This window comes from Ranitomeya variabilis, chromosome 2 (genome assembly GCF_051348905.1).
Source record: "Ranitomeya variabilis isolate aRanVar5 chromosome 2, aRanVar5.hap1, whole genome shotgun sequence".
NCBI lineage: Eukaryota > Metazoa > Chordata > Amphibia > Anura > Dendrobatidae > Ranitomeya > Ranitomeya variabilis.
Window position 1 is genome coordinate 426,487,582 of NC_135233.1, and position 277,710 is coordinate 426,765,291.

At 46.8% G+C, this 277,710-nt stretch overlaps 4 protein-coding genes across 30 annotated transcripts; 2 read left to right on the top strand and 2 right to left on the bottom strand.

Annotated features, from left to right (window-relative positions):
• Positions 1 to 3,833: 3,833 nt before the first annotated feature.
• ATG13 (autophagy related 13) lies at positions 3,834 to 64,426 on the bottom strand. Of its 19 annotated transcripts, none has more exons than XM_077286858.1 (19): positions 64,289 to 64,426; positions 59,371 to 59,452; positions 29,039 to 29,119; positions 28,832 to 28,951; positions 27,899 to 27,945; positions 15,341 to 15,481; positions 15,129 to 15,169; positions 14,111 to 14,207; positions 13,820 to 13,918; positions 12,419 to 12,509; positions 9,750 to 9,848; positions 8,442 to 8,552; positions 7,934 to 8,061; positions 7,739 to 7,859; positions 7,318 to 7,395; positions 6,918 to 7,025; positions 5,865 to 5,990; positions 5,531 to 5,569; positions 3,834 to 4,775 (listed from the first exon to the last, which is right to left on the bottom strand). In XM_077286858.1, the coding sequence occupies exons 2-19, from the start codon at positions 59,437 to 59,439 to the stop codon at positions 4,698 to 4,700; spliced, it is 1,674 nt and encodes a 557-aa protein (XP_077142973.1). In that variant the 5' UTR covers positions 59,440 to 59,452; positions 64,289 to 64,426; the 3' UTR covers positions 3,834 to 4,697. The 19 variants fall into 19 exon arrangements, with proteins under 19 accessions (XP_077142973.1, XP_077142972.1, XP_077142980.1 ...); XM_077286857.1 differs by having other exon boundaries at positions 6,918 to 7,040; XM_077286865.1 differs by lacking the exon at positions 13,820 to 13,918.
• On the top strand, positions 61,810 to 71,263 carry HARBI1 (harbinger transposase derived 1). 3 transcript variants are annotated; one of them, XM_077286879.1, is made up of 3 exons: positions 61,810 to 61,924; positions 69,388 to 70,119; positions 70,860 to 71,263. In XM_077286879.1, exons 2-3 carry the CDS (start codon positions 69,450 to 69,452, stop codon positions 71,231 to 71,233), a joined length of 1,044 nt encoding a protein of 347 aa, XP_077142994.1. In that variant the 5' UTR covers positions 61,810 to 61,924; positions 69,388 to 69,449; the 3' UTR covers positions 71,234 to 71,263. The 3 variants fall into 3 exon arrangements, with proteins under 3 accessions (XP_077142994.1, XP_077142993.1, XP_077142995.1); XM_077286878.1 differs by lacking the exon at positions 61,810 to 61,924 and adding an exon at positions 64,539 to 64,706; XM_077286880.1 differs by lacking the exon at positions 61,810 to 61,924 and adding an exon at positions 65,068 to 65,158.
• Positions 71,264 to 97,144: 25,881 nt separating this feature from the next.
• On the top strand, positions 97,145 to 158,447 carry AMBRA1 (autophagy and beclin 1 regulator 1). 4 transcript variants are annotated; one of them, XM_077286885.1, is made up of 20 exons: positions 97,146 to 97,932; positions 104,470 to 104,681; positions 106,576 to 106,634; positions 107,042 to 107,225; positions 109,520 to 109,692; positions 111,916 to 111,982; positions 112,331 to 113,811; positions 125,386 to 125,472; positions 126,332 to 126,511; positions 128,724 to 128,822; positions 128,990 to 129,090; positions 141,855 to 141,965; positions 142,045 to 142,233; positions 142,321 to 142,475; positions 149,411 to 149,550; positions 151,983 to 152,072; positions 152,784 to 152,974; positions 153,667 to 153,777; positions 154,927 to 154,991; positions 156,145 to 156,281. In XM_077286885.1, exons 2-19 carry the CDS (start codon positions 104,547 to 104,549, stop codon positions 154,962 to 154,964), a joined length of 3,591 nt encoding a protein of 1,196 aa, XP_077143000.1. In that variant the 5' UTR covers positions 97,146 to 97,932; positions 104,470 to 104,546; the 3' UTR covers positions 154,965 to 154,991; positions 156,145 to 156,281. The 4 variants fall into 4 exon arrangements, with proteins under 4 accessions (XP_077142999.1, XP_077143000.1, XP_077142996.1 ...); XM_077286884.1 differs by lacking the exon at positions 154,927 to 154,991 and having other exon boundaries at positions 97,145 to 97,932; positions 156,104 to 158,447; XM_077286881.1 differs by lacking the exon at positions 154,927 to 154,991 and having other exon boundaries at positions 97,149 to 97,932; positions 156,145 to 158,447.
• LOC143806402 (uncharacterized) lies at positions 104,754 to 229,172 on the bottom strand. 4 transcript variants are annotated; one of them, XM_077286889.1, is made up of 6 exons: positions 220,339 to 220,396; positions 214,314 to 214,462; positions 210,613 to 210,743; positions 208,613 to 208,809; positions 200,243 to 200,297; positions 104,754 to 104,949 (listed from the first exon to the last, which is right to left on the bottom strand). In XM_077286889.1, exons 3-6 carry the CDS (start codon positions 210,626 to 210,628, stop codon positions 104,933 to 104,935), a joined length of 285 nt encoding a protein of 94 aa, XP_077143004.1. In that variant the 5' UTR covers positions 210,629 to 210,743; positions 214,314 to 214,462; positions 220,339 to 220,396; the 3' UTR covers positions 104,754 to 104,932. The 4 variants fall into 4 exon arrangements, with proteins under 4 accessions (XP_077143004.1, XP_077143001.1, XP_077143002.1 ...); XM_077286886.1 differs by lacking the exon at positions 104,754 to 104,949 and adding an exon at positions 158,579 to 159,061; XM_077286888.1 differs by lacking the exon at positions 104,754 to 104,949 and adding an exon at positions 185,896 to 186,170.
• Between the last annotated feature and the right edge of the window lie 48,538 nt (positions 229,173 to 277,710).

Sequence of the window (277,710 nt, forward strand, 5' to 3'; positions counted from 1 at the left end):
GCTGCCATCTTGCCAAGAACTCTCATGGCAAACCGGAGAGATCGAGGGGGTTTGCGGAGGAGGGTGCGAACTGCTAGTCGGAGAGCCAGTGCCTTGTCCTTGGGAAGGAGCACTAGACCCCTGGAGGTGTTGAATAACATTCCCAGGAAGGTCAGGGACTGACTCGGGGTTGGTGATGACTTTTGTAGGTTGATTAACCAGCCCATGCGACTGAGAGTATCGGTTGTGATTGAGACGCTGAGCTCGCAGTCCTTGAAGGTGGGAGCCTTGATGAGTAGATCGTCCAGGTATGGAACGACTACTATGCCTCTGGAGTGCAGGACGTCCATGGTGGCTGCCATGACCTTGGTGAACACTCTGGGAGCCGTGGCGAGTCCAAAGGGGAGAGCCACGAATTGGTAGTGGTCCTGGCCTATTGCGAACCTGAGAAACCTCTGATGGGCAGGTGCAATGGGTATATGCAGGTATGCGTCTTGTATGTCTATGGAGGCGAGATATTCTCCCTTCTCCATGGACGCAATGATGGACCGAAGGGACTCCATGCGGAAATGACGGACCCGTACATATTTGTTGAGCTGTTTTAGGTCTAGTATGGGCCGTACACTGCCTCCTTTCTTGGGAACTACGAGCAGATTGGAGTAGAACCCTCTGAAGCGGTCGGTCGTGGGTACCGGTACTATGACTCCTGATTGACAAAGCGAGGAGACCGCTTGGTGGTAGGCTCGAGCCTTGGCTGGCGGTTTTGGGGGGACAGAGAGGAAGAACCGGTCCGGTGGGTTGGAGGTGAAGTCTATTTTGTATCCGGAAGACACTAGTTCCGTGACCCACCTGTCTTCTGTAATAGGCAGCCAGACTTGATGAAAGAGCAAAAGTCGGCCGCCTACTGGTGTGGTGTCTTCCGGAGTCTGTGAGTCATGAGGAGGAGAAGGTCTGAGATTTTCCTCCTCTGGGCTTAGACTGGCCTGCTTTTGACTGCCAGGTCTTGTCCGACCTTTGCGTCGATCGTGAGTTGTCCCTGTGTGGGGAACGGTTACGATTTTGTACTGGACGCGAGACGGACCAGCCGGAGGAATTCCGAAAGGATCGGAATCGAGTTTGGTTACGCTTCTTGTAAGTGCGTTTAGGTTTCAGTTGGGGAAGAGAAGTACTCTTACCCCCTGTGGCGTTGGATATCATAGTGTCCAACTGTTCACCGAAAAGTCTCCCACTGAGGTAGGGGAGGTGCGTGAGGGACTTCTTTGAGGCTGCGTCCGCTTTCCATTCCCGCAGCCAGAGGATACGCCGAATCGTGATGGCGTTTGATGCTATCCCCGCGACTCCCCTTGCTGAATCCAGAGCTGCATGGAGCATGTAATCTGCTACAACAGCAATTTGAACCGCTTGGTCCGACAGTTCAGGAGCGGATGCTTGGAAGGCTTGTAAATTGTTTGCCCAGGCCAGGATGGCCTCGGCAGCCCAAACTGAGGCGAACGCGGGAGCCAGGGATGCCCCTGCTGCCTCGAAAATTGAACGAGCCATGCGTTCTACCTGCCGGTCTGCTGCGTCCCTTAGGGTTGAGCTATCTGGCAGTGAAAGGAGGGTCTGTGCTGCTAGCCTGGAGACTGGGGGATCCACTTCAGGTGGATCTGTCCATTCCTTGGTGTCCTTCTGTGGGAAGGGGTACCTCGCCTCCAGATATTTGCGATTAGCGAATTTTTTCTCAGGCTGTGAGAGCTGTTTTTTAAGGATCGCCTTAAACTCTGGGTGGTTAGAAAAAACCTTAGGCGGCTTCAGAGGTCCTTCAAAGGAAATCTGATGTTCTGGGGCCTCTGGTGGCGGATCAGAAATGTCCAGCACCCGATGGATGGACGATATGTCCTCAACTAGCGCTGTATTGCTAGGAGGGATTGGGATCAGGGACCCCTCAGTTTCTCTGTCTGAGTCAGAGTCGCAGATGCCTTCCGAATCCTGTGTATCACTGAGGCGTCCCCTGCTAGGTGAGCTGGGGAGGAGGCCTTCTCTGGTTGGGGATTGCGGAGATCTGCATTGTCTGTCCCTGGAATGGGACGGTCTAGATGACCTGGAGCAACGGAGTCTCTCCCTAGAGGGGGATGACCGTGTGCTATGGAATGACGCAGATGGACTTGATCTATGGATCCGCTTGCGTCCTGACCTAGACGTGGACGTGCCAGGGTCATCTTGTTCCTGAGTCAAGCTCTCCCGTTGTTGGGTAACGGTCATAGCCGGGGCATGACCCTGCAGAGCCTGAAGCAATGTGGAAGTTAGGTTATCTATAGACTGCGTCATAGATTGCGATAACTGAGTAGCCCATTCCGGTGTGGCATTAGACACCGAGGCATTGGCAGGGGCTTCTTGAGGCTGTGACACAGTAGTTTGTATACAGTTCTGACAATGCGGGTACGTGCTGCTACTGGGGAGAGCGGTCCCGCAGGCTGTGCAGAATGCATAATAGCAGTTCTGCCTGGTTCTCTTAGACCTTGAGCCCGGCATAGTGCACAGAGTGCAGAAGTGCTACCAGCAGATGGACCTTACAGGGGTAGAGAACCTACAGGGGAGCCTTATAGGTAATATGGATTCACAGCTGAGTAAAAATAACCCAGCTGTGATCTTACCCCACCAGTGTACCCCTAGGTCCAGCGCCGAAAATCCACAGTCCTGTGCCCCCCGGAGACTGGCTGTCTGGTCCTGCAGACCGGGAGATGCAGGGTTAATCTGCAGCCGAAAATGGCTGCAGAGACAGAGGAGAGAGGAGGAGAAGGGGGCGGAGAGCTGGAAAAAGGCAGCAAGGCTATAAAAAAACCCGCCCTTTCTGTCTCGATCCGCCCCTTGTATGACACTGTAGAGTGTCATATTTGTCATCCGGGGGGCGGGCCGGGGGGCGGAGAGGAGGCTGCTGCTTCAGCAAGGCCGAAGCCGGGGCCTAAATTAGATGCCTGAGGCCCAGAAGGGCTCCAGGCCGGCGCGAAAGTCCGGGAGGGGGTCGGATCTGAACCGGACCCCTCCGGATTTGAAGGCAGGATGGCGGTGGGGCTATAAGCGGAAGGGGGAGCCCGGCTGGGGTCCCCGAGACAGTATAGAGCTGGTGCTGCCGCAGAGACAGGGACGCAGGGAGCCCTGTGTCTGTATGTGCCATGCCTGCCTGCACTCCCCCCGGCCCCGACAGGAGCCCGCAGCTGGGCTGGGGTCCCTGGATGCAGGCGCAGTGTGCTGGCCCATTGCTGGGAGCTGTAGGATGCTGCCTGTACAGGCCCTACCTGAGGTGTCTCAACCTAATACCCCCAGAGGGGGATAGGGAGGGTGCTTTGTCACACACCTTCAGGGGCCTTTATCCTCGCCTCGACCTCAACCCAGAAACCAAAAGGAATTGGGGAAGGAGGGGGGTCTCGACTTCGAACCAACACCCGAGAGGTTGGGGAAGGAGCAGCATGGGGAATAGCCATCTCAACTTCAACTGGGCACCCCATAATAGGGGGCCGAGGAAGGAGCCATGCCGGGGGTCTCACAGGAGACCCTCTTTTCTTCATCTGTAATCCCGTCGGAAAACGGGAAACGGAGTAAAACGTAGTAAAAATCTTTAGGTGTGCCTCCTTTGCGACACTAAGCAAAAACTGGAGAAGGCTGATGCCGTCCAGGGGTGTATACTGCACAGGAGGAGCCACAGTTAATCTTTTTCAGATTATGCATAGTGTCGCCTCCTAGTGGACAGCAGCATAACACCCATGGTCCTGTGTCCCCCAATGAGGCGACAGAGTAAATAAAAGAATCATACCTCGTGTCTCCTGGAAAGGCCAAAACAGAAAAAGATGGAGTCCTACAAAACACAAAGACAGGGCTATCCTTGGAAATACATATATTTTATAATACACATCTGGATCTCATCTTTCATTAGTGCTGGATTTCCTTCTGGGGGATGCAACGGGCGTGTTGGGAAGGGGTGGGGTAGCAGCAATAAACCCTCTGCAGATTATTACTAGACATCACCTAACACCTGCAGACATTACTTACGGAGGACCCAAGAGCCTCCTACTATGCCGATATGAAGCGTCCTACTTAGTGTTACAACATACAATGTTGTTGAGGAGCAGGTCGGAGCCGTCTGCAGAGCCCATTTACATAGATGCGGATCATGGTTCTGCGGTAATTACACCTTTTCACCACTCGGGCAGCAGTGAGTTAAAGCGTGGAGGCCAGCTGATCGGAGGCCGCATGGCGTCCATGAAGATTTGTGACCATTACACAGTGGGGGCTACAAAGTAACGTAAAGAAACCCAATGAGGTGATGACAGGAGAGACGTGCGGGGGTAACGGTATGACGGTGGTGCTGAACTTACGAGCGCACGTAGCCCACACGGGGCACAGAAGGTGCAGGATGACCGGGCAGTCTCTACCCTGGAATACAGCAGTATATTTACAGTCAGTCTCAACACCTCGCTTTACCATCGTTCTCAGAGACGTTCAAGTCCACAAGTATAAAACCAAGTCCCTGATCAAAGGACAACCACACCCATCATCCCCAAAGTACTGTACAGATAGCAAGCTGTTCTACAAGAGTGCCTGACAGAAGTCCGCAGACAAAGTGCTTCTGCAAATGAGAATTACAAGTAGGGTCACACAAAAAAAATGGCCTGAGTTTAGAAAGAGCAGGACTGGGCGAACTGGAGACACTCCGAATCCTACAGGCAGAGACCTCCGGCATCTTACTGCAGGGATTCAACGAAGGCATCAAATTCCTCCATGTTTTTTTCATGCATGGCCAACTTTTCTGGCAGTGAATCCTATGGAAAGGAGATAGAGGGTAGATTTAGGGCACCGAATATAGGTAACCGGCTAAGACATTGGTAGACAATTTTTTTTAGATATATATTTTTATTTGAAGACAATTTTGGGCCCGTTTTTAATGTAAAAAAAAAAAAAAAAAGTGGACAATGGCTCTAGTGGATCCCCCGATTACTTTTGAATCCTATTGAGGCTAAGCTCCCATGTTTTGGCCTGATAAAATGTCACAAATGTCTGATCACGGCACATGACTACATTCACACCAATGTATTTCCAGTCGGTCAATGAAAGTGCATGAGTGATTTCTCACACTAATTGTCAAACAAAAAAATTGCAGCCTGCGCTAGTTCTGTGTGTTTTGCACCACTTTTATTCGCAATTCTGTCCGTGATGCAATTTGACGCGTGCAGTGTATGATGCAATTATTTACGCCAAATGTGGATACCGCAGGATGGAAACGCAAAAGTCCATTTCCTATTTCTTTTGACTCTACAGCACCTTTGGCTTAAAAAAATACATAAACTACAACAAAAATTGTGTATGATTCCAAGGATAAAATCTACCGTATTTGCCAACACTACGTAGCTGACATGTTGGTGGATTATTTTGGTGTAAGTGCGCTCATATGCGGAGTCACCTATGCTTTTTAGCAACTTTGTAAGTTTACACTTTGGCATACGTCTGTCTCAGACAAACCCATGGGGACAATGTACGTCCTACACGGGTAAAAACGTGAGTAGGAACAGGGCCTTACTTGTGCATCGGTTGTGATCAGTTGCTGGTGAGGTCTGCCCTATAGTAAAAGTAACACCATATGTTAAATCATCATGGAGATAAGGACCTTTACCGTGTAAGACGAACACCACTCAATAATTGTACCAGCAGTTACATCTGATACGTGATGACACTAATAAAAGCCGATTCACAATGTGCCTCCGATAATCGGAGCTGGACCCCCTCATTACTGCAGGGCGGTCTCTCTGCCCAGACACTAGATCCTGACCACTCAGCCATGTGTCAGGAAAAAACAACCCTTAATAAAATGTCCTCTGTGTAACATGCATGACCTTAAGAAAACCATATCTCACCAAGTCTTCAGCCATGGACTGGACAGCAATGTCGATAGAAAGGCTGCTCAGCTGAGGGGGGTTCTGAAACTCCCGGTAGAAGGTTCCCACGTCCATTGGAAGATCATCTTTAGAAAAGGCCGGCCGCTACAAGAAAAACAAAACAATTTGCATTATCATAAATGGGATTCGTTATAGTTGATCCGCTAAACAGAGGATGAAGAACCCCAATGATCGCTGGTATGGCAGCGCTGAGCACACTGGTTCTCCTCCCGGCACAATTGCAGTGAGGAGACGATTGAGGGCACAGTGTCATCTAAATCTAGTAAAAGATAGAGACCGCCAGTAATTAATGGGATCTCGGCGGACTGGACCTCCAGTGATTTGCAAGTGATTTACTATTTGTGAGAACAAACGGCAATTAAGGACTAAGTCATCAATAAAAGATCGCTTGGAGTCCAACACCCGGCAGCCCCACTATTAGCGGTATGCTGATCAAGCGATGGCCGTAAGTACAGAATGTATGGAGATAGAACAGCACAGCTGCTCACACCGTGTCATGGCCGCTCTACAGTATCAGGAGCTGTACATTGTCTACATCTGGCTGCTGCAGATGGGGATAATGATTGTCTGACCCCCACCGATCTCACAATGATGACCTATCCTAATAGAGTAGTCAGACAACAATGCATAGATTGGCCGGCCGGTCTCCCAACCTGAGCGTGACAGGTGCATAGAAATATATGAAGCCATCAGGCTCTGGTCGGGAGAGCCGCCGGCCAGTCCGTGCATTGTGGTCAGTTTTATATGGTAGTCTGACTGCACCCTGAAGGTAAGTCATTAATATCACAGACCTGGAGTAAATATTAAATATTCATCTGACACATTACAATTTACTGTGCCGCAGTGACTAGATACTTGAAGCTGCACATGGCAGCGGGCACGCAGTGTAGGGGATGGTCGTGCCAAGATCAACCAGTAGTGATATAGTTAGTAACAGATGTGAGTGGAGAATATGGACTCACGGATGACTTGCATTTGTTTAATTTTACTTTTCAGGCAAGGGCCACTTACAAAGTCCACCATAACAAAATCATCCTGGGGCACGTCATTGCTGGAGCAGGAGCTCTGCAGGCTGCGGGCATCTGGCGACACCTCCACCGGCGTCTCAGGACAGATCACCTGCAACGGAAACACCTAGTGTATCAGGACAAAACATTTACATAGATTAATGTGCTATTCAAAATGTTGTTCATATGTATCCTTATTGTGCTCTCTAAATTTGAATTTCCCTCGCTTTACCCCCCCATCACCCCATGTTACCCCTCCCACTCTATTATGTCCTTTTTCTGTTATGTTAAAACCAATGAATATACTTGGAATAAAAAAAAAAAAAAAAAAAGCATTTACACCCGTCCTCATCAGGTGGCATAATGGCAGGACTAAGCGACACGGGTCAGGGGTGCGGACGTACCATGGGGTCGGTGTCCTCTGCATCAGTCTGTCTGGGTGCAAACACAGCAAATGGTATATCTGTGCTGGCGTACGTGACCTGGGAAGAGAGCAAAACAGTTCATGCTTCATTATAGTGACGGCGTGTGATCTAAAGGGATTGTCCGGTATAACTAATACTCGCCCCTTTAAGCCTCTGTCCCAGTCCCTGCTGGTCTCGTTTACTTACAGGCAGCTGATCACAAAATGTCCAGGCACCTGACCACTGCAGACAATCTCTGTCCAGAGAGGTCATGTGCTTAGGCATGGTAAGAAAAAATCCATGCACTAGACCGGAGGCGGCTTAAAGGAGATGAATCCTTTCGAGAGAAAAAAAATGTATATACCGGGCACACCCTTTAAGACCAGCACATATGCCATCTTTTAAAAGTACATTCACTCACCTGAGGGGAAGGTTTGTCCACAAAGGCCCCAACTTTGCGTGTGAATAGGATATGTGGAGACTTATTTGGGGAGGTGCTCCTCCCTGTGGTGCTGCTGCCGGATGGGATGTCGGCTTCCTCACTGTGTAGAAGAACAAGAAGAGATGTGAAATGTGGGATAGGAAGGTCTGTGGGCCTACAGGCCGAGGGACTTACCTGCTGGAGGTGGTGCCAGTTACGTGTGATGGCGAGGTCAGAGGCGCTCGGTCATGATCTGCTTGGGTGCCGTGTGCAGGGTGGGCTGTAATATTGGGCAATCCCCCGTCCTTTCCAGGCACCATCATCTATGAAGAGAATCAGCATAGGAGTTAAATGCCAGGACCTCAGCGTCGCATCCTCTGCATTAACCATAGCTCAGTCAGCTGTGAACAACCACACACCATTGAGTATATACAGAATGGGGACCCCTGGGAATTGGTCAATGAGGGTTACTAGCTGAGGCCAGAATCAATACAAGGTTCTTATAGAAATGTATTAACCCTTCAGACTTGGATTTACCAGAGTATTGGCCTTATAGAAAGAAAATCTCCATGTAATACAGATTGTCCCGTATACCGTTACGAGTAGCCACATCAGGTTCCCCTCCTCCCTAGAACCCTGCGCAGCCGAGCATCCTCGAGTCTTACTCCCGTGCACTACGCCCGCTCCTCTTGTGGAGGAGTACCTGATGAGGGAGGGTAGCACTCACTCCAGCCGCCAAGGCCACAGGGTAGCCCAGGTCCGAGGATCCAGCTCCAAGGACAGCTGGCTGGTAAGAAAGGCGAGAGCTGTACAGCTGGAAAGCGAGAGAAAGTAAGAAACGGAAAGAAAGGAAATGCAAGATTAATAAGCAATGACCACCCTCCATTAGCTTGGATTTAGGTAGTGATTATGGGTAGGACACTCAAGCTAAAGAAACAGCAGTAGAGGATGTTAGATCAGCGAAGGTCCTACACTCAGGCCCCCTACTAATCACCAGAACATAGGACTTGTCTCCCTGTTATGGCGATGGGTCGGGGATTCAGGAGGAGTTGAATGTTGGGCCAAGTCGTGCCCGCATTGTTCATGCCTATGACCTGAACAGGGTGATCGGCCATCTTTGCCAGTGTTGGAGACTTGATTGGCGCGGCGAGACGCATGCATGACCTGCCACAACATTCACCTCCTCCTGGCGGTACTGCAGACGAGGTAGAACCAGTGGCAGCACCGACACCGGTCGCCTATCCAGTCATACATTGGACAGAAATTCCCTTTTAACCTCAAAAATTTGGATTAAAAGAAGTTTTTAAGAATTTTACCAATATGCTTCATTCCTATTTCTACCCCTGCCCAAAGCTGCAAAGAAACAATATGGCTAAACTGTCATGGGCGAGGGGCTAGAGATAAACCGACCACCTCTCTGACCCAGCTTATGTAACCAGCTATAAGTCCGCACAGGTAGTGGATCTGTGAGGATGAGGGGGCACAGCTGAGCCTCTACGGAAATGTCTGGGTCACTGACCTATGGTGACAGTCCTCGGTATGGCTGCAGATTAACACAGGCGTGCGGTGTTACCACAATTCATTGCCGTATGCTAAGTGACTGTTAATAGCTGTGCAATTTTGCAAGTAAAACACACAGATTTATCTATAAAAGTCATGATCAACTTTAAAACAGAAACATGTTGCAGTAAAACTGCATGCCAGCCATATTTTTTACTGCAACGTGACCATGCATTGGTTGCGCGGTTGTGTCCTAAATCCATGAAACTTGTCGACCGTCTGCAGATAAATTTGAGATATGAGATGAAAGAGGAATGTGCAATGGGGCCAGATCCGCCAAAGTACATCATCTCCATCCCCCACATTAGGGAATCGCATCCTGTGGGCAGTCACCATTACTTTCACCATCTGTTATTCTGCTATACCTCAACGGTTATTATTTCCCCTATTCTCGCTGCCCATTACGCTGACACACAGGCTCACACAATACACATGCCTATATTGGACTCACTTGGTGAGGGAAGGTCAGTCCCACCGTCAGGACCCTGTGGGAGTCCGTAACCACAGGAGTGGCTGTCTGACACTGTGCCTTACTGAGAGTGAACACACACTACGCACAATGAGCCAGAGACAGACAGACAGAAAGAGAGAGCAGACAGGTGAGATTTGACTACAGATATCAGGCTTCATTTTACTGAACCCGTAGAGTAAATGCCCGTCTTTTAACATACCATTTATAGGTCCAAAACCTTGTGGCGATTGTTTTTTTTATATATAGATCTTCTGCATTCAACACTCCATTTTTCTGATGCAGAGCTCCAAATTCCCTGCATATATTTAGTTTTAAGAAACATTTTGGCTGCTGCAGTCACCACTAGGGGGAGCTCCCTGCACATGGAGCAATATATAAAACATTATGCAGGAAGCAGCCCCTAGTGGTGCCTGCTGGAAGTCAGCATGTCATCCTTAAAGGTGTTGTCCATGACTTACAGGTCCTTCTCAAAAAATTAGCATATAGTGTTACATTTCATTATTTACCATAATGTAATGATTACAATTAAACTTTCATATATTATAGATTCATTATCCACCAACTGAAATTTGTCAGGTCTTTTATTGTTTTAATACTGATGATTTTGGCATACAACTCCTGATAACCCAAAAAACCTGTCTCAATAAATTAGCATATTTCACCCGTCCAATCAAATAAAAGTGTTTTTTAATAACAAACAAAAAAACCATCAAATAATAATGTTCAGTTATGCACTCAATACTTGGTCGGGAATCCTTTGGCAGAAATGACTGCTTCAATGCGGCGTGGCATGGAGGCAATCAGCCTGTGACACTGCTGAGATGTTATGGAGGCCCAGGATGCTTCAATAGCGGCCTTAAGCTCATCCAGAGTGTTGGGTCTTGCGTCTCTCAACTTTCTCTTCACAATATCCCACAGATTCTCTATGGGGTTCAGGTCAGGAGAGTTGGCAGGCCAATTGAGCACAGTAATACCATGGTCAGTAAACCATTTACCAGTGGTTTTGGCACTGTGAGCAGGTGCCAGGTCGTGCTGAAAAATGAAATCTTCATCTCCATAAAGCATTTCAGCCGATGGACCCTGCCCTTGATGAAACACAGTGGACCAACACCAGCAGCTGACATGGCACCCCACACCATCACTGACTGTGGGTACTTGACACTGGACTTCAGGCATTTTGGCATTTCCTTCTCCCCAGTCTTCCTCCAGACTCTGGCACCTTGATTTCCGAATGACATGCAAAATTTGCTTTCATCAGAAAAAAGTACTTGGGACCACTTAGCAACAGTCCAGTGCTGCTTCTCTGTAGCCCAGGTCAGGCGCTTCTGCCGCTGTTTATGGTTCAAAAGTGGCTTTACCTGGGGAATGCGGCACCTGTAGCCCATTTCCTGCACACGCCTGTGCACGGTGGCTCTGGATGTTTCCACACCAGACTCAGTCCACTGCTTCCTCAGGTTCCCCAAGGTCTGGAATCGGTCCTTCTCCACAATCTTCCTCAGGGTCCGGTCACCTCTTCTCGTTGTACAGCGTTTTCTGCCACATTGTTTCCTTCCAACAGACTTACCATTGAGGTGCCTTGATACAGCACTCTGGGAACAGCCTATTTGTTGAGAAATTTCTTTCTGGGTCTTACCCTCTTGCTTGAGGGTGTCAATGATGGCCTTCTTGACATCTGTCAGGTCGCTAGTCTTACCCATGATGGGGGTTTTGAGTAATGAACCAGGCAGGGAGTTTGTAAAAGCCTCAGGTATCTTTTGCATGTGTTTAGAGTTAATTAGTTGATTCAGAAGATTAGGGTAATAGGTCGTTTAGAGAACCTTTTCTTGATATGCTAATTTATTGAGACAGGTTTTTGGGGTTATCAGGAGTTGTATGCCAAAATCATCAGTATTAAAACAATAAAAGACCTGACAAATTTCAGTTGGTGGATAATGAATCTATAATATATGAAAGTTTAATTGTAATCATTACATTATGGTAAATAATGAAATTTAACACTATATGCTAATTTTTTGAGAAGGACCTGTATATACTGATGACCTATCCTACCCAATCCTTAGGATAGATCATTAATATCAGATTGGTGGGGGGCCGACACCAGGCACCACTCAGCTGTACAGAGCACAGCTTCGCACACTGTGTAGTGGTCGTTCTCAGTACTGCTGCTCAGATCCTATTACAGTGAATGTGATCTCAGCTGTTGTAGTGAGAATAGCCACATCACAGTGTGTGGAGCTCTGCTGTTCCCGCTCATCCACTAGGGACCCTGCAAACAGCTTATCGGTGAAGATGCTGAGTGTTGGACTCCCGCTGGTCTAATATTGACAAACGATCATCTAAGTCCTGGACATCTACTTTAAATCGGAGTCCATACAGGGGATTTGGAGCGGTGTATCAGGAAAACTGAGCTCCGACAACAATCAAGATTTATTAAGAAATTAGTTTACAACAGAATTTTGAACCTATTTAGATAAATCATAACGAAGGTTGGACATTCACTTCTTCACGCTGGCTTAAAACACCTCCCTGAAGAAATATATTAAAAAGACACCATGTATTGCAGTGAAATTAAGTCTTCCCCTTTGTTTTGTGGGTAATGCAATTGCATAATGAGCACCTGCTTGTGGTGCAGTGCAACGTGTGCTTACTTGTGATGGAGGGGACGTAGAGAAGGACGTGGCACAGACATCCTGGGAATCCTCCACAGATGGGTATACAGCTCCTGGCTCCTCCGTTGCCCTGTAAGGAAATATTAAAACAAAACTCAAAAGAATGATCACAGGCTAGTATATAGTGCATCCCATATCAACAAGAAGCGTGCGAAGACAGAAATGCCCCAAACATGGGGGGGACCTATGCGAAAATCAATGAATCAATCTGTAGCTTCTGTAGTGGTCTAACAGCCTTAGACTTTTATGACGAGATATGCCAAACACCGGTCCTGTCTACCGAGCCGCGTACTTGCCAGGTGGAGCATGAAAAGAGGTGGCCGATAATGGGCAGAGCTTCCCTCATTCACTTTGATGGAGATCTTAGAAACAGGCATATTTGCTAGCTCTCATAAAAGAAAAGTGGAGAAAACCGTGAAGATGTGCAGCAATTAGTTCAATACTGCACCTGGAGCCACCTCACCATGCCAGATGGGAGTTGGAGGATCTGTGATGTGACCTAGGGTTTAGTTTACCAGCTTTCTCCTGATGGAATTGATCCCATTTTTGCCTATATATGCAATAATGGGATTAGATACCCTGAGGAGAAAGCTGGTAAGCTAAACTCAAGCCAAACTTTTGTGAAAAATTCCCAAACTACATAGAACCCCTAATGAAGCCTTGATACAAGTAGATTAATAGAGCACGGGCAAACCTATTTATTTATCCAAAGCAAAGGTAAAAGTAAACTTTGTGACAGAGGTCCCAATTTTAAATAGACACACGCATATTTCCACAAGAAAAAAATGTCTGGCACTTGCATGTTTCAGTATAGATAAAGTGAAGGGTCTATCAGGAGTTCTGGAAAGTTAGCGTAAATTACAACACATGTCCTAATGGTTATCGTGTGTTTACAAGATGTGTGTCGTCTGCAAACTGAGCTGAGGTCCTCCGCAGAGACTGAGCTGAGGTCCTCCGCAGAGACTGAGCTGAGGTCCTCCGCAGAGACTGAGCTGAGGTCCTCCGCAGAGACTGAGCTGAGGTCCTCCGCAGAGACTGAGCTGAGGTCCTCCGCAGAGACTGAGCTGAGGTCCTCCGCAGAGACTGAGCTGAGGTCCTCCGCAGAGACTGAGCTGAGGTCCTCCGCAGAGACTGAGCTGAGGTCCTCCGCAGAGACTGAGCTGAGGTCCTCCGCAGAGACTGAGCTGAGGTCCTCCGCAGAGACTGAGCTGAGGTCCTCCGCAGAGACTGAGCTGAGGTCCTCCGCAGAGACTGAGCTGAGGTCCTGCGCAGAGACTGAGCTGAGGTCCTGCGCAGAGACTGAGCTGAGGTCCTGCGCAGAGACTGAGCTGAGGTACTCTGTGGCTACAGGCGGTGTGTGCATGCTGTCTGTGTCCTCACCTGTAGTTGCAGGGATGCATGTGTGAGGTGCTGGGGAAAGGTCGGTCAACAAAATGATCAATAATAATCCCCATGATGGGCTGGGTCCTTTCATACTGCCTGAAATGCAACAAACACATTGATGTTATTGAGCTGCTAGGTCTAGATGTCCTATAGGATGTGTTATTCAGTGTAGGGATATTAGTGTAATAATGAGAATAATGAAGCTATAATAGAGGTGTATGACAGTGCACTGAGCTGGTTTATAAGAATGACTCCAGATAACTCCATATATTTAGTACTCAGGCTTACCGAGTGGACATGAAGGCCAGATTAGTTCTGTAAGCGCAAGTCAAAGTGAGCGTCCCTATGGGCGTCCCCACCGTGCCGACACGTACTGCCTGAAACCCTGCAAAAGGCAGACAGAAATGAGAAGTGATCGGCCCAAATGCTGACGATTACATACCGGGATAAGCACAGAACACCAATATCACATATAATACAATACAATATATATATATATATATATATATATATATATATATATATATATATATATATATATATATATATATATATATATATATATATACACACACACACACACACACACACACACACACACACACACACAGTCCCCTTTACATACAGCTCCAGTCAAATGCCAGCAGATGAAGATTGGAGCATTAAGGATGCATTTTCAAGAGCTCATAAACGATCAGGTAGAGAAGATGATCGACGCTTATGTATAGAGACATCAGTAATAGAATGGATGGTCATCGTGCTCGTCAGCGCATGTCCTGTCTATAAAGGACGATGTGGTGCAGAGAAGTTGGATTTTTAAGTATGCTTAAAAATAATTTACTCTGATAATCATTTTGCTCATTCGTCGGGTGATTGGCGGATTATTAATACCGCCAGATTATCGGAAATGAGCGTTCCCAGGAACGATAATCGTCCAGTGTAAATGCACACAAAAGATACGTTGCATACCTTGCTCATTTAACTTCATTTTTCAGTAAAATAGGGAGTGCCTCGAATTGCATCATCATACGCCAAAGTTTTGGCACAAGATCTGTGCACATAGTAAGCCAAGAGGTGGCATAAGGAGGTGATAAGTGCCAGTGTGATAAATTTGACATCTGGTCTAATTCAAGACAATAATAGTGAATTTGCCGCCATGCCATGTGACTATTTTGTATTTATTAATCCTTTAAAACAAGTGATCCAGCTTCACTGTGAATTTTACAATCATACAAATAGGGAATGTTTGACCAGATCTGCTCGAGGGTCGGTGCTTGCCGTAGCGACACAGCAGCTGACATATTACCTTCTTTAAGTCCTAAGAGCTGGACGTCTCCAAAATAAATCCTAAAAGAATTAAAGAAAAATATGTTAAACACTTGAAACATAAGAAAACCACACAGTGTCATTGGGAGCATAGACTGGGGAGGTCCAGATGGATGTCGCTGCTAGCTAAATTTGCAGTTGAAAAGTAGGTATAATAATAATAATCTAGTCTAATAAATCAGCAATACAGACCTGTAGAGAATGACATATTCATGTCCTTGCTTCCTGGACAACCTGTAAGCAGGGGTGACCCGAGTGACGGCAAGCAACGACTTCAGCAGTAATGACAGCCGATTATATACAGTATAGGAGACTTTGATATCCCGGTCACACCTACGACCCAGATAGAAAATAAAAAAATATTATATATATATATATATATATATATATATATATATATATATATATATATATATATATATATATATATATATATATATAACAAAAGGAAACAGATAACAGTATGACAAAGTTATTGCTAGTGCTTAGTCCATGTACCGGATGAGAACGTTCTACTTCAGTGACTATCTGTGCACATCTGCTTCACAGCGATGCTACAATCACCTCCCCCTATAGATGCAAATAAATCCTACATACAGTCAGGATATGACACACTGCTACTGTCTCACTGAGCCATCTGCTGAGCACTTGTCATATCTAATAATGCTGCAAACGCTTGATTTAATTTCCCAATACATTGTCACAGGATTAGGAGTATTTTTTTCCCCTCCACAAGCACCGAGCTAAATGATAAAGTTCTGGTTCGGGTATATAAAAAAAAGGAGATTTTTGTGTACTCACTGTAAAAACAGGATTTTTGGTTGCTTACCGTAAAATCTGTTTCTCGGAGCCTCCATTGGGGGACACAGGAACCATGGGGTGTATGTTGCTGCCACTAGGAGGCTGACACTATGCACAAAAAAAGTTAGCTCCTCCTCTGCAGTGTACACCCCACCGACTGGCATTATACACTTCAGTTAGTGAGAACGCAGTAGGAGATAAATAACAAGGTTGAAATCCATAACCACAAACATGAGAACTGTAAACGTGAGAACAGTCATAGAGCATAAAACAACAGAAATTGAACGTGTGGATGGAAGACCAGGTTGCCGCTTTGCAAAGCTGTAGGGCTGAAGCCCTGTGGTGCACCGCCCAGGAGGCGCCGACTGCCCGGGTAGAGTGGGCCTTCATCCCAGGAGGGGGCACTCTGTTCTTGACCCGGTAAGCCTCCAGAATTGCTGTTCTGATCCAGCGAGCAATAGTTGCCTTGGAAGCCGGCAGGCCTCTATGCGTGCCATCAGGAATGACGAAAAGAGAATCAGTCTTCCGGAAAGCGGCTGTTCTAGCCAGGTAGATCCTCACTGCCCTGACGAGGTCCATCTTGTTCAACGAGCGCTCCAGAGGATGAGTTGGAGCTGGACAAAAGGAAGGTAGCACGATGTCCTCGTTGAGGTGGAAGGTAGAAACCACCTTAGGAAGGAAGGAAGGCGGAAGCCTGAGGACCACCTTGTCTTGGTGAATGACCAAAGAACGGAGGTCGGCAAGAGAGGGCCGCCAACTCGGAAACGCGGCGAATAGAAGTGATGGCCACAAGAAAGGCCACCTTCCACGATAGAACTGATAGTGGAATCTCCCTGAGGGGCTCAAAGGGGGAAACCCTCAGAACGTCCAGTACCAGATTCAAATCCCATGAATCCACAGGAGCCGTATATACGGAGGGACAGCATGGGCTGCTCCTTGAAGGAAGGTCTTAACCTGTGGCCAAGAAGCCAAGGACTTCTGGAAAAGGATGGAAAGAGCAGAAACCTGGCACTTGAGGGAACTCAGAGCAAGGCCCGAATCCAGTCCTGCCTGAAGGAAGGCCAAGATGGAAGGCAGGGAAAAGGACATAGATGAAACGCGGTTGGACTCGCACAAACGGAAGTAAGCCTTCCAGGTATAATAGTAGATCCTGGAAGACGAAGGCTTCCGAGCCTGGATCATGGTGTGAATCACCCGGTCTGAAAGGCCGGACGCTCTTAGAACTGCGATCTCAACAGCCACGCCGTTAAACTGAGCGACCGAGAATCCGGGTGGCAAATCGGACCCTGAGAAAGCAGATCGGGCCTGTCTGGAAGACGCCAGGGAGCGTCCGCGAGAAGGTTGACGAGCTCCGCGAACCAAGCTCTCCTGGGCCAATCCGGGGCGATCAGAATGACCGGAATCCCTTCCGCTTTGATCTTTTTCAACAGCTTGGGAAGTAATGGAAGGGGTGGGAACAGGTAGGGTAACACGAACTGTGACCAAGGAATGGCCAGAGCGTCGACGCCCACTGCCAGAGGATCGCGAGACCTGGAGATGAACTGCGGAACCTTCCTGTTCATTCGAGACGCCGTGAGGTCCACGTCCGGAGTCCCCCATCGAAAACAAATCTGATGGAAGACCTCCTGATGCAAGGACCATTCCCCTGCCGCGAGGCCCTCGCGGCTGAGGAAGTCGGCGGCCCAATTGTCCACGCCGGGGATATGCACCGCGGATATCACCGGAACCATTGCCTCTGCCCAGAGGAGGATCTTGGATACCTCGGCTAGGGCCAAGGAGCTCCGAGTCCCCCCCTGATGGTTGACATATGCCACAGCCGTGGCGTTGTCCGTCTGGATTCGGATTGGTAGGCCCCTGAGAATCCTTTCCCAGTGGCGGAGGGACAGAAATATGGCCCGAATCTCGAGGACATTGATCGGCAGAGTTGACTCCTGCGCCGACCAACGGCCCTGAACCGTCAGGTGGCGAAAAACCGCACACCAGCCGAGCAGGCTGGCGTCCGTCGTCACCACCTGCCAGTGAACTGGAAGGAAGGACCTGCCCTGGGAGATGAGAGGTGACGTCAGCCACCAGCGGAGAGACCGTTTGACCCGAGAAGAGAGACGGACCGGACGATCCAGGGAGAAGACAGACCTGTCCCACTGAGACAGAATCACTTGCTGAAGGGGTCGCGAATGAAATTGGGCGAAGGGAATTGCTTCCAATGTTGCTACCATCCTCCCCAGAACCTTCATGGCCGATCGGAAGGAGGGAGGCCGAGGACCCTGGAGCAAGCGTATGTCCCGACGAAGGATGGATCTCTTGTCTTCGGGAAGAAAGACTTTGGTCTGACGAGTGTCGAGGAGCATACCCAGAAAGATGATGCGCTGAGAAGGAATATGGCAGGACTTCTTCCGGTTGACCAGCCACCCGAAACGGGCTAGGGTGTCGAGAACGATGGACAGGCTTTTGTGAGCCTGAGAAAAGGACGGAGCCTTGATGAGGATGTCGTCGAGGTATGGAAACAGAACCAGGCCTCTGACCCTCAAGAAGGCCATCAGCGTCGCCATGATCTTCGTGAAAACTCTTGGGGCGGTTGCAAGACCGAACGGCAGGGCGACGAACTGAAAATGTTCCTGGAGCACCGCAAAGCGCAGGAATCGGTGATGTCCGGGGAATATCGGGACATGGAGGTAGGCGTCCTGAATATCTATGGAACACAGAAATTCCTGAGCCTCCATGGAAGCAATTACTGAACGAAGGGATTCCATCCTGAAGTGCTTCAGACGAACTCTCCTGTTCAGTAATTGGAGGTCCAGAATGGGCCGAACCTTGCCGTCTTTCTTCGGAACCACAAAAAGGTTTGAATAGAAACCTGTGAACCGTTCTTTTTCTGGGACGGGAACGATTACCCCGGCTTTGAGGAGAGAAGCGATGCCTGCGAAGAAACCCGGAACTAGAGCGGGATCTCTTGGAGGTCGGGATTCGAAGAAAAGATCCCGGGTTCGTGAAACGAACTCTATCTTGTATCCTCAGGGTACAACTTCCCTGACCCATGCATCCTCTACTGAGGAGATCCAGACGTCCCTGAAGAAGAGAAGACGGCCGCCCAGCCTGGGAGGTGGGCTGGGGTCTTGACGAGAGTCATGCAGAGGTGGATCTACCAGTCCTGGACCTGGAGGATCTACCCTGGGAGTAGCGAGGACGCCAGGACGGGGTGGGCCTAAAGGATACTGTCTTCTTCTCTTGACGTGCCTGTGGCCTCTGTTGCTGCTGAGAAAAGGAGTTTGACGCTGCGAAGCGACGAAAAGGCCGAAAGGGCCGAAATTGCCATCTAGGAGGAGGGCGACGAGGTTTAGCCTAGGGAAGAGGAGATCTTGTACCCCCTGTGGCGTCCTTAATGATCTGGTCCAGCTTGGAACCAAAGAGACGTGAGCCTTGAAAGGGCAGACTGGTAAGGGACTTTTTGGAAGATAAGTCCGCCTGCCAGGCCTTGAGCCAAACGGTCCGGTGGTTTGCAACAGCATTGCTGGACGCCTGAGCCGCACAAGACGCGGCATCCAAAGAGGCGGAGACCAGGTATTCACCCGCATGAGAAATCTGATTGGCAAGCTCCGCCAGCTGTCCGGGTGGCGCCCCGTCCAGGATACCTCGACGGAGTTCCTTGGCCCATTTGGATACGGATTTCGAAACCCAAGTGGAAGCAAAGGCTGGGCATAGAGCAGCTGCAGCCGCTTCAAAGGCTGACTTCGCAAAGGATTCTATAACTCTATCATCAGAATCCTTGAGAGATGCTCCGCCGGACAGTGGAAGCACCGTGTTGGTGGACAGCCTGGAGACAGGGGGATCCACTGAGGGAGAGACCGTCCAATTGGCGGTAAGTTCTGGAGAAAAAGGATATAAAACACCAAGGCGTTTTCCCCTCTGAAAATGTCTGGTCGGGTTCTCTTTTTCTCTGTTCATGATTTCCTCAAATTCGGGATGCGGAGCGAAAAACTTGGAAGGTGGTTTAGCCCGTCAAAACAAAACCGCCTGATCTGCGGGTTCCGTAGAGGGATCCTTGATTCCACAGGTTTGGTTTATAGCCCCAATGAGATTCTGGACCATATCCCTCATGGTGGCGATTTGGTTAGAATCCAGCTCCGAAATATCCTCCGAGGGCACATCAGAGAACGCCTCGCCTGACTCAGGGGAGGAGGATCGGGAGGACGCAGACCGCAGAGGAGGACCGTGTGGCGAGATGGAGCGAGAAGAGGACTCAGACCGTCGTTCCTGTCTGGACCTTTTGCGGTTTATCAAGGAGGGCTCGGACAGAGGCTCCTGCGACCCACTGGCTACTGTGGGGGTCTGCAGAGGTAATCGATCCAGCACGGACACCAGGGTTTGAGACACCCGTGTTAGATCGGCCACCGATTGTGACAGAGAGGAAGCCCAGCCTGTGGATCCTGGGCCATGGGAACAATCGGGTTGCTGCAGGCCTGACAGAGTGGAGAGGACTGACCTGAGGGAAGTTTGCAGTTACAAGACGAACATGCAAAAAGTATTTGACTAAGGCAGAGGAATAAGTAGGAGGGCGAGAGCGGCCCCCTTTAGAGTTAGACATAGTGAAAAAGGTCCCTGAAGAAATTGCCAGAGGGTTAGTGGACAGAGAGTAGTGTCAGTCTGCAGTGCAGAGCTACTCACGGCAGATGAAAAACGGATTCCGGAGGAAGTTGTCCGGCTTGATGGTATGGACCTCCGGCGAGAAGTAGTCCCTTTGACTGATCTGCGGATGTGGCGACAAACGTCTGAGGAGGAGAGGACTGGAAAAGCCGCCGCGCTGAAGAAGGATGGAACGGCCACTTACAGCGGCCGGAGAGGGAAGCCGGCCGGAGCAGGGAAGCCGCAGGGGAGCGGTGTGTGGCAAGGCCGCGCTGGTAGTAAGGTGGCCGCTGAGGGCGGCCGGAACAGCGCGGTCTCGGATAAGAAGCGGCGCGGTAGTCCGTAAAGGCAGCCGCGTCGGAACAGGGGACAGGGCGGCCGCAGCCACGGAAGCGGCGCGGCGGCTGGGAAGAGATGCGACCCGCATCAGAAACCCCTTAAATCAGGCACCCCCTTTTGAGGATCCAGGGAAAGGAAAATACCTTAAACATCCCACGCCGGTACTAACCTGTAAGGAATAAGACGTCCAAGGAGCTGATGGACGTCCTCGTCTCCGCAACCGACAGGCTCTGGTGGGCGAGTGGGTGGGTGACAGAGGCAGGACCGGACATTAAGCACGCTGGTGTGCTAGGCTCTTGGTCCTGCTGAGGGATCTATGAGGATACGGGGTGGCAGTACACGCCGTACTCATAGTCCGCATTGTGGGAGTACAGGTGTGACTGTTCTCCCTGTATCCCTCCAGAAAACCTGAAAGAAAACGACGCACATTGAGGTGGATAAGGGTCTAATGAAAGACCCGTGTCCACCTCCTACTGACACTAAGCTAAACTGAAGTGTATAATGCCAGTCGGTGGGGTGTACACTGCAGAGGAGGAGCTAACATTTTTGTGCATAGTGTCAGCCTCCTAGTGGCAGCAGCATACACCCCATGGTTCCTGTGTCCCCCAATGAGAGGCGATAGAGAAATCCTTTTCTCCGAGCCAATCATTGGGTGACACAGGACCATGGGTGTTATGCTGCTGCCACTAGGAGGACACTAAGTAAACACAGAAAGAATAGCTCCTCCCCTGCAGTATACACCCTCCTGCTGGCTCTCAGTGAACCAGTTCGGTAACAAAGCAGTAGGAGCTTAATATTTAACAAGGATGAACTATGTCAAAAACCAAGTTAACTCAACAAAAACCAAAGCCAATAGGCTAACAGGGTGGGTGCTGTGTCCCCCAATGATTGGCTTAGCGAAAAGGATTTTACGGTGAGTACACAAAAATCTCCTTTTCTCCTATGCCTCATTGGGGGACACAGGACCATGGGACGTCCTAAAGCAGTCCCTGGGTGGGAAACAATTAACTGCAAATGCTACTTGCACCCACAAGTTACAGATGCGGTACAGCCGCCTGCAAAACTCGTCTGCCGACGGTCGCATCTGCCGAGGCCTGAGAGTGAATATGGTAATGTTTTGTAAAGGTATGCAGGCTGGACCAAGTCGCAGCCTTACAAACTTGTGCTGCCGAAGCTTGGTGCCAGATGGCCCAAGACGCACCCACTGACCGACTTGAGTGAGCCTTAATCCCTGCTGGGACAGGAAGACCTCTGACTCGGTAGGACTCCTGAATAGCCGAACGGATTCATTTGGCTATTGTCGCCTTGGAAGCGGGAAACCCTTTCCTCGGTCCTTCCGGGAGCACGAATAGGGCATCTGACCTTCGGAAAGACGCTGACCTCGAGATGTATCTCCTAAGAGCTCTCACTAAATCCAGTGTGTGAAGGGCCTTCTCGATGCGATGGACTGGTGCCGGACAGAGTGACGGTAAGACAATCTCCTCATTGAGATGAAAAGAGGATACAACTTTCGGTAGAAAAGACGGGGATGTCCTCAAAACCACCTTATCCTGATGAAAATTCAGGAACGGAACTTGAGAGGACAGAGCCGCCAGCTCGGAGACTCGTCTGATGGAGGTGACCGAAACTTGAAAAGCAACTTTCCATGAAAGGAGAGACAGGGAAACCTCCTGTAGAGGTTTGAAAGGAGCCTGTTGCAAAACTCCGAGGACCAGATTAAGATCCCATGGTTCCAACGGCATCCTATAGGGGGGCGCCCGATGGGAGACTCCCTGAATAAACGTCTTGACCTGTAATCTGTTGGCAATCCTGCGTTGGAAGAGAACAGACAGGGCTGAGATCTGCCCCTTGAGAGAACTAAGGGCAAGACCCAAGTCCAAACCCGTTTGTAAGAACTCGAGAATGGAAGGGATGGAAAAAATGTAGAGGAGAACGTCCTCGGTCACTACACCATGAAAAGAAAGTCTTCCAAGTGCGATGATAGATATGCATAGACGTAGGCTTTCTAGCGTTGATCATGGTAGCTATGACTTCTGGAGAGAAACCTGCCTGGGTTAGGACCCAGGACTCAACGGCCATGCCGTCAAACACAGGGCCTCTAAGTTCTGTTGGTAAAAGGGGCCTTGAGATAGCAGATCTGCGCGATTCGGTAATCGCCAGGGAACGTCGGCAACTACTTGAACTAGTTCCGCATACCACGCCCGGCGCGGCCAATCTGGCGCAATGAGGATTACCGGTACCCTCTCCGCTCTGATTTTCTTGATGACTCTCGGTAGTAGAGGAAGCGGGGGAAATATGTACGGAAGCCGAAAATGATGCCACGGGAGTACAAGAGCGTCTGCCCTGATGGCTGCCGGATCGCGGGACCGAGCCATGAAGTCGGGAACCTTGGAATTCAGCCGTGAGGCCATCAGATCCACGTCCGGGGTTCCCCAACAACAGCAGATCTGGTGGAAGATCTCCGGATGGAGAAACCACTCCCCGGAGTCGAGGCATTGCCAACTGAGGAAGTCTGCCTCCCAATTGTCCACTCCCGGGATGTGAACCGCAGATATCATTGAGCGGTTTTCTTCGGCCCATCGGAGGATGTGGCCTACCTCTGTCATGGCCGCCCTGCTGCGGGTTCCCCCTTGGCGGTTGATGTATGCCACTGCATTGGCGTTGTCGGACTGAATCCTGATTGGGCGACCTGCTAGGAAGGGATGGAACTGGAGAAGTGCCAGCCTGCTCGCCCGGATTTCCAAGATGTTGATTGGAAGGTGTGATTCCTGGGGGGACCAGCGGCCCTGAGCAGTGTGATGAAGGAACACCGCTCCCCAGCCTAGAAGACAGACATCTGTCATCACAACCAGCCAGTGTACTGGAAGAAAAGACTTCCCTTGATTCAGGGAGGATTTCAATGTCCACCACCTGAGAGAGACTGTCTGACTCGTTGGGGAAGGAGGAACCGACGGTCTAGGGAGAACGGGTTCCTGTCCCAAACAGCCAGGAGGGCATGCTGTAGAGGACGGAGGTGTAGTTGGGCAAATGGAACAGCCTCCATAGCTGCTACTGTGAAGGAAAAAATGTCTAATAAAATCAATTATTAAACCTTATATAAGTCAGTTCAGATACGGTGTAGCAAGATGGAGTCTATTTCCTGATCAGCAGCACACTGGAAGGAACTTCTGGAATGTGAAGAGGTCGCTGGGTATTGGACAATCAACTGAATACCATATATGGAAGTGAAGTTGGAAATGAAGTTGGAATGAACCAATTACAAAGTGACTAACTATTCTGAAGTTGTGTGACCTCCCCCATTTCCTGTTTTTAGTGTTATCCTTTGTTCAGAATAAAGCAGTTGTGAGTGAGCCATCACAGAGAGGCTGTGTGTATAGTCTCTGTGAATCTGATACATTCTGGGTCTATAAGCTAGCACTCAGCTTATATTTGGTCAGGTACAAGCAATCATATTGATCTCCCTTTAAGAGATCACCCTCACACTACCATCCTGCCGAGGACTCTTATACTGAAGCGCAGAGAGTGAGAGCGAGGCTGAGAGAGCTTCTTAGCATCTCGCTGTAAGACTGAGATCTTTTCCGGGGGAAGAAGAACCAACCCCCGGGATGAGTAGAGTATCATTCCTAGAAAGGAAATTCGCTGAGCCGGCACTGGGGAAGATTTTTTGAAGTTTATCTTCCAACCCAGGCGAGAAAGGGTATCTATTGTGATGGCCACGGCTTCCTTGCAGGAGCGGAAAGAGGGGCCTTTAATGAGGATATCGTCTAAATACGGGAGCGCCACCACTCCTCGGGTGTGGAGTATGGCCACGGCAGCCGCCATGACCTTGGTGAATACCCTGGGAGCGGTGGCGAGGCCGAATTGGAAGTGATCTTCCTGAACTGCAAAGGGAAGAAACCTTTAGTGAGAAGGTAAAATAGGAATGTGGAGGTATGCGTCCTGGATGCCTATAGACGCCAGGAACTTTTTCCATGGAGGCGATGACAGAAAGAAGCGATTTCATCCGGAACCGTCGTACCCTGACTAACCTGTTCAGCAGTTTTAGGTCCAGTATGGGCCGTACTGTACCGTCCTTCTTTGGAACAATGAAGAGGTTTGAATAAAAACCTTGAAACCTTTCGTTTTGAGGGACCGGAATAATAACTCCGTCTTTTCTCAGAGAGCTTATAGCTTTGAAGAACTCGGAAGGAGAAGACAAGAAAAAACGCTTTGGAGGATGAGATAAGAGATCTATCTTGTATCTGGAGGACACTAGATCGCGGACCCACTCGTCGTGAACGACCGAGAGCCACGCGGCACTGAAGGAAAGCAGGCGGCCGCCTACTTTGAGGGTGTCCCCCGGATACCGCAGGGAGTCATTTCGTGGAAGGTCTGCCCGTTCTGGCGCCTCTGGATCCCGGCTGCCTTGGCCTGCCTCTCCATGAAGGGGAAGGCTTAAAAGAGGCCTGTGAACCTGTGTCTCCACGTTGTGCCTGGCCAGAACCGGGAGATGTGGAAGTAGAGGACCAGTTTGAGTTGTAACGAAAAAAATCGGGACCGAGCCTGTAGTTGCAGGTTCCGAAAGGGCCGAGGGTCTCTGTTGTGGAAGAAATTTACTCATCCCTCCAGTGGCGTCAGAAATTAACTGGTCGAGCTTTTTGCCAAAAAGGCGACCGCTCTGATATGGAAGAGAAGTCAATGACTTTTTGAAAGTAGAATCCGCACACCAGTCCCTGAGCCATAAGGACCTCCGGATGGTGATGGCATTTGCTGCTGCTTGAGAAGCGCAGTCAGCGGCATCCAGGGACACGGTCACTACAAAATCTCCAGCTCTAGCTATCTGAGTAGTGAGGTCTGCTATCTCAAGGGGAAGATTGGTATCCAGTACTGCTGAAGACAAGACCTCATCCCAGTGGGTCATAGCCTTAGCCACCCACGTAGCGGCAAAAGATGGAAAGAGTGCGGCCGCTGAGGCTTCAAAGGCTGAACGCGCCATATTGTTGATCTGACAATCGGTTGTATTTTTGATAGAGGCGCCCTCCGAGGAGTATTAAACAGATTTGGTAGCCAGGCGCGATACCGGAGGATCTACTGGGGGAGATTGTGACCAATCTTTTCTTAGATCCTGGGCAAAGGGATATTTGGACTCCATGGGCTTCTGCCCTGTGAATCGTTTATCTGGACAGATCCTGTGGGACTCAACAATTTGCTTAAACTCGGGATGAGTGGTGAACACTCTGTGAGCTCGTTTGGTCCTCTTAAAGGACACGGCATGATCCGTTTTAGATAAGGGTTCCTCCTCGAGTCTCAAAGCCTTATTCACTGACTCAATTAGAGAGTCGAGAGTCTCCCGATCATGATGAAATTCCTGATCTAGGGACGTGTCAGAATCGTCCTCTGAAACAGGTTCTCTACTAGCCCCAATGGAAGGGGAGCAAGAAATGGAGCTCTCAGAACCCGAAAACCGTTGATGGTCTGGGGATATGGCATGAGTCCTTTTCCTGGAAGAGTGAGAACTCCTTGGCAACGTACGACCCCTGGAGTACGAGGGGTTCTGACCATCGGAAGCATCGTCTGTATTAGTGCCCTGGTTAGAGGAAGGGTCTCGGAACGAGTCTAACGCTTTTGCCAGGGATGCCATAGCCGGGTAAGGGAGGTAGCTCACTCAGGGGGACTAGGCTCACTGGGTTCAGTATCAGCAACAGGTGGTTCCTGAGCCTTCACCGGTTCACAAGCTGTGCATAATGCAGAATTGTGACCCCGGGGTAATGATACCTTACAAGAGGTACATGCAGCGAAAAATACAGTGTGGGTTTTCCCAGACTTTTTGTGAGGCTTTGGTTGAGACATAGTAAAGCCTGGAGGAAAGCGTTTACTAGCAGGGGAAGGGTTAAGCTATGTGTCTGCAGATTACCCAGGTCCTGTGTCATGAGTCCCCAGGGTAGGTCCACAGTGTAGGCAGAGAAAAACGCTAGTCCTGAGGGCTGTGATAGGAAACGCTGGAGCAGTGCTGCAGCATCAGGGCTGTGGGTGTCCCAAGATGGCCGCCGAGACCAGGAAGTGGGAGCTCATCACAGGGAACGAGAAGCGCAACAAAAAGTGGGTGGGGCTAACTGCCGGTGGGCGTGGCCAAAACTCCGGCCTGTATTGAGGGAAATGTTTTTTTCTTTTTTTCTTCTTCCGATATTAGCGCCATCATTGGCAGCACTCCTTCGTGGGGTTGCCGCACTACAGACCACCCACGGACGCAAGCTTAAGGTGCGGACCTCCCATACCCCGGGGACCAGGACCCCCCAGCGCCTCGGTCCCGCAGTGTACTCACGGTAGATGCGGTGGGCCGGTGCTCAATCCACCGTCGCCATAGCCAGGGAGGGGGTGGAGAGCTTCTGCTGCCATGTGTCATCCGCTATATCAGTGGTGATGCAGAGGGGGGCTGCACGGACGCCATATATATCATGTCTGGCTATGCACCTGGCTCCAGGAGAGGTAGATGGAGGGCTACTCCATGTGGTCGCCTGCTATGGAGGGGGGAGATCGGAACGCGAAGGAACCATCGCCCATAATATGAGCTCAGGGCTGGCATCCAACATTGCAGGAAAGGATACAGGAGGGACGCTCCACGTACTTGCCTGTTGATGGTTCGGGGGAGATCGGAGCCTAGAAAGGATCCGTCGCCCCCATTCGCTCCGTTAAAGAAAAAAATAGAACAAAAAATCAAAAATTTAAATAAAAACGGAGGGGTCTGAAACAGACCCAAGTGCCTCCAACAGACACTAAGCAAGAACTGGTTCACTGAGAGCCAGCAGGAGGGTGTATACTGCAGGGGAGGAGCTATTCTTTCTGTGTTTACCTAGTGTCCTCCTAGTGGCAGCAGCATAAGACCCATGGTCCTGTGTCCCCCAATGAGGCATAGGAGAAAACAGAAATAAATAACTGGTGCAAATTATATAGTAGAGAAATACATATTCACACTTCTCAAGATAAGGAAAAATTAAAAAGGTTTACACTAACTTTTCATTCATTTCCAGACACCAGACTTCCAGCTCCATGGAGTCTCCCTGCAAAATAAAAGCCAGAAGTGAGCCGAGAAAGCGGACAGGCCTGAGCCCTAGGACTGTTTGGAGGGTTTGCTACATCTGCACCCAATCTAGACCATCATGTCCACTCCACAGCGAGGACTTCAGGCACCGCGGTACCTTACAACCAACCCTCAGGAGGACGTTACATTAATATGGATGATGTGTAACTGACTTTACTGGATGCTCAGTAGCAAGTGCTGAGTTATGAGGTTTTTCCTAAACTAAACTTTAAGGGGTTTTCCTGTAGGAAGAGGATATCAACCATCTACAGGACAGGTGCTACCTTCTAGATCGCGCTCTGAGATCTCCCCAGATTCAGTCCTGTGTGAATGGAGTAGAAGTTGAGGGTACGCACTGACACTCCAGACATTTTCTATATGTTTGACCTCCGTTCCATTGAAGTGAAGGACATAAGCTCCAGGAGTCTCAGCGGTCAATCCCTCACCAATCTAAAAGGTATCACCTATACTGTGGATAGGGTCTAACTTTTAACCAGAATACCCCTCTATGTCACAGTGGAGAGAAAAGTAGTAGGGTGCATATTTTTTCCTCTGCTCCCCAAAGCTTCTTGTTAGTATAAACCTGTCAGATGAGAAATTCGGGGGTATAATTAAAGGGGGTTTTCCTATATCAGACACAAATATCTCTAAATGTCATAAACACCTGATCCTACCTCTGGGTCTGCCACCTATTTTGGGGGAAGATTTTCACATGTAGACATAGTGGTGGTCCAAGTGGTGGGATCTGAGCCTCTATGACATACTGAATATGTGCCATCACACAATAAAAATAATTAAAAGGAAATTTTATTAATTTTCGCTCGGATGAAGCCATCCCTTGTGCCTCATACACATTAGTCTCCTACCTCGGAGGTCTTCAGGGAGATCTCCACACACATGGAGCGCCCCACGGCTGGCAGCTGTCCAGAAAGCGCTTTCTTGGCTTCTTGCGTCACCTCGGGGATGTCTTTTATCGCCAAATTAAACTACAAAAAACAATACAGTTAATGCATATCCACATATAAAATATGTATGTGACGAGACTCCGCAGTAAAAAAAGAAAAATCTCTTACCCAGTCTGAACCTGTTGGAGAGGAAGACGAACGAGTGCAAATCTTATCTCCGAGCCGGGCTTGTACGATGACTTGCACTGCCTGTCGAATGAAGACATTACTAATGAAGGTTAAGAGCGCTGTCGCAAGAAAAGTGAAGATTATATTTCCCATTATATGTTACACAGCAATCAAAATGTTTCACTCTTATTAACATTTCTGTCTATGATCAGATCCAAAGAGATCTACAAAACAGTGAAGATTACATAGATATGAGGAGCTGCATGATCGTGTCCGCACACAGAAGACGTGGTCGAGATTCTCTAAGTGAATCTGTGAGATACCCAGAAAACCAAATTTTAACACCTCTAACCCCTTCCTTAAGCCCCTGTTGCTGCCATCTTTGTATGTGTACAAAAACCAGAGTGTGGTTAGGCTTCAAATGAGATGATTAACTTCCCTATATACGGTACTACAACATTGCAGTATGGCATAGCAGGTTCCAGTTCTCTGGGAAGACGACAAACCAGGTACAAAATAGCTAAATAAAATTAAAAAAAAAAAGTCCACATAAAAGTTTTAATTTCTCGAATGCAAAAAAAAAAGCATATTTAACATTGCCATGTGCTTAAATAGTTCGACCTCCAAAAATATCAAATTAACCCCTTCATGACCCAGCCTATTTTGACCTTAATGACCTGGCCGTTTTTTGCAATTCTGACCAGTGTCCCTTTATGAGGTAGTAACTCAGGAACGCTTCAACGTATCCTAGCGGTTCTGAGATTGTTTTTCGTGACATATTGGGCTTCATGTTAGTGGTAAATTTAGGACGATACATTTTGCGTTTATTTGTGAAAAAAATGGAAATTTGGCGAAAATGTTGAAAATTTCGCAATTTTCACATTTTGAATTTTTATTCTGTTAAAAGAGAGAGAGTTATGTGACACAAAATAGTTAATAAATAACATTTCCCACATGTCCACTTTACATCAGCACAATTTTGGAAAAGGAGATTTTTGTGTACTCACCGTAAAATCTCTTTCTCTTAGCCTCTAATTGGGGGACACAGGACCATGGGTGTTATGCTGCTGTCCACTAAGAGGCAACACTATGCATAATCTGAAAAAGATTAACTGTGGCTCCTCCTCTGCAGTATACACCCCTGGACGGCATCAGCCTTCTCCAGTTTTGAGCAAAAGCAGTAGGAGGAACGTAACATGAATAACATAAATATGCCTGTAAGAAGGCAACTATGTACGAGCTCAAGAAAACAATATGAGAACTCAACAGTTACAACGGCCCGGAAAGGGCAACAGGGTGGGAGTTGTGTCCCCCAATTAGAGGCTAAGAGAAAGATTTTACGGTGAGTACACAAAAATCTCCTTTACTCTGTCGCCTCATTGGGGGACACAGGACCATGGGACGTCCTAAAGCAGTCCCTGGGTGGGAAGCAATGGACGAATATTGTGCAGACAGGCCCCTATACTTAGGGCACCGCCGCCTGCAGAACACATCTACCCAGGCTTGCGTCCGCTGAGGACTGGGTATGAACCCTGTATTGTTTAGTAAACGTGTGTAGGCTAGTCCAAGAGGCCGCCTTACACACTTGTTGTGCCGAAGCCTGGTGCCGAATGGCCCAGGAGGCCCCTACCGCCCGTGTAGAGTGTGCCGTAATACCGGATGGAAGAGGAGAATTCTTAAGGCGGTAGGCCTCTTGTATGGTGGATTTGATCCACCTGGCAAGGGTAGCTTTGGAAGCTGGCAGACCCTTGCGGCCGCCTTCCGGAAGGAGGAAAAGAGAATCAGACCTCCGGAAGAAAGCAGTTCTAGACACGTATATACGCAATGCCCTGACGAGGTCAAGCGTATGCAGAGCCTTCTCCACTCTATGAACCGGGACCGGACAAAGGGATGGTAGTGAAATTTCCTCATTGAGGTGGAAATTGGACACAACCTTCGGAAGGAAGGATGGGATCGTACGAAGAACTACCTTGTCCTGGTGAAAGGCCATGAAGGGCCGTCTGCAGGAGAGTGCTGACAGTTCAGACACCCTGCGTAGCGAGGTGATTGCCACCAGGAAAACCACCTTCTGGGAGAGAAGGCGGAGCGGGACCTCCTTAAGGGGTTCGAAGGGTGGTTCCTGCAATGCTGTCAGGACCAGGTTGAGGTCCCACGTTTCTAGTGGTCGTCTGTAGGGGGGAACCAATCGGGAAACCCCGTGAAGAAAAGTCCTTACTTGCAGCTTGGTAGCAATGCGCCTTTGAAAAAAAGCACTGAGAGGGCTGACAAAGCACTGAGAGGGCTGACACCTGGCTCTTAAGCGAGCCCAATGACAGCCTGGCCTCCAGACCCAATTGGAGAAAACCAAGTACTTTGGGTAGGGAATAAGGGAGTGGGGTCTGGCCACGAGATTCACACCAGGTAAAGAAAGCTTTCCAGGTACGGTAATAAATCTTGCCAGAGGCTGGCTTCCGTGCCCTGATCATGGTTCCAATGACGTCCGTCGAGAGCCCTGCCTGGGTTAGAACCCAGGTTTCAAGGGCCATGCCGTCAAATTGAGAGCCCCTGAGTTCTGGTGGTAGAACGGGCCTTGTGATTGAAGATCCGGGCGGTCGGGGAGGCGCCAAGGGGCTTCTGCTGAAAGTTGTACGACGTTGGCATACCATGTACGTCTGGGCCAGACCGGTGCAATTAGGATGGTTGGAACTCCATCTTGCTTGATCTTCCTCACCACTCTGGATAACAGGGGGAGAGGTGGAAAAATGTATAGAGGCTGGAACTGGGTCCAGTCCTGAACCAGAGCGTTTGCTCCGAGCGACCGCGGATCGTGTATTCTGGCCATGAAGTTGGAGACAGTGGCATTGAAGTGGGATGCCATTAGGTCCACATCTGGGGTCCCCCAGCGATGGCAGATCTGACGAAAAATTTCGGGATGGAGAGACCACTCTCCCGAATCTATTCCTTGTCGTCTGCTTCCCAGTTGTCTACACCCGGAATGTGGACCGCCGAGAGAACCGAGCCTGTGTCCTCCACCCAGTGGAGGATATGTGACACTTCTCGCATCGCCTGGGTACTGCGGGTCTCCCCTTGGTGATTCACATATGCCACAGTGGTGGCATTGTCCGATTGTATTCTGATGTGAGAGGCTGCCAGTCAGTGATGGAAGGCCCTCAATGCCAGGAGGATAGCACGAATTTCCAGGATGTTGATGGGCATGGTCGCTTCCACTGGGGACCACTTGCCCTGTGGTGTAGGTGCACTGCACCCCAACCCGTCAGGCTCGCATCGGTGGTCAGAACCTTCCACTGACCTGTGAGAAAGGATTTCCCCTTTGCTAGCGAGGTTGGATTGAGCCACCAGTGCAGGGACCTCTTGGTTGACTACGTTAGCCGGAACTCCCTGTCGAGAGAGAAAGGGATTCCTGTCCCAGGACTTGAGAATGGCTAGTTGGAGAGGCCTGAGGTGAAACTGGGCCAAATTGGGACCGCTTCTATTGCTGCCCCATCCTGCCGAGGACTCATGGCAAACCGGAGAGATCGAGGGGGTTTGCGGAGGAGGATGCGAACTCCTAGGCGGAGAGCCAGTGCCTTGTCCCTGGGAAAGAGCACTAAACCCCTGGAGGTGTTGTATAGCATTCCCAGGAAGGTCAGAGACTGACTCAGGGTTAGTGATGACCTTTGTAGGTTGACTAACCAGCCCATGCGACTCAGAGTGTCGATTGTGATTGAGACGCTGAGCTCGCAGTCCTTGAAAGTAGGAGCCTTGATGAGTAGATCATCCAGGTATGGAACGACTACTATGCCTCTGGAGTGCAGGACGTCCATGGTGGCTGCCATGACTTTGGTAAACACTCTGGGAGCCATGGCGAGTCCGAACGGAAGAGCCACGAACTGGTAGTGGTCCTGGTCGATTGCGAACCTGAGAAAACTGACGAGCAGGTGCAATCGGTATATGCAGGTATGTGTCTTGTATTTCTATGAAGGCGAGATATTCTCCCTTCTCCATGGACGCAATGATGGACCGAAGGGGACTCCAGCGGAAGTGACGAACCCGTACATATTTGTTGAGTTGTTTTAGGTCCAGTATGGGCCGTACGCTGCCTCCTTTCTTGGGGACTACGAATAGATTGGAGTAGAACCCTCGGAAGCGCCCGGCCGTGGGAACCGGTACTATGACTCCTGCTTGAAGAAGCAAGGGAACCGCTTGGTGGAAGGCACGAGCCTTGGCTGGCGGTTTTGGGGGAACAGAAAGGAAGACTCGGTTCGGTGGGTTGGAGGTTGAACATTATCTTGTATCCGGAAGACACTAGTTCCCTGACCCACCTGCCTTCTGTAGTAGGCATCCAGACTTGCTGGAAGAGCAAAGTCGGCCGCCTACGGGTGGGATGTCTTCCGGGGTCCATGAGTCATGAGGAGGAAAAAATCTGAGGTTTACCTCCTTTGGCTTTGACTGGCCTGCTTTTAACTGCCAGGTCTTGTCCGACCTTTGCGTCGACCATGAGTTGTCCCTGTGTGGGGAACGGTTACGATTTTGTGCTGGACGCGAGACGGACCAGCCCGAGGAGTTCCGAAAGGATCGGAATCGGTTTTGTTACACTTCTTGTAAGTGCGTATAGGTTTCAGTTGAGGGAGAGAGGTACTCTTCCCCCCCCCCCCGGTGGCGTTGGATATCATGGTGTCCAACTTTTCACCGAAAAGTCACCCACTGAGATACGGGAGGTGCGTGAGGGACTTCTTTGAGGCTGCGTCCGCTTTTCATTCCGCAGCCAGAGGATACGCCGAATCGTGATGGTGTTTGATGCTATCCCCGCTACGCCCCTTGCTGAATCCAGAGCTGCTTGAAGCATGTAATCTGCTACAACTGCTATTTGAACCGCTTGGTCCGACAGCTCAGGAGCAGATGCTTGGAGGCCAGCTGTAAATTTTTGGCCCAAGCCAGTATGGCCTTGGCAGCCCAAACTGAAGCAAACGTGGGAGCCAGGGAGGCCCCTGCCGCCTCAAAAATTGAACGAGCCATGCGATCTAACTGCCGGTCTGCTGCGTCCCTGAAGGTTGAGCTATCTGGCAGTGAAAGGAGAGTCTGTGCTGCTAGTCTAGAGACTGGGGGGTCCACTTCGGGTGGATCTGTCCATTCCTTGGTGTCCTTCTGTGGGAAAGGGTACCCCCTTGCCTCCAGATATTTGCGATTAGCGAATTTTTTCTCGAGCTGTGAGAACTGCTTTTTAAGGATCGCTTTAAACTCTGGGTGGTTAGAGAAAACCTTAGGCGGCTTCAGAGGTCCTTCAAAGGAAATCCTCTGATGGCAGATTAGAAATGTCCAGCACCCGATGGATGGAAGAGATTATGTCCTCGACTAGCGCTGTATTGCTAGGGGGGATGGGGATCAGAGACCCCTCAGTTTCCCTGTCTGAGTCAGAGTCGCAGATGCCTTCCGAATCCTGTGTATCACTGAGGCGTCCCCTGCTGGGTGAGCTGGGGAGGAGGCCTTCTCTGGTCGGGGACTGCGGAGATCTGCATTGTCTGCCCCTGGAAGGGGACGGTCTAGATGACTTGGAACTACGGTGTCTCTCCCTAGAAGGTGATGACTGTGTGCTATGGGATGACGCAGATGGACTTGACCTATGGGTCCGCTTGCGTCCTGACCTAGACGTGGATGTGCCAGGTCGTTCTGTTCCTGAGTCAAGCTCTCCATTTGCAGGGTAGCGGTCATAGCCGAGGCATGACTCTGCAGAGCCTGAAGCAATGTGGAGGTTTGGTTATTTATAGACTGAGTCATAGATTGCGACCTCTGAGAGACCCTTTCCGGCGTGGCATTAGACACCGAGGCATTGGCAGGGGCTTCTTGGGGCTCTGATGCAGTAGTCTGGATGCAGTCAGTAGTCTGGATGCAGTCCTGGCAGCGCGTTACGTGCTGCCACTGGGGAGAGCGGTCCTGCAGGCTGTACAGAATGCATAATAGCAGTCCTGCCTGGTTCTCTTGGACCTTGAGCCCGGCATAGTGCACAGAGTGCAGAAGGGCTGGCTGCAGAGGACCTTACAGGGGTAGAGAAACCTATAGGGGAGCGTTATAGGTAATATGGATTCACAGCCGAGTAAAACAACCCAGCTGTGATCTTACCCCACCAGTATGCCCCTAGGTTCAGCGCCGAAGATCCACAGTCTTGTTCCCCCCGGAGACTGGCTGGCCTGGTCCTGCTGACCGGGAGATGCAGGGTTAATCCTTGCTGCAGTAGAAATGGCCGCCGAGGAGAAGAGACAGGGGAGAAGAGGGCGGAGAGCTGAAAAAAAGGCAGCAAAGCTGTGTAAAAACGCGCCCTTTCTGTCTCAATCCACCCCCTTTATGACACTGTAGAGTGTCATATTTGTCATCCGGGGGGGGCGGAGAGGAGGCGGCGGCTAGAGCTAGGCCGAAGCCTAAATTAGATGTCCATGGTGTTTCAGTCGGATCTGAACCGAACTCCCCCCCCCGGATTTAAAGGCAGGATAGCGGTGGGGCTGTAAACGGAAGGGGGGCCCTGTGAGGGGTCCCCCTGAGGCAGTATAGAGCTGGTGCTGCCGCAGAGACAGGGGCGCAGGGAGCCCTGTGTCTGTATGTGCCATGCCTGCCTGCACTCCCCCCGGCCCCAACAGGAGCCCGCAGCTGGGCTGGGGTCCCTGGATGCAGGCGAAGGGTGCTGGCCCATTGCTGGGAGCTGTAGAAAGCTGCCTGTACAGACCCAACCTGAGGTGTCTCAACCTAATGCCCCCAGAGGGGGATTAGGGAGGGTGCTGTTGTCACCTGCAGGGGGCTTTATCCTCGCCTCAACCTCAACCCAGAAACCAAAAGGAATTGGGGAAGGAGGGGGAGTCTCGACTTCGAACCAGCACCCGAGGGAATGGGGAAGGAGCGGTATGGGGAATAGCCATCTCTACTTCAACCGGGCATAGGGGGCCGAGGAAGGAGCCATGCCGGGAGTCTCACAGGAGACCCACTTTTCTTCATCTGTAATCAGTCGGAAAAAAACGGAGTAAAAAAATCTTAGGTGTGCCTCCTATGCGACACTAAGCAAAAACTGGAGAAGGCTGATGCCGTCCAGGGGTGTTTACTGCAGAGGAGGAGCCACAGTTAATCTTTTTCAGATTATGCATAGTGTCGCCTCCTAGTGGACAGCAGCATAACACCCATGGTCCTGTGTCCCCCAATAAGGCGATAGAGTAACAAATTTTCTTTTTTTACTAGGAAGTTATAAGGGTTAAAATTTGACCAGTGATTTCTCATTTTTACAACGAAATTTACAAAACCATTTTTTATAGGGACCACCTCACATTTGAAGTCAGTTTGAGGGGTCAATATGGCTGAAAATACCCAAAAGTTACACCATTCTAAAAACTGCACCCCTCAAGGTGCTCAAAACCACATTCAAGAAGTTTATTAACCCTTCAGGTGCTTCACAGCAGCAGAAGCAACATGGAAGGAAAAAATGAACATTTAACTTTTTAGTCACAAAAATGATCTTTTAGCAAAATTTTTTTTTTTTTCCCAAGGGTAAAAAGAGAAACTGGACCCCAAAAGTTATTGCACAATTTGTCCTGAGTACGCCAATACCCCATATGTGGGGGGGAACCACTGTTTGGGCGCACGACAGGGCTCGGAAGGGAAGGAGAGCCATTTGACTTTTTCAATGAAAAATTGGCTCCAATCTTTAGCGGACACCATGTCGCGTTTGCAGAGCCCCTGTGTGCCTAAACATTGGAGCTCCCCCACAAGTGACCCCATTTTGGAAACTAGACCCCCCCAGGAACTTATCTAGATGCATAGTGAGCACTTTGAACCCCCAGGTGCTTCACAAATTGATCCGTAAAAATGAAAAAGTACTTTTTTTTTTTCCACTAAAAATTTCTTTTAGCCTCAATTTTTTCATTTTCACATGGGCAACAGAATAAAATGGATACTAAAATGTGTTGGGCAATTTCTCCTGAGTACACCGATACCTCATATGTGGGGGTAAACTACTGTTTGGGCACACAGCAAAGGCTCGGAAGGGAAGGAGCGCCATTTGACTTTTGAATGAAAAATTAGCTCCAATCGTTAGCGGACACCATGTCGCGTTTGGAGAGCCCCTGTGTGCCTAAACATTGGAGCTCCCCCACATGTGACGCCATTTTGGAAACTAGACCCCCCCAGGAACTTATCTAGATGCATAGTGAGCACTTTGAACCCCCAGGTGCTTCACAAATTGATCCGTAAAAATGAAAAAGTACTTTTTTTTTTTTTTTTCCACAAAAAATTTCTTTTAGCATCAATTTTTTCATTTTCACATGGGCAACAGAATAAAATGGATCCTAAAATGTGTTGGGCAATTTCTCCTGAGTACACCGATACCTCATATGTGGGGGTAAACTACTGTTTGGGCACACGGCAAGGCTCGGAAGGGAAGGAGCGCCATTTGATTTTTGAATGAAAAATTAGCTCCAATCGTTAGCGGACACCATGTCTCGTTTGGAGAGCCCCTGTTTGCCTAAACATTGGAGCTCCCCCAGATGTGACCCCATTTTGGAAACTAGACCTCCCCTGGAACTAATCTAGATTTGTGGTGACCCTTTAAACCCCCAAGTGCTTCACAGAAGTTTATAACGAAGAGACGTGAAAATAAAAAATCATTTTTCTTTCCTCAAAAATTATTTTTTAGTCCGCAATTTTTTATTTTCACAAGAGTAACAGGAGAAATTGCACCCCAAAAGTTTTTGTCCAGTTTGTCTTGAGTACACTGATACCCCATATGTGGGGGTAAACCACTGTTTGGGCACACGTCGGGGCTCGGAAGGGAAGTAGTGACGTTTTGAAATGCAGACTTTGATGGAATGGTCTGCGGGCGTCACGTTGCGTTTGCAGAGCCCCTGATGTGCCTAAACAGTAGAAACCCCCCACAAGTGACCCCATTTTGGAAACTAGACCCCCGAAGGAACTTATCTAGATGTGTAGTGAGCACTTTGAACCCGAAGTGCTTCACAGAATTTTATAATGCAGAGCCGTGAAAATAAAAAAAATAATTTTTCATTCCTCAAAAATTATGTTTTAGCAAGCAATTTTTTATTTTCGCAAGGGTAACAGAAGAAATTAGACCCCAATAGTTGTTGCCCAGTTTGTCCTGAGTATGCTGGTACCCCATATGTGGGGGTAAACCACTGTTTGGGCGCACGTCGGGGCTCGGAAGGGAGGGAGCACCATTTGACTTTTTGAACGCAAGATTGGCTGGAATCAATGGTGGCGCCATGTTGCGTTTGGAGACCCTTGATGTGCCTAAACAGTGGAAACCCCTTAATTCTAACTCCAACACTAACCCCAACACACCCCTAACCCTAATCCCAACTCTAGCCATAACCCAATCACAACCCTAACCCCAACACACCCCTAACCACAACCCCAACACACCCCTAACCCTAATCCGAACCCTAACCCCAACACACCCCTAACCCTAACCATAACCACAAGCCTAATCTTTACCCTATTTCCAACTCTAGCCATAATTCCAACCCTAACTCTAATTCCAACCCTAAGGCTATGTGCCCACGTTGCGGATTCGTGTGAGATTTTTCCGCACCATTTTTGAAAAATCCGCAGCTAAAAGGCACTGCGTTTTACCTGCGGATTTACCGCGGATTTCCAGTGTTTTTTGTGCGGATTTCACCTGTGGATTCCTATTCAGGAACAGGTGTAAATCGTTGCAGAATCCGCACAAAGAATTGACATGCTGCGGAAAATTCAACGCAGTGTTTCCGCGCGGTATTTTCTGCACCATGGGCACAGCGGATTTGGTTTTCCATAGGTTTACATGGTACTGTAAACCTGATGAAAAACTGCTACGAATCCGCAGCGGCCAATCTGCTGCGGATCCGCAGCCAAATCTGCACCGTGTGCACATAGCCTAATTCTAACCCTAACCCTAGTTCTAACCCTAATTCTAACCCTAACCATAACCCTAACCCTAGTTCTAACCCTAACCCTAGTGGAAAAATAAAAGTAAATATAATTTCTTTATTTTATTATTGTCCCTACCTATGGGGGTGATAAAGGGGGGGTTCATTTACTATTTTTTTTATTTTGATCACTGTGATAGGTTTTATCACAGTGATCAAAACGTACCTGGAACGAATCTGCCGGCCGGCAGATTCGACGGGCGCACTGCGCATGCGCCCGCCATTTTGGAAGATGGCGGCACCCATGGATCAGACTGACGGACACCAGGAGGCCTCGGTAAGTATTGGGGGGGGGGAGGAATCGGAGCACGGGGGTGGGATAGGAGCACAGGGGGGTGGGATCGGAGCACGGGGGGAGCAGACAGGAGGACGGGGGAGCGGACGAAGGGGAGCGGAGCACCGGACGGAGGACTGGGGAGGAGATTTGGTGGCGGTGGGGGCAGATCAGGGTTTCCAGCCATGGCCAATGATACTGCAGCATCGGTCATGGCTGGATTGTAATATTTCACCAGTTTTCATAGGTGAAATATTACAAATCGCTCCGATTGGCTGTTGAAAGTGAAACAGACAATCAGAGCGATCAAAGCCACGGGGGGGGTTACTTTCAATTAACCCCCCAATGTATCCCCCCGGGGCCCCTAATGAATTGAGCAAATACCTTCCGTTGCCGTTTTCGCCTGTGAGCGGCGCTATGCTGGCGGCTGAGTCCAGGTCACGTGACCCCTAGGTTGTGCAGGCGGTGCTGGGGGTCTGTGTGCCGGCACCGGGATGTGCTGGGGGTCAGCGTGTCGGCGCCAGGATGTGCGGGCGGTGCTGGGGTCTGCTGCGGGGGGCACAGTGGTGTGTCCGTGTACAGACATCGTCCGATGGCACTACAAGTCCCATCGGGCTCTGCCTGCTACAGTGACAGTGAATGACACATTAGCCGGATGATGGGACTACTACTGTTGAATGTAAAAAAAAAAAAAAAAACACATACACATATACAGTGCATACATACCTACAACACACACGCCATGTGACATGTAATATGTGACATCATGCAACATGTGACAACGTGCGACATGTGACAACGTGCGACATGTGACAACGTGCGACATGTGACAACGTGCGACATGTGACAACGTGCGACATGTGACATGCATCATACGACATGCAATGACATGCAACATGCGACATGTGACAAAATGTGACGACATGCACCATGCGATATGCGATGACATGCAGCATGCGACGACATGCACCATGTGATGACATGTGACAGCATGCGACAACATGCACCATGCGACGACATGCAACATGTGGCGACATGCAACATGCGATGACATGCAACATGCGATGACATGCAATGACATGCAACATGTAACATGCGACGACCTGCACCATGCGACGACATGCAACATGTGACATGCACCATGCGACGACATGCAACATGCAGCGACATGCAACATGCAGCATGCACCATGTGACAACATGCAACGACATGCACCATGCGACAACATGCACCATGCGACGACATGCAACATGCACCATGCGGCGACATGCAACAGCATGCGATGACATGCAGCATGCGACATGCGATGACATGCGACATGTGACGACATGCACCATGCAACATACGACATGCGATGACATGCGGCATGCTGCACGCGACGACATGCAACATGCGACGACATGTGACATGCAACATACAGTACGTACAGTAAAACACACACATACATATATATATATATATATATATATACACACATATATACATACAGTACATATAATAGAGTACATACTCACCATCACTTGTCACCTTGATCCCTGAAGCCAGTGTCATCTGTAAAAAATATTAAAATAATAAACAAACACTATACTCCCTGATCTGCAGAAATCCAATTAAAACGAGTGTCCCTCGACGATCTCCCGTGGAGAGCAGGAGCATCAGCTGATGCGACCGCTCTCTAGGGGCTCCAGGAATACAATGATGGAAGGTATCCTTCCACAATGTATTCCTCACAATGTATTCCTACGCCCCTGTGAGAAAATAGTCCCTAGTCTCACTTATGGCATTGCTGTGTGAGAAGTTTTCCCAGGCAGCAATTGCAATAAAGTGAGACTTTGTCCTAAGCAGGACTGTGGAGTCGGAGTCGTGGAGTCGGAGTTAGTTTTGGTTGGAGTCGGAGTTGGTAGAAATGTACCGACTCCAGCTTTAAAAAAAATGTATTAATATTTCATAATTGAACTTTCATATGAGTTTTATAAATGTTACTCAAATATATATGTTCTATCAAACTATGAACAACAGTGATAAGCAGTTCTGCTGGAGATAGAGACATTTCTTACTTCTTGTGTCACTGTTCTCCACTGCCCTTATCTAATCTTATACTTGGTTAACCTCATGGTGCCCCAACAACCCTACTTACAATGTATGAAACTGAAAGTGAAAATGTGTTGCAAATTCTTAGTAGTAAAGCTCCTCCTCTAGACTAGATGTTTACTAGGTGTACGTCTTCCAAGCATCTCACAGCTGCTACTCAGAAGAGGAAGACTGTAAGGGTACCGTCACACAGTCACACTTTGATCGCTACGACCGTACGATCCGTGACGTTCCAGCGATATCCATACGATATCGCTGTGTCTGACACGCAGCAGCGATCAGGGATCCTGCTGAGAATCGTACGTCGTAGCAGATCGTATGGAACTTTCTTTCGTCGCTTGATCACCCGCTGACATCGCTGGATCGTTGTGTGTGACAGCGATCCAGCGATGTGTTCGCTTGTAACCAGGGTAAACATCGGGTTACTAAGCGCAGGGCCGCGCTTAGTAACCCGATGTTTACCGTGGTTACCAGCGTAAAAGTAAAAAAAAAAAAAACAGTACATACTTACATTCCGGTGTCTGTCCTCCGGCGTCTCAGCTTCTCTGCACTGTGAGCGCCGGCCAGCCAGAAAGCGAGCACAGCGGTGACGTCTGACGTCACCGCTGTGCTTTCCGGCTCTGCTGCTTACACAGTGGAGAGAAGCAGAATGCCGGGGGACAGACACCGGAATGTAAGTATGTACTGTTTGTTTTTTTTTACGTTTACGCTGGTAACCAGGGTAAACATCGGGTTACTAAGCGCGGCCCTGCGCTTAGTTACCCGATGTTTACCCTGGTTACCCGGGGACTTCGGCATCGCTCCAGCGCCGTGATTGCAACGTGTGACCGCAGTCTACGACGCTGGAGCGATACTCATACGATCGCTGCGACGTCACGATCGTGCCGTCGTAGCGATTAAAATGGTACTGTGTGACGGTACCCTAAGAAGTATTATCCTTTCAACAAACTTTGCATCAGTTAACTGAGTACATGAGGAATAACAGTATTACTGACCACTATATCAGTTGTACGACCTGGCAATAATTTTGTACAATTGTTTTTAGGAAAAACAATTGTCATTTGGATTGTGAATGCAGAATTAAAAACCTGAGTGTCAAAGAAGCATCACATTAAATCAGCTGTATTTGAACATTTCACCATCACACAAGATAGAAAACATTATGTCTGTCAGTGTATGACAAATGATCCAGACGAAAACAAATGCTGTGAAGCCAAGATCAGTGCATATTCAGGCAAAGATAAAAATGCTCCTACCAGAGCTTCTGGATGAAAGCGCTGTAAATGTCTCTTTAGATTAGAAGTACTGAAAGCAGGGGATGAAAAAGACTGCATCCAAACAAATGAACCAGTGCCCAGCTCTTCCAGCCAAACAAAGGAGCAGAGAACTTTGCAGCCATCAGTTGCAAGATAGTTTGTCAGTGACAAAGTTACTGTGACAATGACAGTAGATACATTGAAAAAACAGATCATAGAGCTTGTTGTAAAGGATAGTGTGCCTATTTCATTATTTTCACGACCAGCTTTTGTGTGTCTGAATGGGGAAATGGCCGCAAGCTTGGTGTTTCTCTGGAGAGAGAGAGTATTAGAAAATTAGTAATCGAAGAAGCTTTTAAACAAAAGGAAGAACTTAAAAAACTCTCAAGGGACGCTTTCTGTTTCTGAAAATGGATGCCTGCACACGTCACAGAGTGAACTATAGTAAAAGACACCAAAGCTCATCACACCAGTGAGTTTCTCCAGGTCTTGGTGGAAAAGGTTCTGCAAGACTATGAACTTAAAAAAGAGCAAGATCTTTCTGTCGTAACTGACAATGCTTCAAATATGATAAGTACTATTAAGTTAATGAATGAGAGTAATGATGGTGACCAGCAGCTAGAAGAACATTCTGGGTCCACAGACACAGAAGTGTTTGAAATAGAGGAACACAGTATTGTAACTGAGGAGCAAACTGAAGTTGCTTCAGATGAACAGCAACATGATAGTTTAGATGATCTTGTTGAAACTGTGTCAATACGTTCATTCATCACATGCGCTTTGTTGTGCATACGCTACAGCTGGCTATAAGAGACAGTCTGCAAGAAGGACATGCTGCTGCACTGATTGGCAAGGTGATAAAATGGGCTACTGTTGCCAGAACCCCTAAAGTTGACTCAATTTTGAAGAGACGTGCTGGAAAAGGGGCAATTATTGATCAAGCCACACGATGGGGCAGTACTTACTTAATGATTCAGCGCTTGGTTGAACTGAAAACCTTTCTTGTAGACATGCCTCAACTGACGCTAAATGAAAGTCAGTGGAATCAGGTGACTGAGCTGGAAAAATTGCTAGAGCACCCATTTACAGTGACTAAAAAATTACAAGCAGAGGACTTAACTCCAGGTATTTTCTTAAAGGAGTGGAAGAATATGATGTTTCGCCTGTCCCAAAGAGGAGGGTTAATTGCAAGTGGCATTGCTACATCAATGAAACGGAGAGAGGAGTTACTATTACAAAATAACATTCTTTTGGCAGCTGTTTATGTAGACCCAATGCATCGGATTCTTCTAGATGATCAACAGCTAACTAAAGGAAAAGAAGCTCGGTTTGAAATAGCAGTAAGGATGAAAGGGTTGCAGAACAGTCAGGAGGAACAAGAAGAATTTGGATGTCCTGCCACATCTTCACCCTCATCAACTGATGAAGAATTTAATTTCGAAAAATATTTGGATCACAAGGACCGTGCAAAGCGTTCCCGCATAGAAGAGGAGTCATCCCCATCAAAGAACACAGCCAGTACATTTCAGCAGAATTTTTCATGTGCACTAAAAGAAATTGAGAAATTTGACCGTTCATCAAAAATAACAGTGCAACAAGCGATTCCTCTGTATCCTGACATTGTCAGAGATGTTGCCCGAGTGGTTACTGCTTTGCCACCAACCCAAGTTAGTGTAGAGAGGTTGTTCTCTGCTCTCAAAATAATTAGATCAGATTTGAGGGCATCCATGAAGGAGGATCTGACAGAGGCAATACTTTTTCTAAGGACAAATTTATAGATTTCTTCTTATTAACTGCATAACAGTGTTTATTGCATATTTACTTACAAGAGTTTAGAAAAGTTTATAAAAGTTATTTGCTATATTCTAATTGTATTCTAATAAATATAGATTTTGCTCTAAATGGTCTGATTACTTATATGATGGTGAGAAACTGAATAAGCACGATGTTAATATTTTACAACAGTAAATTTATTGTTACGAATTGGCCATTTATGAAGGAGTCGGAGCCGGAGTCGGAACCTGATAAAATCCAGGGGTCGGAGTCGCAACTGTGGCTTACTGACTCCACAGCCCCGGTCCTAAGGTAACCTCTCAGTGATGCACTGCAGGAGCCATTGTCTCCTGTCAGTGTGTCACTGAGGGTCCTATAGGGCATTGACATCACCTGATGTCACTGTTCTATAGGGGAGATCGTCGTGGAACACTTGTTATTAATTGGACTACGGCGGACAGGTAGTATACGGTTTATTATTTTACGTTTTTTGCAGGCGCTGAAGTATGGTAAGTATGGTTAATTGAATAATATTAAGATACTTTTTTCCTAATGTGTGTGTTTTATTAACCCTTTACTAGTATTGGATTAATAATGGATAGGCGTCTTATTGACGCCTCTCCCTTATTAACCCGGCTTAATGTCACCTTACAAAAGCAAGGTGACATTAACCCCTTATTACCCCATATCCCACCGCTACACGGGAGTGGAAAGAGAGGGGCTAAGTGCCGGATTTGGCGCATCTTACAGATGCGCCATTTCTGGGGCGCCTGCGGACTGGTATTTGCAGCCGGGGGGGACCAATATCCATGGCCCCTCTCTAGGCTATGAATATCAGCCCGCAGGTGTCTGCGCAGCCTTTCTGGCTATAAAATATAGGGGGACCTCACGTCATTTTTTTGGGGGGGGTCCCCCTGTTTTAATAGCCAGTAAAGGCTACGCAGGCAGCTGCGGGCTGATATTCATAGCAGGCTACAAATATTGGCCCCCGGTCGTCGGCTTTCCCCCTCTAATGCAGAAAATTGCGCTGTAGCCCACGCTGTTTTTTTTCCGTTTTTTTTTATTAAACGCTCATTAAGGCCTCTTTCATACTTGCGTCGGTACGGGTCCGTCGCTATGCGTCGGGCCTACGTACCGACGCACGTTGTGAAATTTGTGCACGACATGGGCAGCGGATGCAGTTTTTCAACGCATCTGCTGCCCATTCTGAAGTCCGGGGCGGAGTTTTGACCGTGCATGCGCGGTAGAAAATGGCGGACGCGACGGACAAAAAAAACGTTCACTTAAACGTTTTTTCGTGCCAACGGTCCGCCAAAACACGACGGACGCGACGTGTGGCGATCCGTCGCTAATACAAGTCTATGGGTAAAAAACGCATCCTGCGAGCACAATGGCAGGATCCGTTTTTTTCCCAAAAAGACAGATTGCTAAAAACGCAAGTGTGAAAGTAGCCTTAGAAACATCGGCCTTTCTATTATATATCTATGGATATATCTATCTATAGATATATTTATAGATAGATATATCTATAGATACATAGATGTATCTATCCATATATCTGGCTGCTTTCACACATCAGGCTTTTGCCGTCAGGCACAATCCGGCGAGTTTTTAAAAAAAAGGATCCGTTTTTTTCTGCCTGATCCGTTTTTTTCTCATAGCGTTGTATTAGCGCCGGATTGCGCCTGATGGCCACACGTTTCATCCGTTTTTTGTCGGATCCGTCAAAAAAGCTGTTTCCGCCGGACGGAAAACACATACAGAGGAACGGTTTTTCTGTCCGGCGAAAAAACCCACAGCGATGGATCCGGCGGAAAACGTATAAAACTGAGATGTGAAATGATGAATCCAGCCTCCGAATCTGTTTTTTCATGCATGTTTCCATTCAAATCATGCACATTTTCTGTTTGTTTATTTCCAAAAACTGCATCAAAACCGCGCAAAATCCGCACCAAAAACAGCATCAAAACGGCACCAAAAACTGCATCAAAAACTCCATCAAAACCTGGTGCAGTTTTGATGCAGTTTTTGGTGCGGTTTTGATGCAGTTTTTGGTGCGGTTTTGATGCAGTTTTTGGTGCGGCTTTGATGCAGTTTTTGGTGCGGCTTTGATGCAGTTTTTGGTGCGGCTTTGATGCAGTTTTTGGTGCGGCTTTGATGCAGTTTTTGGTGCGGCTTTGATGCAGTTTTTGGTGCGGCTTTGATGCAGTTTTTGGTGCGGCTTTGATGCAGTTTTTGGTGCGGCTTTGATGCAGTTTTTGGTGCGGCTTTGATGCAGTCTTTGGTGCAGTTTTGATGCAGTCTTTAGTGCGGTTTTGATGGCAGTTCTTGGTGCGGTTTTTGTGTGTTTTTCATGCAGTTTTTGGTGCAGTTTTGATGCAGTGTTGATGCAATTTTGATGTGGTTTTGATGCAGTTTTTGGTGTGTTTTTTGCGCGGTTTTGATGCATTTTTTAATTCGCTTTTGGTGCGGTTTTTGCGCGGTTTTTATGCGTTTTGGTGCGTTTTTGAAAGCTAAATAAAGATGTATTATTGAACAAAAAAAAAAGATTTGTGATGTCATTATTGTCCAACCTCCTCTTTTACATTTGTCCAACCCACACTGCATTACACACACAGATAGATGATAGATGAAATGGATAGACAGATCTACATATAGATAGATCTATAGATGCATACATCTATCTATTCATATATCTATCTATAGATATATCTGGATAGATATATCTATTGATAGATGTATGGATAGCGTAGGGTGTGTGTCCACTGTCCGGATTACATCCGAATTAGCTGCAGATTGCATGCTGCGTACTTGTAGTCCCATCGGATGATGCCTGCACACACACCCCAAAAGACCCCCCCCACACACACACACCTGAACAGTCCCGCACACACCCGAACAGCCAGGCACCCACCCGGACAGCCCCGCACACACCCGGACAGCCCCGCACACACCCGGACAGCCCCGCACACACCCGGACAGCCCCGCACACACCCGGTCAGCCACGCACACACCCGGACAGCCCGCAGACCCAGCACACACATACACGCACACAGTCACCGCCCACAGTCTTGTCCTTTCACATCAATGAGGACATCGTCCTCCCTTCCTTGTGCCTTTCCCCAGTTCATCCATTGGAGAAATCTCTTCACAAGTTGGATGTGGTCAGGGCTTTCCGGGTTTATCTTTCCAGAACTGCTTCCTTTCGTCAGGCCGATCCTCTGTTCATCGTTTCGGAAGGGCGTCAAAAAGGGGCTCCCCGCCTCCAAGTCCACAATTGCTCGTTGGATCCGTTCGGTGGTTCTGGAGGCATACCGTGTCCAAGACAAGCGGCCCCCTTCGGGGGTGAAGGCTCACTGTACCCGGGCTGTGGGAGCTTCCTGGGCAGTTCGTCACCAAGCTTCGGCCTCGCAGGTTTGCAAGGCCTCAACGTGGTCATCCATTCACACCTTTGTAAAATTCTACAAGGTGCATACTCAGCCTTCTGCGGACGCGAGCCTGGGTAGGAAGATACTGCAGGCTGTGGTTTCTCACCGGCCGACCTGACTCCTCTTTTTCTGCAGAATATCCCGCCCTAGGGACTGCTTTTGGACATCCCATGTTTACCTGTGTCCTCCAATGAAGCGAGAAAGAAAGAGGGATTTTTGGTTCTTACCGTAAAATCTTTCTTGGAGCCTTCATTGGGGGACACAGCACCATCCCCTTGAAGTTATACCGTGTTGGCTAACGTGCCGTTGTTGTGGGTTGGTACATAGGTTGAGTTTTATATTACCTGTTCCTACTACTGCTTTTGCACCAACTGAGTTGCCTGGTGCCTGTCGGAGGGTGTATACTGCCGGGGAGGAGCTACTTCTTTATTTGCATAGTGTCAGCCTCCTAGCGAGAGCAGCATACACCCATGGTTACCTGTGTCCCCCAATGAAGGCTCCAAGAAAGAGATTTTACGGTAAGAACCAAAAATCCCTCTTTTTAGTATCTTTTTTTTGTTTTTTGTTTTTTTCTACTTCACGACATTCACAGTTTTGGTTCATTAAAGTTGTCCACTACTATAACTCTTTCTTTTTTTCATAAATCTTGCTATTATGTGCCACTGAAAACATCTACTGTGTTTATTTTAGCAATATTACCTTTTATCATGCTGTAGCAGCACATCTTTAGTGCTGGATCCAGCTCTCATGGGGTTAAATCGACAACTTCCTTTCTCCAGAGTTATTGTGCTCTAATACTACAAGTTCCATGATGCATTGCACTCGCCTGTAACTCTGCACCTGGTACACCCTCTCCAAAACACACCCCAACCCCTCCCTCCTCTCCCCCCTCTATCTTCAAAAAGATTTGTGATGTCATTATTGTCCAACCTCCTCTTTTACATTTGTCCAACCCGCACTCCATTACACACACAGATAGATGATAGATGAAATGGATAGACAGATCTACATATAGATAGATCTATAGATGCATACATCTATCTATTCATATATCTATCTATAGATATATCTGGATAGATATATCTATTGATAGATGTACGGATAGCGTAGGGTGTGTGTCCACTGTCCGGATTACATCCGAATTAGCTGCAGATTGGATGCTGCGTACTTGTAGTCCCATCGGATGGTGCCTGCACACATACCCCAAAAGACCCCCCCCCCCCCCCCCCGCACAGCCCCGCACACATCTGAACAGTCCCGCATACACCCGAACAGCCAGGCACCGACCCGAAAAGCCCCGCACAGACCCGAACAGCCCCGCACACACCCGGACAGCCCCGCACACACCCGGACAGCCCCGCACACACCCGGACAGCCCCGCACACACCCGGACAGCCCCGCACACACCCGGACAGCCCCGCACACACCCGGACAGCCCCGCACACACCCGGACAGCCCGCAGACCCAGCACACACATACACGCACACAGTCACCGCCCACACACTTTCCTCCTCCCGAACTGCAGCGTTTCTCGGACCCACATCCGCAGCAAAACTGCAGATCTTTTTTACATCTGCGGTTTTGTTGCGGATGTGCTCAACTCAATGAAAGTCTAAGGGTGCAGAAACGCTGCAGTTCCGCACAAAAGAAGTGATGTGCACAAGTCTGCGGCTCCCATAGACTTACATTGGTTGTGCACTACACTGCGGATCTGCAATCAAATCCGCAACGTGTGCACACAGCCTTAGCATTTAGTGAACCTAGCAAAAAAGTGTGGGATTGCACTTTTTTGCAATTTCATTGCACTTTGAATTTTTTTCACATTTTCTGTTACACAACATGGTAAAACCAAGGGTGTCGTTCAAAAGTAGAACTTGTCCCGCAAAAAATAAGCCCTCACATGGCCATATTGACAGAAAAATTATGGCCCTGGAAAGAAGGGGAGCGATAAACGAAAACAAAAAAGCTCCAGGGGTGAAGGGGTTTAGAAACATGGATATGGACATATATATGGAAATAGACAGATATATAGATATATCTGTATGTATTCATCTATTTGTTATCTATCTATCCATCTATCTGTGTGTAATGGAGTGCGGGTTGGACAAATGTAAAAGAGGAGGTTGGACAATAATGACATCACAAATCTTTTTGAAGATAGAGGGGGGAGAGGAGGGAGGGGTTGGGGTGTGTTTTGTAGTGGGTGTACCAGGTGCAGAGTTACAGGCGAGTGCAATGCATCATGGAACTTGTAGTATTAGAGCACAATAACTCTGGAGAAAGGAAGTTGTCGATTAACCCCATGAGTGCTGGATCCAGCACTAAAGATGTGCTGCTACAGCATGATAAAAGGTAATATTGCTAAAATAAACACAGTAGATGTTTTCAGTGGCACATAATAGCAAGATTTATGAAAAAAAGAAAGAGTTATAGTAGTGGACAACTTTAATGAGCCGAAACTGTGAATGTCGTGAAGTAGAAAACAAACAAACAAAAAAAAGATACTAAAAAGAGGGATTTTTGGTTCTTACCGTAAAATCTCTTTCTTGGAGCCTTCATTGGGGGACACAGGTAACCATGGGTGTATGCTGCTGTCGCTAGGAGGCTGACATTATGCAAATAAAGAAGAAGTAGCTCCTCCTCGGCAGTATACACCCTCCGACAGGCACCAGGCAACTCAGTTGGTGCAAAAGCAGTAGTAGGAACAGGTAATATAAAACTCAACCTATGTACCAACCCACAACAACGGCACGTTAGCCAACACGGTATAACTTCAAGGGGAGGGTGCTGTGTCCCCCAATGAAGGCTCCAAGAAAGAGATTTTACGGTAAGAACCAAAAATCCCTCTTTCTTTCTCGCTTCATTGGGGGACACAGGTAAACATGGGACGTCCAAAAGCAGTCCCTAGGGCGGGATATTCTGCAGAAAAAGAGGAGTCAGGTCGGCCGGTGAGAAACCGCAGCATCTTCCTACCCAGGCTCGCGTCCACAGAAGGCCGAGTATGCACCTTGTAGAATTTTACAAAGGTGTGAATGGATGATCAAGTTGAGGCCTTGCAAACCTGCGAGGCCGAAGCTTGGTGACGAACTGCCCAGGAAGCTCCCGCAGCCCGGGTAGAGTGAGCCTTCACCCCCGAAGGGGGCCGCTTGTCTTGGACACGGTATGCCTCCAGAACCGCCGAACGGATCCAACAAGCAATTGTGGACTTGGAGGCGGGGAGCCCCTTTTGACGCCCTTCCGAAACGATGAACAGAGGATCGGCCTGACGAAAGGAAGCAGTTCTGGACAGATAAACCCGGAAAGCCCTGACCACATCCAACTTGTGAAGAGATTTCTCTAAGGGATGAACCGGGGAAGGGCACATGTGAAAGGACGAGACTACCTTCGGTAAGAAGGAAGGAACCGGCCGAAGAACCACCTTGTCCTGGTGCAGGACTAGAAAGGAAGAACGACAGGATAATGCCACCAGCTCCGACACTCTTCTAATGGAGGTGATGGCGACCAAGAAGGCTACCTTCCAAGATAGAAGTGAGAAGAAAATGTCCTGAATCGGTTCAAAAGGCGCACGCTGGAGGGCGTCTAACACGAGGTTGAGATCCCAAGGCTCAACAGGAGGATAAGGGGGAGCTATATGGGCGACCCCCTGAATAAAGGTCCTCACCTGAGGAAGGGAGGCCAGGTCTCTTTGAAAAAGGATGGACAAAGCGGAAATCTGGCCCTTCAAGGTGCTAAGGGAAAGTCCCGAATCGAGACCCGCTTGAAGGAAACTGAGAAGGGATGGAAGGGAAAAGGTCATAGGAAACAGACTGTTGTCCTGACACCACGGAAAAAAAGGCCTTCCAACATCTGTGGTAGATACGCGAGGAGGCCAGTTTTCTCGCTTTTATCATAGTCTGGATGACGATGTGAGAAAAAAACCGCGTCCCTCAGTACCGCGGCCTCAACGGCCATACCGTTAAATTCAGAGACCGAGAATTCGGGTGGAAGAGGGGCCCCTGCGAAAGAAGATCCGGACGATTCGGGAGTCTCCAAGGGACATCCGATAACATGTTCACCAGTTCCGCATACCAGGCCCTGCGAGGCCAATCTGGAGCTACCAAGAGCACGGGGACCCCTTCCAACTTGATCTTTTTTACGACCCTTGGGATCAAGGGGAGGGGTGGGAACAGATAGGGCATCTGAAACTGGGCCCATGAGATCACGAGAGCGTCGCATCCGACGTCCATCGGATCCCGAGATCTGGAAACGTACTGGGGAACCTTGTGGTTTACCCGGGAGGCCATTAAATCGACGTCTGGGACGCCCCACCGCTGGCAAATCTGGCTGAAGATTGAGGGGAGGAGAGACCACTCGCCCGCCACGATGCCCTGGTGACTGAGAAAGTCGGCTTCCCAATTGTCCACCCCCGGGATGTAGACGGCTGATCGAGAGGGAACGTGGCTCTCCGCCCAACGCAGAATCTTTGCCACTTCCGTCATGACTTGTCTGCTGCGAGTCCCTCCCTGATGGTTTATGTAAGCCACGGCTGTGGCGTTGTCCGACTGAATGCGGACCGGTTTTCCTGAGAGGAGAGACTCCCAGCGGATGAGGGCTAGGAAGATGGCTCTGATTTCCAAGTGGTTGATGGGGAGGCGCGCCTCCTGAGCAGTCCAGCGGCCCTGGGCCGTGAGGTGGAAAAAAAACGCTCCCCAACCTTGGAGGCTGGCGTCGGTGGTGATAACCTGCCAGCGGGGAGGGAGAAATGACCTCCCGCGTAGAATGGAGGTGGACAGCGTCCACCAAGAGAGAGACTGTTTCACCCTGGGAGAGAGGCGAAACTGGCGATCCAGGGAAAGTGGGTTCCTGTCCCAGGCAGACAAAAGGGCCAGCTGGAGGGGACGAGAGTGGAACTGGGCATAGGGGACCGCTTCCATAGAAGCGACCATTCTCTCCAGAACCCTCATGGCGAGGCGAAGGGACAGAGGGTTCGGGCCCTTCAGTGCTCTGACACCCCGACGAAGAGAAAGGAACTTCTCCTTGGGGAGGAAGACCTGACCCTGAGAGGTGTCGAATTCCATGCCCAGGAACTCCAGACGCTGGGTTGGAATCAAGGAAGACTTCTGGTAGTTGATTATCCAGCCGAGGCGAACAAGCGTGTCCAGAGTAAGCTGGAGGCTCTGGCTGCAGTCCCGACGGGATGAGCCCTTGATCAAGAGGTCGTCGAGGTATGGGATTACCAGAATCCCTTTTGAACGCAGAATGACCATGACAGCTGCCATGACCTTCGTAAAGACCCTGGGAGCAGACGCCAGCCCGAAAGGGAGGGCCGTGAACTGGTAACGATGTTCTTGGATAGCGAACCGGAGGAACCTCTGATGCTGTACGCAAATCGGAACATGAAGGTACGCATCCCGAATGTCCACGGAACACAGAAACTCTCCCGGTTGCATGGACGCGTCCACCGAGCGTAGAGATTCCATTCTGAAGTGCCGAATCCGTAGATGGCGGTTCATCCGCTTGAGATCCAAAATTGGACGGAGAAAGCCGTCCTTTTTTGGAACCACGAACAGGTTTGAGTAAAAACCCGAAAACCGCTCGCGATAAGGAACTGGAACTACGACTCCTGAGGTGAGGAGCAAATCGACGGCCTGGAGAAGCCCTGAGAGATGGGAGGGCTGTTTGGGAGGACGAGAGAGCAGGAAACGTCTTCCTGGGGGTGAAGAAAATTCTATTTTGTAGCCTGAAGTGACGTTCTCCCTGACCCAGGCGTCGTCGACTACCGATAGCCAAACTTCTGAGAACAGAAGAAGCCGGCCTCCCACCCTGGAGGGATTTCCAGGTGGGGGCGACCCGTCATTTATTAGAAAACCTGTGGCCGCGAGGTCCAGATGGTTTTGGAGGGGTGGCTCTTAGCTCTCCAGCGCGGGGGAGGCCTGAAAGAAGGCTTCCTCCGGTCTCCTTGTGAGGAAGAGCGGTCCTGATTGGGGTTTCCAGCGGAGACAAAGGACCGAAAGGACTGGGGGCCCCTCCTGTTGAAGGCACGTTTAGGCTTGGACTGGGGTAAGGAGGTATTCTTACCACCCGTAGCGTCTGAGATCATTTGGTCCAACTGCTTGCCGAAGAGTCTAGAACCCTGGAAGGGCAGACCAGTGAGGGATTTTTTAGAAGCAGGATCTGTGTTCCACGCTTTTAGCCAAAGAACCCGGCAAATGGCCACAATGTTACTGTTAGCCCTAGCCGAGCAGGCCGCCGCATCAAGGGAGGAATTCATGAGATATTTACCCGTAAGAGAAATCTGATCCGCTAAATCAGACAGTTCCTCAGCAGGAGCAGAGGCCAAAATGCCTCTGCGCAGGGTTTTGGCCCAGGCTGACACAGCCTTGGCTACCCATGAAGAGGCGAAACTAGGACAGAAGGAGGCTCCAGAAGCCTCAAACACCGATTTGGCTAACGCCTCGATTTGTCTGTCCGTGGGGTCCTTAAGAGAAGCCGCGTCCGGGATAGACAGAACCGTCTGAGAGGCTAGTCTGGACACAGGCGGGTCGACCTTAGGAGACTCGGACCATTTGCTGACAAGGTCGGAGTGAAAAGGGTATAAAACGTCCAGCCGTTTCCTGCCAGGGAAACGCTTACCAGGGTTTTCCCAGTGAGTAGACGTAGTGTTGTCGAACTCCCTGTGATTAGGAAAAAACCTAGAGGGACGTTTAATCCGTTTAAACGCAACTGAGACGTCCTGAGAGCTTGCCTCATCCTCCTTAAGATCAAGCGTCTGAATAATAGCCGAAATAAGGCTATCGACCATATCCTGTGTTCCGGAAGTCTAATCTACATCCGAGTCAGATTCCGACTGAGAGGTTAAGTCAGACCCGATGTCCGCCTGCGAAGAGGGGGAACGGGCAGACGGGCATCCCGTGTCGTCCGGGGAACTGGAAGAGGATCTAGAAAGAGTCCTTTTTCTGTCTCTTTAGTCAAGTCTGCCTCTGTGAGGGTCTTGGACAGGTGCGAGCAAATCGCCGTGCAAGGCGTTCGTGGCACTGGTGGCATTAGAGAGAAGCGGGATACGTTTAAGTGCCTGGACCAGGGACTGAGACAGTCAGGTCTGACACTGATTGAGACATTGCAACAGCCCACTCCGGGGGAGGGGGGGTTCACTCATCCCGAGACCTAGGAGCCTCCTGAGGGACGGACATGATGGAAGGAACGCAGGACGGGCAGAAAGGAGAAGGCTGACCTGAGGCCCACTTTTTCTTACAGTGAGCGCAGGCATAGTGGACGACCGGTAGTGGAATAGCCTGGAGTGGGGTCAGACATAGGTAGAGTTATTACCTTGTGCAGGTGCGGAGAAGTACTGCAGGGAGGATTAGAGCCCGAGAGAGCAGTAGCGCCGAGCCTACCGAAAAAAACAGTGACAGCGGCAGCCGCAGGAGTCTGTGTCCCCCAGAGATCCTTGTGTCCCACGCGATGCGCAGGAGATGCTGGCAGGAAGAGGAAGTCGGCCTGTGGAACGCGGGAACCACGCGGTGGAGGTGGGCGTGTACAAGCGCCGAAGGGGGGAGAAGAACGCCCCCAAGAGCGCTGGACTCCGTGAAAAGCGTGGCCGCGGGGATGCAGGGCGGAACAAGGCCGCAAAGGGGCGTGGTCAGCCGAGCGCCGAAAAGCCGGCTGTAGAAGGAAAAAAGAAAATGGCGCGCAAGCGCCGGTTTGAAATAGAAGGAAGAATAAAGATGCCTGCTGTGCGGGCGACTGTGCGCAAGAATCAGAGGTGACTCCGAAAAGGCAGAGGCTCTCCTAAGAGATCGCTGGGGGGAGGTTTAAGAACCATAAAGGGGCTTGTCAAGGTGCACGCTCCGGTCACATCCCCTGTGCCCTTCAGAATGCAAATTGCTTTAACCATGTCTCACTCCGGGGGAGGGGGCAGGCTGCGCGCTCACACTGACAAACAGTCCCTAAATGTTGATTGAAGATTCTCTACCTGAGGTTGAGGAACACATCAGGAGCCCTTGTCCGAGGAGAGGGTCCTGGGATGAAGTCCTCATTCCCGCGCCACGAACACTGGCGCAGAAGACGGCGTCAACCCCTAAGCAGGGGCAGAGGGTCACTGGAAGTGACCGCCGTCTTCCTCTCAGCCCACTCCGAGGAGAGGGATGAGGAGGGGAAAACGGGCAAGGACTGGCCACTGAGAAAGGTCACCCTGAACACCCGAAGGGGTGACAGGGGACGAAGTCCTGCCCAGTGCGTCCGAGAGGGTGCGATGTGGGTGAACCCACACTGCTCTCTCGGTCGCTCAAAGTGGGGAAAACAGGGTGGTTAGAAAACTTCACCGTTACCCTGAAGAAAGTATCTGAAAAAGAAAGGGGGAAATGATTAATAACACACAACAAACCCCTGCAAAAGAAATACGGATCTGGGGTTAGATCCAGGTCCACCTCCTACAGACACTAAGCAAAAACTGAGTTGCCTGGTGCCTGTCGGAGGGTGTATACTGCCGGGGAGGAGTTATTTCTTCTTTATTTGCATAGTGTCAGCCTCCTAGCGACAGAAGCATACACCCATGGTTACCTGTGTCCCCCAATGAAGCGAGAAAGAAATTGTTGTTTTTCAGTCATTTTGCATCCCGAAAATTTTTTTTTATAAAAAGTGTTCAAAACTCGGCATGTATCCACAATTAGGAGCGATAGAAATGAATGCTAGAAACACAAGAACATATATGTGGCACCACTGCAGAAGAATAAAGATGGCAGCAAAAAGAAGACAATCTGAAAATGCACCAAAAATACCATAGTGCGTATTGCTGGATGACGAACTCGATGCATCTTTACACTAAGTGATAAGTGGGAAACAAGATACTCATTTCCTGAAAACTGGGCAGTCTCAAAAGGCTGCGAATCACCCGACGAACAAGAAGAATGCTTCTTTGTCAGGTGAAATGATTATTAACCCCTTAATGACAGCCAATACCTCTTTTAACTGACCTGAGATATAAGAGAATAGCATCCCCATACAGGTGACAATCCAGCAGCTGTCAGCTGTCCACTATAGCTGACAACTTGCTGTATCAGCCACGATCAGTGTTTGCACCATCCAAATCTGTTTAACCCCTTAGATGCTGCTGTCAATAGTGACTACATCATTATAAATGGTTAAAAGAGTGTGAGGGCTTCCTCTTTATCCCAGCTGGTGCCCTCAGATCACGATTTTGTGGTCCTGATGTTTGCCATGGCAATTCACGACCAAATAGCGGCCTTAGAGTCTGACTGCTATAGTAATCTGTTCAGAAGTTGGAGACATTTAGGTGGTAAAAATACACATTTTCATTTCTGTCATGTCACTTTGCATTAATTCCTGTAAAGCACCTGAAGGGTTAACAAACTAACTGACAGCAGTTTTCAATATATCAGGGGGTGCTGTTTTTAAAATGGTATCACTTTGGGGGGTTTTCCAATATATGGGACCCATAAAGGCACTTCAAACATGGATAAGTCCTCAAAAAGAAATTTTGTAAATTTCCTTGAAAATATGAAAATCGATGCTACATTTTTAAACCTCCTAAAATGCTAACAAAATAAAATAACATTTTACAAATGGTGCTGATATAAAGCCGACATGTGGGAAAAGTTATTTATTAACGGTTTCCTGTGGTATGACCATCTGGATTAACCCCTTTCTGACCTCGGACGGGATAGTACGTCCAAGGTCAGAAGCCCCTCTTTGATGCAGGGCTCCGGCGGTGAGCCCGCATCAAAGCCAGGACATGTCAGCTGTTTTGAACAGCTGACATGTGCCCGCAATAGGCGCGGGCAGAATCCCGATCTGCCCGCGCCTATTAACTAGTTAAATGCCGCTGTCAAACGCTGACAGCAGCATTTAACTACCGCATCCGGCCGGGCGGCCGGAAATGACGGCATCGCCGACCCCAGTCACATGATCGGAGGTCGGCGATGCTTCAGTATTGTAACTATAGAGGTCCTTGAGACCTCTATGGTTACAGATCCCCGGCAGCTGTGAGCGCCACCCTGTGGTCGGCGCTCACAGCACACCTGATTTTCTGCTACATAGCAGCGAACAGCAGATCGCTGCTATGTAGCAGAGCCGATCGTGCTGTGCCTGCTTCTAGCCTCCCATGGAGGCTATTGAAGCATGGCAAAAGTAAAAAAAAAAAAAAAAGTTAAAAAAAATGTAAAAAAAAATCTAAAAGTTTAAATCACCCCCCTTTCGCCCCAATCAAAATAAATCAATAAAAAAAAAAAAATCAAACCTACACATATTTGGTATCGCCGCGTTCAGAATCGCCCGATTTATCAATAAAAAAAAAAGCATTAACCTGATCGCTAAACAGCGCAGCGAGAAAAAAATTCGAAACGCCAGAATTACGTTTTTTTGGTCGCCGCGACATTGCATTAAAATGCAATAACGGGCGATCAAAAGAACGTATCTGCACCGAAATGATATCATTAAAAAGGCCAGCTCAGCACGCAAAAAATAAGCCCTCAACCGACCCCAGATCATGAAAAATGGAGATGCTACGAGTATCGGAAAATGGCGCAATTTTTTTTTTTTTTTTTAGCAAAGTTTGGAATTTTTTTTCACCACTTAAGTAAAAAATAACCTAGTCATGCTAGGTGTCTATGAACTCGTAGTGACCTGGAAAATAATAATGGCAGGTCAGTTTTAGCATTTAGTGAACCTAGCAAAAAAGCCAAACAAAAAACAAGTGTGGGACTGCAATTTTTTTGCAATTTCACTGCACTTGGAATTTTTTTCCCGTTTTCTAGTACACGACATGCTAAAACCAATGATATCGTTCAAAAGTCCAACTCGTCCCGCAAATAAAGCCCTCACATGGCCAAATTGACGGAAAAATAAAAAAGTTATGGCTCTGGGAAGGAGGGGAGTGAAAAACGAACACGGAAAAACGAAAAATCCCAAGGTCATGAAGGGGTTAAAGAGATAATCATTCAAATATAGAAAAGTGCAAATTTTTTAACATTTTTCTAAAATGTTTGATACTTTTTATAAATAAACAAAACATATTGACCTAAATTTACCATTATCATAAAGCATAATGCGTCATGAAAAAACAATCTCAAAATCACTGGGATTTGTTGAAGCGTTGCAGAGTTATCACCACATAAAGTGACACTGGTCAGATTTAAAAAACTTGGCTCCGTCATTAAAGGGTTAAGCTTGTTTAAAAACCAACGATCTAAGCAGCACATCACTCTGTGTAAACAGAATGTGCTGCCGAGGACTATGGCATTTCATGAGCCCAGAACAATCGTATTAGCGATCATTCTGTGTGTATGGATGTGCAGGGGCCAGTCTAAACAGCTTATTAAAAGATCAGCCGATTGGCCACGATTGTTTAGTGTAAATGCAAGTTTACATTACTTATCGGCTTTTTCTGCACCAAAAATTTGGAATAATATTAAGCCGCCCGATTTCAAGCCATATTTCAAGACCACACCAAGCAAAAAAAAAATGTGTGTCGAAAACGCAAAACTAATCTAGGGCAAAGAATGTAAGGGTTTTGTTTTTTTAACCTAAAATTCTGGGCCATTCATCAGCATAAATATCCCCCACTTAGTTTTGCTTCTACCTTTAATGCAAAGAATTTGACAAACTTGTCCAAGTCCTTCCGGTCCTGAGGGCTGAGGTCGGAATCCATTGTGTCTGGAGACCTGCAGAAATGAGAATAAATGATTAATAAAGTGGGAGGAAGAAAGGCGGCAGAGCCAATAAGATGCCGGGTCTGACCTGTGCCACACGGCATCAGCATAAGCAAACACTTATTTTTTTATGCCAGAGTAACGAAAACAAAAGTGGTATCAGAGTCTTGCAGCAATAAAACTGGGGGATTGAGACCCCCTTTCAGTGGTGTGGCCTCAGATCAGACATGGTCTGTAACGAGGATTCGGGAAAAAAAAAGGTCACTTTGGAAAAACCTAGTGGCCATGATCCAACGTGCAATAACTCGGCTTTTTTTCCTGTTGTGTTTTTCTGCGGGCAGGGTCAATGATGCTACCATTAGGAGGTAGACGCTAAGCAAAAGAAAGGTTATACAGTCCTAGTTGAGCCCACTAAGCAGGGAGGTCTACCTCCTCTAGACACTGGGCTAAACCCGACTAGCTTTCTGCCTGCGGGAAGGGTATGGCTGGATGGAGGAGCTAAATCTTTTCCCTTTAGTGATTGGAAATACAGGGATGACATGATCTCCCAATATCCAACTCAGGAGGCCGAACCGCACTGCCAACTGCCCTAAATTAGGAAGACGCAGAGGTCCAGCAGAGCACAAATCCCCAGCAATCCGTCATCTATAGAGGCAGAATTCAATGATCCCTGAGATGCCCCACCACCCCAACAGGTGACATCCAAGGGTGGAAGGCATTGCAAGGAGCAAAGGCCGGAAGTCACCGCATCTCTACCCAGTTCCAGGAAAAGCACTGGCAAACCTACCACTCTGGTAGAAAGTAACCACAGAGAACCCATATCTGCTGCATATGATGAAAAACTGGTTAAAAAAAGGATTCCTACTGTTCATGACAGAATGAAGGATTGAGAGACTAGGCAGAAAAGACTTGGGGGCGGGGGGTGTCTGCAGTCACTAATTAAAGCTAAGTGGCGCCTAAGGGTCACTTTTCATGATACGTACTAACTAGAGCATTACACGGAGGGACTGAGAACAAGACGGCAGCTCAAAGGCAGACGCTTTCCTTCTGAGGGGGATATAGGATGCCATGCTCAGCTTTTTGAAGCCAACTCTGCCCTCCTCAGCAGTTTCTCAAAGTGTACCCCTGGGGAGCAGCAAAATCTGAATATTCAGTTATATAAGCTCAGTGTCATCTCCCGGAAGGCACGTGGGATATTAATGAAAGCTTATGAATCCCCTGTACTTGCAGTACTGAAAACTTCACCTATATCTGGAGGCCGTACAGACTGCACCCACGGTCGATCAGGAGGAGCAGCTCTGCACCAATTTTATTAACTGAAATTAATTTTCTTCTGTATCTAGAGCAGATTCAGCTCCAGAGTCTGCATCAAGAACCACTTCAGATACTCTTTAATGTCTATTGATCTCAATGGGAAACCGTCCCCAAAGTGCACAAGGTGCTGTTCTCGTCTCCCCAAACTTTTTTTGGATAATTTAAAGATTATTCAAAGAGGTTTTTGGGCAGAATCAGCTCCAAAATCCTCATAAAACCCCCTCCATATGAACATCCCCTGATCAATACACAGTACAATGGCGAGCAGCAGTATGGACTCTGCATTGGTGGCCGTAGTATGTGTCATATTTGGAAACTTTCTTCTTTATGTGCACCGGAGACAAGGAGACTCTGATAATTTCTCAGCAATGCTTAGATTTATGAAGTGAAATGGGTATTTTCATCTTAGACTATTATAGATATTACTAGACTGTGGCCCGATTCTAATGCATCGGGTATTCTAGAATATGCATGTCCCCGTAGTATATGGACAATGATGATTCCAGAATTCGCGGCAGACTGTGCCCGTCGCTGATTGGTCGAGGCAACCTTTATGACATCATCGTCGCCATGGCAACCATTATGACATCTACGTCGATACTGTGCCTGTCGCTGATTGGTCGAGGCCTGGTAGCAGACTGTGCCCGTCGCTGATTGGTCGAGGCAACCTTTATGACATCGTCGCCATGCTGTGCCCGTCTCTGATTGGTCGAGGCCTGGCGGCAGACTGTGCCCGTCGCTGATTGGTCGAGGCAACCTTTATGACATCATCGTCGCCATGCTGTGCCCGTCTCTGATTGGTCGAGGCCTGGCGGCCTCGACCAATCAGAGACGCGGGATTTCCAGGACAGACAGACAGACAGAAACACAGACAGACAGAGACGGAAAAACCCTTAGACAATTATATATATAGATTATTATTATTATACATTTTTATAGCGCCATTTATTCCATGGCACTTTACATGTGAAAAAGTGGGCAAATATAGACAAATACAATTAAACATGAGCAAAAAACAAGGCACACAGGTACATAAGGAGGGAGGACCCTGCCCGCGAGGGCTCACAGTCTGCAGGGGATGGGTGAGGATACAGTAGGAGAGGGTAGAGCTGGTTGTGCGGCAGTTCAGTAGGTTCGGGATCACTGCAGGCTGTAGGTTTGTTGGAAAAGGTAAGTCTTCAGGTTCTTTTTGAAGGTTTCTATGGTAGGCGAGAGTCTGATGTGTTGTGGTAGAGAGTTCCAGAGTAGAGGGGGAAGCACAGGAAAAGTCTCTGGATGCGGTTGTGGGAAGAGGAGATGAGAGGGGAGTAGAGAAGGAGATCTTGAGAGGATCGGAGGTTGCGTGTAGGTAGGTACCGGGAGACCATGTCACAGATGTATGGAGAAGACAGGTTGTGGATGGCTTTGTATGTCATTGTGAGGGTTTTGATCTGGAGTCTCTGGGCGATAGGAAACCAGTGAAGGGCTTAGCATAGGGGAGAGGCTGGGGAATAGCGGGGAGATATGTCTTATCTTTGAAAAATAAGGATAAAACTTGCAGGAAAAAAAATCAGAAGTATGAATAAAGCCTAAACCCTCGATACAATGGTCCTCTGACCAAAGCAGTTGGCAGTTATCACAAAGCGATTTGTCTGGTCAGTTCTCTTATTCCCCATAAAGCAGTTTTCCGGGCCTTGTCCATCCCAACATCAAAACAGCAGGTGTGTAACTCCCAGCAACTCTACCAATGAGATGTTTAGAGGGTGGAGCTGCTCCAACATGGGCCATGTCTCCTTCATTGTCATCAGAAACCACTCCGTACATTTTGAAGCATCAGCCTTGGTACTTGGTTGTTGTCTGCACAGGCACAGCTATTACTAAAAGCCAAGAGAAGGACCCTGATGATGTAACAATAAAGGTCTATCCTAAAAATAAACTATCGGCATCAAGGACTGAGAAAAAACTTCTGGTAGTGGAGCATCTATATAGACAGCTGATGCTCCCAGGGAGGAAAGATCCCTGCGGCGTACATGACATAGGGCAGGGCCATGGCCATCCAGGAGGAGCATGACGAAAGGGCAGGGCCATGGCCATCCAGGAGGAGCATGACGATCGGGCAGGGCCATGGCCATCCAGGAGGAGCATGACGATCGGGCAGAGCCATGGCCATCCAGGAGGAGCATGACGATCGGGCAGAGCCATGGCCATCCAGGAGGAGCATGACGATCGGGCAGAGCCATGGCCATCCAGGAGGAGCATGACGATCGGGCAGAGCCATTGCCATCCAGGAAGAGCATGATGATCGGGCAAGGCTATGACCATCCATGAGGAGCATGACGATCAGGCAGGACCATAGCCATCCAAGAGGAGCAAGACGATCGGGCAGGCCAATGGCCAACTGGAAGGACCATGACGATCGGGCAAGGCCATCCAGGAGGAGCATGTCGATTGGGCAGGGCCATCTAGGAGAACCATATTGAACTTTTGAGGTCACCCAATATGTGATTGTTTTGCAAAAGATTACAGCAGATCTTAAAAGTGTTATCCAGCTTCTCACTTCCGCTTCAGGAGGTCAGCTGTTCTTGTGACCTGCCATGGCATCTGCTCACTCCTGAGAAAGTGAGCAGCACTGTATTACCCCTTCAAAGGAATATTCCCTAAAAAACATGTTATTCCCTATACACTGTACAGGATAACTTACTGATTGCTGTGGATCCCAGCACACAGACCCCCAGAGATCCCGAGCTCTGCAGCCTCGTTTTGAACGCAGTGTAGGTGCCTATGCTCGACCTCTGCTCCATTCATTGTCTATGGGAGTGTCGCTGTAATACAAATTGTATTCTAGGATTCATCCCTGTATTGGCTAACCAGAAGAATTATGTTTGCAGCTTTCAGAGCACAGAGGTTCCTTCTTCATGCAGGTTTAAAACCTATGAGAGTGTTGTCAGCTGACTGCAGTGTTCGCTCCGCTATTTCCTGCAGTCTCATAGACAATGATTATGTCTGCACCTCTGCTGCATTCAGAAAAGGACAGCAGAGCTCGGACCTCAGGGAGCGCTCCGGGTCCCAGTGCTCGGACCTCAGGGAGCGCTCCGGGTCCCAGTGCTCGGACCTCAGGGAGCGCTCCGGGTCCCAGTGCTCGGACCTCAGGGAGCGCTCCGGGTCCCAGTGCTCGGACCTCAGGGAGCGCTCCGGGTCCCAGTGCTCGGACCCCCAGCATATCGCAAGTTACTCAAGCAATAACCTTTCAAAATAATCAGCATCGACTTACACAGTTAAACAGCATAAGAAGCCCCCCCACCACCACATCACGGAGCCTCCCGTAGGGCTACACACAAGGACGCACCGTCTCCAGGCCGTAATGTCTCGGTCTGATCACAGCATATATTCTATGTATTGCACAGTATTGAGTGAGGCCATAGTACAGAGGATAAAACCTGAACACAAGGCGGAGGATCCCCCTCATATAACAGCTATGATATTGTATGTATATAGTGCGACTTTGTATTTTCCCCCTTGTAATGGGCACTTCTGGTCAGCACATTCCCTGCTCACCTCCGGCTGACGCTTCTTCTGAGGGCAGCTCCAGTCCCCTGTCTCCCCGGCGCCGGCTCTCCTTCTCCCCTTCCCTCACGTCCCCGGTGCCGGCTCTCCTTCTAAACTTCCCTCACGTCCCCGGTCCCCCGCTCGGAGCCGCCATTACTGTTTGTGTTTTGCTCTGTCTGTGTGGAAAGCTCATCCGCGATTTCTCAGCCGCACATTCTACACCCAGAAAAACCGTTCCCCTACGCCCCGGCTCCCTCTCACCCCCGCAGCACCATCTTATGACCGCCTTGTTTATACCAGGAGGGAGGATATTTTTTTTTCTCCAAGCTGCGTCATGTTCTGGAGATGTGGAATCTGCAGCCGCCAACAACAAGACTGACTGCAGAGACTGCACTGGGTGCTGAGGTCCGGAGAGCCCGGAAATTCGGTAAATTTACTGATTGCGTGGGACCCGGGGCCGCTGCTGCTGCTTCACCGGAGGGGGCTGCTCAGCTCTGCTACATAGTTTCTGTGGGATAATTCTAAAAAAAAACTAGAGACCATAGAAAGAATAATCCACAGCAACCAATCACAATGCAGCTTTCATTTTTCAGAAGCTTTATGGAGACTGAAAACTGCAACCTGATTGGTTGCTATTGGTAACAGCACCATTTATCTTTTACTCTCCCACTGAGGCTTGTTGTCATTTTGTCCTCCTCTTCTTCCACACGCAGGGCTTGTTTTTTACGAGACGAGTCGTAGTGGTCAATGATACCTTTCACTTTACTATATAATGTAGTGAAAAATGGGAAAGGCTGATTCCACGTGCGGTGAAATGTTGAAAAAAGTCATTCCGCCATGTTTTTTTTTGTTCTTGTTTTTTACGGCATTTATCGTGGGGTAAAAATTACCAGATGAGCTGATTGCCCAGACTGGGTGCGATGATGGCGATGCCAGACTGTGTGTGTGTGTGTGTATGTATGTGTGTATGTATGTGTGTGTATATATATATATATATATATATATATATATATATATATATATATATATATATATATATATATATATATATATATATATACACACACATATGTACAGTGTGTCTATAAAGTCATGGTGCACTTTTTGACAAGTCACTGGAAAGCAACAAAAAACAAATGAAATGTGAAATCTGCGCCAAATAAAAGAAAAACTCTCCCAGTTTCATACGTATTCAGTGCAGTTCGATGTGGGCTCCATTTGTTGCCCTACACACATCCAAACGATAGTGAAGTGTATTAATCAGTGTATTACAGTGTATTAATCAGAGTTCAGTTTATCAGGGTTAATCTGACTGGGGGCTCAGCAACAGCTTAAATGAGTTTGTGTTGTTTGATTGGTTCTTGTTATCTCTCCTCATGAACAGGTCTGATATGATTGGGCCAGAGAAAGGGAGCCAAAATGTACTGGTCAAAAGTGCACCATGACTTTACCAACACACTGTATATATTGTTTTACATGGTGGAAAAATTCTAAAATTTGTAAAAAAAAATAAGAGAAATCTATATATTAGGTTTGCGGCGCCATTTATATATATGTAATAAAAAATGTATTTAACAACTGTGATACAGTGACCCCTGTTACAGCTAGGGGACGCTGCATGTGCTTCTCAGGATATGCATGGAGGCATATCTGTGGTTATAATGGTTGAACTAGCCACCTCCCACCTATGGGAGTGGCTACAAGTATATGATGTGACCATGTGGGTCACATGGAAAAGAAAGGTGGATGGACCTGAGTGGTATGTGTGCCAGGTCCTGGAGGGTCTCTGTGTTGGGAGGTCCTGGGAGTAGGACTAAATCCCTGAAGAGCACGTGTGGGAGGCCTTGGACCTGGGGGCCTGTGTGTTGGACGGTCCCAGATGGTGATGGATGTCCTGAATAGCACACAGAGAGGACGCGTGTGCAGAGTCTGTGATGGCACTGCGTTTGGGGAAGCTACAGCCCGTCTGAGGATCTGGACTGTCAGGTGGCCTGGTGAGCAAGGCATGGCCAGGGACAATGATCCCAGTTCGGCAGCTTCCCTGAGAGAGAGTACTGACAGGAGTCAGCGTATGGAGCAGGAGCTCCTGGAAGGTAACCCAGCGTATGGGGTGCTGTGCAGTCACCCATGGTAACTGGACGTAGTAAGCTCCAGCACGATTAGAGACTGCAACCGTATTGTCGTATGTTGGTGCCTGTTGTGCTCCATGGACATTAATGAACTGTATGGCGTGCGGTCACCCACGATAACTGGACACAGAGGTTTGGCGTGTTTAGTGACCGCGTTTCAAAGCCGTATACTATGATATGAAGATTGATGTAAAGACTGCTTGTCCTTCATATTTCTGTGGCTTATGACTCCATAATAAACCACATGGACTGTTAAAGTGAAAACCCGTGCCTGACTACGTTAATCCGCTGCCAAATGAGTGTCCCCCAATGCACTCTGTAAGTGCAATCTTACACAACGTATAATTTTCTTTAAGTGTTATATCTAATGGTCCACGGGTGACAAGTAGGAAAAAAATTGGCTTTCCTCTGATGCTAGCAAGCCCTGCCTCACCACCAGCGCTGCCGAAAAACGCTTTGAAGGGGTATTCTGATAAGAAGAACAGGTAACAAGTACTAGATTGGTGGGGGTCCGTCCGCTGAGACCCCGACTGATGAATGGAGTGAAGAAGGTTAAGCATTGTTGCTTCATTCATTCTCTATGGGACGCTGGTGATAGGTATTTTTTTTTACTTAAATTTTAGTTGAGTAAAAACATTAGTGCTTCCCTGTCCTGACCGGTCCTCCATGACATCCGGAGTAGGCAGATGTAACTTCTGCGACCAGCATCCTTCATGCCTCTTGCGCTTACAAGGCAATGCGACATCATGGGGCCAAGTAAGCACAAGAGGCAGCCAGGATGGCGGATGCAGGGCAGTCCAGCTGCATATGGAGGACCACACTGGATGTCGGACCAGGGAAATGCAAATCTTTTTGCTCAACTCCAATTTAAAAGGAATCTTATCATGTACAAAAAACAAACAATACCTGCATATATAGTGGTAATCTGGGGGTTAATAGCATTTTTATCATGCCTGCCTTAGCATAAGAGCAGCTACAGAGAGAAAATTGACTTTTATTCTCCCTGCAGCCACTGACTTCCAGACATTGGGGCAGTGCAACAGTTACCGCTTACTGCAGAGCAGGCTGTCAGTCAATGTGCCGAGGAGAGCTCACATTGGATAGTGATCGGTGACTGCAACCGCCCCGATGACTGAAAGCGAGCGGCTGCAGGGAAGATACAACTTTTACATTCCTCCCTGCAGCTTAAACTTACACAGTCATCTGATGTGAATAACAGAAATGACATGTGCAAGGACCATAAATGGACCCATATTTCCTAATAGCGTCTCGTAGAGCACCCCCTAGCTCTCAGAATCCTCCGGTAACTAAATTCCTTAGGCCCCTGTCACACATCAGTTTTTTGCCGTCAGTCCCAATCCGTTAGCTCGACGGATCGACAAATCCGTCACAGATTGTGAAAAACTGATGCGACGGATCCGACTAGGGGGCTGAGTAAAGGATACTAAAAAAATCGGAGCATGCTCAGTTAAAAAAAAAAAAAAATTCGGCGACGAATTCTGTCATTTGACAGATGCGGCGCCCATAGGCTTCCATTCTAGCAAACGACAGACGGCATCAGATCCATCCCTGTCTATTTTTTTGACGGAGACAAAAAACGTTACTTTGTCATCTCCGGCCGCCGGACAAACAATTTTCGACGGATCCGGCAAACCACGGATGAAACGTGAGGCCATCCGTCGCTAATACAAGTCTATGAGAAAAAAACAGATCCGGCGGCATCAGTCACCGGATCAGTTTTTTTCAAAATTCGACGGATTGCGACTGATAGCAAAAAAACAGATGTGTGAAAGGGGCCTAACGTTCCACCTCTGGGACCCACATCTATCACTTTCCATTCACTTTTATGGCAGTTCCTAAATTAGCTATGTATGGCTGGCCATCCGGGGAATCGCTGGGTAAGATTAGGACTTTTTTCATGCCGAATCAAGTCACATGATCAAAACTGCGCATTTTGTCTTAGATTTCCTCCAATTTTTTGGCTGTGACAGCTCCAGAGACACTGCTACAAAGTGCAAGCGAATGGGGTCGCATGGTGATCACCAAGATACTGTGGCAAGCAAGTAAAAAATAATCCAAGTGGTTCCAACTCTTAGCAATTTGTTTGTCGTGATTCCTTTCTGGTCACAATATCACCCCATTCACTTGCACCATGCTGTGAACTCTCCAAGTGCCGTGAAATTGCTATATGCCGTCTTTACATCATTCATTCATATTTTAGAGGTGAGAAAATATTCTGAAATTTGTTAAAAAAAAAAAAAAATTGTCTCGCCACTTTTAGAGATTACTACCGTGTATTGATATTGATTTTGGGGTACGTATGACATTTTGATCGCTTTTTATTGCGCTTTTGTTTTGGGGGGGGAGAGGTTGGCGATGATTAAATAGCCTTCCAGGCATTCCAATTTTTTTTTTTCTTCGGCATTGAACTTATACTTTTAATAATTTTATAGTTCGATGTATTTTTTGGACACAATGATAATAAATATGTTTTTTTTTTTTTTACTTTAATTATTGTGGAAGCGACATGATCAAAATTTTTATATTTTTTTCAAACATTTTAATTTAATTTTTACTTTATTTTCAATTCCCCTAGAAGACTTAAACCTGCAATTTTTCCACCTTTACTATATACTGCAGTTCTCATACGAAGCTCAGCCTGTGGCTCCTCTTCATAGGAGGACCAAGATGGTAGTTATGTCATGGTAACTCATCGGTTCCCTACGATCGCGCCAAGTGTTATTTAATATTTAAATGGTTGGACTCCGGTGATCGGAGGGCGCTCCTGTGGCTGCTGGTACAGGTGGATGTCGGCTGTGTAACGCTGCCAGTATCTGCCTGGTATGAAGCAGGATCAGCGCCTGAGCTGGATTCTCACTTTCGATTACGTCTCGACCACATTGACCATCATTAGATGTAAATCGCAGATGGATGCTTCCTGAGTGATGACCGTCTCCTCCTTTCTCTTCTTTTTTCCAGATATCCTCCCTATGACGTAGCTCAGGATACTCGTGACATTAACTGGTCTTTGTAGCTTGACTATGGCTATTCCGATAACTGTCCTGGATTGCGACCTCCTGTTATACGGCCGCGGACACCGCACCCTGGACCGGTTTCGCTTGGATGACGTTTCCAATGAGTACTTGGTTACTACATATGGCTTCCCCCGGCCATTCATCAACTACCTGGTTGAGCTTCTGGGTGCCAGCCTATCCCGGCCGACTCAGCGATCCCGTGCCATCAGCCCTGAGACTCAGATCATGGCCGCTCTTGGATTTTACACCTCCGGTTCATTCCAGACCCGTATGGGAGACACGATTGGAATCAGCCAGGCTTCCATGAGTCGATGTGTGACCAATGTCACGGACGCCCTGGTGGAGAGAGTCTCGCAGTTCATCTGTTTTCCCCAGGAGGAAGAGTCGGTGCAGAAGCTGAAGGATGACTTTTATGGCCTGGCGGGGGTCCCAGGTGTGCTGGGAGTGGTGGACTGCATGCATGTGACCATTAAAGCCCCTAATGCAGAGGACTTGTCATATATAAACAGGAAGGGCTTGCACTCTTTAAATTGCCTTCTGGTGTGTGACACTCAGGGGGTCCTTCTCTGGGCTGAAACCCACCGACCCGGCAGCACCCAGGATGATATGGTTCTCCACCAGTCCAACCTTTCCTGTCTGTTTGAGACGAAAATGCACAAAGAAGGTTGGATGCTGGGTATGTTCCCATCATTTGTCTGCAGCTATGCATCATATACCCCCGGGGGGTTGTTAAGTGATGGGGGGGATTCCGTGACTGATGCCTCCTACTTATGGCACAGTATAGTCATACAGTCGCCTTTAGGATCCCATGTGAACCCCATTTCTCACCCTGGTATAACTGTATGTCACAGTACAGAGCTGTGTAACACAGCACACATCTGCCTGTAACAGCAGCGACCTGATCCAGCTCTGATCCCTCCTGTTTAACCATTTAAATGCAGCTGTCAATCCCTAAATGTCACAATAGCTGGTGCATACGGAGCAATTTATGGGCCAACGGGTCACAATGCCAGCTGAGACATAGCTGGGGACCCCCATCGCTGCCCTATTTACCCCTTTGTGACGCCCAGCCTGCCTGGATTTCCTAGGAAACCGTTAATTTAACTATACTAACTGCAATTAGATAACGGCAGGATCACGTTCCCTAAGGGGGAGCAAAAGTAATGTAAAAAAAAATAATAAATAAATTACACATATAGATAATTTTTGTAACTAATATAAAATATATATAGTAAAAAAATGATGTATGTTTTAGTCGACCACCTTATCTCAGGTTAACTTGTATGATAAAACCTATATTTGCATTTTTTTTTTTTTTACAAAGTTCTGAATTTTTTTTTTTTTATACCTCAGTATAAATAATTGAGTTTGTGATATATTTTGAGATATAACGGTCTCGTGTTTTGTCTTTATTAGCGGACAGCGCGATTCACCTACGGCCTTGGCTAATGACGCCAGTACAAATCCCCGAGAGCCCCCAGGAGTACAGATACAACATGGCGCACTCCGCCACTCACAGCGTCATGGAGAGCGCTCAGCAGGCGCTTCGTCACCGCTTTCGCTGCCTGGATGGATCGCGCGCCACCTTGCAATACTCCCCCGAGAAGTCGGCGCAGATCATCCTGGCCTGCTGCATCCTGCACAACATCGCGCTGCAGCATGGCCTGGATATTTGGTGTGATCCTGGACCTTCTGCCATGGAGACTGAAGAGGACTGTAATAACATGGAGGCGATGGAGACGGAAGCTTATCGAATGAGGCACGAACTAGTCCAGAATCATTTCACCTAGAGAATAAATATCAAATTAAAATACACCTTTACGTATGGCTCCTCTTCTTTATTGTCCCCGTGACAACACTTCCTGTCCTGTCAGGTATTTGCCCTGTCATATGGTCATTATGTGCATCCATGTCACCATTCACATCCTGAGAGCAGATATTAATATCAATGCTCTACAATGACTGATAACACCTCTATATACAGTAGATAACACAGGATCCACCATTCACAATAGGTGATGTCACAGCTCACCTCCTCCTCCCGTACAATGACTGATAACACCTCTATATACAGTAGATAACACAGGATCCACCATTCACAATAGGTGATGTCACAGCTCACCTCCTCCTGTACAATGACTGATAACTCCTCTATATACAGTAGAAAACACAGGGTCCACCATTCACAATAGATGATGTCACAGCTAACCTCCTCCTCCTGTACAATGACTGATAACTCCTCTATATACAGTAGATAACACAGGATCCTCCATTCACAATAGGTGATGTAACAGCTCACCTCCTCCTCCTGTACAATGACTGATAACACCTCTTTCTCCTACGCCTCATTGGGGGACACAGGACCATGTGTGTTATGCTGCTGCCACTAGGAGGACACTAAGTAACACATAAAGAATAACTCCTTCCCTGCAGTATACACCCTCCTGCTGGCTCTAAGTGAACCAGTTCTTGCTTAGTGTCTGTAGAAGGCACTCGGGTCTGTTTCAGACCCCGTTTTATTTTTTATTCCATTTTTTCCTTAACGGAGCGAATGGGGGTGACGGATCCTTTCTAGGTTCCGATCTCCCCCGAACCATCAACAGGCAAGTACGTGGAGCGTTCCTCCTAGACGTGGGATGCCAGCCCTGAGCTCACCTTACGGGCGACAGTTCCTTCGCGTTCCGATCTCCCCCCTCCATAGCAGGCGACCACATGGAGTAGCCCTCCATCTACCTCTCCTGGAGCCAGGTGCATAGCCGGACATAATATGTATGGTTTCCGTGCAGCCCCCCACTGCATCACCACTGATATAGCGGATGATGCAAGGCGGCAGAAGCTCTCCACCCCCTCCCTGACTATGGCGACGGTGGATTGAGCACCGGCCCACCGCATCTACCGTGATTACACTGCGGGGGCCGAGGCGCTGGGGGGGTCCTGGTCCCCGGGGTATGGAAGGTCCGCACCTCTACAGGGCTAAAGCCCGGGTCTGTGGGTGGTCCGCAGCGCGCATTTGTCATGAAGGAGCGCTCCTCAGGATGGCACTAATATCGGTCGCGACGCCGCAGGCCGCAACCGCAAGGTTCTCAAATTTAGTCCCCGGCTTTTCCCGTCATACAGGCCGGAGTCCTTGCCCACGCCCACCGGCAATTACCGCCGCCCATCCTTTCCAGCGCTTCTCGTTCCATGAGACGCGCTCTCACAGATCTCGGCGGCCATCTTGGGACACCCAGCGCTGATCCTGCAGCGCTGATCCAGCCCTCCTAATCTCCGGACCCGGGTCACAACCGATATAGAGCCTTCAGGATATATATTGCGGACCTCCCCTGGGGACTCAAGACACAGGACCTGGGTAAGCTGCAGATACATGGCTTAACCCTTCCCCTGCTAGTAAGCGCTCTCCTCAAGGCTACTATGTCTCAAGGCCTCACAAAAAGTTTGGGAAAACCCACACTGTATTTTTCGCTGCATGTACCTCTTGTAAGGTATCATTACCCCGGGGTCAAAATACTGCATTATGCACAGCTTGTGAACCGGTGACTGCTCAGGAACCACCTATTACTGACACTGAACCTAGTGATCCAACAATGAAGAAAAGAAAATCTGCACCGCTGCTTGTCATAAACCCATAGATTCCATATCACCATATACTGTAGCTGTATTTTCAATGCCTCAAACAACTATTTGGGCCATCTCGGGTGCTACATCCATAAACAAAAACATAGTCCAATGTTGAAGAAAAAAATGATGTGCACTCACCGGTCCTGTGAATTAGTTTCTTTTATTTGGACATTTGGCAGTTACAGACAGGGAGAAACGTGTAGGTAAAAGGACGACAGCTGTTTCACACAAATGTGCTTCTACAGGTCCCAATGACTAAAGTGGGGAGGTTGGATTTATAATTAACCCAAAACGTGTAACCTCCCCCTTGCTTGCGTCATCGGTGCAATAAAGCTCCTTTTTTCAAAACGTGAATAACAAACAAATATCTATGTTACATATATTTATAAAAACGTGATGCTTAGAAAAACATGAATAGCACAAAACAACTCAAAACAAACGATTTTAGGGAATTCAGACACACCGCTTGATGGGAACCTTATATATAGAAAGACCGACATGTCTATTCTCTCATTCAGGCCAATTGGCCCTGTTGCGCATGTGCGCAATATCCATCTCGCTTCTCGTCTCAGAAGTAGCTGATTCAGGTTCCCTCCTTGCTGCGGTGGATTCACCCTTTCAATGCCTGCAAAACGGAGCGTATGAATATTACCTGCATGACATTGTCTTACGTGGTTCACTAGGCGAGGAACCCCCTTTTCCTGTGCGTACGGAATTGAAATGTTCTCTTATTCGAACAAAGAGGGGGCGAATGGTTTTTCCTATATAATAGAAGCCACATGGGCAAAATATTACATATACCACGTATGTTGTTTTGCAAGACATAAATTCTCGAACTGTGTGATTGATGGGCCCAATTTTTATAGTGTTACCCATTAAATGGTAGGGACAAAAGTTACACTGCCCGCACTTGAAATTTCCCTTCGGATTACTTCTGTCTAACCAATTTGTATGGTCATTATGAATATGATTGCGGACCAGCAAATCCTTTATGTTTTTACCCCGCCGACTGGCAAATAATGGACCCTTTGCGACTCTATCTGTTAGATCAAGATCTTTACCTAGTATATGCCAATTTTTTCTAATTATAGATCTGATATACGTGTCCATGGGGCCGAACCTAAAACTGAACACATTGTTTTTCTTTTGTTGTTTTTTTCTCTAGTTTTTTTTTTAGAAAAATCTTCTGTTTCCGCCCTTTCTAGGGCTGCATTCAACAAGGGACGTGGGTAACCTTCAATATTGGACTGAACCTAGTGAGCCTGGTCCCCCTGAGTGGGCTTCCTCCCTTACCCAGTCTATGGCATCCCTAGCAAAAGCATTAGAATCGTTCCGAGACCCTTCCTCTAACCAGGGCACTCTTACGGACGACGCTTCCGTTCCTCAAAACCCCTCGCACTCTAGGGGTCGTACCTTGCCAAGGGGCTCTCGCCCTTCCAGAAAAAGGACTCATGCCATATCCCCAGACCATCACCGGGATTCAGGTTCTGAGAGCTCCATTTCTCGCTCCCCTTCCATTGGGGATAGCAGAGCACTTGTTTCAGAGGACGATTCTGACACATCCCTAGATCAGGAATTTCATCATGATCAGGAGACTCTCGACTCTGAGTCAGTAAATAAGGCTTTGAAACTTGAGGAGGAACCTTTATCTAAAACGGATCATGCTGTGTCCTTTAAGAGGACTAAGCGATCTCACAAGGTATTCGCTACTCATCCTGAATTTAAGGAAATTGTTGAATCTCAGGATCCGTCCCGATAAACGATTCACAGGGCAGAAGCCCATGGAATCAAAATATCCCTTTGCCTAGGATCTAAGAAAGGATTGGTCTCAATCTCCCCCGGTAGATCCTCCGGTATCATGCCTGGCTACTAAATCTATTTTATCCTCTTCGGAGGGCGACTCTATTAAAAATCCAACCGATCGTCAGATTGACAATATGGCGCGTTCAGCCTTTGAAGCCTCGGCAGCCGCACTATTCCCATTTTTTGCTGCTACGTGGGTGGCTAAGGCTATGACCCACTGGGCTGAGGTCATGTCTGCAGCAGTGCTGGATACCGATCTCCCCCCCAAGATAGCCGACCTCGCTCCTCAGATTGCCAGAGATTTTGTCGTTACCGCGTCCCTGGATATTGCTAACTGTGCTTCTCAAGCAGCAGAAAACACCATCACCATCCAGAGGTCTTTATGGCTCAGAGACTGGCGTGCGGATTCGACTTCCAAAAAGTCATTGACTTCTCTTCCATATCAGGGCGGTCGCTTTTTTGGCGAAAAGCTTGACCAATTAATTTCCGACGCCACTGGAGGGAAGAGTAAATTTCTTCCACAACAGTGATCCTTTCGGCCCTTTCAGAATCAGCAACAACAGACCCGGTCCAGATTCTTTCGCTTCAACTCAAATTGGTCCTCTACCTCCACATCCTCCGGACCCAGCCGGGCACAACGTAGGGCTAGAGGTCCTCAAACCTCTTACAAACCTTCCCCCTGTTGGAGAGGCAGGCCTAGGCAGTCAGGGTCCAGACCGGGCAGGTCTCCCACACAATGACTCCCTGCGGTATCCAGAGGATACCCTCAAAGTAGGCGACCGCCTGCTTTCCTTCAGCGACGCGTTGCTCTCGTTCGTTCACGACGAATGGGTCCGCGACCTAGTGTCCTCCGGATACAAGATAGAATTCTCCTCTCTTCCACCAAATCGCTTTTTCCCGTCTTCTCCTCCCAGGGCAAAAGCATCACAGTTCTTCCAGGCCATAAGCTCTCTAAAAGAAGACAGGGTTATTATTTCGGTTCCTCAAAGCGAAAGGTTTCATGGTTTTTATTCAAACCTGTTCATTGTTCCAAAGAAGGACGGTACAGTACGGCCCATACTGGACCTAAAACTGCTGAACAAGTTCGTCAGGGTACGACGGTTCCGAATGGAATCACTTCGTTCTGTCATCGCCTCCATGGAAAATGACGAGTTCCTCGCGTCCATTGACATCCAGGACGCGTACCTCCACATTCCCATTTTACCTTCTCACCAAAGGTTTCTTCGCTTCGCAGTTCAGGAAGATCATTTTCAGTTTGCTGCTCTGCCCTTCGGCCTCGCCACCGCTCCCAGGGTATTCACCAAGGTCATGTCGGCTGCCGTGGCCATCTTCCATACCCGAGGTGTGGTGGTGCTACCGTATCTCGTCGATATCCTCATCAAAGGCCCCTCTTTCCGCTTCTGCAAGGAGGCCGTGACCATCACAATAGATACTCTTTCTCGCCTGGGTTGGAAGATAAACTTCAAAAAATCTTCCCCAATACCGGCTAAGCGAATTTCCTTTCTAGGAATGATATTGGACTCATCACAGGGGTTGGTACTTCTTCCCCCGAAAAAGATCTCAGTCTTACAGCGGGAAGCTCAGAAGCTCTCCCATCCTCATTCTCACTCTCTACGTTTCAGTATGAGAGTTCTCGGCAGGATGGTAGCAGCTATGGAGGCGGTCCCATTGGCTCAACTACACCTCCGCCCCTTACAACATGCTCTCCTGGCTGTGTGGGACAGAAACCCGTTATCTCTCGATTGTCGTTTCCTTCTTCTCCAGCGAGTCAGACAGTCTCTCAGGTGGTGGACCCTGAAGTCCTCCCTGAATCAAGGGAAGTCCTTTCTCCCAGTACATTGGCTAGTTGTGACAACAGATGCCAGTCTTCTGGCCTGGGGAGCAGTGTTCCACAATCACACTGCTCAGGGCCGCTGGTCTCTTCAGGAATCTCGCCTGCCCATCAACATCCTGGAAATTCGGGCAATCAGGTTGGCTCTTCTTCAATTCCATCCCTTCCTGACGAGTCGTCCCATCAGGATTCAGTCCGACAATGCAGTGGCATACATCAACCGACAAGGGGGAACACGCAGCAAGGCAGCCATGTCCGAGGTAGGCCACATCCTTCGTTGGGCCAAGGAAAACCGCTCAATGATATCAGCGGTTCACATCCCGGGAGTGGAAAATTGGGAGGCAGATTTCCTCAGCCGCCAAGGTCTCGACTCCGGAGAGTGGTCTCTCCACCCGGAGATCTTCCACCAGGTCTGCTGTCGTTGGGGAACCCCGGACGTGGATCTGATGGCCTCACGGCTAAATTCCAAGGTTCCCAATTTCATAGCTCGGTCTCACAATCCGACAGCCATCGGGGCAGATGCACTCATTCACTCGTGACATCAGTTCCAGCTTCCGTACATATTTCCCCCGCTTCCCTTACTGCCGAGAGGCATCAAGATCAGAGTGGAAGGGATACCAGTAATCCTCATTGCGCCAGATTAACCGCGCAGGGCCTGGTACGCCGAACTAGTTCAACTAGTCGCCGATGTCACTTGGCGAATACCGAATCGCACAGACCTGTTGTCCCAGGGCTCCATTTACCACCAGAACTCCAAGGCCCTGTGTTTGACAGCATGGCCGTTGAGTCCTAGGTGCTGACACAGGCAGGCTTCTCTCAGAAAGTCATTTCTACCATGATCAGTGCTAGAAAGCCTACGTCTATGCGTATACAGTTATATGAAAAAGTTTGGGCACCCCTATTAATCTTAAGCTTAATGTTTTATAAAAATAGTTTGTTTGTTTTTGCAACAGCTATTTCAGTTTCATATATCTAATAACTGTTGGACACAGTAATGTTTCTGCCCTGAAATGAGGTTTATTGTACTAACAGAAAATGTGCAATCTGCATTCAAACAAAATTTGACAGGTGCATAAGGATGGGCACCTCACCAGAAAAGTGACATTAATATTTAGTAGATCCTCCTTTTGCAAAAATAACAGCCTCTAGTCGCTTCCTGTAGCTTTTAATGAGTTCCTGGATCCTGGATGAAGCTATTTTTGACCATTCCTCTTTCCAAATAATTCCAGTTCAGTTAAGTTTGATGGTCGCCGAGCATGGTTAGCCCTCTTCAAATGATCCCACAGATGTTCAATGATATTCAGGTCTGGGGACTGGGATGGCCATTCCAGAACAGTGTAATTGTTCCTCTGCATGAATGCTTGAGTAGATTTGGAGCGGTGTTTTGGATCATTGTCTTGCTGAAAGATCCATCCCCTGCGTAACTTCAACTTTGTCACTGATTCATGGACATTATTGTTAAGAATCTGCTGATACTGAGAGGAATCCATGCGTCCCTTAACTTTAACAAGATTCCCGGTGCCGGCATTGGCCACACAGCCCCAAAGCATGATGGAACCTCCACCAAATTTTACTGTGGGTAGAAAGTGTTTTTCTTGGAATGCTGTGTTTTTTGCCGCCATGCATAACACCTTTTTGTATGACCAAACAACTCAATCTTGATGTCATCAGTCCACAGGACCTTCTTCCAAAAAGAAATTGGCTTCTCCAAATGTGCTTTTGCATACCTCAGCCGACTCTGTTTGTGGCGTGCTTGCAGAAACGGCTTCTTTCGCATCACTCTCCCATACAGCTTCTCCTTGTGCAAAGTGCGTTGTATAGTTGACCGATGCACAGTGACACCATCTGCAGCAAGTTGATGCTGCAGCTCTCTGGAGGTGGTCTGAGGATTGTCCTTGACTGATCTCGCCATTCTTCTTCTCTGCCTTTCTGATGTTTTTCTTGGCCTGCCACTTCTGGCCTTAACAAGAACTGCACCTGTGTTCTTCCATTTCCTTACTATGTTCCTCACAGTGAAAATTGACAGGTTAAATCTCTTAGACAGCTTTTTGTATCCTTCCCCTGAACAACTATGTTGAATAATCTTTGTTTTCAGATCATTTGACAGTTGTTTTGAGGAGCCCATGATGCTACTCTTAAGAGGAGATTCAAACCGGAGAACAACTTGCAAGTGGCCACTTTAAGTAGCTTTTCTCATGAGTGCATGCACCTGGCTATGAAGTTCAAAGCTCAATGAGGTTACAAAACAAAAAAAAAATGCTTTAGTAAGTCAGTAAAAAGTAGGTAGGAGGATTTAAAACAAGAAAATGATAAGGGTGCCCATACTTACACTATGTTCCAAATTATTATGCAAATGACATTTTTCTCTGATTTTCCTAAATGGTTGGTGCAAATGACAGTCAGTCTAATATAAGTAATCACCCGTTAGAGGATACATCGAATTTTATTGAATAAACCTCAAAATGATAACAGTATAATCTCCTAAATGAATAAAAACTTAAAATGCACTTTTCAAAATTATTAGGCACAGTAGAATTTCTAAACATTTGATATGTTTTAAAGAACTGAAAATGCTCATTTGTGGAATTTGCAGCATTAGGAGGTCGCATTCACTGAACAGAAAGCTATTTAACTCCAAAACATCCTAACAGGCCAAGTTACATGTTACCATAGGAACCCTTCTTTGATATCACCTTCACAATTCCTGCATCCATTGAGTTTCTGCTTGTATTTCTTTGCATGAAGTCAGAATAGCCTCCCAGAGCTGCTGTTTAGATGTGAACTGCCTCCCACCCTCATAGATCTTTTGCTTGATGATACTCCAAAGGTTCTCTATAGCAGGGGTGTCAAACTGCATTCCTCAAGGGCTGCAAACAGGTCATGTTTTCAGGATTTCCTTGTATTGCACAGGTGATCATTTAATCACCTGCACAGAATGATTCCAGCACCTTGTGCAATGAGAAGGAAATCTTGAAAACATGCATGGTTTGAGGCCCTCGAGGAATGCAGTTTGACACCCCTGCTCTATAGGGTTGAGGTCAGGGGAAGATGGTGGCCACACCATGAGTTTATCTCCTTTTATGCCCATAGCAGCCAATGCCTCAGAGGTTTTCTTTGCAGCATGAGATGGGGCATTATCATGCATGAAGATGATTTTGCTCTTGAAGGCACATTTCTGCTTTTTATACCATGGAGGAAAGTTGTCAGTCAGAAACTCTATATACTTTGCAGAGGTCATTTTCACACCTTCAGGAACCTTAAAGGGCCCCACCAGCTGTTTTTCCATGATTCCGGCCCAAAACATGACTCCTCCACCTCCTTGCTGTTGTTGCAGCCTTGTTGGGACATGGTGGCCATACACCAACCATCCACTACTCCATTCATTTGGACCATCCAGGGTTGCTCAACACTTATCAGTAAACAAGAATGTTTGGAAATTAGTCTTCATGTATGTGTGGGCCCAATGCAACCATTTCTGCTTGTGAACACTGTTTAAGGGTGGCCCAATAGTAGGTTTATGCACCACAGCAAGCCTTTGAAGGAGCCTACACCTTGAGGTTCGAGGGACTCCAGAGGCACCAGCAGCTTCAAATATCTGTTTGCTGCTTTGTAATGGCTTTTTAGCAGCTGCTCTCTTAATCCGATGAACTTGCCTGGCAGAAATCTTCCTCATTATGCCTTTATCAGCACAAACGCATCTGTGCTCAGATACAGCCACAAATCTCTTAACAGTACGATGATCACGCTTAAGTTTTTGGGAAATTTCTAATGTTTTCATCCCTTCACCAAGGCATTGCACTATTTGATGCTTTTCAGCAGCAGAGAGATCCTTTTTCTTTCCCATGTTACTTGAAAACTGTGACCTGCTTAATAATGTGGAACATCATTTATAAGTAGTTTTCCTTTAATTAGAATCACCTGGAAAACTAATTATCCCATGTGTTTAAGATTGATTTCAGTGATCCATTGAGCCCTGAGACACAATACCATCCACGAGTTTATTTGAAAAACAAAACAATTAAATCTTTATCACACTTAACCCCTTCACCCCCAAGGGTGGTTTGCACATTAATGACCGGGCCAATTTTTACATTTCTGACCACTGTCTCTTTATGAAGTTATAACTCCGGAACGCTTCAATGGATCTTAGCGATTCTGAGACTGTTTTCTTGTAACATATTGTTCTTCATGATAGTGGTAAAGTTTCTTCGATATAACTTGTGTTTATTTGTGAAAAAAACTGAAATTTGGCGAAAATTTTGAAAATTTCGCAATTTTCCAACTTTGAATTTTTATTCTGTTAAACCAGAGAGTTATGTGACACAAAATAGTTAATAAATAACATTTCCCACATGACTACTTTACATCAGCACAATTTTGGAAACAAAATTTTTTTTTTCTAGGAAGTTATAAGGGTTAAAATTTGAATAGCAATTTCTCATTTTTACAACAAAATTTACAAAACCATTTTTTTTAGGGACCACCTCACATTTGAAGTCATTTTGAGGGGTCTATATGGCAGAAAATACCCAAAAGTGACACCATTCTGAAAACTGCACCCCTCAAGGTGCCCAAAATCACATTCAAGAAGTTTATTAACCCTTCAGGTGTTTCACAGCAGCATAAGCAACACGGAAGGAAAAAATGAACATTTTACTTTTTAGTCTCAAAAATGATCTTTCAGCAATAATTTTTTAAATTTCCCAAGGGTAAAAAGAGAAAATGGACCTTAAAAGTTGTTGTCCAATTTGTCCTGAGTACGCTGATACCCCACATGTGAGGGGGAACCACTTTTTGGGCGCACGGCAGGGCTCAGAAGGAAAGGAGCGTCGTTTGACATTTTCAAGCTAAAATTGGCTGGAATTGAGATCAGACGCCATGACGCGTTTGGCAAGCCCCTGATGTGCCTAAACAGTGGAAACCCCCCACAAGTGACCCCATTTTGGAAACTAGACCCCCTAAGGAACTTATCTAGAGGTGTCGTGAGCACTTTTATCCCCCAAGTGCTTCACGAAAGTTTATAACGCCCGGGTGTGAAAATAAAAAATCTTTTTTTTTCTATAAACATGATCGTTTAGTCCCCAATTTTTTATTTTCTCAAGGGTAACAGGAGAAATTGGACCCCAAAAGTTGTTGTCCAATTTGTCCTAAGTACGCTGATACCCCATATGTGGGGGGGAACCACTGTTTGGGCGCATGGCAGGGCTCTGAAGGAAAGGAGCGCCCTTTGACATTTTCAAGCTAAAATTGGCTGGAATTGAGATCGGACGCCATGTCGTGTTTGGCGAGCCCCTGATGTGCCTAAACAGTGGAAACCCCCCACAAGTGACCCCATTTTGGAAACTAGACCCCCTAAGGAACTTATCTAGATGTGTCATGAGCACTTTTATCACCCAAGTGCTACACGAAAGTTTATAACGCCCGGGTGTGAAAATAAAAAATCCTATTTTTTCTACAAACATGATCGTTTAGTCCCCAATTTTTTATTTTCTCAAGGGTAATAGGAGAAATTGGAACCCAAAAGTTGTTGTCCAATTTGTCCTGAGTGCGCTGGTACCCCATTTGTGGGAGAAAACTACTGTTTGGGCACACTTTGGGGCTCAGAAAGGAAGTAGTGACGTTTTGGAATGCAGACTTTGATGGAATTGTCTGCGGGCATCATGTTCCATTTGGTGAGCCCCTGATGTGCCTAAACAGTAGAAACTCCCCACAAGTGACCCCATTTTGGAAACTTGACCCCCTAAGGAACTTATCTAGGTGTGTGGTGAGAATTGTGAACCTTCAAGTGCTTCACTAAAGTTTATGACGCCCGGCGTGAAAATAAAAAATTCTATTTTTTCCCCACAAAAATGATCTTTCAGTCCCCAATTTTTTATTTTCCCAAGGGTAACAGGAGAAATTGGAACCCAAAAGTTGTTGTCCAATTTGTCCTGAATACGCTGGCACCCCATTTGTGGGAGAAAACTACTGTTTGGGCACACTTCGGGGCTCGGAAGGGAAGTAGTGACGTTTTGGAATGCAGACTTTGATGGAATTGTCTGCGGGCATCATGTTCCATTTGGTGAGCCCCTGATGTGCCTAGACAGTAGAAACGCCCCACAAGTGACCCCATTTTGGAAACTTGACCCCCTAAGGAACTTATCTAGGTGTGTGGTGAGAATTTTGAACCTTCAAGTGCTTCACTAAAGTTTATGACGCCCGGCGTGAAAATAAAAAATTCTATTTTTTCCCCACAAAAATGATCTTTCAGTCCCCAATTTTTTGTTTTCCCAAGGGTAACAAGAGAAATTGGACCCCAAAAGTTGCTGTCCAATTTGTTCTGAGTACGCTGGTACCCCATATGTGGGAAAAAACTGTTTGGGCACTTCGGGACTCAGAAGGGAAGCAGTGACGATTTGGAATGCAGACTTTGATGGACTGGTCTGAGGGCGTCATGTTCCGTTTGCAGAGCCCCTGATGTGCCTAAACAGTAAAAAAAAAACACAAGTGACATCATTTTGGACCTAGACCCCCAAGGAACTTACTTAGATGTGCCCCCTCTTTGGAACTAATCTACTGTTTCCTGTAAAGTAAATTAGTAGTGCATGGAGGTGTGGTACAATTTGAAGCAGTCCTTCATACACAGGCCAGGTTTGTCGGGGCAGGTGTTGCATTGATAGATGGTGTCCTTGCGTACTCCTCGTTTGTAGCACACTCGGCACCTTTTTTGCGGCTTACCTTTTCTATCAGTTGGCGGGACCACCCCCGGAAAATGCTGACCTGGTACAATACGAGCACCCTCAGTTCTGGAAGTACTGGGGCCCGCTCCTTCCCTCGTGCCAAACATCAGGGCCTTAACCACTACTTCCTGGAACTGAAGGTACGACGTATCGGTGTGGCGTGCACATTGTGACAGCAGGAAAGCGTTGAGCATTGCCATTTGTACGATGTACACGGACAGCTTTTTGTACCACACCTTGGCCTTCCTCAAAGCACTGTACGGTTGGAGGAGTTGATCGGAGAGATCAACGCCCCCCATGTTTTTGTTGTACCCCAGTACACAGTCCGGTTTGCAGACCTGTGTAGAGGTACCCCGTACACTGCTGAGGGCACTGCCATCACCGTGTATGGTGGTCAAGAGAAGGACATCCCTCTTGTCCTTGTACTTGACCACCAGCAGGTTGCCGCTACATTGGGCTTTGCTCTCACCTTTTCTGAGCATCTGCCCAAGTAGCGTCTTCGGGAGGCCTCTCTGATTTTTGCGGACAGTACCGCAGGCTGCGGTACCTCGCGCAGAGAGAGATTTGTAGAGTGGGATGCTGGAATAAAAGTTATCTGTGTAGAGGTGATAACCTTTATCCAGCAGTGGGTGCACCAAATCCCACACAATTTTCCCACTCACTCCCAGGACCGGCCGAACTTTGAACAGACGGTCAAAATTGGGGTCATCTCGTGCGGGACACCGTGCATTATCGTTGTAATGCAGAAACTTATGGATGGCCTCAAAACGCGTCCGAACCATGACCATTCGGAACACTGGAGTGTTATATAAAATATCTACACTCCAGTATTGCCGAATTTCTGGCTTCTTCACGATCCCCATGTGGAGGACCAGGCCCCAAAACTGCATCATTTCAACTGCGTCTACAGGAGACCAGTTGGAAAATGATGAACCGGGGTTTTGCTCCAAAAATTGCCGAGCATATAAATTAGTTTGCTCCACCATGAGGTTAATAAAATCCTCAGAGAAAAAGACTTTAAAAAAGTCTATTTCTGTGAGGTCGGTGGTGTCAAACTTGATTCCTGATTCTGCCACAAAATCGGGAATCAGTGGCTCGTAGTTTTCGGGGGGCGAGGTCCATATGGGGTCCGAAGAGGGGCGCGCTGGTTCATCTTCAGGAGTGGGCGCTGCCTCATCTTCTCTCCTGGGGCGTCTGCGTGGCGGTTCCGCAGGACCCGAGGAGGAAGATGAGGAGGAGGAGGAGGAAGAGGATGAAGAATCTGAAGAGTAAAGGAATGTGGGATCCTCTCCCTCGCTATCCGTGTCGGAGGCAAGGAAAGAATATGCCTCCTCCGCTGAATAGCGCTGCTGGGACGAACGGGACATTTTTTTTGTGAGTATGGTGCTTGGGTGTAATTTATTGGTAACTATGTGTACGTGTGGGGGGGAGGATAGTGTTTGGTGCAAACTATTCTGAAAAGAAAAAGCTAAAGAAAAAAAAACAAATAGGGAAAAAAATACCTGTGAAAGGAAAAGTCTAAAACAGCAGGCCCTCGCTCTGATAAGTGAACTGCGTCACTTATCAAAGTTCGGCAGCTGCTGGGTGTGTGAACGGGGATGTGAAAAAAAAAATGGCAGGCACGAGAGCTCTGATAAGTGAACCGCGTCACTTATCAAAGTTCGGCGGCGGCGGCTGGGTGCGCGGACGGGGATGTGGGAAAAAAGAAAAAAAGAAACGAAAGGCACGGGTTCAGACGCAGCAGCGGGGTGTGCGCAAGGGGATGTGAAAAAAAAAAACAAAACCAAAGGCACGGGTTCAGACGCAGCGGCGGGGTGTGCGCAAGGGGATGTGAAAAAAAAAAAAGAAACGAAAGGCACGGGTTCAGACGCAGCGGCGGGGTGCGCGGACGGGGATGTGGAGAAGAAAAGTGAGCACGAGTGTTGATCGGTGAACTGCGTCACCAATCAACGCTCGGCGGCTGCTAAATTTGGGCACGGACGGACGCGGCGCAAAGTGGGGGTGGGGGGGAAGGGGGGGATGGAGGGGGGGGGTTAGAAAGATCGGGCCGGGATCGGGGATGAACACTTACGTTTGTAGTCTCGCTTCTTTCTTCTGTCTTCTTTCTTCTCTCTTCTTTCTTTTTTTTTTTTTTTAGCAAGAATTATGGTGTCACAGGCTGTGGCACCACAAGTCTCAGCACAGGAGGGGGATCTCGCAGCGTGACCGCTCTGCAGGAACCCTCAACAAGTGTGAGGATTCCTGCAGAGCAGTCAGACAGGTCAGGGGCAGGTGAGACAGGTCACAGTGCGGTCACACCGCTGCTGTGACCTGTGATTGGTGGGATCGATGATCACATCGATCCCACCAATCAGAGGAGGCCCTGGTGACGCCGGTGTTGCTAGGCACCAGCCTATGATCAGAGCTCACAGCTCCGATCATAGGCAGGTCACCGGCAGGTCACCATCAGGGCACAGCGCGGGCACACCGCTGCTGTGCCCTCTGATTGGCAGAGGATCCGGAGGTGGCAGGGAGATGAGGCAGGGCTCTGGCTGCATTGCATTTATATTCAAGCAGGGCACAGCGCGGTAACACCGCCGCTGTGCCCTGTGATTGGCGCGATCAATGTGATCGTCGATCGCGCCAATCCGGTGGGTCTGTGCCCTGATTGACGCGATCGACGATCACATCGATCGCGCCAATCAGCTGCAGGATCTGCCAATCTGATTGGCTGAAACAATGAGAAAGGCTGTGATTGGCTGTTCAGAATTAAACAGCCAATCGCAGCGATCGGGGGGGGGCACCATACCCCAAGATGCCGAGGCCATCTTCCCTAAGGTAAGATGGCGTCGGAATTTTAATGCGATCACCGCGACTTAAGTCGCGGTGTCGCATTAAAGGGCATGATGTACTATCCCGTCGGTGGTCATACGGGCCCACCCCACCTCGACGGGATAGTACGTCAGATGTCAGAAAGGGGTTAAATCCAATTTGCATAAGAATTTGGAACACAGTGTATGCACCTGTCAAATTTTGTTTGAATGCAGATTGCACATTTTCTGTTACAATAAACCTCATTTCAAGGCAGAAACATTACTGTGTCCAACAGTTATTAGATATATGAAACTGAAACAGCTGTTGCAAAAAAAACAATTTTTATAAAACATTAAGCTTAAGATTAATAGGGGTGCCCAAACTTTTTCATATAACTGTATATCATCGCATTTGGAAGACCTTCTTTTTATGGTGCCAGGTGTTGTGAATTCTGTTTGTGGGCTCCCTCTGGTGGCTACTGGTGGTACTGGTTGACTTCTGTCTTTTATCTCCTGTGCACCTGTTCCCATCAGGAAATGGGAGTCTCCTATATAGTCTGGCTTCTCAGTCATTTACTTGCCGGCTATCAATGTTACCAGAGCTCCTCTGTTACTTGCTACCTGCTCCAAGTCTGCTGATTCAGATAAGTGGATCATCTGTACCTTTTGTGAAAGTTTTGTCCAGCGTCCATTTGGATCAGTTGTACCTTTTGTCCAGCGTGCATTTATATGAATCTTGCTGCTGGAAGCTCTAGTGAACTGAAATGACCACTCCGGTGTCATGAGTTGATACCGGAGTTTAAAGTCATTTCAGGATGGTATTTTGTAGGGTTTTGAGTTGACCGCGAAGTCCACTTTTGTATTTTCTGCTATCTAGTTAGTGGGCCTCTCTTTGCTGAATCTGTATTCATCCTGCGTATGTGTTTTCCTCTTAACTAACCGTCATTATATGTTGGGGGCTACTATCACTTTGGGGTTTTCTCTGGAGGCAAGCCAGGTCTGTGTTTCCTCTATTAGGGGTAGCTAGATCTCCGGCTGGTGCGAGACGTCTAGGGATAATACGCAGGTACGTTCCCCGGCCACTGGTAGTTGTGCGTGAGGTTCAGCATCGCGGTCAGCTTAGATTCCATCTTCCTAGAGCTAGTCCTGTTTTTGCCTATGTCCCTGCCATTGGGAACCATGACAGTATAGCCGGCCTAACTGTGTTAAAAGTATTGGCTGAAGAAGGAGAGAAAAGAAGTTTCTGACACCTTTTTTTTTTTTTTTTACTCTGAAGTCTGTCTAGCCATAATTGCTGTCTGCTGCTTTTCCCTCCTCTTAATCCCTGAATGGCTCAGATCTCAGCTGCTGAGAAATGGATATCCAGAGTTTAGCTTCAAATCTGAATAATCTCGCTTCTAAGGTTCAAAATATACAAGACTTTGTCATACATGCTCCTATGTCTGAACCTAAAATTCCTATACCAGAGTTTTTTTCTGGAGATAGATCTCGTTTTTTGAATTTTAAGCACAATTGTAAATTGTATCTTTCTCTGAGATCTTACTCCGCTGGAGACCCCGCTCAGCAGGTTAAGATTGTTATTTCCTTGCTGCGGGGTGACCCCCAGAATTGGGCATTTGCATTGGCGCCAGGGGACCCTGCGCTGCTCAATGTGGATGCGTTTTTTCTGGCGCTGGGGTTGCTCTATGAGGAACCTAATTTGGAGATTCAGGCTGAAAAAGCCTTGATAGCCCTCTCTCAAGGGCATGATGAAGCTGAGATATATTGTCAAAAATTTCGAAAATGGTCTGTGCTTACTCAGTGGAATGAGTGCGCCCTGGCGGCGAATTTCAGAGAGGGTCTCTCTGACGCCGTTAAAGATGTCATGGTGGGGTTTCCTACGCCCACAGGTCTGAATGAGTCCATGACAATGGCTATTCAGATTGACCGGCGTTTACGGGAGCGCAAATCTGTGCACCATTTGGCGGTGTCTTCTGAGCAGGCACCGGAGAATATGCAATGTGATCGAATTCTGTCCAGAAGTGAACGGCAGAATTATAGGCGTAAAAATGGGTTGTGCTTCTATTGTGGCGATTCTGCTCATGTTATATCAGCATGCTCTAAACGCACAAGAAGGGTTGATAAGTCTTTTGCAGTTAGCACTTTGCAGTCTAAGTTTATTTTATCTGTGACTTTGATTTGTTCATTATCATCTATTACCGTGAATGCTTATGTGGACTCTGGCGCCGCCCTGAGTCTTATGGATTGGTCCTTTGCCAGGCGATGTGGGTTTAGTCTAGAGTCTCTGGAAGTCCCTATCCCTTTGAAGGGTATTGATTCTACGCCATTGGCTAGGAATAAACCTCAATACTGGACACAAGTGACTATGTGTATGACTCCAGACCATCAGGAGGTGATTCGATTCCTTGTGTTGCATAATTTGCATGATGTCTTAGTGCTTGGATTGCCATGGCTACAAACTCATAATCCAGTTCTTGACTGGAAGACAATGTCCGTATTAAGCTGGGGATGTCAGGGGGCTCATGGGGAAGTACCTTTGGTTTCCATTGCTTCATCTACTCCCTCTGAGGTCCCGGCATTTTTGTCTGACTACGGTGATGTTTTTGCTGAGCCTAAACTTAGTTCGCTCCCTCCTCACAGGGATTGCGATTGTGCTATAGATTTGATTCCTGGCAGCAAATTTCCTAAAGGTCGTCTGTTCAATCTGTCTGTACCAGAGCATGCTGCTATGCGAGAGTATATTAAGGAGTCCTTGGAAAAGGGACATATCCGTCCATCCTCATCCCCTTTAGGAGCGGGTTTTTTTTTCGTGGGTAAAAAAGATGGTTCCCTGAGGCCTTGTATTGATTATCGGCTGTTGAATAAGATTACAGTCAAATATCAGTATCCTTTGCCACTGTTGACTGATTTGTTTGCTCGTATTAAGGGGGCAAGATGGTTTTCTAAGATTGACCTTCGGGGTGCGTATAATTTGGTGCGGATTAAGCAGGGAGATGAGTGGAAAACTGCATTTAATACGCCCGAGGGCCATTTTGAGTATCTGGTGATGCCTTTTGGTCTTTCTAATGCCCCTTCAGTTTTTCAGTCCTTTATGCACAATATTTTCCGTGAATATCTGGATAAATTTATGATTGTGTATTTGGATGATATTTTGATTTTTTCTGATGACTGGGAGTCGCATGTTCAACAGGTCAGGAAGGTTTTTCAGGTTTTGCGGGCCAATTTTTTGTTTGTGAAGGGTTCAAAGTGTATTTTTGGGGTTCAGAAGATCTCTTTTTTGGGGTACATTTTTTCCCCTTCTTCTATTGAGATGGATCCTGTCAAGGTTCGGGCTATTTGTGATTGGACGCAACCTACTTCCCTTAAGAGTCTTCAAAAATTCTTGGGTTTTGCTAATTTCTATCGTCGATTTATAACTGGTTTTTCAAGTGTTGTTAAGCCTCTAACGGATTTGACTAAGAAGGGTGCTGATGTTGCCAATTGGTCCTCGGCGGCTGTGGAGGCCTTTCGGGAGCTTAAGCGCTGCTTCTCTTCTGCCCCTGTGTTGCGCCAGCCTGATGTTTCACTTCCTTTTCAGGTCGAAGTTGATGCTTCCGAGATCGGAGCGGGGGCGGTTTTGTCGCAGAGAAGTTCCGATTGCTCGGTGATGAGACCATGTGCGTTCTTTTCTCGAAAATTTTCGCCCGCCGAGCGAAATTATGATGTTGGTAATCGGGAGCTCTTGGCTATGAAATGGGCCTTTGAGGAGTGGCGTCATTGGCTTGAGGGTGCTAGGCATCAGGTGGTGGTCTTGACTGATCACAAGAATCTGATTTACCTTGAGTCTGCCAGGCGTCTGAATCCTAGACAGGCGCGCTGGTCGTTGTTTTTCTCCCGGTTTAATTTCGTGGTCTCATATCTACCAGGTTCAAAAAATGTGAAGGCGGATGCCCTTTCTAGGAGTTTTGAGCCTGACTCCCCTGATGATTCTGAGCCTACGGGTATCCTTAAGGATGGGGTGATATTGTCTGCTGTCTCTCCAGACTTGCGACGTGCTTTGCAGGAGTTTCAAGCGGATAGGCCTGATCGTTGTCCGCCTGGGAGACTGTTTGTTCCAGATGAGTGGACCACTAGAGTCATCTTGGAAGTTCATTCTTCTGTGTTGGCAGGTCACCCTGGAATCTTTGGTACCAGAGATTTGGTGGCCAGGTCCTTCTGGTGGCCTTCCCTGTCTCGGGATGTGCGGACTTTTGTACAGTCTTGTGATGTTTGTGCTCGGGCCAAGCCTTGTTGTTCTCGGGCTAGTGGATTGTTGTTGCCCTTGCCTATTCCGAAGAGGCCTTGGACGCACATCTCTATGGACTTTATTTCGGATCTTCCGGTTTCTCAGAAAATGACCGTCATCTGGGTGGTGTGTGACCGTTTTTCTAAAATGGTTCATTTGGTACCCTTGCCCAAGTTGCCTTCTTCATCTGAGTTGGTTCCTCTATTTTTTCAGAATATGGTGCGTTTACATGGTATCCCGGAAAACATCGTTTCTGACAGGGGATCCCAATTTGTGTCTAGATTTTGGCGGGCGTTCTGTGCCAGGATGGGCATTGATTTGTCTTTTTCGTCTGCATTCCACCCTCAGACGAATGGCCAAACAGAGCGAACTAATCAGACCTTAGAGACTTATTTGAGGTGTTTTGTGTCTGCTGATCAGGATGATTGGGTCGCCTTTTTGCCGTTGGCAGAATTTGCCCTTAATAATCGGCCTAGTTCTGCCACTCTGGTTTCTCCTTTCTTTTGCAATTCGGGGTTTCACCCTCGTTTTTCATCTGGCCAGGTGGAATCTTCGGATTGCCCTGGAGTGGACACGATGGTGGATAGACTGCACCGGATTTGGAGTCATGTGGTGGACAACTTGAAGTTGTCCCAGGAGAAGACTCAGCGGTTTGCTAATCGTCATCGTCGTGCTGGTAATCGTCTTCGCGTTGGGGACTTGGTGTGGTTATCTTCTCGTTTTGTCCCTATGAAGGTTTCTTCTCCTAAGTTTAAACCTCGGTTCATAGGTCCTTATAAGATTTTGGAGATTCTTAATCCTGTATCGTTTCGTTTGGACCTACCAACAGCTTTCACTATTCATAATGTCTTCCATCGGTCTTTGTTGCGGAGGTACGAGGTACCGGTTGTTCCTTCTGTTGAGCCTCCTGCTCCTGTGCTGGTGCAGGGTGAATTGGAGTATGTTGTGGAGAAGATTTTGGACTCTCGCATTTCCAGACGGAGACTTCAATATTTGGTTAAATGGAAGGGATACGGTCAGGAGGATAATTCTTGGGTGACTGCCTCTGATGTTCATGCCTCTGATTTGGTTCGCGCCTTTCATCGGGCTCATCCAGATCGCCCTGGTGGTTCTCATGAGGGTTCGGTGCCCCCTCCTCAAGGGGGGGGTACTGTTGTGAATTCTGTTTGTGGGCTCCCTCTGGTGGCTACCGGTGGTACTGGTTGACTTCTGTCTTTTATCTCCTGTGCACCTGTTCCCATCAGGAAATGGGAGTCTCCTATATAGTCTGGCTTCTCAGTCATTTACTTGCCGGCTATCAATGTTACCAGAGCTCCTCTGTTACTTGCTACCTGCTCCAAGTCTGCTGATTCAGATAAGTGGATCATCTGTACCTTTTGTGAAAGTTTTGTCCAGCGTCCATTTGGATCAGTTGTACCTTTTGTCCAGCGTGCATTTATATGAATCTTGCTGCTGGAAGCTCTAGTGAACTGAAATGACCACTCCGGTGTCATGAGTTGATACCGGAGTTTAAAGTCATTTCAGGATGGTATTTTGTAGGGTTTTGAGTTGACCGCGAAGTCCACTTTTGTATTTTCTGCTATCTAGTTAGTGGGCCTCTCTTTGCTGAATCTGTATTCATCCTGCGTATGTGTTTTCCTCTTAACTAACCGTCATTATATGTTGGGGGCTACTATCACTTTGGGGTTTTCTCTGGAGGCAAGCCAGGTCTGTGTTTCCTCTATTAGGGGTAGCTAGATCTCCGGCTGGTGCGAGACGTCTAGGGATAAAACGCAGGTACGTTCCCCGGCCACTGGTAGTTGTGCGTGAGGTTCAGCATCGCGGTCAGCTTAGATTCCATCTTCCTAGAGCTAGTCCTGTTTTTGCCTATGTCCCTGCCATTGGGAACCATGACAGCCAGGACCGTGGACGCTCTCCTCTTGAATTTTCTGTTCCTTCCATCCTCGAATTCCTTCAGTCGTGTTTGGACTTAGAGTCTCCCATGTGGTGCCGCCCTATAAGATGCCATTGGAACCATGGAGCCTTAATTTGGTCCTCTGAGTCTTGCAGGAGGCTCATTTCGAACCTCTGCAGGACGTTTCCCTGTCTTTTCTGTCATGGAAAGTTGCCTTCCTGGTTGCGGTCACGTCCATCCGACGAGTCTCGGAACTGGCGGCTTTGTCTTGCCAAGTTCCTTTCCTCATTTTTCATCAGGATAAGGTGGTTTTGAGAACATCCCCGTCTTTTCTACCGAAAGTTGTCTCATCTTTCCACCTCAATGAGGAAATTGTCTTGCCTTCACTTTGCCCAGCGCCAGTACACTGCACACACTGGACTTGGTGAGAGCCCTTAGGAAATACGTCTCGAGGACGGCATCTTTCTGCAGGTCAGATGCCCTGTTTGTGCTCCCGGAAGGGTCAAGGAAAGGTCTAGCTGCTTCCAAAGCTACGATAGCCAGGTGGATTCGCTCAGCTATCCAGGACTCCTACCGAGTTAGAGGTCACTCCGTCCCAGCAGGGATTAAGGCTCATTCTACTCGGTCAGTGGGTGCGTCTTGGGCCATCCAGCACCAGGCGTCGGCAGCACAAGTCTGCAGAGCTGCGACTTGGTCCAGCCTGCATACGTTTACAAAACATTATCATGTCCATTCTCAGGCCTCGGCAGATGCATCCGTCCGCAGAAGAATTTTGCAGGCAGCAGTGCCGCATCTGTAACTTGTGGGTACAAGGAGCAATTGCAGTGCATTGTTTCCCACCCAGGGACTGCTTTAGGACGTCCCATGGTCCTGTGTCCCCCAATGAGGCGTAGGAGAAATAGGGATTTTTGTGTACTCACCGTAAAATCCTTTTCTCCGAGCCACTCATTGGGGGACACAGCACCCACCCTGTTAGCCTATTGGCTTTAGTTTTCTTCTGTGTTGACTTGGTTTTGACATAGTTCATTCTCGTTAATTGTTAAGCTTCTACTGCTTTGTTACCGAACTGGTTCACTTAGAGCCAGCAGGAGTGTGTATACTGCAGGGGAGGAGCTATTCTGTCTGTATTACTTAGTGTCCTCCTAGTGGCAGCAGCATAACACCCATTGTCCTGTGTCCCCCAATGAGTGGCTCGGAGAAAAGGATTTTACGGTGAGTACACAAAAATCCCTATATAGTAGATAACACAGGATCCACCATTCACAATAGGTAATGTCACAGCTCACCTCCTCCTCCTGTACTATGAATGATAACACCTCTATATACAGTAGATAACACTGGATCCACCATTCACAATAGGTGATGTCACAGCTCACCTCTTTCTCCTGTACTATGCCTGATAACACCTCTATATACAGTAAGATAACACTGGATCCACCATTCACAATAGATGATGTCAGCTCACCTCTTCCTCCTGTACTATGCCTGATAACACCTCTATATACAGCAGATAACACAGGAGGATCCACCATTCACTATAGGTGATGTCACAGCTCACCTCCTCCTCTACAATGACTGATAACGCCTCTATATACAGCGAATAACACGGGATCCACCATTCACAATAGGTGATATCACAGCTCACCTCCTCCTGTACAATGACTGATAACACCTCTATATACAGTAGATAACAGAGGATCCACCATTCACTATAGGTGATGTCACAGCTCTCCTCCTCCTCCTATACAATGACTAATGACACCTCTATATACAGTAGATAACACAGGATCCACCATTCACAATATGTGATGTCACAGCTCACCTCCTCCTCCTGTACAATGACTGATAACACCTCTATATACAGTAGATAACACAGGATCCACCATTCACAATATGTGATGTCACAGCTCACCTCCTCCTCCTCCTGTACAATGATAACACCTCTATATACAGCTGATAACACGTGAATTTTGTGAAACAGGAAGTTTGAGTCTATAAAGCCCCAGAGGTGAGAATAGGCATATTTCTATTTTTTATTTTTCACAAAGATTCTGATATGAAAAAAAAAACATTTTCAAATGTTTTAATAGACACATTTATTACAGAAAACTCATAAGTACGGGTAATTTTCTGATTAAACATTCACTATAAGGCCTCGTTCACACGCTCAGTATTTGATCAGTATTTTAGATCAGTATTTGTAGAAAAACCAGGAGAGGGACAATCAGAGGAAAATTCTAATAGAAACATATGCACCACTCCTGTATTTATCACCTCTCCTGGTTTTGGCTACAAATACGGATGTAAAATACTGACCAAATACTGATAGCGTGAGTGTGGCCTAAAGTGTAAGGCTATGTGCACACGGTGCGGATTCGCAGCAGTTTTCCATGCGGTTTACAGTATCATGTAAACCTATGGAAAACCAAATCCGCTGTGCCCATGGTGCGGAAAATACCGCGCAGAAATGCTGCATTATATTTTCAGCAGCATGTCAATTCTCTGTGAGGATTCTGCAGCGTTTTACACCTGCTCTTGTTTAGGAATCCGCAGGTGAAATTCGCACAAAAAATGCAGGAAATCTTCGGTAAATCCGCAGGTAAGATGCAGGGCGTTTTACCTGTGGATTTTTCAAAAACGGTAAAGAAAAATCCGCACACGAATCCGCAACGTGTGCACATAGCCTAATTCCTAATTTTCTAAGTTATCACCTGTCAGTTACTGATTGGCGGGGTCTGACTAACTGATCCTGACACTGGGGCTCTGCAGAATCCAGAGTGAAGCAGAGGTGGACATGTCCTGCCACGGCTCCATTCATTGTCTATGGGACTGCCGGGGCACATGTCCAGATATCAGGAGGTTGGCGTGCCCTAGGTGGTGATGCTAGGTGCTGGTGGAACGTGACCCTTTGAACAAGGCAACAGAAATTCACCACACACTCTTTCACACGTCCTGATATTTCCGATACTGGAAAAGCAAGTACCGGAGATATCAGTGTGCTCTCATTATTCTCTGTGATCAGCGAGAGCAGGAGAGAATGTTGAGAGCTGTATTCAACTGATCACAGTGAGAGCAGGTGACGGCTGATGGGAGTACTCATCAGCCGCCTGCACCATAATATACATATATTTTTAAATGATGTGGGTTCCCCTGTATTTTTGATAACAAGCCAGGCAAAACTGACAGCTGCAGGCTGTGACCCTCAGCTATCATCGTTAGCAAGGCTGATTATCAAGAATAGAGGGGTCCTCACACCGTATTCTTTAGTTAAATAATTTTAAAAAACGGTGTGGGGTACCCCCCATGTTTGACAGCCAGCCTTGCTAAAGCAGACAGTTGGGGCTGGTATTATCATGCTGGTAAGGGGCCATGGTTATTGGCCCCCACCAGCCTAAAAATAGCAGCCCGCAGCCGCCCAGAAAAGGAGCATCTATTAGATGCGCCGATTCTGGCGCTTTGCTGGCTCTTCTCACTTGCTCTATAGCGGCGACAAGAGTTCATATTTGTGAGGTTGATGTCACTTTTGTATTGTCAGGTGACATCAAGCCCACGGCTTAGTAATGGAGAGGTGTCTGTGTCTTATCTATAGCATCTAATGATAGTGTGCAAAGGTCATTGTGAAGAAATTTGTGAATGGTGGATCCTGTGTTTTCTATTTATAGCGCAGGCGGCTGAGGAACACTCCCATCAGCTGCTTCCTGCTCTCGCAGTTATCAGCTGAATACAACTCTCCACATTTTCACCTGCTAGCGCTGATCGCCGGCAGAGCAGGGGAGAATGATGAGAACCGTCTTCAGCAACCGGCGCCGGGGAACAGCGTTAACTATCACTGCTTCCCAGGCGCTAGTACATGTCACACTGATGACACACAGACGTTTTGCGGCCCGTGCAGCTGTTAAAACAGGCATGTCAGAGTGTGAAGAAGGCATTTGTATTATCCGTGAAAGCATACATGTGCGGTGAATTTCTTTCGCCTGGGACACATGTCCAGCCACCTCTGCATTCATTATCTATGGAACTGCTGGGACACATGTCCAGACACAGCTCCATCTATTGTCCATGGGACACATTTCCGGCCACTGCTCTATTCATTGTCTATGGGACTGCTGGAACCCTTGTCTGGCCACCGCTCCATTCATTGTCTATGGGCCTGCTGGAACACATGTCCTGCTACTGCTCCATTCATTGTGTGACTGAGGTACTTGTCTGGCCATCGCTCCATTCATCATCTGGGCTGCCAAGGGCACACGTCCGGCCACCGCTCCATTCATTTTCTATGGGACTGCTAGGACTCATGTCTGACAACCACTCCATTTATTGCCTATGGGACTGCCGGGGCACATGTCTGGCCATCACTCCATTCATTATCTATGGGACTGCCGGGACACATGCCCAGCCACTGCTCCATTCATTATCTATGGGACTACTGGAACACATGTCCAGACTGCTCCATTCAGATGGGGCATTTCAAAGCCTTGTGCTCGGGATCGCTGGAGGTCCCAGCAGTGAGGCTCCTACTGATCAGTAAGTCATCACTTCTTCTATGGACAGTTGATAAGTTTTAAAGATAGGAATAACCGTTTAAGTCCTGTCCTCGCAGGAACGACCTGTCCTGGACCACCCGTGTCGTGGGTAGAAGCCTGTGTCTGAGAATTGGGGACCATCCTGGTAACTAGAGGCGAGGGCCACGCAGCAACATCAGGCCTCCGACAAGTCAGAAGTTTGTATGTGGGGGTCCGGACTGCGACTGTCGCGGGTCTCATGGGATCAAAGATCTCCAGTCTGGAGCGTCCCACCTGGATGTCTAGATTCCTGATCACAAGTTGTGCGCTCCTTTGCTCCGCAGCCTTCGCACTACGACGTCTTGTAGCCGCCATTTGTCCGTTTTATTACAGCTAAATTGAGGCTGTAAAATAGTCGAACGGACGAGGTGTATGGATGGTTTGAAGCACGAGAGAAGTCAGCGAGCTAAAAGAAAAAACCACGGAAGGCGGCGGCCATAGGCGAGTTGTAACCGCACGTGATTTACACTGCGGTAGACCAAAAAACTAAACTCCAATCGCAGAGCCACTGATAATGAAGTCACCGCACGATGTCTGCTCTGTATCAGACTCTCAGAAACTTCCCTGAAAAACTTCCAGCCAACAATTATCCCTCAAAGCGGTCCAGATCGGTGCAGATTGGTCCACATCGCGGCCTCTTCCCGCTCGGCGCTCCATTAATCCGCCTGAGCTGCTGACAGCGCTCTCCGCGCTCGATTCCTCCCGCCTGCCGCAGACGCGCGCTCTGATTGGCTCTGTTCGATCCTAGTTGGCTTTCCCCATCGATTCGCTCTGGCATCCGGTGATCTCGGCTGGCGGCTACTCCGGTCTGGCGGCCGCCATTGTCCCGGATGGTCGCTGATCTCCGGACCTGTCTGTTGATAACGATCTCCTGTCACTCTCCGCTGTCAGTGTGAGACCCGGAACCGTTGGTGTACCGCGGCTCGGGACAGAGAGCGGCCGGCCGGGCCCAGGACTCAGCCCCATCAGCCAGGCCGGAGCCAGCGAGGCCTGCGCCGCCCGAGAGGTGACTAATCCCGGGGCTTGTGCCGGCGGGTGCCGTGTGTGGTCACGTATGTGCGGGTGTGTTCCGTGTAGTGTGTGCTGCACCACCTCCTCGTTTTACCTCCTATGTCTCCGTGGTAACCGTCCACCGCCGTCGTGGTGTCCGTGTCGCCTCCGTTCTCGCCATGTGCGGACCGGTGACACCGGCGGACGATGCTGCCGAATCGCTGAACGGTTTCCATCAGGGTTTACGGATTTACAACTGGAAGCGGCAAAGAATTTACCAGAATTATCTGCGATCCACCGAGAAAACTGCAGAAACCGTCCAACGGCGCAAATGTTACACCACAGATCCCAGCATGCCCGACAGACTACAACTCCCAGCATGGCCCGACGCTGCAGCACTCCCAACGTCAGACTACAACTCCCAGCATGCCCGACAGACTATGGCACTCCAGATATCAGACTACAACTCCCAACATGGCCCGTCACTGCAGCACTCCCAATGTCAGACTACAACTCCCAGCATGCCCTGCCAGATCGGCACTCCAGATGTCAGACTACAACACCCAGCACACTCGACGACAGATTACGACTCCCAGCATGGCCCGACAAACTGTGGCACTCCACATGTCAGACTACAACTCCTAGTGTGTCCTGACAAACTACAACTCTCAGCATGCCCTGACAGACTACAACTCCCAATGTCAGACTACAACTCTCAACATGCCCTGACAGACCGGTACTCCTAATGTCAGACTACAATGCCCAGAACACCCGAGACACTGCGGTTTGTGAAGCCATGCTAGGAGTTGTAGTCTCACCATAGCTGCAGCGTTGGATTTGACGAGGATTTTAACCCTGCCTGCACTGGGAGGACAATCTGTATCCCGGGCGTCCACTGAAAATTTGAGTGGAAAAAAAAATGTCCTCATCTCTTTATTTCCTGAGATTCAACGACGCGTCGGCCCCTGCCCCCCCCCCCCCCTCGTATGAAAGAACAGATAGTGCTGGTGGAGTGTACCTACAATAAGGATTACAGACCTCTCCATTCTTTGTAGGGGAAAAACTTGCAAAATCGTCAGTGTCAAATACTTCTTTTCCTCACTGTATATGATGATGGTACAGATAATGCTGCCTCCCTGTCTTTCCCTGGAGATGAGGGAGGTATAGTGCTTCCACTCTGTAAATTATGTTGGTTCAGATAGTATTGCTTTTTTTTGTCTATACCTGCTATGTAGGGACAGATAGTGCTGCCTCCCCGTCTTTCCTGGTACATTATTTAGGGACAGATACAGTGCCTTGCAAACTTATCCATTCACCTCTTATTCCCCCCCCCCCCCCCCCCCCCCCTTGGCATTTTTGTGTTTTGCTGCCTCACAACCTGGAATTTCACTTATTTCAGGTAGGACAAAATAACTGAAAACTTCAGTGTGCATAGCTATTCACCCCCCTAAAGTCAGTACTTTGTAGAGCCTCCTTTGCAGCAATGACAGCTGCAGTCACTTTGGATAAGTCTCTCTGAGCTTTCCACTGAGATTTTTGCTCATTCCTCAAGGTAAAACTGCTCCAGCTCCTTCCAGTTAGGTGCTTTCCTCTGGTGAACAGCGATCTTCACTTCTGACCACAGATTCTCCATTGGATTAAGTGGGTTGTCCAAACTGATAAGTCTGCAGTCACTCTGCGGGAATGCAGACTATTGAATCCACCCAGCGCGCATGCTGTGAGCTACGGGGATTCGCCGGTTTCTGACCTGGGATCGGAGGGTATGTATGAGTAAGGCTACTCTCACACATCAGGTTTTTGCCGTCAGGCATAATCCGGCGAGTTTTGAACAAAAAAAGGATATGCCAGCATCCTTGCCCGACAGCAAAAAACTGATGTGTGAAAGTATCCTTCTACATACTCCCAGCCGGTGGGCGTGGCCTTGCTCCTTACACTTGCATGGAGTGATGCCACACCCTCCATTTGGCCACGCCCACTAGACTGCTTTGTCCCTAGTTGGAGCGAGGCCATGCCCACTGGATGAGAGTACGTATAATGCATATGTACCCTCCGGTTCCGGGTCAGAAATCGGCTGATTCTCGCAGCGCACAGTGCATGCACTGGGGGAACTCACAAGACTGCAGTCACACAGAGTAACTGCAGACTTACCTATTTGGACCGGACAACCCTTTTGAGGTCTGGGCTGTGACTCGGCTGCTCCAGAACATTTACACATTTCCCCTTAAATCACTCGAGTGTTGCTTTAGCAGTATGTTTTTGGGTCATTGCCTTGTTGTAAGGTGAACCTCCGTCCCAGTCTCAAATCACTGACCGACTGAAACAGGTTTTGTTCCATAATATCCCTCTATCTTGCACCCTCCATTTTCCCCTCAAATCAGACTATTTTCTCTGTCCTATCTGCCGAGAAAAGTCCCCACAGCATGATGTTGCCCCCACTATGTTTCACTGTGGGGATGGTGTTCTTGGGGTGATGAGCTGTGTTGGATTGGCACCAGACATAGCGTTTACCTTAGTGAACAAAAAAATTCAATTTCGGTCTCATCTGACCACAGCACCTTCCCCTTTACATTTGGGGAGTCTTTCTCACATGTCTTTTGGCAAACTCAAAATGACCCTTACAATTTGTGTGAGTAAAGGCTTTTTTTCTGCCTTTTTTTTTTTTCCTTAAAGGCCACCTCTATGGAGTGTATGGCTTATTGTGGTCATATAGACAGTTACTCCTGTCTCTGCTTGGAAACTCTGCAGCTCCTCCAGGGTCTCCTTTGGTCTCTGCGCTGCCTCTCTGATTAATGCCCTCCTTGCCCAGGCTGAGAGTTTTGGTGGGCGCCTTCTCTTATAAGGTTTGTGGTGGTGACATGTTCTTTCTATTGGATGATAATGGATTCGATGGTACTCTTGTGGATCATCAGAGATTGGCGAGATTTTTTTTTTGTTTTGTTTTTTTTATAACCCAACCCTGATTTGTACTTCTCCACAACTGTGTCCCTGACTTGTTTGGAGATTTCCTTGGTCTTCATTATTAGGGATCATCATTATTGAATGAATGAAGCTGAAAGGGAGAAGATACAGGTTAGATATTAGAAAAAAAACTTTTTGACTGTGAGGGTGATCAATGAGTGGAAGAAGCTGCCACAAGAGGTGGTGAGTTCTCCTTCTATGGAAGTCTTCAAACAGAGGCTGAGGCTGGCTGAGATGGTTTAGTGAATCCAGCATTGATCAGGGGGTTGGACCTGATGACCATTTGGGTCCCTTCCAACTCTAACATTCTTGAATTCTATGTCTTCATGGCGTTGTTTGGAGATCTCTCTTGTCCTCGTGGCGGTGTTTGTAGATCTCCCGCGTCCTCGTGGCGGTGTTTGGAGATCTCCCGCGTCCTCGTGGCGGTGTTTGGAGATCTCCCGCGTCCTCGTGGCGGTGTTTGGAGATCTCCCGCGTCCTTTTGGTGGTGTTTGGAGATCTCCCGCGTCCTCGTGGTGGTGTCTGGAGATCTCCCTGGTGTTGCAGCCTCTGTGGCCTCTCAGAAAAGGTAGTGTATATACTGACATAATTTGACACTTAGATTGCACCGAGGGGGACATCCTGTCACTAAACATGGGACTTATGGAAGGAATTGCTTGCACCAGAAATTTTTATGGACTTAATTTCAAAAGGGGTGAATTCATATGCACATGCCAGTTTTTAGTTATTTGATCCCATAAGTGTAATTTATGTCTATATTTTTCACACTTCACCAACTTCGACTATTCAGTGCTGATGCATCATACATAAATCAGATTACAAAAATATTTACACGCAGGTTGTAAAGTAACAAAATAGGTAAAAAGCAAAGAGGGGTGAATACTTTTGCAAGCCACTGTAATGGTGCCTTTAAGTGATGTGGTCACAGTACCGTCTCTTTCTGTAAAATTTCAGAGCCTTTTCTTAAACTTTATTTTTTAATACACTTTTTTCGTCTCCTGACTTCGGTGTTCTCGTGGTTGCGGAGGGGCTGTTACTCCTTAGCACGTATTGATCTGAAGCTGCCATTGCCTCGTCTGTCTGCTGGTCTATTGATATCAGTGGGTTTGGATGATGGGGGGTCTTTAATAGAGAACATCTGTATCATATATACAAACAGAACGTCAGTTATAAGTAACCAGAAAATACTAGTGGCGACTCTGATCACAATCATATAATTAAGGAGAACTATGAGTCCGAAAAATAGCCAAATAGTGAATAATCTTTAGTTAAGTTTTATTGAAAAAAGTTCAACAATACATACTATAAAGACATTTACCATATATTTAAAATCTTGTGAAAAATCCGTGAGTACATGAAAAAACCAGAGATCACGGACCAGGACATTAATGGTTATACCAAACGTAAGTATATATTTAAATATGTGTGACTAGTATACTGCCATCAAGTGCATCAGATTGTTGATCAGGCTGTGGTGGTTCGACTACATAATATAAACTGCATCGTAAATGCCGGTAACATCACCACATGCCTCCATACAGATAATGTGCAAAAATGCGTAAACAGGATAAAATTTAATTACCCATTTGATGCAGCAGGTCCCGTCCCGATCTTGGTCAACTACCCCAACGCGCGTTTCGCGTATAATAAATCCCGCTTCCTCAGGGGGCGTGCAGTTGGTAGTTGACCAAGATCGGGACGGGACCTGCTGCATCAAATGGGTAATTAAATTTTATCCTGTTTACGCATTTTTGCACATTATCTGTATGGAGGCATGTGGTGATGTTACCGGCATTTACGATGCAGTTTATATTATGTAGTCGAACCACCACAGCCTGATCAACAATCTGATGCACTTGATGGCAGTATACTAGTCACACATATTTAAATATATACTTACGTTTGGTATAACCATTAATGTCCTGGTCCGTGATCTCTGGTTTTTTCATGTACTCACGGATTTTTCACATGATTTTAAATATATGGTAAATGTCTTTATAGTATTATGTATTGTTGAACTTTTTTCAATAAAACTTAACTAAAGATTATTCACTATTTGCCTATTTTTCGGACTCATAGTTCTCCTTAATTATAACATCTGTATCATGTCGGTGGGGGTCCAGTACAGTCCTGGCGGTGGTGCGCCAGGTTTGCTTAGAGAGGTGTTTTCTTCATGAGTTTGGCGCCTCTTTCTCCAGCGCTCCTTATATCAAGTCTCGACCTTTGTATCGAGGTCGTCATCGGTCTCCAACAGGGGGGCTCTGTGCCGAGCGACTCTGCTCCTTCTAGTGATTGATGTGAGACTTGGAACCCGCACCCCCAACCAATCAAATCTGCTGATGGCAAAAGTTTTCTAACCAGTGCAGTTACACTTAAAGGGGTTTCTCCAAATCACTAACTATTGTGTATCACTATCTGATCAGACCTGGTGGTTACCTGGGACCCTCCATGATTCCTACTGGGCAGAGCTGTAATAAATCTGCACAGTTCTGCTCCTGACTCAATCGGGGGGTCTCAGGACATTACTATGTGCTTTCAGTCAGGGTCCCATAGGTCAAATTCCCACTGATCGTGAATGACCCGTCCCCTTTATTGCTCCCTTCCTGCTTTCCCTTTGGACAGAATTTCAAAATATTCAATGTTATGACTTGCAAAATAAACGTTCTCAGACAAACGCAGCCTGATGTTTGATGGAGCAAAAGTCACCATTTATGTCAGACGCTCCCTTGTGTAACTGCGCTGTGGGACCTGCGGCCATGTGACACAAGCGGGAAAATGAATCCAGGCCTCTTGAATGGATGGGGAGACCCCTAGCTCTCTTTACGACTTGTGTCCCCAATGTATAGGGTTCAGCGAGTGGTAGCATTGTGATTTTCAGCCTGTCGGTTTATGATGCAGACTTTACCCCTTTGGTTCCGGTGTCATCCGTGTTCTGGGTCAGTGTTTGGTCTGTTTCTACCATCAGTGATTTTTACGGATGGCTAAATGATGGTGTAAAGCTATGAAGGGGCCGCGCCGGGGCCGCAGATTGGGCCGCGCCGGGGCCGCAGATTGGGCCTGGGGGGATGCATCGTGGCCAGCAGTACAATAATGTCTGCCTCGTGCATCCACTCACCGGAATATTCCCGTTTGGACACGGACACGTTTTCTTCCTATCAGGATCTCCTGCTCAGAGTCGTCACTCCCGCGATGAGATATTGAAGCTCTTCTCCTCCTCGCGTTGGTGCAGACGGGGTCATGAGCACCTGGCAGCCGCCCAGCACAGGAAATCTACTCGAGCGCTTAAAGGGACAGTGACGTGTTATTCTCTTGCTACACTAGTAATCAGTGATCGCAGCCGGTTATAACTCCGCTCCACTGCAGTGAATAAGGCTCAGCTGCGATACCGCGCCCAACCTGTGGACAGGGGTGGCACCGTTCTTGGAAATAATTTAATGTTTCTCTAATCCTGAGCCATCCGTTCTGAGTAAGAGCTTTATAGAGAAGTGCTGCAGGTTCCCGTGTACATTCATCTGCTCATTTACAAGATCTCTGTTTGATTTCCTTGCATGAATCTATTTTCCCATCTGACAATTCCTTCTGTTTTTCCTTCTAGGCTTCCATGACGTCTGCCCGTCTCCTGGATGTCCGCTCCTTCCTTCTGTTGTGAGAGGCTGTAGTGCCGGCGGTGCCATGAGGGTTGTGCCTGAGAAGAACGCGGTCCGGATTCTCTCGGGCCGAGAGAGGGGTACGCAGGCGCAGGGAGCCCAGCGACTCCTCCAGTGTTTGGTGGAGGACAAAACCCGGTTTATGAAATGGGAGGGCAAGGTGAGTGACCCTATGAACTGCGGACCACCCATCCTCTCCTTAAAGGGGTTGTCTAAGACTATAGGTGGGCTAACCTTTATTTTAGGTCACCAATATCAGATCTGTTGTGGACCATCAACCCCACCGACCTGCCGGTTCTACGTAGGCTGCATGTGGGTTTATCGGCATTGTTCACACCTGGCCGTAGCAGGAGTTGTCAGGATCTGGATCGGTGGGGGTGCTGAGCTGACATTGACGGGCTCAATGATATCCTAGTCCAGGAAAACCCCTTTAAAGAAAAAGACATTTCTGCTGTAATGTAGAAACCTGCTAGCCATGTAACTTTAACCCCAGAAATCTGACCCGTCACTTCATGTGTTAATAACTCTGGAGCTTAATCGTATCCCAGTGATTCTTAGATTGTTTTTCGTGACACATTGTTCTTTGTGTTAGTGGAAAATCTAGATCAATATGTTTTGTGTTTGTGAAAATATCAGAATTTTGGCAAAAATTGTGAAAAATTAGCAATTTTTAAACTTTCAGTCCTTTATATACTTAGACCGGTCAGTAATGCAGTAGATGATAATTAATAAATCACATTTCCCATATGTCTACTTTACATCTGCATCATTTTATTTTGTTAGGACATTTAGAAGAGTTAAAAGTTTAGCAACAATTTCTAATTTTTTGAAGAAACTTACTAAATCTGTTTCTTTAGGGTCCTATTCAAATGTAAATGGCCTTTGAGGGTCCGATATATCGGAAACTCTCCAAAAGTGACACCATTTTAAAAACCACACCCCCTCAAATACTTCAAAGCTACCCTGCAGGGGCTACACAGGAATTGCTGCGGAGTAGAATTAAAACAAAAAATTTAATTTTACCTCTAAATAGTTTTTTGCCCCAATTTTTTCACTTTCATAAAGGGTAGCTTGACAAAATGGACCCCACCATTTGTTACCTAGTTTCTTCTGAGTGCGGCGATACCCCACATGTGGTGAGAAATCTCTAGGCAAACAGCACTAAAGTGAAGGAGCGACATTCTTGTGCACAAAAGACATCTAAAAAAAGTGACACTGCTGGAAGGGAGACGAGACAGAATCCGAAGTGCCTCCATCTTCCTCATTATACGGAATCTTTTGTCTGGGGTTTTGCCTGAATCACAGTTTTGGAGATTTACATGGAAATCCCGGTGTAACCGCTCAGCGCCGAGCGCAGGATAAATGTTAGCCAAGCCTTGCTATAACACACTAAAATGTTTTTGTTTTTTTTAACAAAGTTTTTTTGTACATATATACATATATTTATTTTTTTTTTACTTTTTTTTTTTTTACACCGTTCACATTGCGGTAAAAGGGATGAGACCGATTTGTTTGTCTGCTCGGTACGATCAGCGATACCAGATTTATGTAGTTTATTTCATGCTTTGTGGATTTTACAGTCTAAAAAAAACATTTATTTTTTATTTATTTTTTTTAAATGAATTTGTTTTTGCATCGTCATATTCTGAGAACTTTTTTATTTTTTTGCCAAGTGAGCCGTATTAGGGCTTGTTTTTTTGCGGGACGGTTTTGTCTTCATGTCTACCATTTTTGTTCTAACATTTTGGACACTTTTTTTTTTTTTTTTTTTTAAATCACGCTGAAGACACTCTGTTAGCACCCGAGCATGGTAACCTCTTATCCAATCATGATTGCTCATCACTAATTATCAGTATCCATGCAGGGCCAGGCACAGTGTCCCCTCCATGTTTTCTCCCATGATCATATGATCACCATGCAGCTGTAGGTAACAGGAGCGGAGGTCCACAAATGTGATGTCTCCACACACTGGAGATTAAAGTGTTTTGTGGGGGTCTCTTCTCGGTAAGCCCTCTCCATCCCACCTTCTGACTGTTTTCTTCTTTGCTTTGCAGAAGGTGGAGCTTCCAGACAGTCCGCGATCTACATTCCTACTGGCGTTCAGCCCAGACAGGTGAATTTCTTCCTCTTCCATCGCTCTTTCTGGCAGACGTGTCCGTAGAAAGCTGCTCAGCCTGCTGGCAGCGGATCATCTACAAGAGTCCATGTACTGTGCCAAGAAAATGTAGAAAACAGCCGTCTGAGTCCGCAGCCGCCGCCTCAATGTTTTCTGACAGACTGAGATCCTACGCGAAGCGTTTGTTTTCTTCGCCCCGTCCATGCCGTAAAATGTCTTGCATCAGTCATCACTAAATATCTTCATATAGGGCCACCACTCCGCACACTGTCTATGGGACTGAGGAGGATAGGCCAGCATGCCTGGGATCAGCGGGGGTCTCGGCAGTCAGGTTACGGTGGGCCATTTCCCTATATTGTGGACTTGTATTATAATCTCACCCTTCGTGCTCTTTATTCCCGCAGGACCCTGCTGGCATCCACACACGTCAATCACAACATCTACATCACCGAGGTGAAGACCGGGCGATGCATCCATTCTCTGGTCGGACATCGTCGCACCCCCTGGTGTGTCACCTTCCACCCCACTATTCCAGGACTCATTGCATCCGGTTGCCTTGATGGTGAAGTGCGTATATGGGATTTACATGTGAGTATCTACCTGGCTGGAAGCTTTGGTCATTTTGTTTCCTTATCCACTGCCTTTTAATTGGTTATTCCCACCTTAGTATATTATCACCTGTCCGCAGGATGGCTGATAACGTGCCGATTCCTGGACCCCCATAGCAGAGACCCCACTGATCTCGAAATTGACAAATGCCTAAGATATCTACACACAACACTCCCATCATCTCCACAGTCCCATAGATATATGGATGAGCATAAATATTCTCAGGCTCCGGCGTCCACGTCTTTCTTCCATGGCAGCAGGTTGAACACCTGACGACTGGTCACAGTCATGTCATTGAAGAAGCACAGCAAACATTTATGCAGATTTTTTTTTACCCTCCTGTAAATGTAATGGAGTCTGATCTATCTAGTGGCAAAGATGATGTAAAACCTGTTTGTAAATAACATCTACCCTTCAGCAGTCACAGCGCACAGCTTTTGTTAAAAAAAAAATAAAAAATAAAAAATTCCTACTATTTTGCTGCAGTAGAGTCTCTGTAACTCCTTCATATAGCCAGCTGCACTGCTGCTTTTGACATGGATCCATTAGCGCACAGCCCCTGTCCGTTATCGGCTAAGAGCTGACATTGTCCGGTTTCTCTGATCATCTTCTTCTCGATGTTTGGCTTCTTTTACACTTGCCGTGATTTTGCAGCCCCAATAGATTTCTATGGGGCCACAAAAACAGGCTGCAATAATTCCACGGCGCCGTATGGCCGTGAGGGATGTGTTTACGACCATGAAAAAAGAGCTTGCTCGATCTTTTTCACGGCTTACGGACACAGCCCCCATTGCAAATCAATGGGGCCACAAAAACAACGGAAGGTTGTTTTTGCGGTGTGCCGTCACTTCCGGTTTTGCAGACCGCCGGTTTTTTTCCCCCAATACTTTTGCTATAGTATTGGGAACATGGAAAACTGTGATCCTCAAGTTTTTTGCAGTCCATTATTGCGGCAGACCTTGAAAGTTGCGACAATACGACCCGCAAAAAAGACCCGCAATAACGGGCCACAAAAAACAGGATAACTGTAAAAGAAGCCTTAGAGCTAAATGCAAGGATGGAAGTAATAGCCCTCCTTTATCCCCTAGATCGCTCTATAACTTAATTACAAGGTTTTTTTTCTCGCGCTTGTTTTTTTTTTCTCTGGCTCAGATCTATTTTATTTCACCATCATCATAGCTGAACGAGGACTTGTGGTGTTTGCAGGACATGTTGTAGTATTAGTTGACAAGTTTCTAATCTAGAGGGTGCGGTCGCGATTCGCAGCATTTACTCTTGGGTGCGGGCCGGATAACTCGGCTGACATCTGCGCTATATGGAGGGGATTCAGCTCTTGAGCCTGCACCATACAGTGCGCACATCCGCTGTAAATGTGCGGTGGGTGTCACCGAGGGGTTAACCACTTACAGGTATTCAGTGAGTCCTGTGTACCCCAATTTACAACTTATCCTGTAAAAAGTGAAGTTATAGCTTTTGAAACACAGGCAGCGTGCGCTGTACAAAAGGGACATGGACCCTCATCTCAGTTATTAGGAACAATTTTCCCAGTTGGCTGCACCATCGGCTTCTTCCATCAGTTGTGTATTAGGCGATTACCCCGTCAGTGGTTCCCGGTAACATCGCCGTTATATATTCATCAGCTGGAATAATTTGGATGAATGTACAAGGTGGGGAATAACCAGGCTTAGTTTTTGCTGCAGTGGGGGGAGGATCCTGCTGCAGCCACACACAGGACTTTGTGGAGGAGGAGATTTTTATGATCTCCTTGGACACAGAGAAATTTATTTTATATAGTTCTCTGGTTTAATTATGAGACAAATTCATATTTAAGTAGATTGAGGAAGGAAATGCTTGTTTATTTGAGCCTTTTCTATGTGACCCTTTTAAAGAGGTGGGGGGTCTGACTGCCGGGATCCGTTCTGATCGGGCACCTTTATTCCGTTAGAAGGAGCCTCGGTGCACATGTATGACTGCCATTCACTCCTTATGGGGCGGCCCAGCCGCATTGAGCCCATAGAGAATGAACGGAGCAGTAGTCGGTCGTCTGACCCGCCGCTATATTTTGTAACCGTGATACAAAGTCCCCGTGCTGCGGATTGGAGCGGGTCCCAGAAGTTGGACCCCCCAATCCTATTGATAGCTGCTAACTTGTTTTCACTGGACAACTCCTTAAAGGGGGGCATTCTGGGCCGGTGTATGTTGTAATCTTGTGGACTCGGGTCGCCTTAGTCTTTTTGCCTCTTGGTATATAACGGCGTCTTCTCCCCCTCCAGGGCGGCAGCGAGAGCTGGTTCACGGACAGTAATAATGCGATCGCCTCCTTGGCCTTCCATCCCACCGTTCAGCTGCTTCTTATCGCCACTGCCAATGAAATCCATTTCTGGGACTGGAGTCGGCGAGAGCCCTTCGCTGTGGTGAAGACAGGCAGCGAAATGGAGCGAGTTCGGTAAGTTCAGAGACCCCACAAAGCTGTACGCATGGTTATATCTATAGGGGGTACGGTCTAGTGGTGCTGAAAGTCACGGCCACCTGGAGGGGTGAATGAGCTTGTGGGGTCCACTGGAGTAAATTCGACTGCTTGCACGCCCCTGCAGGCCGGCCTCCCTTACCGCCGTGTGTCTATAGTGATTGTCCGCTGCAAGCAGTCCCTGCGTAATCACGTCAGTGCCCATATAAAATAATGCAGTCTATGCTCGCCTCCCCCAGCGGTGCTGTCCCTGCGATGTTTGTGCAGCTATTCTAAGTGACATTTTGTTACCTGACCGCTGCAGTCGATGATCGGCTGCGACCTCTTAGTATCCCATCAGATTTATGGTCGCTGATATGGCTGCAGCAGTCACGTAAAACAACAATGTCACGCGATCATCTGACATCCCATTAATAGCGCCACTATGGGAGGTGAATGTTATACATGTGTAATTGAAGGGGGGACTATAATCTACATCTGGACACGTCTTATTGCAGCTGATCTTCCCTGGGAACAAAAGGATTGGACATGTTGAAGTTCATCTGCCTGATCCCTTTCTTTCCCAACATAGTGTCTGTGAGCCCTTGCCAGGTTCAGCTGACAATAAGGGGGTTGCTTAGGACTGTGAGGTTGATGCCCTTTGCTTTTGATAAATCAGTGGATGTCTGGCAGCCCCCACAATCCGCGGTGTACAGGTGCGGAGCCAGAACAGCACAGTGCCACACACACTAGTGGCTGTTCTCTATCCTGCAGCTCAGATCACGTTCACTTCAAAAGGAGCGGAGAACAGGCGCTACAATGTATGGAGTGGACTCCGATCTGGGTGTCGGATATTAATGACATCCAAGGGAAAGGGCGGCCATATCTCGTGGAAATCCTTGTCCGCCATATGAGCCAAAGCACAACATCGGCCGCCCTGCAGATGTGAGATTTAGACCTTGGGATCTCTGACTCTTCTGCATCTCGCTCATTAGCAGTACCCCGCTTATACTCGCCCCTGTCTGGTTGTCGGAGCGGCATATTAGTGCATAGTGTGGGCCGCCGTCCTTGTACCTGCCAGTGCACAGCATCGCAGGGAGCCAGAGAGGATGTAATTGTGGCGTCCTCATTGTCTCCTCCGCCATCGCTCATGAAGGAGCGCCGCTGACTAATCTTGCACATTTATCGGAGCCAGGAGTTTGCAGCTGTCTCCACTTCAGCCATTGTTCTCCTGATTTCTGGCGTCTTTGATCTAAGAAATGATAACAAACCGCCGTCTGCTGCACATCGGAGGCGGTGAGGGATGGAGCGCTGCTCGGAAGATGCTTTTCACTCCGGTCGCGGCTTCTCGGTTTTCATTCGCTGCTTTTGTTTCTGCTGTCGCCTCGATCAAAAGGGGCCACGTCTGGAAGAAACTGATGGCGGTATTATCACGGGTGCAGTAATTGATAACGTTTTGTCCCCTCCTCCCCTGACAATTATACAGGCCCCTCGCTCCTCAGTTATCAGAAGCTATAAATTCTTTACCTTTCACTTACAGCAAATGAATCAAAATGAATATAATAATTTTGTTCCAGTTTGTGTGTACTGTGCCTATGCAAAGCTATGTGTCTCCATGGCAACAGACTAGTCGCACAATGTGTAGTCAGGTCCAACGTCGCTCGCTCTTTTTCACGTGTCTCCTATTTTTGTGACTATATATTTGTCAAATTTTCAAAAAGTAAAGTATTAAGCGTAGCTGCATCAGATGGCACGGGGTTTGTCTGTTACCATAGAGAAATAAGGATACGTGATGAGTTGTAGATTGGGGGTCTGACCGCAGTGTCCCGCCTCAATCATCCAGGCACGGAAATTTTTGCCTTGTGAGAATATAGTGGCAGCACGATTTCCCAACTGCAGCTCCATTCACTCCCTCTGGAGCTGCGCTCTGCTTTTTCTAGGTGACCTATATGGAATGAATGGAGCGACGGTCAGGCATGTGCCCTGCACCTTGATTATAACCATGATATCCTCGGCCGCCCTCTGTGATCGGGACCCCCACTGGTCTATAAGTTACCACATATTCTATGCAGGAGTGATAACTTTTTAGCCCCTTGTGCGCTCAGTGACTGAACATTTCTTATACGGAGATGAAAGTGTTTCGCCTGGCGACATGGATGAGACGTCCTTGTGATGCAAGTCCCAGGTTCTAATGTAACACCCCATTTTGTGTTTTTCCCCCAGACTGGTACGATTTGATCCCCTTGGGCATTATCTTCTTACGGCCATCGTGAACCCCTCTAACCAGCAGGTAAGAGCCACAATCCCCAGACCACCTGCCGGGCAGCAAAAGAGAAAAGCCTCCTGGTCGCCTTCCCTAGAAGCTGCAAAGATCCTTTTACGCTCGTCCATAGCCTTCTCTTTAAGATCAGCATGTGCTCTGCATTCTGCCCCCTTATTTCTGTGTTTGGGGAGTGGGGCCCTAGGATTTATGGTGTCTGTCCTGGCACTTATGTCCGTCATAAACGACAAACTGTACCTAATGTGCCAAAGCCGCCAGTGCGCTGCACCGTGACGATCGTCCATATATTATGGGGCACCATTCGCATTGTTCCTTATCCCGGACTCTGAATGCTTTTTGTGATCTGTTTTCTCGCAGAGTGATGAAGAATCGGAGATCCCTCTCGACAGTGCAGAGATTCCCATCTACCGTCAGCGCTCCCTACTGCCGACTCAACCGGTCCGTCGTACGCCGCTGCTCCACAACTTCCTGCACATGCTGTCATCACGCTCATCAGGCACTCAGGCTGGAGAGCAGCCCCCTGTACAAGACTCGGCCACCCCATCCCCACCGCCACCACCTCCACCCCCTCCTCCGACAACTGAAAGCAGTCAAAGGCTTATTTATACTCGTATGCGAGACCGAGCGCCGGGTGTCACCGCTCCGTGCTGCCAAGACCCCAGTATGCTGTGCCTGTGCGTCCGATGCTCTAGTGCCCGGTTGTCCTCTTCCCTTTTCCCACACCCGGAAGCACCAGGTACTCCCTCCACTTCTTCGGGGGCTACCTCCACTTCCTATACTCCAGTCCAAACTGATCCGCAGCTTTCTTTGGAGCGGCAGCATCACCAGTCCTCTGCCCAGCACGACCACGGACTCCTGAGCCGACCATCTGCCTTCAGTAGCGTGCACAGCAGCACCGCCGGTAACACCTTGCGTAGTCTGAGCCTGGGCCCCATGCGCCGCTCACTCGCTGGACAGCCGTCTCGTTACCAACAGCCGACCACTGACATTGGCGGCTCTGAGTGGACTCGCACAGTGCTTAGTATGGGGTCTCGTTCTGAAATGGAGCCCATGCCACCTCCTCGGACGAGCGCCTCATCTGTAAGCCTGTTGTCTGTCCTCAGGCAGCAGGAAGGTGAGGCCTCATCGTCCGTTTATACTTCCGCTACGGAGGGCAGAGGATTTTCTGCCACGGATCAGGATAGTGCTGGCAGTCAGCCTCCCATACACCCCACCACCTCCCGAACAGAGCTGCACTGTGATCTCAGGCGCTTCTTCATGGAGTATGACCGGCAATACGACCTGGAACCCGGAGCGCCGGGCACCACACAAGGGCAGGCTCACGAGATGCTAAACAACAACTTGGAGCCCGAGCAGCCGGGTCCTTCACATCAGGCAAACCAGGCCCACGGGGCGGAGGGCACTGCAAACCAGCCCAGAGGGCACATGAACCGCTGCCGTGCCTGCCACAACCTGCTGACATTCAACAACGACACTCTGCGCTGGGAGAGGACCCCGCCAACATATTCCGAAAGCGAGAGCATGCCCACCTGGACGCCACCCCCGGATTCTCCGCCAACCACTTTCCAGGCTGGTCTGGTCGCTGGCAGCCCAGAGCAGCCCGGTGCCGCAGGGGTGGAAACGCCAGACATTGGGAATATACCTGGTGGCGGTGGACGTTTGGAAGCCGGGACAGCGCAGGAAGAACGAACAGTGGGGGTAGCTTATAATCCTGAGACCGAACACTGGGAGCGGGTCTACAGTCAGTCCGCCACCGTTAACAGAGCTCCGAATGTATCCCAAGAGGCCTTACCGCAAGATCTCCACGAGGAGAGCACCGAGGAGGACTCTCTAAGAAGGTAAAAGCTGCGCCCAGGTCTGCTCCTTTGTCACTCCTCCTAGAACCATATGCATACATTGACAACTTGGTGTCGCTATTCCCCTTGTTATTGGGTCGGAACCGATGAGCCAGTGTCGTTGGTTGGGACTTATGGATGGTTGCACCCAGTTGTCAGTGAATTTATACATTTCTAACTGGAGTAACTGAGGATCCACCGTAAAGCAAAATGGCTTTCACCGGGAATATTGTGGTTTTATAGCCTTTAAAAGGGTATTCTAACCTCAAAGCGATGGCGCATTGCTCGGTTATAATATCGGTCTATGTCTGTAATCCTGAGAATGAGCATTGATTCTGCGGCCCCTACCCTGCAGACCCGCACTCGGCCATCCACTGTGCAGTGGAGCTGCAGTAAGGAAAATCCGTAAAGGGCCTGCGGCTCTGAATCTGCGCTGCACCCCCTCATTCTCGGAATCGGTGGGGGTCTCAAAGGTCTGAGCGTATGAACGAAGTGTTAAGCGGCACTCATGGGTATTCGTAATTCTTAAAGGGGTTGTTGACAAGCTAGTGCCTATCCATACTATCAACGGATTGTCCACAGATGGGGCCTTTTTTTTTTTTTTTTTTTTACATGGATGTGTTTATGGCTAAAAGTAATTTTTGCACTAGGGTTTACAATCTCTTGTTCCTCTTCACCTTCATTTTTGATGTGTGCCATGGTCACAAATCAGCTTAGCAGCTCAGAAAAATGAAGGTGAAAGCGTTAACTCCCTGCCAGACTGTCATAGCAAGCTCACTGCCGGACCCTCAGTTTCTTCATTAGGCAGGCGCTGCAGCACAAGGGCTTTAGGAGGCAAACGGAGCAACATTTTTAATGAAATATGATCCTAAGAATGATTTTTAACCCCAAATGACATGCATTTAGGTAAAAAAAAAAAAATAAATTGCCACCCAAAGTGGACAACCCTTTTTTACTAACTTGGATCGTTGGGGTCTCTCAGCTGGTAAAGCAGGCCTGAGAGACACAGGAAGGATTGTGCTGCCATTCCTTCCTTCCTTCCACCTGGTGGCGCTGCAGGTCAAGACATTATTACACTTCTCCTGTAGAGCAGCGGAGGTCGTCCTGACTCTGGAGCGGTCACTGTCGGGGGGGGGGGTGTTTGGTGTAAATTGCACCCCTGCTCCGTTCTAGTATAGCTCCCCTAATGCCCCCAGAATGTGGGGTGGTCTGGATGGTGTCTGCTCACTGCAGCCCCCAGGACCCGGATATATCGTATCTAGGCAGCTACCGTGTACGTCAGTGTGGAGATGCGTGACCATTAGCGGGGGGTGCCCGACACTGTACTTAACATCACACTTGCCAGAGTGTGGACCTCACCCCAAGAGTCACATGTGGAGGTGATGAGACCCCCACGTCTGTCACAGAGATGGAAAATGATAGGTGCCAGGTTAATTATCTCTCCCGGTTAACGAGCTCAGGACATCGGACTCATGTCTGTGGTCGACAGCGGGTAAAACGCCTAGGAGGACGAGGAGACGATGCTGATCTGCAGGGGAATCCAACAGGAAGGGGCCGGTGGTAATGGTCGCACTGTGTTTAACCAATATGGCCGGCACCCTGAGAACCTGTGTGTGCTGCCAGGAGGACATGGGGCAGCGATATCCAACCTGAGGGAAACTACAACCCCCAGCATGCTCGGACAACCATAGATTGTGACCACTAGCTGCGGGATATGTTCGCTCCACCGTCAGGGGGCAGATGGGTTACTCTTGTGTAGAGACGGCCTCGCGATGTAATCTGGTTACCGCCGTCAACTTTATCACATGAAAGCTAAGAACAGCACAAAGATGGAGGCTGGATCCATATTCATAGGGATCACTGGTGGTCCCAGCCATCGGCGAGTTACCACCTTTCTGTAGGGATGGGAGGGGGGTCTGTTGTGAATTCTGCTTTTGGGCTCCCTCCGGTGGTTGTAGGTGGTAATGCAGTTGCCCCTGAGTTGCAGTCCTGGTCAGGTGTATCTGCTGATTGCAGTTCTGACTGGGGTATTTAGGCGTGCAGGATTCATTAGTCCTTGCCAGTTGTCAATTGTTGTTGGGAGGTGTTGGACCCCTGCTTGGTTCCTCCTGCCTTTCTGCCAAATCAGCAAAGATAAGTGTCTGTTTTTTTTTTCCTGTGGCACACATGCTATATGTGCTTCACAATTCAGTGCTATTCTTTGTGTTTTCTTGTCCAGCTTAGATTGTGTCAGTATTTTCTCAGTCTTGTTGTATTCTCTGGAGTGGCAGATATACATTCCATGTCTTTAGTTAGATTGTGTAACTTTTTGTATTATCTGCTGTGGATATTTTTGGAAGGGTTTTAATACTGACCGCCTAGTAATCTGTCCTATCCTTTCCTATTTAGCTAGAGTGGCCTCTTTTGCTAAATCCTGTTTTCTACCTGCGTGTGTCTATTCTTCTCCTACTCAGAGTCATTATTCGTGGGGGCTGCCTATCCTTTGGGGGTCTGCTCTGAGGCAAGATAGCATTCCTATTTCCATCTATAGGGGTATTTAGTCCTCCGGCTGTGTCGAGATGTCTAGGGTCCGTTAGGCACACCCCACGGCTACTTCTAGTTGCGGTGTTAGTTCAGGATTTGCGGTCAATACAGGTTCCACCGACTCCAGAGAAAGTTTCATGCGGCTCCAAGGTCACCAGATCATAACAGGGGTCCCAGCCATCGGCCAGTTACCACCTTTATATAGTGATCGGAGGGGGGTCCCAGCCATCGGCCAGTTACCACCTTTCTATAGATATAGGAGGGGGGTCCCAGCCATCGGCCAGTTACCACCTTTCTATAGATATAGGAGGGGGGTCCCAGCCATTGGCCAGTTACCACCTTTTTATAGGGATCGGAGGGGGCTCCCAGCCATCGGCCAGTTACCACATTTCTATAGGATCAGAGGGGAGTCCTAGCCATCGGCCAGTTACCACCTTTCTATAGGGATCGGAGGAGAGTCCCAGCCATCGGCCAGTTACCACCTTTCTATAGGTATAGGAGGGGGGTCCCAGCCATCGGCCAGTTACCACCTTTCTATAGATATAGGAGGGGGGTCCCAGCCATTGGCCAGTTACCACCTTTTTATAGGGATCGGAGGGGGGTCCCAGCCATTGGCCAGTTACCACCTTTTTATAGGGATCGGAGGGGGCTCCCAGCCATCGGCCAGTTACCACATTTCTATAGGATCAGAGGGGAGTCCTAGCCATCGGCCAGTTACCACCTTTCTATAGGGATCGGAGGAGAGTCCCAGCCATCGGCCAGTTACCACCTTTCTATAGGTATAGGAGGGGGGTCCCAGCCATCGGCCAGTTACCACCTTTCTATAGATATAGGAGGGGGGTCCCAGCCATTGGCCAGTTACCACCTTTTTATAGGGATCGGAGGGGGCTCCCAACCATCGGCCAGTTACCACATTTCTTTAGGATCAGAGGGGAGTCCTAGCCATCGACCAGTTACCACCTTTCTATAGGGATCGGAGGAGAGTCCCAGCCATCGGCCAGTTTCCAACATTTTTATAGGGATCGGAGGGGAGTCCCAGCCATCGGCTAGTTACCACCTTTATATAGTGATCGTAGGGGGGTCCCAGCCATCGGCCAGTTACCACCTTTCTATATGATCGGTGGGGAGTCCCAGCCATCGGCCAGTGACCACCTTTCTATAGGCATCGGTGGGGAGTCCCAGCCATCGGCCAGTTACCCCCTTTCTATAGAGATAGGAGGGGGGTCCCAGCCATCGGCCAGTTACCACCTTTCTATAGGGATCGGAGGGGAGTCCCAGCCATCGGCCAGTTACCACCTTTCTATAGGATCGGAGGGGGGGTCCCAGCCATCGGTCAGTTACCACCTTTCTACAGGGATCGGAGGGGAGTCCCAGCCATCGGCCAGTTACCACCTTTCTATAGGGGTTTTCCGTCGCCGCTCACTGCCACAACAGGAGACCAGCGGCACCTATGAGGTGGTGTCCAGGACGCTCGTGTGATCGGCAGGTATCCTTCGCCTGTCGTTACAATCGCGATGCGTCCCAGCAGCTCATAGCGTCCTGTCGGTTAGATTAGGATGGGTGCACGGTACCTGCCAATGGTGCATGTGTCCGGTTTTTATAGACTAGAATGCCGCTTTAAGCCCTCAATGCCAGGTGTCTCTTACTGCTCCTGGGACTCGTAGCCTATTTGTATGTTCTAGCCTTATTTGCTCTCATCAACTCTATTCTCTCCATGACGGTCGCCCTTTGACCTCCAGACAAGTTTGCTGCACTCTTGTTGGCGGGGTCATCGCACCCGCCTGTAGCAGACATCCTGGACCCACGGGATTCCAGCGGCTATCTGCAGATATTCTCTTTGTAAATGATTTTATGTTGTCATCCATCTTGCACTTTCCTGAATGTCACTTTATCCCAGCGATCCATCACGCTGCCCCTCCAGACAAGAAGAGGCCCTGTTCTCTTCAGAGGTTTCACACAAGCTAAACCTGCTCCCACCAGCCTAATATGAGCAGGAGCTGGTCCGATTCTCTTATGCTGTAACTTGCCATCTGCTCTTTATCAATGGGCGGATTCTTCATCAGCATTCTGCCAGCACTATAGGAGCTACATCGTCCTTCCTCTTATATCCATCATACATTGCTCTGCTCTGAACGCTCTATCCCCTACCAAGGTTTCTGCACACATTAGAGCTCCGGCCACCTTGATAAGTATTCTCCTTTACACCTTTTTCCACTCCAGAAAATCCACAGGGTTTCTTTTGCTCATGGACATGCCCTTCGCTCCACTATGGGGACTTGTTTGCCCGAGGCGGTTGGTAGGATCACTTTGGGGTGCGTGGGGTCTCCATGATCCGGCCGGAGGATCCAAATGTTGCTACTTTTGTCATGAGCCTCCGCTGAGCCGGCAGGTGCTGTCCTCATTCTGCGCAATGCTCTCCGAGGGGGAAATCTTTATTAATAGATGTGGATGGTGGGGGGTCTGCGCTCCCTGGAGACAATCTGTATCCCTTTGCTTGCCTGGATGGAGACCCAGACGTGCCTGAAGCAGTGCAGAACTCTGCCTCATCGTATGGCGTCTTCATCGCGGGCGTGACAACATTTTCCTTAAAATTTAACGCCGCGTGTGCGATAGGACAAAGTGTGCTCACATGTGGCATATAGGGGACAAGGAGGCTTCTGCGCAGACTGGCCTGGCAGAGGAAAGGTCATGCCACTCACCTAAATGTCAGCCATTTCCGTCCAGGCCGTCAGACTATTAATATGAGCAGGGGACATGAAATAAACGATCGGGCAGGTGGATTTCTACATGCCCGATCATTTGATCGTCAGGTGTCTGGCAGCAGCTTGATCCCTCTTCCCCTTCCAGAACACATGTGCGCTCGGCGGATCTAATTATGCACGTGTAATGAAGGGGCACAAACTGCTGCACTGTTAAGTAAAATACAGACTGCGGGATGAACCGTGGAGGTGATCGAGGGGCCGTTAGACATTTTATCGGTAAAGTGATCACTGTCATTATTGAATCCGATGATGGCGGCATGTGGGGGGTTTGTATCACTCCTCCATAACTGTCTGATCCTTATAATCCCTACTGATCCTACAACTTCACGCGGTACCCCAGAACTCCGCCAGGACCCCAGTGGTATCAGAGATGGCGCTATTTATATCTGACTACTAGATTAAAGGGGCACCTGCTCTCATAAAGGCACTTTAATTGTCTGGCACCCCACTAATTCTGATTTAGTGCTGCAGCCCCCTTTTATCTTTGGCGCTGCAATTAAGAGAAAAGCGGTGCACTGCGCAGAGATCTGTAAAGTGATGGCGCGGGGTCCATAAATCACATGTTGTGCTCAGTCTCCTGCGTCCGTGGGCCGCGCTCCATCCTGCCACCTCTGGGCAGCGTCCCCTGCTGACTCCCTCCTCGCCGCCGTCTTCTGCTCCGCGTACATCCCCTCTCCGCGCTTTCTCTGCCTTATCTTCCTTTCCCCCGTTCTTTATCTGTCCTCTCTGAAAAGCAGCTTAGCTCCGGGCCCTGCGCCGTCCGGACTGGTTGGCGTTTTCCTGCCGCTCTAAACCTGCTGTCACAGATAAGTTTTTTTAGTAACGTGAAGCACAATTCAGCATCTTTCTGCCCTCAATTCCTTTCTTCCACCCTAGAGAATGGTAGCCGGCATCCACCCGGCCTCCACAGAGGGGGGGAGTCGAGCGGCATCGAGCGGAGACGAGCCTTTGCCAGTGCCGCGTCTTCCACTCCTTTGTTCGTCCTAATAGGATATGTAAATTCCAATCTGGGAGAAAATGGAACATTTTTAATGAAACAGCAAAGTACAAAGGTTCTCAGAATCAAAAGGAAAATGCCCGCGCTTGTGAATCAGACGCTTAAAGAGACATGACAGAAACGGTGAATGGCCTCTGTCTCCTCACGTCTCATCCTGCTCATCCAGGTCTTTATGTGCCCCTCAGAGCAGAGCGAAAAGTGCAAGATCTGTCACCAGTGACTGCAGGGTAACCCCGGCCCCCCGCTATAGGATGTGGCATTGTATGGCACCGGGGTCTACTGCGGATCTATCAGCGAATGTGACCTTCATTGTCCGATCGCTTCTGTGCAGGATTGTCACCAGTGATCACAGTAAGGACTGGACGTTGGGATCGTTAAGTAACATCCTGTATTATACCCCAGAGCTGCACTCACTATTCTGCTGGTGCAGTCACTGTGTACATACATTACATTACTGATCCTGAGTTACATCCTGTATTATACTCCAGAGCTGCACTCACTATTCTGCTGGTGTAGTCACTGTGTACATACATTACATTACTGATCCTGAGTTACCTCCTGTATTATACTCCAGAGCTGCACTCACTATTCTGCTGGTGCAGTCACTGAGTACATACAATACGTTACTGATCCTGAGTTACATCCTGTATTATACCCCAGAGCTGCACTCACTATTCTGCTGGTGCAGTCACTGTGTACATACATTACATTACTAATCCTGAGTTACATCGTGTATTATACTCCAGAGCTGCACTCGCTAGTCTGCTGGTGTAGTCACTGTGTACATACATTACTAATCCTGAGTTACATCCTGTATTATACTCCAGAGCTGTACTCACTATTCTGCTTGTGCAGTCACTGTGTACATACATTACATTACTGGTCCTGAGTTACATCCTGTATTATACCCCAGAGCTGCACTCACTATTCTGCTGGTGCAGTCACTGTGTTCATACATTACTGGTCCTGAGTTACATCCTGTATTATACCCCAGAGCTACACTCACTATTCTGCTGGTGCAGTCACTGTCTACATATATTATTATTATTATTTCTTTATATAGCACCATTAATTCCATGGTGCTGTACATGAGAAGGGGTTACATCAAAATACAAAAATCACAGTAAACAAAACTAACAATGACAGACTGGTACAGAGGGAAGAGGTTATGGGGAAGGAGACAGTAGGTCGACAGTTGCGGTAGCGCCAATGGTGTTGAGGTGGCCGTGTGGTCTTTACGGGCTGTAAGCTTCTTTGAAGAGGTGGGTTTTCAGGTTTCTTTTGAAGGATTCAAAAGTAGTGGATAACCGGATGTGTTGGGGCACTGAATTCCAGAGGATGGGTGATATTCGGGAGAAGTCTTGGAGGCGATTGGGTGAGGAGCGAATAAGCGAGGAGGAGGTCTTGGGAGGACCAGAGATTACGTGATGAAAGATATTGAGAGATTAGTGTGGAAATATACGGAGGAGAAAGGTTATGGATGGCTTTGTAGGTCAGCGTTAGTATTTTAAACTGAATACGCTGGGGAATTGGGAGCCAGTGAAGGGATTTGCAAAGAGGGGAAACAGGAGTGTAGCGAGGAGAGAGATTAATTAGTCGGGCAGCAGAGTTAAGGATGGACTGGAGGGGTGCGAGAGTGTTAGAAGGTAGGCCACAGAGGAGTTTGTTGCAGAAGTTGAGGTGGGAGATGATTAGGGCATGCACGAGCATTTTGGTAGAGTGTGGGTTGAGGAAAGGTCGGATTCTGGAAATATTTTTGAGCTGGAGGCGACAGGAGGTGGCGAGAGCTTGGATGTGCGGTTTGAAGGACAGGGCAGAGTCAAGGGTTACTCCGAGGCAGCGGATTTTGGGGACAGGGGAAAGTGTGATTTCATTTATTTTTATAGATAGATCAGGTAGGGAAGATATGCAAGATGGAGGAAAGATAATTAGTTCAGATTTGTCCACGTTGAGCTTGAGGAAGCGAGAGGAGAAGAAGGATATGGCTGATAGACACTCTGGGATTCTGGAGAGCAGAGAGGTGACATCTGGGCCAGAGAGGTAGATCTGAGTGTCATCAGCATATAGATGGTACTGGAAGCCATAGGACCTTATGTGTTGTCCCAGGCCGAGTGTATAGATTGAGCAGAGAAAGGGTCCTAGGACAGAGCCTTGGGGTACTCCTACAGAGGGGGTGAGATGAAGAGGTAGTATGGGAGTAGGAAACGCTAAACGTGCGGCTAGCAAGGTATGAGGCGATCCAAGATAGGGCAAGGTCTTTGACCCCAAAGGAAGAGAGGATCTGTAGTAGGAGGCAGTGGTAAACTGTTTCGAAGGCAGAGGACAGGTCTAGGAGGAGTATAGAGAATTATCTGTTAGCTTTGGCTTGTAAGTAAGTCGTTAGTAATTTTGGTCAGGGCAGTCTCAGTGGAATGGTGGGGACGGAAGCCAGATTGTAGGTTGTCGAAGAGAGAGTTAGATGCAAAGTGAGAGGAAAGTTCAGCATGGACGTGCTGCTCAAGGAGTTTGGAAGCAAATGGGAGCAAAGATATGGGGCTATAGCTGGGCATACCGCTTGGGTCAAGGGATGGCTTTTTGAGGATAGGTGTGATTGTGGCATGTTTGAAGGCAGGTATATATTACATTACTGATCCTGAGTTACATCCTGTATTATACCCCAGAGCTGCACTCACTATTCTGCTGGTGCAGTCACTGTGTACATACATTACATTACTGATCCTGAGTTACATCCTGTATTATACCCCAGAGCTGCACTCACTATTCAGCTGGTGCAGTCACTGTGTACATACATTACATTACTGATCCTAAGTTACATTTGTCTTCTCCATCCTCTATGTATCATCATGCACAGCAGTGACCATTTTTTACTGTGTCTCTGTAACATTCTTTCCCATCTGGTCATAATTCAGCTTAGCAGCATCTTCAGGAGAGGGAGATATCTGGTGCAGACCACAGAAGGAGCTCACTGACTGATCATCACTCGCTGCTGTGCGACTCTCCGTCTTCCTCTGGGAATCATTCACGTACAATCGGTATTTTAGGATAATTTTTTGCGATTGGGGGACACTCCATGTTCTCGTGCCTTTACGCTATGGACAGCTATCATAGTGCTGCGTCAGATTAGTTGTGACCGATGCTCCCAGGTCCACGGGATATTTTATTTGTGCAGCAGAATCTGCAGAGAATTCACCTATCGGTGGAAGCCGTCTTCTGAATAGTGTCCTCGGATCCTTACCTGCAATCTCCCCTTTAATATCCATATTCCCCTTACGATCTGCTTTGTCACCAGGCGGATAATCTGCTCCTTGCAGCAGAAGATTCTCCTTTTAATGGCATTCTGAGCGCGGCGTCCGGATGATTCTCCGCTCTGATTGAGGGCAGAGATGGTGGAACAATTGGCATTTAGGCTTTAGCAGAAGCGATGAACCCTGTGCTGACTCCGGGGCCGTCCTGTGTGGAGAGCGGAGTGTGGATCTGCACATGGCGGCTTGGAAATACCGTGGCGCTCTTTATGCTTAGCCGCATGCGTACACCCGGTAATGCTTCTACCTCATTCACTCTTATTTTATGTATTGGGTTTGTTTGATCTCCAGATGCCCACGGCCTTCAGCCAGACTGTGGCCTCTCGTTTGCCCCGTCAGTGGCTCCGCACAAGTCTCCTGCTCTTTTTCTGCACGGTACCGGAGTTTTTACCACGGTCATCATGAGTCTCCGTGCAGCCCAAGGCCTGAGTGGGGTCACGGTCTGTGGACAGGACGTGGTCCAGCAATGATCAGTGGCACAATTCACATGACGAGACCGAAACATGACACCACAATGTGCATGGCAGCACGGCACGGTACACGAGGTGCAGGGACAGCTGCTTCCTCCACACATGACGTGTCGAGTGTCCACGTGGTCACGGGACTTCCTTTCTTGCACGATCCAGTCACTTCTTACTGGAGGTTCCACGCTTATTTCTGCTGATTTCTGACTCCTGTATCCTTGGATAATTGGGAAGATTGGGCGTCTGGTAATCTTCAGGTATAAGCTGTGTTGCATTGGTGCTTGCAGTCTTCCATCCTACCTGCCATATTTTACTCCTTGGCCCTGAGACCTCGGGGCCATTTTTACACTCTGGGTCCATTTCCCGTATAGACGTTAACGGACACTGCACCGTAGACTCCGTATAGGACCCGCTGTGCCCCTCTGCCCGCACCTGAGGGTGTCGGAGGATTTCACATCACACGGTCCTAGGGGCTATTATTTCTTGCTGGCTCCCGGCCTTTATAACACGGCTTCCATCGTTCATGTAGTTGCATTGTTCGTGGTCCTGGTTGTGGCTTGTCAACCGATGTGTAAAACCCGCCATACTACTAATAGAACCCAGCCTTCGCAAAATAATTAGTATTTGTGCAATGTTACTAAAGTATTGGTGTCCCGGGAAGCATCAGTGTTACGGAAGGTAAGCTGGTGACAGGTGATTTGTTCTACTGCAGGCGGTCAACCGTAGAGGGTCGGAAGAGCCCACCGAGGGAAGAGGTGATGGAGCAAAGACAATTACTGACCACGGTGAATATCCAGGGGGGGCTGATTATTAAGGAGAATGTGGCGTCCTGATAGGTGGTCCGGCTGTCATCTCATAGACGTGTTCCCAGCTCATCCAAGGAGGGCAGGATTTCTGTGGGGGGGTCTTACAGCGATTTGAACACGTTTAAGTTTTGCAGCATATTTATCTGATGCAAAAACCAGAATGTTGGCAGGAAAAACGCTGTGTAAAATCCGCGCATTTTTCGAATTCGTTTCTGCTTTTCGTTTAAATCACTGAACGACCCAACGATGCAGGCATGAAATAATGCAAATAATCGGCGTGTGCCAGAGATGTCAGGAATCTTTCATTTTGCTATAGAAAAGTCACTGTGGAAGCGCAATGTGGGAACAAACCCAAAGGATGGATTTACTGCACATATATTTGGTGCCATTAGGCCTCCAAACCTGAGATATGGGGGTCCAAACCTGCGCACCCATAGGAGTCTCCATCTTGTATTGTCCGTGGCTTGTGGAAGGGGTTGGCCGGAGCATTCTTTGCATTTGCTTGTGGTCTTCGGACCGTAGGAGGCAGCACATGCATTCCACAATATAGTGACGTGGCGAGAGCTGCCATTGCTGCTTGTTAGGAGGTGGCTCCATACACAAATGTCCCTGTCTCTGATGTTTCTCCCTTTTACCCCGTGTTTTCAAGGGCTAAACCTCAGCAGTGGGTTGTGACAAGGTCGGGTCCATGTTACGTGGAGTAATCTATGACTTGTCTTCTAGGCGGCTCCTGGAGTCCTCCCTGATCTCTCTCTCCCGCTATGATGGCACTGGATCCCGAGAGCATCCCATTTACCCCGATCCAGCCAGGTAAGGATTCCTGTATCCTAACCATAAAGCTGCAATAAACACCAAAAATACACAAGAAGAAGTCCGATTTCATCACATATTACAATTTAAACCTGAGTGATCGGTACAGAAACCTCTGTGTGCCAGCAGATCGGCCATGTCCTCCCCATTGTCCTTTGTGTGGCTGCAGCAGGAGCCCACTCCCCTCCGCTCTGCCTGCTAGCACAGCATACGCTAAAGCTCCTCCCCCAGACTGAGAGCAGTCATCAGCCAATGATTGAGCAGATCAGCTGACTAACCCCGTGTTCTCTGCAGGGTTCCCACACATCTGACTTGGGGGCTTAGATGATTATAGTACAGACTGACTTGGGGGCAACTTTCATATTTCAGTTAATCGTTTGTTTCCAAGTTTCGTTTTTCTTCAGATTTTTCACCTTTTAAAAATCAGGCCAAAAATAAGTGAAAATTTTTGCAAAACGAGTGGTTGCTAGAGATAAGGGAAAAAGTTAGCAGGACCCTCGTCCAGCGGTCAGTGTTGGCGCCCTGTGGTCGGTGGTCCGGTCAGTATTTTGTGGCGCTGGACGGGAGCCTTGCAATCTTCTCCGGATTACTGGACCAGGATCCTGCGAATAACTCGCTCCTCTCTAGTAGTTGACCATACACTTTTTGGCTTTTGTGTGGCGCCGCCATATTATTAATAGTGGGGGGATCATAGTTGTGGAGTAAATTAGGGCAGAAATGTTCCCGGTCAGTGACTTCTCGGGCTCAGGAGGTGATGGAGGCGACTTTCTTTTTTCGTACTGTAGCCCTGTCCGGAGAGTGGAGGTCTGGCAGGTTGGTGGTATATGTTGGTACTGACGACAATTCTGTCCCCGCGCAGGTTATCGCCAGCTGCTTATTACGCACAACGGATGATTCAGTACCTGTCTCGGAGGGACAGCATCCGGCAACGCTCCATGCGGTACCAGCAGAACCGCCTCCGATCCTCGGCCTCCGCGCCGTCCTCCAGCGAGGGACAAGGCGCTGTTGAAACTGGAGACCTGGAGTTCGAGGAGTTTGAGTAAGGAGCCCCCTCATGTCCGTCCCCTGCTGTGCCCCGTGTGGTGCTACTTCCCCCATCGTTTCACGATCCCACAACTATTCCTGGCCTCTAAATAGGTTGCGGAATATTAGAAATTTAGCAAGGCCTGAAGGACGCTCTTAACAAATGAGTTATCAGGGTGTTCTGTATGTATATATTCCGGCCTCAGCGTGCGTCGCCTCTCGTGTAATCTGTAATCCTGATATAATAGGGACACGCGGAATAATCAAGCTCTCTCATCCCGGATCGTTCTTCGCATTTATTTATTTTACCTGCGCTGTAAACACGATGTGGATTTATCACTTCTCCTCGTGAGCCGCGTCCCCGGACCGTGCTCACTGATTGGCTGCAGTAATCTGAGACTAAAAAGCAGCTATCCAGTGTCGGAGCGCAGAACCGTGGATATATCACTTGTCTGTCCATATAGTCCTAGGTCGAGACCATCGATCACACGATCGACTTCGCTTCTGTTCTTCTGATCATCTTTTAGGGATGCATGGCGGGAATTGAAATAAAATGCCGCCGACATCTGCCAATCTGAGTCGTGAAAAGGAGCCCTTTGTGATATTCCTAGTGATACAACCCCTTTAATTAAATTAAGGTCCCATAATACCTTTGTTATGTGGCATTCGCACATGTCACGGTCCGTGGGGGTCCTGACCTGAACTATATATCTGAGGAGGAGGAGACCCCAGGCCGGTCCGTGCTCCTGTACGGAGACCAGAGCCGCCACCATCAGATGGTTGCACCGGATTCTGCTGGAGACGAGCTTTGATACGTAGACTGCAGGGCGCTGACGCGGTTTAGGAGAAGTCCTTTCTCCTCGCTCAGCAGCTCCCAGTGGTGGCATCTCTCTGCAGCGAGGCGGGAAGTTTGGTCTTTGTGTCGTGGCATCTGCCAATCCTTTGTGAGCAGAAATAGCTCCGTACACATTTCTAGCGCATCCTTAAAGGGAACCTGTCACCACGTTTTTGGAAGATGGGATAAAAATAGCGTTAAATAGGGGCAGAGGTGGGCGTTACATTAGTGTGTGTGTTATGCGTTTATTACCCACCTAAGTTGCCGAAATACCTTTGCAAAGTCTCCGTTTTCGCCTGTCAATCAGGCTGGTCAGGTCACATGGGCGTGGTGTCTTCACCCAGATTTGGCGTAGTTTTCCGTTGGTGGCGTAGTGGTGTGCGCATGCCCAAAGTCCGGAATCCTCTTCCAGGGGATTTAAAATAGCGCGGTGTTCGTTATTGCATTGGTGATCGGTGGGCGCGGCCATCTTCCTTTGGCCGCGCGTGCGCAGAAGCGGCGCTCTGCTGGCCGCGGCTTCAGGAAAATGGCCGCGGGATGCCGCGCGTGCGCAGATGGATATCGCGGCGGCCATTTTCCTGAAGCCGCGGCCAGCAGAGCGCCGCTTCTGCGCACGCGCGGCCAAAGGAAGATGGCCGCGCCCACCGATCACCAATGCAATAACGAACACCGCGCTATTTTAAATCCCCTGGAAGAGGATTCCGGACTTTGGGCATGCGCACACCACTACGCCACCAACGGAAAACTACGCCAAATCTGGGGGAAGACAACGCCCATGCGACCTGACCAGCCTGATTGACAGGCGAAAACGGAGACTTTGCAAAGTTATTTCGGCAACTTAGGTGGGTAATAAACGCATAACACACACACTAATGTAACGCCCACCTCTGCCCCTATTTAACGCTATTTTTATCCCATCTTCCAAAAACGTGGTGACAGGTTCCCTTTAACTGCTTAAGTGCCACTTCTGAGCCGATGTAGCTGCGGTTATGGGGCGGTGGTGACCTGGTGGTCCTGCAAACGCAAATAATTTGCAATTGGTGCAGGGAGGCGCAGCATTGGACAGGCGGGCAGGTTGCCTGCAGATCTCTGCTGCTTGCCCACCAGTGCTAATACCAGTGTAACCACTTGTGTACTGGTAGCAAGAATTGCATTCTCTTGCTTGGATTTTCCACCTGCTTCTGCAATGGACGTGAGTGGTGGCGATGAGGTTGGACCAGGGTTCCAGTAAGTCAGACCCCCAGCGATCATACATCCTGGTCATATCCCCATTAATGAAGCAGAGCCCCACAGTGAGCCCCATAAGTCATCGTCCTGTCCTTCCTGACACCGACATTGGATCTTTGCTTTTCCCTGATTTTCTGTTATATCCACTTTATTAATGTAAGTAAAGTTTTTATTCTTCCCGCAGAGATAACGGGGACCGATCTCGGCACCGAACCCCCAGGAATGCTCGCATGTCAGCTCCATCGCTGGGCCGCTTCGTTCCCAGGTAATGTCACTTTACTTTCCTCATTCTGCCACCGCAGCTTTTTTACTTTCTAACTTCTTGTGAGTTTCTCCCGTCTGACGTCCTGTTTCTTCTGCCGCCTCCTGATCACCAGGCTTCACGGCCTCGGCATTTTGTGCTTTTTGTGACTTTGTTTCCTCTCATTGCAGGAGATTTCTGCTGCCCGAATACCTTCCCTATGCTGGGATATTTCATGAGCGGGGTCAGCCGGGACTAGCCACGCACTCCTCTGTCAACCGCGTCCTGGCAGGTGAGGCCGGGGGCAAACTCCATTTAATCATCCTGTTCTCTTTGCTAAATAGAAGTTTTACTTTTTGTGTAAGGAAACCTCCATTGTGTCCCCCCTTCTCCCTCCAGTCCTCGTGTGTGAGGAGCCGTGGCTGGAGCAGTCTTTGCTGCGTCCATTTCAGGAAGAGCATCGGGGAGATTTGTGCTGAAATGGACGCAGCAACCTGAGCTTCACCCCATTAAATAATCCGTTTCGGGACAGGAGGAGAAGGTCCCATTATTTCACTGCATGGAATTTGCAAATGAAGATTTTACGGACTTTTGAGCATTGCTGCTCACTTTTGCATCGGGAGGTGCGAGGCTCTAGTGTGGTCCTGCCATGCATCGGTGGGTATCATGCACCACAGTCCTGTTATACTAGGACTGTGACGGCATCGGTGGGTATCATGCACCACAGTCCTATTATACTAGGGCTGTGATGGCATCAGAGGGTATCATGCACCACAGTCCTGTTATACTAGGTCTGTGACGGCATCGGTGGGTATCATGCACCAGTCTTGTTGTACTGGGACAGTGATGGCATCAATGGGTATCATGCACCAGTCCTGTTATACTAGTACTGTGATGGCATACGTGGGTAACATTACCAGTCCTGTTATACTAGGACTGTGACTGTATCGGTGGGTATCGTGCTCCACAGTCCTGTTATACTAGGACTGTGATGGCATCGGTGGGTATCATGCACCAGACCTGTTATACTGGGACTGTGACTGTATCGGTGGGTATCGTGCTCCACAGTCCTATTATACTAGGACTGTGATGGCTTCCGTGGGTATCATGCACCAGACCTGTTATACTAGGACTGTGACTGTAACAGTGGGTATCGTGCTCCACAGTCCTGTTATACTAGGACTGTGAAGGCATCGGAGGGTATCGTGCTCCACAGTCCTGTTATACTAGGACTGTGACGGCATCGGAGGGTATCATGCACCAGTCTTGTTAAACTGGGACAGTGACGGCATCGTTGGGTATCATGCACCAGACCTGTTATACTGGGACTGTGACTGTATCGGTGGCTATCATCCACCAGTCTTGTTATACTGGGACTGTGATGGCATCGGAGGGTATCATGCACCAGTCCTGTTAAACTAGGACTGTGATGGCATCCGTGGGTATTATGCACCAGTCCTGTTATACTGGGACAATGACGGTATCGGTGGGTATCGTGCACCAGTCCTGTTTATACTAGGAATGTGATGGCATCCGTGGGTATTATGCACCAATCCTGTTATACTGGGACAGTGACGTATCGGTGGGTCTCGTGCTCCAGTCCTGTTATAATGGGACACTTGCAGATACCTGTACACAAGACCTGGCCATGTCCTCCGCACCTCTCGCCAGTTGATGCAGACATAAGAAGTGTCAGACAAGTCCCCTCGGTGCGGCTGCCGCAGACTGAATGCAGAGAAGGTAGAGTTTCTTCTCTCGCTTCTTGTGGTCCGTTTTGCTTTCATTCTGGGGATACATATGGCCGCCTCCTGACAGATCAGGGATCCCCCATTGTCTTGGTAGTGGGTCCGCCACCGATGAGACATTTATGTTATAAACCCTTTAATTTACTGCTGTTGTCACATTTTCCTCTCTGATCGGCATGCTGGCCTGGGCCCGCAGACGCTAGTCTCATTAGCGGTCGGGGTAAGGCGCACTCTTACGATGCCCATTGTGACCTCCGCCATATTTTTAACTGCAAATTAGTACATAGCTGACCACAGAAGGAGCAAGGCCGCTGCCTAGGGCACCATGGAGGAGGGGGGCTGTTTGTTTCATTCAACCTCTGTCATCCACTGCCAACAAATCCCTGCTGCTCACTGACATTACACTTGACCTCTGCAGCTAATCACTGTCCGCAGTGGGGTGTACACTGGCCTGCAGCAGTCACCTGGGCTTTCTACACGTCATTTGGCCAATCCTGTAGTCATTACTTAATTGTATGCAGCTCTAAAGTCGGACTCCGCTAAGTCTAAGTTCGCTGGGTGCAGAATCAGGCGAACACGCCGTCCCCGCTCCATCCTGCACACGATGTTCGGAGAAGCTCCAGACCACGGCGTCACGTTTCCTTGCACCAGTCCTGGTGAACCTCCCAGTGCATCCTTGCATTTATCCCCGTTTTCCGTTCCGTTAGCGCGGTTTTGTTTCCTCCGACCCTTGCAGGACCCCCATTCTTCTCGGCGTTGCGGAAATGCAGAATCTCTGAAGGATATTTACAGCAGATGCCGCCTGAGTTATTCCGATGACCCCCTAGAATAGGAGCATCAGGAAACCTTTCCGTGAGGGGATAATTAACCCAATTACCTCTCGTTGTAACGAGGGAAGAGCAAGCCAGCGATTTGGTTGCCATGACAACACGGGGGGGCCCATGCAGCTGCGGATGCCCCCCTCGAACGCTTCATGCGAGTAGGATGCTTCCTTTGCTGTCCTAAGTCCTGAGCGTGCAATCTTCTAATGCCCAGGTTACGAAGCCCCCTCTGTGTGCTTGTTGCTGTGGTTACGGAGTTCTATTCCCGGGTGGGGGGTTTATAGTGTAATTAAAGCGGCATCATCTGGAAAACTGCAGTGAACGCCGGTCCCCTCATGTGCGATCTGTCCTCGCGTCACCTACTGCGACGTTTCCGTACGTTGTGCACCCTGGACGTTGTGTCTGCGCCGTTCCTCGCATTCGTTCTTGCTTTTTCCTCTCGTTCTTCTTTCCTGTCGATGCTGCGGGGGGCCGTGTGCATGATCTTTCCTGCCATTTAATAGTCGATTGAGCATTAAATCAGCCGCAGAATTGTTTTCGGAAGATAATTTGGAGATGAATGTCCCTGCAGATGAGCCGTCAGCTGCGTCGTCTCTAAAATGTCAGATCTGTAGCGGTTGTCAGCACTGGGTCGGGCAGCAGATGCACACATTAACCTGTGCAGATCTGGAAAGAAGGTTCCGAGCTCCTCCAACGCTTACAGGGGGCCGTGACGAGATATGGGGGGCTTGTAGATGCCACGGTCTTTCTACGTGGAAGAAAAGATGTGTACGGTAGAAATAACTGAGCAATGAATGATTGCCACATGCTCCGGCCGCATACAAGTATGTGGGGACCACATTATAACCTTGGGGGCAATACACTATGTACTGGGTACAGCTGTCACAGCTCGCTGTCTCAGCTCCCTGCCGATCCATTGATCTCCGCCTGGGGGCTTCACAGGTTCCCAAATAAACTAAAGGCTTGTCCTTATCCCCTGTCCACACAGTAATTGTATGAGCGGGCTTTTATCTCTACAGGAAGTGGGAGATGGGCAATTATCTCTCTACAGGAAGTGGGGGATGGGCCTTTATCTCTCTGGGAAGTGTGGGATGGGCATAGAATCATAGAATGTTGGAGTTGGAAGGGACCTCCTGGGTCATCTGGTCCAACCCCCTGCTCAAAGCAGGATTCACTAAATCACCCCAGACAGATGTCTGTCCAGCCTCTGTTTGAAGACTTCCATTGAAGGAGAACTCACCACCTCTCGTGGCCGCCTGTTCCACTCATTGATCATCCTAATTGTCAAAAAGTTTTTTCTAATATCTAATCTGTGTCTCCTCCCATTCGGTTTCAACCCATTGCTTCTAGTGTTTCCTTGTGCAAATGAGAATAAAGATGATCGCTCTACAATGTGACAGCCCTTGAGATATTTGTAGACAGCTATTAAGTCTCCTCTCAGTCGTCTTTTTTGCAGCTAAACATTCCCAAATCCTGTAACCGTCCCTCATAGGACATGGTTTGCAGACCGGTCACCATTCTGGTCGCTCTTCTCTGAACTTGCTCCAGTTTGTTGATGTCTTTTTTTTAAAATGTGGTGCCCAGAACTGGACACAGTATTCCAGATGAGGTCTGACCAAAGAGGAGTAGAGGGCAATAATGGCTTCACGTGATCTAGACTGTATGCTTCTGTTAATACATCCCAGAATTGTATTTGCCCTTTTTTGCTGCTGCATCACACTGTTGACTCATGTTCAGTCTGTGATCTATTAGTATACCCAAGTCGTTTTCACACATGCTGTTGCTTAGCCCTATTCCTCCCATTCTGTAAGTGCTTTTACTCTGTCGCCTCATTGGGGGACACAGGACCATGGGTGTTATGCTGCTGTACACTAGGAGGCGACACTATGCATAATCTGAAAAAGATTAACTGTGGCTCCTCCTCTGCAGTATACACCCCTGGACAGCGTCAGCCTTCTCCAGTTTTTGCTTAGTGTCGCATAGGAGGCACACCTAATATTTTTTTTTTTACTCCGTTTTTTTCCGACAGATTACAGATGAAGAAAAGTGGGTCTCCTGTGAGACTCCCGGCATGGCTCCTTCCTCGGCCCCCTATGACGGGGTGCCCGGTTGAAGTAGAGATGGCTATTCCCCATGTTGCTTCTTCCCCAGGGTCCGGTTCAGATCCGACCCCCTCCCGGACTTTCGCGCCGGCCTGGAGCCCTTCTGAGCATCAGGCATCTAATTTAGGCCCCGGCTTCGGCCTAGCTGAAGCCGCCGCCTCCTCTCCGCCCCCCCGGCCCGCCCCCCGGATGACAAATATGACACTCTACAGTGTCATAGAGGGGGCGGATCGAGACAGAAAGGGCGCATTTTTACACAGCTTTGCCACCTTTTTCTCAGCTCTCCGCCCCCTTCTCCCCCTGCCTCTTCCCTTCGGCAGCCATGTCTTCTGCAGCAAGGATTAAGCCTGCTTCTCCCGGTCAGCAGGACCAGGCCAGCCAGTCTCCGGGGGGCACAGGACTGTGGATCTTCGGCACTGGACCTAGGGGCAAACTGGTGGGTTAAGATCACAGCTGGGTTGTTTTACTCGGCTGTGAATCCATATTCCCTATAAGGCTCCCCTATAGGGTCCTCTGCATAGCTACCCCTGTAAGGTCCTCTGCATAGCAGCCCTTCTGCACTCTGTGCACTATGCCGGGCTCAAGGTCCAAGAGAACCAGGCAGGACTGCTATTATGCATTCTGCACAGCCTGCAGGACCGCTCTCCCCAGTGGCAGTATGTACCCACACTGCCAGGACTGCACTCAGACTACTGTGTCAGAGCCCCAAGAGGCCCCTGCCAATGCTTCGGTGTCTAATGCCACGCCGGAATGGGTCACTCAGATGTCGCAGTCTATGACGCAGTCTATAGATAACCTAACCTCCACATTGCTTCAGGCTCTGGAGAGTCATGCCTCGGCTATGACCATTACCCAGCAAAGGGAGAGCTTGACTCAGGGACAGGACGACCCTGGCACATCCACGTCTAAGTCAGGACGCAAGCGGACCCACAGTCCATCTACGTCATCCCATAGCACTCGGTCATCCCCTTCTAGGGAGAGACACCGTAGTTCCAGGTCATCTAGACCGTCCCCTTCCAGGGACAGACAATGCAGATCTCCGCAATCCCCGACAAGAGAAGGCTTCCTCCCCAGCTCACCCAGCAGGGGACGCCTCAGTGATACACAGGATTCGGAAGGCATCTATGACTCCGACTCAGACAAGGAAACAGAGGGGTCCCTGATCCCAATCCCCCTTAGCAATACAGCGCTAGTTGAGGACTTAATCTCTTCCATCCATCGGGTGCTGGACATTTCTGATCCGCCACCAGAGGCCCCAGAACACAAGATTTCCTTTGAAGGACCTCTGAAGCCGCCTAAGGTTTTCTCTAACCACCCAGAGTTTAAGGCGATCCTTAAAAAGCAGTTCTCACAGCCCAAGAAAAAATTCGCTAATCGCAAATATCTGGAGGCGAGGTACCCCTTCCCGCAGAAGGATATCAAGGAGTGGAAAGACCCACCCGAAGTGGACCCCCCAGTCTCTAGACTAGCAGCACAGACCCCCCTTTCACTGCCAGATAGCTCAACCCTCGGACGCAGCAGACCGGCAGGTAGAACGCATGGCTCGTTCAATTTTCGAGGCCGCAGGGGCATCCCTGGCTCCCGCGTTCGCTTCAGTTTGGGCTGCCAAGGCCATTCTGGCCTGGGCCAAAAATTTACAAGCTGGCCTCCAAGCATTCGCTCCTGAGCTGTCGGACCAAGCGGTTCAAATAGCAGTCCTAGCAGATTACATGCTTCATGCAGCTCTGGATTCAGCAAGGGGTGTAGCGGGGATAGCATCAAACGCCATCACAATTCGGCGTATCCTCGCTGCAGGAATGGAAAGCCGACGCAGCCTCAAAGCCCCTCACGCACCTCCCCTACCTCAGTGGGCGACTTTTTGTTGAACAGTTGGACACGATGATATCCAACGCCACCGGGGGTAAGAGTACCTCTCTTCCCCAACTGAAACTTAAACGCACTTAAAAGAAGCGTAACCAAACTCGATTCCGATCCTTTCGGAATTCTTCGGGCTGGTCCGTCTCGCGTCCAACACAAAATCGTAACCGTTCCCCACGCAGGGACAACTCACGATCAACGCAGAGGTCGGACAAGACCTGGCAGTCAAAAGCAGCCCAGTCTAAACCCAGAGGAGGAAAATCTCCAGACTTTCTCCTCATCATGACTCACGGACCCCGCAAGACACCACACCCGTAGGCGGCTGACTTTTGCTCTTTCATCAAGTCTGGCTGCCTATTACAGAAGACAGGTGGCTCAGGGAACTAGTGTCTTCCGGATACAAGATAGTGTTCAACCTCCAGCCCACCGGAACCGATTCTTCCTCTCTGTCCCCCCAAAACCACCAGCCAAGGCTCGTGCCTTCCGGCAAGCGGTCTCCTCGCTTTTTCAAGCAGGAGTCATAGTACCGGTCCCCACGGCCGAGCGCTTCCGAGGGTTCTACTCCAATCTATTCGTAGTCCCCAAGAAAGGAGGCAGTGTGCGGCCCATACTGGACCTAAAACAACTCAACAAATACGCACGGATCCGTCACTTCCACTGGAGTCCCCTTCGGTCCATCATTGCGTCCATGGAGAGGGGAGAATATCTCGCCTCCATAGACATACAAGACGCATACCTGCATATACCGATTGCACCTGCTCATCAGAGATTTCTCAGGTTCGCAATCGACCAGGACCACTACCAGTTCGTGGCTCTCCTGTTTTGACTCGCCACGGCTCCCAGAGTGTTTACCAAAGTCATGGCAGCCACCATGGACGTCCTGCACTCCAGAGGCATAGTAGTCGTTCCATGCTTGGACGATCTACTCATCAAGGCTCTCACGTTCAAGGACTGCGAGCTCAGCGTCTCAATCGCAATCGACACTGAGTCGCATGGGCTGGTTAGTCAACCTACAAAAGTCATCACCAACCCCGAGTCAGTCTCTGACCTTCCTGGGAATGCTATTCAACACCTCCAGGGGTCTAGTGCTTCTTCCCAAGGACAAGGCACTGGCTCTCCATCTAGGAGTTTGCACCCTCCTCTGCAAACCCCCTCGATCTCTCCGGTTTGCCATGAGAGTCCTCGGCAGGATGGGGGCAGCAATAGAAGCCGTCCCATTTGCCCAGTTTCGCCTCAGGCCTCTCCAACTAGCCATCCTCAAGTCCTGGGACAAGAACCCTTTCTCTCTCGACAGGGAGTTCCGGCTAATGTCATCCACCAAGAGGTCCCTGCACTAGTGGCTCAAGCCAACCTCGCTAGCAAAGGGGAAATCCTTTCTCACAAGTCATTGGAAAGTTCTGACCACCGATGCGAGCCTGACGGGTTGGGGTGCAGTGCACCTACACCACAGGGCACAGAGCAAGTGGTCCCCAGTGGAAGCGACCATGCCCATCAACATCCTGGAAATTCGTGCCATCCTCCTGGCATTGAGGGCCTTTCATCACTTACTGGCAGCCTCTCACATCAGAATACAGTCGGACAATGCCATGGCTGTGGCATATGTGAATCACCAAGGGGGGACCCGCAGTACCAAGGCGATGCGAGAAGTGTCACATATCCTCCACTGGGCGGAGGACACAGGGTCGGTTCTCTCTGCGGTCCACATTCCGGGTGTGGACAACTGGGAAGCAGACTTCCTCAGCCGACAAGAAATAGACTCGGGAGAGTGGTCTCTCCATCCCAAAATTTTTCACCAGATCTGCCATTGCTGGGGGACCCCGGATGTGGACCTAATGGCATCCCACTTCAATGCCAAGGTCTCCAACTTCATGGCCAGAACACACGATCCGCGGTTGCTCGGAGCAGACGCTCTGGTTCAGGACTGGACCCAGTGCCAGCTTCTGTATATTTTTCCACCTCTCCCCCTGATATCCAGAGTGGTGAGGAAGATCAAACAAGAGGGCGTTCCAACCATCCTAATTGCACCGGACTGGCCCAGACGTACATGGTATGCCGACATAGTACAACTTACAGCGGATGCCCCCTGGCGTCTCCCCGACCGCCACGATCTTCTATCACAAGGCCCGTTCTACCACCAGAACTCAGGGGCTCTCCATTTGACGGCGTGGCCCTTGAGACCTGGGTTCTAACCCAGGCAGGGCTCTCGCCGGACGTCATTGGAACCATGATCAGGGCACGGAAGCCAGCCTCTGCCAAGATTTATTACCGTACCTGGAAAGCTTTCTTTACCTGGTGTGAATCTCGTGGCCAGACCCCACTCCCTAATTCCCTACCCAAAGTACTTGGTTTTCTCCAATTGGGTCTGGAGGCCAGGCTGTCATTGGGCTCGCTTAAGAGCCAGGTGTCAGCCCTCTCAGTGCTATTTCAAAGGCGCATTGCTACCAAGCCGCAAGTAAGGACTTTTTTTCAGGGGGTTTCCCGATTGGTTCCCCCCTACAGACAACCACTAGAAACGTGGGACCTCAACCTGGTCCTGACAGCATTGCAGGAACCACCCTTTGAACCCCTTAAGGAGGTCCCACTCCGCCTTCTGTTCCAGAAGGTGGTTTTGCTGGTGGCAATCACCTCGCTACGCAGGGTGTCTGAACTGACAGCACTCTCCTGCAGACGGCCCTTCCTGGCCTTTCACCAGGACAAGGTTGTTCTTCGTACGGTCCCATCCTTCCTTCCGAAGGTTGTGTCCAACTTCCACCTCAATGAGGAAATTTCACTACCATCCCTTTGTCCGGTTCATAGAGTGGAGAAGGCTCTGCATACGCTTGACCTCGTCAGGGCATTGCGTATATACGTGTCTAGGACTGCATCCTTCCGGAGGTCTGATTCTCTTTTCCTCCTTCCGGAAGGCGGCCACAAGGGTCTGCCAGCTTCCAAAGCTACCCTTGCCAGGTGGATCAAATCCACCATACAAGAGGCCTACCGCCTTAAGAATTCTTCTCTTCCAGCCGGTATTACGGCACACTCTACACGGGCGGTAGGGGCCTCCTGGGCCATTCGGCACAATAAGTGTGTAAGGCGGCCACTTGGACTAGCCTACACACGTTTACTAAACACTACAGGGTTCATACCCTGTCCTCAGCGGACGTGAGCCTGGGTAGATGTGTTCTGCAGGCGGCGGTGCTCTAAGTATAGGGGCCTGTCTGCACAATATTCGTCCATTGCTTCCCACCCAGGGACTGCTGTTAGGACGTCCCATGGTCCTGTGTCCCCCAATGAGGCGACAGAGTAAAGGAGATTTTTGTGTACTCACCGTAAAATCTCTTTCTCTTAGCCTCTAATTGGGGGACACAGCTCCCACCATGTTGCCCTTTCCGGGCCGTTTTAACTGTTGAGTACTCATTGTTTTCTTGAGCTCGTACATAATTGCCTTCTTACAGGCATAATTATGTTATTCATGTTACGTTCCTCCTACTGCTTTTGCACAAAACTGGAGAAGGCTGACGCTGTCCAGGGGTGTATACTGCAGAGGAGGAGCCACAGTTAATCTTTTTCAGATTATGCATAGTGTCGCCTCCTAGTGGACAGCAGCATAACACCCATGGTCCTGTGTCCCCCAATTAGAGGCTAAGAGAAAGAGATTTTACGGTGAGTACACAAAAATCTCCTTTTTCATTTTTATTGCCCAGATGTAGTACTTTGCATTTTCCTTGTTAAAAACCATTCTGTTAGTTGCTACCCACTGCTCCAGTTTATTTATATCTATTTGAATCCTCTTTCTTTCTTTTTTTCTTTCTCTCTCTCTCTCATTAGCTATCCCTCCTAGCTTTGTGTCATTAGCAAATTTAATTAGTATACCCTCAATTTCTTCATCTAAATCATTGTTAACGATGTTGAAGTGGGGGATGGGCCTTTATGTCTCTGGGAAGTTGGGGATGGGCCTTTATCTCTACAGGAAGTGGGGGAAGGCCTTTATCTCTACGGCTAGTTGGGGATGGGCCTTCATCTCTCTACGGGAAGTGGAGGATGGGCCTTTATCTCTCTACTTGAAGTGGGGGATGGGCCTTTTATCTTTACAGGAAGTTGGGGATGGGCCTTTATCTCTCTACGGGAAGTGGGGGATGGGCCTTTATCTCTCTACGGGAAGTGGGGTTGGGCTTTTATCTCTACGGGAAGTGGGGGATGGGCCTTTATGTCTCTGGGAAGTGGGGGATGGGCCTTTATGTCTCTGGGAAGTGGGGGATGGGCCTTTATCTCTCTGGGAAGTGGGGGATGGGCCTTTAGTTCTCTACGGGAAGTGGGGGATGGGCCTTTAGTTCTCTACGGGAAGTGGGGATGGGCCTATATCTCTCTACGGGAAGTGGGGGATGGGCTTTTATCTCTCTACGAGAAGTGGGAGGTGGGCTTTTATGTCTCTACGGGAAGTGGGGGATGGGCCTTTATCTCTCTACGGGAAGTGGGGGGTTGGCCTTTATCACTATTGGAAGTGGGGGGTGGGCCTTCGTCTCTCTATGGAAAATGTTGGTGGGGGGAGGGCGAGCCTTTGTCTCTGTTCCAGCACACTGTCTGTCAGCTTGCATACCAGTATAACAGAGAGGCAGTCTTTCAGGTCAGGTTAGCCATTGGAAAAATTGAAGTAGCAATGCATGTGGGAATGTAAGGCAAAGGAAGTTCCAGGACCTAGAGTGCTGGCAGAACGGTGAAAAAGTGGAAGACCCGTTACAGAGCATGAGAATTAGGACAGTCCTGGACATATTAGGCTAGTATGTTATCAAAAAGCAGCTTTAACGTGCTGTGGGGCATGAGGGCAGCAGGGCATTGCTATTCTAAAGGTATTAGGCCAAGAGACAGGTGCAAAATAAGCCTTCTAAAGGAGTCCTCATCGGTCTCCTGAGGCACGGTGTTTGGCCGGTTCTAGTCAATGGCTGGCCATATGGCTTCCAAAAAAAGTCATTGAGCCTGAGTTTCCCCACCGTGTTCCTGTGCCGGGTGGCATGACTGGACACTGAGGACATATTTTATTGTGAGCTTTTACCAGAGCGCAGATACTTTTTCCAATATAAGGCGCCTTTTTCTCCTCGTCCCTTTTAAATACCATTTCTCGGGCATTTAACCCTTTGAACCCTGTGAAAGCATTGACAGTCGGCAGCGGGCGATGGTGTGACCCGGCAGTGACTTTCCTGCTTAAGTAACGTCCTGTGGATGAAAATCGGAGCATTAATTAGTTTACTCTTATAAATGAAAGGGCAGCGGTGTCCAAGCAGCTCCATTAACCATCTCTGCATCAAGCGGCCGGCCTTTGTCTAACTCCAAACGCTGCAAATGAGGTTCTCTAACGAGCCGTCAGCCTGGTGGGGACATTGAGTGTGAAGCCGACTAATGGGACCTGCATTAGGAAGTCTCCATTAAGTGACTCCCGGAGTGTACAGGCCCCGGGGCCCTGGCTTGAAAGGCTGCACGGGACACTTTCCACTGACCCCGCCGGTCCCATTCAGAATTTTCAGGGCATGAAACTCCCGAGTAAGCAGAGTCGTCCTTTAGCTCATGGCTTGTGTGTGGCCGGTGCAGATGATGGGTAACCCTTTCATGTGTCCGGCTCCATCCTGCACTTACTTTATTCATACACCGATCTGGTAGAACAATAATTAGAATCCTCGGACCTGAAGACCACCAGAAGGGTCTAGGAACATATTGTCATCTTGTCCAAAATATGTAAGAATTCATTCGTTCATGCTAAGTAATTTATATAGTCACTTTTTTTTTTCCTCTTTACACTTATTCTTTTTCATATTTTTTATTTTTTTATTTTTTCCCCTTAATTTTTTTTCCTTTATTTAATTTTGTTCTCCTTTTTTGTTTAATTTTTTTTTTCTCCTTTTTTTATTTAATTCTTTTCCTCTCCTTTTTTTTTCCTTCATTTCTTTTTTTTCTTTCATTTTCTATTTTTTCCCCCTTATTTTTTTTTTCTTTTATCCACTTACCTAGGGGACTCCGTTGCCCATTAGAGGGGAGCGGGGGCCATTCTCCGCAGCTCCATTCATCGTCTATAGGACTGGAGGAGGTGGTAGTGTATCTGCCAGTCTCATAGACCATGCATAGAACAACATGGATGCATTTGTGGAGGTCCCAACAATATCACTTTAAGCGTTGATGACCTAGGACTCTTAACGCTTGTAGCCTCTTTGGACAATCTCCTCTTGACCATAAACTGATCTGAAGTGTTACTATGAGTGGATCCTGCAGCGATCAGTTGTAATCTGCAGAGACCTGGCAGCAGCGTGTAACCCCTGCAGCGCCACCACTGGGGAGATGGAGCATTTCATGATGCTCAGACAGAAGCCCTTGGTCCTCATAGAGGCAGAAGCTCGTTTCAGCTCTTCTCTGATCTATAGGTGATCGTCTCTAATGAAGGATTTTCTAAACCTTCTACTAAAACTTTTGCACTTTTCTGTCTTTCCCTTTAAAGTTGCCGTATTTGACATCCGGTGTTTTCCGGTGGTGATTTGATCGTCGCTCTGTTTTTTCCCCTTTCCGCAGGTGCTGTGATCGGAGATGGACAGTCCGCTGTGGCCAGTAACATTGCAAACACGACCTACAGATTGCAGTGGTGGGACTTTACCAAATACGATTTACCGGAGATCAGTAACGGTGCGTGGATCTCGCTTCCCTCCGCTGACGGTGATGGTGCAAGGTTTTCATGGATTCTCATGTTGTTGTGTTTCTGCAGCCACTGCCAACGTGCTCGTTCAGAACTGCAAGATCTACAATGACGCCAGTTGTGACATCTCCGCCGACGGGCAGCTCCTGGCCGCCTTTATACCCAGCAGCCAGCGAGGTTTCCCTGACGAGGGCATTTTGGCCGTCTATTCCCTGGCCCCGCACAACCTCGGCGAGATCCTGTTCACCAAGCGTTTTGGTGCGTCAGTCGTCATTGATCATGTCTGGTGCTCGTTCCTGGACTCCTGGATTCTCATGGCAGCAACTTTATTTTTTCTTTATCCAGGTCCCAATGCCATCTCGGTGAGTTTGTCCCCTATGGGCCGGTATGTCATGGTGGGTCTGGCCTCGCGCAGGATCCTGCTGCATCCTTCTACGGAGCACATGGTGGCTCAAGTCTTCCGACTCCAAAAACCCCATGGAGGAGAGACTTCTATGAGAGTGAGTTCATGTCAGTTTACATCATTGGGGTTAGAGGCTGTTGCATTCGAGAAATTCATGAATTTTCTGAAAATCCATGCAGAAAATCCACAATGACATTATAGCAGCAAAATATTCCAATTTTGGTGCAAAGTTGCACATTTTACCTGAAGCTGAGCAACAAAACAAAAATGTCCCTATATTCACCTTTTCTGGCTTGTGCCAAAGATCTAAATCCAATTTTTTTTATTTTTTTTTAGAATTTTGCTTTGTGCTGTTCCCGTTATTCCTCCTGCATTGACCATTCCCAGGGTGCATGGATCGGACCCCTGCACACTCGGACATGTCCTATCAGTGCTGGCAGTCTCTGCCTTTCAGGAAACCCCTCATCAATACGGGGATGGTAGCACCCAGTCATTTAGGCTACGTTCACATTTGCGGTGTGCGCCGCAGCGTCGCCGCCGCAACGCACAGCGCAAATGTGAACACATGCACAACGCTGCTTTTTGCGCCGCATGCGTCCTTTTTTCCATTGATTTTGGACGCAGCAAAAATGCAACTTGCTGCGTCCTCTGCGCCCCGACGCGGGCGCCGCAGGGACGCATGCGGCGCAAAAAGCAAGTGCACCGCATGTCCATGCGCCCCCATGTTAAATATAGGGGCGCATGATGCATGCGGCGCCGCTGCGGTGCCCGACGCTGCGGCGCTAGCCGCGAATGTGAACGTAGCCTTATACATTTCCTGGAGGAATAGTGCAACACAGAAATATATACCGGGGGAATGCAATAACCTTTCAGGAGAGCTGCACGGCCATGTGCCGCCATCACACATTTTGCCTGATACAGACAGCCATTATTCTAGATCCTCTCGCTTTCTCTTTCTCATCGCCTCGGTCTGACGCCTTCTCTTCCCGGCCCGGCTGTTTGCTTTCTTTTATTAAATCTCCAGAAACCTATTAGTGTGTGTATTTAAACCTCTGCCGTGATGGCAGCGCCAGAGATCAATTGGCATGCTGGGTGGGCAACGTTGATGATGCATGCGGGGGCTGATTGTGCTCTTGTAGGAATCTGCGCCAAGTGCATGACGGCCCTCGCTTTGCTATATTCAGACTGAAGCCAATTCCTTGTTTTGTCTCCTCTCCCTCCTGGTAAGTGCCGGGTGGAGAAATGGCAGCCGAAGGACGGTGCTAAAGTCCTGCCACCCCTCCATACTCTAAGAGGGGGTCTCCCAAGTGTCAAATGTCTCCTTGTAAACCCTCTATCTGGAACCATCGACAGCCCCACAGACTATCTGCCAATCTGCGGCACAAGACTGCGCCCTGACTAATGCCGCCACATGTCAAGACGGCGCCCTGACTAATGCCGCCACATGTCAAGACGGCGCCCTGACTAATGCCGCCACATGTCAAGACGGCGCCCTGACTAATGCCGCCACATGTCAAGACGGCGCCCTGACTAATGCCGCCACATGTCAAGACGGCGCCCTGACTAATGCCGCCACATGTCAAGACGGCGCCCTGACTAATGCCGCCACATGTCAAGACGGCGCCCTGACTAATGCCGCCACATGTCAAGACGGCGCCCTGACTAATGCCGCCACATGTCAAGACGGCGCCCTGACTAATGCCGCCACATGTCAAGACGGCGCCCTGACTAATGCCGCCACATGTCAAGACGGCGCCCTGACTAATGCCGCCACATGTCAAGACGGCGCCCTGACTAATGCCGCCACATGTCAAGACGGCGCCCTGACTAATGCCGCCACATGTCAAGACGGCGCCCTGACTAATCCCGCCATATATCGTTTATTTATTGGATCTTCTTTGCATTCCCCAATGAAACGGCAATCCTGTAACGAGCCGATGAGTTTTTATTAAAAGGGTTGTTCAGGATTATAAAGACTTGGCTGCTTTCATTCAGAAACAGTGCCACCGTGAAGCGTAGGTTGTGCATGGTATTGCAACTCTGGTCCTCCCACTTTAATGGGACAGAGTTTTAATAACTGGCACAAGACGTGGTCAGTGATGACGCCATTTTTGAAAGAAAGCAGCAATATTATAGGAAAACTACTCCAGCGAAAATAATTTTTGCATTTAATGTTCCTTTACGTGGACTTTCCCTTTAATTGGAATACAGTTATTAATTGGAAGCGTTCTTTAGATTCGATTAATCGCCGTCCTGAGCTCCGTGGAGCGGCACATGATAATAAACTTTGGCATCGGTCAATGGATGACCAGACTTAATTCTGAGCCCTGCCGGGCAGGTCGCAGTAAATGGGCTCCTAATTATCTGACTTGTGTCTAGACGAGCTGGAAAAGTGGATGAAATCCCAGTGTTTAATTGCGTTTTGCTTCTCTCATTGTCTGTATTGATATTTCCTAGCAGCTGGCGGCGGTCGGCTTATTAGCGATGCCCCCGCGCCAATGGACCAAGTAAATATAGACCTGATATATTTAATATATTCACTCACTGACCGGAACAGCTATAAAGGAGCTCCCTGCTCTCCTGGGGTCAGAAGGACCCGCTTTTACAGAGGTGGCCTATATATGGGTCCTAAAAAAGTTTCTACAGCCACTTACACCTTTTATTACATTTCTCAAAAAAGTTATAAAAAGTTTGATTCTAGTAACTTTACCTTGTGCAGTGAGGAGGGATCAGACTGTGGTGTAAATGGTTAAAAAAAACAAAAAAAAACCTTACTAGTGAAATTTACATTGTAAGTCAATTCCCGCCCCTTTAATAAGGCATCACAGAAACTCATTAAGGGCCTCTTATTCAGCCACCAAACCCTGCCCTGTGCTGATGAGGGGCAAGTCCCCCGAATCAGCCGTCTGTAGATGTTCATCCCTCCTGCAAGAATGGGCAATCCGCCATTGTGAAACTACAACGCCCAGCTTTCCCTGCCTGCAACAGGCTGTCATTCTTCTGCCAGGGCATGCTGGGAGTTGCAGTTTCGCAACATCTTGGAGAGCTACACATTTTCATCTTTATGCTTGTTAAGGGGTTTCAAATTGACACTAGTAAGATTTTTCTTTCCTTGTAGGATGGGGTTTAACTGCATATTTTATTTCCCATGAATCATTGCCAGACATAGCGGGACTCCTTAAGAACAACCAGGACCCCACCACGTAAAATGTTGTCATATAGCAGTGTGCCATTATTCTGTGTTCAGTCTGACCGCTGTGACCAAGGCCCCTGTTCTTTACGCACAGGTGCAGTTGTTTGGGAGGGTTCCACCTTTTGTACCCTCCAAACTTCACAATGGCATATCCAAGCAATGGGAAAGCTCATTTAAAGGGGACCTGTCACTCGCCATAAATGTTGGTTTTTTGTATCCCGTGTAAATGCTGCTGTTCTCCTAAATCCAGTGATGATTTTCTTTTCGGTCTGCTCCTCCATTCTTGAGATAGGGCCTCATCTACCCGGTATGTAAATCTAGTCTTGTGGGCGTGGTCATTACGATGTTTACAGTGGGGACTGTCCACTTGGCTGAGAAGACTATATTTATACATAGGAAAGAGGCGTCATATCTCAGGAACGGAGAGGTGCAGGAACAAAATAAAAATATCATCGGATTCAGGAGAACAGTGGCGTTTACACTAAGCAAAAATAATGACACATTTACGGCAAATGATGGATCCACTTGAATGTGGAGATTTCCTTTGCTGTTCTGTTTTTTTTTTCCCTAATGTGTGACAGGTGTAATCCGGGATTAATTTCCATGTGGACATTCAGTCCTGAGTTATCACAATTACAGGATCCTCATTCACTTGTTCAGAGCCGGGTTGTGCCGCTTCTCTGCCGGTCTCGCTCCCGTGATCCTCGGCCACATGCCTGCCCACTACCTCCGCAGCGTGGGGAGAGGCCGTAATAGGATTGTTCCTGGTCATTGTTAGCTCAGGATCTGATCTCCCCTTATAATTCCATGTATATAATCTGTGATGGACATCCCTTGTATATAATCTGTGATTACCAGCTCGGATTTAGTGCGCTGCGTTACCTGCGGCAGACGCTTGTGAGCTGCGCACGGTTGGAACCTGCATCCAGTAATCCTGATTATTGCAGGGGTTGGGCATGTTAATCAACATAAAGGGACAATAAAAAGATCATCAGTGTGGATGACCTCCATTTTTCTGAAGAAATCCTGCAGCGAACACGGGGTTCTTTTCCTGGTGATCTGCTCCTTGAGATCCCCTGGAATTCTAATGCTAAACTATCTCAATCAATGACAGCAAGCAGAGGTATTGAGAAATGAATAGGGAAAGTATTCTGGATAATTGTGACTTGTGGAGGTTTGCACTGACATGGAGCCGTGTAATGAGGCCGATCTGCAGGCGGCTAGCCTCGGCATCCTGGGGATTTCACTGCAGAAACCGCCTCAAGAACTATTGTGAATATTTCTATTTTTCTGATGACTTCTTCTTTGGGAAGTTTTTGGAGGAGTCTTTCATTTCCTGAAGCAGTTTTTGAAGAGTTTTTCGCAGCCTTCTGATTGGCCCATGCCTCGCATGGAGTGGATTCCTTAAGGATCCACTTCACAGAACTGACCCATATTTCCTTTTTTTCTGTAATGTCGTATATACGGTACTTTATCACTCTGCATCCCTAAATAGTTAATTTCTACACACTTGGCGCATTGGTCAGCATTGTTTCTGCGATCTGTGTGGGGTCTTTGCATCGGGACCATCATCACCAATCCTGACTACTGACGGGACGATGATACGTCGGTGATACTTGTGCTCGATAATTGGCTGTTGGGATGATGTCGGCTGTCATGCATGAACACGCAACATGCTCATTCTTTGGGTGATTTGTTTTTTGCTTTTTTTATGCCGCCATAAAATCGTTTTCGGCAGCACATTGCCCGTAGTAAACAGAAGATGTGCTGCCGAAAGAAACGAACCCTGAAAGACTTCATCGTAGTGGATTGGCGCTTGTTACTGGCCTGAAATCGGCCTTTAGTCACAGATTTTATTTTCCAGATTTACACACAGCGGGCGTTTAGCGCTATTGCGCCTTTAACATTGACGGCGGTGATAGTCGACCAGCGTTTTTTTAATTGATCAGAACTGTGCCACTAATCGGGTGTTCGGTTCGTCATGGCCAGTGGGTCGGATTCATAAGTACAGTGTTTCGCTCCTGATTCCAGGAGTGGGCGAGCTGTGCACTGCGGGGAGTTGTGGGTGCTCCTCCAGGATAGCTGTGGGCGCTGCAGGGCACGCGCCAAGGTGCAGAGATGGACATATGATGGGGCTGATGAGGGGGCGCTGCCGGCCAGGAGCTTGCTGGGGTTTCCAGAGCCTCTGAAGAAGCGTTGCTGCGGGAGGTTGTGTGTGCTGCGGGGTGGAGAGGGATGCAGAGGATTAATTGCACGTACCGTCACCGCTGATTATCGCCTCTCATGATCCCATCTTGTTAATTTTCCGTTGAGCAGTGTCATGCGATTAAAAGCTGCTTCCTCGGTAATGATGACACTGCGACCTCGGCAGTGCGCTCGTGTGAATGAGCATATATTGGCAGTAGGAGTGTGACTGCTCTCCGGGGAGATCGTCTGTGTAGCGCGCAGCCGTCTGAGGCTTGTAATGACAGCGCGTCTGAGGCTTGTAATGACAGCGCGATGAAAATACCCACAAGGGAAACAACCTATGGGAATGGCATTCTCAGGCTCGATTGCATGTAAAGGAAGCCACTTTGTTGCTTGGTATGCGATAACCCTTCGGGTGCTCACATTGGAGTGTGCGGCGGTCTGCGTGCCAGCGCCCGTCCATGATTGATCTGTGCACGTCTTTATAGCTGACAAATATCCAAAGAGAAAGTTGTAAAAAAAAAAAAAAGCAATGAAGTCCTAAAATAAAGACCTCTCTACGGGCGGAGGTGTTCCTAGAGGAGGTGACACATGGTCTTTTTCAGGAGTGCAGTGCTCTTCAGCCTCCCGGCTTCCTCCTTGTCGGGGGAAGTAGGCCTGGTCTGAACAGTGTTCTCTTAACGCCGCAGCATTGGACTAGTGGACAGGCTCTGAAGATGACCGGATCATAAGCTGAGTGTGCTCCAGGGATCCGGAAAAATTCAGAACAGCGCTTACAAGCTCTATTGGAAAGCACTAGTGAGCACTGTGTATGTTCAGCCACCTCTGACTGCAGCAGTGGCCTCTAATCTACTGCCATAAGCAATAAAATGTTAAAATCCCAAAGGAATTTTACTCTTAAGAAATTAGGAGGATGAACCGTTTAAGGGGCCGGTCACCCACTGTTCTAGAGGCAGGTGTATAAATAAAATCTATCCCTTCGGTGGGGGACATGTTCCTCCGTACGCCCTGGAGGTGTTGGTGGGATTGTCCTTATATCCGAGTGGCAGGGTGGAAGTCTGTCGCTGGCTTTGCAGACATGTATTAATATCCAGTGATGGTCGCCCTGGTACTGTGGCTCTCACGATCCTAGTGATTCCCCTGTATGATGCCTTCATGGCTTATCTGTCAGGGCCACAATACCTGCAACCCACGTGTCTTAAGACGGATAATGCTGGGCCACCGATAAGAGGCGGGTGGGCTTCACCCCGGCCGCTAGGTGGAAACCTCATTGTGCTCGGCAGTAAATCTATAGTTTGTTGTCATACTTTCTATAGCGCGGCTGTCTGGCAGCCATATTTGATGTTACACAGGTTTTCTTTTTTTCAGTCTTGTTTGTCAGGAGACCCTCTGATCACTTAGTTTCCTGCTGCTGCGACCCCTGATGATCATCTCTGATCTGAAGGGAACGTAACAGCAAATGTTTACTTGCCCACAGCACCCCCACAGGGGTAAGGAAGAATTACACCTTGTATGCTGAAATTAAAATGTCCATTTATGTAATGTGTAGACGGGTGAGTCCTCCAGGATAGCGGGGAATTAGTCTAGAAATGTATAAAGGACCCCCAACTATTTTCTTATTTGCTGACCCTGATTTTGTGTTTTCTCTCCAGCGCGTCTTCAATGTGCTGTATCCCATGCCTGCGGACCAGAGGAGACACGTCAGCATCAATTCAGCTCGGTGGCTACCAGAGCCCGGCCTGGGATTGGCTTACGGTACCAATAAGGGGGATCTGGTGATCTGCCGACCAGAGTAAGTGCCGCACAGGTCCGGTTGGGTTTGGGAGCTCTGGAGGCGCTTTTGTCATAGGTATATATTAATAGTAGACTTAAAAGTCTTACTTTATTCATCCAGAACAAATCGATTCCATCCCTTTAACTCTGGTGAGAGATTACAGTTACTACTTTGTAAGGTGCATTCATGTCAGGGGCCATGTGCGGAGAAACGTGTGTCAGATTTTGATGACATTCTCATCTAATATGTTCAGGAATTGTCTCGATTCTCATGTCCGGTGACGTATCTTCTGCTCTTTGAGCAGGCTGTACTTCCTCATCATTATTATTTTACCAGCACAATAGGTACTAGGACATTCTTTCCTTCACTTCCCAGCATGTGTTGCTCCTTGCCGGTGTGCAGTTTGACAGGAGAGAAGGAGCAGAGAGACCAAGACTTGTCCTCGCTTCCTGGAGGGAGAGGTTAAGGCCATCCGATCTCGGCCCGTTTAATCCATCTCTACCTCTCGGGCTCCCAGTCTAATGGTTCTGACAGGAGAAATGTAACCACTTAGATTCCACGGACAAGTCAGAAGTTCTAGTACGACGTATTATCGTGCCCTTGTGTCCTTACATCACGGAGATGAGGATAGTGGAGACCCTCCGCCCCCTCACATAGATCTGATTTCTGTAAATGGTGTTTATGATGGCTGCCCCCTCAATATTGTCTTCCTCCCTCCTTCTGTCCAAACATTGAGCCGTCAGCACGGCCTCTGCTCGCCGCGGATATTGGCAGCTTCTCCGGGGGCTTCGTGCTGACTCCTCAGGAGACCGGCCGCGGCCTCGCCACTAATGAGCCGCATATGTCAGTGTAGTGCTACGTAGTTTGTGTGATTTCCTCTCATCCAGGCTCCATCATGTTGGCACCATTAGCTTATCGCTTCCTGCGGTTATTGATCCGACGATCAATATCTCTGATTAACAAGAACCTTTCACATTCATTGTTGTGTTCCCCCATGTGGCTTCCAGGACCGTCATCTCAAGCACAGAACAAACAGCAAGGGGTGGAGGGGCCGTATATTGGGGAGGAAGGCACTGGGGTGGGTGGAGGGGCTGTATATTGGGGAGGAAGGCACTGGGGTGAAGGTACCGTATATTGGGGGGTAAGGCGCTGGGGTGGAGGGGCCGTATATTGGGGAGGAAGGCACTGGGGTGGAGGGGCTGTATATTTGGGAGGAAGGCTCTGGAGATGGAGGGGCAGTATATTGGAGGGGAGGCACTGGAGTGGAGGGGTGGTATATTGGAGGGGGGGCAGGGACCACTGGGAATATTCCAATCCCTGGGATTGTAATGGCGCTGCATAGTCTGTTGTATACGGGGGTGACATTCAGCGCTGTATGCAGGGGCTGACATGGCGACACCTACAGTGCCCGGCTTTCCTCTCTTCACCATATTTTGACCCTATTCCCTCCTCAATGCTCGCTAAATAGGAAGAGGCGACGTCTCTCAGATTACGCCCTATAACTCTCACCTTCTGCCCTTCATATCCTCAGTGATAACATCCCAGCTTCAGATCTCAATTAGTATTCCCTATTTCTGGAAGACAAGGATAAAAAGCTTGGAACGTTTCCCAGTGCTGCACAGCGAGGCACATCGGTTCCTTGAGCTTCCCTTCGTTATTCTCTGGGGTGAAATAAAAGGATTTGGAGGCATTTATATGGCCCCAGGAAGCTACACGTTTTCTGGGCTGGGAGGCAGCTTGCAGCAGCAGAAACCTTTCCCCATTAACCAACTCCATACCGTAAATCCTCAGCTGGTCCCATAGACAAAGATGGAGTAAATGAAGGGCAAGAAAGACAACTTTTCTGATGCTTCCAAATACTGTTCTTCCCCTTATTAATTTCTAAGTTTACCGTCCCTTTTAACTGGCGAGGCAGAGACCTTTACCATTAAGGGTATCGCAGTTCATTTCTTAATTGTGTTTCCATGAGTCTGCCGGGATTTCAGACATAATTGTAGCTTGATCATATGTGGAAGGTGAAGGTTTGCCAAAAAGTCATGCTCTGCAGTTGCGGCGCGCTCTCCGGCATTGCTCAGCAACGATTTGTGCAAAATACAAAAAAGCCGCTTTCAGACTCCACAAATCCTTATAGTAGAGAAAATCCGGGTATCCAGTACAAAAGTGAGAACCGCTCCTTCATATCGCCTTTCTATTCCAAGATACAATTCCCTGAAGTTACGGCTCCAAAGCCTGAGGCTGCACCACTGAGACTTCTGTGCATATGGATGTAGATTATACAATGTCATCGCCTTCCTCCTGCCGGCGAAGCGTCTCTGTGCAGACCTCAGTCTGTGTGCTGATGTGGATCTACACCAGGTCTCAGTGGTGCAGTCTCAATTTTCTTTGTTCTTTGTTATTTTGTTATTGTTTTTCCTGTTACACTAAACTGCTGTGATTTCGTCTGTTTTCAGGGCGTTCGACAATGTGTTTGACCAGTTTTGGGAGCAAATGAATGAAGCTATTCTCCAGCATAACACTACCCGAACCACTGAGAGACCTGGGTAAGAACGTGCGACGCGATGGCCGCGTTCACACTAGATCCTAAACATCCTCAGCAAGCGAAAGGGGCAATGTACCGCTCAGACCTCGCATGTCTGCTGCAAAACCTCTCGGTAATACACATTGGTCAGACAAATCCTGAGAACATACCCTTAGATGCCAGTCCTAAAGGGTCTGTCTCGTTGTCCTTCTGGTTTGCACCGTTCCCCTGCTTGCGGCGGTGGAGCTGCGATCCTGAAGATTGACAGGGATAACGTTACAGCTCTCGTGCTGTAGTCAGGGCAGCTTTGTCTCCGCAGAATTGCTTGAAGGCGGCCGGATCCAGTGATCCCATAGAGCATACAGGCAGCACACGCTCCGTATCCTGGTAACCGGCCACTCTGAGACCGCAGAAGTGGCCGGTAACCTTGGCAATGAGCCGTGAATTATAGAATAAATATCCCTCTGTTCTTGAGTGGAGAGTTTTTTTCGAAGAAGAGGTAAAGTTTCCTGTTTTTTTTACCTGCACTTTACTATGTTTTACCCATTTACTAACATAAGAAAACCCCTTTTAAGTCTAAACTGAAAGTTGAAGCAACTTTACAAATGTCCTAATTAGAAAAATAAATAAAATCCCTTTTAATACCAGCAGCTTACTGATTAGTCATGGTAAGATAACCAGGGCCTAGTGAAGAGTTTTCCTTTCATGTCCCTCCTCCATGTTTCTGAATTAGGACCAGTCGTGCCTCTTGGAGATCAGATCGAGAAATGGGTCTAATGAACGCCATTGGCCTCCAACCCCGAAATCCGAGCACCTCCGTGACGTCGCAGGGCACCCAGACCCCCGCCCCTCAGCTACAGAATGCAGAGACCCAAACCGAGCGAGAGGTACCAGAGACCAGGCCTGTGGCGCCAAGCGCTGAAGGTGAGATAGCGCTTCCTGGACATTTCTCCTTAAATTCTGCATTGCACCAATATTGGCTTTTTTGCAAGAAAGACACAAGGCCTTCATTCTGCGCAGTGCACAGATCTGTGAGGTCAGGTTCTGGGGGGATGGTCTCTTATTGTGGAGGGGATTATCATGCACTGGGAAAGGGGGGTACACACACTGGCTCTCCCCCAGAAGGATGGAAATCCAGCTCTCCAGTGCCGCCCTATACGTCAGGATGGACTTATTAGTGAGCCTTACTCAATGGGGGTCAATATTGCTGATCATCTTCAAAAGGGAAAGAATCCCCGCCAACTACATATGTTTGGGGGCTCCTGTCCCTCGGTGCTGTATGAGAGGCCCTGATGGGGGTCTGCGGGGTACAGTTTCACATGTTACATGGTGGTCTGACTTCTGGTACCTGCACCACCTGTCTTCAGATCTGGTGATGCTGTGAATGCAGAAGGCACCTCATGCATCATTCACTTCTATGGGAAGTTGAACCATTAAAGTCCACTCTTATGGGAGCTAATGGGGAGATGCGCGAATGTCTGCCATCGTCATTCACATCTGGCATGGAGAGGGCCAGCTAATGCCCGTCAGCCCCTCTTCATCCCTGCCCTCCATTCAGCATGCATAGATCTATTACAGGTTTTAACCCCTTCCTGTTTGTTTTGGTTTTTTTCCAGCCGGCTCCAGTAATGAGCATGCGGCACAGTCCAGCGGCACTTCTGAGGAGGCAAGAACTGCAGCCGAGTCCCAAGAAGGAAGCCTGGAGTCTGCCGAAGGGTCTGGCTCAGGTGGGATGATTGCAAAATCTTAGAGACCCCCTTAAAGGGAACCTGTCACCTGAATTTGGCGGGACCAGTTTTGGGCCATATGGGCGGGGTTTTCGGGTGTTTGATTCACCCTTTCCTTAACCCCTGGCTGCATGCTGGCCGCAATATTGGATTGAAGTTGATTCTCTATCCTCCGGAGTACACGCCAGCGCAAGGCAATCTTGCCTTGGGCAGGCATGTACTCTGGAGGACAGAGAATGAACTTCAATCCAATATTGCAGCCAGCATGCAGCCAGCGGGTAAGAAAAGGGTGAATCAAACACCCGAAAACCCCGCCCATATGACCCAAAACTGGTCCCGCCAAATTCAGGTGACAGGTTCCCTTTAATAAATGAGAAAAATAATACATGTAGTAAATCTAGTGTGGTGTAATTGGCCTATGTGGCCAAAGTGGATCCGCTTGCTCTCCTGACGTGAGTCACTAATAATTGTATTCCCCCATTAAAATATATATATATATTCTGAAGCATCTTATCTTACTATTGTACATTGTTTCCTGTTATTCCTCCTGGAAATGTATGTATAGAATTACATGTGGGCTTTACCACTCCTCTTGCCAATGGCGTGTGTCCCCCTACACAGTATGTACAGCATATCCAGTGATGATGGGGGTGATCGCACTTCTTGAAATATGGACCCCAACCAATCCTATCTGTAAAAACTAAAATCAGATGTTACTTATCCTTTCTCGCTCCAGCGCCGGCTCTCTGCATCTGCGGGGTCCGGCGCTGGACATGGGAGGGTGAGTGCCATCTTTGCTGTGGGTAATTTTTCTGAAAGTAGAGAAGCCCTTTACATGTTGTTCTTTGCAGATACTGTCGGTAGCCTTGGCAGCCAGCAGTACACGAGAGATCATATTCTTTTAAAGGGGTTTTCCACTTTTAGAAAAGTCTCCTAGGCAAGGAGGCACTTGCATGCTATACAGCCAGTGGGCGCTGCGGTGAAGCTGGCAGGATCCGGGCAGCTTCATTGCCCCTGCACTCCTGCGCACAGTTCAGACCAGCGGTGCGTACGTTGCGCCAGCCCGGCCTGCCGTTCATCAGCAGCGCACCGTTCCCCTCTTAATATAGAAGATGCAACAACTTCTTTAACTTATTCATATATTTCCAGGAGGAATAACAGAGGATCGGCACACTGCAGAGTTTTAAGAAAAGATGCTCCAGGATTGTTTTTGGGTAATGCAGATATTTTCTAGGAGAGGTGACGGATCCTTTTTTGATAAGTTTTCCGCTTTTTCTTTTATAAAATCTGGGGGAACCTGGGTGACGTCTGATTTGTGCTTATTCTGCTCTGCTTTGTCAGACTGACGAGCGATTAATCTGCCGTAGCGATGGCTGCACGTATTAGAAGGCCAGTGGACAACTCCTAGAGCCGCCATATTGGTTGTCACCCAGCTTTTCCTGGAGACTGTGATGATGAACTGACATTTAGGCCCCGTGTAGATGCATCCGCAGGTCCCAGCGTCACCGCGGGTCTAATGACTACAACTAACAGCATCACAGTTCCCTCTGACACTTCAGATCATTAGACCCGCGGTCTGGCTGGGACTTGTCATTGAAGCAGATTTGTTGGCTGAATATCGTCCCCCTATGTTACAACCTCTTGTTACCACCATAAGGCCGTATTCCTCTTCGACAGTGCAATTTTGGATAATAGGAGTACGGACCTGTAGCTGAGCATAGGGTTGCATATTCAGGGTTAAGGGGACGGCTAACGATGCTCACCTCAGCACTGGAAGTTCATGGTGCCGATGACGTTGGATCCCCACACATCCGCCGAGACGAGAGCACAACACTAATCCTCCCGTGCAAGCGTCTGAGCAGGGTCGTAACGTCAGTACCATTCACCTCCGACACAGAAGTGAGCAGCGCCAGATAACCCCTTTAATCGACAGATCGTCTTCATGTGGTCGCAGCCCCATGGCGGCCATCTGAATTCTGTGTGGTGAAATCCTGTCCCTATTTTGGGCTCTGTTCACATCAGCATCAGGGTTTCTGTTTCCAATGGCAGCTAAAATGCGTTGCTGGATCCTTCGCACAACAGACCCTGGCGGCGCTGGACGGACCCTATTGTTTTATAATGGGGTCAATCGGATGCTGCCAAGGTGCCAGGAGATAGCGCTGCACATTTCTATGTTTCCTATCATGAATTCTGCGAACGGTGATGGAGGCTCCGGGCGGATGTGAGCAGAGCCTTCCGACTTTTCCCCAAACCTGTGACACTTTGCCTTCAGAATATAACCTCTTATACCGGCACTTTTTATGCTTCTCTCTCTATTACGCTGCAGCCCTTCTAATCCCTCACACTATGCCCCTTCATGTCCGACAGGAGAGGGTCAGGAGGACGCTCTGAGCAGAATCCAACGACTTATGGCAGAAGGAGGGATGACTGCCGTGGTCCAAAGGGAGCAGAGCACCACTATGGCGTCTATGGGAGGCTTCGGCAATAATATCATCGTGAGCCACAGAATCCACCGTAGCTCACAGACCTCCACCGACCCTGCTTCCCGCACCGCGGCCCCTCGCTCTCCACAACCCTCCACTTCTAGAGAAACTGTAGAAGAGCTGGAACGGCGTCTTTCTCTCCATCAGCTAAGTCGGCCCCCCGGGGCACTAACAAACAACAATGCTGAAGACCTTGGCATGCAGCCTTCCAGCAGCAGCGGCATCCTCCCTGGCGTGGAGAGGTAGAGACGTGGCCATGCCAACCTGGTACTGCTGTAAGGACAGCCTGATCCCCACCCCCTGGTCACGGTGGGGACCCTCAAGCTGTGGACTATGGTGCTATAGACTTGGAGAGGAATTTGAGAGCTGACCCTTCGGAGGGGGTTGCAGAGTTTAGGGTGGGATGTGTAACATTGCAGCCGGCCTTTCTCACACTGCCCCGTTCTCTATTTTTTTTTTTGTTTTGACTTCTCAGAGAGCAGACCCCTCCCTGATGCCCCTTTTTATGAAAGGTTCCCAGTCTTGTACTCTTCCCTTTGCTCCCTTGAAGTTGAAGCTTCATGTCGAGCAGAAGTTCCTATTTTAGTTGTTTGATTTTTGTTTTTTTTTTTTAATTTGTTTCCAAAGGTTGATTGATCAAGGCAGGGGACTTAGCACTAATCTCTCCCCCCCTGTCGCCTGCGAGGAGCTGCTATGAGACTGTTACTGCCCTCCTTGCCTTGACTGAAGTCCAAGGAGGGGTGCATGCACTACAGGGAAGGCGGGGGCCCGAAATGTCTCCCCTCCATCCCAGGCATGTGTGTCCAGGTGCTCTGCACCTCATCCGATGCCACCAGGCCTCCAGGTCCTGCTGACCATCCCATCACTTCACCGCATTCAGTAAGGACATTCGTCATTTCCTCGCCGTGGTCACAAGCCCCATAATCGGCCATTTCCCTGAGCTGACTTCTATGGGTTGCCAAATAGGTCCACACCGATGCCGTGGCCAGACTTCTTGCTTTTTCTTTTCTTGCGTTTTTCTTTTTTGTTTGTTTGTTTTCTTTTTGCATACGAATGTGACCTGTGTATCTGCGAGGGTCCACACCAGCCCCCTCTCCCTCTTGTACCTTATCAGTCAGCAGTGTGTGTCGGATGATATTGTATGACGTGTAGCCCACCTCCCCATCCCACGCTCACCCCACTGCGCCTTGAGTTTTGTCAGCCTACGTCCCCCCTTGCCAAAGGCCAGTAGAGCAGCGCTTCAGTTTACCCTTTCCCTGCCGTTGACGCGCCCCGTTTCAGATTAACGGTGGCGGTTGCAAACGCAGTAGCTTCCCCCCTCTCCCCCATATTTCGGACACATCATCCAGACGCTTACACCCACTAGCGCACTCTTGTCTGGCACGAGTCGTCTGAGCTGCAAATAGATGTTGACAGTATTAAACATGAATGTTACAGAAGGGGCCGGGTGTCTTATTAAAGCTCTTGCATGAGAAATACTTATGCAGACATTTGAGATTTTTGCATTAAAATGATGAATCACCCCCAATTTTGTTTTTAATTTATGCACCCCCCTAGTCCCAATTTTTACTTTGTGTAGTGGGCCCACAGGGTGCTATTAGGATGCGCATATCGAGAGCGGTGTCAGTCGGGACGCTGTCGCCTGAGGCTGTCCCTTTCCATCCCAAGGAGGCAGCTACAGCACAGTGAACCCTACTGATCAGTGCTCACAGGTGACACAATACCGCCAACCAGTGCTCCCATGATGACACGTTACGCCTCTCCCATGGCTTTACTTAACCCTTCTGCCAGAGCATTGCCCCCCAGTAATTGCTTCATTGCGCTTTAGATCCTGGTGTATCATTAATCTGGGCGGCAGAGCATTTCCCCCATGTATGTTGTGGCAGCGAGTACTGGCGGACATTGCTCCGGTACCTGGTGTCCCCTCATCGGTCAGAAGTGCAGAGCATCACTCCAGCGCCCCGCTGTAACATTATAAGGATTCTCGGGCTCCGGTGATCTGTAATGCTTGGTTGGTTTTGCTCTTATGTGTAACACTTTTTTTTTTCATTCTTATTATTTTTCAAGGTGCTGTGCAAAAGCATCATTCCAATAACCCATTGTGACCCTTAGGGCATGACTCAATTCATGTAACAGTTGTTGAATCTGCAGAGCATTGCGCCAGTAAACCCTGTGACACCAACAGAACTTTGTGTTATGAGTGTTTTTTTTATTATTTTTTTTTAGAAGTGGGATCAGTATTTGCATTGCAAATGTCCAAAACCAGCGCTTGACAGGTTAAACAGAATGCCGGCGTTGCGGCTCGTCACCCTTCCGCCACTACATGGCCAGACGCCTCGTTTTAATTGGCCTCCCGTTCCAGCCTCCTGATGGAGTTACTCTCATCATCTTTGGCCCACGAGATACCGGCTCGTTTGCTGGCCTGTTGAGCCTCGGTAATTGGTCTCTGCTGAGACAACTGGCAGAATGAGGGCGACGGATCCAGGCGGCTGTAACCCGCGACACAACAACTCGTTGCTTTTCATTTTGGGAAGGTTTACAAGATAACACTTCATCTCTTCTGCCGGTGACCATAAAGCCAAACCGTCCTCCGTCAAGTCCTGCTATCCCCCCGAGGCTCCTCCGATCACCCGACGCGTGCTTTCTAATTTAATTCCTGGACACTGGTATATAATGAGCTCTGATCAAGTGTCCTGATCACATGGAGAGGACACGGTCGGATATTAGCTGGGATGGATGGTATTTAGAACGTCAATTTAAAGGGAAGTGCTCACTTATATCTTCAGTATAGAAGCTGGCTGCTGCGGTAAAAAAATGCAAAAGAATAAAAGATCCACAGGGTGAGAGAGAACAGATCGATATGGACTTGAGGGTATGTGCACATGTTCAGGTTTTTTCGCAATAAAAACACTATAAAAACTCATTAAAAACACATACATTATGCATCCTATCATTTAGAATGCATTCTGCATGTTTTGTGCACATGGTGTGTTTTTTTCCGCGAAAAAAACGCATCGTGGTAAAAAAAGCAGCATGTTCATTAATTTTGCAGATTTTTTGCGTTTTTCCCGCAATTCTATGCATTTGGGAAAAAACGCGTCAAAAACGCATGAAAAAAAACGCATGCAGATTTCTGGCAGAAATGTCCGGGTTTTTGTCAGGAAAATTTCTGCAAGAAATCCTGACATGTGCAGATAGCCTGAGGAAGACGAAAGATTTTACAGCACGTTGCGCAATTAAACTTTGTGAACCCCATTCCTGCTCTCGGCAGCACTTTTGTTCATTGTGATCCTAATCTCTCCGACATTTGTTCTTTAGAAGCGAGTGTTCGTTTTAACCCCTTCAAAAATATGACCAGTAAAAGTTCTTTTTACCCTTGTGAATTATATAAAGGCATACTTCAGACCTAAGGTTGGGATAAGTAAGGTGAGGAGGGTAGGGGGCGATGCAGCTGCAGGATTGCTGACCCTTTCCTTACATCGTCATACATGCACAAAGACCAGCCTTTACAGCCCCTCCATATAGAGTGAAGACCCCAGGATCTCTGGAAAGGGCATCGTACAGCAATGTGACCCCCATGATGCTGGGTTATATGAGAATAATCCCTACAGTCTGTGTCCTGGCGTTACACTGCACGATAACTGTTATATTGCATCTATAGCCGGGGACAGAGTGGCGGTAAGTCTGGATGATGAATCTCCGCCAGCGGAGGAGTCCCGCTATGCCGGTGTCGTCTGGATCCGCTCTGCCCCATTAATCACCTGCTCAGTGTCATCGCTCTACAAGTTCTCTGTTCACGTGCTGAGATTGACCATACATACCTACATATATCTTACTGTCCTTTGTCGGTGTGGTTTACAATTTGACTAAAAAAAAATGCTTTTTGTGTTTCTTAAACATATATTCTAGCTAAAAGTTAATTCTAAAAGTGATTGACCAATGATTGATTTAAAGGGTTAAAAAGAAAAAAAAAAACATAAATATGCTGAAAAAGTTATAACACCAGTGTTACGTGCCCCGATCCTAAGGGGTCTTCTCTTGTTCTGTGGTTGAGCAGCTTCTCAACTGGACCTCATGGATGCTGTTGTATGATGGTGGCTGGCTGATCCATTTCAATAGCTAAGCCAGCCCCCTCTGTGTATGATCTGTAACTGAGAAGGGGGCTGGCTAATACTCAACTGAGCGGTCAGCCGCTACCTATTCTTCTCGCTTCTTGTCACGTGCCGACACAGGAAATTGGAATTAGAGCTGCCGATCCGACAGCAGATACAATAAAATTGAGTGGCAGTAACTACTACAAATCACCAGCAACCAAATAGTGTCTAGTACCATGAATTCCCCTCCAGCCATTCACGTGAATCTGCCTCAATTCCTCGGAAAGTGTTATGAATCCTTTGGAAATCCCACCTCACTGCAGAACAAGGGACCGAATGAAGGGAGTAATTCATGATCGTTTGTTGTCTGTTTGTTGTCTGTTACCATGGAGACGCATAGATCTGCATTCTTTGTACACAAAACGGAGGAGAAGGTTAAAAAAAAGTGTTTCTAGGTTGTCTGGCATTGCGGCCGGGCCATGGAATCGTATGTCCCTTATTTAGGAACAAAGTAGCCATGTTTTCTCTAGTCACCTTCCACGACGGCATATGGAGGTTGCCTCTTTGCACTAATGGGGAACAGGAAATGGAGAGGTTAAAAGGCCCTCCCACCTCCCTCTCACCAGTGTCTTTCCTGTTCCAAATGGGACAGGAGAGGTTTACTTTCGTATGCAGTGGTGGCCGGTGACTGCTGCATCTGACAAGCGTCGGCTTGTGTGTAACCGGGCAGCATGGGGTCGTATCTTACCTCCCCGCCTATGCTGCTCCCGTCGCGCCGCGCTGCGGTGTCCTCGGGACCTGTGCCTAGCCTTCCCGCGCCCCCGTGAGGGCAAAGCAGGCTAGTGTTCTCAACCGGAGTCCTCCTGGAGCTCTCCGGTCTCCTTCCCCTCCAACATGCCGCTGGCAACCCGGAAGTGGTCGCGCGCGTCACTTCCGGTCCTTTTCTGCGCTCCCTGGAGGCACTTCCGCCGGCGGTGTCTCGTGCAGGACGGCGTCCTCCACGCTGGACCATGGAGGGGAGGAGGAGGTGTATCCACATCGCTGGGGGCAGGTGCATACCGCTGCGTATAAAACCTGCCAGAAAACGTCGCAGGTAAGACGTTCCTGTCATGGAGAGCAGTACCTGCCCTGCGCTTGCAGAGCCCAGCGCTGCCCCTGCCACAGTAAGTGCCGCAGGGACAGGGGTCCTTAGATAGTAACTTTGGGGTATCCTTGGTCACTGTCTCCCCTCTCATTGCAGGGAGAAAGGTCTACCCCCAAAACTACTGTTAAAAAGAAGTGTGCCATCTGTAATATTAAGCTGCCACCTTCATGGGAGAAAAAACTCTGCAGGACCTGTACTGACAAAGTTGTCAGGGCAGAGCAACCTTCTTTACTAGAGGAGATCCGATCCCTGGTCAAGCAAGAGGTGCAATCCTCCCTAGCAGCCTTTACCCCGCCACCCCCTCCGCCACCCCCTCCACCACCCTCTCCACCACCCTCTCCAGCCAAAAAAAGGAAGATCCAGGAAGAGGATTCTGAATCTGAGTCAGACCTCTTATGCCTCATCCTCAGGTCATCAGGAGGAATCTACATCCTCTATTACATCTGAGGCCAGAAAATATCTCTTTTCTTCAGACTGGATTGAGGACTTAGTAGCTGCGGTACGCAGTACTATGGGGCTGGAGGAGGAGCCAGAACCCCAGTCCATACAAGACCAGATGTTTGGTGGCATAACCAAGGGTAAACGGGTGGGGTTTCCAATCCACCAGAATATTTCTGATATGATTGACCAAGAGTGGGAATTACCTGAAAAACGCCTCAGTACTCCATCCGAGATGAAGCGTAGATTCCCCTTAGAAGGCGAATTGACCAAATGGGATGTCCCTAAAGTTGACTCTCAGGTGGCAAGAGTGGCTAAAAGAACGGCTCTTCCATTCGAAGACTCGTCACAATTAAAGGATCCGATGGACAGGAAGATAGAGAGTCTATTAAAGAAATCATGGGAGACCTCCTCGGTAGCACTCAAAGCCAATATCGCATCAACATGCGTGGCTAGAGCTCTATTCCGCTGGATAGGTGAACTGGAATCTCACATATCCCAAGGCACTTCAAGAGCTGAATTATTAGACTCCCTTCCTAGTCTCCTTAGAGCCACGGGTTTCCTAGCGGATTCTTCTATGGAAACTATCAGAATTGCTGCAAGGTCGTTAGTACAGACTAACTCGGCCAGAAGGGCGCTGTGGTTAAAAATGTGGTCTGGTGATATCACCTCTAAGGCCAAATTATGCGCCATATCATTTAAAGGTAACTACGTTTTCGGGCCTTCTCTTGACGACATCTTAGAGAAAGCTACCGATAAAAAGAAAGCCCTCCCAGAACAAAAAACTCCCAAAAAGAAGTTTTTTCATCCCTTTCAGGCCCAAACCTCTCAGAGAGGAAAAGGCAAGTCCGGGAGGTGGAGTTACCCGAAGGGAGGAGGGAGAAACATCCTTATCCCTCAACAACAGCAATCTCAACAGGAAAAACGGTGACTCCGATCCAGTGGGGGGGGAGACTTTCAAATTTTTACTCCCAGTGGCAAAACATCACCTCTTGCCCCTGGATCCTCAATGTCATCAAAGAGGGTCTATTAATAGAATTCATTTCCTCCCCCCCACGGGGTCTAAAAGTCACCTCCCTACCTTCCCTGAAAGATCAATCCAATTTGGAGTCCGGTCTCAGGACCCTAAAGATGTCGGGTGCGATATCCCAAATACCAGAATGGGAGAGGGATCGGGGGCATTACTCCCGCCTATTCCTGGTTCCCAAACCATCGGGCGAGTCCCGTGTTATTATAAATCTAAAGAATCTCAATCGGCATATCAAGTACCGAAGATTCAAGATGGAGTCAGTGAAGAATGCCATTCCCTTGATAGGTCCACACTCCTTCATGGCCACTCTCGATCTGAAAGATGCCTACTTTCACATCCCCATTCACCCAAGACATCGCCAATACCTCAAATTTGCTGTACAGAGAGGACGTCTGATAGAGCATTATCAAATCAACGTCCTCCCATTTGGAATCTCCTCTGCTCCAAGGGTATTTTCCAAAATAATGGGGGAAGTAATCTCCTTTATCCGGAAGCAAGGCGTCTGTATAGTGTCGTATCTAGACGACCTTCTGTTAATAGCGCCTACCAAACAGGTCCTGGAATCTCATGTATCCAAGACTCTCGAAATCCTGACAGCTCTTGGGTGGGTGCCGAATCTGGAAAAATCTCACCTACGACCCTCCAAATGCAGGAAATTCCTGGGAGTCCTCCTGGACTCTGCAAGACAAATGTCCTTCCTCCCATCGGAACACCGTCTAACCCTTTTATCAAAGGTCAAAACGTTCAGGGACACCAGATCCCCTACAATCAGAGAAGGCATGTCTCTTGTAGGCTCGATGACAGCCTGCATTCAATCGGTACCATGGGCCCAGGCCCATTCCAGAATTCTTCAGGCACATATCCTGCAGAATTGGGATGGCCATCCCAGTTCTTTGAACAAAAGACTGTACACGCCAGGCCGTGTCAAAGCCTCCCTGGCATGGTGGATGTCCCCAAAAAATTTACAAAAAGGGGTCAGCTGGACGCAAGTCCCACTGACCACAGTTACAACAGACGCCAGCCAGAGAGGCTGGGGGGCCATGATAAATCACACCCCTTTCCAAGGTCTCTGGGACGAGTCAACAAGCAAGAAATCTTCCAACTACAGAGAGCTAAAAGCTGTAGAAGAAGCCCTACTAGTAGGAGGTCATCTGATCAAGGGACATCACGTTCGGATATATTCGGACAATGTGACCACGGTGGCCCACATCAGACATCAGGGCAGTTCAAAAAACAATTGCCTGAAGAATATATCTGCCCGACTATGCTCCTGGGCAGAAAGACATCTCTTATCTCTGACAGCGGTTCACCTGAAAGGCTCGTCCAACATTCAGGCCGACTATCTAAGTCGCCAGGACATACATCCGGGGGAATGGTGCCTGAGCAACCGAAGTTTCGAGATGCTGGTGAACAAATGGGGTCTCCCAGAAATCGACCTCTTTGCATCCAGCCGAAATGCGAAAGTCGAAGCATTCTTCTCTCTGAACCCCAGGGACGGCTCCAAAGGCGTGGATGCACTGGTCCAGAAGTGGAATTTCCGGCTGGCTTATGCGTTTCCACCAATCCCAATACTGGCGAAAGTCTTACAGAAAGTGCGAGAAGAACAAACGCCTACCATATTGGTAGCTCCGCTATGGCCCAAGACGAGTTGGTACAACCTGATAGTGGACCTTCAGGTGGATGGGCCGTTCCACTTTCCGATGGAAGAAGACCTTCTTTCTCAAGGACCAATCCATCTCCTAGATGCCCACAAGTGGAATCTGGTGGCATGGCTACTGAAGCCCAAATATTAAGAGCCAGAGGACTATCAGATGCAGTGGTTTCCACACTTCAAAAATCTAGGAAACCGGTAACCATTGCTATATATAATAAAATCTGGAAGAAATTCTCATCCTTTTGTCTTCCTGAGGTGCCAGATCCCTTCAACCCGAACATTTCAAAAATTCTAGATTTTTTACAAAGGGGCTTAGAAATAGGCCTCAGACCTAGCACCTTAAAAGTCCAGGTGTCCGCCCTCAGCTCAATATTCGATCAAGATCTGGCAAATCATCGCTGGGTAAAAAGATTCATGATATCGGCTTCCAGAATGAATCCAAAGAAGCAAATAACAGTACCACTGTGGGATCTCAACCTGGTGTTACAGGGGCTCACGGGTCCCCCCTTTGAACCGTTATCCTCCTGCTCCCAGAAAAATCTAATCTATAAAACAATTTTTCTAGTGGCTATTACATCAGCAAGGAGGGTGGGAGAATTGCAAGCCCTCTCAATAAGAGAGCCATACCTGTCCATCCGAGATGACTCTATAATACTACGCCTAGACCCTTCCTTCCTTCCAAAGGTCGTATCAGACTTCCATCGCTCCCAGGAAATTATTCTACCTTCTTTTTGCCAAAATCCTGCAAATCCAAAGGAAGAGAAATTCCATATGCTGGACGTCAGGCGCGTTGTATTATTTTACTTAGAACAAACCAGTTCTTACAGAATCGACCACAATCTATTTGTCCATCCGTCAGGACAAAACAAAGGAAAAAAGGTAGCCAAAAGTACTATTGCCAACTGGATTAAGAGAGCAATAGCAGAAGCATACCTGGCTCAAGACAAAACTCCTCCAGTGGGAATCAAGGCTCATTCCACTAGATCAACCTCAGTCTCCTGGGCAGAAAGAGCAGGTGCATCAGCAGAGCAAATCTGCAGGGCAGCCACATGGTCTTCATTGCATACTTTCTCCAGACATTACAGACTGGATATAATGCCCAACAAAGATTTAGCCTTCGGCCGGAAAGTACTCCAGGCCGTTGTCCCTCCCTAGCGCCAAATTAGTTGGTATTCCTCCATATGCCGTCGTGGAAGGTGACTAGAGAAAATAGAATTATTCTTACCGTTAATTCGGTTTCTAGGAACCTTCCACGACGGCGCTAGTTCCCTCCCTATACTCCTGGATTTAATTCTGGGATTCAAGGTAAACCGGTGCTATGGTTTTCAGTTATAAGTCACTGGTGAGAGGGAGGTGGGAGGGCCTTTTAACCTCTCCATTTCCTGTTCCCCATTAGGGCAAAGAGGCAACCTCCATATGCCGTCGTGGAAGGTTCCTAGAAACCGAATTAACGGTAAGAATAATTCTATTTTCTAGATCTGTCCTTTTAATAATGGTAGAAAGTTTAAAAGGCGTCCAGGTTTCAAAAAAGAAAAAATGATACCACCCCTGTCTGCAGATTGGCACATATTGCAGCTCGGCTCCATTGACGTGTATAGAACTATAATACCAGATACAACCTGTAAATGGGAGTGGCACTGTGTTTTTGAAGAAGGCAGCCATGTTATCTAATCTTGCACAAACCCTTTAAATAGTAAATCCGGTAATATATTTAAAGGGTTTGGAAATGGCGTCACTCATATTCACAGGCTGTGTCTGGTATTGCAAGTCTTAAATTCACTTAAATTGGATCGAGGTGACAATACCAAACACGACCTGTATCCATGAGTGGCGCTGTTTTAAAAAAAAAAAAAAAAAAGCGTTCAGTGATCATTGGCCGCCCATTTCCATCTCGGTGGGCAGCCGTGGCCACGGTGTGCCTTGCTGAACAAGCCTGTGTGCTGCTGTCTGTGCTCACAGAGAAACGCTCTCATTAGCAGCTTTTTCTTTTGAAGAACACGATCGCTTTACACCAAGACTTCAGATCTCGCTGGCAGATCCGGCTGACAGGCGCGTGCTGTCCCTGTGCCTCTGCACCTTCCTCCTTGGGCTTCAATTCATTAGGCTGAAAAATCATCTTTTTTTTTTCTGCAGGGGGAAAAGGTTAGAGAAATGTGAAGGATTACAGTGCAAGCAGACTTGTGCGGGGACCGGGGGGAGAGTGCACGGAAACTCAACCGCAATTTATTTTTTATTTTGTTTTGCAAAGTACGCCTAAATTAGGCCCAAATTGTCCAAACCCTCCACCTGCCAGGAATTGCTCCATGTGCCGAGTTCACAGCGTTCAATCCTAAATACTGGAGGTTATTGTGGTGTCATATGCCAAACTCATCCTGATGATCACAGGCTGGAGCAGCGTGTTGGCTGACGGCTCACGTGGCCTCCAATTATGTGTCTGTGACACTGCTCACCTCGGCCCCGCGAACGAGAAAGTCAGCGGCAGCCCTTTAATCTCCCTGCCACGATCTGCGCTGCCTTGCGCTATTACTGCTCATTCGGCCCCACTATCCGCTCACCCCAAGCACAGCTTATCTACAGACAGCTGCCGCTCTCCTTGTTCTACCTACGTGCGGAGCTGTTTTCCTCTATCATCTGGCTGCTGTAATGGGCCGTACTTTTTTCTTTCCCCGCTGACAGTGATTCAGGCTGGAAAATAACCATTCACATCATCACATGGTCTACATTTAGTGAGAACATAAAAAAAAACAGGAGGCCGGGAATCATGGGGACGTCTGCAAATAAAAGATGACAAAAGGTATTCTACATATAATATCATATGGTCGCATTACACCACCTCCCCGTGCCCACAGGCCGCACTCCGGACATCATTATCTATCCCAGGCTTCTGTGTACCCGTAGATCTTCCTCTGCCCTCGAGTTGTTCCCAGTAGATCGCCCTCTACTCCCTACTTGTTCCCAGTAGATCGCCCTGTTCCCTACTTGTTCCCAGTAGACCACCCTCTACTCCCTACTTGTTCCTAGTAGATCTCCCTCTACTCCTTACTTGTTCCCAGTAGATCTCCCTCTACTTCCTACTTGTTCCCAGTAGATCTCCCTCTACTTCCTACTTGTTCCCAGTAGATCTCCCTCTACTTCCTACTTGTTCCCAGTAGATCTCCCTCTACTTCCTACTTGTTCCCAGTAGATCTCCCTCTACTTCCTACTTGTTCCCAGTAGATCTCCCTCTACTTCCTACTTGTTCCCAGTAGATCTCCCTCTACTTCCTACTTGTTCCCAGTAGATCCCCCTCTACTCCCTACTTGTTCCCTTTAGATCTCCCTCTACTTTCTACTTGTTCCCAGTAGATCTCCCTTTACCCCCTAGTTGTTCCCAGGAGATCCCCTCTACTCGCAGGTTGTTACCAGTAGACCTTACCAGTAGACTTTCCTCTACTCGCTGGTTGTTACCAGTAGACCTTCCTCTGCGCTCATTGCCTGAATTAGTTGCACCTGTTTGATCTTGTTACCTGTGTAAGAGACACCTTTCCACACAATCACACTCCAACCTCTCCACCATGGCCAAGAACAAAGAACTGTCGAAGGACACCAGGGACAGAATTGTAGATCTCCACAAGGCTGGGATGAGCTACAGCACAATAGGCAAGCAGCTTGGTGAGAAGGCAAAAACTATTGTCTCTATTAGAAAATTTAAGAAGCACAAGATGACTGTCAGTCTTCCTCGGTCTGTGGCTCCATGCAGGATCTCATTCTGATCCTGAGAATGGTCAGGAATCAGCCCAGAACTACACGGGAGGACCTGGTTAATGACTTGAAGAGAGCTGGGACCACAGTCTAACATTACCGTTCGTAACACATTATGCTGTCATGGATTAAAATCCAGCAGGGCACACAAGGTCCCCCTGCTCACGCCAGCACATGACCAGGCCTGTCTGAAATTCACCAGTGACCATCTGGATGATCCAGAGAAGGCATGGGAGAAGGTCATGTGGGCAGATGGGACCAAAATAGAACTTTTTGGTTTCAACTCCACTCACCGTGTTTGGAGGAAGAAGGATGAGTACAACTGCAAGAACGCCGTCCCAACTGTGAAGCATGGTGGGGAAAACCTCATACTTTTGGGGGTGCTTTTCGGCAAAGGGAACAGGAAGACTGCACTGTATTGAAGGGTGGATGGATGGGGTCAACTATCGTGAGATTTTCGTTAACAGCCTCCTGCCTTCAGTAAGAGCATTGAAGATGGGTTGTGGCTGGGTCTTCCAGCATGACAATGACCCAATTCACAGCCAGGGCAACTAAGGAATGTCCCCTGTAAGAAGCATTTCAAGGTCCTGGAGTGGCCTAGCCAGTCTCCAAACCTGAACCCAAAAGAAAATCTTTGGAGGAGTTGAAACTCAATGTTGCCCAGTGACCGCCCCGAAACCTGAAAGATCTGGAGAAGATCTGTATGGAGGAGTGGGCCAAAATCCCTGCTGCAGTGTCTGCAAACTTGTTCAGGAACTACAGGAAATGTCTGATTTCTGTAATTGCAAACAAAGGTTTCTGCACCAAATATTAAGTTCTGTTTTTCTATTGTATCAAATATTTGTTTCATGCAATAAAATGCAATTTAATTACATAACAATCATACAATGGGATTTTCTGGATTTTATTGTTTGATTCTGTCTCACAGGCGACGTGTACCTACGATAAGAATTACAGACCTCTCCATTCTGTCTAGGTGGGAAAACTTGCAAAATCGGCAGCTTATCAAATACTTCTTTCCCCCACTGTAGGTCATTATTGCTTTAATGTGACTACCAAATCAAAGCTTCTTGTTTTATACTCAACAGTTGTACTCTCAGACCTTCCACAGCAAACCTTCCTGAACTTTCAAGCATTGATCTTAGACCCACAAGCCATCTCATGCTCAGATTCTCGGCCTAATATATCCTGGACCCACCAAGTGACTTTGCAGGAGGCTGACGTATGACATGAGCTAATTGTGCATGCACCTTTTTTTTGCAAAATCAAGCGCACAAACTGTTCTACCATCATCTATGGGCTCCGTGACCAGAACTTTGGGTGCAGCTGTAGACTGTCTTTAAGGACACAATAATGGCCGATTTGATGCAACCATTTTTGCTTCTCCCAATCATCCATGCACCTGCTGCATTAAACAACCCCTTTCATGTGTGTGGACTGACTCTTTCAGACGGAGGGATTTCTGTGTTCCTCACTCGCTTGCTTTCGTACTCGCTCGTTCCCTGCTTTCGATCTTGGCTTTGCAATTCTCCATGATTTGTGCTGCAGCTTTTGTAATAGGTGGAGACGGGAAGGTTTAGGTGGGTGAAGGATGTTACAACTTGTAAAATGCTGACAATAATTTGCGCACTTTCCTCAGATCTGCCTGTGTTCTGGGGTGATGGGAGAGACAGCGCCTAGAGTGCAGTGACAGCTCATTTCACTGATGGGAGGGAGGTGACAGCTCTGATGTGTTTTGTCATTTGGCTGTCAAGGAAGAACTGTTTTCTCTTCTTCCCCCACACTGGTACATACAGACAACTGCTGCGTGTTCTGTTCAATGTGACCCCCGACCTCCTCTTCCTCATCTCATGCCTATAATAAGTTGATGCCAGAGGTCTCTGAGGGTGCAGATCCATAAGGTCATCATTTGCTCTCACTATACCTCTATCTTGGCAAAACTGGTGCTTTTTTTTTTTTCAGATTATTAAGGCTGAAACATTATAGCTAAAAACCGTGCCAGTGTCTGGTATTGCAGTTCAGCATCATTAAGTGCAGCCATTTCCAAAAACTTTGCATAAATCAATAGCACAAGCTAACAGAAAGAAACATAAGAAACTTTGCAATATATCTTAGCAGAGAAAACTTTTCTCCACTTATGAGCAACTTCCTATCCCCCCTGCCTCCTAAAGTCTTCATTCAATCTGAAAAAAACATAAATCTGTCTTGTTCAATAAAGACTGCCAGCTGAGGATCACATTACAGCTGCATATTAAATTCTATGAAGGGAGGTGGGGAAGTAGCAGTGTAAATTCTTCATCTCATCCCAGAGCTGAATTCACATCTACAAAACGAAGTACAGCTATATAATACCTGCTGCCTTCTATTACGTATTTTATCTCAGCCCAGTGCTGGATTCACTGCTACACTGCTCAGTACTACTGCCTAATATCCTCCATGCCACTTTTGCTGCTTTTAGTTAGTTTTCTCACCCTAGTGCTTAGTCCACAGCTACACTTCTCAGCACTTCTGCATAATACCTTTCATGCCTCACTTCATAGTGCTGCTGTATATTGTCATCCATGCTATCACTTTTCAGTAACTCTTATCTCTCCCAAGTGCTAGCTTCATTGCTTTACTGCTCAGCACTGATGTACGATGTTCACCATATTGCTTTCTTGCAACTTTTATCTCTCCTAACAGCTGGACTCACAGCTACATTGTGCAATACTGCTGTATCTGGTCATCCATCCGTTTGCGTTTTACTAAGTATATTAACTCTCACAAATGCTAGATTCACAGCTGTACAATTCAGCACTGATGTACAATGTCCACCATCTTGCTTCCTAGTTTTATCTCTAAGTGCTGGACTCACAGCTACATTGTGCAGTACTGCTGTATATTGTTATCCATGCAGTTGCTTTATAGTAATTTTTTTTTATCTCTGCCAAGTGCTAGATTCATAGGTATACTGTTCAGCGATGATGTACAATATCTTCCATACAGCTGCTTTCTAGCAAGTGGTTTATCTCTCCTAAGAGCTGGATTCATGGCTTTACTGCACAGTGCTGATGTGTATTTTCCTCCATGATGTTTCTGCTTAGTGTGTTATCTCTCCGTAGGGCTGTATTCACAGATACACTGCTCAGTAACACTGAGCTTATTCTGATTAAGCAAGTGACATGATAGCTATCGTATTTTTTTTTATTCTTTAAAGGACTGGTAGTTATCTTCTTTTTTTTTTTTTCCCTGAGGCCTTTTAAAAGTAATTTTATCTCCTGAACAACCCCTATACCTGCACTCAACATGGATAGAAAATTCTGTGTCTCCCTAAAAATCTTTTTGTTTGGGACAACTTTTTCACTTCATCTTCCTGAGCAGGCCTGTATAACGTAAGCATCTGGATTGTTTCTTGCGTCTCGTGACCTTGTTACTATGCACTTGTTATCTTTACTGTTCCTTCAGTAGTCACATAGCGTATCTCACCATGCGAGGTGTGAACACTGCGGCTCCATTACACGGTACTTATTGCCTGGCACATGAGATATTTACACCCACTCATGAGAAACTACCCATCTGAGTCCTGGTGTGAACAGGAAAATGCATATTCTTTGGAAGAGTGACTCAACGTGCCAGCAATATGCTCAGTGCTGGACGGGGCCCAACAGACAAGAACAAGGACACATCCACTTTTAATAGACCCTGGTGACAAGTGATTGCTCCAAAGTCTCTTCCCAATGGGGCCGTCTTCAATGGGGGCTCATTGTGCCTGCGTCAGGGCCCAATAGATGATCCTTTGAATTGCGAGTCCGTCTCTGCATATGATGATCTACCTGTGTTATAAGGCTACGAAGGTCTATATACCTCTCCTGGCACAAGACATGGCATGTGTTGGTCTTCCTGCAGCTCTGTATGTGTAGCTTTTCTACATCAGAATCGCTTCCGTGCAGATTTTGCAGCATTTTTCTTGGTGCAGATTTCACCCTTTCCGTTGCAAAAGGGAAAATCAGTTCTGATTATTACTGCACAAAGAATTGACATTTTGGTAATGTAAAAACAGCAATGAAAAAAACTATGCAGAATCCACACACACAAAAAATACAGAGTGTGGATGATATTGGTATAAAACCCATGCACTTTGGTGGTAAGGCTAGATTAACATGTCGCCTATTTGGTGCTGATTGTGTCAAGGTGGAATCCTAAGCATTATTGTATTGCACTAGTGGAGTGGATCAGCTTTAATTTTCTCTCATCCAAATGCTGCATTTTTGTGGTGCAGAAAAAGACAACTGTATTGATGGCCCCAGAATGAAAATGGACATCTCATTGGCCATCTTGTGCAGTCAATTCATTTTGGGGCTGATGTTGGAAGTTGGGGTTCTTAAAGGGGCTCTCTGCTCCGAACAATCCTTCCTAGTTCCTAATTACATGCTAATCTCATAGTGAACTGTTGCTGGGACCTCCAGTAATCAGCTGATCGTGAGATACGAGGTGTTCAGTTCTCCTGCAGCACCCCCAGAGGTGAAACGCAGCATTACACAGATTCCATTAACATCAATCAGCGTACAGTCATGGTGGGTCCTCCAGAAGGATAGTCACATCATTTGCAGCTGTTGTTCACTCTGGGTAAAAACAAAGCTCCTAAATTAGTGATCACCTCCACACACACACTTTTTTTTTTTGCAAGGTATTTGTAGATTAGTTCTTAAAATCAGACAATTCCTTTGGCCGGTTTCAAATGCGCAAAATTCACAGTAAGAGTACTGTTCGTCATCGGTGTATGAACTGACCACAGGTCTCCCGAACTCATGTCAGCCTCATACACCTGTGAAGTTATTGTGTTTAGGGCTGGAGACCCATGGCCGGTCTGGACACTGTGGCGCAAACTTGTACCGTGAATTTCGGGAATGATTTTTTTAAGCAATCATTTGGTAAATTCTTCAGGGTAGGTTTACAATGTAGTACAGTGTACTATCCAAGGTTTATTGTGCTGTTTTGTGCCCTCGATCGTGCAGGATTATGGAACGTGGAATTTCTCTTTCCTTCTTAGGAGAATCTGTAATTAATTAATCAAAATTTGCCAAAGAAAACAGTCAGATCAAAAATCACCTGTGTAGTGGTTACAGCCCTCAAACGGGCCGGTGCACAGCCTTGACCCAGTTTAACATATATTACTTATACTGTGGAATGAATCATTCTTCTTGATCTTAGATGTCGGTCTTAGAAGTGCGACTCAGGAATCGTAAAGAGACAGAGACAATAAGAATAAAATATGGCGCTGTATGGATTAAAAATGGATTAAAAAGTCAGACTTTCACAAATGCAAACTAACCAATGCCCTGGGGGGCTGAAAACTTATCAGGGGAGGTCAGTGGGGGTCTTAAGTTCTGAGTAGAATATTGTTACTCTCTATTTCCTCCCCCCAAAAAAGTGATGGGGTTCGTTATGGTGATTTTGATTGAAATGAATGAGGTGACAGTGGGCTTATACAATTTGATTGCCTTGACAAGGGTAGTTATTCCAGCAGTTGCATAACAATAGTCGAGATACCTGTTCAAATAGGCAAACTGCCCGAAATGGTCAGTGTCGTGGAGGTGGTGGTCGCCCTCCAATACTACATTTAGTAGGTAGCCACTACAGAGGTCGCACTGACGTGACAGTGGGCTTATACAATTTGATCGAAATGTTGGCTAACAACCTTGTGACCAGTTCTGTACATTTTTGCTTTGTCGCATTTAATTAATGTATAATATTTGGATTTGCGGTCCAGGTCCTTATTTTACAAATTATGGTGTAAAGGAAAAAATACCAAAATCTGTGTTTCGTATAATGATAATGGTCGTGGTGCTCATGCCACTGGTGTCCGTTACATCTGGTTGTCATTTCTCTACATCACCGATCCGGGATATTATCAGCTCTACACTTCTCATATTTGCCCAGCGCCACTTGTTATAGGTTTAGGCCTGAGCTATTTTTTCTTTTCCGCTCCTATATTAATAGTGACCTATTTTAGCGGACCTGATTCATTGTCAGCGATATGATCATCGTGAGCGAGGGTGACACCTTGACTCTGGATGGCAGCCGTTACCCAGTGTCTGTCGCCTGCTCATGTAGTCTGCGGCTATTGATGGTGAACCCTGGGGGTACGAGGTCCTGGCCAGGTGAGTACTATAATAACACGGACGAGCAATGTCACCTGGAGGCCACACGTGACTCTCTACCATGTCTGCAATGCTTTCTAATAACTGTGTCATGCCAGCGCTGGTTAATCGAAGAACGATGAACCCCTTTGTTTATTAGGGGCCATTTATTCTCTTATGGGGTGGTCAATGGGTACTTCAGGGATGTGGTGGTGGCAATATGCCCCCAAACAACCAGGTGAGGTCCTCCACCACTTGAAGGGGATACATACTTTTGTACAGAAGTGGGTGTAATCATGTCTGATGTGGCGGGCGGGGGGCTCCTTTATATCTGGCGTCATATGCATCACATTATGTATATTTTTTATACAGACCAATGAGTCTCATAGGGTAAGAAAACATTGGGAACGTGATGATACTGAGGTAAAATTGACAAGATGATTATCTTAAGCTGTTTTTTACTGAATCTCATTTAAGTAAATCACTTTGTAGACGCAGATATTTACATCTTACCTGAAATGCTCTTCCTGCTCCTACGAGAGGCAATGCTGGAGGAGTGGAGCCTAACACAAGGCATCGTACTACCCCATCCCCTACTCTGGGTCGGATATCCATTGTTCCCCCTTTATATTTCACTATTCAGTACCCCCGTGTGTTTTTGTGTTTTTTTTTTTCATATAGGGGTTGTTGGGGATTAGAAAACAGCACCACTGTAGGCTGTGCCTGTTATTGCAATTCAACCCTATTCATGTATTGGACTAATCCATAAACAGTATATTAGTAATTTAACCCCTTAATGACAGCCAATACGTCTTTTAACTGACCTGAGATATAATAGAATAGTGTCCCCATACAGGTGACAATCCAGCAGCTGTCAGCTGTCCACTATAGCTGACAACTTGCTGTATCAGCCACGATCAGTGTTTGCACCATCCAAATCTGTTTAACCCCTTAGATGCTGCTGTCAATAGTGACTACATCATTATAAATGGTTAAAAGAGTGTGAAGGCTTCCTCTTTATCCCAGCTGGTGCCCTCAGATCATGATTTTGTGGTCCTGATGTTTGCCATGGCAATTCACGTCCAAATAATGGCCTTAGAGTCTGGCTGCCGTAGTAATCTGTTCAGAAGTTGGAGACATTTAGGTGGTAAAAATACACATTTTCATTTCTGTCATGTCACTTTGCATTAATTCCTGTAAAGCACCTGAAGGGTTAACAAACTAACTGACAGCAGTTTTCAATATATCAGGGGGTGCTGTTTTTAAAATGGTATCACTTTGGGGGGTTTCCCAATATATGGGACCCATAAAGGCACTTCAAACATGGATAAGTCCTCAAAAAAAGAAATTTTGTAAATTTCCTTGAAAATATGAAAATCGATGCTACATTTTTAAACCTCATAAAATGCTAACAAAATAAAATAACATTTTACAAATGGTGCTGATATAAAGCCGACATGTGGGAAAAGTTATTTATTAATGGTTTGCTGTGGTATGACCATCTGGATTAAAGAGATAATCATTCAAATATAGAAAAGTGCAAATTTTTTAACATTTTTCTAACATTTTTGATACTTTTTATAAATAAACACAAAACATATTGACATATCATAAAGTATAATGCGTCATGAAAATATAGTCTCAAAATCACTGTGATTTGTTGAAGCGTTGCAGAGTTATCACCACATAAAGTGACACTGGTCAGATTTAAAAAATTTGGCTCCGTCATTAAGGGGTTAAAGGGTGGTCCTCATCCATTACACAGGTTGGCTTCAAAGAGGATGTCGTGCACTAGATGACTGGATCTACCTATGCATTGCATACCCAGATTACTGAATTCAGTGACTACATGCAATACCTCATTTCCCCTGTTGAGACGCTGCAGGGAAATTGATCACTCACTGTCAGATCCACCACTTCATAGCTGATTGCAGGATGACACCGCAAAGGGAAACCCTATGATCAGCTTGATTCTTTAAATGGGTTTTCTGAACATGTGATATTGATGACCTAACCCATATCTAATTGGTGGGGGTCTCACATATGGCACCCTCCTGGCGGTGGCCAGTTGAGCAGATTGAATGAAGTGGAAAAGCGCCTGATGTGTACTGCACATCAGATCCTATTCTGCCCGGTGTCAGACCTCTACCAATCTGATATTGATGATTTATCCAGAGGTCAGACGTCTTCAATATCATATGGCCGGACAACCCTTTTACTCGTAAGTACTATAGAGTTTATGTTAAGCCAAACTCACATGTCCATGTAGGTGTTATATCCCTTATTTTGTGGATAGAACGCGTATTCATTTCTATCTCTAGTCCTTGGCTGCCAAAAGGGAACCCTGCGAAATACCTCCTACCTGCACTTCTATTTTGTGGGCCGGACGCAACTTCATCATTGTGGCATGAAAACGCTTGGCCTATTAATCAAAGCAGGTGCCATTGATGCTGACAGGTGTTCCAGGCCCACATCAGACGGCCAAGGACTGCTGATGTAGCCGCTGGACCACGGCATCTTTAACGAGCATTGGTGGGGAGTTTTAATGCTTCTGCCATTCCAGCACCAGGTTCGATACCTCTCCAAGGCTTTCATCTTGCATCCATTCTTTGAATAGGTCTCGACACTGAAGATATCTCCCAGCCATAGCAGATGACTCCCCACATTATGCATCTATCAAGGGAGCTTAGTGGAGCCATTGGAGGTCATTGGCTTGGTTCTTCACCTTCCAAGAGACAATGACTTCTATGGAGGCATACCGGGCACCAGGAGGCCAGGTTCTTAGCGACTGGAGGTAGGTATCTCCCTGGAAGGTATATCCACAAAGAACCAAGCGGCCAGGCTCTCCACCCACCCAGTTAAACCCATCGGTCTGTTTCTCTGGGTGGGGGACTCTGTTGGTACCATAGTAGATCAAGGACCTGGCCTTCCCAGTCTACACCAGGAAGACTCTTGGAGTCGACTGTCTTTCGGGTGGCATCCCTTGTCCCCAAACAATTGAAAACTATCAAAAACTCTGTTACATTGTGAGTAATGCAAACTTTTGTTTTCCAGAGTGGGTCATACTGTAACTGCTAGAGATATATCCAACCCCAAAGCAAGGGAAAGGAGGACACATCAGGTCTCCTTTTGAGAGATGGAATCTGTCTAACCTGCACTGTATCCACCAGCCCTAATGGTGGAGGGAGCCTGCAAAATCTCTTACATTCTATCATGGGCTGCATCACAAAAAGGGAAGCACCAGGCCCACTTTGGTCATGTCTCCTCCACTATAAGGTCAGGGGAGGGTTGGGGCATGGTCTAAAATCAGAAGGGTGGGCAATTCGACTTTTGCTATGAGGCTCATCTCTGCTATAATGAGTCCCCAATAATTAAGAATTATACATTCTACATGAAAGAAAACTTGGCTCCCCTGCTGTGCCCACAACGCCTGCGTTCCCTTCCTCCAGTCTCGCCCCTCTGTGCATGCTCCCTCCGGATCTGACAAGATTAATCCACTTGCCCTGCAATGTTCTGCAAGCTTCTCCAGCAATAAAAGGAAGATAATTCAGTTCCAATGATATCATAATCATCAGCAACCAGGCCGGGTCAGAAATTATCCTGATAGATCCGAAGAGACAGACGATAAAATATGTCATCCACAAAAAGCCAATAATTTAATCCCCGGCTATTATTTCCAGCAGCTGATATCAGCGGCTTGTGCTTCTGCAAGAGAAAGAGGATGCGGCCGGATCCGGGGAATGTGGCTGATAGCCACGCTGGTAGAGATAGCGCAAGAAGTGGCAGCACACACAATGTACGATGTCTTTTCTTGTAAATATTTGGGATTTTACATAAATTTTCACTTGCCCAATGATACAAGTAAATTAAAGGGGCACTCCAGATACTGCAAGCTATCCTAATAGATTCACTGACGCCCCTCTAAATCCCAGAACAGGGGACGTGTGTCCACCCTTTGAATGGTGTCACGGTTATGACTATATGATGCAAAATCCCTGTGGACTATGGGCAAATCTGAACGGTTGGACCCCCACCAATCTGGTAGTTAGCACCTCTCAGAGGGATATGCCATAACCTGTCACTGGAGTGCCCCTTTAAATTAAATTCCTTGTCTAATGCGTTCTACATTTATTTCTCAACATTTTTTGGGATCTCTGCAAGCTCAACCTCGACTCCATTCATTGTCTATAGGACTAGAGAGTACAGTGCTCCACTATTTCCAGCAGTGGAATAATCAATGAAGGGACTGGAAGCAAAGCATGCGCGATCGCGGCTCCATTGCTAATGAATGTGCAGTTCCCCAATCTTGGGAATACGGGGGGTCTCAGCATTTGGATTCTTAGCGATCAGCAAGTTATCTCCTATTCTGCGGAGAGAAGAAAATTGATTTTTACTGATCTCAAGTTTTAAATCTGAGCAGAAGCCCTCGAGGTCTGATTGCATGAGAGAAAAAGGTTTTATTTTTTTTCCTAGAAACAGCGCCACTTTTCTCCATGGCCAATCTATGGTACTGCAGCTGGTATCCATTCATGGGGCTCATCTGCACTATTAGACACTGGCCATGGTCAAAACTAGCAAAGAAAACGTACACATTTTTCCTCAGTTTTATTTTTTTATTTTTTACTAACCCTTTGAAATAATCTGGTCTGATTCCATTTCTCAATATTTGAGTCTTTTACTTTGTAAAAATGTTGCAAAAACTCATCTACTAGACCTGCACAATGTGGCATCTGAAAATAAAGCTTCAGAGTCCTCAGAGTGTTTTTTTTATTATTATTAATGGAGACAGTGAAATATCAAAGAAATATCGGACCCTCTGGCACTTTTCTGTCTGAAGTGGGTCAGAAATTCAGTGATCTGTAAGGTTTGTTACATGTGAAGGTGGGAGGGGAGTTTAATATTGACGATATCATATACTCTTATTATTTATGTGACATGTCGTGCTTAGATCTAGATTATGTACTAATCCATCTGTCTCGTCCAGTTTAATGTAAAAACATAGGCTATGTTGCTGATTGGCCTCAGCAACTCAGGTCATGTTAAGTAGTGTTCTTCACATTTCTCAGAAGGAATTTTCTCATCCGCTTCCTCCTGCTACCTCCAGTGATTAGTTCTTGTAAACCTTAAGTTTATGCAGCAACGTGTGTAGCCGGGAGGCAGCTTGCTGCAACCTTACACTCTTGCTCCATTTCAGTAATTAAAGACTAAGAAATTCAGGATGTGAAAGACGCTGTGACATCTAGAGGGTCGAATAGGTGGCCGCAGAGGCCAAAGACTGGCCAACTGAGCATGATTCTGATAACTCAGGCGTATTAAACACGACCCGTCACTTGCGCCAAAAAAGAGAGTTAAATATCTTATGAAAATCCCTGAGCTCCCCTGATTCTGCTTCTCTTTTCTGTTTTCAGCTGCGTCGCTCCATTGTAGAGATATTTACATTTGTTTCTTCTGGAGCGGAGTATGTGAAATCTCTCCTTTGCAGTCCAACTTGATGTTTCTTCAGTCTTCTCTGGGAGTGTGCGCTTTCAAACCGCCCTCACAGATGCTGATCTAGAAGTCTATCAGTCTCAGACGCTGCCGAATTGTGATTGACAGTGCACGGACAGAGTTCACTCACTGAAGAATCGTTAAGTTGGACTGCAAAGCAGAGATTTCACATGTTGCGCTCTAAATGAAATAAATGTGAATATCTCTGCAATGGAACGACACAGCGGAAAACTGAAAAGAGCAGCAGAGTCAGAGAAACTTGATGATTTTAACAAGGTATTTAAACTAAGTAATAATTGCTGCTGCTTCTCTATAGTACTTTTATCAGTGCCAGTGAAATTTAAAATCATCTGTATTTAATCAAACACTTTCAGCAAAATTAGGAAAAAAATGTGAAGTGCTGTACATCATGACTACTTTTACAAAACCACTTTAGGAACAAAGTGCCAAATATGTAAACAATACACCCCTCCCTCCAAATACTTTAAGCCCTTCAGTCACTACTATGTACTATATTGGTTAAAACATAAAGGAGTCAGCAGCGCGGGCTCAACTTGTAGTGGACCCAATGACATTATTTTCTTTATTTACATGTATTTATTCGGTCCTAATCTCTGGACAATTTCTCAATGCATATTTACAGATTTTCATTATCCTGATACAATGTTCAATTCCTCTACAAAGTCATAAAAGCTAAATGATTAACTGGTTTCTGTCTACAGCCACCACTGGAGGGAGCTGACTAATAAATATATATATATGAGGCATCGATCGTGATTACTCGCTAATCCCGCCCCCTGCACAGTAGCTCTGCCCCCACACATCACCACACACAATCCGCACCACATCACCATACATAATCCCGCCCCAACACATCACCACACATAATCCCGCCCCCACCACATTACCACACATAATCCCGCCCCCCCACCACATTACCACACACAAACCCGCCCCCCACCCCATCACCACACATAATCCCGCCCCCTCACCACATCACCACACACAATCCCACCCCCACCACATTACCACAGATAATCCCGCCCCCCACCACATTACCACACATAACGCCCCCCACCACATTACAACACATAATCCCGCCCCCACCACATTACAACACATAATCCCGCCCCCACCACATTACCACACATAATCCCGCCCCCCACCACATTACCACACATAATCCCGCCCCCCACATTACCACACACAATCTCGCCCCCCACCACATTACCACACAATCCCGCCCCCCACCACATTACCACACATAATCCTGCCCTCCCACTACATTACCACGCATAATCCCGCCCCCACCACATTACCACACACAATCCCGCCCCCCACCACATTACCACACACAATCCCGCCCCCCACCACATTACCACACATAATCCCGCCCCCCACCACACATAATACAGGCCCCCCCACCACATTACCACGCATAATCCCTCCCCCCACCACATTACCATACATAATCCCGCCCCCAACACATCACCACACATAATCCCGCCCCCACCACATTACCACACAGAATCCCGCCCCCCCACCACATTACCACACACAAACCCGCCCATCACCACACACAATCCCGCCCCCTCACCACATCACCACACACAATCCCACCCCCACCACATTACCACAGATAATCCCGCCCCCCACCACATTACCACACATAACGCCCCCCACCACATTACAACACACAATCCCGCCCCCACCACATTACAACACATAATCCCGCCCCCACCACATTACCACACATAATCCCGCCCCCCACATTACCACACATAATCTCGCCCCCCATCACATTACCACACAATCCCGCCCCCCACCACATTACCACACATAATCCTGCCCTCCCACTACATTACCACGCATAATCCCGCCCCCCACCACATTACCACACACAATCCCGCCCCCCACCACATTACCACACACAATCCCGCCCCCCACCACATTACCACACACAATCCTGCCCCCCACCACACATAATACAGGCCCCCCCACCACATTACCACGCATAATCCCTCCCCCCACCACATTACCACACATAATCCCGCGCCCCCACCACATCACCACACATAATCCCGCCCCCCACCCCATTACCACACATAATCCCGCCACCCACCCCATTACCACACATAATCCCGCCCCCCCCACCACATCACCACACATAATCCCGCCCCCAACACATCAAGGTTTACAAGAACTAATCACTGGAGGTAGCAGGAGGAAGCGGATGAGAAAATTCCTTCTGAGAAATGTGAAGAACACTACTTAACATGACCTGAGTTGCCGAGGCCAATCAGCAACATAGCCTATGTTTTTACATTAAACTGGACGAGACAGATGGATTAGTACATAATCTAGATCTAAGCACGACATGTCACATAAATAATAAGAGTATATGATATCGTCAATATTAAACTCCCCTCCCACCTTCACATGTAACAAACCTTACAGATCACTGAATTTCTGACCCACTTCAGACAGAAAAGTGCCAGAGGGTCCGATATTTCTTTGATATTTCACTGTCTCCATTAATAATAAAAAAAAAACACTCTGAGGACTCTGAAGCTTTATTTTCAGATGCCACATTGTGCAGGTCTAGTAGATGAGTTTTTGCAACATTTTTACAAAGTAAAAGACTCAAATATTGAGAAATGGAATCAGACCAGATTATTTCAAAGGGTTAGTAAAAAATAAAAAAATAAAACTGAGGAAAAATGTGTACGTTTTCTTTGCTAGTTTTGACCATGGCCAGTGTCTAATAGTGCAGATGAGCCCCATGAATGGATACCAGCTGCAGTACCATAGATTGGCCATGGAGAAAAGTGGCGCTGTTTCTAGGAAAAAAAATAAAACCTTTTTCTCTCATGCAATCAGACCTCGAGGGCTTCTGCTCAGATTTAAAACTTGAGATCAGTAAAAATCAATTTTCTTCTCTCCGCAGAATAGGAGATAACTTGCTGATCGCTAAGAATCCAAATGCTGAGACCCCCCGTGATCCCAAGATTGGGGAACTGCACATTCATTACCACACAATCCGTACCACATCACCATACATAATCCCGCCCCCCAACACATCACCACACATAATCCCGCCCCCACCACATCACCACACATAATCCCGCCCCCCCACCACATTACCACACACAAACCCGCCCCCCACCCCATCACCACACACAATCCCGCCCCCTCACCACATCACCACACACAATCCCACCCCCACCACATTACCACAGATAATCCCGCCCCCCACCACATTACAACACATAACGCCCCCACCACATTACAACACATAATCCCGCCCCCACCACATTACAACACATAATCCCGCCCCCACCACATTACAACACATAATCCCGCCCCCACCACATTACCACACATAATCCCGCCCCCCACCACATTACCACACACAATCACACCCCCCACCACAAAACCACACAATCCCGCCCCCTCACCACATCACCACACACAATCCCACCCCCACCACATTACCACAGATAATCCCGCCCCCCACCACATTACCACACATAACGCCCCCCACCACATTACAACACATAATCCCGCCCCCACCACATTACCACACATAATCCCGCCCCCCACCACATTACCACACATAATCCCGCCCCCCACATTACCACACATAATCCCGCCCCCCACCACATTACCACACATAATCCCGCCCTCCCACTACATTACCACACACAATCCCGCCCCCCACCACATTACCACACACAATCCCGCCCCCCACCACATTACCACACATAATCCCGCCCCCCACCACACATAATACAGGCCCCCCCACCACATTACCACGCATAATCCCTCCCCCCACCACATTACCACACATAATCCCACGCCCCCACCACATCACCACACATAATCCCGCCCCCCACCCCATTACCACACATAATCCCGCCCCCCACCCCATTACCACACATAATCCCGCCCCCCCACCACATCACCACACATAATCCCGCCCCCAACACATCACCACACTATTGTTATTCATCAGTTTTTGTGTTTTTATTGTCTGGTGTGTTTTGTATCCCTGTGGTATGGATTGGGAGAGTAGGGAGGCCGCTTGGCGGACCCAGTCATCCAATCTATTTTCCAATACTGATCCTGTTACTAATGATTCTGGTTTCACCAAACTTTCGTTAGATATTATTTCCGCCCACAAATCGGCTGCTAGATTGTGGTGGAATATCAGATCTTTGGAAGAATATCTTAGTGTAGGCATTGTACCTAGAGGCCTGCGAGTGCAGATTTTTCCCGCATGGGAACCATCATTGCCATTCCAACAGACATGGGAAAAGGGACTTTTACAATGCTCCAAGATTATCATAAATATGTTGTTAGAGCATGATAGACAACTCTTCAATTCTGTTAAAACCAACATAAAGGAATTGGAAAGTAGATTGGCGTCTTTTGATGAGGTTTCATTGGTAATACCCTTCAAATCCAAGCTTAAAGAGACACTTGATAAATTTGAAAAAGAAGTTACAGATCGCAAACAAAAAAAGTTCATAAGGGATCGCTCTGACTTTGATAATCAGAGGGCATTTCGCTGGAGACATTTGGGCAATTCACGCCCGAATCTGCAATCTTCTAACCGCCAGGCCCCTGCCTCCTCTGGGATTACACTTGATGCGACTAGTTCAAGTGATTTTTTATCATCGGGAGGCAGCGATCTCGACGTCAGACTAGACGTGGACGCAAACGTAAGGAGACTCAGAAAACGTCCAACCAATCGGCAGGGCCCTGTGTCGCCATATCGACGCAATTACAGGAACAGACGTCGTTGACTTTGTCCCCTCGACCTCATTCGGATATGGGATCCACACAGGTACCTTCATCTAATTTACAAATAATTAACTTATCTGACTATGTTCTTTCACCAGCGGAATATTCAGTGCTGCAGAGAGGGTTGTCCTTTTCTCCCTCTCGGACTACAGACAAATTCGATCTTATCAAGGATCTCTACTTGTTTTGTAGAAAATTAGTGCTGCAGGTGATTCATCAACGACCAGAGGTTATCCAAAATTCATCGATTGTGGATCAGCAAGTGCTTCAAGATCTCCTTGATCTGCTGGAAGATAACACTACGCCAGCAGGTAGGAAACCTTTTCCATTTAGGAATAAGTCCTCTACCGCGCCATCCTTTTCACAGGTCCCTGCGGTTAAATTCTTTTTTGAGGCTACCAAAAGGGATATTCTGCAATTACCTGTGTCCATTGGGAATACCCATAATCTTTCCTTACAGGAAAGAAATGCTCTGGATTCCTTGAAAAACAATCATTCCTTTATCATCAGGGAGGCTGATAAAGGTGGGAATGTGGTGCTTTGGCCCACCCACCTTTATCTGGAAGAGGCAAAAAGGCAGCTCAGTAATCTTAATTTTTATGTTAGATTGCCTTCGGATCCGACGGAAATTTTTGTGCAGAGATTACAAAAACTAATCAATCAGGCTACAGCCATGGGTACCATTTCTCCGAGTGAAAAAAAGTTCATGTGGGTTGAGCATCCCATCATCCCTACATTCTACCTTTTGCCAAAGGTACACAAGAATGCCTGTAAACCACCTGGCAGGCCGATTGTGTCAAGTATTGGCAGTATTTGTGAAAGGGTTTGTACCTATATTGATTTTTTCATACAACCTATAGCGTCTTCTTTGCCATCGTTTATTAAAGACACGGCTGATTTTATTCGTGTCTGTCGTGACATTACCCTTACGGGACAGGATTTATTAATAACATGCGATGTTGAATCGCTATATTCTAATATTAACCATGCCCATGGCATTAAAGCCTTTTCCTTTTTTCTAGATCGGCTCAGTGGTACAAATCGACTTCATGACTTTCATTGTGGATTTATTGAATTTTGTTCTGCGCCATAACTATTTTTTATTTGACAGAACATATTACAAACAGGTATCAGGCGTGGCCATGGGCGCACAGTGTGCGCCGGCCTTTGCCAATATTTTTCTTGGATGGTGGGAGGAAACGATTGTCTTTTGCTCCCAGATGTTTCATGATCATGTCAAACATTGGCATCGTTTCATAGACGATGTCTTTTTCATATGGACGGGCACTGAAAATTCTTGCCAACAATTTCTCAGGGAGCTGAATGATAATGCATTGAACATCTTTCTTACTCACTCTTGTTCCCCTGATTCAGCAGTGTTCCTTGATCTTCGGATTTCTGTGGAGGGAAACAGATTGGTGACAGACTTGTTTCGCAAGCCCACGGCTACCAACAGCCTACTTCAATATCAGAGCTTCCACCCTCAGCATACCCGGATGGGTATCCCAACGGGACAGTTTCTTCGTGTCCGCCGGAATTGTACTTCTGATGAAAGCTTTAGGCAACAATCCAGGGATCTAACTCTGAGCTTTCAACAATGAGGATATCCCCGGAGGGTGATCTCCAAAGCTTTCCAGCGGGCCCGATCATCGGACCAGGCCTCTCTGTTGGTACCACGTCCCCGATTGCAAGACTCCTCAGTCAGATTCGTCACGGAGTATAGCACAAACTGGAATCAGGTGAGACACATTTTGACAAAAAATTGGGATATTTTGACCTCAGATCCCCAAACTGTTGCCTGCGTTAGTTCCAGACCCTTGATGACTGCTAGGAGAGCCTCCAACCTACGGGACATACTCACCAGAAGTCACTTTTCACGACCCGTTGTGGGTTTAAATCGGGGTATTCGACTGAGAGGCTCTTTCCCCTGTGGAGACTGCACTTTCTGCCCTTATATGCCACCTACGAGGGACCTCTTTCGTAATCCCTCAGACAATTCTGATCATAGACTTTGTCAATACATAAATTGTAAGACCAGTTTTGTTATTTATGCCATTATTTGCCCATGTCACAAGGTATACATTGGTCAGACGTCGCAGGAATTGAGAAAACGAGCTCAAAAACATCTTTCTACAATTCATTTAGCTCATGCTGACCTTATGAAGGGTAAGGTTTTAACCCCGATTGCAGCTCACTACCTTAGAGTACATGGAGGCAAATCTATTAACACGCAATTTTTTGGTCTACAGAGGATTCTGTTCAATGAGAGAGGTGGCAATCGGCACAGATGGTTGCTGCAACATGAGGCTCGCTGGATTTTTCGCCTGAAGTCTATTTCACCATTTGGTCTAAATGAAGAACTCCTCTACACGGGCTTTGTGGGATAACCGGATTTGGTGGAGCTATCATTCTGGCACTCGACATGTAGCCTCTGTCTCCCTTCAAGTCAGCGTCCAATATTCCTTGGATGGATTTTATTGTTGTTTTCCTTCTTTTGACATTAATAATAATATTTTTTGGCACTGATACCCCTTCATTTCTGAGGATAGAACTTTTTTTGCCAAGAATAATTGATTATGGCTTTTTGTAATGGGTATTTCGGAACTTTTTTGGGGTACCTGTGTGTTTCTCTATCAAAGACTCTATGGAACACAGCGGATGACGCTTGGTTACATGCTGAAACTATTCTTGATGAACTTTGGACTTTAAATATACATATACACTTTTTTTGTTGGATGGACCTTATATACATGTGTGTATATTTCTCCATATGTATTCATGTATATTTCATTACTTTTCTATTCAAATGTTTGTATATTTCATTATATTTCGTTATAAATTGTGATTATTATTTTTTTCACATTTTTTTCATATTTATATTGTATAGTATTTGTGTACATTAGTGGACTATAGAACTGTACTGTATGCTAATATTGCTGTCTTTTTACAAGTGTGCTGTCCTTATTATTTTTCATTACAATTGTTCCTGGTCCTTCAGCCCTTTATATTGTATATTCCAGTATTTTGATACCTCTACTCTATCCGGCTTTTGCTGATACCTCACATATACATTCTGTTTCTCTTCCTTTGTGCGGCCGCACAATGTACTTATAATCTTCTTCATCTTACGTTTGCGCAGTCACCTTCTCATGCAGGCATATTCGCTGGCTCCTCTGGTCCAGGCGGCTATGTTCTGTTCTATTCTGCCGTCAGGTTACATCTGACCATGCGCACTGCACTTTGTCTCTATCAGGTTACTGCGCTTGCGTTCCTTTCTCCCTTCACTTCCGGTCATCCGCCTGGATCGCCACACACCGGTACTGTATTGGATCATCATTACCGCTATATTTAGCGGTTACATTCATCAGGAGAGTCACTTTCCCTGACGAAGCCGCCTAGTGCGGCGATACGCGTGGGATTCTCCCACACCTTCTTCCTGACTGCCCACAGAGCTATCAGCATTGGGGGTTTTCTCTATGGCAGCCGCCACACATGGTATTTTTTCGGCTCCTCCTTCGTTGTGAGCCGGTTGTGGCTCTTGCATTGTGTCTTTTGCTGTAGGATTTCTCAGCCACACCTGCTATATACCTGTCCTCACTATTGGGGTTGTTGTACACATCCATAGTGGCTTGCCTTTACATGGCCCACTGCTGACATAGCCTACGCACCTTCTGTTCCCCATTTGCTCTCCTAGTGACACGTGGTTCACTTCAGTCACAGGAGCCTATTATTATAGTGACTAGCCTATATCTTTTTTGGGGGGCTCTTTGGTTTATGGTGTGTTAAGCTTTTGGGGACGCCCATTGGCTTTCGATATCTGTGGTGCTATATTCATTCAAGTTATATATACGTAGCCTCCATATATTTATATTACTATATCTACATTTATTTAGGCTATGGCTTACTTGTTATATATTCAGTAGAATGGTGTGTGTTTTTTGTTTGATCCTTATGGGATGTTTTTAAATATTTTTACCATTTATGTGTCTTCTGTTTCATAATAAAGTTGTGATTTATTTGATATACAGGTGTGCACACATTTATGCAGTGTCTTTCCTTTTTTTGTCCACTATTGTTATTAACTTCATTTTACCACCTGCGTAAGCACTACTGAATGTTGTCATTATTTACTTTAGTTTAATCACCAGCAGCTTTAATTAGATAGCAAGGAGCATGCCGAGCGTTAGCTGGCTGGAAACATCTAGTATATATATGTGCGTATATATAATAAATACAAATATATATATATATATATACTAGCTGTACTACCCGGCTTCGCCCGGGTTAATGACTGCTGTTAGCAAAATAGAATGTGTTAACAAAAATTTATTCTGCACACAAAAACCACAAAACAAATAGATAGAAATGTAATTATTAAAAGGCAAAAACTAAGCAAATAGAAGCATTTCACAACATATATTAGCTTTGTTATACTGAGAATGTCTTTGTTGCCTATATTAACCAATCAGAGCTCAGGTTAATTAACTGTAGCAAAATAGAAGCTGAGCTGTGATTGGTTGCTATTGGCAGCCTGATAAATCCCCAGCCAACAGGAAGCCCTCCCCCCTGGCAGTATATATTAGCTCACACATACACATAATAGACAGGTCATGTGACTGACAGCTGCCGTATTTCCTATATGGTACATTTGTTGCTCTTGTAGTTTGCTTATTAATCAGATTTTTATTTTTGAAGGACAATACCAGACTTGTGTGTGTTTTAGGGCGAGTTTTATGTGTCAAGTTGTGTGTGTTGAGTTGCGTGTGGCGACATGCATGTAGCGACTTTTGTGAGATGAGTTTTGTGTGGCGACATGCGTGTAGCAACATTTTGTGTGTTGAGTTGCATGTGACAGGTTAGTGTAGCAAGTTGTGTGCAGCAAGATTTGTGCATGGCGAGTTTTGCGCGTGGCGAGTTTTATGTGTGGTGCATTTTGAGTATGTGCAAGTTTTGTGTGAGGCAACTTTTGCATGTGGTGCAACTTTTGTACATGTGGCAATTTTTCTGTGTGTGCAAGTTTTGCATGAGGTGAGTTTTCCATGAGGTGAGTTTTGCACGTGTGGCGAGTTTTGCGTGAGCCTAGTTTTGCATATGGCGAGTTTTGCATGTAGCGAGTTTTGAGTGGTGACTTTTGTGTTTCGACTTTTATGTGGCGAGGTTGGTGTGTGTGTGTGGTGAAATGTGTGCTGAGGGTGGTATATGTGTTCAAGCACGTGGTAGTGTGTGGCGCATTTTGTGTTTGTGTTCATATCCCCGTGTGTGGTGAGTATCCCATGTCGGGGCCCCACCTTAGCAACTGTACGGTATATACTCTTTGTCGCCATCGCTCTCATTCTTTAAGTCCTCATTGTTCACATCTGGCAGCTGTCAATTTTCCTCCAACACTTTTCCCTTCACTTTTTCCCCATTATGTAGATAGGAGCAAAATTGTTTGGTGAATTGGAACGCGCGGGGTTAAAATTTCACCTCACAACATAGCCTATGACGCTCTCGGGGTCCAGACGTGTGACTGTGCAAAATTTTGTGGCTGTAGCTGCGACGGTACAGATGCCAATCCCGGACATACACACATACATACATACACACATTCAGCTTTATATATTAGATATACCTGTATGTAATCTCCTGTATATAGTATATACCTGTGTGTCATCTCACCTATATATAGTATATATCTGTGTGTCATCTCCTGTATATAGTATATACCTGTATGTCATCTCCTCCTATACATAGCATATACCTGTGTCATCTCCTCCTGTATATACTATATACCTGTAGGTAATCTGCTCCTGTATATAGTATATACCTGTGTGTCATCTCCTCCTGTATATAGTATATACCTGTATGTCATCTCCTCCTGTATGTAGTATGTACCTGTATGTCATCTCCTCCTCTATATAGTATATACCTGTGTGTCATCTCTCCTGTATATAGTATATATCTGTGTGTCATCTCCTCCTGTATATAGTATATACCTGTGTGTCATCTCCCCTGTAAATAGTATATACCTGTGTGTCATCTCCTGTATATAGTATATAGCTGTATGCCATCTCCTCCTGTATTAGCCCTCGTTCACACGTTATTTGGTCAGTATTTTTACCTCAGTATTTGTAAGCTAAAATGGCAGCCTGATAAATCCCCAGCCAACAGTAAGCCCACCCCCTGGCAGTATATATTAGCTCACACATACACATAATAGACTGGTCATGTGACTGACAGCTGCCGGATTCCTATATGGTACATTTGTTGCTCTTGTAGTTTGTCTGCTTATTAATCAGATTTTTATTTTTGAAGGATACCAGACTTGTGTGTGTTTTAGGGCGAGTTTCGTGTGTCAAGTTGTGTGTGTTGAGTTGCGTGTGGCGACATGCATGTAGGGACTTTTGTGAGATGAGTTTTGTGTGGCGACATGCGTGTAGCAACTTTTTGTGTGTCGAGTTGCATGTGACAGGTTAGTGTAGCAAGTTGTGTGCAGCAAGTTTTGCGCATGGCGAGTTTTGCGCGTGGCGAGTTTTATGTGTGGTGCCTTTTGAGTATGTGCAAGTTTTGTGTGAGGCAACTTTTGCATGTGTTGCAACTTTTGTGCATGTGGCAATTTTTCTGCGTGTGGCAATTTTTCTGCGTGTGCAAGTTTTGCGTGTGGCGAGTTTTGCACGTGTGGCGAGTTTTGCATGTGGAGAGTTTTGCGCGTGGCGAGTTTTGAGCGGCGACTTTTGTGTTTCTACTTTTATGTGGCGAGGTTGGTGTATGTGTGGTGAAATGTGCACTGAGGGTGGTATATGTGTTCGAGCACGTGGTAGTGTGTGGCGCATTTTGTGTGTGTGTTCATATCCCCGTGGTGGTGTGATTATCCCATGTTGGGGCCCCACCTTAGCAACTGTACAGTATATACTCTTTGGTGCCATCGCTGTCAATCTTTAAGTCCCCCTTGTTCACATCTGGCAGCTGTTAATTTGCCTCCAACACTTTTCCTTTCATTTTTTCCCCATTATGTAGATAGGGGCAAAATTGTTTGGTGACTTGGAAAGCGCGGGGTTAAAATTTCACCTCACAATATAGCTTTGACGCTCTCAGGGTCCAGACGTGTGACTGTGCAAAATTTTGTGCCTGTAGCTGCGACGCCTCCAACACTTTTCCTTTCACTTTTTCCCCATTATGTAGATAGGGGCAAAATTGTTTGGTGAATTGGAAAGCGCGGGGTTAAAATTTCACCTCACAACATAGCCTATGACGCTCTCGGGGTCCAGACGTGTGACTGTGCAAAATTTTGTGGCTGTAGCTGCTACGGTTCAGATGCCAATCCCGGACATACATACATACATACATACATACATACACACACACACACATTCAGCTTTATATATTAGATATATATATATATATATATATATATATATCTAATATATAAAGCTGAATGTGTGTGTGTGTGTATGTATGTATGTATGTATGTATGTCCGGGATTGGCATCTGAACCGTAGCAGCTACAGCCACAAAATTTTGCACAGTCACACGTCTGGACCCCGAGAGCGTCATAGGCTATGTTGTGAGGTGAAATTTTAACCCCGCGCTTTCCAATTCACCAAACAATTTTGCCCCTATCTACATAATGGGGAAAAAGTGAAAGGAAAAGTGTTGGAGGCGTCGCAGCTACAGGCACAAAATTTTGCACAGTCACACGTCTGGACCCTGAGAGCGTCAAAGCTATATTGTGAGGTGAAATTTTAACCCCGCGCTTTCCAAGTCACCAAACAATTTTGCCCCTATCTACATAATGGGGAAAAAATGAAAGGAAAAGTGTTGGAGGCAAATTAACAGCTGCCAGATGTGAACAAGGGGGACTTAAAGAATGACAGCGATGGCACCAAAGAGTATATACTGTACAGTTGCTAAGGTGGGGCCCCAACATGGGATAATCACACCACCACGGGGATATGAACACACACACAAAATGCGCCACACACTACCACGTGCTCGAACACATATACCACCCTCAGTGCACATTTCACCACACATACACCAACCTCGCCACATAAAAGTAGAAACACAAAAGTCGCCGCTCAAAACTCGCCACGCGCAAAACTCTCCACATGCAAAACTCGCCACACGTGCAAAACTCGCCACACGCAAAACTTGCACACGCAGAAAAATTGCCACACGCAGAAAAATTGCCACATGCACAAAAGTTGCAACACATGCAAAAGTTGCCTCACACAAAACTTGCACATACTCAAAAGGCACCACACATAAAACTCGCCACGCGCAAAACTCGCCATGCGCAAAACTTGCTGCACACAACTTGCTACACTAACCTGTCACATGCAACTCGACACACAAAAAGTTGCTACACGCATGTCGCCACACAAAACTCATCTCACAAAAGTCCCTACATGCATGTCGCCACACGCAACTCAACACACACAACTTGACACACGAAACTCGCCCTAAAACACACACAAGTCTGGTATCCTTCAAAAATAAAAATCTGATTAATAAGCAGACAAACTACAAGAGCAACAAATGTACCATATAGGAATCCGGCAGCTGTCAGTCACATGACCAGTCTATTATGTGTATGTGTGAGCTAATATATACTGCCAGGGGGTGGGCTTACTGTTGGCTGGGGATTTATCAGGCTGCCATTTTAGCTTACAAATACTGAGGTAAAAATACTGACCAAATAACGTGTGAACGAGGGCTAATACAGGAGGAGATGACATACAGCTATATACTATATACAGGAGATGACACACAGGTATATACTATTTACAGGGGAGATGACACACAGGTATATACTATATACAGGAGGAGATGACACACAGATATATACTATATACAGGAGAGATGACACACAGGTATATACTATATAGAGGAGGAGATGACATACAGGTACATACTACATACAGGAGGAGATGACATACAGGTATATACTATATACAGGAGGAGATGACACACAGGTATATACTATATACAGGAGCAGATTACCTACAGGTATATAGTATATACAGGAGGAGATGACACAGGTATATGCTATGTATAGGAGGAGATGACATACAGGTATATACTATATACAGGAGATGACACACAGATATATACTATATATAGGTGAGATGACACACAGGTATATACTATATACAGGAGATTACATACAGGTATATCTAATATATAAAGCTGAATGTGTGTATGTATGTATGTGTGTATGTCCGGGATTGGCATCTGTACCGTCGCAGCTACAGCCACAAAATTTTGCACAGTCACACGTCTGGACCCCGAGAGCGTCATAGGCTATGTTGTGAGGTGAAATTTTAACCCCGCGCGTTCCAATTCACCAAACAATTTTGCTCCTATCTACATAATGGGGAAAAAGTGAAGGGAAAAGTGTTGGAGGAAAATTGACAGCTGCCAGATGTGAACAATGAGGACTTAAAGAATGAGAGCGATGGCGACAAAGAGTATATACCGTACAGTTGCTAAGGTGGGGCCCCGACATGGGATACTCACCACACACGGGGATATGAACACAAACACAAAATGCGCCACACACTACCACGTGCTTGAACACATATACCACCCTCAGCACACATTTCACCACACACACACACCAACCTCGCCACATAAAAGTCGAAACACAAAAGTCACCACTCAAAACTCGCTACATGCAAAACTCGCCATATGCAAAACTAGGCTCACGCAAAACTCGCCACACGTGCAAAACTCACCTCATGGAAAACTCACCTCATGCAAAACTTGCACACACAGAAAAATTGCCACATGTACAAAAGTTGCACCACATGCAAAAGTTGCCTCACACAAAACTTGCACATACTCAAAATGCACCACACATAAAACTCGCCACGCGCAAAACTCGCCATGCACAAATCTTGCTGCACACAACTTGCTACACTAACCTGTCACATGCAACTCAACACACAAAATGTTGCTACACGCATGTCGCCACACAAAACTCATCTCACAAAAGTCGCTACATGCATGTCGCCACACGCAACTCAACACACACAACTTGACACATAAAACTCGCCCTAAAACACACACAAGTCTGGTATTGTCCTTCAAAAATAAAAATCTGATTAATAAGCAAACTACAAGAGCAACAAATGTACCATATAGGAAATACGGCAGCTGTCAGTCACATGACCTGTCTATTATGTGTATGTGTGAGCTAATATATACTGCCAGGGGGGAGGGCTTCCTGTTGGCTGGGGATTTATCAGGCTGCCAATAGCAACCAATCACAGCTCAGCTTCTATTTTGCTACAGTTAATTAACCTGAGCTCTGATTGGTTAATATAGGCAACAAAGACATTCTCAGTATAACAAAGCTAATATATGTTGTGAAATGCTTCTATTTGCTTAGTTTTTGCCTTTTAATAATTACATTTCTATCTATTTGTTTTGTGGTTTTTGTGTGCAGAATAAATTTTTGTTAACACATTCTATTTTGCTAACAGCAGTCATTAACCCGGGCGAAGCCGGGTAGTACAGCTAGTATATATATATATATAATATATATTCCCAAGCTCCCCCTAGTGGCAACTGAGGAATTACACCATTACATTTTTATATCAATGCAAGGAACTTGGATGTCTGTGCTAAGAAAAAAAATGAATCTAATCACCTGCAAGTTTTTTGTTGTTTTTTTTACTATGTTTTTTAAATGTCTTGGGATACTTGACATATAAAGATTAGAAAATAAGGTGCACAGGTATCTAAGAACCATCCTGCTATGCAAATCCTAACACCACCAAATTCATGATTTGTCTACTGGAGCCCTGAGCATAAGAGGAAGAGGGATAAAGGGAAGTCTCCCTCCTTATCCGATTCAATTGAGTCCATTACTATTTGTGCTTCCAGGTACAAAAAAACTGAATTGCAGTCGAAGGGAAAAGAGCCGTAACATGATGTCCTTACAAACTCTCAGCACAAATGTATAAATGGGCCAATTGTAGCCCGTTCATTGAGTCCTTCCAGGGCTCTGACTGTGTTATAGTGGCGATATATTTGCTGGGAAAAAAAAATTATTCCCTAACATATGATTACTTTCTTTGTATCACAGCAGCTGATTGATAGGTCATATCACTAGGTACTCGCTGGTAATTTTCAGAGACCTTGTAGCTGCACGTATCTGTAACTGGTGGAGAGGTTTTCAATTTAGTTGGTTGATCTAGAGCTCCCAGGTGGTTGTGCTGACATCAGAGAGACAATAGGGAAACAACGGACAGATAAACATCCTTAGGCCGGGGACACACACAACGTATAAAAAAACGGTCCGTTTTTCACGCACGAGAATCGCACAAATGTTTCCAAAACAGTGATCCGTGTGCAGTGCGAGGATGCGATTTCCTCGCATCAAATGATCCCTTTGACATCCGTGTGACATCCGTATGGCATCCGTATGCCGAGATTTTCTCGCAGGCTTGCAAAACCGACATCTAATGGATTTATGTGCTCAAATGTTCGTTAAAACATATATACAGTATACATATATATATATATATATATATATATGTCATTGAGACATATATATATATATATATATTCTGTATTTATATTTAATTCAGCACGAGATATGTTAAAAGCCGCTAATTCAATTGCCGGCTTTTCATTTCTCCTTCCCAAACCCGACAGGATATGAGACATGGTTTACATACAGTAAACCATCTCATATCCCCCTTTTTTTTTGCATATTCCACACTACTAACGTTAGTAGTGTGTATGTGCAAAATGTGGGCGCTGTAGCGTGTTAAATAAAGGGTTAAATCGCGGAAAAAATTGGCGTGGGCTCCCGCGCAATTTTCTCCGCCAGAGTGGTAAAGCCAGTGACTGACGGCAGATATTAATAGCCAGGAGAGGGTCCATGGTTATTGGCCCCCCCGTGGCTAAAAACATCTGCCCCCAGCCACCCCAGAAAAGGCACATCTGGAAGATGCACCTATTCTGGCACTTGGCCACTCTCTTCCCACTCCCGTGTAGCGGTGGGATATGGGGTAATGAAGGGTTAATGCCACCTTGCTATTGTAAGGTGACATTAAGCCAGATTAATAATGGAGAGGCGTCAATTATGTCACCTATCCATTATTAATCCAATTGTCTGAATGGGTTAAAAAACACACACACACATGATTTAAAAGTATTTTAATGAAATAAACAAACAGGTTGTTTTAATATTTTATTGCTCTCTCAATCCATCCGGAACACCCTCGCTTGGCAAAATAATAAACCCACAATATACATACCCTCTCTGATGAACTGTCAGGTCCCACGAGGTAATCCATCTGAAGGGGTTAATTATTTTACAGGCAGGAGCTGTGCTAAAGCACTCGCTCGTGCCTGTAATCCCCCGGGTGATGAAAGGAAAGCTGAGTGATCTTACTTACATTGAGTTGTGGTGAGGCGCCCTCTGGTGGATGAACTCATATGAACTCGAGCGTGGGAACTTTTCCAAGGCTCCAGTTCATGAGAACATCCACCAGAGGGCGCCTCACCGCAACTCAATGTAAGTAAGATCACTCAGCTTTCCTTTCATCACCCGGGGGATTACAGGCACGAGCGAGTGCTTTAGCACAGCTCCTGCCTGTAAAATAATTAACCCCTTCAGATTACCTCGTGGGACCTGACAGTTCATCAGAGGGTATGTATATTGTTGGTTTATTATTTTGCCAAGCGAGGGTGTTCCGGATGGATTGAGAGAGCAATAAAATACTAAAACAACCTGTTTGTTTCTTTCATTAAAATACTTTTTAATAATGTGTGTGTGTTTTATTAACCATTTCGTACTATTGGATTAATAATGGATAGGTGACATAATTGATGCCTCTCCATTATTAATCTGGCTTAATGTCACCTTACAATAGCAAGGTGGCATTAACCCTTCATTACCCCATATCCCACCGCTACACGGGAATGGGAAGAGAGAGGCCAAGTGCCAGAATAGGCGCATCTTCCAGATGTGCCTTTTCTGGGGTGGCTGGGGGCAGATGTTTGTAGCCAAGGGGGGCCAATAACCATGGACCCTCTCTAGGCTATTAATATCTGCCCTCAGTCACTGGCTTTACCACTCTGGCGGAGAAAATTGCGCGGGAGCCCACGCCAATTTTTTCCGCGATTTAACCCTTAAATTTAATAGCTACAGCGCCGAAATTTTGCACATACACACTACTAACATTAGTAGTGTGGAATATGCAAAAAAAAGGGGGATATGACATGGTTTACTGTATGTAAACCATGTCTCATATCATGTCGGGTTTAGGCAGGAGAAATGAAAAGCCGGCAATTGAATTACCGGCTTTTCTAGAGAACACCGCTGCGTATTTCTCGCAATGCACACGCATGGTCCGTGTGTAATCCGATTTTTTCTCGCACCCATAGACTTGCATTGGCGAGTCTCGGCCGAGATACGCTGACAATCGCAGCATGCTGCGATTTCACTCGGATCCTGAATACGGCGGAGAAAATATCGGATGATGGGAGCTGCACCATAAATTAACATTGGGCCGAGTGCTATGCGATTTTTTATCGCATAGCACTCGTCCGTATTACGGTCTAGTGTGACCCCGGCCTTAGAAGGAAAATCTAGTCCTTCTGTGAGTCATATTCCTTTTAAATGTCAATAAATATAAGCCCAAGGACCCTGTGTAAGAACATTCCCCCTCTGCAGAGTTCAGTATTCTAGAAAAGGAAACTTCCAACATTATACGACTTTTTTCTTTATAGCTTGGTGATTTGTGTTATGTGACTATCCCAATATACATACCCAATTTCCACACTGGAGTACACATCAAAATTTGTTATTTATCCCTTTTTTTTTGTTTTTTGTTTTTTTTTTGTTTTAAGCTTTTAGATTTTTTTAAGTTTTTAGACTGTGCCACAGGCAGCAGAGTCATTTCATTTTCAGTAGAGGATAGAGAATTTAATGACCGCTCTACTGAACTGCTGGAGGCATAAATAGTGCAGGGTGGCACCGATATGACATAACACCATGAACTCCCAGATCCTTGGAGATGGCTGTACGTTATCTCATGGACATTGTGTGTTTATTGAGAGATTTCTACATTTTCAGCAAAATTTAACAAAACCTAATCCAAGATCTGATACACAACTATTGATAAAAGTATGCATATGCATTAAGAAACCCATTAAGTTCTTTAATTTATCCCTGTATCTATGTTTACCAGCATTTCAGGGAGGAAGTTTGGTGTCACTTTGTTGCTCCAACTTCTTGCTGTTTGGTCTTTCCCCACCATGGTGAGCACAACTCTGAGTGCATGTCCTCCTGTCTCCCAATGGGAGGCTATCCCAGTGCACTGTAGAGTGCTTCCCATCTGCTCTGAATCCAACTGGACAGTGCTGAATTTGGGGAGCTTTATAGGGAGGTATGTCCAGGCTTTAACTGTATTCATGTGCCCATTACACAGATGAGATTGAATGCAACAAAACCTTTTATGTAAAGACTAAAGCACCACCAAAGACCTTCAGGTCATGCAACAGGCAAATATGATGCTTACCTGAGGGCACCATATAGCCTGGGGTGCTGTGAAGGCATTACTATATGTGGGGGCATCCTACTGTGTGGTGGTACTGTGGGGGCATTTTACTGTGTGGAAGGCTGTGGAGGCATTACTGTGGGGGGTGTACTGATGGGGCCTTATTCTGTGTAGAAGGTATCCCATTGTGTGGTGTTACTGTTGGGGAGTTAAGAGGGCATTATACTGTGTGGCGGGCTGTGAAGGCATTACTGTGTAGCGTACAGAGAGGGCATTATACTGTGGGAGGCATCCTATTGTTTGGTGGTACTGTGGGAGCATTTTACTGTGTGGGGGGATGTGAAGGCATTACTATGTGGGGGTACTGAGTTGGCATTATACTGTTTGTAATGGGATGTAAGGGCATTATATTGTTGAGGTGATGTGAGGGTATTACTGTACGGGGGAATCCTATTTGGTGGTATTATGAGGCATTACTGTGTGTGGGTACTGAAAGAGTATTATACTGTGTGGGGGGGCATCTTATTGTGGGACTGTATTGTGGGGGCATTTTACTGTGTAGGGGACTATGGTAGCTTTTTATTTATGCGGGCGGCTGTGTTGGCTATGGAAGCAGTACTGTAATGTGCAGGAACACTAATGGGCTTAATTAAGAGTATATTTTTGTGTGGGCACATATAAAATAAGTTTAGGGAAGTTATTTAACGTAAAGTAAAAGTTGTTGCTGTATTATGTGTCCCTTTTAAGGTACTGTATATTTATAGTGTTGTATCTATGTCCTAACACAACTCTCTACAAATAGCATTCATTAGTAATTGAGCATAGCAATTTGCTAGGACGGACTTAGGTCCATCTTTTCTACTACCACTATTGTGAGATCATGTAGCATTTGAGGAAATGGTGGTGCTGGCCCATCAGACTACTATGGAGGTCTGCTGGAAAAGTTCTCTTGGAGGCATCTTGCCTACTTACCTGACGGAAGGATACAGCCAAACATCAGAGGCCTGAGCAGAAGTACCGTGCCAATCTGAGGGTAAAGAACACAGACACATTGATGTTAGCTACAAAGTTATAAAAAATTATATATATTTCTATGCATTTTGTATAATGACAAGTTCCATTTTCTAAGACACAGATTTACATGGCTTAATGTTCCTGGACTGATGTAAAATCAATACTTATGTCCAACACACAACCTCAGACATCATAACTGAAAACAATAGGGTCACACTGGGCCACCAGAATCCTCCAGTGGGCCCAAGATCCCACAAAACAATTGTGTCTACCCTTCAGCTTGAAACTGACAGGTCGACATTATGCTCAGTAAGGTCAAGTAGCTCTCTGGTGTCTGGATTTCACTGCAGGGGCCCCTGGGTTGGGTCTGCGGAGTATCTGCTCATCAGTGGAGCATGCTGAAGGGCTAAACCTAACAATCCAAAATCAGAGATCCAGGGACAAGAGAAAGCGTTGATCCAAGTATATAGTCTGGAGGAGCTGGAGCAGAGGTCAGGAAGTCAATCAGAATCCAATAATAGAGAGGAGTCGGGTGGTCGAATGGTCAACAGAGTAGGGTAGGTGCACACAGTTTTTGGTTTGTGTGGGGAAAAAAATCGCCTAAAAGACCCTCCCTGTTCAGTTCATTTCTACAGTAAAACCTCTCCGCCGTTCACATGCTCAGTCTTTTGAGTGTTGTTTTCCACTTCAGGCTTTGTAAAAAATGTTTCGGAGAGAATAAAAACTTTGCAAGAAACAAAAAAAAAAAAACTCCTCCAAAAACTCCCCAAAGGAGGAGCGTTTCCTGAAGCCGTTTCCACTAGAAAACTCATCATTTTTGACCACGTAACAAAAAAAAAGTGTAAGTGAGTCAGGAGAAAGATCAGGAAATGAGCCGGGACAAGAAGTTCGAAAGTGATTGGGGTTAGGACGCGGATTTGGGAGGTAAGAGAAGAGATTGTCATACGGTGATTATACGCAGGTCAGATTGCTGCATCCTGCTTATTACTTCGGTAATAAAAACCCTAAACAATAAGAAGATATAGGTGAATCGTTCGAGTGCTGCTCCCTTAGGCTATGTTCACACGATCCTTTTTTCACTGCGGATTTTTCAGGTCCTTTTTTTGACAAATCCGCAGTGAAAACCGCAGTGCTTTTCACTGCGGGTTTTGATCCTTTTTCTACTGCGGATTCCACTGCGGGTTTCCAACTGCAGTTTCCTATTGGTGCTGTTGGAAACCCACAGCGGAATCCGCAGAAAGAATTGACATGGTACTTCTTTTTTCCGCAGGCAAATCCGCGCTGATTTTCCTGGGGAAAAAAGGATCGTCGGCACAGCGGGTTTTGTTTTCCATTGGGTTACATTGTACTGTAACCTGCATGGAAAAAGGATGCGGATCCGCAGCTGCAATTCCGCTGCGGATCCGCACCAAAAACCGCACCGTGTGAATGTAGCCTTATAATCTGACGCATCTGCTCCCCGATGAGTGCAGAGGAGCGAGACTACCTTGGCGTCCATCCTCTCTGCTGTCTGTGGTGCTGGCCCGAGCGCTGCCCTGAGCTGCCGGCTCCTCTGGGGACTGGGTTTTCTTCTCCCTTTCTCTGATTAAGGCTCGTGTACAGTCAGACTTGTCTTCTCAGCCATGTTGTTTGGGTAATTACTGAAAGGCAGAGACCATCTGACAGGCGAACGCTGAAGTAGGAACATCTGGCTCTGACGTGGCGGCAACAGACGGCCGAACAGAACTGCATCAACCCCCAACATGTCTCCGGGTTCTGGATACACACGTATGCAAGAAAGGCTCGAAACAAGCCGCGCAAACAAAAATATTAACATTTGCATCTCCGACAGTGATCGGTGTAAAGAAAATATGTCGGCGCCTGTGGGGGCATGCTGGGAGCTGTAGTAGTTAGGCAATGGCTGGAGCGCCATAAATGAGGCGCTGTGTTGTTTCAGTAAATTCCTGCATTATTTGTACACTAAAGGGTTATTCTAAGAAAAAAAAAGTTATCCCCTATTGCTGGGTGTACAGTACAACCCTTCGGATCCCAAAATTCGTGCTCTGAAATCCGCTGAGATCGAGCGCTGTGCAGCGGCGCCATGGATGGAGCAGAGTGGCGCTTACCTCGTTCATTGTCTATGGCACTGCTGGAAATGGCGTTCTGTGGTCCCATAGACAATGGCACATGCGCAGCTCCCCTCCATCCAGGGGACGCGGCTGCAGAGCGGATTTTGGGATCATCAGGGATCTCAGTCGTCGGATCTGACAGAAAATGAACAGCGTCATCCTGGTGCAGAACTGCGGACCCATAGCTGCCAACAACAGTCCTCAATTTGCCGGGACTGTCTTAATTTTTCGGATACAATCTCAGAAAACTCGGGTAAACGTCTGTTCACACTGCGGACACCCGGTGATTTCCGTACACACGGTGATTTCCGTACACACGGTGATTTCCGTACATGGCGCCATGTTGTTCTGCTGGGATTATTTTTATGTTCTGTATATTTCCTGGTGTTTATTATGTACGACATTGGCCACATATCTCACGTCGCGTCACTTCCGCACCACACCGTGTATAACGCCTATTACTGGAGCGTGAATGTACGGGCATGGCTCAGTAATGATTCTGTGACTGACCTTGTGTGTACATCACCGCCTCTGTCACAATCTGCCATGTTGTGCTCACATGTCACTACTGTCCTCCATAGAGAACACCGACCGACCTCTGGAAGGAGATGATGGCCGCAGGCATTCTTCACACTGAGGTAAAGTGAAAGCTGAGCCCTGATTGGTTGCTATGTGTAACACAGTTCTTCTGAATGAGGCCTGTGAGGTAAAGTAAAAGCTGAGCCCTGATTGGTTGCTATGGGTAACACAGTTCTTCTGAATGAGGCCTGTGAGGTAAAGTGAAAGCTGAGCCCTGATTGGTTGCTATGGGTAACACAGTTCTTCTGAATGAGGCCCAGTAAGCGGCAGGCCCTGCCGGGGCCCGGTTATGGGGCCACCCTGTATAACTACTATACACGTATGCAGTTATATGCTTGTATACAGCCACTAGTTCATCATATTTGTCAGTATCTTCATGTTTTATTGCTCTCATGCCTCCATTGCTGTTTACAGTTGGGACACTCATGACGGCCGCAATGTTCCCCATGACAGCCACAACCCGCTAATGACCGATGTCTTACCCTGACAAACCTACAACGTCCCTTATGCCATAAAGAATGCCCCCATGCCATCCATTCAGTGTCCCGTACTTCACTTCTCTCATCAATGGTCCTTTCTTTTTTTCTTTTTTACCCCATGGGGTTAAAAGGTTTTGTCTAAAACTAGAAAAACCTGGTTACTTTTTTCCCCAAAAAAATAGCTCCATGTCTGCCCACAGGTTGTGTCTGGTATTGCGGCTCCATCCTTTTCACTTTTACCGGTGCTGAGCTGTAATACCAGACACAACCTATAGACAGGGGTGGCGCTGTTTCTGGAAGAAGGCCGCCATGCTTTTCTCCTTTCTCGTATGGGAATGATGCAGATACATAATTTTCTTACGTAACGATCGGCGGCTGCGCCCTGCGCGGTGTCGTTCTTGTATTTTACCGTGTTGCATGTTCTCCTTTCTTCATTTTCCTTCTTTGTTCCATCCACTATATAAACGTAACTTCTGACCATCTTGACATTTCAGCAGACGCTCATTCCAGATAATTACACCAGATAATAAGTTGAAACCACAAAAGTCGTTGCAGAGGAAACATCTTGATAACTTGAGACGAGACCCAGAAATCTCCATTATAAAGCGAACATGGAACGAACAGAACTACACGTATCACTGCAGTCTCCACCGCTGGGAGTTGTAGTTCTGCCAGAGCGGACAGTACGCCGTAGTGTAAGGCCGTGTTCCCACATAGCATAAAGGCAAAGGTTTTTTTCTGCTGTGATTTTAGTGCAGAAAATCCGCTGTATGAGGCCGCCGTCACACATGCGAGTTTTACGGACGTAAGAGCGCAGAAACTACGTGCGTAAAACTCGCATTACATACGGCACAATGCTTCTCAATGGGTCTCGTCCTATCAGCCGTATATTACGGATCCGTAATATACGGCTTTCTACGGCTGTACAAAATCGCAGCATGCTGCGTTTGTCAGCGTATTGCGCAAAAAAATCGCCAATGAAAGTCTATGGGGGCGAGAAAAATACGGATTCCACACGGACCAGCAGTGTGACTTGCGAGAAATACGCAGCGGTGTTAGTGAAAAGTCGGTAATTCAATTGCCGGCTTTTCATTTCTCCTGCCTAAACCCGACAGGATATGAGACATGGTTTTCATACAGTAAACCATCTCATATCCCCTTTTTTTTTGCATATTCCACACTACTATTGTTAGTAGTGTGTATGTGCAAAATTTGGGCGCTGTAGCTGCTAAAATAAAGGGTTAAATGGCGGAAAAAATTGGCGTGGGCTCCCGCGCAATTTTCTCCGCCAGAGTGGTAAAGCCAGTGACTGAGGGCAGATATTAATAGCCAGGAGAGGGTCCATGGTTATTGCCCCCCCCCCCCCGTGGCTAAAAACATCTGCCCCCAGCCACCCCAGAAAAGGCACATCTGGAAGATGCGCCTATTCTGGCACTTGGCCACTCTCTTCCCATTCCCGTGTGGCGGTGGGATATGGAGTAATGAAGGGTTAATGCCACATTGCTATTGTACGGTGACATTAAGCCAGATTAATAATGGAGAGGCGTCAATTATGACACCTATCCATTATTAATCCAATTGTTTGAAAGGGTTAAAAAACACGCACACACATGATTTAAAAGTATTTTAATGAAATAAACACACAGGTTGTTTTAATATTTTATTGCTCTCTCAATCCATTTGCAGACCCTCGCTTGGCAAAACAATAAACACACAATATACATACCTTCTGCTGACCCGTCACGTCCCACGAGGTAATCCATCTGAAGCGGTTAAAATAATTTACAAGCAGGAGCCCTGCAAATGCAGCTGTGCTCGTGCTTGTAAGTGCTTGTAATTCCCCGGCGAATGAAGGAAATGTAGGTCATTGACCTACATTTCCTTCAGTCGCGGTGATACGCCCCTGCTGGATGTTCTCATGAACTGCAGCCTGGGAACTTTTTCCCACGCTCCAGGTCATATGAGGACATCCACCAGGGGGCGCATCACCGCGACTGAAGGAAATGTAGGTCAATGACCTACATTTCCTTCAGTCGCCGGGGAATTACAAGCACGAGCACAGCTGCATTTGCAGGGCTCCTGCTTGTAAATTATTTTAACCCCTTCAGATGGATTACCTCGTGGGACGTGACGGGTCAGCAGAAGGTATGTATATTGTGTGTTTATTGCTTTGCCAAGCGAGGGTCTGCAAATGGATTGAGAGAGCAATAAAATATTAAAACAACCTGTGTGTTTATTTCATTAAAATACTTTTAAATCATGTGTGTGTGTGTTTTTTAACCCTTTCAAACAATTGGATTAATAATGGATAGGTGTCATAATTGACGCCTCTCCATTATTAATCTGGCTTAATATCACCTTACAATAGCAAGGTGGCATTAACCCTTCATTACCCCATATCCCACCGCTACACGGGAATGGGAAGAGAGTGGCCAAGTGCCAGAATAGGCGCATCTTCCAGATGTGCCTTTTCTGGGGTGGCTGGGGGCAGATGTTTTTAGCCACGGGGGGGCCAATAACCATGGACCCTGTCCTGGCTATTAATATCTGCCCTCAGTCACTGGCTTTACCACTCTGGCGGAGAAAATTGCGCGGGAGCCCACGCCAATTTTTTCCGCCATTTAACCCTTTATTTTAGCAGCTACAGCGCCCAAATTTTGCACATACACACTACTAACATTAGTAGTGTGGAATATGCAAAAAAAAATGGGATATGATATGGTTTACTGTATGTAAACCATGTCTCATTTCATGTCGGGTTTGGGAAGGAGAAATGAAAAGCCGGCAATTGAATTACCGGCTTTTCACAGATATCGCGCTGAAGTAAATATAAATACAGACTATATATATATATGTGTCTCAATGACATATATATATATACACTGTATATATGTTTTACCGAACATTTGAGCACATAAATCCATTAGATGTCGGTTTTGCAAGCCTGCGAGAAAATATCGCAGTACGGATGCCATACGGATTACATACGGAGGATGCCATGCGCAAAATACGCTGACACACCCTGCCTACGGATCACTATTTTGGGAACATTTCTCCGTATTACGGCCGTATTACGGCCGTAAAATACGGACCGTATTGTCTTACGCCGAGTGTGACGCCGGCCTTAAACAGTTCAAGCAGAGAGGATGTGACTTTATGAAAATGCCAGGCCACCGTGATTTTAAAGACACTGTTGAACTGTGCACTTTTTTTATGCATATTTTTCCCATATAGTAGAAAAATGCATGTAAAAAATGCAGCGGATCTGCACTAAAAAAATCCATAAAACCACTGCTTCAAATCTGCAGCAAAAATGAAAAAAAAAAAAAAAACACTCCACGATCAGAGCAGATTACTGTTATTTAAAACCTAATTTTTGCTAATGGAAAGGGAACAATCTGATCTCCATTTGGGATTTCTGCATTTAAATCTGCAGTGTCAAAATCTGCACCAAATTGTGAAGGCAAGGCTGAGGATTTTATATCTACGCTGCTGATTTTTTTTTCAGCTCCATGATTTAATAAATGTTACCCAGCGCAGGCTTCTCCAGGGGTCTGCGGCGACGCTGCAAGCACTGTTTGGAAATCCGAGCACCACTGCAGCCTGTAATTGGCTGCAACGGTTAGGTAATGACAAGTTGGCGTCATCAGATGATGGGTCAGACCCTTCATCCATACGTGACATGCACATGTCTGATCCTATAATTGCACAGGGGATCAATAAGCTTATTTGTGATTCACCCCATAACACGCTAGCGCCAAGTGTTTGGGTCCAAATGGAAATATCTTTTACTGGACCTTTAGTTTATGGTTCACAAAGACTTTTTTTTTTAAGCAGATCCCTTCCGAAATCCTCATCAACAACCATTTAAAAAACTTGGAAAACTTTTACTTAACTCTTGGAACTCTTCTACTTAATTTCTATGGGAAATCCACTTTGCTGTTCATATAAGATTTTTTTTTTTCCTGAAGAGGTTTTGTAAATAAACCTGGTGGAAGAAAGGAAGCGGATCCTGAAAGAAACCTCTCCAACCTAAACACTCTCCAATCAGAAGCTTGACAAAAATCTATTAAAAAAAACTCTTACAAAAACTTCTCAAAAAAAGGAGCTTTTCCTGAAGTGGTTTCTGCTTAGAAACTTGTGGTTTTGGAGCACCTCAAAGAACTTTGTGTGAACGCAGCCTTAGATTCCATTTTTTATGTACTTACCTGCCTCTTGTCAGGTGCCGCTGCTTTGTTCCCATACTTGGCAGTATAAATGGCGCTGCCCAGGACCAATTACGTGGTCTGACTACAAAGCCAAATACTAACTGCTCAGTGATCTGGTTTAGGTAACCATTTAGCTCTCCCGATGGGCTATTAGCTCCATTTATAACCCCTATATCCTTCCCCCTGGTACAGCTTTGGCCCACTTGTGTTACCACTCTGGAGCACTTTTGGATTACCCCATTCCGATGAATTTTCTGACTATTCTCCTAATTAACCTGTTAATCTTCTCTTGGTTTAGCCATTTAGACAACCAGACTCCTCTTTGCCTTAAACTTTAGGTGAACTCTTGGACTCGGCTCTTGCTCTTCTCTCTTGGCCCACTGCCTTTCCGGTTCTGACCTGGCTTTTTTGGTTTTGTCCTCCGCCCACTCATGTAGTCAGGATCTACTCCACAGATACAACCTGGGGGCCCCTTTATTGAAGTCTAGACCTCCTGTGTAGGAGCCAGAGAGCCACTAGACCCTGCTAAGCAGACCAATCCTGATGATGGAAGCTGCTTTGGGCTGACGGGTTGCCACCATTGATGTGTGAGATCGTGGACCTACTGGAGGATTCTGGTCGCCAAGTGTGAGCCTATGGAGATGGCTTAGTTTATTCGGTGTAAGCTAAGAATTTGTATCAGACCCCCGGAATATGAAGCCCCAACCTGCTCATCTGCGCTCGTCACTGTATTAAATGTAGAGACATATATAGTTACATTGTAGCGAATATCAATGCGTTCCTGCTCTTTATCATCCGATCGGCGCGTACATCTGCTCAGGCGTATGATGTCCGGGTCATATTCTTCCTCTCATGTAGTCAGAATAAACGACCTTTCACATTTTATTCTTGGAATACAAAAAGAACGAGTCTTTCTGCCGAGATACAATCTGGGCCGAGTTAATAAAAACTTACCGGGCGCACTCTCCAAATTCTGCTAACAAGAAGGATGGCGACCCCTCGTCTTACAATATACGGCGGCTTTATCCTGCAATCACTTTCCGGCAATGAATACAGAAGAGTCGTGTGTTCTCCACCGGTCATGACAGACCACAGTGCATCTATGACACCATCAAAGAGAGGAGACGGCGCTCGTTTCAGGACCGCGCTGCCTGAAATATATAGAAACTGGATTTCAAGAATCCTGTAACATCAGACCACGCATATCACTAATCGTGTGGAAACATTCACAGGGACATTTGCTTTTACCCTGATTGATTGATCCTACTTTCCTCCATATTTTACACCCAAGCTCTTCCTATAAAATCAATTACTGACGATTTGACGACGATGAATAGGAAAATATTGCTCTTTAATGAAGATGAAGGCAGCATAGCTCAACATAGTCTAATACTCTTATGACCTTTCCTGTCTATAGTATCCATGACAGGAGAGCAGAAGACAGGGGTTTACTAGAGCTTAAGATGGGCCAGCAATATCAGATTGGTGGTGATCCGATTCCAGATGCATTTAATTATTGGACAGGGGCAGTCCATCATGGATCAGTGCAGCAATAGGGAGGTAGCCCAAGGGCCAGTGTAGTAATAGGCGATACCCCAAACAGGAATGCTCTAATAAATGGTATCCCAAGCTTCAGTGCAGTAATAGTATCACATCGACAATTGCAATAATAGGTGGAAGCCAAAACTCCACTGAAGTTCTAGGTGGTAGCCTAGGGCCAGTGTAGTGCAGTAATATAGGTAGAAGCCCAAGGACCAATATATTAAAAGTTGGTAACGAGAAAGTCCACTGTATTAATAAGTGGTAGCCCAAGAACCAATGCAGTAAGAAGGTTTAGCCCAAGGATCAGTGCAGCAATAAGTGATAGCTCATGTTCCAGTGTAGTAATAGGTGGCACCCCAAGGACCAGTGTAGTAATAGATGGTAGCCCATGATCGAGTACAGTAATAGGTGGAAGCCCATGATCGAGTACAGTAATAGGTGGTAGCCCTAGCCCAATGCCAGATTCAGTAATGGGTGATAGCTAATGATCCAGGGCAGCTATAGGTGGTAGCCTAAGGACCAGTGCAGTAATAGGTAGTAGCCTAAGGACCAGTGTAGTATTAGGTGGTAGCCTATAGCAGTCCTTTGGAGTAATAGGTGATAGCCTAAGGACCAGTGTTAGCACATGGTCCAGTGCAGTAATAGGTGGTGCCCAATGACTAGTGCAGTAGTAGGTGGTAGCCCATTATGGTCCTGTGGAGTAATAGGTGGTAGCCCATGGACCAGTGCAGTAATAAGTGGTACGTCAATGACCAATGCAGTAATAGGTGATACCTTAAGGACCAGTGTAGTAATAGGTGATACCCTAAGGACTACTACTATAATAGTTGGTAGCCCAGGGACCAGTGTAGTAATAGGTGATACCCTAAGGACTACTACTATAATAGCTGGTGGTAGTTCAAGGAACAGCGCAGTAAAAGGTGATACCCTAAGGACCATTGTAGTAATAGATGGTAGCCCAAGGACTACTACTATAATAGCTGGTAGTCCAAGGAACAGTCCAGTAATAGTAGGTGATCCAAAGACCAGTGCAGACATTGAGTCCACACCTGCCCTATGACATAATAGTGGTGCATTATAACATGTCTGTTACTATATTTTACAACCGGAAAATGTTTTTGTTATTTTGCTGCAATTAAACAGGAGCTGACTGTGTTTAATAACCAGATATCAAAGGCGAATATCAAAGAATAGCTTCCCAGCGGGCAACCTGCCACACAAAGGTACGAAGAGTGGGGGGAAAGACGGTGACAGGAGATTCACTACACAGCAGAAGGCGTCTTATCACTCTGATTTTTCTCTTCTTTTCTATGATTTTTCTCCTGCTACACAGTTGTACATGGATACAGTCAGAATTTCTGTATAGCAATCAAATGCAGGAAGAAAGGAAAGTGGAAATAAAGTTGTCATACTCATAAATTCTTTCATATGGATGGGCTCCAGGAAATCATCCAAGGACCTTCTTTCATATGGACACCCCAAAAGCAGACTAAGAGTGGAACTTGTAATCCGTTATTTCCTTGGACTTGGTGTGAATCCAACTCTGTGGTGAGATAAAACACTTTCTAGAAAGCAGCAGAATGGCGGATATTATACAATTATACAACAGTACAGAGAAGTGTAGATATGAATTCAGCCATGGGGCGAAATAAAATACTAGAAAGAAGCTTAAGGGATACTATACAACAGCACTCATCAGCCTAGTAATGAATATAGCACCGGGGTGAGATAAAACACATACTAGAAAGCAGCAGCATGGACAATGTTACACTAGTTTTAAGCAGTGTAGCTTTGGATCCAGCTGTGGGATGAAAAACACCAGAAGGATGCAAAAATTAGAAGACACCTGCTGGACATCATAAAGTAGTACTGAGTAATGCAAAACTAGGGAGTAGCAGCAGCATGCATAGTACTATTCAAATGTACAGATCAGGGTAGCTGTAAATCCCACACTGGTGTGTGATAAAATACTTATCCTACATGCTGCTGCAGATTTCTAATATTATACAGCAGTACTGGACAGAGTAGATGTGAATCCAGCACTTTGATGCAATTACTAGAAAGCTCCAGAAGCATGAATAGCATTATATATTAGTACTGAGCAGTGTAGCTGTGAATTCAGCACTGTGGTGAGATAAACTGTTACAAGAATGCATCAGCACTGCCAGCTTGTCTCTTTGCCTCTCTCCTATGATGAAACAGAATAAACAAAATGAAGGAGACAGAAATGAACAGGGTGAATAATAGCATTTGAAGCATTTATAACCTGAATGCTTATGTGTTCTGACCTTCTGCCCTTGGCGAAGGCATAAAGATCTGACAGATCCCACAGTCATAATTTTCTATCTGTCTCCCTCAAGGTTTCCACCCCCAAGAATACTGTATATTATATCCATTTTTATGACTCTCCTATAACCGAACAGTCAATGTGTCGCCATCATATGCGCATTATATAGATACTATGTAACCCTCGGCTCTGTGTTTGCAAACAGCATTGTATCACCAGTACAGAAGTGTAATATCCATTTCTGAAGAAATAATTCACAATTCAATCTGTTTTATTATAAAAATCAAAATGAGCTTCTGCCGTGGAAGTTAATTGGCTATTGAGAACTTTGATGTGGCTGTTCTACAGGGAAATGGAAGACAGACGACTTCTATGCGACCTTCACATTTTACATCCTTTTTGTCCAAGCTCCAGTTAGGTTTAAATTCCTCCCAGGGGACCAGACCCATTTCACATGCTATAATGTATTTTCTGTACCGGCTGTGTAATTATCCAACAAAACCAGAATTCTGAAGCTCTGTATTTTTGGATAAAAAATTGTAATACAAAGGAAATGAAAAGAAACCCATCTTAGTATAGAGAATCTGCTCATACCAGCCAAACCAGAGACCCCCTGATGTCTAAAGAGCTTACCCACAATGAACAACCAGCACTTGTCCTTTAGCTATGTCTTATCACTGGGAGCCATATTGCTTTGAATATGTCTGATCATTGGGGGGCCTGATCACTCTGGACATCTCTAATCCCTGGGATGCTGATCGTTTTGGACATGTGTGATCATTTGGGGGCCTGATCGCCTTGGATATGTCTGATTATTGGGGGGGCCTGATCGCTTTGGATATCTCTGATTGCTGGGATGCTGATTGCTTTGGACATGTCTGATCACTGAGGGCCTGATCGCTTTGGATATGTCTGATCATTGAGGGACATGATCACTTTGGATATCTCTGATCATTTGGGGGCCTGATTGCTTTGGATATGTCTGATCACTGGGGCCTGACTGCCTTGGATATCTCTGATCGCTGGGATGTGGATCACCTTGGATATATGTGATTGCTGGAAACCTTATCACTTTAGACATGTCTGATTGCTGAGATACTGATCGCTTTGGACATGTCTGATCATTGGGGGGACTGATCGCTTTGGACATGCCTGATCATTGTGAGCCAGCCCTGACCACTTTGGATATCTCTGATTGCTGGGATGCTGATCGCTTTGGACATGTCTGATCTCTGGGATACTGATCACTTTGGATATGACTGATCATTGGGTGGCTGATTGCTTTGGACATGTCTGATTATTGACCGGCTGATCACTTTGGACATACTGTATCTGATCGCTGGACATGTCTGATAACTGTGGGCCTTATCACCTTATATATATCTTTAACAGCTGGGGTGTTGATAATTTTGGACATGTCTAATCGATGGGAGGCTGGATTCCTTTTGATTTGTCTGATCTCTGGAAGGTTGATTGGTTTTGTCAAGTGCCTGATCGCTGCCTGATCACTTTGAAAATGTCTTGGGCCACATTTCCACAATGATCTTTTGGTGAAAATTTCACGCTGCGCATTTTAGAAAAAAAATGCAAGTAACTTATTTTACTTAATGGGTGAAGAAATAGTGCAAAAAATATCCAAGATGAAAAATTCAGCAGCTCTCGGCCCTGGCTGTTACATTTGTCATTATTGATCATTTTGGACGGTATCACTATACTAATAACAAATCCTCTAGCGATGATTTTCTTGGGAAATGATCGTCTCTCATCGATGATTATAGAAAAAATCTCTGTGAGCAAATGGGCACAATGATCATTCTGCATTATTGCTGTGGTTGTAGATTTTGTTAATCACGGAGAAGACCCCTTTCTAGGGTTTCATATCTCCATCATGGAACTGGAAGTGATTGTGGGAATCCTAGATTATCTCTACGTGTAAACCAATAAACACACAATTTCCCCTTCTCAATTATTGGGAAACCTGATTGAGGCCACGGTTATTATAGGAATCATAGGAAGCATTGTGATAATACATCAATTGAATGTAATGTAACAAACCGCACATCGTGTCAATAATTAAATACCGCATGTTGTGCTATGGATCAGGGCATAAGGTTCCATGTACTTGTGGAAACTACAGAAACTTATAAAGGGTGACATACATACAAGAAATGCCATCAAGTCACCTCCTGGGACCTGCACTGGTCCTGAGAATGGGGAACGCTGGCGTAGCACAGAGTTAGGGTTAGGGTCGTCTCCTGGTCTCTTAAAGGGCCTGTGGGATCCTAGTGCTTCTTCCCCAACCAATATCCTACAGACCTACAGAATACTTTAAGGGGCTCTGCCAAATTAATAAATGTTCCTCTATTGGTAGGATAAGGGGGTAACTAATTGATCGCTGGGGGTCAAACCAATGTGATCACCACAGAATGGTGATCTAAAGAATTAAGCGAAGGTCGAGCATGTACACCTCTGCTTCACTCATTCACTATGGAACTGCCGGAGATGGTCGAATGTTGTACTTCACTATCTCTGGCCTCATAGAGAATTAATGGAGCGGAAGGGCACATTCAGAAGCAGATTTTCAGAGCCTCGTTTTCCGGATTTAGGAGAATCACAGCAGTTTGAGTTCCGGTGATCAATAATTTATCCAATATCCCATCGTTAGAGGATAATTTAGTAACTTGCTACAACCCCTTTAAGGGACCCTCTCCCATGCTCCTTTACATTAGTTCCTGTCTGTACTATGGATTTCTTTAGTATTGTTTTCCAGTGTGAGACCCTACTTGTTGTACCCTATCTTGATTCTTGTCTGCCGCCTGCCCTGACCTTCAGCTGGAGCAGCGTATTGATTGAGGTCAGCCTGGCCTGACTTTGGCTTTTCTGACTATGCTTCACAGATCTTGTCTTGACCGTATGTCTCAGATTTCACCATCTTGTCTATCAGAGACTACGCTGAGCTTGTGTCTCTGGAAACCCTGCAACAAAGTCCAAAGGGTTAATACCAAGATACCAAGGGGGTCCAAGGGTTCCTCACCCTTCAGTTTGGTCCAGATAAGTCTGCTGCAACCCAAGACGCCCAATATTTACAGATGTGCCTTGCATCATTGGTAATAACATGGTGGTATATCACTAGGTTATGCCATCTCCTTATGATCAGCTTGATCTCTGAAAATCCCACAGATCCTGGAAATGAGCGATCCCACAGTGCTGGAAGCTGGTCAACCCACTTCTCTTGGTGGAAACCATTTGCCAGATCCCCTGGTTGACAAGTGCAGCCTTAAATTTTTAGCATTATTAGGACAAAAACATTTGGAGATGATCGCATTTAAGGATGAGGGTCCTAGGCACAAAACGTGGTGGCTTAGCCAGAACGTCCGGTGGGCCATGTCCACTGGGAGCTTGGGACTAACCTAATAAGCTAAGCAAGATAGACATAATGGATGGCTAGGGCAGTGAACTCAATATTTGCCGCTAACTACCATTGTGGCATTTTGCCCATCCTTGTAGGGACACAGAGAAACATGCACAGACACAGAGACACATGTTTTATGGTGTGTATCCCTTTAAGAAATAAGTACTAGAATATGTGTTTCCTTCATAGAAAATGAATTGAACTCAAGGGTAAGCAGCTCTACGAGATGGACTGATATTGCTTATTTATTTGTATGGTTACATGTGTTGCTGCTTTTATTGATTTAATAAATGTTCTTTTGATTACATGCTCGCTCGTTGTGTAATTGTATTGTCTCGGGGGGAATTATTCTATGAGATGATAACTGAGTTTTCCAAATGTGACATTAATTTCACATCCAGCGCTCCCAGTATAAAGTACTTAAGCTGACGTAGTTAACAACCCATATTACGGATTATCTAGCATCTATATATATAGTTGGAGCGCCCCCACTGCCGCAGGGCCGGGGGGTACCCGGTACCGGGCCTCTCTGTCTCGGTTCTGGGGTTGTCACGGTGGCTAGGCCCGGTCCGTGACCCTGCTGAGGGGCGTCCAATGAAGGTGGAGAGTGACGCTGTTGTGGTGTGGTGCCGGTCGCAGTAAATAACAAGGACACCAGGTTGCAGTCTCTTTACCTCTTTACTGAAGGCTTCAGGATCCTCAGTCCGAAGTACGGTTAACCGGGCTGCGTGAGTCCAGCCGGTCCGATGGCACCTCTAGAGTTCCTTTTGCAGGTGGAAATCTGTGCCTACCTTCTAGCGCTTGTGTGTTGTAGTCCTTCCCTGCTGTGCTTACGGGATAGTCCTCACAACTGTTGTGTCTGTTTCTGAAGTTCCCTCACAACTCGATGATGATGTTCTGTTTCGTCCCCCAGATGATATGGCTAGGATGCACCCGTATGACGGGTAGGCTCGGAGGTCTTCCAGGACCCTAGAGTCGCCCCTCTCCAGATGTTGCCCCCTGTGTCTGCTTAGGTGATTTTGGGTGAGACAGCCCGCCTAGAACTGACTGTCCTGCCGTAGGTTTGAAGTAAGGCCTGGAGCTCAATACTTCCTCGGCGTTCCGGCCACCGGCTACGTGCCTCAGTAGGATGTTGCCTCGTCTTACAGCACGACTCCTACTGGTGTTTCTCCTTGTTGCATTGATCTCGTTTCTCACTCAGCACAATAAACCTCGCTTCTTGTCCTTTCTTGGGGTACCGCCGCGATGAAGTGCAGGCGCGGTCCCGTAACGTTCTTTCTGTTCGCTAGGCCTCTGTCAGGATCCCACCCCTGACAGGGACCCCCCTGAATCTTCCCCTGCAACACCCTCTGCCACAGCATGTTGCCTGGTTCCAACCCAGTCAGCTTCTGTCTAACTTCCTATCTAACCCCCAGTTTTACCAGATTATGAGGAGTGGCCTAATACGTAGCACCCTTAGCTCCCCCTGGAGGCCAGACTGTGAAGTGTATTGGTGTCTGTGATACCTGGTCAGGTGAACTCCTTCAGTGCCATCGGACGTACCATAGCCCCCCTTAGCGGCGGAGCATCAGTACTGCAACGATCAGGACTCTGGGGCGCTGCATATATATATATATATATATATATATATATATATATATATATATATATATATCTTTTATCTCTAACCTCCTCTTTCGGCCTCTCGCAGCATACTAACTCTCCAACACATGAAGATGGAAACTCCCTTGACTTGGTCTTCCTCTGGCTTTGCTCAGTGGATGATTTCACAAACTCCCCTCTCCCGCTCTCTGACCACAACCTTCTTTCATTCTCTATCAAGAACTGCCACCCCGCTCAGGTCGCCCCCACTTTCCACACTTATAGAAACATACAGGCCATTAATACCCAGAAACTTATGAAGAACTTGCAGTCCTCATTGGCCCCAATCTTCTCCATCTCATGTCCTGATTCTGCTCTGAAGCAGTACAATGAAACCCTGCAAAGTGCCCTGGATGAAGCGGCACCTCCTATACATAGAACAACTCGGCACAGACGGCGACAACCATGGCACACGCTGCAAACACGTTTCCTGCAGCGGTGCTCCAGGTGCGCCGAACGTCTGTGGAGAAAATCTAATCTACCCGAAGATTTCATCCATTATAAGTTCATGCTAAAAACATACAACTCTGCCCTTCACCTCTCCAAACAAACCTATTTCAACACCCTCATCACCTCGCTGTCAAATAACCCTAAACGTCTCTTTGACACTTTCCAGTCCCTACTCAACCCAAGAGAGCAGGCCCCAACCACAGATCTCCGCGCTGACGATCTGGCCAATTACTTCAAAGAAAAAATTGACCACATTCGACAGGAAATCATCTCCCAATCTCTTCATACCATGCACTGTCCTCCCTCCCCCACTGCATCTAGTTCACTCTCTGACTTTGAACCAGTTACAGAAGAAGAAGTAAGCAGGCTCCTTGCATCTTCTCGCCCGACCACTTGCACCAGTGACCCCATTCCGTCACATCTCCTCCAGTCCCTTTCCCCGGCTGTCACCTCTCGCCTAACAAAAATATTCAACCTTTCCCTCACTTCCGGTATTTTTCCCTCCTCATTTAAGCATGGCATCATACATCCATTACTTAAAAAACCCTCCCTCGACCAAAATTGTGCCGCTAATTATAGACCTGTCTCTAATCTTCCCTTCATCTCTAAACTCCTCGAACGCCTGGTCCACTCCCGTCTTACCCGCTATCTCTCGGATAACTCTCTTCTCGACCCTCTTCAATCTGGCTTCCGCTCTTTACACTCTACAGAAACTGCCCTCACTAAAGTCTCTAATGACCTACTAACAGCTAAATCTAATGGTCACTACTCCATGCTAATTCTCTTGGATCTCTCCGCAGCATTCGACACTGTGGATCATCAGCTCCTCCTCACTATGCTCCGCTCCATTGGCCTCAAGGATACCGTTCTCTCTTGGTTCTCCTCCTATCTCTCTGACCGATCCTTCACTGTATGTTTTGCTGGTTCCTCCTCCTCTCACCTTCCCCTTACTGTTGGGGTTCCTCAAGGATCAGTCCTAGGCCCCCTCCTCTTCTCTTTGTATACTGCCCCTATTGGACAAACAATCAGTAGATTTGGTTTCCAGTACCATCTCTATGCTGACGACACCCAATTATACACCTCTTCTCCTGTTATCACGCCGACCTTTTTAGAAAACACCAGTGATTGTCTTACCGCTGTCTCTAACATCATGTCCTCCCTCTATCTGAAACTGAACCTGTCAAAAACTGAACTCCTCGTGTTCTCTCCCTCTACTAACCTACCTTTGCCTGACATTGCCATCTCCGTGTGTGGTTCCACCATTACTCCAAAGCAACATGCCCGCTCCCTTGGGGTCATCCTTGATTCTGAGCTTTCTTTCACCCCCCACATCCAATCAATGGCTCGCTCTTCTTATCTGCATCTCAAAAACATTTCTAGAATTCGCCCTTTTCTTACTTTCGACTCTGCAAAAACTCTTACTGTCTCACTTATTCATTCTCGTCTGGACTGTTGTAACTCTCTACTAATCGGCCTCCCTCTTACCAAACTCTCCCCGCTCCAATCTGTCCTGAATGCTGCAGCCAGGATCATATTCCTCACCAACCGTTACACCAATGCCTCTACACTGGCTACCCATCCACTCCAGAATCCAGTACAAAACTACTACCCTCATCCACAAAGCACTCCTCCATGGCTCAGCACCACCCTACATCTCCTCTCTGCTCTCAGTCTACCACCCTACCCGTGCCCTCCGCTCCGCTAATGACCTCAGGTTAGCATCCTCAATAATCAGAACCTCCCACTTCCGTCTCCAAGACTTTACACGTGCTGCGCCGATTCTTTGGAATGCATTACCTAGGTTAATACGATTAATCCCCAATCCCCACAGTTTTAAGCGTGCCCTAAAAACTCATTTGTTCAGACTGGCCTACCGCCTCAATGCATTAACCTAACCATCCCTGTGTGGCCCATTAAAAAAAAAAACAATCAGGTTCCTCGCATCATGTTCTCATACACTTTATGCAGTTAATAGCACTCTGTGTCTGTACTGCTACATACTTAGGCAGTTAACTGGTTCATGCAGCTTTACATGAACACCCGAGCCTTACACTATGGCTGGTCCAAATAACTAAAGCAATTGTTACCATGCACCTCTCGTGTCTCCCCTTTTCCTCATAGTTTGTAAGCTTGCGAGCAGGGCCCTCATTCCTACTGGTATCTGTTTTGAACTGTGATTTCTGTTATGCTGTAATGTCTATTGTCTGTACAAGTCCCCTCTATAATTTGTAAAGCGCTGCGGAATATGTTGGCGCTATATAAATAAAAATTATTATTATTATTATTATTATATTTATAGTATTATTTAAAGGGGGCCTGCCACTTGCTACAAGCTTGTCATTTTATTACTTGGGGTAAATGCCGCTGTTCTCCTGAATCCAGTGATGTTTTACTTTTGTTCCTGCTCCTCTCCCTTCCTGAGATATGACCCTTTTTTTCCCAGTCTATAAATCTAGTGAAAGTAGGCGTGGCCTTCATGAACACACCCACAGAGAAAAGTTGATGGTCACGCCCAATTAGTAACGAGATTAGATTTATATATTGGGAAGAGGAGGCCATATCTCAGAAACAGAAAGGCGCAGGAAGAAAATAAAAACATCGTCGGATTCAGGAGAACAGCGGCATTTACACCAGGTAGAAAAAAATGACATGTTTATGCCAAGTGACAGGTCCCTTTAAGTTCTCTAGTTGCATGCATAGTTGCTGTTGCTAGGTGCTTGTAACAGGGGCTTTAATAACATAAAAAACACCAATGGGTGCAGTATAAGGGTAAGTTCACACAGAACTTTTTTGCTGCGTATTTTTGCTGCATTTTTTTATGCTAATTTAGGTGCGTTTTTTTGGTGCGTATTCGGTGCGTTTTTTGGGTAAGTTCACACAGGACTTTTTTGCTGCGTATTTTTGCTGCGTATTTTTGCTGCGTTTTTTATGCCAATTTTCAGCTGCTTATAATAGATGCGTTTTTTGTGCGGTTTTGGTGCATTTTTTTGTCTATTTGTGCATGATAATAAAGTTGAGTGACCCCAGTGGAGCTTAGCATCGCCTTCATCCCAGCGGGGGAACAATTTACGGCGAATTACATGCCATGCATCGGCCTTTTTTTGACGATCACTGTAGTTTGGGCAAGCTACATCCCAAATTACAGGCATTGCTTCCACCTTGGAAAAATAAATGAAAAAGTAATTACCAAATGCAAGATGAAATGAAGCCAACATTCATGGCAAGGAAGATACAGACATACACATGCAGAACACATGAACATGTACATAACAGCACATGAGCATCGCAAAGTGTACCATTGCAAACAATCGGATAGATAGATATATCACAAATTAAAAAAAATATTACCTCCATGATTAGTTGGGAAACATTAATGCTCATCCTCCTATACCAAGACATGGCTAACACCTCACTACCAGAAACTCCCTCACAATAGATCACAATCAGGACACCTCACAATTAGTGTTGAGCATTCCGATACCGCAAGTATCGGGTATCGGCCGATACTTGCGGGTATCGGAATTCCGATACCGAGATCCGATACTTTTGTGGTATCGGGTATCGGTATCGAAACAACATTAATGTGTAAAATAAAGAATTAAAATAAAAAATATTGCTATACTCACCTCTCCGACGCAGCCTGGACCTCACCGAGGGAACCGGCAGCGTTCTTTGCTTAAAATGCGCGCGTTTACTTCCTTCCGTGACGTCACGGCTTCTGATTGGTCGCGTGCCGCCCATGTGGCCGCGACGCGACCAATCACAGCAAGCCGTGACGTAATTTCAGGTCCTGAATGCCTAATTCTGCATTCAGGACCTGAAAATTACGTCACGGCTTGCTGTGATTGGTCGCGTCGCGGTCACATGGGCGGCACGCAACCAATCACAAGCCGTGACGTAATTTTAAAATGCGCGCGTTTCCTGCCTCCCGTGACGTCACGGCTTGTGATTGGTCGCGTCGCCCATGTGACCGCGACGCGACCAATCACAAGCCGGAACGTAATTTTAAAATCATGAATGCCTAGAATTAGGCATTGAGGACCTGAAAATTACGTCACGGCTTGCTGTGATTGGTCGCGTCGCGGCCACATGGGCGGCACGCGACCAATCAGAAGCCGTGACGTCACGGAAGGAAGTAAACGCGCGCATTTTAAGCAAAGAACGCTGCCGGTTCCCTCGGTGAGGTCCAGGCTGCGTCGGAGAGGTGAGTATAGCAATATTTTTTATTTTAATTCTTTATTTTACACATTGATATGGATCCCAGGGCCTGAAGGAGAGTTTCCTCTTCTTCAGACCCTGGGAACCATCAGGGATACCGTCCGATACTTGAGTCCCATTGACTTGTATTGGTATCGGGTATCGGTATCGGATTAGATCCGATACTTTGCCGGTATCGTACGATACTTTCCGATACCGATACCGATACTTTCAAGTATCGGACGGTATCGCTAAACACTACTCACAATGGCTCTTCACACCTCACAATGGCTCACAATGGCTCTTCACACCTCACTACCAGGAACTCCCTCACAATACATCCCTATCAGGACACCTCACAATAGCTCACTGTCACTATGGACACCTCACTAACCACACCCCTAAGCTCTTGGCTGTGAGATCACTTCCTGCTGGCCATGATTTTTCTGCACAAAAAAACGCAGCAAATAATGCTACATGCGTTTTTGCAGCGTTTTTTCCATCACCCATTCAAGTCAATGGGTGAAAAAACGCTGCAAAAACGCAGCAAAAACACTGAAAGAAGTGACATGCCCTATGTCCAAAAAACGCAGCAAAGCAGAAAATACTGATCAAACAAAAACCCAATGTGTGTGCATGAGATTTCTGAAATCTCATAGGCTTTGCTGGTACTGTAAAAAGCAGCTGAAAATTAGCATAAAAAAACGCAGCAAAAATACGCAGCAAAAAAGTCCTGTGTGAACGTACCCTAAGGAGTGCGGTGGTTGCCGTTGCACCTGAGTTGTGGAACATATGAGGGTTCCAAAGATATCTCTGCCCAAAAAGAAACTCCATATTGTACTTAAAAAGTTTAACCGCCCCCATAACAGAGTTTGGATTAATCCCAGGAACAAATGATGTATCTAATCCTAATAGATGCCTGCTCTTATTAAACGGGTGTTCTAAAGGGGTAATTAATTATCAGAATGTGTAATAACTGGAAACAGTCCTGTTTTTCAGGAGCTCGATCAAAAAAAGCTTATGCCAACTGGCATAGACATTTCTAGGATCCTTCACGTTTTCACAGAGCCATACGCCCTGCAGTTGTGGCAATTTCCGCTGGTATGTGATATCTACCGTTTCTACATGAAATCATAGTCATTAGATAAGAATATTCACAATGCGTAGATAAGGATGCTGCCAAAATTCTTCTCTCTTATCAGCCATCTCACGCAGGGCCGGAGCCGTCTCTTGAGTTCTCCAATGAGATGACAGAGCAGGAGTCCACCGCCATATCTCGCACATCCTGAGTGCTGATAAACTCCTGAAACTTTCACTTACATGTAAACACCCATAAAACGTCTATAATATTTCATATAGCAGAGCATGCCAAGAATGCTGAAACGCAGACCCACAATGCTCTCTTCGGTCTAGGCGGCCAGGGGCAGGTTTAAAGTCTTCCTTATGCACTTATTTACTAATACCGCCATATAGCATCAAAATAATACTACCAAATAGCGCGGACACATCAGTGCCATTCATTGCTCAAGCAATGCTGCCTTGTAACGCCCAATGAATTTGCCATTCAGCGCCCAAATAATACCGCCAACCCAGTGCCTAATAATAATAATAATCTTTATTTTTATATAGCACTAACATATTCCGCAGCACTTTACAGTTTGCACACATTATCATCGCTGTCCCTGATGGGGCTCACAATCTACATTCCCTATCAGTATGTCTTTGGAATGTGGGAGGAAACCGGAGCACCCGGAGGAAACCCACGCAAACACGGGGAGAACATACAAACTCCTTGCAGATGTTGTCCTTGGTGGGATTTGAACCCAGGATTCCAGCACTGCAGTGCTAACCACTGAGCCACCGTGCTGCTTAATACACATATAGGGCCCAATTTACAAGGGTTGACCTTTTTCTGCTTATACCTTTTTAATGAATGTGCCCCATCATTCAGCTGTCAGGTGCCACCACAGGGGCTGACCTACATTTCTGTTGTATTTTACATAAACTTTTGTGGCGATCATTATGATGAATTTTGCAGGAGTGTTTGTACGTGGCCCGTAGTGTTCGTGACTGGGAAAACTTTGCTTCATCCTGGAATTCTGGTGAAAACTGCTTTATAGATCAGCCCCATGGTCCCTAAAATATCCAAATATTATTCCCTTTAAGAGCCCACATAGCGCTGCCATATAGCTCTCACATTGTGCTGCAATTTTGTTTCCAAAAGCCATGCTGTTAGGGTTGGCGAATTGCACCGAGTATATATATATATATATATATATATATATATATATATATATATATATTATTAGATGCGGTCGCAACTCGGGGTCCACCGTGCAGGAGAGGAACCTGCTGCTGGCAAATGGTGGCGGTATAAGCGAACTCTGTTAACGCCACAGAGTCGCTAGGAACAAGATGCTGTGCCCTGTTAACCTCACAGAGGTACACAGCTACCAACCAGAGCAAACAGTGGTCATGCAGTCAGAGAAAACAGACAAACAACTCCTCACCAGAGGTGCTGGTGTTCTAGCGGCTTATTTCAGCCAAGGCCCTGAATACACTCATACAAACTCCTCACCGGAGGTGCCGGTATTTTAGGGGCTTATTTCAGCCAAACCCTAACCGCAGCCAGACATGACCACACTGGTGCTGACATTGGTTTGATACTAGCGCCGTGCGGCCATGCGAACCTTTTATAGCTGCAGCAACTTCAGGACCTTCCTAGAGGACCAATGGGAGCTGCTACAGTACCTGAGTAACTTCAGGACCTTCCTAAAGGACCAATGGGAGCTGCTGCAGTATCTGAGCATGTGACCCCCCGACCTCCAATGAGAGGTCTTACCCTGAGCATGCTCAGAAGGGGAAAAGCAGGACTTAGTCTCAGAGACGTCTGCTCGCCGCTGACCAGTACTGGCTACAAAGGCAGAGCCTGGAAGAACAGTAGTAACCAGTTGCCTAGTATAAGCCTGAGCCAGACGCTGGGACCAACGTCTCTGCTGAGCAGGCTCCACTGCAGCTGGAGAAGAATGGGAGACCACAGCGGAGGTGGTTTGAGATTCCCCCTGTGCAGAGGCGGGAACTCGACACCTAACGCATGCATTCCCTAATAGTTCAGGTATTTTTAAGTTTCTCCTAGAAATGTTGTACTCATAGGCCACTTATGAAATGGTGGGTAATTGTCAAGAGGGAGTCACGTCCCACTGGAAGATCTGGAGTAAGACGGTCACGTCGGGTAATGAATCGCAGGTCTTCTTTAGAGATGGCGTGATTTGTGTTCCATATTAAATGGATTTAGTTTCCTCTGGTGCTGAAATGTGCAGCTCCATTTCAGCTGCTTCTGATCTGGTCATTACCTTTTCCTATAAAAACTGGTCAGACCTTCTTGTCCCTGCCTGTGAAAAAGACTCGTCTTCCTGTGCAGTGTGCTAAAGCTAAATGGTTGGAATGGAGTTGTTAGTGATTTGTGGTTTGTTGTAGTACGTATGTGTTTATCTCTTGGTCCCATTCCCATGTAGTTTATTCCTCCCTGTCCCTATCCTCCTCCCTATTGTTGGTTACTGGTTTTGTAGGATAGAGGTTTTCTGTTATGCCTGTTTTGTCTTTGTGTCTTGTTACATTACATTTCTGTCTCAGGCCTTATTGGATGAAGGAGGGGACAGATCAGGGTTTAACAGGAGCATAGTAAGGTCGGAGACTCAGGCCTTTCTACCTTCAAGAGTATCCTGGGACAGGGATCGTTCGGGTCCCAGTTTCAGGGACAGTTTGAGGCTCCTCTTCGATATCGAAGACCATCACAGAGTGACAGAAGTGGTCCAAGTTGGCCCCCAAAGTGATCAATCACAGCTCCTGTTAGACAGAATTCTTACGCCTATACCAAATTGGGCAATGGGGACACTCTTACTAGAGCCCAAGTCCCTGAACTCCCAGATATCGATACTACATATACTAGCAGCTATCATGCCCAATGAGCCTAAGGAGAGAACGGCCGTCAACTTTTATGACAGGTCGAGCAGGAATTTGTCCTTCTCACTCGTGAATTTTCCACATCCCGTTCTTTTCCGATTCCTGCTCCTAAATACAAGGACTTCTTTAGAACGACTTTGTCTTTAACCACCTACATCTCTGATGGCATCACTTCCGCAGACACATCACAGTGTGATATTTTACGATTAGTGTCACCTCGTATAAAACCTAATCTTAATTTTTTTTCACTTTCAATTAAATGAGAAAATCTCTGTGTTTTTCTGTCCGCTTTTATTTAATGAAGTGTAGAAATGGATTATCATTGAAAACTCAGATCTCAAAAATAGAATTTCCCTTTCTGAGAATTTTCAGCACATACATTTTCATAATGGACAATTACAGACATTTAATGGTGGCCTTTACGCTGCTCTGTCACTGGAGTGGCAGGTAATTGCGCTGATATAATAGTGTGCCCGTGGTACCCGATATTAAATCCACTGATATCTGTAATTTGGTCAATGTGCGTGTCCGTAGACTACGTCATCGGATGAGCGCCGTTCACTTTGATCTGTGGAATTATTCAGATCCTATTGTTCTCACACCTATAATTTGGCCGACATGACTGGAGACCCCTTGATGATATCTGTGGTCGTGGTAACACAATTATCATTCCCATTCTAAGACTTTTCCATCAATTGTAAAATGTATCTGACATGTTGTAATGAAAAAAACTAAACTGACTAAAAGATTCAATTTTTTAGACACGGCACTTTTCATAAATATGTCATTATTTTGCTTAGTGTAAATTCCGCTGATCTCCTGAATCCGATGATGTTTTTCTTTTGTTCCTGTGCCTCTCTGTTCCTGAAATATGGCCCCTTTTTCCTGATATATTAATCTAGACTTGTTAGCCAATTAGGTGGTGTTCATGATGGCCACACCCACTTGGAAAAAGTGTAGAGTTATATACATAGAAGAGAGGTCCATATCTTGGGAACAGAGAGGCGCAGGAACAAAAGAAAAACATCGCCGGATTCAGGAAAAAAGCGGCGTTTACACCAGGTGAAAAAAAATTGCATATTTGTGACAAATCCTTTTTCGGTATAGTTCAATGTCATCTAGTTAGATACAACATATACTGCTGGTTGCACTGCCCCAGCCCTGTATCGAAGAGCCCCACCACTTCTACATGCAGATATATGGATCATGGATGTTCTGAGCCATTGGGCAATTGTAAATTAACAATCAGTTTGAGCCAAAAGGGAAATCAACGTGAACATAAGGCATTTATCTCTACATGAAATCGGGAGATTAGATTGTGAGCCCCATTGGGGACAGGGACTGATGTCAATGATCACTAATGCAGCTTTATTATTTCCGTGATGCGACAGATATGTGACTGACGAAGCTTGGACCATATAACAGATGTAGGTGATTGATAAGATCAGGACTTGGCGTTTGCAAGGGAGATACAACCCCCGGGTTAGGAAATGCCACATGTAGGGTGTTGCTGGGTAGCAGATTGAGAATATGAGTAAATGCACTAATGGTTAAATGTTCATTAGGTTGCAGGTGAGATAACTGGGTCATGGATCAGAGCACCAGGCAACGTCATGCCCCTCCTGGCATCTCAGAGAGCAGATAAGTAAGAGACATTCCAGTCTGTAGAGGACAGATAGTGCAGATGGGCAGAGGGGGACGTTCAAGCAGATGCCCTGTAGATACCTTGCACCCACCGAGGGCCTAGTAAAGAACAAAAGAGGCATCTAGTTGGAACAACAGGGGCAGATGTATCAGAGCCAGAACACCGACATCTGGAGTAGTTGAACTGGATCAATGGCAGCAGAACCAGATTAGCGCTGCAGTAGAGTGACCTCAGTGATGAAGAACTGTTGAGCTGAGTTTGCAATAAAGGTTGAATGTAGCAGAGCTGGCACAGTGAAATAAAATATATATAATAATGTACCAAAGTTGCCCAGCGAAGCTTGATGAAAATGTGCAGGAGCCATGGAAAGGCAGACGTGTACAGTGGAGCTTAATGTAGCAGTGCTGGGACCTTGGAATAGCAGAGTTGTACAGCAAACCTTTATTATTGAAGTGCTGGAATCACAAAACAGCAGAATTGTATTTGCAATAGTGGTGCAACGTAGTGGAATGAAACTCAACTACCTGAATACTCAGGCGATATCTAATAATCCATTTGGATAACGTTATCTGAGATGATCTCATTATCTGGCCAGTCTGAAGCGTCACAGAAGAGATAGCAACGTCTGAACATGCTGAGTGCTGCAAGAGAGGCAGCTGAGTAACAATAGCAGTGAGAGTGTGCACTGCCGAGGGAGTGACACAGAGGCTGCTGCAGAGTGATGGAGGTGCAGCTGAGGACAGTGCCAGCAGACCGTTGCAAGTTCTAGCATATTATAACAAAGGAAAGCCAATGTTGCAAGTGCCAACTATCTTCTTCAGTTCAAGTCTACCTGTTGCTTCATGTAAGATGGTGTGACCACCAAGCTCGTTGCCTCCTTGTGAATAGAGTTCTTTGACTGACATCTGGGCACGCCTGCATCTCTTCACCATCCCTTATTTGGGGAACTTTCAGCTTTTCCTTTTTCTGTGCCGGTTACTCTTATCTCATTTGCCACTAGATGGGCAAAATATGCCCTGGACTCCCCCTCTAGTGGAACTACGAGATGGGAAATTGACGCCAAGTGTCACAGAAATGAATGAAAAAAACACCAGATTCTTCTGAGCTCAGAAGCAGAGATCGGGGCCCATATTGATACTTGCTCTTTTGTAGTTCACTCTGTCATTTTCCATCTAAAACAATCTTCATCCCCAATTTTACAACCGGGTTGCTTGACAACTCTTCACACCCCTGACTAGCCATGATTTTAGAGGGTTCTCAGTCATGCCCGCCTGCATCTCTTCACCATCCCTATGTGGGGAACTTTCATCTTTTTCCTTTTTCTGGGCCCAGTTGCTCTTATCTCATTTGCCACTAGATGGGCAAAATCTGCCCTGGACTCCCCCTCTAGTGGAACTACGAGATGGGAAATTGACGCCAAGGGTCACAGAAAGGAGTGAAAAAAAACACCAGGTTTTTCTGAGCTCAGAAGCAGAAATCAGGGCCATTTTTATACTTGCCCTTTTGTAGTTCACTCTGTCGTTTTCCATCCAAAATGATCCTCATCCCCAATTTTACAACCGGGTTTCTTGACAACTCTTCACACCCCTGACTAGCCATGATTTTAGAGGGTTCTCAGTTGTGCCGTTATTTTAATATGTATGCTACAAATTACTGAAATATAAGAAACTACCAACACAGTAATAGATTATTCCTGTGATATTACAAGCAAGTGCCTCTCTCTCTCGCTCCAATTACCAGGTCGGACGTCTCATTCCCGCTCTTCCTAATTATCGACACATCATCTTGTTCTTACCGTACATCCCAAATACCATTGTTCCCTTGAGCTCAAACAGACCTGGCATTTCCACCCAGACAAGCGAACGGCGGACCCGTGTGATAACAGACTGGAAGAGACAGACATAACTGACTCCATCAGATTGTTAACTAGAGACAGTAATCCACTTATTACATTACGGCCCATGCTCCTGCCGCGCTAATGTTACATAATGACCAAATTAAATTCAAAGAAATGGATTTTTCGTGCTTGTAGCGCACGTGTAGACATCTGTTCTCTCGGTGCATTGCTCTGCAGCTCACGACGGCTCGGCAGATCACAGGGTCTCCAATCAGAGGGATGGAGTTGTATTCCTGACTTTCATATGCTATTAGAGTCCCCCGCGTACGACCCGTACAAGTGGCACCGATAACATAGAAAACAAATATTGCTTTATGCTTCCAGCGAGCAGACAAAAAGCCAAAAGGCATCCGGTTGTTTCCAGCTTACCTGCCTTCATTATGGAGTAAGCGGTATTGAAAGAAGAGCCGCTGAGGCTTTGTTGTGCAAGCGGGAATCCAAACACAGCTGCAGCATCTCTCTTCTAAACGCATCTGTTCTTCGGAGACCCGCTCTGTTCTCATTTACAGACCTGTAAACCCCTTTTATATGTTTTTATCAGTGCTTTATAGGCTTGTGGCTTAAGGGGGATATTCTTGCATCTTGTGTGAGGTGCAGGAAAGACGCCCCTGGAGATCAAGGGTGGCACAATGCATTAGCACTGCCGTGGTCATCATGCCCAAGCTTTGGTTAATCTTCCTTTAATGATATGCACATTACAGAATTCGACTGGCACAGCAATCGTGAAATAAATGCCCAGGGGAGTGTTTGTAATCTGCGGAGATGGTGCTTTACCAGCAGTTTAAAGTCTTGATGTTGGCATCAGCAAGTCTAATACCTAAGACTGGACTACCGCTCCTGTGTAATTGTGGCTTGGCATGCTCTACTTTGATTGGCAATAGAAGACCTGAAGCTTGAGCTTTAATTTCCGTGACTGGCACCGACGATGATTTCTCTTGTCACGGACTGGCTGCATGTGCTCCGTGCTGCCAGCTTTTGGCAGTGGACTTGCTGTTGTGACTGGCAGTGCCAAGGCTTTCACCCAGCACTTATTGACTGGCACAGCCAGGACACTTCTGCTCAGTGGAGCTGAAGTCATTTTGGCAGAAGAAACCAGTGTACTGACAGTACTGTCTACATTATAGCAGCTTCCAGCCCAGGTGAAGCATATTGAAAGTAGGGCATGATGCCCAGACTGCCACTTCTTACTGGCCTTCTATTGAACCTGACAATTGTTTCCTGACCCAACACTCGGCAAAAATGACCACTGTCATACGAACAGCCCAGAAAAACGGTATTATTTATTATGTGACCGATTGCCCAGACATTGACAGAGCTCATTAAATGGATCCCTCAATTTACAGAAGAGAAAAGTGGCACCAATCATAAAATATCGCCATTGCTCAGATCTTTGTATCTACACATCGGTATGGTGTGGCTGGAGCTCACCTTCAATGTAATGATAATGGCCGTGCCGTCAGCAGCCACCAAAGCAGGAGTTGTAGTGCAAAGCTGGCACAGGGTTGGTGTCAGGGAGGTAAGAGGTAAGATGGCCCCCCTGGTAGTGTTGAAGCAGTGACAAGCTAGACCTAGAGCATGGATGGCATGATGGCATATAAGCAATGGATGGCTCCATCTTGGGTAGTCGGGAAGGTGCCTATAAAGTGGCCACATCTGGGGTGGCAGGGCAGCGGGACCTCTTAGGGCCTTCGAAGAGGTGCCAAGATATCTCTTTTGCTCTGCAGGTGGGTGAAGGTAAGAGGCCTTCCCACCACCAGGGTTAGCTGCCACCTGCCACACAATCCCACACTTTTGGCTTAAGCATCAGAAAATATCCCAAAGGTCTGAAAGGCCTGTGACCTGCCCCTGTTACCACTGCAGTTTGCAGAGACTTCATGCAATTCTTGGACTCAGCCTTCAACCATCATGCTTAGGGCCTTCATATCTGCATCCAGAGGTGTATAAATGTCTTTATGCATTTGCTTTGAGCAATAATTTGAGTTGCTTTTGTGTTGCCAACTATGAGTCCATCTGACAGTATTTCTGCACCATCCCATCACGGCCCATTACAGCCAGAAGTTGACTTTGAAGTATATAGTGGGCCTGTTTAAGGATCGTATTCCACCTGCAGAATGCCTTTGTCTTATCATTATCTAAGATTAGTGGGATCAAAATCAGACATTTCTAAAGCACTTCTTCTTCATATACCGTAAATGGCTTAATTTTTTCTCTTCCTTAATTTTCCTCAGTCTTGAGGTGTTAACTTGCTGATTGTAGGGGTCCAACTACTGATACCACGACTGATCCTGAGATCAGAGTTCCAAAATTCCTCAATAAAATGGAATAGTTTCCACCGCTCCACTCCTTGTCTATGGGACTACTGCTGTAGTAGAGTTCTGGATCGGGATGTAAAAGGGTGGGCTACAGATATCCTCTCACCAGTTAGGTTCAGTATGTAGCGCCCATGATTTTGCATTGCTCCTTTGCACTGTGTCGTTCTATTTGCCATTGTATTTTACTGCCAGACATCAGCATTGCAAGAGGATGTGAGTTTCCAGCCCTGCCATGGATTTATGTTCAGTGCACTTGTCTATGTTTTACTCCTCTGTGAATTATTCCCCTGAATGCATTCTGTGTGTTTGCTACACGCCCGAGTAGTGCCGAGCCGAGCTAATGCTGCAGCAGTTTAGGAGTTGACGTCTATATGCAGCGCCCCAGAGTCCTGGTCGTTGCAGTGCTGTGGCTCCGCCACTATGGGGAGCTATGGTGCGTCTGATGGCACTGAAGGAGTTCATCTGATCAGGTATCACAGACACCAATACATTTCACAGTCGGGCCTCCGGGGGGAGCTAAGGGTGCTATTCATTAGGCCACTCCCCACCATAGTGGGTAAACTGGGGGTCAGGCAGGAAGTTAGATCAGAAAGCTGACTGGGTTGGAACCAGGCAACACCTTGTGGCAGAGGGTGTTGTGGGGGAAGATACAGTAGGGTCTCTGTCAGGGGTGGGATCCTGACAGAGGCTTGGCAACTTGAACGAACGTAACGGGACCGTGCCTGCTCAGGATAGCGGCGGTGCCCAAGGAAGGATTAGAAGCGAGATAGATTGTGCTGAGTGAGAAACGAGATCACGCAAAAGGAGAAATACCAGTAGGAGTCGTGCTGTAAGACCGAAGCAACATCCTACTGAGGCGCACTACCGGTGGCCGGAACGCCGAGGGAGTATCATAACATTCAGCTTCAAGCAATACTCCAAACAGCGGCAGGACAGTCAGTTTAAGGCGGGCTGTCTACCTTAAATCACCTATGCAGTCTTGGGGGGCAACCTGTGGAGAGGGGCGACTCTAGGGTCCCGGAAGAGCTCCGAGCCTACCCGTCAAACGGGTGCCGTTCCAACCAGAACATCAGGGAGGGACGGAGGATTAGCAGAACATCATCTAATCGAGTTGTGAGGGAACTTAAGAAACAGACACAACAGTTGTGGGGGACTTTCTGTAAGCACAGCAGGGAAGGACCACAACACATAGCGCTAGAAGGAAGGCACCGATTTCCACCTGTGAAGAGAACTCTGGAGGTGCCATTGGACCGGCCGGACTTGCGCAGCCTGGTGAACCGTGTTCTGGACTGAGGACCCAGAGACCTTCAGTAAAGAGGTAAAGAGACTGCAACCTGGTGTCCTTGTTATTTACCGCACCGCACCACTACAGCCTCATCACCACCATCTACATCCGTCACATCATCATTGACTGTGCGCCCCTCGGCAGGGTCACGGACTGGGCCTAGCCACCGTGACAACCCCAGAACACTAGAGTCTCGTACAGGCCCGGTACCGGGTACCCCTCGGCCCTGCGGCAGTGGGGGCGCTGCAAATTTGGCGTCACGAACAGGATCTACTTAAGCCTGAAGAATCAGGTCATGTGTGCCTTGGAACTGTGATTTACTGTACTTTATTGCAAAGACTGTGGATTGTCACTTGCCGCCAAAAGTTCGCGCCAAAACCGCCACCATTGCAGCGTCACAGGGAGCGCAGAGGGAGAAGAAGGGCGTGCCATGGGAGGAGACTACCAAAGCGGTGCCAGAAGTAGCGACCGCCCCCTCCAACTCCTGCTGCGAGAGGATGACCTGCCCAGCAGCGGAGGAGAACCGCCCCGTGATCTGCAACGGCGGGAACGAGGTGAAGGAGGAGCCCGACCTCGGAGAAATGGCGGAGCCAGGTGTGTCATGAATCCCAATGGCTAGGGATAGCAAGGGACAAGCAAAGTAATACAAAAAATATCGGACGAGCTCTAGGGTGATGGAACCTGGGCTGACCGCTGCCCTACGCCTGACAAACGCAACTAGAGATAGCCAGGGAGCGTGCCTACGTTGGTTCTAGACGCCACGCACCAGCCTAAGAGCTAACTAGTACTGCAGAGAAAATAAAGACCTCACTTGCCTCCAGAGGAATGAACCCCAAAAGGTATAGTTGCCCCCCACATGTATTGACGGTGAAATGAGAGGAAGGCACACACATAGAGATGATATATATAGGTTCAGCAAATTGAGGCCCGCTGTAAACTAGAAAGCAGAACGATACAAAAGGGGTCTGAGCGGTCAGCAAAAAACCCTAATCAAAAAAACCATCCTGAGATTACAAGAACCCATGTGCCAACTCATGGCACATGGGGAGAACCTCAGTCCACTAGAGCTACCAGCTAGCATAGAGACATAATAAGCAAGCTGGACAAAAAAAAACCAACAACTGAAAATCAGCACTTAGCTTATCCTGAAAGATCTGGGAGCAGGTAGGCAGGAACCAAACAGAGCACATCTGAATACATTGATAGCCGGCAAGGGAATGACAGAAAGGCCAGGTAAAATAGGAACCACCCAGCCTCTGATGGACAGGTGGAAACCAAAGGCCGCAACCCACCAAAGTCACCCAGTACCAGCAGTAACCACCAGAGGGAGCCCACAAACAGAATCCACAACAGTACCCCCCCCTTGAGGAGGGGTCACCGAACCCTCACGAGAACCCCCAGGGCGATCAGGGTGAGCTCTATGGAAGGCGCGGACCAAATCAGTCGCATGAACATCGGAGGCGACCACCCAGGAATTATCCTCCTGACCATAACCCTTCCACTTAACCAAATACTGGAGTTTGCGTCTGGAAACACGAGAATCCAAGATCTTCTCAACAACATACTCCAATTCTCCCTCCACCAGCACCGGAGCAGGAGGCTCAACCGAAGGAACAACGGGCACCTCATACCTCCGCAACAACGACCGATGGAACACATTATGAATAGCAAACGATGCTGGGAGATCCAAACGAAAAGATACAGGGTTAAGAATCTCCGAGATCCTATAAGGACCGATGAACCGAGGCTTGAACTTAGGAGAAGAGACCTTCATAGGGACAAAACGAGAAGACAACCACACCAAATCCCCAACAAGAAGTCGGGGACCCACGCGGCGACGGCGATTAGCAAACTGCTGAGTCTTCTCCTGAGATAACTTCAAATTGTCCACCACCTGATTCCAAATCTGATGTAGCCTGTCCACCACCACGTCCACTCCAGGACAATCCGAAGACTCCACCTGACCAGAGGAAAAACGAGGATGAAACCCCGAATTACAAAAAAAAGGAGAGACCAACGTGGCAGAACTAGCCCGATTATTAAGAGCAAATTCGGCCAGTGGCAAAAAAGCAACCCAGTCATCTTGATCAGCAGAAACAAAACACCTCAAATAAGTTTCCAAGGTCTGATTAGTTCGCTCCGTCTGGCCATTCGTCTGAGGATGGAATGCAGACGAGAAAGACAAATCAATGCCCATCTTGGCACAAAACGTCCGCCAAAATCTAGACACAAACTGGGATCCCCTGTCAGAAACGATATTCTCCGGAATCCCATGCAAACGAACCACGTTCTGAAAAAATAAAGGGACCAACTCAGAGGAGGAAGGCAACTTAGGCAAGGGCACCAAATGAACCATCTTAGAAAAGCGGTCACACACAACCCAGATAACGGACATTTTCTGTGAAACCGGGAGATCAGAAATAAAATCCATGGAAATGTGCGTCCAAGGCCTCTTCGGGATGGGCAAGGATAACAACAACCCACTGGCCCGAGAACAGCAAGGCTTAGCTCGAGCACACACTTCACAAGACTGCACAAAGGTACGCACATCCCTAGACAAGGAAGGCCACCAAAAAGACCTGGCCACCAAGTCTCTAGTACCAAATATTCCAGGATGACCAGCCAACACAGAAGAATGGACCTCGGAGATGACTCTACTGGTCCAATCATCCGGAACAAACAGTCTTTCTGGCGGACAACGATCCGGTTTATCCACCTGAAACTCCTGCAATGCACGTCGCAAGTCTGGGGATACGGCGGACAATATTACCCCATCCCTAAGGATACCAGTAGGCCCAGAGTCTCCAGGAGAGTCAGGCACAAAACTCCTGGAAAGAGCATCTGCCTTCACATTCTTAGAACCTGGCAGGTATGAAACCACGAAATTGAAACGAGAAAAAAACAACGACCAACGAGCCTGTCTAGGATTCAAACGCCTGGCAGACTCAAGGTAAATGAGATTCTTGTGATCAGTCAAGACCACCACACGATGTTTAGCACCCTCAAGCCAATGACGCCACTCCTCAAATGCCCACTTCATGGCCAAAAGCTCCCGATTACCCACATCATAATTGCGCTCGGCGGGCGAGAATTTTCTAGAGAAGAATGCACATGGCTTCATCACCGAGCCATTAGAACTTCTCTGTGACAAAACCGCCCCCGCTCCAATCTCGGAAGCATCAACCTCAACCTGAAAAGGAAGTGAAACATCTGGTTGACACAACACAGGAGCAGAAGAAAACCGGCGCTTAAGTTCCCGAAAGGCCTCCACGGCCGCAGGAGACCAATCAGCAACATCAGCACCCTTTTTAGTCAAATCAGTCAAAGGTTTAACAATACTGGAAAAATTAGCAATGAACCGACGATAAAAATTAGCAAACCCCAAGAACTTCTGAAGGCTCTTAACAGATGTAGGTTGTGTCCAGTCACAAATCGCCTGAACCTTGACGGGATCCATCTCAATAGTAGAAGGAGAAAAAATGTACCCCAAAAAATAAATCTTCTGGACTCCGAAGAGACACTTTGAGCCCTTCACAAACAGAGAATTGGCCCGCAGAACCTGAAACACCTTCCTGACCTGTAAAACATGAGACTCCCAGTCATCAGAAAACACCAAAATATCATCCAAATACACAATCATAAACTTATCCAGATATTCACGGAAAATATTGTGCATAAAGGACTGAAAGACTGACGGAGCATTGGAGAGTCCAAAAGGCATTACCAAATACTCAAAATGGCCCTCAGGCGTATTAAATGCGGTTTTCCACTCGTCACCCTGTTTTAACCGCACCAGATTATACGCACCGCGAAGATCTATCTTAGTGAACCACCTAGCCCCCTTAATGCGAGCAAACAAATCAGTCAATAATGGCAGTGGATACTGATATTTGACTGTAATCTTATTCAGAAGGCGATAATCTATACAAGGCCTCAGGGAACCATCTTTTTTGGCCACGAAAAAAAAACCTGCTCCCAGAGGGGACGAAGATGGACGAATATGTCCCTTTTCCAAGGACTCCTTAATATAATTCCGCATAGCAGTATGCTCTGGCAGTGACAGATTAAATAAACGACCCTTAGGGAACTTACTGCCAGGAATCAATTCTATAGCACAGTCACACTCTCTATGAGGAGGGAGCGAATTGAGCTTAGGCTCCTCAAAAACATCCCTATAGTCAGACAAAAACGCAGGGATCTCAGAAGGAGTAGATGAAGCGATTGAAATCGGAGGTGCATCATCATGAACCCCCTGACATCCCCAGCTTAACACAGACATTGTTTTCCAGTCCAGGACAGGATTATGAGTTTGTAACCATGGCAGACCAAGCACTAGTACATCATGTAAATTATACAGTACAAGGAAGCGAATCACCTCCTGATGAACGGGAGTCATGCGCATGGTCACTTGTGTCCAATACTGCGGCTTATTCATAGCCAATGGTGTAGAGTCAATTCCCTTCAGAGGGATAGGAACTTCCAGAGGCTCCAGACTAAAACCGCAGCGTTTAGCAAATGACCAATCCATAAGACTCAGGGCAGCGCCTGAATCCAAATAGGCATCAACGGAAATGGAAGACAGTGAAAAAATCAGAGTCACAGACAAAATGAACTTAGGCTGCAGAGTACCAATGGCAAAAGATTTATCAACCCTTTTTGTGCGTTTAGAGCATGCTGATATAACATGAGCTGAATCACCACAATAAAAACACAATCCATTTTTCCGCCTATAATTTTGCCGTTCACTTCTGGACTGAATTCTATCACATTGCATAGTCTCAGGTGCCTGTTCAGAAGACACCGCCAAGTGGTGCACGGGTTTGCGCTCCCGTAAACGCCGATCAATCTGAATGGCCATAGCCATCGACTCATTCAGACCTGTAGGCGTAGGGAACCCCACCATAATATCCTTAATGGCCTCGGAAAGACCATTTCTGAAGTTTGCAGCCAGGGCGCACTCATTCCACTGAGTAAGCACCGACCATTTCCGAAATTTTTGACAATATATTTCCGCTTCATCATGCCCCTGAGAGAGGGCTAATAAAGCCTTTTCAGCCTGAATCTCCAGGTTGGGTTCCTCATAGAGCAATCCCAATGCCAGAAAAAACGCATCCACATTGAGCAATGCAGGATCCCCTGGTGCCAATGCAAATGCCCAATTCTGAGGGTCGCCCCGCAGGAAAGATATTACAATCTTAACCTGTTGAGCAGGGTCTCCAGAGGAGCGAGATTTTAAAGAAAGAAACAATTTACAATTGTTCCTGAAATTCAGGAAGGTAGATCTATCTCCAGAAAAGAACTCTGGAATAGGAATTCTAGGTTCAGACATGGAAGTGTGAACAACAAAATCCTGTATGTTTTGAACTTTTGCCGCGAGATTACTCAGGCTGGAAGACAAACTCTGGACATCCATGTTAAACAGCTAATATCAGAGCCATTCAAGGGTTAAGAGGAGGTAAGAAGCAGCTAGACAGCAATTAAGGGCTAGGCAGCAAAACTCTGAAGGGAAAAAAAAAAAAAAAAATTCCCTTAAACACTTCTTTTTCTCCTGCTTCAGCCCAAACAATTAACACTTTGTGGGCCGGCTATACTGTCATGAATCCCAATGGCTAGGAATAGCAAGGGACAAGCAAAGTAATACAAAAAATATCGGACGAGCTCTAGGGTGATGGAACCTGGGCTGACCGCTGCCCTACGCCTGACAAACGCAACTAGAGATAGCCAGGGAGCGTGCCTACGTTGGTTCTAGACGCCACGCACCAGCCTAAGAGCTAACTAGTACTGCAGAGAAAATAAAGACCTCACTTGCCTCCAGAGGAATGAACCCCAAAAGGTATAGTTGCCCCCCACATGTATTGACGGTGAAATGAGAGGAAGGCACACACATAGAGATTATATATATAGGTTCAGCAAATTGAGGCCCGCTGTAAACTAGAAAGCAGAACGATACAAAAGGGGTCTGAGCGGTCAGCAAAAAACCCTAATCAAAAAAACCATCCTGAGATTACAAGAACCCATGTGCCAACTCATGGCACATGGGGAGAACCTCAGTCCACTAGAGCTACCAGCTAGCATAGAGACATAATAAGCAAGCTGGACAAAAAAAACACCAACAACTGAAAATCAGCACTTAGCTTATCCTGAAAGATCTGGGAGCAGGTAGGCAGGAACCAAACAGAGCACATCTGAATACATTGATAGCCGGCAAGGGAATGACAGAAAGGCCAGGTAAAATAGGAACCACCCAGCCTCTGATGGACAGGTGGAAACCAAAGGCCGCAACCCACCAAAGTCACCCAGTACCAGCAGTAACCACCAGAGGGAGCCCACAAACAGAATCCACAACACAGGTGCATGTGTTGCCGCCGAATGCCAGGCAGCGACGATGAGCAGCAAGTGCCCGAGCAACGGAGAGGTGATCCTAGCTTGCCCTCACCCATTAGAAGCGGACTCGCGTCCACCGCCGGTGAAGGACCTGGACTCCTTGGAGCCGACAGTGGAGGAGCCGAGCCCACCTATCCCGGCCACGGAACCATGGAGGGCGGAGTCACATCGAGAGGTGGCTCCGGAGGAGCCGCGGTCCGGGCTGCAGCCGATTCCAGTGTCCTTGTCAACGGACCGGGGCGACATCGGTGGAATCACATCAGGCGCAGGTATGGACGGCGTCCCTACTTCCCTGGCCGATTCTGCTCTCCTGACCGATCCCGCTCCTGTGACCGCTCCTCACCCCCAGGCTTAGAAGGATAAACCTCGATACCATGAATATGTACATAGTTCTTAACTGTTGGGTTGTTGATTCCTGATTTTGCTAAACCCGTTCAGGGTTAACTCTTAGGGGATCCTTCTGTTGACCCGGGATCCCTATTGTTTTGTTTTTGTTTGTTTTTTCAAAGTTTTTGCACAAGTTTTTAGTTGAAAAGAACTGCTGAAATCATGAACAGTGCATGATCCGAACTTTTTGTACATAGTTTGCACCTTATTAAAGGCGCTCCCTACTGGTTTTACTTAAAGAAGGACTCTTTGTGAAGATACCACACTGGAACCTTTGCTGAGTATGAACTGGTAGCTTGAGAAGGCGTGCTACCTCATAGAGACTTGGTCCCCTCTTAAAGGGGATGTTCATTTGTTGCGCTTAAAAGGTGATATTGCTTTAAGACTGGAAGCAATAATGTCTTGACAAAAGAAAGTGATGATAATGTTTACATGAGAAAGTTATATGTATTTAACTAGTTAATTGTGAAGAAATGTTGATGATGTTCCTGAAAGAAAGTGAAAGCGAAAAGAAGGATGCAGCGGGCCGTAGGGGTAGACGTGGTGTCCAGCATGCATGTTAGTGAGAAAGATAATGAGAAGGTTTGATGTTATATAAAGAAAATGGTTGATAACGTTGATAGATAATTAGGATAGAAGGTAAACCCGGAGTCCTCATAGGAGTCATGTAGAGATGGCTCAGTCCTTTTGAACTGAAAGTAATGTTATGCTCTATACTGTGTATAGTAGTGGAAAAGGCAGTAGGCCCGGGCTGAACGGGGCGGTCCTGCATAGAAAGGAGAGGCAGTAGGTCTGGTGCCGTTAGGACAGGCGGTCCTGCAGATTTAAAGAAGGAGAATGAAAAAGTTAAATTACCTTATAATGTGATTATAAGAAGGTCTTTAGTGGATGCAGAGTGTATGTCCTTAAAGGCAATGTTAAATTATTGTTCCACAATTTTGCACTTAGTAGAATACCCGGTTGGGTAAGAAAAGTTAATTATAGCATGTTGCTATGATATCTAACCATGTTTGTAACGTTCAAGTGTTCTCACCTCCCATAAAGGGAAGCTCTGTTCAAATATGCTTATTGTTATTGCACTCAACAAAACTGTATGTTTTTTTGCTAACTTGTATTGTTGTTTTCTTCCCAGTCCCGGAGTACTGTGTTTAACCAGGGGGGAGTGCAGCGCCCCAGAGTCCTGGTCGTTGCAGTGCTGTGGCTCCGCCACTATGGGGAGCTATGGTGCGTCTGATGGCACTGAAGGAGTTCATCTGATCAGGTATCACAGACACCAATACATTTCACAGTCGGGCCTCCGGGGGGAGCTAAGGGTGCTATTCATTAGGCCACTCCCCACCATAGTGGGTAAACTGGGGGTCAGGCAGGAAGTTAGATCAGAAAGCTGACTGGGTTGGAACCAGGCAACACCTTGTGGCAGAGGGTGTTGTGGGGGAAGATACAGTAGGGTCTCTGTCAGGGGTGGGATCCTGACAGAGGCTTGGCAACTTGAACGAACGTAACGGGACCGTGCCTGCTCAGGATAGCGGCGGTGCCCAAGGAAGGATTAGAAGCGAGATAGATTGTGCTGAGTGAGAAACAAGATCACGCAAAAGGAGAAATACCAGTAGGAGTCGTGCTGTAAGACCGAAGCAACATCCTACTGAGGCGCACTACCGGTGGCCGGAACGCCGAGGGAGTATCATAACATTCAGCTTCAAGCAATACTCCAAACAGCAGCAGGACAGTCAGTTTAAGGCGGGCTGTCTAACTTAAATCACCTATGCAGTCTTGGGGGGCAACCTGTGGAGAGGGGCGACTCTAGGGTCCCGGAAGAGCTCCGAGCCTACCCGTCAAACGGGTGCCGTTCCAACCAGAACATCAGGGAGGGACGGAGGATTAGCAGAACATCATCTAATCGAGTTGTGAGGGAACTTAAGAAACAGACACAACAGTTGTGGGGGACTTTCTGTAAGCACAGCAGGGAAGGACCACAACACATAGCGCTAGAAGGAAGGCACCGATTTCCACCTGTGAAGAGAACTCTGGAGGTGCCATTGGACCGGCCGGACTTGCGCAGCCTGGTGAACCGTGTTCTGGACTGAGGACCCAGAGACCTTCAGTAAAGAGGTAAAGAGACTGCAACCTGGTGTCCTCGTTATTTACTGCACCGCACCACTACAGCCTCATCACCACCATCTACATCCGTCACATCATCATTGACTGTGCGCCCCTCGGCAGGGTCACGGACTGGGCCTAGCCACCGTGACAACCCCAGAACACTAGAGTCTCGTACAGGCCCGGTACCGGGTACCCCTCGGCCCTGCGGCAGTGGGGGCGCTGCAAATAGTTCAGTTGCCTGAGTAAGGCTGGGAAGGGAATGTTTGACTCAGAGAGAGATCACCTGGGCACTGGTTTACTCCATCCAGTGTGAGTTGCATGTGTGTGCTTGACCAGGTTGTGTAGGGGAGATTGCCTCTGTGAGTGTCCCAGCCATAACAGAGGAACAAGGGATTGCTCTAGCAGACAGTGTCCCGTATGAGGAGATAGGAGCCTGAGAAGAAGGACAAATGCATGTTGCCTGAAGAAGTAGCCAAATCATTGAGGGAGCAGAACTGAGAGAGTGCAGGTACATGCAACCTGAGGTAGGCACTGGCGGACACAGACAGAAGAGGGACACTGTGCAAGAACAACATCTGGGCCCTTTGCAGTCCAACGCATCATTCTGCACAATCCCACCTCCTTTGGAGGTAAATGTGGACCCCCTTACCTTTTGGGCCACTGTGCGGCTTTGGAAGTAGGTGATTGCAACCAGTAAACTTCAGAGGAACAGATAGCTGCACCTGAAGTAGTCAAATGCATGAGCCAGTGATCCAGGAGGGTACACTACCATCGTTGGTGCAGATGGCACTATGAGGTTGAAGGCCTGGGGTGCACACTCAGAAGGGTACAGTCTGGGTTGTGTAAAAAGGCACTGTGAGGATGAGGGTCTGGAGTGCAGAGAGAGACTTATGTGAGGTTGCAAATTTTTCAGTGAGTCTCGTGGAGAGACCCATGGAAGTGGTCCGAAGAGTGGAACTGGTCCCACAGTGTGACCAGCAGTGAAGTTGCAAGTATAGTGATGCTAGGTGGTAACACGAGATCCGGCATGCCAGGAGAGCTGGACAGGCCGGAGAGACTGTACATATTTTAATATTTTATTTACAGTCATTGAACCTGTAAATAAAGTGATGCTGAAAAATTCCTATTGTTAGGTTTCAGGAGTCATTGTGTGCTCAGTACACACTGCAGAAAGCACAGTGACATTCGGTCAGTCCGGAGTCCCACCGATCAGTTCCGAAATATCTTACAATGGAGGAGACAACACAATAGTTATTGTCGTGAGCCCTAAAAGGGTATTCTGGATTTGGCTAACCCCAGTCCCCCAGGGTTATTTTCCAAAAGTGGAACACCCCTTTAAGTGGTAATGAAAGAAGCTTGCAAATATCTTCAAACATTTCCCGAGAGATTCCATTTTGAGGAGATCTGATGAATGTATATGTTACATGCCATAATAATTGTGTACATTTCCAGGTTGTCTGTTTTCATTTTCTCTCGGTGACATAATTTGCAGCATTATTTAACACTTCTACCCCCTCCGCAATAATCCCACAAACGCTACTTAACCTTTTCTTTGCCAATAAAACCTTCCTGTGCACTGAATGTTGGTGTCGCCTCACGTGTATTAATGTTCTATCACAAAATTGACATCTCTTGAACGTCAAAAGGAATGTAAAGACCTCAAGCAGGAAAAAAAAAGAAGAGAATATTGGCATGGCGACGCTTTTGGTAAAAATTCTTCAGCGCTCATCCTTGTGTTTAATGCTAATCTGTCTGCTATCAGAGAAGAATGGACGAGGAGGGGAGAGCGGAGTGATGGGGGGAGCGGGATTTAGTGGAGTAGAAGGAGAAGACGGATGAAGGGAGTGCGAATTATGGAAGGTAGACGGTGGAACAGATAAAGGAGAGGCACGTGATTGATTAATGTGAGAGAGCTGAATTCTTGCAAGTATCAACTTATGGAAGTGACATGTAATATGGCGATATAATAGCCGTGACAACCAAGGCAAGAAATCAGGAGACTTAGATTAAGATTATGGACCAGTAACTATGTCGATTGGGGTTCCATGGACCCACCAGAGAAAATGCCCCTCTATCCACCCTCGTCATCAATGAGGCCTATTAGGGTATTTTGTCATCATGAAACCAAACCACAAAAAAGATTTGTTGAAATCCTAGAAAACTCTACAAAACCTAAACAACACAAGGATCCCTAAAATATAACTTTTATTGGATGACAGTTAAAAAATCTCTTTTCATAAATAATCAAAAATAATAAACAACAACAAGTTATGTACCTGTTAGGTCCTAGGGAGTCACTGCGCTTAGTCCTACCTAACAGTGGAGGTTGGCACCCTAATTTACTGCGGTAGGCGCCCCCACTCAGCGTCGACTTACCCTCAAAAGTCCCTAGAATTCCCTAAATAATTCCAGAAAATCCCTATGGGGAAAATACTACCTAACAGTGGGGGTAGACGCCCTAATGTGAATCGGTAGGCGCCCCCACTCCGCGTCGACTGACCCTAGGGTCCCTATAAAATCCCAAAATAGGGATAGAAAAATAAAGAAGTGTCCCAAAACACCCCAACACCCAAAAATATAAAAAAGATAACAAAAACAACAACAACAACAAAAAAATTAACGAAAAAATGTTGAAAAAACTAATGTCTCAAATCTTGCGTAAATACACAAGAATATTTATATATCAGGCATCTATAGATGGAACAAGATATGCCCTACAGAAACTACACAAAGTGGGTGAATGAGATGCAATAATATCAATATTGTCCAAGATGAAACATATATTCAACTTCCTGGGTAAAGGAGTCGGTAGATAGAAGATGCCATAATGCTAAAATGCATGTGAGTGGTCACCCATTAGTCACCAAACATGAGCCACACAGGCCACCATCTATATGGTATAAGTATACATACATCACACTCTAATAATGATAGAGTACTACCAACAACAGTTAGAATATTTACTCCTAAAACCCAAGGAAACAAAACTAAATAAAACAGAGCGCTTAATCAGTATTCAGTATTAATAACAATAAGCAGGTGCTCAGGACATACATACACTGTGTTCCAAATTATTATGCAAATAATATTTCCTCATATTTTCTCTAAATTACCTATCTGAATTGCAGTCATTGTTATTTTCCAGTCATCTACTATTCTAGTATAATTGCAATGTTTTGGAACAAACTGCCTATGAAAACAGTATCTTTAAAAAAAAAAAAAAACACTCAAAATGCATGTTCCAAATTATTATGCACAGCAGAGTTTTCAACCTTTTTTTTATTTTGAACAAAAAAATGGTCAATTGTGAAGTTATAAGCATTATCAGCTTATTACAAAATGAAATCAAACAGTTTTCAAGTGAAAACTTTATTCTAGGTGATGTTACATTTGCACGTAGGACCCCTTGTTCAAAAGAAGCTTCTGAACTCTCTCGTCCATTGAATTTGTCAGTTTTTGGATGGTTTCTGCTTCAGTTGTTTTGCATGTGGACAGAATACCCTCCCAGAGCTGTTGCTTAGATGTGAACTGCCTCCCGCCATCATAGACACTCCTTTTGATGATGCTCCAGAGGTTCTCAATGGGGTTGAGGTCAGGGGAAGATGGTGGCCACACCATAAGTTTGTCCTCTTTTATGCCCATAGCAGCCAGAGATGCAGATGTGTTTTTTGCATGAGACGGTGCATTATCATGCATGAAAATGATCTTACTGCGGAAAGCACGGTTCTTCCTCTTGAACCATGGCAGAAAGTGTTGTTTTAGAAACTCCACATAGATTATGGAGTTCATCTTTACCCCTTCAGGGATCATAAAGGGGCCGACAATCTCTCTCCCCATGATTCCAGCCAAAAACATTACTCCACCTCCTCCTTGTTGGCGCCTTAGCCGTGTTTTCATGGGGTGTCCATCAACCAGCCATCCTCCACTCCATCCATCTGGACCATCGAGCGTTGCACGGCACTCATCGGTGAACAAAACAGTTTGGAAGTCAGTCTTCATGTATCGTTTGGCCCACTGGAGCCGTTTCTGCTTGTTTCAGTGGATAGAGGTAGTCGACAGGATGGCTTACGCACAGCTGCAAACCTCTGAAGGACCCTGCATCTTGTTGTTCTGGGGACGTTGGAAGCACCAGCAGCTTCAAAAACTTGTCTGCTGCTATGACAAGGCATTTTTGCAGCTGCTCTTTTAACCTTACGCAATTGCCTGTTGGAAAGAGTCCTCAATTTTTCCTTATCAGCACGCACACGTGTGTGCTGGGAATCAGCTACATACTTCTTGATTGTGCGATGATCACGATGAAGTGTCTTGGCAATGTTGATTGTAGTCATGCCTTGACCTAAATACTCCACAATTTGTTGCTTCTCAGCAGCCGACACATCTTTTTCTTTCCCATTTTGGCAAAAAATGTAGGCTGCTTAATAATGTGGAACAGCCTTCTTAAGTAGTCTTGCCTTTATGTGGACACACCTGCCAAACTAATTTGCACAGGTATCTGCAATTGCTTTCAGTGATATAAAGAGCCCTGACACACATCACCATCAATGAGTTTAAATGACAAACAAATTCTAACCTTATCACTCCTAAACTCTATGTGCATAATAATTTGGAACACAGTGTATAAAGCAGTAAATAATATCATAGCTTAAAGTGCACACTGCAATGTAATATGTCCAACAAGACCCACAAGCCTGGGGCCCCCAGAGAGGCAATGTTTCTTATGTAGGGACACAATCATCCCCATCACCATAAAGATAATACCGTAACATTGATACTCATCTGCAGGCTTGTAGTAAACTTGAGGCACCACTGGGTAGATTCAGATCTCACATCAAGCGCTAGACAACAGTCTCCCCAAACAATGCCCGACGCGTTTCCCCCCATGGATATAACGGGGGTTCATCAGGGGTTATGTAGCCGCACAGAAATAGGAGCTGTGGTTAACTCACCATATGTTTCCTTATAAATACACGTGGACAGCCCAGAAGGATGTGGAGCACGCTGAGTCAGAACGGTCACCGGAAATGACATAATCAAAAACCAGCAAAAGCGCCGTCTAAACAGGTGGAACGCATAGTGCGTTCCACATTGGGGAAAGCACAATGGCGACAGGCGCATGCGCAAAACAGAATGGCGTGGAGAAATGCAAAACATGCCACATAAGAACTGCCCCCGGAAATTATCAGACACGGGAGGAGCGCCGTCTATCCAAGTGGAGCGCAAATTGCATTCCATACCGGACAGAAAAAGAAATGGCGAGTAGCGCATGCGCAGATTTTTTGTTGTTTTTGTTATCTTTTTTATATTTTTGGGTGTTTGGGTGTTTTGGGACACTTCTTTATTTTTCTATCCCTATTTTGGGATTTTATAGGGACCCTAGGGTCAGTCGACGCGGAGTGGGGGCGCCTACCGCTTCACATTAGGGCGCCTACCCCCACTGTTAGGTAGTATTTTCCCCATAGGGATTTTCTGGAATTATTTAGGGAATTCTAGGGACTTTTGAGGGTAAGTCGACGCTGAGTGGGGGCGCCTACCGCAGTAAATTAGGGTGCCAACCTCCACTGTTAGGTAGGACTAAGCGCAGTGACTCCCTAGGACCTAACAGGTGCATAACTTGTTGTTGTTTATTATTTTTGATTATTTATGAAAAGAGATTTTTTAACTGTCATCCAATAAAAGTTATATTTTAGGGATCCTTGTGTTGTTTAGGTTTTGTAGTATATTTTGTCATCATCCCATTAGAAATAGAGGCATGTAATTGCCCCAAAGTGACCTCCTTTCTGCAGGACCTTGCGGACCATTTTACTGGGGGCCCCATATTATTTTGAAGACTAGGTAAACCAGAGGATCCTCTTGTCCCCTGGTGGGAAAACTCCACCGGACGTTCTGAGGAGGAACAAAAATACCGGTAGGGTGCGCCTTAGTTGCTGACTACAATAGTGGGAGTGATTTGCACCTGAGCCCTGAAGGTCAAGGGGGCCCAAAAAAAGTACTATTAAAGACCGCTGATAATTGTGAGCCCCTTTATAGATTTTGCATTGAGGCCCTCGAGCTTTAAGTTACGCCACTGCGGACCCCAAATCTAAACAATGCTCTTATTTATAGTTAATGGAAGAATAAGGGGTCAAAAGGAGACTGCAGCTCATTGCTAATTTGGGGGGCTCTCCCCATGAACATGCCTTGGTCTGCTATAAATGAGCTTAAAGAGGTATTCTGAAGCTTAAGAATTACACCCTATCCATGAGATAAGAGATAACTTTCCGACTGTTTAGATCTCCATTAATCCCAAGGAAAGGGTCTCTGAAGAGCCCCTTGTGAATGGAGCGGTGGTCGATCATGTGCACTGCTGCCCCGTTCATTCTCAGGGGAGTCCACAAGTGCTGCCGAGACAAGTGCTTGGCTATCAGTGGCGGCCATATTAGAATTGAGCAACAGTGTTCACGATCAACCACCGCTCAATTCATACGGCGACTTTAGCCTTGGTTCTTGGGATCAGCGAGGGTCTTCCAGCAGCCACAAAGTTATCCCCTATCACATTGATAAGGGATAAGTTCCAAAATTGAGAATACCCCTTTAGTAGTGTAGTCTCCCATGTAACATTGGCGGCCTATTAGCGTCCGTGGATTAACTGCACTTCTTAGCAATTGGCATAGCGACCAATCACAGAGCAGGATTAATTTCTAACACAGCTCTGAAAAAATGAAAGCTGCGCTGTGATTGGTTGTTATGGGCAACAAAGACAGTTTTCAGCCCTCATGCCCTTATATTAATAACTACTGCCTTTGCGCTTGGTTACTATGGAAATTAGTTATGATTAGATTACGACTAGTTGCTATGGCAAGAGGGATACATTAATGCAGGATATAACCTTTTCCTCTTGCCCCGCTGCTTCGATTTTATTCTACCACGTCTTGTTATAGTTTACACATGTTGACAAGGTTACCAATATGGCTGAATGTTCTGTTGTCACGGATCATAAATCGGCTACAAAGAGGATCCTGAAGTCTGCAGGACCCATCACATGTATGAACTGCACTGCCATCCCATGAATTTCACTGTGTAATGCTTCATTTCTCCTGTGGAGGCGCTGCAAGGGAACTGGAGACTTGCTGCGGGATTCCCACGTACAGATTAAACTGGGGGTCTGGGATCTGTTAAGCATCTGGGGCCTTTCTCTAAAAAAAAAAATAGATTATCCGAAATGGACAATCCCTCTAAGTACATATATTTTTAGCAAAATTCTAAAAATCCACCTCTGTTTTGTAAGTTAAAAATCATTTTTGCATTAAAAATGTTTTACCAATTGGCTTCTATAGCGTTTGTGTTGCACTGATAATTGCTGGCTGCAGAATGAGTGAACTGAAAATCCATCAGTGAGCTCAATTGGGCTGTGGGAGAGTTTCTAACTTTTATCTGCTAAGATGAATGTATTGGAAATCAAAAAACCAAACGGTGAAATTGATTTTTAGCCCCAAATACATGCATTTAAGTGACAAAAAAATAAGTGTCTCCAAAAGTGGACCACCCCTTTAAGCAATCATTCCGTGATTCTGGATTACAGGATTTTTTTTTAAATTTGTGATGTTAAATTAAAGGCGCATGTTGGGAAAGGAAGAAATCTGTTATTTTTGGAGTAAAGTTCTCATTCATTCATAGATTTTTTTGATACACTTGAAGATGATACAATATAACAGTTACCCGTGTTCATTGTCTTACTGTACGGAATGTAATATTTATGTAATTAGTGAGCGAGCAGATACAATTATTGTTTGCGCCGGTGCAGATAATGAGAGTGACTTGTCAAGTATTGTACAATTAGCAAACCAGTAAAATGACGTCATTACAAAAAATGTAACACCGCATAGCAAAAAGACACACAAAACACAAACGTTCCCACAGGCTGGAAAGTAGTGGAGTTAATGGAAGGACGGAACAATGAAATCTCACGCTGGGCTCCAGAATACCAGACTGCGGCTCGTGAAGGTGTACAGGGGTTCATGGACCAATATTTGGTCATCCTAGTTGGCTTCTACTACCAAATCAGCCTGCATTCTGACCTAGATTTTTGTCCTCTGCCTGCCCTGACCTCTCCTAACCTCTGCATGACTACTATACTGAGTGAACTCTGCCTGCCCTGCCCTTGGATTGTCTGCCTGGCTTCACAGATCCTGCAGCAAAATTGTACCATCTGCCAGCTGTTGCTGATAGAGGCGACATTACAGTTCTGTCCTGGGGAAACTTTTTAAAGAAATCAACATCTCTGTACAGGGGAGGAAGGGTGAACGCCAGGACCCCTTAATCTCCACACTTCCTTATAGCTACACAACAGCTTTACTATTACTTTATTATTACTTAGGCCGGTTTCACATTAGTGTTTGCAGCAGCAGCGGAGGGCTGCGGACTTCCTCCGTGAAGCCCAGCCCTCGGCCGCACCTCCGCCACTAGCTCCGCCTATTTCTGCATGCGGCCGGCATGCGGCCTGTGTACCTATCTTTAACATTAGGTACGCAGGTCGTGCCGCAGTATGCGGATGCTTCCGCATGCGTCGTTTTGACGATGCGGCGACCAGCGTAGGACGCAGCTTGTAGCATTTTTTTTTTTTCCGCATCGTCAAAACATTAAAGATAGGTACACAGGCCGCATGCCGGCCGCATGCAGAAATAGGCGGAGCTAGCGGCGGAGGTGCGGCCGAGGGCGGGGCTTCACGGAGGAAGTCCGCAGCCCTCCGCAGCAGCTACAAACGCTAGTGTGAAAGTAGCCTTAGCTCCATGGTTTGCAAATTTTTTCATTCCACCTCATTTCCAGCCAAAATCATCTCCCAAATCCAAGCCACCCCATTATATAGTCTTGTTTATGGGACACAGTACTACATGGGTCTGTCCGGAGGTATGCCTAAAGACCCCTAACCCTGCACGTTCCCACTGCAATAGACCGTGTTGTGCTCAGTTTGTAATTGAATGTATTGTTTCGTTGGATCACATGGATTTACCAGGGGCCAACAATACATTAAGATTTTTTTTTTTAAAGAAATTTCATTCTAAATATTATGAAAAATGTTGTAAGTATGTTATATTAGGGGATGATGGAAACAATATAATATACTATTTTTAGATTTTCAGACCAGAAGGGTGTTTTCTAGTATAACCGTGCGCTTCCTTCTCCTTCCTGAAGGGGTTAATATAACTAATTATTTACAAGACCATCATTTCCAGTTTTTATTAAGTGATCACAGCATATTTAGAGTGTCCCTATAATCTTCATATTTCTCCAATGATTCCGCTTGGCTTCACTCCCGGTGGTCCTCGGGCCCTGGAGACATTTTATCACTTGTTTAGTTTTATTTTTTTCTGATTTATAAGGACAATTTTAAACAACACACAGAACATTTACTGAACGGAGAGATAAGACCGGTGATTTGATGCACTGTGTTCATGAGATGCTTGCAGATTCCCAGATTTACAAGCTCCTGGGAGACTGTCAGATGCAAGACGAAAGAAAGAAGTAAAAAGGAGATTCATTCAACGACCTCCCCTGTCTGGGAATCAGGGAGAATAAATATTTAGTACCTGGTTACAAAGGTTTGATTAGCCCAATATGAACCTGTCCCAAGCACGGGGTAATCTGATGGGATTCATATTGGTTAGCAGAAACTTCACAGAAAATACAAGGCTTTATTCTTTGTTGCCCAGACTGACATTGTGCTGAAAAATTTGATGTCCAGATAAAACTTCAGTCTGATTAGTAGACATAATTAGCATGGCATATTGATGGACAGTTCAGTTTTTATTCTCCCAGAGGCAGACGATAAGGCTACTTTCACACTAGCGTCAGACGACGCCCGACGAATTTCGTCGTTGCGACGTACCGACGCTAGCAGTGAATGCGCCGCACAACGGGGGCAGCGGATGCTGTTTTTCAACGCATCCGCTGCCCCATTGTGAGGTGCGGGGAGGCGGGGGCGGAGTTCCGGCCGCGCATGCGCGGTCGTAAAAGACGGCAACGACGTACCAAAAAACGTTACAAGCAACGTTTTTTGGTGGCGGCGGTCCGACGCAACACGACGCAACCGTCGCACGACGGTTGCGACGTGTGGCAATGCGTCGCACTGCGTCGCTAATGCAAGTCAATGGAGAAAAAACGCATCCTGCAAGCACTTTTGCAGGATGCGTTTTTTCTACAAAACGACGCATAGCGACGCAGTGCGCGACGCTAGTGTGAAAGTAGCCTTACTGTATCTGAGTACCACGGTTGTATGTCGACTTCCATTGGGAATTTTAGTTTTAGCAGAATTTTTTGTCTTTAGTGTAGGGGCTGAGTTTGCGTTTGCACCCAGGCTTTGGTGTCTACAGGGGTCCAGATTACATTAGTAACGCATTAAGCGCAATTCGGGGGGTTACACACCTGTCCCGAATTGCGCTTTGCTTCCCACACCCTGGTACGCTAAAGTCTGTTGTGGTCCACGTTGGCCGTTGCAGATGACCTGGTATGATCCCTTGTGATTGTCTGCCGGCCAATACAAGGCTCACCAAAACACACACCTGTGTCTTGGTATTAAGACTTCAGTACTCCTAAGACTTGTAGTTTGTCTGTGCAAAGTTACCTGTCTGCCTGCAGCTTCCAGTACCTCAGCTACCTGTCTGCCTGCGGCTTCCAGTACCTCAGCTACCTGTCTGCCTGCGGCTTCCAGTTCCTCAGCTACCTGTCTGCCTGCGGCTTCTAGCTACCTGTCTGCCTGCGACTTCCAGTACCTCATCTACCAGTACTTGTGCTATCTGTGCCCTGTGTGCTTCACCCATCTGCTGTACCGACACGCGTGGCATGTTAGCCCACCTGTACCTTGGGCTTGGAGGTGAGCCTATTTATTGATTTAGTCCAAGGAGTACGTGTTATAAATTGGAAGAGGGGGGTAAACTACTTACAAATGCCTGTTGCAGCGTCTTCTCTCCTGTGAGAACAATGGATCAGAAATGCTGATATTCAACATCACCAACCCTTTTTCCTCCAGGGTAACATGTCCTATAGTGAAAATCATCAGATTTGGGTAGTGTTCATCACTGCTTGGAAAGTCTCAGACATTGGAGATCATGAGTTCCTTACAAATCACTTGTTTGTTTTTTTTTGTTTTTTTTTAAGACGCTTCTTTTTTAGGAGAACTGTATCAGGCCAATTATTTATAAGCCCCCATTGCCCACATGGTGGTGATGGTCCTAATATTCCATATGGTAGGTAGGTTGGGAGCACTCGTTCAAAATTTAAAATGTAGACAAGGTGATAGGGTTGGCATGCCCTCCAAAGGTATTTGCACTATTTGGAGAAAAGTCTTGTGTCCCCTCCATATCCTCAAAAAGCAGGTGGACAAACAAAACACAGACGTTGTGATGAACTCCAAGAACTGATTAGTCGGGATTTAGCCCGGAAGCTGCCATGGTGAATGGCAGAAGCATGGAGAAATAAGGGGCAGCGTTGAAAATATTAAGACCTTACAGAAACGTCATTTATTTGTCAATAAAAGTGTAAAATCTTCTGAAATGCTAATAATTGTGCTCCAGTAACCATAGAAACATGAGACTAAATGAGAGAAAAACACTCAGGAAGTAAACAGTGGGAAAAAAAATCTCAAAACTTTTGTCCACAGCTGTAACTAGAATACCTGTATAAAGTACTAATAAATTAACCAGCAGTGACAGATGGGTACGGAGGGGAGACGACGCTGTCCTATGGCCTTACAATCTATGAGGTTTTATGGATGGAGACATTAGTTCAGGGGGTTGCGGCAGCGCCGGTGGTGGTGAGGTGGCTGCTGGGTTATTGCTGTAGGGCTTACAAAGCTGTTTACATGGAAAAAAGATGATAAATGAACGTTCCTTGGCCCAAGTAACAAGGCTTTTAGTTACCATAGGTCAACAGGTAAAGTTCTCCTTTAAGAATGCCGACAATCAGACCAAATAGAATTGAACGTTACAAAACATGGCGGCACACAATGGGTACCGCTTCCATCACACGCGTATTGTTGGCAGCTCTTGTATGAGGGATTACATGTTACAGGACAAAGTGAACTGAATAAACACCATTAAATATGTACAATCCGCTTGGTCATGTCTGCTGTTTTCAGCACACTTACATTGTGTCCCCTAACACAACCTTGCCCCTCTCTCTACATTCCCGCCACCTGTCAGGCGTTTCTCTTTCGTAGTCCCTACACTTGGGATGTTGTCTCTCCAGTCCCAGCTCTCTCGGGTTTTGTTACTCCCTCAGTCATGGTCTCTGTATCTCAGGGGTTTCACTCTACCATGTACCTGGAATCTCCAGGGTTCCCTCTTCTTTGACAGTTCTGTATCCGCATGTCCTCAGTCCTTACTTCTCATCGTTCTACTGGGGCATAGTACTGAAATGTCGTACCCTCAATTACACCACACTGGTGCTCCCGGTCTAAAACATTTGGACCACACTGGCCTTTACCAGCTCACATCATCTCCACCAACAAGTTGGCTTTCCACTTAAAACCTGTGTTTCACATGGGCTCGAGCCAGACCACCATTTCCATTGTCAAGACTCAGAGTCCCCTACAATCCAGTTTTACACCTCCAGGCCACGTTTCAGGACTACAGGGCAACCAGACCTCCACTATAATCTATACATATAGCTTAGGGTAACCCCTTATACAAGTCACAGCCTCTTCTAGATTATGGTTCACCAATCTCACCCACCCTCATTCTCCACTGGGCAGGCTTGCAGAGGTAACCACATGGGTTGATGATACATCTCAGACATTACCAGCTAAGGGGCAACCAACAGGGAAGTCTCACTGGTACATCTTCAACGTAGTAGACTTCTATCAGACCCTGAACACCACAGGCCAACAGCGAACTTACTGTCCACCCATCAGGTCTAAGCAACACTGGTGAACCCTCTTCTGCTCCAAGGTCAGCACTGGTTCAACAGATGACCTTCTCCTAAAGGTGCATAGAGAAATCTCCGTCACTATGTCTGACATCTGGTCCAACACTCCAATTTAGCATCTTGTAGTCACCTTCGCTTCACCAGAGAGAAACAAGGTGTCATCAGTAGTGGCCAAGATCTTGCCCCATGACTTCACATGATAAAGTGCACACTCTCCCCAAAAGAAATATATATTGGTACCGTGTTAGCCAGTAGATAGAAAAATATTTAGAATTGAGAGTCCTCAGTGGTTGATACCTTTTAATGGCTAACTGAAAAGATGGTAACAAATTGCAAGCTTTCGATACTACATACGTCTCTTCATCAGGCAAAGACTAAAACAAATTCTGAAGAATCACATATTTATGCACAACATTCTGAAGAAACGTGCACAAATGGACAGCGACTCTATACTATGTTGTGTATAAATATGTGATTGTTCAGAATTTGTTTTAGTCTTTGCCTGATGAAGAGACGTATGTAGTCTCGAAAGCTTGCAATTTGTTACTATCTTTTCAGTTAGCCATTAAAAGGTATCAACCACTGAGGACTAAATATTTTTCACTCTCCCCAAAGGAGTTGAACCATCTTAATTAATGATATCCCTATAGCCTCCTCCAACAAGGTGATAGCACAATACAGTGATATGACCATGCTTCGTCTTAGCCAAGCCAGTACCAGGCTCCTCTCTTAGCTTGGACAACGCACCTCCTTTATGACTGTCTCCCAGAAGCCTCTCATCCCCTCGACTAGTCCCTGCGACACTCACAATAGTCCCACATCCTGTCCTCTTGCGGGTCCTGCAAAATAAAAACATATTTTGGCAATGCATATAAAATCACTACAAAAACCATTGACGCCACCCAAGAGATTGATTCACTTCCCTACATTTACCCCAGAAGATTTTCTCTTTTGATTTTTCCTTTTTATAAAGAATCATAAATCTAGCCGGCAGCCTCGATATTCCTCCCAAAAGGCGTCTCGTATGACAGCGGTCATATGGTTCCATTCTCCAGCAATTACGGTACTTTGCCTTTCTCGCCCTTATTTCCATATAACTTTCTAGGCTTCTCTTTGAGTTCCTCTAGTAGCAGGTGGGTTTTGGAGCAAGTCACCGCTGCGGAAAGCGATCATCTCATGCAATGCCCCATTAATATTCCTCCCATTGTATATCGAAAGTCAACGGTAGCATAGAGAACTCATTCCTTTTTTCCAAACCGAGACACAGACTTTAAAATAAGTCACGGATCTGTCAGTCAACTTGCTATTTGCTGGAGTCGCTCATGTAGGGAATCGGTGATTATCATATAACAGGATTTATATTTCCTGCGCCCTCTGGAAATGCGTTAACCCCGTTTCTACATTGCATTATTGATATGCAAAAGTCTTATGATTTATTTTTTCTCCCTTTTCTCACCCAAAGGATAGATAATTGACTTTGTACCATTGAGAATTAGACGGAACCAGGTGGCCAGTATTGTGGGGAGGACGTCCTTTGTACATGGAAGCCGCAACGTCTTCATGTACCACCCAATGCGAGCTTCTGTGTAGACCCCCGGGATGCAAAGCTTGATAGCTGGGTATTTAGTGGGAAGATTAAAGGGATCCTGTATATCCTTACTGCTGCGAGGGAACGCGCTTCATTAGAGGCATGAAACGCGTCAGCAAATTAAAAGGAAAAATAAGACAGCAGGATTTGGGAAGCGTCGAAATCCCATAGCATATTTCACTGACCTCATTAGTCAAAAAGCACCAGATTCTTCAATATAAGATTAGTGTCCCTAGAGGGGGGATGCATTGGCTTCCCGATAGTGAGACCGGTACAAGCTCGCCCCTCCCACCTTAGACTTGGGAGTGTGGATTTAGACCCAATTTCATCCAAAACACAGGCTAAGCTGTTTGCCGACACGGAGCGGAGGCTCGGGAGACTCTTCTCGCTCGCTCAGGGGCCGGACAATAAAGTCTAACAACCTCGTTACAGAGCACGCTTTACATGCAAGTCATTGACCTGAATATCCTTCATGAAGTCTGCTGCCGCCCGCTGCGCTGATTCTGCACATCCGCTCGGCCCTGGGTGGCAAATCTGCAATATATATATATATATATATATATATATATATATATATATATATATATATATATAAATCAACATTCATCCCAGAAATGTAATGAGATGGGTTATTCTGACCCACTTCTGCGAGGTTTTCCTAGGAGGCTCACACTATTTCGATTCACGATAACAACAATAAGGCCGAGTCAGGCGGCATGACATGTTTTTGTCCTACTTACACCGCCAACAATAAGAATAATCATACAAAAAGCGCACTGTAAATCTGGGGGAAGAGGGGATGAATAATGGAGGAGAAGGAGGAGACGTTTGCACTTTTAGGAGATTTTTAATATTTAGTCCATTGATTGATGTACAAGGGCGTCACTATGGGGATCTAGAGGGGCTGAAAATACTTCTATGCCCTATTTACCAAGACCAGCACTAATAATGGCACATGGTAGGTGGAGGACCTGGGAAAGATGTTTCACTCAGGCCCTGAAGCTGCGCCTTTGGTAAGAAAGGGGATTTATTGGTTACTTTAGGGGACAAATTCATTTTTTTTTACTTAAATGTTTGCATTTGGAGCTAAAAATTATAATTTTTTTGTAATCGAGTTTCATTAAGAAAAATTATTTTTTTTTGCCTCTGTGTCTTGCACTGTATTACGAATGAGTTAACTGAGAATCCATCAGTGATGGTCTGATCTTTTTTTCTGAGCTCCTTTATGCTGATTTATGACCACAGATCGCATCAAAGATGGATGTGCACAGAAACAGTCTGTAAAAGCCAAACGGTGCAACAGTTTTAATGAAAAGTGTCTTCTGCTGAAGCTCAATCCAATTCAGGCCCATTCATGTGAATAGGCGAGTAACTGATAGAGGCACAAAAAGCTACAGATCTCACAATGCTCCTCCCAACTGTCCTTTTTAGCTGGATGACAGGCGCAATATCGCAGTAGATCCCCTTTTTCTGACATAATTGGTCAGATTGATAAAAATTGTCTTTGCAATCCAAAGTCGCTTATCACAGCTGGGCTTTCATCTTACAAGATTGCTGTGGGTTACAGCGGCAGTTAGGATCAGTTATCAATGAATATGGGATAGAAATTGGAAAAGCCTCACCTATGAAAAATGCATCTGATGCAGGTTTCACATCAAGCTTCATCAGGGGGTCTAGATAAATTGATAAATATTAATTACATATATAAAAACCTGTACAAAAAAAAGTGCAGACCTAAAAAAAAATAATAGAAAAAAGTATGTATATTTTTTTTGATGAATGTTTCAAATCAAGCTTCATCAGGGGTCTAGATAAATAAGAAATAGAGATATAAATACCTGTACAAAAAAAATGTGCAGAGCTAAAAAATAGAAAAAACTGTGTATATTATTATTGACACATGACTATAAAACAATTAGTAAACATACAAAGTCAGACATATAAGACAGCAACAATGTGAACAACAAGACCACCCTGATAGGTGCTAAATATAATATTAGGTAGGAGAAACAAAAATGATATCTCAGCATTGAAAACGGATATTTAAAGAAGATGAAAATCAATGAACCCAAGATGGTTAATGCATAGAGAAAAAAAACTATGGAAAGGAAAGAGGGTCATGCATGATAAAGTGCATGCACAGCTGTATTGGTAAGGCCTCACTTATGAGAAATGCATCTAAGTGTTTCGCATCAAGCTTCATCAGGGGGTCTAGACAAATAAATAGATAAATGAGGTATAAATATTAATAGATAGATACATGATAGACTAGAGGGTTGGTTAGATATGGCATGGATAGATAGATGAAATATAAACGGCAATACTGCCACATAGAAAATACTGAAGGTACTTAGCACACAATATTGGCCAATTCATGTGAGCCCACCAGCCAAGACAAGGCCACCTCTCCCCTTTCTAACTATATTCTGTTTAGCAGTAATGTAGAATAAATGTGTTATATTCAATGTTTGCACATCTTAGTATATACAGAGGGTGCTGTACTCTTTGGTTTGTACATTAGGCAGTCATAGCAGCATGCACCTGTTCACATTTGCAGTAGGTGCTGCTCAGCTGTGTTATTTTTTGCAGACAGATGGATCAGGCACTTGTTCTTAGCAGACAGATGACACGATTTTCGTGGTGCGCTGGTAGCACGCGGCCGGGTGTATCTGCGCTGATATCGTCTCGCTCAGGTGGTATCTGCTATCTGGGACTTTCTGATTGAAATGTCAGGAGAATCTGTCATGGAGTCGTGGAAATAAATGCTGCGTTCAGATGCCTGGAAAAATCTAATGTTCTTGTCTATACACAGAATTCCTACATGTGAGCATCATATTATAATACTCAGCAGGAGGCCTGGAAATGTCACTGAGAACATGTGGCCTGAAACAATCCTCCTCGGGAGGAAGAGCGAGGCGCGCGGGTACATCGTGATCCCTGCTAAATATGGCATATCATCCAGACTCCCCAAAGACATTAGTTAGCGACTGGCCTCTCCAAAATCTAATATTCACCATCGACATCAACTGGAGGCAGAATGTGTTCACATCTAGTGATAGGTATGGTCTGAGCACTGACAGGCAAACCCCCCACCTCTGTAACCTCTGCAGCAATGTGTATGATCTGAGCACTGACAGGCGGACCCCCCCACCCCTGTAACCTCTGCAGCAATGTGTATGGTCTGAGCACTGACAGGTGGACACCCCACCCCTGTAACCTCTGCAGCAATGTGTATGATCTGAGCACTGACAGGCGGACCCCCCACCCCTGTAACCTCTTCAGAAATGTGTATGGTCTGAGCACTGACAGGCGGACACCCCACCCCTGTAACCTCTGCAGCAATGTGTATGATCTGAGCACTGACAGGCGGACCCCCCACCCCTGTAACCTTTTCAGAAATGTGTATGGTCTGAGCACTGACAGGCGGACCCCCCACCCCTGTAACCTCTGCAGCATTGTGTATGGTCTGAGCACTTACAAGGCGAACCCCCCACCCTTGTAACCTCTGCAGCAATGTGTATGGTCTGAGCACTGACAGGCGGACCCCCCACCCCTGTAACCTCTGCAGTAATGTGTATGGTCTGAGGGCTGACAGGAGGACCCCCCACCCCTGTAACCTCTGCAGTAATGTGTATGGTCTGAGCACTGACAGGCGGATCCCCCATGCCTTTAACCTCTGCAGCAATGTGTGTGGTCTGAGCACTGACAGGCGGACCCCCCACCCCTGTAACCTCTGCAGCAATGTGTATGGTCTGAGAACTGACAGGCGGACCCCCACCCCTGTAACCCCTGCAGCAATGTGTATGGTCTGAGAACTGACAGGCGGACCCCCCACCCCTGTAACCTCTGCAGTAATGTGTATGGTCTAAGCACTGACAGGCGGACCCCCACCCCTGTAACCTCTGCAGCATTGTGTATGGTCTGAGCACTGACAGGCGAACCCCCCACCCCTGTAACCTCTGCAGCAATGTGTATGATCTGAGAACTGACAGGCGGACCCCCCACCCCTGTAACCTCTGCAGTAATGTGTATTGTCTAAGCACTGACAGGTGGACCCCCACCCCTGTAACCTCTGCAGCAATGTGTATGGTCTGAGCACTGACAGGTGGACCCCCCACCCCTGTAACCTCTGCAGCAATGTGTATGGTTTGAGCACTGACAGGCGGACCCCCCACCCCTGTAACCTCTGCAGCAATGTGTATGGTCTGAGCACTGACAGGCGGACCCCTCACCCCTGTAACCTCTGCAGGCAGCAATGTGTATGGTTTGAGCATTGACAGGCGGACCCCCCACCCCTGTAATCTCTGCAGCAATGTGTATGGTTTGAGCACTGACAGGCGGACCCCTCACCCCTTTAACCTCTGCAGCAATGTGTATGGTTTGAGCACTGACAGGCGGACCCCCCACCCCTGTAACCTCTGCAGCAATGGTGGCAGCACTCATACGTATATTTCTGAGAAGACGACCTCTGGATATGATATGACTCTGATGATGTGCGCTCACCTTCTGTGGTCATCCATGGAGAGACCTCTTCTGGATTTTCCTTTTCTTTTTCTTTTTCAAAAGAAAATACATAAAGAAAAATTTACATGGTTGACGCGTTTCGAATGCACTAGGCAGTATTACTTATAACTCATGAGTCATGAGTAAGACTGCCTAGTGCAGTCGAAACACGTCGACTGGGTCATGTCGACCATATAAATTTTTCTTTTGTATGCACTATATCTTCTTTTAAAAAATGAAAAGAAAAGGAAAATCTAGTCGTGTTGAGCCGGACTCAAATTTTTTCTATTTTCCTTGATATCACCAAATGTTACACCCCTGCTCCCCATTCACACCAGAGACCTTGTAACACTAATGTTAATCGAGCACAATTTGGCCATTTTCACTTAGGGGTGTACTCACTTTTGTTTCCAACGGTTTAAACATTAATGGCTGTGTGTTGGGTTATTTACAGCACATACAATATTTACACTGTTATAGAATCTGTACACTGATACATTGTATCACAGGGTCAGATCTTCAGTGTTGTCCCATGAAAAGATATAATACAATATTTGCATAAATGTAAGGGGTGTACTTACTTTTGTTATATACTGTATATGATAATAATGAGACGTACACACAGGATCTAATGAGTAAAGTAATAAATACAAGTAGCGTCGGCAAAACAAATTGCATTGTGTGATGTGTTAGTTACAATCTATACATAGACATTGATATTGCCCCCCGGAATAACAATTAGTGTCTATTACCCATATCTGCATCGCTTTGCAATAAAATTACAATCTTTAAGCTTTGTGTCCATGGAGGAAATGACCCGTTGCATTGTGGGGCCGATGAGCCCCCGCCCCGGTGTCACATTGAGGGATAACGGCGTGTCATAATTAGACAAATTATCCAATATTAGAGCCTGGCGACGTGCTGCCCGGGGGACGCTACATTACAGGGTGATTAGGGCAGACAGAAACCATATTAGAACCTGAGCTGCCTTTTCTCCCCTTCCCTCGGGGAGCACAGAAATGTCTATTTGTGAGGGGCTAAAATATCGTGTTAATCCGTGCGCTCGCTACCTGTGATGTTAAACAAACCAGAATCTTCCATAAATCCACATTAAAAATAAAAGCAGGAGAGCGAGGAGCCATCGACGCTCGTAAAAACATATTACTGACGCTTGTTTATTGTCACCGCCGCTCGCTCCTGCGGTTTCTTCTACATTTTTAAAATTAAAAAGTGAGCTATAGGAAAAAATGTCAAAGTGGTGGCGGTTCCAGGAATGTAAAATAGAGGAACTGGCCCCACGGGGATGTGACGCCTTAGCGCCTGGGATAAGAAGTCTCTGAATCTGCGTTTACTCAGTTATAATGTTCTGCATAATTGTCTAAATCATGTGGTAAATACGGTATATCAGATACAATAATAGTGGATGTATACAAATCACATATCACTGACTGACCATGACACAGAGATAAGCGGCGCTACATGGGCACTGCTGATCTGCAAAGACGTCGAAGAAAGTTCCATGTCGTGTGTCAACCCAAGATTGACAGACATACATTGCTCCCTCTTCTTTCTGAAGAGGTTCTTCAGTAGCTGCGATGTCTATAATACAGGAAGGGCTGTTTTTTAAGAACCTAAACTTTTGGTAACAAATCCTGCATAATGCCGCCATATAGTGTTAAATACAACTTACATGTAGCGTTAAAATAAAGTTGTTTTATGCAGCTCTAGAATATCAAAAACTCACATAATAGCATTATATAGTGCAGAGTCGAGATACCGTAATTTTGTCAAATCCAGTTTTTATAATACCGTAGTGTACAACTCAAAAAATACCATCAAATAGTGCTAAAATAATATTGTGACATGCAGCCTTCATAATACAGCTATATATTGCCATGGTCAACTTACAAAATCAAACTATATCAGATAATAATGCCAACGCACATAATCAAGCCATATAGTGCAAAGTTAATACTGCCATATGCAATAGTAATGCCATAAGCAGCTTTCATTATAACTATATAGTACCATATACAGCTCACATAATACCCTCATATAGCACCCGAATAATATGCAGAATCTAAAGGATAATTGCTAAAAAGAGGGAATGTAAAAGGGGTAAAGATTTGATTACCCCAACAGTCGGTACTAAAATGCTAAAATGACAGCATGGGGAAGGATATAGCAGTGTAAACTATGATGGCCCGCAATTCAAACAGCTGACAGTGGAGGTGCTGAAAGGCTGACTACCACCCACCTAAGGACAGGATATCAGTTTAAAACAACTGGATAACCCCTTTAAAAAGTCCATAATGCTGCCATATAGTTCAGAGATAATGTTACAATTCACATAAAATAATACTGCCATATACTTCCACATAAAACGGAGTAGTTTTAGCCTGCTTCTAGTGTTCTGCATTCTCTCCATCCTGGTTGCTACAGTGAAGTGAATATCCCAACGGCACACAGAGAGGGGTTGTCACAGGCAGAAAACGCTTTTAATAATACTGCTATATAATGTCTATGCTACAATAATAGATAATGCTACAATTCAAATCCCTAAAATAATCCGACTTTCCATTCAAGTACATCATATTTGACAAATTTAGTTGGTTGTCATCTGGAAGACGGGTGGCTTTGAGAAGTGCAAAGTATGCCGCTAAAAAATTTCAGACATGGTCGCCCATTGGAGGCCCCTCTTTGGCCATCCCACACCTTTGTATACCCCAGTTCAAGCCACCTTGGAGCGTCGATGTACAACAAAATTGTCTGGTATGGCTTATCCCGAGTCATGACGACATTACGAATGAATGCTCTGTAGGAAGGTCGTTCTTGTGCAGCCTAGATAGGTCCACCATGATCTTCTCCACCATTATCTTGTTTGTACCAAGCCATTGGGTTGCTGGTCTTCATCTTGTTCCTTATGTTGCTGGTCTTCCTCTTCGCCTTGTTCCTTATGTTGCTGGTCTTTCTCTTCGCCTTGTTCCTTATGTTGCTGGTCTTCCTCTTCGCCTTGTTCCTTATGTTGCTGGTCTTCCTCTTCACCTTGTTCTTTCTATTCTTCCGACCATGATGTCTTTCTCCAGTGATTGATCTCTTCGTATGTTGTGTGCAAAGTAGACAAGTCGTAGCTTGGTGATCCTTGCCTCCAGTGACATGTCTGACTTGATTTGTTGCAAACTTGATTTTTTTTTTTTGTCTTCTTGCCATCCATGTTATTGATAACATCCATCTCCAGCACCACATTTCGAAGGCGTTGATTCTTCTTCTGTCTTGTTTCTTTAGCGTCCAGGTTTCGCATCCGTATGCTACCACAGAAAAGACCAGACTACGTACGAGCTGTGTCTTCATCGCCAGTGAAATGTTCCTAAATTTGAAGACCTTGTCCAGTGACTTCATTGTTGATTTGCCCATAGTGATTCTTCTATTGACTTCCGGTGTCATCACTCCATCTTGAGTTATTAACTATTTGAATAGGCTGAAGTCCTTTACAACTTCCAGTTCATCACCGTCCATTTCAAATGTGTCCGGTCATACCTGACAGTAGTCAATATCTTTGTCTTCTTTGTATGGATTATTTTCACAGCAAGGGTCTTATTTAACCCCTTCATGACCCAGCCTATTTTGGCCTTAATGACCTTGCCGTTTTTTGAAATTCTGACCAGTGTCCCTTTATGAGGTAATAACTCAGGAACGCTTCAACGGATCCTAGCGATTCTGAGATTGTTTTTTCGTGACATATTGGGCTTCATGTTAGTGGTAAATTTAGGTCGATAATTTCTGAGTTTATTTGTGAAAAAAACGGAAATTTGGCAAAAAATTTGAAAATTTCGCAATTTTCACATTTTGAATTTTTATTCTGTTAAACCAGAGAGTTATGTGACACAAAATAGTTAATAAATAACGTTTCCCACATGTCTACTTTACATCAGCACAATTTTGGAAACAATTTTTTTTTTTGCTAGGAAGTTATAAGGGTTAAAATTTGACCAGTGATTTCTCATTTTTACAACAAAATTTACAAAACCATTTTTTTTAGGGACCACCTCACATTTGAAGTCATTTTGAGGGTTCTATATGGCTGAAAATACCCAAAAGTGACACCATTCTAAAAACTGCACCCCTCAAGGTGCTCAAAACCACATTCAAGAAGTTTATTAACCCTTCAGGTGTTTCACAGCAGCAGAAGCAACATGGAAGTAAAAAATGAACATTTAACTTTTTAGTCACAAAAATGATCTTTTAGCAACAATTTTTTTATTTTCCCAGCGGTAAAAGGAGAAACTGGACCACGAACGTTGTTGTCCAATTTGTCCTGAGTACGCTGATACCTCATATGTGGGGGTAAACCACTGTTTGGGCGCACGGCAGGGCTTGGAAGGGAAGGAGCGCCATTTGACTTTTTGAATGAAAAATTGGCTCCAATCTTTAGCGGACACCATGTCATGTTTGGAGAGCCCCCGTGTGCCTAAACATTGGAGCTCCCCCACAAGTGACCCCATTTTGGAAACTAGACCCCCCAAGGAACTTATCTAGAAGCATAGTGAGCACTTTAAACCCCCAGGTGCTTCACAAATTGATCCGTAAAAATGAAAAAGTACTTTTTTTTCACAAAAAAATTATTTTAGCCTCAATTTTTTCATTTTCACATGGGCAACAGGATAAAATGGATCCTAAATTTTGTTGGGCAATTTCTCCTGAGTACACAAATACCTCACATGTGGGGGTAAACCACTGTTTGGGCACATGGTAAGGCTCGGAAGGGAAGGAGCGCCATTTGACTTTTTGAATGAAAAATTATCTCCATCGTTAGCGGACACCATGTCGCGTTTGGAAAGCCCCTGTGTGCCTAAACATTGGAGCTCCTCCACAAGTGACCCCATTTTGGAAACTAGACCCCCCAAGGAACTCATCTAGAGGCATAGTGAGCACTTTAAACCCCCAGGTGCTTCACAAATTGATCCGCAAAAATGAAAAAGTACTTTTTTTTCACACAAAATTTCTTTTAGCCTCAATTCTTTCATTTTCACATGGGCAACAGGATAAAATGGATCCTAAAATTTGTTGGGCAATTTCTCCTGAGTATGCCGATACCTCATATGTGGGGGTAAACCACTGTTTGGGTGCATGGCAAGGCTCGGAAGGGGAGGCGTGCCATTTGACTTTTTGAATGGAAAATTAGCTCCAATCGTTAGCGGACACCATGTCGCGTTTGGAGAGCCCCTGTGTGCCTAAACATTGGAGCTCCCCTACAAGTGACCCCATTTTGGAAACTAGACCCCCCAAGGAACTTATCTAGATGCATAGTGAGCACTTAGAACCCCCAGGTGCTTCACAGAAGTTTATAACGCAGAGCCGTGAAAATAAAAAAATAATTTTTCTTTCCTCAAAAATGATTTTTAGCCCAGAATTTTTTATTTTCCCAAGGGTAATAGGAGAAATTGGACCCCAAATTTTGTTGTCCAGTTTGTCCTGAGTACGGTGATACCCCATATGTGGGGGTAAACCACTGTTTGGGCGCACGGCAGGGCTCGGAAGGGAAGGCACGCCATTTGGCTTTTTGAATGGAAAATTAGCTCCAATCATTAGCGGACACCATGTCGCGTTTGGAGAGCCCCTGTGTGCCTAAACATTGGAGCTCCCGCACAAGTGACCCCATTTTGGAAACTAGACCTCCCAAGGAACTAATCTAGATGTGTGGTGAGCACTTTGAACCCCCAAGTGCTTCACAGAAGTTTATAACGCAGAGCCGTGAAAATAAAAAATGTGTTTCCTTTCCTCAAAAATATTTTTTAGCCCAGAATTTTTTTATTTTTGCAAGAGTAACAGGAGAAATTGGACCCCAAAAGTTGTTGACCAGTTTCTCCTGAGTACGCTGATACCCCATATGTGGGGGTAAACCACTGTTTTGGCACACGTCGGGGTTCGGAAGGGAAGTAGTGACGTTTTGAAATGCAGACTTTGATGGAATGCTCTGCGGGCATCAGGTTGCGTTTGCAGAGCCCCTGATGTGCCTAAACAGTAGGAACTCCCCACAAGTGACTCCATTTTGGAAACTAGACCCCCAAGGGAACTTATCTAGATGTGTGGTGAGCACTTTGAACCCCCAAATGCTTCACAGAAGTTTATAACGCAGAGCTGTGAAAATAATAAATGTGTTTCCTTTCCTCAAAAATATTTTTTTAGCCCAGAATTTTTTATTTTTGCAAGACTAACAGGAGAAATTGGACCCCAAAAGTTGTTGTCCAGTTTCTCCTGAGTACGCTGATACCCCATATGTGGGGGTAAACCACTGTTTGGGCACATGCCGGGGCTCGGAAGGGAAGTAGTGACGTTTTGGAATGCAGACTTTGATGGAATGGTCTGCGGGCATCATGTTACGTTTGCAGAGCCCCTGATATGCCTAAACAGTAGAAACCCCCCACAAGTGACCCCATTTTGGAAACTAGACGCCCCAAGGAACTTATCTAGATGTGTGGTGAGCACGTTCAACCCCCAAGTGCTTCACAGAAGTTTACAACGCAGAGCCGTGAAAATAAAAAATCATTTTTCTTTCCTCAAAAAAGATGTTTTAGCAAGCAATTTTTTATTTTCACAAGGGTAACAGGAGAATTTGGACCCCAATATTTGTTGCCCAGTTTGTTGTGAGTATGCTGATACCCCATATGTGGGGGTAAACCACTGTTTGGGCGCACGTCAGGTCTCGGAAGGGAAGTAGTGACATTTGAAATGCAGACTTTGATGGAATGGTCTGCGGGCGTCACATTGCATTTGCAGAGCCCCTGATGTGCCTAAACAGTAGAAACACCCCACAAGTGACCCCATTTTGGAAACTAGACCCCCGAAGGAACTTATCTAGATGTGTGGTGAGCACGTTCAACCCCCAAGTGCTTCACAGAAGTTTACAACGCAGAGCCGTGAAAATAAAAAATCATTTTTCTTTCCTCAAAAAAGATGTTTTAGCAAGCAATTTTTTATTTTCACAAGGGTAACAGGAGAATTTGGACCCCAATATTTGTTGCCCAGTTTGTTGTGAGTATGCTGATACCCCATATGTGGGGGTAAACCACTGTTTGGGCGCACGTCAGGGCTCGGAAGGGAAGTAGTGACATTTGAAATGCAGACTTTGATGGAATGGTCTGCGGGCGTCACATTGCATTTGCAGAGCCCCTGATGTGCCTAAACAGTAGAAACACCCCACAAGTGACCCCATTTTGGAAACTAGACCCCCGAAGGAACTTATCTAGATGTGTGGTGAGCACTTTCAACCCCCAAGTGCTTCACAGAAGTTTATAACGCAGAGCCGTGAAAATAAAAAATAATTGTTCTTTCCTCAAAAATTATGTTTTAGCAAGTAATTTTTTATTTTTGCAAGGGTAACAGGAGAAATTGGACCCCAACAGTTGTTGCCCAGTTTGTCCTGAGTACGCTGGTACCCCAAATGTGGGGGTAAACCACTGTTTGGGCGCACGTCGGGGCTTGGAAGGGAGGGAGCACCATTTGACTTTTTGAATGCAAGATTGGCTGGAATCAATGGTGGCGCCATGTTGCGTTTGGAGACCCCTGATGTGCCTAAACAGTGGAAACCCCTCAATTCTAACTTCAACACTAACCCCAACACACCCCTAATCCTAATCCCAACTGTAGCCATAACCCTAATCACAAACCTAACCCCAACACACCCCTAACCACAACCCTAACCGCAACACACCCGTAACCCTAATTCCAACCCTAATCCTAACCCTAATCCCAACCGTAGCCCTAATCCCAACCCTAACCACAACTGTAACCCCAACACACCCCTAACCCTATCCGTAACCCTAACCACAAGCCTAATCTTAACCCTATTTCAAACCCTAGCCCTAATTCCAACCCTAACTCTAATTCCAACCCTAACCCTAAGGCTATGTGCCCACGTTGCGAATTCGTGTGAGATTTTTCCGCACGATTTTTGAAAAATCTGCAGGTAAAAGGCACTGCGTTTTACCTGCGGATTTACAGCAGATTTCCAGTGTTTTTTTGTGCGGATTTCACCTGCGGATTCCTATTGAGGAACAGGTGTAAAACGTTGCGGAATCCGCACAAAGAATTGACATGCTGCGGAAAATACAACGCAGCGTTTCTGCACGGAATTTTCCGCACCATGGGCACAGCGGATTTGGTTTTCCTTAGGTGTACATGGTACTGTAAACCTGATGGAAAACTGCTTCGAATTCGCAGCGGCCAATCCGCTGCGGATCCGCGGCCAATCCGCTGCGGATCCGCTGCCAATCCGCTGCGGATCCGCTGCCAATCCGCTGCGGATCCGCTGCCAATCTGCTGCGGATCCGCTGCCGATCCGCGGCCCATCCGCTGCGGATCCGCTGCCAATCCGCTGCGGATCCGCTGCGGATCCGCTGCCGATCCGCTGCCGATCCGCTGCGGATCCGCGGCCGATCCGCTGCGGATCCGCTGCCAATCCGCTGCCGATCCGCTGCGGATCCGCTGCCCATCCGCTGCCGATCCGCTGCGGATCCGCGGCCGATCCGCTGCGGATCCGCTGCCAATCCGCTGCGGATCCGCTGCCGATCCGCGGCCCATCCGCTGCGGATCCGCTGCCAATCCGCTGCGGATCCGCGGCCGATCCGCTGCGGATCCGCGTCCGATCCGCGTCCGATCCGCTGCGGATCCGCGGCCGATCCGCTGCGGATCCACGGCCGATCCGCTCTGTGTGCACATGCCATAACCCTACCCCTAATTACCCTACCCGTAACCCTAACCCTACCCCTAACCCTACCCCTAGTTCTAACCCTAGTTCTAACCCTAGTTCTAATCCTAACCCTAGAGGAAAAAAAAAAAAAAAAAAAAATTCTTTATTTTATTATTGTCCCTATGGGGGTGATAAAGGGGGGGGGGGTTATTTATTATTTTTTTATTTTGATCGCTGTGATAGAACCTACCACAGCGATCAAAATGTACCTGTAAGGAATCTGCCGACTGGCAGATTCGGCGGGCGCACTGAGCATGCGCCCGCCATTTTCCAACATGGCGGCGCCCAGCGAGGAGACGGACGGACACCGGGAGGATCGGTAAGTATGAAGGGGTGGTGGGGGGGTGGATCGGAGCACGGGGGGGGGGAACGGAGCACAGGGGGGGTGGGTCTGGGCAAGGAGGGAGCGGACAGGAGGACGGGGGAGCCGGCAGGCGGACGGAGGGGACCGGACCCCATAACAGAGGACGGGGGGGGCGATCGGTGGGCGTGGGGGGGGGTACTTCAGTATTTCCAGCCATGGCCGATGATATTGCAGCATCGGCCATGGCTGGATTGTAATATTTCACCATTTTTTTAGGTGAAATATTACAAATCGCTCTGATTGGCAGTTTCACTTTCAACAGCCAATCAGAGCGATCGTAGCCACGGGGGGGTGAAGCCACCCCCCCTGGGCTGAAGTACCACTCCCCCTCTCCCTGCAGATCGGGTAAAATAGGAGTTAACCCCTTCACCCGATCTGCAGGGACGCGATCATTCCATGACGCCACATAGGCGTCATGGGTCGGATTGGCACGGGTTTTCATGACGCCTACGTGGCGTCATGGGTCGGGAAGGGGTTAATAATCCGAAAAAAGTTATCAAAGGGGTAGCAACGGATATCAATTCAAAGATTAATAACTTTTTTTTTTAATTCGTTTATTAGTTGCAAAATAAATCATACAGTACACACATTTGCATGTGTCCATCATTTTCCATTATATCATAAAATGCAATTACTTACATTACATCATCACTTCTAGAGTATTACAAGAGTAACAAATGGTGTATGTCGATCACTAGTATCTTATTGTATAACCTTAACTACATTAACTACTAAAAGAAAAAAAAAGAAAAAAAAGAGAGAATGCCGCCAAAATACAATTCCGTATAAATTTCACCCTGTAAGCAATGTCCCCAAAACCACGGACCCTACTTCTCACATGTATACTAAATTATTATGGATTATAGAGTGTGATGAGAGGAGTTCCATCTGCCCCATATTTTCTCAAATTTATCTGGACATCCTCTATTCTGATATAATGTCCGTTCATATGGGATAATTGAGTTTACTAAATCAACCCAAGCTCTAAGAGATGGACAAGAACCACCCATCCATCACAGCGCCAGTACCTTTCGCACCATAAACAGTGTCTCTCGCAGAAAAATCCCAGTGTGGTGATCCCAGGTTTCCGCATCCCACACCCCAAATAAACAGGTCAATGGCTCAAGTGGGACAGCAATCGACAACAAGGATGTCAATAATGTCGTCACCTCTTTCCAATAATGAAAAATAACAGGACACCTCCAAATCATATGAATGAAATCCGCATCACTGGAATGACATCTTAGACAATCTGATGAATGGAGACGACCCATTTTAAAAAGGCAAATCGGGGTCAAATAGGATTGGTATATAATGTATAATTGAGTCATCCTATTATTAATCGATGGGGAAACTTTAGTTGGAGATTCCAAAATATCGTCCCATTCTTCCCCTAGTGTATCCGGAAGAAGTCCCTCCCATTTCCTCTTAATAGAATCTATAATAGACCCCCCTCCTATGGATAACAAATAGGTATATAAAGAGGCAATAAATCCTTGAGGACCTTGCGAATTAAGAATTCCTATTAAAGGTAGAGATGAAATAGCTCGACCTGTACCCATATTCCGCATGTGCGATTGAAAGGCTGATCTTAATTGTAAATAGCGGAAAAATTGAGACCTCGGGATATTGTAAGAATTTTGTAATTGTTCAAAGGAAGTAAAAATCCCCTGGTGATGTATATGACCTACTGAAAGAACACCATACGATATCCAAAATTCCGTGGACGGGTGGCCCAATAGTCCCGGAAAATAACTGTTATTCCACAATGGCATTTCCGCTGCTATATCAACAGATTTAGTTATTTTTTTAATTTGTCTCCATATTGATCGTGCCAACCGGAGCATAGGCAACAGACGAGGAACACTAACCCTCTCCAACTCCAGAAACCCCAATGGACAATCAATCCGGGCAGAGTGAAGCAAGTGGTTTTCAGAATTAGGAAGAGAGTTATTGGGCATCCATTTATTTATCATTTTAGCCTGCCCGGCAAGATAATATAAGTAAAAGTCCGGCAAAGCCGCCCCCTGTTTCGGTCTCTGCAGAGCAGATAGTCTAAGTTTAGGCCTAGTTTTCCCCCATATGAAAGATGTAGTTAGGGAATTTAGAGTCTCAAAGAGGGATTTAGGTATTGGGACAGCACTGTGTTGGATCAGTAACTTAACTTGGGGAGCAATATCATTTTGATCAGATTGATACGACCAGCCACAGAAAGCGGGAGTTTATCCCAGGTAGCAAATTTGGATTTAACCAGATCCAATAATGGGTAGATATTAAATTGTAAATCAAATTGACTATGTTGAGACATATAGATTCCCAGATATTTGAAGTTGGAGACAATGGGCAACGATGAGAGAGTTTCGAGACGTGGCATTGGGGTATGAGAGAGAGGCATCAGGGCAGACTTATCCCAATTTATGTAAAGACCGGAGAATTTGCTAAATTTGTCTATAATCGTTATTACTTTTGGTAACATATCCTCTGTTTGATCCATAAACACTACCATATCATCAGCATAAAGGCCAATAATGTCTACCCGATCCGCTATGTGTATCCCCTTGATGTCAATGGAGGACCTCATTCGTATTGCCAAAGCCTCTATCGCCAAGGCAAATAGAGCAGGGGAAAGAGGGCATCCTTGGCGAGTTCCCCTATGTAACAAAAAAGGCTCAGACATCAAGCCGTTCACAACCATACGAACTCTAGGCTTCGCATATAATGTACCTATCCCTCTCAGAAATTTGTCCCCAAAACCATACCTTCGCAAACATGCAGAGAGGAAGGACCACTCAAGGGAGTCAAAAGCTTTGGCTGCGTCCAGTGATGCCAATGCCCATCTATTATCTGACTCTAGAGAACTATATTGGATGACCGATTGAACCCGCCTAATATTGATGGAAGTACTTTTCCCAGGCATAAAGCCAGTCTGGTCCGGGTGTATAAGATCTAATATAATCGTGTTCAGTCTGGTAGCCAGAATCTTAGTAAAGATTTTATAATCTACGTTCATCAGAGAAATTGGTCGATATGATCCACAATCTAGAGGATCCTTACCCTCCTTCCTGAGCACAATAATGTTGGCATCATAGAACGTTTCAGGCACAGACTCTCCCTCCCATATTCCCCTAAGTACCTTCAATAGAAGCGGTGCCAACTTATCTCGGTATTTCCTGTATAGCTCAATGGGAAACCCATCCAGTCCCGGGGCCTTCCCAGTAGCCATGTCCGCTATAGCGTGTTCCACTTCCTCCAAAGTAAACTCAGCCTCCATGAAGGCTTGTTGAGATGGGCTCAGTGCGGGGAACGTTGTATCTGATAAGTAATCTAGACAGTCATAAACATCAAAACCGCTACTGGATTTATATAATGATTTATAATAGTCGTGAAAACATTGAAGTATTTCATCAGTAGAGGATACTAATGAGCCATCGAGTGCGCGGATCTGCAATATTGTATTGGAGGTGTTATGTTGGCGTACTAAGAAAGCCAGGAGTGTGCTGGCCTGAAAGATTAATAACTTTGATAACTTATTTGTATGGAGTAGCAGTCCTATGTTCGAGCTTTCCATCTTGACACTGGTAATAATTTCTTAATTCTATCTACACTTGTTGCTATCTATGTTGACTTCTCACATACTACTGCCATATAGTTCCTAGGTAATGGCGGTTTCTCCACGCATTAATAATGTGCTTCAATAAAGTTCTGGTTTTATGAAGATCACAGTCCAAGATTTTTCAAGTTTCCAGAATATGCTACAATTTGATTCCCAAAATAATACCACATCCCAGGAAGGAGAACAAGAACCATGTCCGAGGAAGGAGAACAAGAGCCATACACCCCAAGAAGAAGAACAAGAGCCATGCCCCAGGAAAGAGAACAAGAGCCACATCCCAGGAAAGAGAACAAGGTTAACGCCCCAGTTAAGAGAAAAAGAACCATGTTCCAGGTAGGAGAACAAGAGCCACGCACCAGGACAGGGAACAAGAGCCACATCCCAGGAAAGAGAACAAGAACCATGTTCCAGGTAGGAGAACAAGAGCCACGTCCCAGGAAGGAGAACATGAGTCACATCCCAGGAAACGTCACATCCCAGGAAGGAGAACAAGAGTCACATCCCAGGAAGGAGAACATGAGTCACATCCCAGGAAGCGTCACATCCCAGGAAGGAGAACAAGAGCCACGTCCCAGGAAGGAGAACAAGAGCCACATCCCAGGTAGGAAAACAAGAGCCATGTCCCAGGAATTGCAACAAGAGCCACTTCTCAGGAAGGAGAACAACAGTCTTGTCCCAGGAAGGAGAACAAGAGCCACGTCCCAGGTAGGAGAACAAGAGCCACGTCCCAGGAAGGAGAACAAGAGTATTGTCCTATAAAGGAGAACAAGAGTCACTTCCCAGGATGGAGAACAAGAGCCAGTGAAGGAGAACAATAGCCACGTCCAAGAAAGGACAAAAGCCACGTCCCAGGTAGGAGAACAAGAGTCTTGTCCCAGGAAGGAGACTGAGGCACGTCCTAGGAAGGTGAATGAGGCACGTCCCAGGAAATAGAATGAGGCCCATCCTAGGAAGGATAATGAGGCACGTCCCATGAAGGAAAATGAGCTACGTCCTGGGAAATAGAATGAGGCCCATCCTAGGAAGGAGAATGAGGCACGTCCCAGGAAGGAGAATGAGGCACGTTCCAGGAAGTAGAATGAGACCCGTCCTAGGAAGGATAATGAGGCACGTCCCATGAAAGAGAATGAGCCACGTCTCGGGAAGAAGAATGAGGCCCATCCTAGGAAGGAGAATGAGGCACATCCCAGGAAGGAGAATGAGGCACGTCCCAGGAAGGAGAATAAGCCATGTCCCGGGAAGTAGCATGAGGCCCATCCTAGGAAGGAGAATGAGGCACGTCCCAGGAAGGAGAATGAGGCCTGTCCCATGAAGGAGAATGAGCCACATCCCAGGAAGGAGAATGAGGCCCATCCTAGGAAGTAGAATGAGGCACATCCTAGGAAGGATAATGAGGCACGTCCCAGGAAGGATAATGAGGCCCATCCTATGAAGTAGAATGAGGCACGTCCCAGGAAGGATAATGAGGCATGTCCCAGGAAGGAGAATGAGCCACGTTCCAGGAAGGAGAAATAGCCACGTCCCAGGAAGGAGAATGAGCCACGTCCCAGGAAGGAGAATGAGCCACGTCCCAGGAAGGAGAATTAGGCATGTCCCAGGAAGGAGAATGAGGCACGTCCCAGGAAGGAGAATGAGGCAAGTCCCAGGAAGGAGAATGAGGCTCGTCCCAGGAAGGAGAGAGTATTTTACATTTTTCCAAAAACTGTATACATTGTAACATAATTCTGCATGTGTTTTATATCGCCTGCGCAAATCATACAAGAAAACAGCGATGATTCATCTCATGTGATCAATCATCCTGTGTCTATTGCTGCCGGTGTATTTGCAGCCTCCATCTATCTGTCTTCTGCATTGTTAAAGGTGCTGCCATTTAAAGGAGCCCCCCTCCCCACCAGTGTAAATAAGCTGATCTGTATACTGAGGGAGGATATTCATAGACTCTGGCAGCAGATGCTTTGGTGTGAGCCTCTCCGCAGAGATGGGGGGCAGACGCGCTGACGATGGCGGTCACAGCTTCTGGGATTACTTTTGGCGAAAAATAAATAAATAAATAATGATAATTTTGTCATTTCTTTTCTGGAGGAATGTTGTATTTCTCACACGCGTCGGGATAATCCTCTGAGGGCTGAGCGCGCTGGAAAAGTGTTTAACTCCTTGTTTAGCATTTAATCATTAGCGATCCCTGAAGTGGCGTCAGAAAAGTCATTAATGCAGAAAGTTTAACTCCGAGCATCTGGATAAGACGTGGAGATAGCGCCAAGAAATGTGCCAGATGTCAGTATTATATAAGGAAAGTACGGTGATATTATTTAGGCACTATATGGCAGCATTACATATGGATTGTATGGCGATACTATTTAGGCACCATATAGCAGTATTATATAGGGACTGCTTGGTGTTTTTATATAGACACTGTATGGCAGCATTACATATGGATTGTATGGCGATACTATTTAGGCACTGTATATCAGTATTATATAGGGGTTGCATGGTGTTTTTATATAGACACTGTATGGCAGCATTACATATGGATTGTATGGTGATACTATTTAGGCACCGTATAGCAGCATTATATAGGGACTGCTTGGTGTTTTTATATAGACACTGTATGGCAGCATTACATATGGATTGTATGGTGATACTATTTAGGCACCGTATAGCAGTATTATATAGGGACTGCTTGATGTTTTTATATAGACACTGTATGGCAGCATTACATATGGATTGTATGGCGATACTATTTAGGCACTGTATATCAGTATTATATAGGGGTTGCATGGTGTTTTTATATAGACACTGTATGGCAGTGTTACATACGGATTATATGGTGATACTATTAAGGCACTGTATATCAGTGTTATATAGGGGTTACATGGTGTTTTTATATAGACACTATATGGCAGTGTTATATTAGGTACAGATTGTAAGGTGATATTATTTAAGCACCATATGTCAGTATTATATAGGGACAGCATGAAATGTCATTTAGAGACAATATGGCAGTATTATATAAGGACTATTTGATGATGTTATAGGCATTGTATAGCAGTATAATATAAACTGTATGATCAAATACCATAATTTAGGCACTATATAACTGTATTATATAAGGATTGTAGTGATGGCATTTATGCAATGTATAGCAGTATTATATAAACTGTGGTGAAATTATTTAGGCACTGTACACTGGTATTATATAGGCACGGTATGGTGATATTATTAACTGTATTGCAGTATTATGTAGGGATTGTATAGTGATGTTATTTTGGGAATGTATGGCCGTATTATATAGTTATTGTATTGTGATATTATTAAGGAACTGAACAGCATTATTATTTAAGGATCATTTGGTGATATTATTCAGACACCATAAATCAATGTTATATAGGGACTGCTTGGTGTTATTACATAGACACTGTATGGCAGTATTATATAGGGACTTTATGATTATATAATTTAGAGACAGTATAAAGGTATTATATACGGACTATTTGATTTTGTTATAGGTGTTCTATAGCATTATAATATGATATCACTTTAGTACTGTATAACTGTATTATATAAGAAGCATTGTAGTGATATTATATAGGCACTGTACAGCAGTATTAGAAAGGGACTAAACTGATGACGTTACTTAGGCACAAATATCAGTATTATATAGATTGTGGTGAAATTATATACGCACTGTATAACAGTATTATATAGGGACTGTAGGGAAGTATTTAAGCTTTGCATAGCAGTATTATAAAGGGCCTATTTGATGATACTATATAGGCACTGCATGGCAGTATTATACAAAAACTATTAATTTGATTATATTATATAGGCATTGTGTAGCAATATTATATAGACAGTATCTTGATATTATTTACGCACTGTATGGCAGTATTATATAGAAACAATTAATTTCATATTATTTAGGTATTATATAGACTGTATGTTGATATTTAGACACTGTATGGCAGTATAATAGATAGATAATTAATTTGATATTATACAGGCATTGTGTAGCAGTATTATATCGACAGTATGGTGATATTCTTTAGGCATTATATGGCAGCATTATATAGACTGTATGACAATATTATTTAGGCATTATATGGCAGCATTATATAGACTGTATGGTGATATTATTTAGGCATTATATGGCAGCATTATATAGACTGTATGGTGATATTATTTAGGCATTATATGGCAGCATTATATAGACTGTATGGTGATATTATTTAGGCATTATATGGCAACATTATATAGACTGTATGATGACATTATTTAGGCATTATATGGCAGCATTATATAGACTTATGACGATATTATTTAGGCATTATATTGTAGTAGTATATAGCCTGTATGGTGATATTATTTAGGCATTAAATGGCAGCATTATATAGACTGTATGACGATATTATTTAGGCATTATATTGTAATAGTATATAGACTGTATGACGATATTATTTAGGCATTATATGGCAGCATTATATAGACTGTATGACGATATTATTTAGGCATTATATGGCAGCATTATATAGACTGTATGATGATATTATTTAGGCATTATATGGCAGCATTATATAGACTGTATGGTAATATTATTTAGGCATTATATTGTAGTAGTATATAGCCTGTATGGTTATATTATTTAGGCATTATATGGCAGATTATATAGACTGTATGACGATATTATTTAGGCATTATATTGTAGTAGTATATAGCCTGTATGGTTATATTATTTAGGCATTATATGGCAGCATTATATAGACTGTATGACGATATTATTTAGGCATTATATGGCAGCATTATATAGACACTATGGTGATATTATTTAGGCATTATATG

Coding starts and splice junctions, on each gene's coding strand:
- ATG13 (XM_077286857.1), bottom strand. CDS start 59,439: ATGGATTCCGACCTCAGCCCTCAGGACCGGAAGGACTTGGACAAGTTT. Junction 28,952..29,038: donor CTCCAACAGGTTCAGACTGG/GTAAGAGATTTT, acceptor TGTTTTTTGTAG/TTTAATTTGGCGATAAAAGA. Junction 7,860..7,933: donor ACTGGCACCACCTCCAGCAG/GTAAGTCCCTCG, acceptor TCTTCTACACAG/TGAGGAAGCCGACATCCCAT.
- HARBI1 (XM_077286879.1), top strand. CDS start 69,450: ATGGCTATTCCGATAACTGTCCTGGATTGCGACCTCCTGTTATACGGC. Junction 70,120..70,859: donor CAAAGAAGGTTGGATGCTGG/GTATGTTCCCAT, acceptor TGTCTTTATTAG/CGGACAGCGCGATTCACCTA.
- AMBRA1 (XM_077286881.1), top strand. CDS start 104,547: ATGAGGGTTGTGCCTGAGAAGAACGCGGTCCGGATTCTCTCGGGCCGA. Junction 126,512..128,723: donor CTGGAGTTCGAGGAGTTTGA/GTAAGGAGCCCC, acceptor ATGTAAGTAAAG/TTTTTATTCTTCCCGCAGAG. Junction 141,966..142,044: donor TTTACCGGAGATCAGTAACG/GTGCGTGGATCT, acceptor GTGTTTCTGCAG/CCACTGCCAACGTGCTCGTT.
- LOC143806402 (XM_077286887.1), bottom strand. Junction 200,298..208,612: donor GAATTTGGAGAGTGCGCCCG/GTAAGTTTTTAT, acceptor CTTTACCCTCAG/ATTGGCACGGTACTTCTGCT. Junction 159,062..200,242: donor TGGCTGTATCCTTCCGTCAG/GTAAGTAGGCAA, acceptor TTTTTACCGCAG/CAGCCAGCTTCTATACTGAA.